Source organism: Saccopteryx bilineata, chromosome 9 (assembly GCF_036850765.1).
Source record: "Saccopteryx bilineata isolate mSacBil1 chromosome 9, mSacBil1_pri_phased_curated, whole genome shotgun sequence".
Classification (NCBI taxonomy): domain Eukaryota; kingdom Metazoa; phylum Chordata; class Mammalia; order Chiroptera; family Emballonuridae; genus Saccopteryx; species Saccopteryx bilineata.
Window position 1 is genome coordinate 53,944,038 of NC_089498.1, and position 288,358 is coordinate 54,232,395.

The window sequence follows — 288,358 nt, forward strand, 5'->3', positions numbered from 1 at the left end:
GACTTCTTACTGACTGTGAATTGTGAAAAATACATTTTATTCCTAAAGTTTGAATTCACATCTCACATTCACCTTAGTCAATAGGTGCTTCTATTACAGTAGACACTTCTCTTATTAATAAGATATCAGTAAAATTAATACTGTGGCACTTAAAATAAAAAAATATATATATTTTTTACATGGGAAGTTATTACAAAATTTAGGCATCTGAATTTTACCTAAAATAGAGAAAGGAAGATAATGACAAGATCCGATCCAGCTCACAGAAACTCCATTTCTGACCTTAGGATCACTAGGATGCCTAAATCATTTGTTTAATGTGTCAAAGTGTGTATTACAAATATCAAATTACTAAAATTTACAAATTACATATCTTTTTTTTTTTTTTACTTTATTTATTCATTTTTTTTTAGAGAGGAGTGAGAGACAGAGAGGGAGAGAGAGACAGAGAGAGAGAAGGGGGGAGGAGCTGGAAGCATCAACTCCCATATGTGCCTTGACCAGGCAAGCCCAGGGTTTCGAACCGGCGACCTCAGCATTTCCAGGTCGACGCTTTATCCACTGCGCCACCACAGGCCAGGCCAAATTACATATCTTTTAATAAACTCAACTTCATTACCAAAATAATTTGTTTTTAATTTTTTTTTTTTTTTTCTGAAGCTGGAAACGGGGAGAGACAGTCAGACAGACTCCTGCATGCGCCCGACCGGGATCCACCTGGCACGCCCACCAGGGGGCGATGCTCTGCCCACCAGGGGGCGATGCTCTGCCCCTCCAGGGCGTCGCTCTGTTGTGACCAGAGCCACTCTAGCGCCTGGGGCAGAGGCCAAGGAGCCATCCCCAGCGCCCGGGCTATCTTTGCTCCAATGGAGCCTCAGCTGCGGGAGGGGAAGAGAGAGACAGAGAGGAAGGAGAGGGGGAGGGGTGGAGAAGCAGATGGGCGCTTCTCCTGTGTGCCCTGGCCGGGAATCGAACCCGGGACTTCTGCACGCCAGGCCGATGCTCTACCACTAAGCAAACCAGCCAGGGCATTTGTTTTAAATTTTAAGGGGAAAAAGATTTGGTGTGTTTACACATAGAGGACTGCAAAAATTATTTACTTCAACACAAAATTATAGAGAAATAAAAAGTATTTAATTCTTTACAGCTGAATGTTATTTATGTACAATTAAGTTACCAGAAAATTACTGCAAATATACTTTGTAGAAAGAATATTTTCTCTTATGGAGAAATGAAAGAATTTAAAATATTTTCCTCTTTTAACATAGTTTATGTAGAGTTGGAAATATGGAAAATCATACATTATAAAATAACATATTATAAACAACACATTAAGAAAGATGTTATATTTACTATATATGACAATTATATGGTTACATTTATATATTTTTATGCAAAAATAAATAATGTAGTTTGAATCAAACTCATATTATACCTGAGATATCTGGGCCAACCTCAGTAGTAAATAAAAAACAACAATAAAACAGAAAATAAAGGAAGAGGGGAAAGAAATACATAGTGTTTATAACTCAATATGTTTTTTTCCAAATAAATCATGACTCTTTTTTTGAACATTTTTTGAAATCTCTTCTTCCAAAATGAGAGCTTTTTATTATGGCTGGGTAGATACTCTAATTTTCTTTTAAATGACTAAGACCAAATATGGTAGCGGATAATCAATAAACTATTGATGAACAAATGAATAAATAAATAATTATCCTTGCCTGCCTTCACCATGAATTTAAGTTCAATTGTTCCTCTTACTTTGATCACATTACATCTGGTCTGGTCAATACACAAATGTTGAGTTTAGATTCTGTTGTACATAATTTGCTTTTTAATTTCATGTAATAGATAGGATCAGAGAGCATGTGGAAGGTTTCTACTTTGATTGGATAGCAGATAGCTTTTTTATTACTTTCCTGTAACTAGTCCATCAACTTTTAAATGTGGTGAATGATTACATCAGCAATAGTTTTATTTTTTTTATTAGTTAGATACTTAGATTCTAGTTGAAACTAAAAATCTATATTTAGTCATCAGTTGCTGTGGATCCTGGGACATAAACAATCCCACTAGTGATTTATATTTTCTAACACTACTATAGCAGTTCTTGTATGATTGAATTAGGTGATTATTTACCAAAACTTACATGTAGCAAAAATAATCCAAACAACGTGTTGTAAAAGGTAGAAAAATAAGCATATAGTGCTTATTTCTATATAGTGCATTCAATATAATTTTTGTAGTATTTTAATATTTTTAAAAGTTTTTATTATTCTAAGCATTTCAAATTTAGGGTTCAAATTTATTTAGTGTCTTCCAGAAATAATTATTTAAAATAAAATATTGATTTGTCACTCATATTAATTTGCTCTAAGCAAGTAAGAAATGCTATAGGAGGCTAAGAAAAATATTAGAAAAACTTTACTTTCAAGAGTTTTAAAGAAAATCAAATATACAAGACTAGTTTAAGTGGCACAATTAACAATATAAAACAGACTATATTATATAATGATAAAAATTGTAATGTTTTTAAATGTGAGGAAGAGAAACAGATATTACTAATTTCTTAATTAAGCTGTTTTAAGCACATACTGTACATTAATTAATTAAACAAAAAGTTATTCATTTAAAAATGCTAAGTTTTGTTGATGAGCGCCATTCTGACTGGTGTGAGGTGATATCTCATTGTGGTTTTAATTTGCATTTCTCTAATGATTAGTGATGTTGAGCATTTTTTCATATGCCTATTGGCCATCTGTATGTCCTCTTTGGAGAAGTGTCTATTTATTTTTTACCCACTTTTTAATTGGATTGTTTGTCTTTCTGGTGTTGAGATTTAAAAGTTCTTCATAAATTTTGGTTATTAACCCCTTATCAGATGTATTGTCAAATACGTTCTCCCATTGTGTAGTTTGTCTTTTTATTCTGTTCTTATTGTCTTTAGCTATGCAGAAGCTTTTTAGTTTGATAAAGTCCCATTTGTTTATCCTGTCTTTTATTTCACTTGCCCGTGGAGATAAATCAGCAAACATATTGCTCCGAGAGATGTCAAAGAGCTTCCTGCCTATGTTTTCTTCTAAGATGCTTATGGTTTCACGACTTACATTTAAGTCTTTTATCCATTTTGAGTCAGAATGGCTCTCATCAACAAAACAACACAGAATAAGTGCTGGCGAGATGTAGAGAAAAGGGAACCCTCCTGCACTGCTGGTGGGAATGCAGACTGGTGCAGCCTCTGTGGAAAACAGTATGGAGATTCCTCAAAAAATTAAAAATCGAACTGCCTTTTGACCCAGCTATCCCACTTTTAGGAATATGCCCCAAGAACACCATAGAACTGCTCCAAAAGGAGAAATGCACCCCCATGTTTGTGGCAGCATTATTCACAATAGCGAAGATCTGGAAACAATCCAAGTGTCCATCAGAGGACAAGTGGATTAAAAAGCTTTGGCACATCTATACTATGGAATACTACTCAGCCATATGAAATGATGACATCAGATCATTTACAATAACATGGATGGACTTTGATAACATTATACAGAGTGAAATAAGTAAATCAGAAAAAACTAAGAACTATATGAATCCATACATAGATGGGACATAAAAATGAGACTCAGAGACATGGACAAGAATGTGATGGTAATGGGGAGGGGGAATGGGGTGAGGAAGGAGAGAGAGGGGGTGGGGGGAGGGGAGAAAAAACAAAGAAAAAAAGAAAGAAGAAAAATGTTAACTCTGATTAGGAGCTTTATACATGCTAACTCTTTTATAATCTTCAAAACAATTCAATAAAATAGATAATTAAAAAATGCTAAGTTTAAAAGAGGAAGAGAAAAAATTCCTTATTCTTGTTCTTCCTAGACTATAGTTTAATGGGGCACAGATATTATAAAACTAGCATGCAAAAATGTTACTTTACAGTTGTATCACATGCTATTAAGGGCAGTAACCTGCTGCTAAATCAGCATATCATACTTGTCAGACATAGTTAGAAATGTCAGGTAAGTTTCTACAAAAAATAAACTTTATCAGATACAACCAGCTGACTGACAACATTTCCCAACCTATTTGCCCCTTTCTTTACTTCTACTGTTAAAACTTCTGTTAGTTAAATTTTCTTGAAACTAGACTTGATTGTTGTTTAGCTGATAGTTCTAGTTAATGAACTGAAAAATGACAGAATTCTAGAATCTAGCAGAAGTTATACTGACATAATCCATTCCATTTGTAACCTGGAACACAAATGTGATTACTGGGGCTATAACAGCTAAGCTATCTTGTCTCCATGAGATAAGTGCACACGTGCAGGTGCAAACACACACACATACACACACACACGCACACACACACACCATATCAGGAACAGCAGAATGGAAAGATCCCAGACTTCAGAATTATTATCTCCTCTATTTGTTGCAGGCTGCCTACTTTTATATTTTTTGCTTGTGAAATTTTTTGATGTCTTATTGCACTATTTTTTTTTTATTTTTCCTTTTTTTTTTTTTTGTATTTTTCTGAAGCTGGAAACGGGGAGAGACAGTCAGACAGACTCCCGCATGCGCCCGAAGAGGATCCACCCGGCATGCCCACCAGGGGCGACGCTCTGCCCACCAGGGGGCGATGCTCTGCCCCTCAGGGGCGTTGCTCTGCCACGACCAGAGCCACTCTAGCGCCTGGGGCAGAGGCCAAGGAGCCATCCCCAGCGCCCGGGCCATCTTTGCTCCAATGGAGCCTTGGCTGTGGGAGGGGAAGAGAGAGACAGAGAGGAAGGAGGGGGGTGGGGGTGGAGAAGCAAATGGGCGCTTCTCCTATGTGCCCTGGCCGGGAATCGAACCCGGGTCCCCTGCACGCCAGGCCGACGCTCTACCACTGAGCCAACCAGCCAGGGCTCTTATTGCATTATTAATTGAATCACTATAATGTACAGTTACCAAGACAAAAAAAAATGCTAACGGGTAAAAAAGGGTCAAATATATAATAATAGAAGATTGAACTTTGAATGGTAATCACACAAGGAAATATATAGATGATATATCATAGAATTGTACACTTGAAAACTATATAATTTTATTAACCAATGTCAATGATAAATTTAATTTAAAAAACATTTATTCGAGTGACGTCACGGAAATGGCGCCGTGAGAAGCGCGTCCGACAGCTCTCCCGTAAATCACAACAAATTTATCAACTAGAAACAGAAAAATTTATCCTCGGAGCATTCCGGAGTTCCACACAAACTGAAAGCAAAAGGACTGTTATCACTTGAATCTGAGAGACGAGGGTGTGGACGAAGCTACCGCAGCAGCGACGCTCATTCAAGCCGCGAGGGAGTGCGCCTGCGTGCTATCAATAAGACCACCCTCAGATGCAAATAAGAAAGAGGAAATCGAATATTATGGATACAAAAAAAAGACAGGTAACACATAGATGTGGAAAAATCTATGGAGAAAAGACTTAACATATTGGAAGCCTTGGAGCTAAATGACAGAGAATTTAAAATAGAAATCTTAAAAATACTCAGAGATATACAAGAAAACACAGAAAGGCAATATAGGGAGATCAGAAAACAACTCAATGAACACAAAGAATATATTACCAAGGAAATTGAAACTATAAAAACAAATCAAACAGAAATGAAAAACTCAATTCACGAGCTGAAAAACGAGGTAACAAGCTTAGCTAACAGAACAGCCCAGATTGAAGATAGGCTTAGTGAAATAGAAGACAAACAACTTGAGGCACAACAGAGAGAAGAAGAAAGAGACTCAAAAATAATAAAAAATGAGAAAGCCCTACAGGAATTGTCTGACTCCATCAGAAAGAATAACATAAGAATAATAGGTATATCAGAGGGAGAAGAGAAAGAAAATGGAATGGAGAATATACTCAAACAAATAATAGACGAGAACTTCCCAAGCCTGTGGAAGGAACTAAAGCCTCAAATTCAAGAAGCAAACAGAACACCAAGTTTTCTTAACCCCAACAAACCCACTCCAAGGCACATCATAATAAAGATGACACAAACCAATGACAAAGAAAAAATTCTCAAGGCAGCCAGGGAAAAGAAGAGTACAACATATAAAGGAAGGCCTATTAGATTATCATCAGATTTCTCAGCAGAAACTCTACAAGCTAGAAGAGAGTGGACCCCAATATTTAAAGCCCTGAAAGAGAGGAACTTTCAGCCAAGAATACTATACCCATCAAAGCTATCCTTCAAGTATGAAGGAGATATAAAAACATTCACAAATACAGAAAAGATGAGAGAATTTATCAACAGAAAGCCCCCACTCCAGGAATTACTAAGGGGTGTTTTCCAACCAGATTCAAAGAACAAAAGAAAACAACACCACAAGTAACAGCTCCACCAAGAACACAATAAAACCAAACTTAAACTGTGACAACAAAGGAAAAAAAGGGGGGAGAGGATGGAGATTAACAGTAGCAAAGGATGATGAAGTGCAGAAATACTTATAAGATAGGGTACTACAATGAATATGGTAGGTACCCTTTTCATTACTTAATGGTAACCACCCTTAAAAAAACCACCACAAAAACACTTGACTTAAAAAAGGTAGCAACAGAGGAAAGAAGTATGGAACACAAACAAACAAAAACAAATGATAGAAAATCAAAAGAGAAGAATCAAACTAGATACAAAACTAACAGAAAGCAATTTATAAAATGGCAATAAGGAACCCACAAGTGTCAATAATTACACTAAATGTAAATGGATTAAACTTACCAATAAAAAGACACAGAGTAGCAGAATGGATTAAAAAAGAAAATCCAACTATATGCTGCCTACAAGAAACACATCTAAGCAACAAGGATAAAAACAAATTCAAAGTGAAAGGCTGGAAACAATACTCCAAGCAAACAACACCCAAAAAAAAGCAGGTGTAGCAATACTCATATCTAATAATGCTGACTACAAGACAGAAAAAGTACTCAGAGACAAAAATGGTCATTTCATAATGATTAAGGGGAAGTTGAATCAAGAAGACATAACAATCCTTAATATATATGCACCAAACCAAGGAGCACCAAAATATATAAGACAGCTACTTATTGACCTTAAAACAAAAACTGACAAAAATACAATCATACTTGGAGACCTCAATACACCGCTGACGGCTCTAGATCGGTCATCCAAACAGAGAATCAATAAAGATATAGTGGCCTTAAACGAAATACTAGAACACCTGGATATGATAGACATCTACAGGACACTTCATCCCAAAGCGACAGAGTATACATTTTTCTCTAGTGTACATGGAACATTCTCAAGAATTGACCATATGTTGGGCCACAAAGACAATATCAGCAAATTTAGAAAAATTGAAATTGTACCAAGCATATTTTCTGATCATAAAGCCTTGAAACTAGAATTCAACTGCAAAAAAGAGGGGGAAAAACCCACAAAAATGTGGAAACTAAACAACATACTTCTAAAAAATGAATGGGTCAAAGAAGAAATAAGCGCAGAATTCAAAAGATATATACAGACAAATGAAAATGAAAATACGACATATCAGAATCTCTGGGATGCAGCAAAAACAGTAATAAGAGGAAAGTTCATATCACTTCAGGCCTATATGAACAAACAAGAGAGAGCCGAAGTAAACCACTTAACTTCACACCTTAAGGAACTAGAAAAAGAAGAACAAAGACAACCCAAAACCAGCCGAAGAAAGGAGATAATAAAAATCAGAGCAGAAATAAATGAAATAGAGAACAGAAAAACTATAGAAAAAATCAATAAAACAAGGAGCTGGTTCTTTGAAAAGATCAACAAAATTGACAAACCCTTGGCAAGACTCACCAAGGAAAAAAGACACAGGACTCAAATAAATAAAATCCAAAATGAAAGAGGAGAGATCACCACAGACATCATAGAAATACAAAGAATTATTGTAGAATACTATGAAAAATTATATGCCACCAAATACAACAATCTAGAAGAAATGGATAAATTCCTAGAACAATACAACCTTCCTAGACTGAGTCATGAAGAAGCAGAAAGCCTAAACAGACCAATCAGTAGGGAGGAAATAGAAAAAACTATTAAAAATCTCCCCAAAAATAAAAGTCCAGGCCCAGACGGTTATACTAGTGAATTCTATCAAACACTCAAAGAAGACTTGGTTCCTATTCTACTCAAAGTCTTCCAAAAAATTGAAGAAGAAGCAATACTTCCAAACACATTTTATGAGGCCAACATAACCCTCATACCAAAACCTGGCAAGGATGGCACAAAGAAAGAAAACTACAGACCAATATCTCTAATGAATACAGATGCTAAAATACTAAACAAAATACTGGCAAACCGAATACAACAACATATTAAAAAAATAATACATCATGATCAAGTGGGATTCATCCCAGAATCTCAAGGATGGTTCAACATACGCAAAACGGTTAACGTAATACACCATATCAACAAAACAAAGAACAAAAACCACATGATCTTATCAATAGATGCAGAAAAGGCTTTTGATAAAATACAACACAATTTTATGTTTAAGACTCTCAACAAAATGGGTATAGAAGGAAAATATCTCAACATGATAAAGGCCATATATGATAAACCATCAGCCAACATCCTATTAAACGGCATAAAACTGAGGACTTTCTACCTTAAATCAGGAACAAGACAGGGTTGTCCACTCTCTCCACTCTTATCAACGTGGTGCTAGAAGTTCTGGCCAGAGCAATCAGACAAGACAAAGAAATAAAAGGCATCCATATCGGAAAAGAAGAAGTAAAGCTATCACTTTTTGCTGATGATATGATCCTATACATCGAAAACCCGAAGGACTCCACAAAAAGATTATTAGAAACAATAAACCAATACAGTAAGGTCGCAGGATACAAAATTAACATACAAAAGTCCATAGCCTTTCTATATGCCAACAATGAAATATTAGAAAACAAACTCAAAAAAATAATCCCCTTCACGATTGCAACGAAAAAAATAAAATACCTAGGAATAAACATAACAAAGAACGTAAAGGACCTATATAATGAAAATTACAAAGCATTGTTAAGGGAAATCGAAAAAGATACAATGAGATGGAAAAATATTCCTTGTTCTTGGATAGGAAGAATAAATATAATCAAAATGGCCATATTACCCAAAGCAATATACAAATTTAATGCAATTCCCATCAAAATCCCTATGAGATTTTTTAAAGAACTGGAACAAAAAATCATCAGATTTATATGGAACTATAAAAAACCCCGAATAGCCAAAACAATCCTAAGGAAAAAGAATGAAGCTGGGGGCATTACAATACCTGACTTTAAACTATATTATAGGGCCACGATAATCAAAACAGCATGGTATTGGCAACAAAATAGACACTCAGACCAATGGAACAGAATAGAAAGCCCAGAAATAAAACCACATATATATGGTCAAATAATCTTTGATAAAGGGGCCAACAACACACAATGGAGAAAAGAAAGCCTCTTCAACAAATGGTGTTGGGAAAACTGGAAAGCCACATGCAAAAGAATGAAACTCGACTACAGCCTGTCCCCGTGTACTAAAATTAATTCAAAATGGATCAAAGACCTAAATATAAGACCTGAAACAATAAAGTACATAGAAGAAGACATAGGTACTAAAATCATGGACCTGGGTTTTAAAGAACATTTTATGAACTTGACTCCAATGGCAAGAGAAGTGAAGGCAAAGATAAATGAATGGGACTACATCAGAATTAAAAGTTTTTGCTCAGCAAGAGAAACTGATATCAAAATAAACAGACAGCCAACTATATGGGAACTGCTATTTTCAAACGACAGCTCAGATAAGGGCCTAATATCCAAAATTTACAAAGAACTCATAAAACTCAACAACAAACAAAAAAACAATCCAATAAAAAAATGGGAAGAGGACATGAACAGACACTTCTCCCAGGAAGAGATACAAATGGCCAACAGATATATGAAAAGATGCTCAGCTTCATTAGTTATTAGAGAAATGCAAATCAAAACTACAATGAGATACCACCTCACTCCTGTTAGATTAGCTATTATCAACAAGACGGGTAATAGCAAATGTTGGAGAGGCTGTGGAGAAAAAGGAACCCTCATTCACTGTTGGTGGGACTGTAAAGTAGTACAACCATTATGGAGGAAAGTATGGTGCCTCCTCAAAAAACTGCAAATAGAACTACCTTATGACCCAGCAATCCCTCTACTGGGTATATACCCCAAAACCTCAGAAACATTGATACGTGAAGACACATGTAGCCCCATGTTCATTGCAGCACTGTTCACAGTGGCCAAGACATGGAAACAACCAAAAAGCCCTTCAATAGAAGACTGGATAAAGAAGATGTGGCACATATACACTATGGAATACTACTCAGCCATAAGAAATGATGACATCAGATCATTTACAGCAAAATGGTGGGATCTTGATAACATTATAAGGAGTGAAATAAGCAAATCAGAAAAAAACAAGAACTACATGATTCCATACATTGGTGGAACATAAAAATGAGACTAGGAGACATGGACAAGAGTGTGGTGTTTACCGGGGGTGGGGGGGGGACATGGGAGGGACGGAGGGAGAGAGTTAGGGGGAGGGGGAGGGGCACAGGGAACTAGATGGAGGGTGACGGAGGACAATCTGACTTTGGGCGAGGGGTTTGCAACATAATTTGATGACAAAATAACCTAGACATGTTTTCTTTGAATATATGTACCCTGATTTATTAATGTCATCCCATTACCATTAATAAAAATTTATTAAAAAAAAAACATTTATTCACTGATATGAAATAATTGAGCTGATAATTAAAGAGTGAATGAAGACATGGAATCTAATAAGGTAAGAGATAGTAATTTCAGGAGTGAATATTCCTGCTTAAGAGTATTTTGTTTTGGATGTTTTCCTGGGTTTTCTATAGTTCTTCCTATCTTGCTTATAGTACAGTAATTAGTAGAATTGAAAAATTAATATTTTATTGTTAATTGTGTCAATTTTATAAGCTATTAACAAATTTGACTCTTAAATTTAAAATATTGATAATAATGAAAATTCAAAAACACATTTAGACACTACTAGCTGAAGAAAATTATGATAAATGCACTATAAAAAATACATGCGTAGTTCTACTAGTCACACTATATTATTTACCCAACTAAGCAATATATTCTCAAGAACTGAGAAGGGAAAGGCCATGAAAAATTTAAGAAACTGATATTCATGAAAGAATTAAGAATAATATTGAAGGGCAATAATATGAATTTACAAGTGAAATAGGTAAGTCAAAAATAAGCAGTTTCTTGAATGTTACATAAAAATTAAATAAATTGCCCTGGCCGGTTGGCTCAGTGGTAGAGCGTTGGCCTGGCGTGCAGAAGTCCCGGGTTCGATTCCCGGCCAGGGTACACAGGAGAAGTGCCCATCTGCTTCTCCACCCCTCCCCCTCTCCTTCCTCTCTGTCTCTCTCTTTCCCTCCCGCAGCGAGGCTCCATTGGAGCAAAGATGGCCCGGGCACTGGGGATGGCTCCTTGGCCTCTGCCCCAGGCACTAGAGTGGCTCTGGTCGCGACAGAGTGATGCCCCGGAGGGGCAGAGCATTGCCCCCTGGTGGGCATGCCGGGTGGATCCCGGTTCGGGCGCATGCGGGAGTCTGTCTGACTGTCTATCCTTGTTTCCAGCTTCAGAAAAATACAAAAAAAAAAATTAATAAATTATCAATGTTTTTTTACCCAAGGAATGACACTGATAGATTTACAACTTAAAAATAATATTTGGGATTTTTATTTCCACATACAATATAAGAATTTTAGAAGTTGCTGCTCATTTCTAACAAGAAGTAAAAAGTAAACTCACTGAGACTCAAATATCAGCAACTCTTCTTGTAAAGACAAATTGTAAGATTCCATTTCTTCATGGCTGAGTATTATTCCATTGTCTATAGGAACCACATCTATTTTTCTCCAAACATCTACTAATAGATACTTAGGTTGCTTCCATATCTTGGCTATTATAAATAATGCCACAATAAATATACAATTTTTCAAATTACTGTTTTGCATTTTTTGGATAACTATCCAGGAATGGAGTGGGATTGCTGGTTTTTAAGGTAGAAAAAGACAGATGACTACAAGAAGTAACAGCTTACCTAAGCAGAGACTCAAAACTTAAATCCACTTCAGAAAAAAAAAACAAAAAAAAAACCTCAGATAGGAGAGCCTAAATGATAGTGATAAACAGAAGTTCAGTGTGAACAAATCTGAGTGTTAAAAGTTCCAGGGGAATTCAATCACGTAGGCCTCCAAAATATTGTGAGATGTACCTCCAGAAGCTTGACTCATTTCCCATAGTTCTTTACTAACACCAAACTTCCAAAAGAGCCTAGCTGGGTGGTTCAGTTGATTAGAGTGTCAGCCTGGTATGCTAAGGTTGTGGGTTTGATTCCTGGTCAGGGCACATACAAGAATAAAAAAAGAAGGCATAAATAAGTATAACAACAAAAATTGATGTTTCTCTCACACATTCTCTCTTTCCTCCTTCCTTCCATTTCTCTCTTTCCAAAATTAATAAATAAAACTTTTAAAAAATCTTTTTATGCTCTGACAGAAGATGGGAAAGGAACCATTTTGAAATATACCAGAGTGACATCAGAGAAATGGTGCCATGAGGAGGGCTTCTGATACCTCTCCCTAAAATTTCAACAAATTCAACAACTAGAGACAGAAAAAAAATCTCAGGAGCATCTGAAATACATATACATCAAACAAAGGTACAACTGGGTGAAAAGGTGGTTGAATATATAAACCACTCTGAAGAAAATAGGATGGAGAACGGAGTATTCTGCTTCCCTCACTGACCTGAGGAAACTTTTTTTCACTTGGAACTGAGAGGAAGGCAGGGCTAGGGCGGAAACATTCAAGCTGAGGAGAGAGTTTGACCATGGCTCAGCCCACATGGAGCTAACACCTGCAGCAAACCCCAGCAAAGGTTGCCTGCAGAGTGGGCCTTGTTTGCTCCTGGTCTCCAGATTGGTGAGCATGGGCAGTATATGAGTGGTTCCTCCTAGCGCCCCGGGTGTGGGCACCTGCATCCCAGACAGAGGGGCTGGGTCAGAGACTGTCAGCAATAGCCTTCTGCATGGGCTGTAGCCAGAGTCTCTGTATAATCTCTGCTCCCTGAACAACTGTGTGCAGAGAGTGTACAAAATCCGGCATCCCTATGCCTGAATCTTTCCAGGCAGGGCACCTCTGCCAACCATACAGGCTAACAAAGCACATTCCTGGGGAAGAATACTATGGAAGTGCTGGAGGGAAGGGTTCGCAGGCAGCTTGTAGACAGTCTGTGAAGAGCAGACCCGCAGATTGCTGAAAGGAGCCTAACCCGCAGTCTGCTCACTGCTCAGCTGGCTTACGCTGGCAGTGGATCTCACTAACAAGGTCTTCTTTCCCAGGTCTGTGATTTAAGAGAATCTGGAGGAGGGACTTGATAGTTCATAGGGCCTCTTGCTTTGCAGGTAGTGGCTGGGGCAACTTCTTGCCAGCCGATACAGGTTAAAAAACACATTCCTATGGAACAGACTTCAGAGAACACTGCAGAAGTTGGGTAGGCTGGGCTGTAGGCTTCCCAATAAGGGAGAAGCCTGTGGAGAGCAGACCTGTGGAGCACTAAGGCAAATTTAACTAGACATACCCAGGAACCTTAGAAAGGATCCTGACCAGAAGTCAGCTCACCCCCCTGCCTGCTTAAGCTGGTGGCTCTGGTAGGCAGAGCTTTCATACCCAGGGCTATGCTTTAAAAGGACCTGGAAGAGGGACTTGGCAGCTTTTAAGACCTCTTGTTCTGCAGGCAGTGACTGGAGCATCTTCCTGCCAGCTGATACAGGTTACAAAGTGCAAAAAGCCTGGGGAAAGTAGTCCCGCAAAGCACTGAAGCATATTAGACATACCTGAAGGCTCATAGAAAGACATCTGAGGAGCAATCAGCTCCCAGCCCTGCCTGATTATGCTGGTGGCTCGGGCTGGCAAAGCCGTACCCAGAACCCTGCGCTGAGTGGGGATAGATGGGGGATTTAGCATCTCTTACAGCCTCTTGCTCTTCAGGCAGTGGCAGTGGCAACTTTACAGCTGGGTCCCCAGGCTGCTTGTTCAGAAAGGAGAGACTTGGGGAGAGTCTCTGGGAAAACAGACTCTCCCATTGTTTAAGCTTGCAAATGCTAACAAGCCCCACCTACCAATGGGATTGAGGCCTAGTTTATATCATCGGTATAGCAAGACATCAACTCAAATCTGTACCTAAGAGTGCCACAGGGGCAGAACCTGGGGTACAGTGCCACCACCCAAAAAGAGAGAAAGAAGAAAAAGGAAGAAGATAACCTCTCAAAACCAGGAAAAATCCACAGTCTTTATAACTTTCTTCATTTTTTTTTCTTTCATTTCTGTATCTTTTTTTCTTCCACCTTGGTCCTTTTATCTTCTTTCCATTTTATTTTTTTCTTTTCATTTTAAAATTTATTACCCATAGGTGTTACATTTTCCATTTATTTTTTTTCCTCTATGAGGGTTACATTCCAAAAACCTTAACTCTCCCCTTTTTTTTCTTTTTATCTTTTCCCTTTTTATTCTCCCTCTCTTTTGGTTTCTTCTTTTCTCTTTTACTTTTCCTCTCATTCAATCCTTACTCACAAACAAATTATTGTATTTTGGATTTGATTTAAATTTTTGTGTGTGGCATTTTATGTGCTTTTTACTTCACTATTTTTTTTGTATTTTCCTGAAGCTGGAAATGGGGAGAGACAGTCAGACAGACTCCCGCATGCACCTGACCGGGATCCACCTGGCATGTCCACCAGGGGTGAAGCTCTGCCCACCAGGGGGTGATGCTCTGCCCCTCCGGGGCATTGCTCTGCTGAGACCAGAGCCACTCCAGCGCCTGGGGCAGAGGCCAAGGAGCCATCCCCAGTGCCCGGGCCATCTTTGCTCCAATGGAGCCTTGGCTGTGGGAGGGGAGAGAGAGACAGAGAGGAAGGAGGGGGGGTGGAGAAGCAAATGGGCGCTTCTCCTATGTGCCCTGGCCGGGAATCGAACCCAGGTCCCCCGCACGCCAGGCCGATGCTCTACCGCTGAGCCAACCGGCCAGGGCCTACTTCGCTTTTATTTTATTAACATTCCCTCCATCTCTGGCTCTACATTCTATGTAGTTTTTGTTCCACTTAATATAATAGAATTTGCACTTTTTCACTATATTTTTTCTTTTTCTGTTTTTCTTCTCTTCTCTTTCACTATATATCTCATTCAACTGTCCTTTACAAACAAATTATTTTATTCTTGATCCAAATATTTTTCTTGTAGCATTTTGTGGGCTTTTACCTCATCTTTTGCCTCATTGTCACTTCTCCCAAACTCAGGCCCTCTATTCTATGTAGTTTTTGTTCTATTTAGCACAACATCATTTTCAGTTTTTCACTATATTTTCTCAAAAAAATTTTATTTTTAATTTTTTTTACTTTTGTATTTTATATATATTTTAATTCTTTATCAACTCTTATTACTGTTATTAACAATACCACTCTCAAATGCCATTAAGGAAAAAGAAATCAAATATCATAGATACAAAAGATAGAGATGTAGCTCAGAAAGATGAAGAAAAATCTATAGAAAAACATTTCAATAGCTTGGAAACCTTGGAGTTAAATGACAGAGAATTTAAAATTGAAATTCTAAAAATACTCAGAAAGAATACATCACCAAGGATATTGAAACTATGAAAATGAATCAAACAAAGGTGAAAAACTCAATTCATGAACTGAAAAATGAGGTAACAAACTTAGCTCATAGAACAGGTAAGATAGAGGAGAGAATTGGTGACATAAAAGATAGGCAACTAGAGGCACTACAGAGAGAAGAGGAGAGAGACTCACAAAATAAAAATTATGAGATAGCCCTATAGGAATTGTCTGACTCCATCAAAAGGAGTAACATAAAAATAATGGGTATATCAGACAGAGGAGAGAAAATGGAATGGAGAACATATTCAAACAAATAATAAACAAAAACTTCCCAAGCCTGTGAAAAGAACTAAAGCCTAAATTTAAGAAGCAAACAGAACACCAAGTTATCTTAACCCTTACAAACCTACTCCAAGGCACATCATAATGAAATTGGCACAAACCAATAACAAAGAAAAAATTCTCAAGGCAGCCAGGGGAAAAAAGAATACAACATATAAAGGGAGACCCATTAGAAAATCATCAGATTTTTCAGCCAAAACTCTACAAGCTAGAAGAGAGAGGACCCCAATATTTAAAGTTCTGAAAGAGAGGAACTTCCACCCAAGAATATTATACCCATCAAAGCTATCCATCAAATATGAAGGAGAAATAAAAACATTCACAGAGACAGAAAAGATGAGGAAATTTATCACCAGAAAAATCCCTACTTCAGGAAATACTAAAGGGAGTTTTCTGACAAGATACAAAGAACAAAACAAAACAAAAAAAAAAAAACACAAGTAAAAGCTCCATCAAGAACACAATAAAATCAAATTTAAACTGTGACAACAGAAACAAAAAAGAGGAGAGGACAAAGGTTAACAGTAGCAAAGGAGGATGGAGTGCAGAAGCACTCCTGAGATAATGTACTACAATGAATATGATAGGTACCCTTTCTATTACTTAAAGGTAACCACCCCTGAAAAAACAACCACAGAAGCACATGGCTTAAAAAAAGAAGTAACAGAGGAAAGAAGTATGGACTACATCCAACCAAAACAAATACTAGAAAAACAAAAGAGAAGAATCAAACAAGATATGAATACAAAATAGCAATAGGAAACCTTCAAGTGTCAATTATTATACTAAATGTAAATGGATTGACCTCATCACTAAAAAGACACAGAGTAGCAGAATGGATTAAAAAAGAAAATCCAACTATATGCTGCTTACAAGTAACACATCTAAGCTACAAGGATAAAAACAAATTCAAAGTGAAAGGCTGGAAAACAATATTCTAAGCAAATAACACCCAAAAAAGTAGGTGTAGTAATACTCATATCTAACAATGCTGAATACAAGACAGCAAAGGTAGTTTCATAATGATAAAGGGGAAATTGAATCAAGAAGACATAACACTTCTTAATATATATGCACCAAACCAAAGAGCACCAAAATATGTAAGCTACTGTCTGATCTAAAAACAAAATCTAACAAAAATACAATCATACTTGAAGACCTCAATACACTGCTGATGGCTCTAGATTGTTCATCCAAACAGAAAATCAATAAAGAAATATTGGCCTTAAACGAAACACTAGAACAATTGGATATGATAGACATCTACAGAAAATTTTATCCCAAAGTGCCAGAGTATACATTTTTCTCTAGCATATATGGAACATTCTCAAGAACTGACCATATGTTGGGCCACAAAAATAACATCAACAAATTCAGAAAGATTGATATTATATCAAGTATATTCTCTGATCATAAAGCCTAGAAACTAGAATTCAACTGCAAAAAAGAGATAAATAAACCCATAAAAATGTGGAAACTAAACAACATACATTTAAAAATGAGTGGGTCAAAGAAGAAATAAAAGCAGAGATCAAAAGTTACATACAAATGAAAATAACAATATGACATATCAGAATCACTGCAATGCAGCAAAATCAATAATAAGAGAGAAGTTCATATCACTACAGTCCTATATAAATAAACAAGAGAGATTCCAAGTAAAGCACTTAACTTCACACTTTAAGGAACTAGATAAAGAAGAACAAAGGCATCCCAAAACCAGCACAAGAAAGGAAATAATAAAAATCAGAGCAGAAATAAATGAAATAGAAAACAGAAAAACTATAAAAAAGTTAATAAAACAAAGAGCTGGTTCTTTGAAAAGATCAACAAAATTGGAAACTCATGGCAAGACTCACTAAGGAAAAAAGAAAAAGGACTCAAATAAACAAAATTCAAAATGATAGAGGAGAAATTACCACAGATATCATGGATATACAAAGAATTATTGTAGAATATTATGAAAAACTGTATGCCACCAAATTTAACAATATAGAAGAAATGGATAAATTTGTAGAACAATACAATCTCCCTAGACTGAATCATGATGAAGCAGAAAGCCTAAACAGACCCATAAGCAGGAAGGAAATAAGAAACAATTATCAAAAACCTCCCCAAAAATAAAAGTCCAGGTTCAGACGGCTATACTAGTGAATTCTATCAAACATTCAAAGAAGACTTGGTTCTTATTCTACTCAAAATCTTCCAAAAAATTGAAGGAGAAGCAGTATTTCCAAGCACATTTTATGAGGCCAACAAAACCCTCATACTGAAACCTGGCAAGGACAACACAATAAAAGAAAATTACAAACCAATATCTCTAATGAATACAGATGCTGAAATACTAAACAAAATACTAGTAAATTGAATACAACAACACATAAAAATATAATACATTATGATCAAGTGGGATTCATCCCAAAATCACAAAGATGGCTCAACATACGTAAAACTGTTAACGTAATACACCATATCAACAAAACTAAGGACAAAAACCATATGATCCTATCAATAGATGCAGAAAAGGCATTCAATAAAATAAAACACAATTTTATGTTTAAAACACTCAACAAAATGGGTATAGAATAAAAATATATCAACATAATAAAGACCATTTATGATAAACTATCAGCTAACATCATATTAAACAACATAAAACGAAGGACTTTTCCTCTAAAATCAGGAACCTGACAGGGTTGTCTACTCTCTCCACTTTTATATAACGTAGTACTGGAAGTTCTAGCAAGAGCAATCAGACAAAAAAAAAAAAAAAAAAAGAAATAGAAGGCATTCATTTTGGAAAAGAAGAAGTAAAGGTTTCACTTTTTGCAGATGATATAATCCTACACATTAAAACACCCAAGGACTCCACAAAAAGACTACTAGAAACAATAAACCAATACAGTAAGGTTGCAGGATACAAAATTAATATACAAAAGTACATTGCCTTCCTGTATGCCAACAATAATACATCAGAAAACAAACTCAAAAAAATAATCCCCTTCATGGTTGCAACAAAAAATAAATAAAATATCTAGGAATAAACATAACAAAGAATGTAAAAGACCTATATAATGAAAACTACAAAGCACTGTTAAGGGAAATTTAAAAAGATACAATGAAATGGAAAAATATTCCTTGCTTCTAGATAGAAAGAATAAATATAGTCAAAATGACTAAATTAGCCAAAGCTATATACAAATTTTATGCAATTCCCATCAAAATTCCAATGTCATTTTTTTAAAGAAATTGAACAAAAAATCATCAGATTTATATGGAACTATAAAAAAACCCAAATAGCCAAAGCAATCCTAAAGAAAATGAACGAAGCTGGGGTAAGTACAATAGTTGACTTCAAATTATATTATAGAGCCACGACAATCAAAAGAGCATGGTATTGGCAGAAAAATAGACACTCAGACCAATGGAACAGAATAGAAAAAAAGCCTCGAAATAAAACAACATATATATGGTCAAATAATTTTCGATAAAGGGGCAAACAACACACAATGAAGAAAAGAAAGCCTCTTCAACAAATGGTGCTGGGAAAACTGGAAAGTCACAAGCAAAAGAATGAAACTTGACTACAGTTTGTCCCCTTGTACTAAAAGTAATTCAAAATGGATCAAAGACCTAAATATAAGATCTGAAACAATAAAGTACATAGAAGAAGACATAGGTACTAAACTCACGGACCTTGGCTATAAAAAGCACTTTATAAATTTGACTCCAAAGGCAAGGGAATTGAAGGCAAAGATAAATAAATTGGACCATATCAGACTAAAAAGTATTTGCACAGCAAGAGAAACTGACAACAAAACAAACAGATGGCCAACTAAATGGGAGATGATATTTTCAAACAACAGCTCAAATAAGGACCTAATACCCAAAATATACAAAGAACTCATAAAACTCAACAATAAACAAATAATCCAATCAAAAAATGGGAAGAGGACATGAACAGACACTTCTCCCAGGAAGAAATACAAATGGCCAACAGATATATGAAAAGATGCTCATCTTCATTAGTTATTAGAGAAATGAAAATCAAATGTACAATGAGATACCACCTCACATCTGTTAGATGAGCTATTATCAACAAGACAGGTAATAACAAATATTGGAGAGGCTGTGGAAAAAAAGGAACCCTCATACACTGTTGGTGGGTATGTAAAGTAGTGCAACCATTATGAAAGAAAGTATGGTGGTTCCTCAAAAAATTAAAAATTGAGCTGCCATATGACCCAGAAATCCCTCTACTGGGTATATACTCCCCAAACACAAAAACATTGATGCATAAAGACACATGCAGCACCATGTTCATTGCAGCGTTGTTCACAGTGGCCAAGACATGGAATCAACCAAAAAGCCCTTTAATAGATAACTGAATAAAAAAGATGTGGTACATATATATATACTATGGAATACTACTCATCCATAAGAAATGATGACATTGGATCATTTACAACAACATAGATGGACCTTGATAACACTGTACAGAGTGAAATAAGTAAATCAGAAAAGCTAAGAGCTATATAATTCCATACATAAGTGGGACATAAAAAAGAGACCCAGAGACATGGACAAGAGTGTGGTGGTTTCTGGGGGTAGGGGGAGAGGGGTAGGAAAAGGAGGAACTGGGGGGATGGGAAGGGCACAGAGAAAACCAGATTGAAGATGAAAAGAGACAATTTGACTTCGAGTGATGGGTATGCAACATAATCAAATGTTAAAATAACCTGGAGATGTTTTCTCTGAACATATGTACCCTGATTTATCAATGTCACCCCATTAAAATGAAAAAAAAAGAATAAAAAAAAAGAAATATACTGGTATCAGAGCACTTTGTTTCTATTAACATGGCTTGCTCTAGGGGGAACTTGTTCAGAGCCTAACTGACTTGGGGGAAGGCTAATACCCAACTCCAGCCCACTCTAGTCATCTTGTGCCAACAGAGAGGGGAGAAAAACTGATAAACACAAGTTCACAGTAAAGAGTATGGGTTTACTAAAATAATTAGAACTAATTATAGACTGTAGATCACTTTCCCTCCTCCCCCACCTGAGACCAAATTATAATAGTCCTATTTACAATAGTTTATTTTATGCAGTACATCATGTCCAGCTTTCAAGAAAAATAGTGCAAGTATGCCAAAATGCAAAAATAAAATCCCCATAATTTAAAGAGACAAAGCAAGAGTTAGAACCAGACATGGTACAGATGTTGAAATTATCAAGTTGGGATTTAATACTATGATTAATATGCTAAGGTGCTAATGGGTGAATAGTATACAAGAATAGATAGCCGGGAAAAACAGAGAGATAAACATGTTCAGAAAGAATCAAAAAGAAATACTAGGCCCTGACAGGTTGGCTCAGTGGTAGAGCATTGACCTGGCATGCAAAAGTCCTGGATTCGATTCCCAGCCATGGCACACAGGAGAAGCGCCCCCTCCCCCTCTCCTTCCTCTCTGTCTCTCTCTTCCCTTCCTGCAGCCAAGGTTCCATTGGAGCAAAGTTGACCCGGGCACTGAGGATGGCTCCTTGGCCTCTGCCTCAGGCACTAGAACAGCTCTGGTTGCAGCAGAGCAAAGCCCCAAATGGACAGAACATCGCCCTCTGGTGGGCATGCCGGTGGATCCTGGTTGGATGCATGCAGGAGTCTGTCTGACTGCCTCACCATTTCCAACTTCAGAAAAATACAAAAAAAAAAAGAAATACTAAAAATATAAAACACTGTAAAAGAAATAAAGAATGGTTCCCAGAGTGACATCAGAGAAGTGGTGGTATGAGAGGTTTACTTTGTTTCTCTCCTTGAAGTTACAACAATTTGAACAGCTATATCAATAAAGAAGACAATAGCTACTGTACAATTCAGAAATAAACTCACAGCATAAATGGGGATAATTTATGACATCAAAAACATAAAAGGGGAGTAGATAAAGGTCTAAATTTTCAAAGAGGTATGGAGATAAAATACATATGGAAATAAAGAATGCCTTGGAAAGCCTTATTAGTTGATTGGACAAAGTCAGAAAATAAAAAAGTTCTCTGACCTTGAAGATATATCAATAAAGTACTCAAAAACTACAAAGTAAAGAGAACAAAGACAGACAAAAACAATATAAAAAGACTTTGCAACAATTACAAAAAGTATAACAGTCACAAAAGGGAAATATTAGAAAAAGGAGAAAAAGTAAAAGAAAGAAAGAAACAAAAAAATCTAAAACAATAATGACTGAGAATTTTCCCGTTACTATCAGACATCATACCCAAGATATAGCAGCTCAGAGAACAATACCAAGCAAAATAAATGCAAAAACATTATCAAACCAACCAAACAATCCCCCCCCATTTTTAAGCTACAGAAAATCAAAGACAATGAAAAAATCTTGAAAGACATCACAAGAAAAATACATCTTACCCATAGAGAGGCAAAGGTAATATTACATTCAATTTCTCAGAAAGCATTTAATCAAGAAGAGAGTGGAGTGCAATTTTAAAGTGTTGAGCATAAAAGAACCAATCAACTCAAAATTCTGTACCCTGAAATATTATACTTCAAATGTGAAGAGTAAATAAACTTTCTTAGATAAACAAAAATGAAAGAATTTGTTGCCTCTTGACCTTCCATGCAAGTAATGTTAAATAAATGTTTCAGAGAGAAGAAAAATAATATAGTCAGAAACTTGGGAATATTCAATAAAAAGAAAGGTATTGTAAAAGAAACCATTATGGGAAGAAAAAGTTAAGATAAAATAAGCAATTTTATATAGTAGTAGTTCTTTTTCTTCTGGATGTATTTTATCTCCATACCTCTTTGAAAATTTAGACCTTTATCTACTCCCCTTTTATGTTTTTGATGTCATAAATTATCCCCATTTATGCTGTGAGTTTATTTCTGAATTGTACAGTAGCTATTGTCTTCTTTATTGATATAGCTGTTCAAATTGTTGTAACTTCAAGGAGAGAAACAAAGTAAACCTCTCATATCACCACTTCTCTGATGTCACTCTGGGAACCATTCTTCAAAGTAGATATTATTTTTCTTAATTTATGAAAGAAACTGGAAAACACCTGTACTTGTAATGCCCACAGGCTACTTAATTTTAGACCTGTGACTAGTCTCTAGGTATATCTGATTCAAAATCCACGTCTAGCCCTGGCCAGTTGGCTCAGCGGTAGAGCGTCGGCCTGGCGTGCGGGGGACCAGGGTTCGATTCCCAGCCAGGGCACATAGGAGAAGCGCCCATTTGCTTCACCCCCCCTCCTTCCTCTCTGTCTCTCTCTTCCCCTCCCGCAGCCAAGGCTCCATTGGAGCAAAGATGACCCGGGCGCTGGGGATGGTTCCTTGGCCTCTGCCCCAGGTGCTAGAGTGGCTCTGGTCTCGGCAGAGCGACGCCCTGGAGGGGCAGAGCATCGCCCCCTAGTGGGCAGAGCGTCACCCCTGGTGGGCGTGCCAGGTGGATCCCGGTCAGGCGCATGCGGGAGTCTGTCTCTACCCGTTTCCAGCTTCAGAAAAATACAAAAAAAAAAAAAAAAAAATCCACGTCTTACTATACCAGTCCTGCTTTCCAGGGGGCACAAGGAAACTTAATTTTTTTGTTATTTTTGTTGATTTAACAAAACTTTATGAATAATTTTTTGTGGATATCACTAAAATCATTCACATTAGTCATAACATATATTGAAGATGCTATAATTAATCAGTTCATTTGACTGCAATAATTACATATTGAATGTGAAAAGCATGTTGAGGAACCAATTTGATGTATACTTCTGTTTACAGACATATATCTGTGAAAATGTTTTAGTATTTTGTTCATCTAAATTTTACTCTACCAACACATTCAAGTGAAGAGTTTTGAATAGTGCTATTAAAATTCATCTTATGAGGTAGAAAATAAATATTATAGATATTTAATAAATGCCCCCTTAAATTAATCATTTGGTTGACACATTTCATTTTATTTTCATTTTTTATATTTTTATTGACTTTGTTGGGGTGACATTGGTTAATAAACTTATATAGGTTGCAGTTGTACAATTTTATAATACACCATCTTTATACTGTATCCTATGTTCTCCACCCCAAAGCAAGTCTCCTTTCTCAGCATTTATTACCCTTTTAACCTTTCTACCTTTCCCCACTCCATTTTATCTTTTGTAGTCCCATTACTTGACTGTGTCTATGAGTTTTTTTCCTTTGCTTGATCCTTTCAGCTTTTTCTTTCATCCTCCAATCCCCTTACCTTCTGTCAGTCTGTTCTCTGTATGTATGAGTCTGTTTCTATTTTGTTTGATGGTTTATTTTATTCATTAGATTCCACATATAAGTGAAATCATATGGTACTTATCTGATTGGCTTATTTCATATAACATAATACTCTCTAGGTTCAGCCACACTGTTATAAAGGGTAATATTTCCTTCTTTTTATAGCTGAATAGTATTCCATTGTGTAAACATACCATAGCATTTTTATCCACTCAACTGCTGATAGGGACTTGGGCTACTTCCAAATCTTGGCTATTATAAATATCACAGCAATGAACACAGAGGTGCATATAGTCTTTTGAATTAGTGTTTTGGGTGCTTTTGGATATCTTCCTGGAAGTAAACAAACAAAATAGAAAGTGTCCTCTCTCATAGTTTTATTTTTATTCACCCAACTAAAATAAAACAAAAACACTCAGTAGAAGATTACATTGAATTCTCTCATAGTTATGAAATTGTGACACATTTTTGTTTTTGGAGAATAAAAAAACAGTCTAGATTATTTTATAAGTGAAAATAAGTAACTTAGAGAATGCTTATTAATTATAGCTTTTATCACACTCAGTGGTTAGCAGCTTCCAGGTGTGTTGCAAATAATAGAAAAATTTATACACTGTTACAGCTTTTCTTATTATAGAAGCTTTCAAAAACACCCTCATATTCCAATAGTCTTTAATATTGTTTCTAAATATTTTACCAGTCTGAATTTTAAAATTATTTTGTGTATCTTTCTAGCACACATAGTAAGCAATAATATTTGTGATTTTTTAAAAATAAAGAATTGTTGGGCAGATAAAATATATTATGCTCACTTTGTTAAAGATGACGCTGCCCACGTGGAGGCTGTTCGTTGCCCAGATGATATTAATGTGCGTTGGGGGTGGGCTAAAGACAGGCAGAATCCTTGTAGCCTGGGGATTGGTTTTGGGATTAAGCCTTTCCCACCCTTTTTGATGTGGGGTGGTACAATCCCATCATGTCCCAGATAAGTGACTTTGTATTAGAGACTTCCCTATTTTGTATATTGTATTAAAGGTTTGGATTTCTACACTATAAAATAGGGGCAGAGCGGGAGCTTGCTCTCTTGGTTCCTGAGATTATCGTTAGAAGAGAGAGCAGAGCAGAGAGCAGAGAAAGGCCAGGAGAAGCAGCCAAGATGGCGGAGTGTTGAGTGAGAAGCCAGTTAGTGCAGAGTTTGTGCAGGGAGAAGGAAGGAGATGGGGAACAGAGGTGAATAAGTCTGGTGAGCTAGAAACCTTTGATTCTAGGAAACTCGGATAAGTCAGTAGCTTTGTGAGCACTGAATGTGACTGGGTTTTGGAGCCCAGTGTGTGTTTTTACTTGCCCGCCGGGTGCAAGCTAGGATTAAAGATGACGGCCCATCAGTTTTTGGCTCCGTTGTTTCTTTACCAACTGTCCAAATCCAATGCAAACCTGCATGGGCCAGGCGGCTGCTGTGATGGTGGCCGTGGCTACTGGCTTTACAGAATACAAGTAAAGAACACAATGTCTTATTATTTCATAGGCATAGATTATTAGAAGGGAAGAGTAAAGAACCAGAATCTGGTAGAGTATCCAGAATATCTTTGGCTTTAGGGAGATTGGGGAACATTCCATTTCTTCCACCTTTAGTGGTATGCTTCTGTGGAACCTGCAAAACCAGGGAAAAACCACAGTCTGTATCCTTTGAATACACAATATTTTAGTTAATATCTACAATGACTGTACAAAGTGGATATTTTGAAGAACACCTTCAGATAAGTAGAATCTTTATTATAGTGACCAGAACATAGTAGATTTAATAAAAATTACTTTACTAAACTCTTGAGACATTAGTACCTTTCTTTAGATGAAAACTAAAGCATAGAGAAATAAATTCAGCTAAAACCAAGCAAATATAGTTAATGCACAGATAGAGATCTAAGCATTAAAAATATTAATTAAAATTATTATATAAACTAGTAAATATTGACAAAAGAGAAGGAATTATTGCTTTTAAATTCTATGTTAGCTATATTACATGCCTTACTTTATGTTCTCTATCCCTTTAGCTTGCCTTGTTTCCTTCACAGAGAAATTATTATAAGATTTTATTATATAATTTATGCTTATTTATCATCTATTTACTAAATAGCATGTAGGATATGTGAGAGGTGAGGAGGTACCTAAAAATGTCCTTGACACATAGAAGTCACTTAATTTACATTTGTGAAATGGAGGAAACAAAAAAAAAAGGACATTTTTTACTACCTTTGAAAAAGATAAAATGAGGTTATGGGAAATTAGATAAAGTGACAGAGTTAAGATTTTGGGAAATCAAGATTTTAATACAAGTTAATTCAAAGAATGACACTTTCATTAATGTAAACACAAAGCAAAAACTTATAGTATATACAGAAGACTAAGAAAAAGGAATCAAAATATATAAATTCAACAAATCATAAGAAAGAGAACACCAGAGAAACGAACAAGAAAATGACAAAACAACTGAAAAACAATATGTAAAATGGCAATGGTGACGCCACATCCTATCAATAATTACTGTAAACATAAATGAATTAAACTCATATCAAAAAAGCATAGAGTGGCTAAATGGATAGAAAACTAAAGCCAATTATATGCTGCCTTGTAAGGTATCACTCATTTAACATTGAACCCTCTATGACTTGGATTGGGGAACTTTAGTTTAAAAGCCCTGAGAGAATGTCTCTTGGATAAAAACACCAAGAAACTGTGTGAGTGAGTGACCTTTGTGCAGACACAAAGGAATGCATGTGGACGGGCTTTAGAAAATTAGCCTAGAGGTTCTAGATTGCCCCTCCCTTTGTGCTTGTTTACTAGCAAAATAAAAAGAATGTACTGACCAAATTAGCCTTTACTCTATGTCAGTAAAACAGCCATTTATCATTTTTTCCCTTATTACCTGGTCTCCCTCCTTAATAATTCTGTTACCTCTGTTGTACTTCTGATCAGTGAATCTAAGGGAGAAGGAAATTCATGAGGTCTTTGCCTCCCTTGGCAGGTCTCCCCCTCTTTCTCTTTTTTTTTATTTTATTTTATTTATTCATTTTAGAGAGGAGACAGAGAGGGACAGAGAGAGACAAAGAGAGACAGAGACAGGAGGGAGGAGCTGGAAGCATCAACTCCCATATGTGCCTTGACCAGGCAAGCCCAGGGTTTCGAACCAGCGACCTCAGCATTTCCAGGTCGATGCTTTATCCACTGCGCTACCACAGGTCAGGCATCCCCCTCTTTCTCTTGACTTAAGTTTGTGTCTTGAGTAGGTTTTTTTCACGTGACACTGGTAGTTTTTAGCGGGCTGGAGTACTTACTAAATTGCCTACAAATGACTCACTTCAGGTTTAAATACATACATAAACTAAAATTGAAGAAATGGAAAAGATACTCCATGCAAGTGGATATGAAAAGAAAGCATAGGCATTAAGCCAAAGACTGTAACAAGTGACAAAGATCACTACAGTAGTCCCTTGCCATACTGCGGTTCACTTTTTGCGGTCTCACTGTATTGCAGATTTTAAAACTGTGTGTATGTAATTTAGTACCACGGAGTTTTCACTATATTGCAGGATTTGTGGTTGTGAAGCCAGTAGCCATGGCCACCATCACAGTCACCTGGCCCATGCAGGTTTGCATTGGATTCGGACAGATGGTAATAAAACAACAGATCCACGAACTGGTGGGCCATTATCTTTAATCATACTTGCACCTGGCGGCCAAGTAAAGACACACACTGGGCTCCAAAACTCACTCATTCAGTGCTCACAAAGCTACTGACTTATCCGAGTTTCCTAGAATCAAAGTCTCTACCTCACCAGCCTCATTCTACTTTGTTCCCCATCTCCGTCTCTGCACAAACTCTGCACTAACTGGCTTCTCTTTCAGCACTCCACCATCTTGGCTGCCTCTCCTCTCCTCCATGTAGCCTTTCTCTGCTCTCCTTTCTCTGCTCTCCTCTCTAATGCTAATCTCAGGAACCAAGAGAGCAAGCTGCTGGTCTGTCCCACTTTATAGTGTAGAAATCAAAACCTTTAATCCAATATACAAACAAGGAAGTCTCTGATACAAAGTCACCCATTTGAGGCATACTGGGATTCCTCATGAGAATATACCACTCTACATCATGCAGTCAGTCAAGGGGTAAGGAAAAGCTTAGTCTTAAAACTAAACCCTAGGCTATAACCATCCCACCTGCTTACAGCCTGTCCACCACACACAATGCAAAATACAAGCAAGCAAACATATATCATATTTAAAAACTTATTTGACCAACAGTGGTATGTAGGTATTTTTATATATTTATTATTTTAATTATTTTTGTGGTAAAATAAGCATTTTTAGCTTAAAAAAGTAAAAACAATAAAAAATATAAATTAAAACACATTAAAAGAATATTAAATTGAAATAAAGACTTAAAATATATATAGTTAATAAAATAAATATTAAGTCTTTACTTCATGGATTTTTGCCTATCATGGCAGGGGGTGTTCTGGAATATAACCCCTGTGACAGACGAGGGACCACTGTATGTAATGCAAAAGGAGTCAATTCATCAAGAGTTTCTAACATTAGTAAATATTTATGCACCCAATATAGGAGAACCTAAATATATAAAGCAAATATTAACAGACCTGAAGGAAAACTAGACAATAATACATATAGAAGGGGACTTTAGTACCTCACTTTCAACAGTGGATTAATTACCTGGACAGAAAATCAGTAAGGAAACATTAGACATATTAGATTGGTTGTATCTAAAAACAATTATAGAACATTTTACTCAAAAGACATCAGAAACCAAACATTTTCTTCTCAAGTTCACATGAAATATTATCCAGGATAGATTATATGTTAGGCCACAAAACATATCTTAATAAATTTAAGAATATTAAAATTAAATCAAACAACTTTTCCAACCACAGTTGTATGAAACTAGAATTGAATTACAAGAAGAACGGTGAAAAATTTAAATATGTGGAGATTCAACACCATGCTCCTGAACAACCAATGATCAAAGAAGAAATAATAAAACATTTCAAGACAAATGAAAATGGAAAAACAATATACTAAAATTTATGAAGTACAGAGAACTAAATTCTAAGAGACACATTTCTAGGTATAAACACCTACATTAGGAATCAAGAAAAATCTCAAATAATCTAACTTTATTCCTCAAGCAATTAGTAAACAAAGAACAAAATGAGTCCAGAGTTAGTAGAAGAAAATGACAAAGCTCATAGCAGAAATAAATGAAATAGAAGTGTATTCAAATAAATGCAGGAGACAGAAAGGATAAAAAAATGAATAAGTAGTGGTACATTAGAGTATGTTTGTTAAGAACATATGAACAATAATCTAATTCTGGGGCAGCCTCCTCATTTTGTACTCACTGCCTTATGCTGTGACTCAATCTATATTTCAGAGAGACCATAATTCAAAAATATGGAAAACTGCTTCTCCTAGGTAACATCAATGGTTGATTAAATTACTTCTGTGATTTCCATAGTACTCTGTGATTTTATATAAACAAACTTTGTATGACAGCAAATGAATCTTTTAAAATTTCTCCAGATGAGATTTGATAAGACTTGAATTACATATTTTTATTGATTGCTTTACTTTTTAGAAAGGTAGGAGAGTGCAATAAGTTTGTACGTTTAATTTTCAACTTCTTTGTTATTTTAAAAAATATTTTGTGAGTTTTTAAAAAGAAAACAACATTTAAAAATTTATTTGTAAGATGTGAGAGACACAAAGAAAATATTGATGGGAATATCAGATGAAGCTAGTATAAAATTTAGCCTTCAAGGCATGTGTCAGATCTACCGACACTTGTCAATGTTAGGTCAAAACTGGGCTTTCTATTTCCTTGCTTCCCTAGAAAAGAAAAAAAACCCCACAAATTGGTTTAGAAGATCCACAGTGTGAAAACAAAAACTAAAATAAATAGATAAAAATGAAACTTGTTCAGGAGAAGCAAAGCTTACTTTTATTAAAAACTAAAATGAGGCCCTGGCCGGTAGGCTCAGTGGTAGAGCGTCGGTCTGGCGTGCAGAGATCCCGGGTTCGATTCCTGGCCAGGGCACACAGGAGAAGCGCCCATCTGCTTCTCCACCCCTCCCCCTCTCCTTCCTCTCTGTCTCTCTCTTCCCCTCCCACAGCGAGGCTCCATTGGAGCAAAGATAGCCTGGGCACTGGGGATGGCTCCTTGGCCTCTGCCCCAGGCGCTAGCTGGAGTGGCTCTGGTCACAACAGAGCGATGCCCTGGAGGGGCAGAGCATCGCCCCCTGGTGGGCAAAGCGTCACCCCCTCGTAGGCGTGCCAGTGGATCTCAGTTGGGCGCATGCGGGAGACTGTCTGTCGCTCCCCGTTTCCACCTTCAGAAAAATACACACACACACACACACACACACACACACACAAAACTAAAATGAAATATTTATTTTTTGCAGAGGTGCTATGTGATTAGGAGAAATGATAATGACATTTTTTACCTTAAATATATAAACCCATGCCCTGGCTGGTTGGATAGAGCTTCAGCCTGGCATGCGGAAGTCCTGGGTTTGATTTCCAGTCAGGGCACACATGAAAAGTAACCATCTGCTTCTCTTCTCCTCCTTGCCTCCTATCCTCTCACTCTTACCCTCTCACAGCCAGCAGCTCAATTGGTTCAATGTTGGCCCAAGCATGGAGGATAGCTTGGTTGGTCTGAGGGTCAGCCCCCAGTGGGGGTTGACTGGTGGATCCTGGTTGGGGCACATGTGGGAGTCTGTCCCTCTATCTCTCCTTCTCTCACTTAAAAATAAATAAATACATAAATGCATAAATCAAAATGCTATCTGCCATTACACTCTTCAATGCATGTTTTTTATAGGACAGCAAAGCACAACTTTATAAATGCAGTGGAAAGAAAAGCTAAATAATTCTTTCTGAATATAGGCAGATAATGATCTGGCATAATACAAGAATTCAGAGCAAACTGCTTGCATGAAACAATGAATTTCAGATCACATGGTAATCCCAACATTTACCTGTGATCTAAGGTTTTGATGAGTATTAAGCAGCACAGAATTTATAGTTAAGAATTGGTAACAGAAATCCGAGAGTGACACCATTTCAGTTTGCCAATTTATTTAAGTGAAAATGGAATTAAACTCTCTAATTGTAAGTGGAGACATCTTCTGGAGTAATAGCTTATTCCACCACAACCAAAGAGAGAGAGATATGAAAGAATTGTGAATAATAATGTATATATTCCTTTGCAAAAGCATATTTATTTTTTATCAAATATTTTTTACCACTATATAGGAATTATCTTAATTAAAATACTATTGTTCAAAGTGAAAGGAAAATAGAATGCATACTGGAAATTTATTTTACTATTTTCCAGTGACACCTACATTTAATAATTGCCACACATAATTGAAAATTTGAAAATTTAAAAATTTGAAACACACAGTCTTTTTGTGAAGAATGTGTATTGGCTCGTGCTTACAATTTGAGAAGATGAACAGAAGTAATCAATTAAATTGAGAAGAAAAGAATGTTTTTAGGGCATTCTATCTAGTACCTCGTTATAGAATTTGGAAAATAATTTCAAAGTTTAAAGCACCAATATGAATTACAACTGAAGTTATTTCTAACACTTTGAATAAATAAAGCAAGATAGATTATTTGTTGCAGTTAAGTTTTGTTGTGTTTGTGTTAAAAAAAATTCGTATGTATGTTATAATAGATCTCTAACCTCAAGTTTAACACACAGCACTTGACTGTTTATACTTTTTAACATGTTTTGTTCTGATGGCTTGCTTTTGTGGAAATAAATCATCTAATGCAAAGGTATCAGTGTGGAAAAACACATTCTGAAATCCAGTTTATATTTTTAGCCAATCACTATACTCAGAGAGTATGAATTAATTGAATTATCAAAATATACTCATACAAACACATCATACCGCTTTTCTGCTTCTGGTAGACCATAACCAAACGATTCAGACTATGGACTGTAGTATTTACATGGTGCTTTTACATGTCTGCCTTGTCTTTGTGTAGGTCTGGACAGAGACCACAAACAGAGCTTCTCTCTATGCTCAAGGTCTATTGGAGTTTTCTGCCTCTTGCTATATATAGTTATTTGTTTGAGGTCTTTGCCCTGATACAAAAAGAAAAGAAAAGTATGCAAAAGATTAATTTTATAAAATCCAACACCCATTCATTATAAAAATTCTCAATAAACTATATTTATCATTGCAATTTGCTTTTTATTTATTTTTTCCTATGGATTCTTCTTTTTCTTTTTTAAAGACAATCTTAAAAACATCTGGGTACTATGGCAAGATTAATCACTTTTAATGACTCAGGTTTTCTGTGACTAACCTTGCTCTGATGTGTGACCAAAAAAAAAAAAAAAAAAAAAAAAAAAAAGAGAAACTTAAATTTATTTGTTGTTTAGATATATATTTCTTTTTACTCTGAATGCATTGTCTTTTTTCATATATAGCCTGTCTTTTGTGACAGAGACAGGTTGAAAGACATTAGTAATTAGTACTGGGACTTTTGAATCAATGGAAACTTATCTACCAGTTTAAGAAAAAAGTAGAAGAAAAGGAGGCGGCCTTCTCTCCTGCACAGAACATAATTCATTATCACAAGCCATCACAAGCAATTTGTTCATAGAAAATCAATGCAGTCTTCCAGCCAATACTTCCCTAACCTTATCTCTACTCTATTTCATCCAGGAAACAAATTATGTGGAACTATAGGAAACTGAAATGATGAAAATAAATGAAACTTCACATTGAAGAAGACACTAGTTCCTTTAACTCTGGATTCAGTTTGCATAATACTGTTAGGGACCAGGTTTGAGGAGTGTGTTATAATGTTTCTTTGATGTTTCTATTAAAATATTCTTATAATAATTAAATTGGTTTAAGTATTCTGCTTACAGCACAGGTTAGAATGTGTGGACTACTTATCCTTTTTTGTGTGTGACAGAGACAGAGAGAGAGAGGAACAGATAGAGACAGACAAGAAGGGAGAGATGAAAAGCATCAATTCATAGTTGTGGCACCTTAGTTGTACAATGATTGCTTTCTCATATGTGCCTTGGCAGGGAGGCTACAGCAGAGCTAGTAACCCCTTGCTCAAGCCAGCGACCTTAGGGTCATGTCTATGATTTCCATGCTCAAGCCAGTGACCCTGTGCTCAAGCTGGTGAGCCTGTGCTCAAGCCGGATGAGCTGGTACTCAAGCCGATGACCTTGGGTTTTCGAGCCTGGGTCCTCTGCATCCCTGTAGAATGCTCTATCCACTGTACCACCGCCTGGTCAGGCTGGACTACTTATCCTTGATCTGTCAAAAAATGCCTCATAAACTGTCACTCAAATATTTTTATAAATAACAACTGAAACTATAAATTAAATTTTTTATTCAACTTTAAGTATTTCCTCTTTTGGTAATATTGTTTCTAAAAAGCTCAGCTATAATTAAATTCATTCTGTGATTTGGAATTTTTAAAGAAAACATAAATTGAAAGTTTCATTCTACTCGGTTTTATGGAAGGAAAAGAGTAGACCATTATTATTACTTTAATAGTTCTTATATTTTAAGATACCAAATTAAATGTTACTTTAATTATGAATAGGTGTTATTCCATTCAATTCAAAAATACAAATACTCCACAGAAGAAAGTAGTAAAACACTTGAACAAATACTTTACAAAGACATCCAAATGGCTAGTAAACATAGAAAAAGGTGTCCAATTTTATTAAAATTTTTTAAAAAATGCCAATTATAACTATAATTTTTAATATTTTATTTAGAAAATTAACAGGGTAACATTGATCCATAAGAGTACATAGGTTTCAGAGAAACATTTCTATAGTGTTTAAATGGTTGATTCTGTTGTATACCCATCACCTAAAGTCAAATCATTTTCCATCACCTTATACAGTGTGTCTATAAAGTCATGGTGCATTTTGACCGGTCACAGTAAAGCAACAAAAGACGATAGAAATGTAAAATCTGCACCAAATAAAAGAAAAACTCTCCCAGTTTCATACCTATTCAGTGCAGTTCAATGTGGGCTCAGGCACAGATTTTTTTTTGGCTCCTCATGTAGCTATCCCATATAGCCTCTACAGACTCGTCACTGACTGATGGCCTACCAGAATGGGGTTTCTCCACCAAACTGCCAGTTTCCTTCAACTGCTTATCCCACCGAGTAATGTTATTCCTATGTGGTGGCACATCATTATAAACGCGCCGATATTCATGTTGCACTTTGGTTACGGATTCGAATTTAGCAAGCCACAGAACACACTGAACTTTCCTCTGTACCATCCACATCTCCACTGGCATGGCCGTGGGCTGCTCCACTGTATACATGGTGTTACATCATCATCTGCACATGCGCACATGCTGCCACATCATCCTATAGAAACTGGGAGGGTTTTCCTTTATTTGGTGCAGATTTCAAATTTCTATTGTCTTTTGTTGCTTTCCTGTGACTGGTCAAAAGTGCACCATGACTTTACGAACACACTGTATTTGTCCTTTTTTACATCCATCCCCCAACACCTCCCTCCTCTCCATTCACTCAAGTCTCCTTCCCTTTCCCTCATGTTTCCTTCCCCCTGGTAACCACTTAAGTTTTATCTATATACATAAGTTTTAGTTTTATATCAAACCTAGTTGTGAAATCATACAGTTCTCATCTTTCTCTGATTTACTTATTTCACTTAGTATAATGTTCTCAAGGTCCATCCATGTTGTTGTAAATGTCACTATGTCATCATTTCTTATGGCTGAATAGTATTCCAGTGTAAATATGTACCACATCTTCTTTATCCAATCCTCTATCGAGGGACACTTGGGTTATTTCCGTCTTGGCCACTGTAAATAATGCTGTGATAAACATGGGGGTGTGAGAGTGGTGATTTCCCAGCTCTTTGAGCCTCTTACTCCCCAGGCAGAGGCAGTGGAAGCCTCATAGCTGGATCACCAGGCTGCTAATTCAGGAAGGGGAGACTAGGAGAGAGGCTCCGGGAAAGCAAACTCTCTCATTGCTGGACCCTGCAAATGCTAACAAGCCTTGACTACCAACGAGACTGAAGTCAACTATATGACATTGCCGTAGAATCTCATCAACTGCAAATCCCTACCTAAGTGTGACACAGGGGCAGAGCCTGGGGTACAGAGTCACCGACCAGGAAGAGGGAGAGAAAAGAAAAAGGAAGAAGTTAACCTCCCAAAAAGAAAAATCCACAGACTTTATAACTTGTTGCACTATTTTTGTTTGTTTGTTTGTTTCTTTTATCTTCTTGCCTTTATTATTATTATTTCTATTTCCTCCACCTCGGTCCTTTAATTCTCTGCCCATCTTATTCTTCCCTTTTCTTGAACTACACTACCCATGAGTGTTACATTTTATTTCTTTTTTTTGTCCTTACTCTCCATTAGGGTTACACTCCAAAACCCTTAACTCTCACTCTCTCCCCTTTTGTTTTTTTCTTTTCCTATTTTTCTTCCTTCGTTTTTTCCTTTTTCTTATTTCTCCCTTTCTATTCGTTTCTTCTTTTCTCCTTTTACTTTTCCTCCCATTCAATCCTCAATCACGAACAAATTATTTAATTTGGGATTCAAGGCATTTTTTGTTTTTGTTTTTTGTTTTGTTTTTTTTGTTTGTTTGTTTTTGTAGCATTTTAGGTGCTTTTTACTTTGCTTTTTAACTCATTAGCATTTATCCCAACCCAGGGTCTCCATTGTATTTAGTCTTTGCTCCACTTAATACAACAGAATTTTTTTTTATTATTTTTTCTCCTTTTTTCTGTTTTCCTCTTATCCCTCTCATTATATCTCTTAGTTGACCATCACTTACAAGCAAATCATTTTATACTTGACAAAGATTTTCTCCTTTTTTTGCATTTTGTAGGTCCCTACTCCCTTTTTTGCCCCTTGAACATTTCACCTCAACTCAGGCCCTCCGTTATACGCAGTTTTTGTTCCACTTAGCATAATATAATTCACAGGTCATCTCGGTATTTCCCTAAGGAGGAGGGGAGAGGAGGGGAAGAGAAGAAAAAAAAAGGGGGAAATAATAAATTATTACTGTTTTTTTGTGTGTGTGTGGGGTGTTTTTCTTTTTCCTTTTTTTTTCTATTCCCAAAAAATTTTTTCCATTTTTTAAAATTTTTTCTTAATTTAATTTTTTTTTTTGTATTTTTCTGAAGCTGGAAATGGGGAGAGACAGTCAGACAGACTCCCGCATGCGCCCAACCAGGATCCACCCAGCAAGCCTAGCAGGAGCGATGCTCTGCCCACCAGGGGGCGATGCTCTGCCCCTCTGGGGTGTCACTCTGCCGCAACCAGAGCCACTCCAGTGCCTGGGGCAGAGGCCAAGGAGCCATCCCCAGTGCCCGGGCCATCTTTGTTCCAATGGAGCCTTGGCTGCGGGAGAAGAAGAGAGAGACAGAGAGGAAGGAGGGGGCGTGGAGGAGCAAATGGGCGCTTCTCCTATGTGCCCTGGCCGGGAATCGAACCCGGGTCCCCCGCACACCAGGCTGATGATCTACCGCTGAGCCAACCAGCCAGGACCTTTTTATTTTTCTGAGCTGGAAATGGGGAGAGACAGTCAGACAGACTCCCGCATGCGCCCGACCGGGATCCACCCAGCACGCCCACCAGGGGGCGACACTCTGCCCACCAGGGGGCGATGCTCTGCCCCTCCGGTGGTGTCACTCTGTTGTGACCAGAGCCACTCCAGTGCCTGGCGCAGAGGCCAAGTAGCCATCCCCAGTGCCCGGGCCATCTTTGCTACAATGCAGACTTGCTGTGGGAGGGGAAGAGAGAGACAGAAAGGAAGGACAGGGGGAGGGGTGGAGAAGCAGATGGGCGCTTTTCCTGTGTGCCCTGGCCAGGAATCGAACCCGGGACTTCTTTTTTTCCATTTTTTATACTCTCTTTACTTTTTCTTTTTACTTTTTATTCTTTATTAATTCTCATTAGTGCTATCAACAAGACCACCCTCAGATACCAATAAGAAAAAGGAAATCGAATATTATGGATACAAAAGATAGAGAGGTAACACAAATAGATGTGGAAAAATGTATAGAGAAAAAATTTAACATATTGGAAAACTTGGAGCTAAATGACAGTAAATTTAAAATAGAAATCCTAAAAATACTCAGAGATATACAAGAAAACACAGAAAGGCAAATTAGGGAGCTCAGAAAACAACTCAACGATCACAAAGACTATATTACCAAGGAAATTGAAACTATAAAAACAAATCAAACAGAAATGAAAAACTCAATTCACAAGCTGAAAAACGAGGTAACAAACTTAGCTAATAGAACAGCCCAGATAGAAGATAGGATTAGTGACATAGAAGACAAGCCACTTGAGGCACAACAGAGAGAAGAAGAAAGAGACTCAAAAATAATAAAAAACTAGAAAGCCCTACAGGAATTGTCTGACTCCATCAAAAAGAATAACATAAGAATAATAGGTATATCAGAGGGAGAAGAGAGAGAAGATGGAAGGGAGAATATACTCAAACAAATAATAGACGAGAACTTCCCAAGCCTGTGGGAAGAACTAAAGCCTCAAATTCAAGAAGCAAACAGAACACCAAGTTTTCTTGACCCCAACAAACCTACTCCAAGGCACATCATAATGAAGATGACACAAACCAATGACAAAGAAAAAATTCTCAAGGCAGCCAGGGAAAAGAAGAGTACAACATATAAAGGAAAGCCTATTAGATTATCATCAGATTTCTCAGCAGAAACTCTACAAGCTAGAAGAGAGTGGACCCCAATATTTAAAGCCCTGAAAGAGAGGAACTTTCAGCCAAGAATACTATACCAATCAAAGCTATCCTTCAAGTATGAAGGAGATATAAAAACATTCACAAATACAGAAAAGATGAGGGAATTTATCATCAGAAAGCCTCCACTCCAGGAAATACTAAAGGGGGTTTTCCAACCAGATTCAAAGAACAAAACAAAACAAAACCACAAGTAACAGCTCCACCAAGAACACAATAAAACCAAATTTATACAGTGACAACAAAAGAAAAAAAACGGGGGAGAGGATGGAGATTAACAGTAGCAAAGGACAATTAAGCGCAGAAACACTCATAAGATAGGGTACTACAATGAATATGGTAGGTACACTTTTCATAACTAAATGGTAACCACCCTTGAAAAAACCACCACAAAAACACATGACTTAAAAAAGGTAGCAACAGAGGAAAGATGTATGGAATACAAACAAACAGAAACAAATGATAGAAAAACAAAAGGGGAGAAACAAACAAGATACAAAACTAACAGAAAGCAATTTATAAAATGGCAATAAGGAACCAACAAGTGTCAATAATTACACTAAATGTAAATGGATTAAACTTACCAATAAAAAGACACAGAGTAGCAGAATGGATTAAAAAAGAAAATCCAACTGTATGCTGCCTACAAGAAACACATCTAAGCAACAAGTATAAAAACAAATTCAAAGTGAAAGGCTGGAAAACAATAATCCACGCAAATAACACCCAAAAAAAAGCAGGCGTAGCAATACTCATATCTAATAATGCTGACTACAAGACAGAAAATGTACTTAGAGACAAAAATGGTCATTTCATAATGATTAAGGGGACACTGAATCAAGAAGACATAACAATCCTTAATATATATGCACCAAACCAAGGAGCACCAAAATATATAAGACAGCTACTTATTGACCTAAAAACAAAAATGGACAAAAATACAATCATACTTGGAGATCTCAATACACCGCTGATGGCTCTAGATCGGTCATCCAAACAGAGAATCAATAAAGATATATTGGCCTTAAACGAAACACTAGAACACCTGGATATGATAGACATCTACAGGACACTTCATCCCAAAGCGACAGAGTATACATTTTTCTCTAGTGTACATGGAACATTCTCAAGAATTGACCATATGTTTGGCCATAAAAATAACATCAGCAAACTCAGAAAAATTGAAATTGTACCAAGCATATTTTCTGATCATAAAGCCTTGAAACTAGAATTCAACTGCAAAAAAGAGGGGAAAAAACCCACAAAAATGTGGAAACTAAACAACATACTTTTAAAAAATGAATGGGTCAAAGAAGAAATAAGCACAAAGATCAAAAGATATATACAGACAAATGAAAATGACAATACAACATAGCAGAAACTCTGTGATGCAGCAAAAGCAGTAATAAGAGGAAAGTTCATATCACTTCAGGCCTATATGAACAAACAAGAGAGAGCCCAAGTAAACCACTTAACTTCACACCTTAAGGAACTAGAAAAAGAAGAACAAAGACAACCCAAATCCAGTCGAATAAAAGAGATAATGAAAATCAGAGCAGAAATAAATGAAATAGAGAACAGAAAAACTATAGAAAAAATCAATAAAACAAGGAGCTGGTTCTTTGAAAAGATCAACAAAATTGACAAACCCTTGCCAAGACTCAGCAAGGAAAAAAGAGAAAGGACTCAAATAAATAAAATCCAAAATGAAAGAGGAGAAATCACCACAGACATCATAGATATACAAAGAATCATTGTAGAATACTATGAAAAACTATATGCCACCAAATTCAACAATCTAGAAGAAATGGATAAATTCCTAGAACAATACAACCTTCCTAGACTGAGTCAAGAAGAAGCAGAAAGCCTAAACAGACCTCTTAGCAGGGAGAAAATAGAAAAAAACTATTTAAAACATCCCCAAAAATAAAAGTCCAGGACCAGATGGTTATACTAGTGAATTCTATCAAATATTCAAAGAAGACTTGGTTCCTATTCTACTCAAAGTCTTCCAAAAAATTGAAGAAGAAGCAATACTTCCAAACACATTTTATGAGGCAAACATAATCCTCATACCAAAACCTGGCAAGGATGGCACAAAGATAGAAATCTACAGACCAATATCTCTAATGAATACAGGTGCTAAAATACTAAACAAAATACTGGCAAATCGAATACAACAACATATTAAAAAAATAATACATCATGATCAAGTGGGATTCATCCCAAAATCTCAAGTATGGTTCAACATATGTAAAACAGTTAACGTAATACACCATATCAACAAAATAAAGAACAAAAACCACATGATCTTATCAATAGACGCAGAAAAGGCTTTCGGTAAAATACAACACAATTTTATGTTTAAGACTCTCAACAAAATGGGTTTAGAAGAAAAATATCTCAACATGATAAAGGCCATATATGATAAACCATCAGCCAACATCATATTAAATGGCATAAAACTGAGGACTTCTCATCTTAAATCAGGAACAAGACAGGGTTGTCCACTCTCTCCACTCTTATTTAATGTGGTGCTAGAGGTTCTGGCCAGAGCAGACAAGACAAAGAAATAAAAGGCATCCATATCGGAAAAGAAGAAGTAAAGGTATCACTTTTTGCAGATGATATGATCCTATACATCGAAAACCCGAAGGACTCCACAAAAAGATTACTAGAAACAATAAACCAATACAGTAAGGTCACAGGATACAAAATTAACATACAAAAGTCCATAGCCTTTCTATATCCCAACAATGAAATATTAGAAAACGAACTCAAAAAAATAATCCCCTTCACAATTGAAACAAAAAAAATAAAATACCTAGGAATAAACATAACAAAGAATGTAAAGGACCTATATAACAAAAACTACAAAGCATTGTTAAGAGAAATAGAAAAAGACACAATGAGATGAAAAAATATTCCTTGTTCTTGGATAGGAAGAATAAATATAATTAAAATGGCCATATTACCTAAAGCAATTTATAAATTTAATGCAATTCCATCAAAATTCCTATGACATTTTTTAAAGAAATGGAACAAAAATCATCAGATTTATATGGAACTATAAAAAACCCTGAATAGCCAAAGCAATCCTAAAGAAAAAGAATGAAGCTGGGGGCATTACAATACCTGACTTCAAACTATATTATAGGGCCACGACAATTAAAACAGCATGGTATTGGCAGAAATATAGACACTCAGACCAATGGAACAGAATAGAAAGTCCAGAAATAAAACCACATACATATGGTCAAATAATTTTTGATAAAGGGGCCAACAACACACAATGGAGAAAAGAAAGCCTCTTCAACAAATGGTGTTGGAAAAACTGGAAAGCCACATTCAAAAGAATGAAGCTCGACTGCAGCTTGTCCCCGTGTACTAAAATTAATTCAAAATGGATCAAAGACCTAAATATAAGACCTGAAACAATAAAGTACATAGAAGAAGACATAGGTACTAAACTCATGGACCTGGGTTTTAAAGAACATTTTATGAACTTGACTCCAATGGCAAGAGAAGTGAAGGCAAAGATAAATGAATGGGACTACATCCGAATTAAAAGTTTTTGCTCAGCAAGAGAAACTGATATCAAAATAAACAGACAGCCAACTATATGGGAAATGTTATTTTCAAACAACAGCTCAGATAAGGGCCTAATATCCAAAATTTACAAAGAACTCATAAAACTTAACAACAAACAAACAAACAATCCAATAAAAAAATGGGAAGAGGACATGAACAGACACTTCTCCCAGGAAGAAATACAAATGGCCAACAGATATATGAAAAGATGCTCAGCTTCATTAGTTATTACAGAAATGCAAATCAAAACTACAATGAGATACCACCTCACCCCTGTTAGATTAGCTATTATCAATAGGACGGTTATAGCAAATGTTGAAGAGGCTGCGGAGAAAAGGGTACTCTCATCCACTGTTGGTGGGACTGTAAAGTAGTACAACCATTATGGAGGAAAGTATGGTGGATCCTCAAAAAACTGCAAATAGAACTACCTTATGACCCAGCAATCCCTCTACTGGGTATATACCCCCAAACCTCAGAAACATTGATACGTAAAGACACATGTAGCCCCATGTTCATTGCAGCACTGTTCACAGTGGCCAAGACATGGAAACAACCAAAAAGCCCTTCAATAGAAGACTGGATAAAGAAGATGTGGCACATATACACTATGGAATACTACTCGGCCATAAGAAATGATGACTTTGGATCATTTACAACAAAATGGTGGGATCTTGATAACATTATACCGAGTGAAATAAGTAAATCAGAAAAAACAAGAACTACATGATTCCATACTTTGGTGGAACATAAAAACGAGACTGAGAGACATGGATAAGAGTGTGGTGGTTACCAGGGATGGGGGGAGGGAGGACGCGGGAGGGAAAAGAGAGAGGGTTAGGGGGAGGGGGAGGGGCACAAAGAAAACTAGATAGAGGCTGATGGAGGACAATCTGACTCTGGGCGATGGGTATTCAACATAATTGAATGACAAGATAACCTAGACATGCTTTCTTTGAATATATGTACCCTGATTTATTAATGTCACCCCATTAACATTAATAAAAATGTATTTAAATTAAAAAAAATAAATTGGAGTTAAAGGGCAACGACTCTTAGATTGAAAATAACCACAAGGCAATTAATGTTTTACAAACATCACTTTTACATAATTGTAGTTGTTTTTATTTTTTTTATTTTTTTAAATTTATTTATTTATTCATTTTAGAGAGGAGAGGGGAGAGAGAGAGAGAAAGAGAGAAGGGGGAGGAGCAGGAAGCATCAACTGCCATATGTGCCTTGACCAGGCAAGCCAGGGTTTTGAACCAGCAACCTCAGTGTTTCCAGGTTGACGCTTTATCCACTGCGCCACCACAGTTCAGGCTGTAGTTGTTTTTAAATGTAAAAAATTATTATCTGATAAAAACACTCTTTTATTTTGTTTTAAGATTGAATCATGGTTTCTTCGAGTAGGTGTAAATGTAAGAATAGTCCTGACACCTTCTGTTATATATGTGGCTGTTACACACTTCAATGTCAAAGGTACAAAAAAAAAAAAAAAACCATGTACCAATATTTTTAGTTTTGGGGGGTAGATACCCAGTAGAGGGATTGCTGGGTCATATGGTAATTATATTTTTAATTTTTTGAGAGACCACTATACTTTCTTCCATAATGGTTGTAGTAATTTGCATTCCCACCAGCAGTGAATGAGGGTTCATTTTTCCCACAGCCTCTCCAAAACTTGTTATTATTTGTGTTGTTGATAATAGCCAATCTAACAGGTGTGAGGTGGTTTCTCATTGTAGTTTTGATTTGCATTTCTCAAATAGCTAGTGGTGATGATCATCTTTTCTTATGCCTATTGGCCATTTATATGTTCTCTTGGGAGAAATATCTGTCTGTTCAGGTTCTCTTTCCATTTTTTAAACGGATTGTTTGTTTGTTTCCTGCTGAGCTTTGTGTGTTCTTTATATATCCTGGATATTAACCCCTTATCAAAACTGTTGTTTGCAAATATCTCCCATTTAGTAGGATGCCTATTTGTTTTGTCAGTTTCTTTTGTTGTGAAGAAGTTGTTTTTTTTTTGTTTTTTGGGTTTTTTTGTATTTTTCTGAAGCTGGAAATGGGGAGAGACAGTCAGACAGACTCCCGCATGCACCCGACCGGGATCCACCTGGCACACCCACCAGGGGCAACGCTCTGCCCACCAGGGGGCGATGCTCTGCCCCTCCGGGGCGTCGCTCTGCTGCGACCAGAGCCACTCTAGCGCCTGGGGCAGAGGCCAAGGAGCCATCCCCAGCGCCCAGGCCATCTTTGCTCCAATGGAGCCTTGGCTGCGGAAGGGGAAGAGAGAGACAGAGAGGAAGGAGGGGGGGTGAAGAAGCAAATGGGCGCTTCTCCTATGTGCCCTGGCTGGGAATCAAACCCGGGTCCCCCGCATGCCAGGCCACGCTCTACCGCTGAGCCAACTGGCCAGGGCTTGTGAAGAAGTTTTTTTAGCTTTATATAGTTTGTTCATTTATTTTGGCCTTTACATAAATTGTTCTTTATGGCCAAGGTCCATGTATTTGGGTAAAAAAACAACAACAACCACATGTTATGTTTTCTTCTATGTAATTTATTTTTTCAGATCTTATGTTATGGTCTTTGACCCATTTTGAATTAAGTTTTTGCAGGGGACAAACTGTAGTCACATTTAATTCTTTTGCATGTGGCTTTCCAATTTTCCCTGCACCATTTATTGAAAAGACTTTTTTCTTCATTTTGTGTTTTTGACTCCTTTGTCAAAGATTATTTGTCAATGTATATATGGTTTTCTTTCCGGGCTCCTAATTCTCTTTCATTGATCTGTTTCTGCCAATACCATACTTTTTTGATTATTATGGCTCTGTAGTGTAATTTGAAGTCAGGTAGTATGATACTTCTGGCTTCATTCTTTTTATTCAGGATGGTTTGGGCTATTCAGGATTTTCTATGGTTCTGTACAAACCTGGTGATTTTTTATTCTATTACTATTTAAAAAATAACATGGAGATTTTGATGGAGATTGCATTAAATTTGTATATTGCTTTGGGTAATATGAACATTTTCACCATGTTGATTCTTCTAACCTAGTACATGGAATATTTTTTAATTTCATTGTGTCTTTTTCAATATCTTTCAATAATACTTTGTAGTTTTTAGTATATAGGTCCTTTGTATCCTCTTTAAAATTATTTTTAGCTATTTTATTTTATTTTTTTGTTGTTGCAGTTATTAAAGAAAATTTTCTGTTTTGTTTTGTTTTTGGTTCATTTTCTGAAGTTTCATCATTGGCATATAGGAAAGCAATAGACTTTTGTGTATGGATTCTGTATCCTGCAACTTTAGTATATTGGTTTATTATTTTTAATAGTTTTTTTTTGTGAAGTCTTTGGGGGTTTTCTATATATAAAATTATAACATCTCAAAAAGTGATAACTTTACTTCTTCTTTCCCAATATGTATGTCTTTTATTTCTTTCTCTTGCCTGATTGTTCTGGCTAAAAGTTTTAGAATTATGTTGAATAAGAGTGAAAAAGTGGGCAACTTTGTCTAATTCCTGACTTTAAAGAAAAATATTTTATTTTTTTACCTTTTAGTATGATATTTGTAATATATGGCCTTTATTATGTTGAGATACTTTCATTCTATTCCAATGTTATTGAGTGTTTTAAACATAAAGGGATGTTGTAGCTTATTGAATGCCTTTTCTGCATGTAATGATAGGATCATATGATTTTTTTCTTTGTTTTGTTGATGTGGTGAATTATGTTGATTGATTTACATATGTTGAACTATCCTGTGCTTCTGGAATAAATCCCACTTTGTCATGATGTATTATATTTTAATGTGTTGCTATTATTCAATTTGCTAGTATTTTGGTTAAGGTTTTTGAATCTGTATTTATTAAAGACATTGGTCTATAATTTTCTTTTTTTGTGTTGTCTTTGACAGGTTTTGTTATCAGGGTTATGTAGGCCTTATGAAATTTATTAGGGAGTAGTGCTTCTTCTATTTTTTGGAAGAGTTTGAAAAGGACAGGTACAAAATCATGTTTGAATGTTTGGTAGAATTCACTAGCATAGCCATCTGGTCCTGGACTTTTAGTTTTAGGGAGATTTTTGATAGTTGTTTCTATTTTCTCACTGCTTATAGGTCTATTTAGGTTTTCTACTTCTTGTTACTCAGTCTAGGAAGGTTGTATAATTCTAAAAATGTATTTCCTCTAGGTTGTTGAATTTGGTGACATATAATCTTTCATATTATTCTACTATGATCCTTTGTATATTTATGATGTCTGTAGTAATTTCTTCTCTTTCATTACAGGATTTTATTTATATGAACCTTTCTTCTTTTTTATTTATTGTGGCTAGCAAGTGGTTTGTTGATTTTGTATATCTTTTCAAAGAACTAGCTCTTTGTTTTATTATTATTTCTATAATATTTTTCTCTATTTTATTGAGTTCTGCTTTAATTTTTATTATTTTATTTCTTCTGCTGACTTTGAGCTACCTTTGTTCTTCTTTTTCTAGTTCTTTATGATGTGATATTTGGGTGTTTTTTGGCATCTCTCTTATTTCTTGATATAAGCCTATCATGATATAAACTTCCCTCTTACCTGTTATTACTGCATTCACTGCTTCCCAGAAATATGATATGTCTGTATATATGTTTTGATATCTACTTTTATTTCTTCTTTGACCCAGTCATTTTTTTAGAAGTATGTTGTTTAATTTCTACATTTTTGTGGGTTTCTTTACTTCATATTTGCGGTTGAATTCTATTCTAATTTCAAAGCTTTATGGTCAGAAAATATACTTGATATAATTTTAATCTTTTTGAATTTGTTGATGTTAATTTTGTGGCCCAACATATGATCTATCCTTGAGAATGTCCCATGCACATTGGAGAAAAAATGTATAATCTGATGTTTTGGGATGAAATGTTCTATAAATGTCTATTATGTCCATTGGGTCCAATGTGTCATTTAAGGTCAATAATTCTTTATTGAATTTCTGTTTGGATACTCTATCTAAAGCCATCAATGGTGTGTCAAGTTAACCAAGTTTGATTGCATTTTTGTCTGCTTCTATTTGTAGATCAGTTAATAGATGACTTATATACTTTTTTTTTGCTCCCTGAACAGGAGCATATAAATTAAGAAATGTTATGTCTTCTTGATACAATGTTTTCTTTATCATTATAAAATGTTCATCTCTCTCTGTTACCTTTGTTGTCTTGAAGTCAGTGTTGTCAGATATTGGTACGACTATACCTGTTTTACTTTGGGTATTATTTATGTGAAGAATCATTTTCCAACCTTTAACTTTGAGTCTACTTTTGTCCTTACAGCTGAGATGTGTCTCTTGAAGGCAGGATACAGTTGGATTTTTCTTTTTGATCCAATCTGCTACTCTGTGCCTCTTTATTGGTGAGTTCAGTCCAATGTGTTTTCTTTCATTTTCTTTATATTTTTGTTAGTTTTTTAAAAATTTATTTATTAAATTTAATGCAGTGACATTGATAAATCAGGGTACATATATTGAGAGAAAACATCTCTAGATTATTTTGACATTTGATTGTGCTGTATAACCCTCCCCCAAAGTTAAATTGTCTTCTGTCACCTTCTATCTGGTTTTCTTTGTGTCCCTCCCCTCCCCCAACCTTCCTTCTTCACCCCATCCACCCTCCCCCCACCCCTGTTGCCATCACATTCTTGTTCATGTCTCTGAGTCTCATTTTTATGTCCCTTCTATGTATGGATTCATATAGTTCTTAGTTTTTTTTCTGATTTACTTATTTCACTCCGTATAATGTTACCAAGGTCCATCCATGTTATTGTAAATGATCCGATGTCATCATTTCTTATGGCTGAGTAGTATTCCATAGTATATATGTACCAAAGCTTTTTAATCCACTCATCCTCTGACGGACACTTGGGCTGTTTCCAGATCTTCGCTATTGTGAACAATGCTGCCACAAACATGAGGGGTGCATTTCTCCTTTTGGAGCCTTTCTATGGTGTCCTTGGGGTATATTCCTAAAAGTGGGATAGCTGGGTCAAAAGGCAGTTCGATTTTCAGTTTTTTGAGGAATCTCCATACTGTTTTCCACCATGGCTGCACCAGTCTGCATTCCCACCAGCAGTGCAGGAGGGTTCCCTTTTCTCCACATCCTCACCAGCATTTATTCTGTGTTGTTTTGTTGATAAGCGCCATTCTGACTGGTGTGAGGTGATATCTCATTGTGATTTTAATTTGCATTTCTCTAATGATTAGTGATGTTGAACATTTTTTCATATGCCTATTGGCCATCTGTATGTCCTCTTTGGAGAAGTGTCTATTCATCTCTTTTGCCCATTTTTGGATTGGGTTGTTTGTCTTCCTGGTGTTGAGTTTTACAAGTTCTTTATAAATTTTGGTTATTAACCCCTTATCAGACGTATTGTCAAATATGTTCTCCCATTGTGTAGTTTGTCTTTTTATTCTGTTCTTGTTGTCTTTAGCTGTGCAAAAGCTTTTTAGTTTGATATAGTCCCATTTGTTTATCCTGTCTTTTATTTCACTTCCCAGTGGAGATAAATCAGCAAATATATTGCTCCGAGAGATGTCCGAGAGCTTACTGCCTATGTTTTCTTCTAAGATGCTTATGGTTTCACGGCCTACATTTAAGTCTTTTATCCATTTTGAGTTTATTTTTGTGAGTGATGTAAGCTGGTGATCTAGTATCATTTTTTTGCAGGTAGCTGTCCAATTTTCCCAACACCATTTGTTAAAGAGGCTGTCTTTACTCCATTGTATTTCCTTACCTCCTTTGTCAAATATCAGTTGTCCATAGAACTGTGGGTTTATTTCTGGGTTCTCTGTTCTGTTCCATTGATCTATATGCCTGTTCTTATGCCAGTACCAGGCTGTTTTGAGTACAAAGGCCTTGTAGTATAACTTAATATCAGGAAGTGTGATACCTCCCACTTTATTCTTCTTTTTTAAGATTGCTGAGGCTATTTGTGTTCTCTTTTGGTTCCATATAAATTTTTGAAATATGTGGTCTATATCTTTGAAGTATGTCATTGGTATTTTAATTGGTATTGCATTGAATTTATAGATTGCTTTGGGTAATATAGACATTTTAATGATGTTTATTCTTCCTAACCATGATCACGGTATATGCTTCCACTTGTTTGTATCTTCCTTGATTTCTTTTATCAATGCTTTGTAATTTTCCGAGTACAAGTCTTTAGTCTCCTTGGTTAAGTTTATACCTAGGTACTTTATTTTTTTGGTTGTAATTGTGAAGGGGATTGTTTCCTTAATTTCTATTTCTGACTGTTCCTTGTTGGCGTATATAAATGCTTCTGATTTCTGAGTATTGATTTTATATCCTGCCACTTTGCTGAATTCATTTATCAGGTCCAGTAGCTTTTTGACTGAGACTTTAGGGTTTTTTATATACAATATCATATCATCTGCAAATAATGATAGTTTTACTTCTTCTTTTCCAACTTGAATGCCTTTTATTTCTTCTTCTTGTCTGATTGCTGTAGCTAGGACTTCCAGGACCATGTTAGATAAGAGTGGTGAAAGGGGGCACCCCTGCCTTGTTCCTGATCTTAAGGGTATTGCTTTTAATTTTTGCCCATTGAGTATGATGTTGGCTGTGGGTTTCTTATAGATGGCTTTTATCATGTTGAGGTATGTTCCCTGTATTCCCACTTTGCTGAGAGTTTTGATCATGAATGGGTGCTGGATTTTATCAAATGCTTTTCTGCATCTATTGAAATTATCATATGGTTTTTCTCCTTTTTGTTTATGTGATGAATCACATTAATTGATTTATGAATATTATACCAGCCTTGCCTCCCCAGAATAAATCCCACTTGATCATGGTATATGATTTTTTCCATATATTGTTGGATCCGGTTTGCTAATATTTTGTTGAGGATTTTAGCATCTATATTCATCAGAGATATTGGCCTATAATTTTCTTTCTTTGTGTTGTCTTTGCCTGGTTTTGGAATCAGAATTATGCTCGTCTCATAAAAGGAGCTTGGAAGTCTTCCTTCCTCTTGAATTTTTTGGAATAGTTTGAGAAGGATAGGAGTTAGTTCTTCTTTGAATATTTGGTAGAATTCCGTTGTGAAGCCATTGGGCCCCGGACTTTTCTTTGTTGGGAGTTTTTTGATAACTGTTTCGATCTCATTTGTTGTAATCGGTCTGTTTAGGTTTTCTGATTCTTCCAGATTGATTTTTGAAAGATTGTATGTTTCAAGGAATTTGTCCATTTCATCTAGATTATCTAGTTTTTTGGCATACAGTTCTTCATAGTATTTTCTTACAATATTTTGTATTTCTGTTGTGTCAGTTGTTATTTCTCCTCTCTCATTTCTAATTTTATTTATTTGAGTCCTCTCTCTCTTTTTCTTGGTGAGTCTACTTAAAGGTTCATCAATCTTGTTTACCTTTTCAAAGAACCAGCTCCTAGTTTCATTGATCCTCTGTATTGTTTCTTTAGCCTCTATGTCATTTATTTCTGCTCTGATCTTTATTATTTCCTTTCTTCTACTACATTTGGGCTTTCCTTGCTGTTCTTTTTCTAATTCTCTTAGATGCAGGGTTAAGTTGTTTATTTGAGCTTTTTCTAGCTTCTGAAAGTGTGCCTGTAGTGCTTCCCTTTTAGCACTGCTTTCGCTGTGTCCCATAAATTTTGAGTTGTTGTATGCTCATTGTCATTCGTTTCTAGGCATTTTTAAATTTCTTCTTTGATCTCACTCTTAATCCATTCATTATTTAACACCCTGCTATTTAGCTTCCATGTGTTTGAGAATTTTTGAGCTTTTCTGTTGTGATTCATTTTTAGTTTTATGCCATTGTGATCGGAGAAAGTGCTTGATATGATTTCAGTCTTCTTAAATTTGTTGAGAGCACTTTTGTGCCCTAACATGTGGTCTATCCTAGAGAATGTACCATGAGCACTTGAAAAGAATGTATATTCTGCTGCTTTAGGGTGAAAGGTTCTGAAGATATCTATTAAATCGAGTTGATCTAGTGTTTCCAATAAGTCTGCTGTTTCTTTGTTAATTTTCTTTCTTGAGGATCAATCTAGTGATGTTAGTGGGGTATTGAAATCTCCTACTATTATAGTATTGCTGTTGATCTCGCCCTTTAAATCTAGCAAAGTCTGCTTTATATATTTAGGTGCTCCTATATTAGGTGCATAGATATTTATAATAGTTATATCTTCCTGTTGGATTACTCCCTTTATCATTATGTAGTGGCCTTCTTTATCTCTTACTATATCCTTTGTTTTAAGGTCCAATTTGTCTGATATAAGTATTCCTCCCCCAGCTTTTTTTTTATTTCCGTTTGCATGAAATGTTTTTTTCCATCCTTTTACCTTCAATCTGTGTGTGTCTTTTGTTCTAAGGTGTGTCTCTTGTAGACAACATATGTATGGGTCCTGTTTTCTTATCCATGCAGCTATCCTATGTCTTTTGATTGGATCATTTAATCCATTTACATTTAAGGTTATTATTGATATGTAGTTGTTTATTGCCATTTTCTTTTTTAAAGGTGTATTCTTTTTTTTGCTATATTCTTTTCCCTCTTTGATCTGTTTACAACAGGCCCCTTAACATTTCCTGCAGCATTGGTTTGGTTGTAATGAATTCCTTGTGTTGTTTTTTTTCTGGGAAGCTTTTCATTTCTCCTTCGATTTTAAATGATAGCCTTGCTGGATAAAGTAGTCTTGGTTGTAGGTTCTTGTTCTGCATTATTTTGAATATTTCTTGCCATTCTCTTCTGGCCTCAAGTGTTTCTGTTGAGAAGTCGGATGTCATCCTTATGGGAGCTCCTCTCCTTTGTAGGTGATAACTTTTTTTTTTTCTCTTGCAGCTTTTAATATTTTCTCTTTATTGCTTAGCTTTGGTATTTTAATTATGATGTGTCTTGGTGTAGGTTTCTTTGGTTTTTTTTTTAATGGAGTCCTCTGTGCTTCTTGGACTTGTGAGAGTTTCTCTTGCATTAATTTAGGGATGTTTTCAGCTATGATATGATTGAACAACATCTCTATTTCTTGTTCCTTTTCTTCTTCTTCAGGAACCCCTATGATGCAGATGTTATTTTTCTTCATGTTGTCACAGAGCTCTCTAAGAGTTTCCTCTGACTTTTTGAGTCTCTTTTCTCTTTTCTTCTCTGCTTTCATGCCTTCATTCCAGTTGTTCTCTAACTCGCTGATTTGATCCTCTGCTCTATCTATCCTGTTTTTAATTCCTTCCATTGTGGTCTTTATTTCTGATATTGTATTTGTCATCTCCGACTGATTCTTTTTTATACTTGCTATTTCTTTATTTAGGTGTTCATAGTGACCATCCATTGTTGTTCTATGATCCCTAAGCATCCTTACAATCATTATTTTGAACTCCTCATCTGGAAGTTTGATTATTTCCATATCACTCAGTTCATCTCCTGAAGGTGTCACTTGTGGTTTCATTTGGATTGCACTTCTTTGTCTTCCCATCATCTGTTTTGGGGTGTTTTATTTGTAGAGTTGGTTGAGTCTAGGCTTGGTTTTGTCTGCCTCCAGTTTTCAGTTGTGTTATTTCTAGGTCTTCTTGGGTTGGTATCAGCTGTTATCTGTAATCCACTTTAGGAGTTGGGCAGCTTTGAAGTCTTGATTTGTTTGTTTTCTTTACAGGTGATAGTTTTGTTTACTGATCTCAGCAGGGGGCTTCCTTGAAATTTTATCCCAGAATGCGAAGGGTGTAACCTGAGACTCTGAAGGCCTCTTTAGCCAGCTAATCTCACTGGGGGCAGGGTGTTTTCTCAGCTTCAGTTGGGGGAGGTGTATCTCAGGTCTCCATGGAGACCTGAGTTACTGCCCCTCCTCCCCACTTCTTGTTTTCAGCTGTGTCTTGTTGCACTGATTGGAGCTGGATAGATGTCCAGAGATCTCTGATCTGGAAGCACTTCAAGCTCTGTTTTGTGCAAGGTTCAGTCCCTCCCCCAGCTATGGCCTCCTCCAGCACGGATGAGTCAGCTTTTTTAGTTCTTTTCCTGCATTCCTTAGCCCCTCACAGTCTGTCCCTCTCCCTGTCCTTTCCACTTGGGAGATAAGCTGTTCTTTTCAACACACCTCGCTCCCTGGTCACCAGGTAAGTGGCTGTGAGCAGTAGTTTCTGTTCTTTTCCCTATGTGAGATCCCCTCTGGGCTCTCAGCCTCACCCCCCCCCCCCCGTTCTTGTAAGCAGAGGAGATTCAGGCGCTCCCTACCAGTATTATTGTGGCTTCTTCTTTGCTCCTTGGTTTTTGAGAGCTGTTCTTGCAGTTCAGAGTTGGTTTTTTATGCTGATTTTTCCTAAATTGATTTGTATTCCAGTTTGGTGGTGGCAGCTTGGCATCTGTGCATCCGCCTACTCCGCTGCCATCTTCTCTCCTAAAAAACTGTTAGTTTTTTGTTTGTTTGTTGGTATTCCATACTTCTTTCCACATTTTCTTCTTTTTTTAAGCTGTTTATTTCAGTAGTGGCTTTTTCGTGCATGGTTACTATTAGGTAATTTAGAGAAAAATGTTCATACATACGAGAGTCTTTTGTCTTATGCATGCTTCTGCACTCCATCTTATTTTAGTACTTCATATTTTATTCTCTCCCATTTTATGTTATTATTGCCAGAGATTATCCTTGTTTTTACTGCATTTTTTTTATTGAGTGAGAGGTGGGAGGCAGAGAGTCAGACTCCTGCATACACCTCAACTGGGATATAACTGGCAAGCTCCCTATGGGGTGATACTCTGCATCCTTGTTTTTATTGTGACCTTGTTGGAACTTCTACTTGTAGTTGTAATTTATATTGATTTTTTTTTGTGTCTGGTCAAATAAACTCCTTCCGTATTTCCTGCAATAGTTTTCTGGTGATAAATTCTTCTAGCTTCTGTATTTCTGCAAAAGTTTTCATTTCTCCTTATTTGAAAAATAAATTTGAAGTATATATTATTCTTGGTTTGTAATTTCTCTCTTTCATTACTTTGGGTGTTTGGGTCCACTCTTTTCTGGCTTGTAGAGTTTCTGCTGAAAAGTATGATAATACATAATGGGCTTTCCTTTATATATTATGTTCTTCTTTTCCCTAGTTGTTTTGAGGATTATTTCATTATCATTGATTTTTGACAATTTTATTATAGTGTGCCTTGGACAAGGGTTGTTTGTGTTGAGGTAACTCAGCATTCTGTTTGCTTCTCGAATTCAAGGCTCTAACTCTTTCCATAGGCTTGAGAAATTTTTTCAATTATTTGTTTAATAGGCTCTCCATTTCCTTCTCCCTCTCTAGTAGCCTGTGTTCAATATCACTTATTCTTTCCTCTATCTAGTTTGTTCTATTAGCTAAACTTGCTCACTCAGTTTTCAATTCATGTATTGAGTTCTTCATCTCTGTTTTTAAATTTTCAATCTACTTGGTGAGGTATTTGTTTTGTTCATTAATTTTTTAAGCTCATTAAGTTGCCTATTGGTGTTTTCTCACATCTTGTTGAGTATTTTCAGAACTTTCATTTTGAATGCTCTATCATTTAACTCTAAGGTGTCTATGAGATTAAGATTTTTTTTTTTTTGTATTTTTCCAAAGTGAAAAGTGGGAGGGAGGCAGACAGACAGACTCTCGCATATACCTGACCAGGATCCACACAGCATGCCAACCAAGGGGTGATGCTCAGCCCCTCTGGGTGTTGCTCCACTGCAATTGGTGCCATTCTACCACCTGAAGCAGAGGCCATGGAGCCATCCTCAGCACCTGGGCCAACTTAGCTCCAGTGGAGCCTTGGCTGCGGGAGGGGAAGAGAGAGATAGAAAGTAGAGGGAAAAGGGTGGAGAAGCAGATGGGAACTTCTTTTGTGTGCCTTGGCTGTAAATTGAATGAGGTACTTTTAACACTAGGATATTGCTCTACCACTGAGCCAACCGGCCAGGGCCATGATTGAGATTTTTTTCTGAAGATTTTCTGTTATTTTTTGAACTATATCTCTATCTTATGTAGCCATACTATTTAATTTTTTCTTCCTTGATGACATTTGAGAGTGGTATTGTTAAGAACCATAACAAAAAAGCAACTAAAAATTAAAATAAAAATACAATAAAAATTTAAAAGATTATGATAAGTCAAAAAGGAAAACCATAGAAAACAAAGATCAAAAACAAACAAAAAATAAAAAACAAAGCAACCAAAATAAAATAAAAATAAATAATAAAACAAAGAAAATAAAATTCAAAAAAATAGAATAAGAAAAACAAAAGAAAAGTTAAATATTAGTTTTGAGAGATTTCTTTCAGTAGGTGTCACTGTATTATGAATTTTATCTCTGTGAAATTTTTTGGCTGTCCTCCACTGAGATGTTGCTGTTGCAATGATGTAGGTGGGGCTGCAGTCAAGTTGGGTGGGGTGTGTTGTGATAGCTTTATGGCTTTAGCTTTCCCACTTTACAGCTCTATCAGTGGTGATCTTAAGCATCTAGGTGCTCATTCCCACATCTCAACAGACCAAGGAACCAGATATAGAACACCTCTGTTCTTTGGGGAGATAGGAGCTCTAAAGAGCTAGGTGTGGGGTTTGTTTCTGCCACTCCCCTAACATTAAATGAGGGAGATAGGATCTAGGAGGCTGGAAGTCCATGCTTTAGTTCTCTGTCTCTGCCATGTGTGTGCTATAGGCAGACCACAGGAACACTGGCAATGATCATTCACTCTGGCCTCTTTTATTTAGTTTCTTCCCCTTTGCACCTCTATTTCACTACTTCTCCTGGCAGGAGGAGACCCAGTCACTCTGGGTTTCCCTCCCTTTACCCCTCAGACAAAATCCAGACAGCCTGATCTTTTCTTTTTCCTATAGTTGGGTAGAGAAAAAAGAAGCCCAATCACTCTAGGTTTGTCTCTTCTCCAGAAGCCACTGTGAATGTATTTTATCTTCTGCCTCCCTTTTCAACCCATCTTACCTTTAGTCCAGTCAGTGTGTGAATCTTTTAGGTATGCCTGCAGACCTAGTTAGGAGTCCTTTGCTGTGTTATAGTTGTTCAATCTGTTGAAATTTCAAAGGGAGAGATCAGGAGTATCTCTCCTTCTGCCATTACTCTGACATCATCTACAACTATAATTTGACATGACTACAAACCCAGCCAAATAGTTCACATAAAAAAGTCAAAAAATGTCCCAGGTATTAATAGTATGTAGAGCAAATGGAATTCTCATAAAATTCTGGTGAGAAAGATAAATTTATAAAACCATAACTCAACACTGTATGGCAAATCTACTATAAGTGAACAGCCTAAACATTACCTCTGAATGTAGTTTTGTTTTTAAGTGTATATTCAAGACAAATGTGTGCTTATGTTCACCAAAAGACATAAAAATTATGTTCATGGTAATATCATTTGTAATTACATGAACCTATGAACATTAAAATAAAACAATAGTTTTATGTTTACATAATGGAATACTTTTAAAATAATAAGAATGATAAAATAACAACTATAACCAATGGTATGGATGAAACATACAAGCATAATATTGATTGAATAGAGTCATTCACAAATAAGTAATGTTTCTATTTATATCATTCAAATGATTCAAAATGATAATAGTATGATTTCATCTATATGGCTTTTAAGTGGTGATTCTTAGAGGAGGGAAAGTGACTGAAGCGTTTTGTGCTACTGGTAATCGGAATGCTGATTATAAAAATATGCAATCAAGATGTACAATAACATTTTTTTCTTATTTTGATATGTTAGAGGTCAATAATTTGTCTAAATTATGTAAGCATTTAAGCCAAAATAATCTAATTTACTTTTGTATGGAAATAATTGTGTTCTAAGTACAATAATTTTTGCACAAGAACTAGAAGCAACAAATCAATAATGTAGTCTTGTTACATTTACAAATTTCATATTAGAGTTTATCTCTAAACAAAATTGGAAACACTATTATTTTACACATTATCTTCTGTGTTCATATCAAACGAACACCCTGTGATATGGCAGTACAGATTAACCAGACATCACAATAAGTTATGCAGAACTCACTGTTTTTACTTATAACTAAACTGTGAGCAATAATCTCCCAATTAGCCAGTTCATATTATCTCAAGATAAAGTGTTGAGTACTGATACGTTGTAGTTGATGAATTGTGAAAATTGGTGAGTCATGGGCTCACGAACTGTACTCACATTATATTATGTGCTTTTTTGTTGAACACAGTTGAATTGCCTATGGTAAGTTATACTGTGATGATTTATTTGTTCCATATAATTTATTTTCAACACCAAAAGCTAAAACTTGTGGCACCAAAGGTTATATATTATACAAGTACATATTTTGTATGGTTTTTGAGGTGTTTTAAAATTAGAAGAGGAAAGATTTTAACATCAGGATTTTTCACATTTTTAAAAAAATTATATTTCTTACTTTCTTTGGAATAGCAAACAGTTTGGCACCAATGGATCTATACTTCAGAGAAGCAAAAAAAATGCTTAATATGATAAAGACTGCCCTCCTAAGAAAGTACAATATGCATTTCAGTTCTAAACCTTCTTTAACATTCCTTTTGAACTCCCTCATAATACTATCAAATCAGTTGTAATTTAGTATTTTTCTTGAACATCTATTTTTATAGTAGAAAATACAATAATTTCTCTGTAACAAAATCCTTATCATAAATAGAACAATAAAATTTTGACTTAGAGACTGTATATTTCAGGGAGGTTTGGAAAGCACAATATTTTTTATTAGCATTTCGATTGAAGATGTTTTAAATTTTAATATGCAAAAAATACGCCATGTATTTTAACCAAGACTGATTAAGTCGTTTGTAACCTACTTGGTCCTTAGAGAAAGCCATTATTAAATTTATTTTCTGTAATACAGAAAAATCTCATGTGCCTTGTCAAGAGTGCCCTTGTTTAGTTCAAATGAGTTTATAAAGAAAAGACATAAATAAAGGAGAGAACATGCCTGACCAGGCAGTGGCGCCGTGGATGGAGCATTGGACTGGGACTTGGAGGACCCAGATTCAAAACCCCGGGGTCACCAGCTTGAGCACGGGCTCATCTGGTTTAAGCAAGGCTCACCAGCTTGAGCCCAAGGTCACTGGCTTGAGCAAGAGGTCACTCAGTCTGCTGTAGCCCCCGTGTTAAGTCATATATGAGAAAGCAATCAATGAACAACTAAGGTGCCTCAATGAACAGTTGATGCTTCTCATCTCTCTCTCTTCCTGTCTTTATGTTCCTCTCTCTATCTCTGTCTCTGTCACATACAAAAAAGAAAGAACAATCACACAGAATGTGCATGCCCCCCTTCTAAAAAACGATACAAAACAAAATCTCTGGAGCAGCCAAAAGAGACTGAAGGAAAATAAAAGCATATCCACGAATGAGTGTAAAGAAACAGTTTCTACCTTAATAAAAAGTCAAATAAGAAAAAAACATGTACCAATAAATAACATAAAATGATATAATATCCTGAGGATATAGAAGAAAGAGGAGAGATGGATATAAAAGTTTCCAAGAGTTAGGCTTGGAAACAGAAGTTCAAGTCTTTTCTGTATGTAAGGTTGTGCAAACATATTTCCTCGAATATTTACTTTGACCTAGCATTCCTTCCCCAATACAACTGAGTGTGAAAATGGGTGTGTTGATCAGAAACCCCACAAGGTTCTATACCAAGCAGTTTTATATCTACCATAATTAAAAGCAGTATCAGACTTACCCTAAATGGGAAAGCTCTAGGGCCATGCTTACAAGCTTCCTCACTATGTTAGGAACCATTGTAAGGCCACTAAAAACAAAATGATCACTTTTGATATAATGACACCTTGAAGCCTAGTTGCAAACTGTTTTCCATTTGTGTTTAAATAGAAGTTTGAACTCAAAAGAAAAAGAATGTCTCCCATTCTCGCTAAAGAATAATTTGAGTAAAGTCAAAATAATATAAATATTTTATATCATAATTTTTGAGACAATTGATTAAGTCCTGTTTTGCATGCTTTGTGCTGGTAAAAAGTTAAACCTTTTCCAGGATTACTGAGCAGACACACTGGAAACACTCTCTGCTCTCATTTTGGATTTTATATCTATTTGTAATTACTTTATTGGTATATTTTTTGCATTACAAGGATAAAAAACGGTGTACACATTACAATGCAATAAAAAGAGGAGTTTTATGTTCTGGCCTCTCCTTTATTTAGATTCCAGTGGAGAAGAAAAACAATGTCTTCTTAATGAGGGTAAAGCAAAATGCTAAATTAAATTTCACTTGGGTAAAAACAAAGAAAAGGCACAATGATGGAAGAGACTAGGAAACAGTAACTTGTTTACTTTGATTAAAGTGTAAAAAAATTAATTATGAGACCAATGAAAGAAGTTAATTTAGATTTAAATTTGAACAAAACAAAGCAAAAGCAACATTCAAAGTTTATTCTAAGCTGATTAATATTGACAGAATCCTAAATTAGCACAAATCCCATTTGATTTTAAGAACTTGCTTAGGTTTACCTTCTACAGAATTTATTAATCTAGGGTTAGAATCTAAGATTTGAATTGTCAAAGTGAAAACTGGACTAAACAAACATAAACACTCAAGGAAGACTTTATTTAAGACTACGTATTGCAATAGGGTGAAAGGCCAGAACTGAGTGTGAATTCAACTAAACGGAGGCAAAAGGCATAGAGTTTTTAAAAGCTGTGGTGAAGGGAAGTTGTCTGCCTTCTGTTTATAATTTTGTTTATTCAAAGTAAAAGTAATCTTATTTTTCATGAAAGAAACCTGTAGAATTTAGGCTACTACCCTCTCACAAAAATGGAGATGGGGACTCTATCTTCCTTGATGACTACATTTCAAAAGGATAGTTATTAGGTCCTTGAGAAAGACAATACTGGGTTGTAACAGTGGCAAGAAAAAAGTCTTTCATAAAGGTTTATATCACAAAATGCAGAGAAAAAATTTACAATTACCAATGTTCTAAATCAAATGTCCTAAGAAAAAGGAGGTTAGAATCTTGATTCAGAAAAAAAAAAAAAAAAAGCCTGTCTAATGTTTAGTCAAGTTCAGGTGAATATTAAGGTTATCTTAATCAGACTCCAGAAGAACCCAGCTTCAGTGTTTATTATTCTGTGTACTTCATAGAGCCTTATTGCTGTATATTTCATTGTTTGAACATATCAAACATTATGTCATTTACTGCATATATTAAATACTCATAACAGTGTACAAGGAGCATATGCTGCAATTCATGTTCTAGCAAGATTTTTACAAAACTATTTGCAATTTGAGATATGGATTCAAGAAGTATTATTAGTCAAGTAGCTTTGGATCATCAAGTAAACCAGTGTAGTTTTGTCATCCACAAAAGAGAGTGTTGTAAAATTTTTGAAGTAAATTAAATAAAAAACAGACATTTTCCAGACCCAATCTATTGGGAACTTTGATGCAAAGATTCTATGGTACCATCCCTCCCTGCCATGATCCCCACCTCCTGGTGTTAATGATTTTGTGCAATCCCCTCCCACTGATGAAGTAAATGGTAGTATATCAAAGAACGTATGGCCTCTAGATATGGATGGCATCCTCCAGTGACAGAACCAGGTTTTTATATTGGGTGTATCTCTTAATTAGTTGTGAGATTGAAAGTCACAAGTTTACTGAATCTCAATTTGCACAGCTTAAAATAGTAGGAAATGATCCCTGACCTCTCATTTAGTTCACAAGAGCAAGGGCACTGTAAACATTTCAGAAGCCCATAGTTTCAAAAATTTAGAAGCACATATCTCTTTTCTATGGATAGTTTAGTTGATGAAAATGACTATACCCTGTTGATAATTCTCTATGTCACTAAAATTCTTATTCTTTCACTAGTGTTTCTATGTGACTTCTTTAATCAGATATTAATATTGCACTAGACTCAGAGAATAAATTATTGCTTAAGAACAAAAATGGCAGGTTGTAAATCACATCATTTGCTGCTGTGCAAATATGAAATGGGAGAGTATAATTAACTTGATTGAAGTTAACCATAGTTAGTGGGAAAGCACTAATGGAAAGTTTTGAGGAAAATGAGGCTTCTTTTGTCCCAAGAATAGACATTTACCTTCTTGAAAAGTGTCATCAGAATAGAAAACACTCTTCAAATCTTAGATAATTCTGCAATCAAGGAGTTCATTCAAAATATATTCACTCAAGAGACTCAAAATATATTTTGAAAAACAATGTATATTCTATCCTATGTTTAAATTGGCATCTAAAATTTATTATTAAAAGTTTAAGTAATTTCTAAGATTTTAATTATTAGTAATCAACATTTAAAGTAAAAACTTAAATTTTTTTAAATATATATAATAACATATAAATGGTTTGATACTTTCAATTAATTTAAAAATAAATGGATGAGATCTTTATTAGCAATTAGAAATATTATATTATTCTCTTAATTTTCTAGATTCACAATTCTATTTTATTTTCTAACAATGCTTTAATATACTTTATAATTTTAGAATAAAATTTTGTTTTAGATTTATAGATAAGTTGCAAAGATAGTACAGAGTCCCCATGTATCCCACACAGATTTTACCATAGTATTAATATCTAAAATTAGTAATATCTTACATGAGTACTACTTAATCAATACTAAATTCTGTACTTTATTAAGATTTCCTTACTTTTCAGTTAATGTCCTTTTCATATTCTAGTATTTCATCCAGAACTCTACATGATATTTACTTATGTTTCCTTACTCTTCTTTTTTTTTATTTTTTTTATTTTCTGAAGCTAGAAACAGGGAGAGACAGTCAGACAGACTCCCGCATGCGCCCGACCGGGATCCACCCGGCACGCCCACCAGGGGGCGATGCTCTGCCCACCAGGGGGCGATGCTCTGCCCATCCTGGGCGTCACCATGTTGCGACCAGAGCCACTCTAGCGCCTGAGGCAGAGGCCACAGAGCCATGCCCAGTGCCCGGGCCATCTTTGCTCCAATGGAGCCTTGGCTGCTGGAGGGGAAGGGAGAGACAGAGAGGAAAGCGCGGCGGAGGGGTGGAGAAGCAAATGAGCGCTTCTCCTGTGTGCCCTGGCCAGGAATCGAACCTGGGTCCTCCGCACGCTAGGCCGACGCTCTACCGCTGAGCCAACCGGCCAGGGCCCTTACTCTTCTTTTTACTGTAACAATTGCTAAGTCTCTTTGTTTTTGATGACCTTAAGAGTTTTGAAGAACACTGTTCAGATATTATGTACAATGCCCCTCAATTAGGCTTTATCAGGTATTTTCCTCATAATCAGATGGGGTCACTGGATTTTTGGGAGGACAACCATAGAAGTAAAGTAGGATTTTCATTCTATTTAGGATGCATAATAACAGCATGACATCACTTGATGTGACCTTTATTACACATTATTGTTTTGTCATATTTGGCCATTATAAAGTTATTCCCTTAACCACTCACCATGCTGTACTTTTCAGAAACCACACTTAAAACAGACCACACTTAAAGAGGGGGATGCTATTCTTCACTACCTTGAGTCATTTTTATACAAATTATTTAAGATTTTTCCACACAGGAGATTTGTCTCCTCTTTTTATATTTTAAACAAATTTATTCAATCATTTACTTATATCAGTGTAGACTCATGGCTGTTTATTTTATAGATTATAATCCAATACTATTTATTATTATTATTTGTTCAAATTGTTTAACTTTGGCCTTGGGGACTCTTTCAGACCAGTGCTATATGCTTTTTTCATATTCCTCATCATTCTATTTATTTTCCTCAGCAAATCCTTATTTTCATTTTCTGACACTACAAGATTCTTTTCAGCTGGCAGAGCAAGGACATATATGTGTATTTACTAGCTTGTTTTGCATACACACATATACATACATATATATATATTTCTATGTGAATTCATCTATATAAGGTAATATAAATTCATATGATGTCTTCAGCTCTAACCCCAAAGCACATGGGTCAGTCTAGCTTTCTCCTCTTGCTTGTTTGTATTTTGCCATTCCAACAGTGATAAACTTGGTTCCCATTATCCACCATCAATTTACATAGCTGTTCTATTTCAAGGTACATGTTGAGTGGTTTCAGAATTGTTCACCTGTGGCCTGTATTTCTTAGAATATGTTATTCTACTTTGACATTGCTAGCTGTACATAAGGCAAATTAATTCTTTTAAAATAATTCAAGTCTCTGTGGCAATTAGAGTTCTGATTCATGGTCTTTGTTGATTTCTATGGTAACCATAAATGTAATGCAACTAAACATGAAGTTGGTTAGAACCATTAATATTCAGCTCTCATAATCCACTACAGTCTGGCTCCAGCAGAAATTGTATTACAACAATTTGAAGACTACCAATGTAGACTATGCAGACCTTGTGCCACATATTTGAATTCTAGTACAAAGTGGAAATGATTCTTGTGTAACCTTAGTAAGTCTTTAGTAAAAATCAATCTCCCTTTTTATCATCTGTAAAATAAAGGGATAGAAGTACCTAATTTTTAAAGTCTCTCTAGCTTTGACAATAAGTTATTTACTTTTGAATCATTTGCCAACAGTCTAACATATAAAGAGGAGATGAAGTTAGAACTAATGAATAATGATTCTCCATATACCATATCATTAGTAAAGCAAATTTAGAGAAAGTACTTATAAATAGAAAATGCTATGGCTTTAAATTATTCTATTTGTTCTAGGATAATAAGAAAATCTGAATTCAATATGCTATAATGGAAATGGGCTATAATATACAATACAAAGAATCAGGTTAAAACAGAAATCTTTTTTTATATGATCAGTTTCCTGGGGAATATGATATAGCTACTGTTAAAGGTTGAATTGTTTCCCACAAATTTTCATGTTGCAGTCATACAAACCCTAGCACCTGTGAATGTGAACTTACTTGAAAATAGAATCACATCAGATATAATTAAGTTATAATAAGGTTTTTTAGACCCTTAATACAATATAAATAGATTCCTTAAAAATAGGAGACATATAGAGACCAACACACACAGTCATAGGTAGAACATTATGTAAAGATGAAGGCATTGATGAAATTATGCTTCTATAAGCCAGAAAATGCCAAAGGCTGCCAGCAAAGCTACTGCAGCTAGGAGAGATGCCTTCAGCAGGTAGTAACTCTGTCAAAAACTTGATTTCAAACTTCCAGCCTCTTCAACTCTGGTACAATAAATTTCCATGGTTTAAACCAGTAAATCTGTAGTATTTTGTTATGGCAGCCTTAGTAAACTGATAGAGATACCCAAATAAACAAATTGTATGTTTTTGTATTTTTAAGATATGTAATAACAGTGGTCAAGGCCAGGCAGGTTCACATTGGATTTGGGCAGAACATAGATGAATCATAGAGACGAAAGGTATTGGGCCATTCCCATCTATTGGATTAGCCAGTGGGAAAATCGCTTCCCAAGGTGGCAGGAGAGTGATCAGGAAAACTGTTCCTGAGGAAGAGTACCCGTAGCCTTACATAGGCTACACACACATGTGGCTTTTTGCCACATACTCATACACTAGTCATGCAAAGTGCTTGTAGCTGGAAAACAAGTAAACAAGTCTAATCAGATAACAGAGTAATCCACTACTTGCAGAGGGGATTGTGCCTGACCCTGAGGAACTTTCAGTTGCTGAGTTTTCACCTTCTAGGTCACCACTATCCAGGCACTGAGTCTGCCAAATACAGTTTCAGTCTTACCTCCTCCAGATACACCTACTACCCCAACCCAGAGCCAGATACACCTACTACCCAAACCCAGAGCCACTCCACTGGCACACATCAGCTTGTCCCCCAACAACTGTTCCATTGTCTGCCACTGTCAACCTCCAGTTTGCGCAGAAGCTCTTGGACTGGAGCAGCCTCTCTCTCCAGCTTGCTGACCTCCAGCACCTGTTGTTGTGGGTGCTTGGCCTCTAGCTCACATTGGGACTCTCAGACTCACAGCTCTTTCTCCAGCAACCATTCCAGCTCCTGCTCTTGCTGGCCCTCTGCCTCCGGCTAACAATGGAGCTCTTGAACTCAGGCAGCCATTCACAGAAAGCTTTTGGTTTCTATTTGCATAGCTGTAAAATACACATACGGATGCCACAGACAGGGCAGCCACAGGGAACCAAACCACATGCTCAGAAATGGCCACTCCTCTGCACTACTCTTTAAGGGTGCTGGTGGCTGCATACCAGTCTGAACCAAATCCTTCTCACAGCACCAGGTGTAATGACAGTATCATATCAGTCTGAACTGAATCCTGCCCCCTATGCTTGGTAGAATGTTGGTGGTCGAGGACAAGCAGGTCTACATTGAATTTTTTTTTTTTTCTGAAGCTGGAAACGGGGAGAGACAGTCAGACAGACTCCTGCATGCGCCCAACCGGGATCCACCCGGCACGCCCACCAGGGGGCGACGCTCTGCCCACCAGGGGCCAATGCTCTGCCCCTCCGGGGGGTCGCTCTGTTGCGACCAGAGCCACTCTAGAGCCTGGGGCAGAGGCCAAGGAGCCATCCCCAGTGCCCGGGCCATCTTTGCTCCAATGGAGCCTTGGCTGCGGGAGGGGAAGAGAGAAGCAGAGAGGCAGTATAGAGAGGGGGAGGGGTGGAGAAGCAGATGGGCGCTTCTCCTGTGTGCCCTGGCCGGGAATTGAACCCAGGACTTCTGCACACCAGACCGACGCTCTACCACTGAGCCAACCGGCCAGGGCTGAATTTGGATAGACCACTTAAGGTCCATGGAGCCAAAGAGTATTGATCTCTTACCATTCATTGGTTTAGGTAGGGGTAAACTGCTTCTGGTGTTGGCAGGCAAGCAATCAGGAAACCACACCCTCATAGCAGTGGGTCAGCAATCAGGAAAACTGCTCCTGTGGGAAAGGACCTGTAGCCCTATATAGGCTGCACAACATGTGGCTTTCTGCCATGTGCTCACATGCTAATCATGAAAAGTACTTGCATTCAGAAGACAAGCGAGGAAGCCTAACCACGGCTGTTTTCCAAACTACAAGGAATACACAAATATAGGAAAAGGATTTTAAAAAAATAATAATAAAATTCAGAAACAGTTATTTTTTTATGTTATCTCTAAAGGAAATGGTTCAAAACTTGAATTTTTTGCCTTATATACTCTAGATTACAGTACCTTTTTGCAGAACTAAGAATAGGACCATTTCATATTGTCAAGTTGTCAGTTTTCTGAGTTTGGTCTATAGATTCATTGAATTCAAATATGAATCCCATCAAGTTACTTTTCTTCATATCAATTATCGAGTTCAAAGGTTATATGGAGAGAGGGGAAAAAAACACAAAATAGCTAACTCAATATTGAAGGAGAACAGAGTCAAAGGCCTGACACTACTGACTTCAAGACATACTATACAGCTACAGTAAACAAGATAGTATAGTGCTGGCCCGAGAAGAGACTAACAGATCAATGCAACAGGATAAAGAGCTCATAAAGAGATCACACAAATATAATCAACTAATCTTTGACAAAGGAGCCAAGGCAATGCAATGCGGAAACAATTTTCAACAAATGATGCAAAAGATAATGAGTCTGCACACAAACCTACAGACATGATATCTTACACAAAATTATCTCAAACTGAATCATAGGCCTATATGTAAAATCTAAACCTATAAAACTCATAGAAGATAATATAAGACAATTCTAGGTAAGCTTATGTTTGGCAATGAACTTCTGCTTTTAGGAGCACAAGTCATGAAAAATAATAGAAAATTTGACTGAATTGAATGATTTTAAACCTTTGCAAAAGATGTCAAGAGAATAAGAAGACAAACCACAGACTGGGAGAGAATATTTGCAAATACATCTGATATAAAGGACTTTTATCCAAAATATCCAAATGTCTTAAAGATTTGCAATATGAAAGTGAACAATCTAATTTAAAAATAGGCAAAAAATCTGAATGGAGACCTCACCAAAAGATATACAAAAGGAAAATAAGCATATAAAAAAGTTATCAACATGATATGATAGTAAAGAATTGCAAATTAAAACAATGTTATACCACCTCTTGCCAAAATCTAAAATACTGACAATACCAAATGCTGATGAGGATGTGGAAAAACAGAAACACACATTCATTGCTGGTAGAAATGCAAGATGATACGATCTTTTTAGAAGACAGTTTGGAAGCTTCTTACAAAATTAGACATATTTTTAACAAACAATTCAGCAAATCACACTTTTTGGAATTTACCCGAAAGGGTTAACAGCTTACATTCGCACAAAAACCTGCACAGGAATGTTTATAGTAGCTTTCTTCATAATCGTCAAAACCTGTGAATAATCATGATGTCCTTCAGTAAGTGAATGGATAAATAAACTGGTGTATTCAGACAATGGAATATAAATCAATGCTAAAAACCAATGAGTGGTCAAACCTTGAAAAAACACATTACTTAAAAAGTGAATGAAGCCAATATGAAAAAGCTACATATTCTATGATTCAAAGTATATAACATTCTTGGAAAGAAAAAAATGATAGAAATAATAAAAAGATCAGAAGATGCTAGGGGTTAGTGGGAGGGACATTTGCAAAGGAGAGAAGTGATGATATTTAGAGCAGTAAATAATTATGTATGAAATTAAAATGTTGGACACTTGTCATTATACTTTGTCAAAACCCAAAAAGTATATGACACTTAGAGTAAACATTAATGTAAACTTTAAACTTTGGGTCAATATAGGTTCAAGTGAAACAAATATTCAACTCTAATAAGGTATGTTGATAGATATAGGATGGTTGTGCATGTGTAAGAGCAAGGGTTTTATGGGGACTTTCAACTTTCTACTCAATTTTGCTATCAAGAACTTCTCTAAAAAGTAGTCTATTTAAAAAATGAAGAGGACCTTGTTCTCCTTGCAGTAGTTTAAAACCTACCTAGAATGCATTTCCCCAAGTGAAACTTCTGCTTAGAGTTCTTTATTAAATTTCTCCAGAAGAAGATATTCAGGCATTGGTTAAACAAGGAATAACTTATCTTTGAGAAAAAAAAAAAGATCAATCAAGTAGACGTTGTAACTACAACTTAGAGGGAATACAAATTCAGAAGTTTGAGTTGTGTGAAGTACAGAGACAGGATTCACTAACTTGATCAATAAGATTTACCAAATATTCTTGAGACTCAAAATTGTCTTTATATTTTCAAAAGTAATCACAAATATTTATGAACTTTATATCTAATCTATCTCATATATTTTAATAATCATTCATTTGAACTGCTATTCAAATTTTAATTGATACTTTAAAAAGCCTATGAATCTCAAGTTTTATATGGGGTTTTGGAAATAAAATGATTGTAAGAAGACAAGCCTAATTCTTAAAAATTTAAACAAGTACTTTTTCCCCTTCATTCATAAATTATGCAGAAAAAGATATGAAGATATTCCACCTTTCCTCTTCTTTCATTTCCTATGACATCTTGGAAAGGAATATATTCATTCCACATTGATTCTCATAAAGCCTAACCCATAGTTTGGCTGCTTTTATACAGTTGTCCACAACAATCTCAAAAATATGTGCCCTCATCGCAGGCAGGGACAGTTCTCAATACCTGTCACTATGGGCCTGTTTTTCTTTCCCTTTAAACCACTTTATTGAAGATATAATTGACATACAAAAAGTTGCATATGTGTAATGTATATAATTTGACAAGTTTAAAGATAAGTACACATCCATAAAATCATGAGCACATCAAGGTCATAAACTTATCTATCACTGCAAATGTTTCCTCCCACCTCCCTTAATTTTTAAAAATTTTAAAAATTACTTTTTGTAGTAAGAGTACTGTGTTGCTAAGAGGGTGGATAATATATTAAGTGCCCTTACTATGAAATAAAAGAAAAAACATAGGACTCTCTTTTAATAAAAGGCTCTTTCAAGAGTTGTCAGCATAACATACACACAGCCTAGTCTAGATCCTATATATGTAATGTGTTTGTTAACTTTTCAAAGTAATTTCTCTCCTCTTATTTCATTGCCTTAATACAGTAATCCTGCCAATTTGCTAATACAGAAATTATTTCTACTTAAGAAGAATCTGAGGCAAAGAAATTAAAGGAATGGTTTGGTTTAAGGGTATTCTGTTTGATACTTATTCATTAAAGTCACCTCACCATTGCTGAGGTGTTGTTTCACTATTATTCTTGTCTCTCCATAAATAAGGTCATTTTGAAATAAAATTGAAATAAAATTCATGATATAATGATAATTATGGACTCTAACTGTTAAACAATTATTTTTAATCACCATCGATGTGCTGAAAATCAAGTGAAATATTTAATGAAGTTGAGGGACAATAGATGGGGTATGAGACTTATGCTTTTATAGTATTCTATTTTATGCCTTTCAATGTATTTTTATTTCTATTCTATTTTTTCAATGTAAAATTGAATATATTTCCACGTAAAGTTTGCTCTCCCTTATTTCCATAATATCCTCACATAAAATTTAGTTTGTATTTCCAACCACCAACTGTATGATATTGCTAAATGCACTTTACAGTGCTTCAAAATGAAATTTTTTCTAGATTAATGTTTCCACTGTTCTTATCAATAAAATTTATTTTATATTAGTCTCAGTTTTCATGAATAAAAAACACTCCTTTTTATATATCTAGAGTATCATCTTTCTTCTCAGTCTATATACTGTTTTTAAATTCTGTTTTCCACTTAAAATGATTCATATTTATTTATCATACAGAAACAGGAAACTAATGGTATATCTAAATGGCAGGGAAAGGAGAGCTGGAAGTATTTATACATTTGACATTTTATTCAAATCTCAATACCAAACAGACTTGTGATATTGTGTAATTTCCCTTTTAAAGGTTTAGGAAAAAGGGACTTCTGCTTGTAATAGCTCATAGAAATTCTTTTAGATTACTTTTCAGATCACTGCCTTGAGCACTCTGGTTCAAATCCCAACTTTATTATCTCAGTTCTGTGTGCATTTTGCAGTATAAAAGTCTCCACTAATAAACATGAGAATAAAATTTACATTAACCAGTAAGCTGTTACAATCACACTAAGCTGGATCATCCAGCACATTTATTTAATAATAAAGAGCCCATGCATATCCTTTCCTCTAGAGTTAAAAATTAAGCTTGAGCAATGATTTTTTGATACTCATAAAATTGCTTTAAACTGGGATTTACAAAATGTTTTACAAATACTAATCCTTGTAACACTTCAACAGATAAGGATTATGAATAGCACTTTCTGATGGGAACTAAGAGAGCTTCCATTGGTGCCCCAAATTACCAGAACTTGAAGCCAGAATAAAAAATAGGTTTTCTCTGCTTGTCACTCTCTAGTAGTCATTCTAATTCTAATGCAGTACTCTCAGTAAATGCCAGCCACCAGTCTGTGATTCAAATTCAAAAACAAATCTTGAGAAATCCAACGTTTTGCAGAAGAAAAGAGATAATATATAAGGAATAAAATATCTTCTCAAAGATACAATAGTGAAGTGTTGAGGATTAACTTGAGAAATGCTCTGTAGAATCTTTAACAAATCATTTGATAATAAAATATCTTCAGAAATCACAGTTGATGTTTACACTGATTTTTTATGGCATAATTACCATAAAAAGGCACTGACTTATTTCCGTTGCCATTTCAATAAAAGGAAGTCAAGATTCAAAGACATAAAATATCCTCAATATTTCAGAAAGTAGTGAATTTAAGATGCAAAGTCAGGTCTCATGACTCTAAGATTTGGGCTTTTTCACTCTTCCATTCTGCCTTTTTGTGGGAATATCAATCATTATTAATTTTTTAAAATTCCCAAGCATTCAGTATTTGTATGTTCTCTACATTCTTAAATCTAATAGCTTAAAGTGAATATGCAAAAAGAATCAGAACTCAAATTTCATTCTCAAAACCATTCCAGAATACACTTAAAGAATACAGTGTTAAGCCTAATCCGGAGGTACTCACAACATTGAAGACACGAACAAAACCCGTCGATTCCACACCAAAGCTTTATTGTCTAGCTTGGCCAAGTGGCAGCAACTCCAACAGAAACTGAGGGAGAGTGCGCCGGCCCTTTGTTCTACTTAGTTTTTATAGTTTTGCAAGCGGGAAATACAGAAGCAAAAATTGCAATTAGGTTCCCTTTACCACTATTGGTTATAGTCATATGCCCTTTAACATGATAGGACCATGTTCAATTTGCAAGCCATACATCATTTTGGAGAAAACAAAACTTACAAGTCAACACAATGATAGAAAGATGTCTCTTTACATATTAAAAGATATTACTATATTTTCCAATGTTTATTCACCATCTCTCTGTCCAGAGTCACACACATTAACTATATGCATTCATATGGGAGAAGTAGTTTCCGTGGGGACAAATGCCGCAAATGGCTCATCACTATAAGAAAAGGTTTATTTTGGCTTTTCTCTTCCTGCACCTGGCTAGCCATTCACCCCTTTCCCCACAGGTGTGGTGGAATGTCAGGGAATCCATGTTTTCCTTCCCTTTTCATTTATAATACAATGCCAAGGGCCATCCTGGTTTTATGCCAATCACACAGTATAGAGATTATTCACAAAATTTCTCTGCACATCTTACCCCAAATTAACAAAATGTTCTTTAAGCCTCTTAAAATATTAATATTGATTCTGTAGCTGTTGGTCTTTACAACACCTGCGGGTGAGGTGGCGCAGTGGCTCCTCAGGGCTCCTCACAGTAAATAGTAATATACCACATATCTAGAAATTCTTCTAAAATGTTGTATGATAAAGGCTTAACTGCTGACAACCAAAACATCTCCAAGTAAACAAAACTTGCATTATCAGGACATACTAAAAATTCATTAATTTTAAGTATTAAAGGAAACTCCAATAGAACAAAGATTCTTACATTTTTACTTAACACAGGATTTTATCCTTTTTCTTAAACTGATTTTCCCCATTTTAAGGCTAATTAGAATCAGAATTTTGAAAAAAGGCAACAAATTGTTAATCCAAATTCGGAGGGACCCAAAACATGAAAGACAGAAATAAGGTCCGTAGTTTACACACCAAAGCTTTATTGTTTAGCTTGGCCAAGCGGCGGCAGCTCTGACAGAAATCTGAGGGAGAGTGCGCCGGCCCTTTGTTCTACTTAGTTTTTATAGTTTTGTAAGTGGGAAGTACAGAAGCAAAAATTGCAATTAGGAGCCCCTTACCACTATTGGTTATAGTCATATATCCTTTAACATGATAGGACCACGTTTAATTTGCAAGCTATACATCATTTTGGGGAAAACAAAGTTTACAAGCCAACACAATGGTAGAAAGATGTCTCTTTACATATTAAAGGCATTCCTATATTATCTAGTGTTTATCTGCTATCTCTCTGTCCAGAGTCACACACACATTTACATAGGAGAGGTAGTTTCAGTGGGGACAAATGCCCGCAAATGACTCATTGCTATAAGAAAAGGTTTATTTTGGCTTTTCTCTTCCTGCACCTGGCTAGCCATTCACCCCTTTCCCCACAGGTGTGGTGGAATGTCTGGGAATCCATGTTTTCCTCCCCTTGCATTTTCAATACAATGCCAAGGGCCATCCTGGTTATGCCAATCACACAGTACAGAGACTATTCTCACAATTTCTCTGCACACCTTAATCCAAATTAATAAAATGTTCTCCAAGCCTCCTAAAATATTAATATTAATTCTGTAGCCTTTGGTACTTTACAACACCTGTGGGTGAAATGGCTCAGTGGCTCCTCAAAACATCCCCAGGTAGTGAAAGTGGTAAAAAGTGAGCTTATTGAAAAAATAGAAGAAAATAAATAAATTCATGTAGGAACACATATATTTATTTATGAGATAAGATTAATAAAATATACACATCACTATACAACAACATAATTTAACTGTGAATATTCCTGCAGCATGCAGAATTATCAATACTCTTAAGGTTTTCCTCTTCATGTGTACATGCCCTGGAAAGTGCTGGGGTCTGTAGAAATGATGGTTTTACTCCCATGATTAGGTTATATTTATGGTATAGTCAATCATAACATAAGGAGATGATCAAAGCATGCCCCAATCATATAAAAGAAAAAGTTTTCTCCAGGTAGCTGAAAAGTGAAAAGTCAGATTGACCTAGAAGAAAGGAAACATCTGTTTGTGAACTGGCTATGGGGTTATATATAAAAAAACAACAACCCTGAAAGTAGCATCTTGAAACCACTGGCAGAGAGTCACCAAGTAAGTGGGGACCTTGATCCTACAACTCAAGAAATGAGGTTATTTCAACAACAAATAACTTAGAAGTAGATTATCCCCTAAAGTCTCCAAATGAGAACTCAACCCAGCTGAGACTTGAATTTTAGCCTTGCCGTATCCTAAACAGAATATATAGCCATGCCTTAGGACACTGACATAGAGAACTGTGAGCTAAAAATTGTTGGCTTTTAAACCTTTAAGTTTGTGGTAATTTGTTGGATAGCAATAGAAAATAAAATTCCTAATAAATAAGCACATTAAATTATTTAGAAAAAGTATGTTGACATTCTTTACACACATTTGTCATCAGGAATGATTCATACCCTGGAGGGTATCAATTGCTAAGGAAATTGCATTAGAGTTTGGTCATGTATAAATGCTTATGATAAACACGTTCAAACTGACATCTTCATTGGTAAAGATGTATCTGAATATTACAGTTAAATTAAATACATTTTTTTCCTATTCTGATTAACAAATATTTGTATTGTATTTGATGATCAAATACAAAAAAATATTTTTATATATGAAACTTCATTACTTATTACAACAATGAGGATTTATAAAGCACAATTCATTGTTTTAAAACAAGCTTGATTTACTCTAATTTTGGTTGCAAAAAATGCACTAATTGAAATTTCTGAATATTGCTTAAGCAATATTTTCTACATTGTTATAAATCTAACTCTAAAGACATTAATCAACTGCATTTAAGATAATTTAGCATTTTTTAACTTGTGAAAGACTTTGCACATATTACAAGAGGTAGAAAAGAGAAAACTTAAGAGTTTGAAATTAATGTGCACAATTACAAGTACTGTTAGACTAGAGACTGCCAAGGATTTGAAAAGACATGTAACAATTATGTCTTGTCTCATCTTTTGATTTTTGCAACAGAGACCAGAAATATGTATCTTTGGGTAAAATTTTCTATTCTTTAAGTACTCTATAAGCTAAAACTATATGATAAAACAAAAAGTTAAGACAAATTGTCTCCAACTGGATATATTATAGCTTATGAGCTATAATAATGCCATCTCATTTTCTTTTTATTTTATTTTACTTTCTTAGGAATTTATTATGAAGCAGTGAAGATAATTGAGAATAATAAGTAATTTAGTATATTTAAGAAATAACTTCTGTACAAAAATAATAGTTTTGTTACTTGCATTTTCCATATAAATTGGATTTAGATGCATTTTTAGGGTCCTTTTGGAAAAAGCCACATTGAATCAAATTTGTATGTTTTTAGATGCCAAATGTAATGAACTGTTCTACTGTAATTTACCATTGTTGGTCAAATAAGTTTATAAATATGATATATATGATTGCTCACTTATACTTTGCATTGGATGTGGGGGACAGGCTGTAAGCAGGCAGGGTCCTTATACCCTAAGGCTTAGTTTTAAGACAAAGCTTTTCCCCACATCCTTGACTGTTGCATGATAGGGGGTGGTGCACTCTTATGAGAAATTGCATTCATGCCTCAGATAAGTGGCTTTGTATCAGAGACTTCTTTGTTTGTATATTGGATTAAACGTTTTTGATTTCTACACTATAAAATGAGGCAAGGAGCCCATGCTAGAGGAGATCAGAGAAAGGCCACATGGAGGAGAGGAGAAGCAGCCAAGATGGCAGAGTGCTGAAGAAGAAGCTAGTTTGTGCAGAGAGGAGATGGGGAACAGAGGTGAATAAGGCTGATGAGGTACAAACCTTTGATTCTAGGGAAACTCGGATAAGTCAGTGGCTTTGGAGGCCTGAATGGAAAGGGAAGTGTTTTCCCACTGTGTGTATTTCTTGCTCGCCAAGTGCAAGCTAGGATTAAAGTTAATGGCCCACCAGTTCTTGGCTCCATTGTTTCATTACCGTCTGTCCAAATCAAATGTGAACCTGTATGGGCGAGGTAGCTGTGATGGTGGCCATGGTTCAGTAGCTTTACAACCATATAGCTAAAATATATCTATTTTTTATAAACACATTATTTATGGTTTTATTTTACTAAATTAAAGAATTGAGTACAGATGTTGCTGGATTGATTTTCTGGTCAGGGCCTATATAGGCACAACTCAGTGTTCCTCTTTCTCTCTCTCTCTCTCCCTACCTCTCTCAAAATAAATAAGTAAATAAAATATTAAAAAATAAACTAAAGCATTTGCTGTATTTTGGAATATGAGCAAATATATATTTTTAAATATGATTTTTTTCTTCTTTCTGTCAAATTTGAAAAATTAGACAAGAGGTACTGAAAAAATCCCAAATATTTATATGACCAATATACATAATGATTCTGATAATTGATAAAATTATGATTAGCCAATGTCCATCAATTTGGAGAAATAAGTATTCATAGGACAAAGAACTTAGTCTAGATCAGTGTTTTTCAACTTTTGGTGTGATAAGGTGCCAAAGAATTGCAAAAATTAACATTAGTATTTTGGAAGGAAGAGTCAGGCCCTTTTACCCTTCCTTTATGAAAAGAAAAAAAGTTAGTAACTAATCATAGTTTAACTATAGTTCTCTGGAAGGACTGAGGCCACTACTTGCTAGACAACAAAGAACTTCCTCTTCCCCTTCAATAAGATCCTTTAGGAGACAATGTTTACATATTCTACACCAATTTTAACTCTTCCTCTCCTCCTGGAGTCCTGAGAGTGAAGCATACCTCGACAAAGGGATCACGAACCCACTCCCCCTTGCTTGTAAAACCTGCATTCTGTAACATTTTATATGCTTTCTAATAATCATCCCCCTTGAAATCTTTTATATGTATAAAAACTTGTAAACTAAACAAGCCGGGACTAGCTTGTTGGGTTTCCAAGAGTCTTTTCACTTTACCTCTCTCCTTATCCTAAGCTAACCATTTCGCTGTGGAGACAAGAATGGGGGTAGACACTAGAAGATTTGGGAATGTCTTTAATATGTAAAACGACATTTATTGCTATTGTATTGATATGTAAAATGACATTTATTGCTATTATATTACCTTGTAAGTTTTAACATGTAAGAACAGATTGTTTTTCCTTTTAATAGATCCTATAGACAAATGTTGTAAGCATGTTAATAATTGACTATTGTGTCATACTCCCCCTCCTTTTTCCCCTTACCTGTATGTGATCAAGTGTATATAACTAGCCTCAGAGCTATATTCTAGGCTGCACAATTTGGGTTAGCTATACCCCGTGTAAATCATATGTAGCCAACTTATTAATAAATCTCCTCCTAAAACTTTTGTATCCTGCCTTGGTGTCTCTACGTAACTCGCGGAATTAAGGTATGCTACTTTATAACATTGGTTCAGATGACACAATTTATTACTGATGTAAAGATTTTGCAGTTTCTATATATCATGTTGTCTTTTTTCTCCCTTTTATGATTGTTCTTTAACTTAATGTCCTCCATTATCTGATAGCAGGTCTAAACTTTACAGCAGTAATTTTCATCAATTTTACACGGGAACTGGTGAAAATGGAAGAATTATTTTGGGAACTGCTAAGGCAGAAATCACTCTGAGCATAAGCAAATTTGACTAAGATCATTGGGTCTATAATCTTTAAAAAACACTAGTCTAAGATATCAAAGATGAGATATGATAAAACAAAATATCACAGTTTTATTAGATCATATGCATTATGTTTTAATAAAATAATAGCATGCTGATATACTTACATAGCAATATAAGTAATATTAATATTGGTTAAAAAGTTAAAGACAGGAGGGAAATCTAGCACACAAAATAGTATGTAAATATTTAAAGGGCAAAGGTGAGTGACTCTGGTAAATGAGATAAAAAGGAAGCTAAAAGGAAAAATCTTCCATGTTTAAAGAAAATAAGTGGAGAAAGAAAACCACACATGTTGATGTCATTAAATTGCTAGAGTGAAATATGCCAGAAAGAACAAGTTGGAACATAGTTAACTAAATAATATATCTTGGTCATCATAATCCCATAAGAAATCTTGACCAATGTTAGACTTTTTAAGAGTCATTACAATACAACTTACAAATGTTAGTGTTAAAATCAGGAAAACTATATTCCAGTGATATCAAAGGTGGAGAAACAGACTAATTTAGTTTAACTTGGAAGAAAGGCTAAGTTGTCTGAAAAATATTTGACAATACATACACACACAAAAATAAGATTATGAATCAAGAGTTTATGTTGTTAATAAAAGAGAATGTTCAGCCTGACCAGTGGTGGTGCAGTGGATAAAGCGTTGACCTAGAATGCTGAGGTCGCTGGTTCAAAACCCTGGGATTACCTGGTCAAGGCACATATGGGAGTTGATGCTTCCTGCTCCTCCCCTCTTCTCTCTCTCTCTCTTTCTCTCCTCTTCTCTCCTCTCTAAAATAAATAAATAAAGTCTAAAAAAAAAGAAAAAAAAGAGAATGTTCAGAACTTGTGTGATGAAAACTTTGAGAAGTATAAATGTAGTGATTTCTCCCAGTAATAAGGTAGTGTAATTCAGTGTAAATAAAGTAAATGTTTCTTTCAATGGAGCCAACTTACTACATTTACACATACCTATCAAAAAGAATATAGAGAAAAACTGCAAAAATAGTAGTCAGGGGAGTTATATAAGTCCGTGAAGTGTTTTGGACATAGACTACTAAGTCACAAATCACATATTAGGCAATTAAATTCTTTAAATTTTGTATAAATTCTGCACTGTCATTGAAATTATGCAAATGAATAACCACATATAATAGCTAATTGATTATTAGTCTTAGAAAAGTAAAAAGTCATGTCATAATAGTTAATAGTCTCAGGTATTATATAATGGATGGGGGGAAGAGCATTGCTGATCTTAGTATTAACAATGAACAGACAAACAGAGTAAAAGAGATGCTTTCTATGAACATTTAACTCAGCATTATAAAATTTTACAGGTGAGATGGTTATTTAAACAGATTTTATTTGCAAATTAAAATTTTAAACAAACTCAAGAGATGATATCTATTGATAGTAGATTATTAGTTTTAAAAAATTGGCAAAATAACTATAAAACCTCCACCATGGAAGAGTTACATATCAAATTGAAGTATTAGGCATTTAGAGAGAGGAATTAAGACTTACATCTCAGTAAGTTTATTTAAATAATTAGCATCTCTTTGAAATAGAAATTGAAGTCTTTATTTTTTTTCACTGACAGACTCTAGGGGTTTTGTTTATATATTTTATTTTCCTATGTTTTGTTTAATGTTTTCCTTAGAATTCAGGTAAATGATAGATCATGGTGGAATGGTCTGTGACAAGCCAATATAAAGTTTTAGCCATAACTGCAGTCTTATCTTTCTCATAGAAGGCAGCTTGCATCTTCACAAATAAGCTCATTGAATATTAATAAAATATTCAACTCAAAGATTTGCTTTAGTTTTCTGTCAGAAAACAGCCAACTCTCAGTTATCATTAGGAAGCTACACTTCATTTTATGGGCAATGATGGCAACATTTTTATATAAACAGAAAATAAGTTGCCTAAGCAAAATATTTCTGTTTTAGGGAAAGTGGACACTACTATATACTCAATTGTTGAAAAACGCTTAACAAGTTGAGCAATATGATGAAAGTGAAAGTAAAAATGGGTTAATTGCTAAAGAATGCTAATATATACTGAGCATCATTTGTATTTTCTTATATATTTATTATTTAAATTTGAGACAGAAAAATATGAAGATTTCCAATTCTTTCCTAAATAGTATATCAAATTGTTTTAATTTTACAAAATAGTGGGTATAATTACTGAATGTATTGTTTTAATATTAAGCACATAAATGCATGTTAATATTTGATTATAATTAATATATATTTATAGCTTTCTAATTCATAGAAAAAGAAAAATATACAACTTTTTATCTAGAAAATTAAATCTAATGGGGTGACATTGATGAAGAAGAGCACATAGGTTTCAGGTAAACATCTCTGTAGCATTTCAAGTATTGATTGTGTTGTGTACCCATCATCCAAAGTCAAATTACTCTCTGTCATCACATACTTGTCCCTCTTTACAGCACTGCCACCCCACCCAGAAAATCTCTTCCCCGGTAACCATTTCACTTGTATCTATGCCCATGAGTCTCAGTTTTATATCCCCACTATGAATGAAATTATACAGGTCTTAGCTTTTTCTGATTAGAGAAATACCTATTTCTATGAGTATGCTACATCTGCTTTACTTTGGGTATTATTTGCTGGAGACTCATTTTCCAACCTTTCTCTTTGAGTCTACTTTTATCCTTGCAGCATAAATGTGTCTGTGGAAGGCAGAATACAGTTGAGTTTTACTTTTGATTCAATCTGGTACTCTGTACATCTTTATTGATGAGTTCATTCCATTTACATTTAGGGTAATTATTGCTTTTACTTCTCTTGCCTTTGAGGACAAATTCAAAAATTGTTCTATATGACCAAGGTCCATAAGTTTAGTACCTCTGTTTTCCTCCATGTAATTTATTGTTTTAGTTCTTATATTTAGGTCCTTGATTGATTTTGAATTAGTTTTTTTTGTGCAGGGGACCAAACTAGTAAAGTTTCATTCTTTTGTATGTAGCTTTCCAATTTTTCCAGCACCATTTATTGAAGAGGCTTTCTTTCTCCATTATGTACTTTTGCTCCTTTGTAGAAGATTATTTGTCTATGTGGTTTTATTTCTGGACTCTCAACTCTCTTTCATTGGCCTGTATGTCTGTTTTTCTGCCAATATCATGCTGTTTTGATTACTGTGGCTCTGCAGTATAATTTGAAGTCAGGTAATGTGATACCTCCAGTTTCATTCTTTTTTCCAAAATTGCTTTGACTACTAGGGGATTTTTATGACTCCATACAAAACCGATGATTTTGTGTCATTTCTTTTAAAAATGACATTGAGATTTTGATAAAAATAGCATTAAATTTATATATAGCTTTAGGTAATAGGGCTATTTTAACTATATTGATTCTTCCAACCCAGGAACATAAAACATTTTTTCCATTTTATTGTGTCTTTTTAAATTTTTTTCAATAATGCTTTGTAGTTTTTAGTATATAGGCCCTTTGCATCCTTTGTTAAAATTATTCTTAATTATTTTATTTTTTTATTGTTGCAGTTGTAAAAGGAATTTCTTTTTTTAGTTCATTTTCTGATGTTTCATCATTGGCATACAGAAATGCAATAGAATTTTGTATATTGATTTTGTATCCTGTAACTTTAGTGTATTAGTTTATTATTTTTAATAGTTTTTCAGTGGAGTCTTTGAGGTTTTCTATATACAGGTTAATGACATCTGCAAAAAGTGAGACTTTTACTTCTTCTTTCCCAATATGGATTCCTTTTATTTCACTCTCTTGCCTGATTATTCTGGCTAAAAGTTCCAGGACTTTGTTGAGTAAGAGTGGAGTGAGTGGGAAGCCTTGTATTGTTCCTGACTTTTAACCATTTATTATGGTATTAAGTGTTGGTTTGTCATATATGACCTGTTTTATGTTGAGGTACTTTCCCTCTATACTCATTTTATTGAGTGTTTTAAATATAAATGGACGTCATATCTTACCGAAAACCTTTTCTGCATGTAATGATAGGATCATACAATTTTTGTTCTTTGTATTGTTGATGTGGTGTATAACATCAAACCATCCTTGTGCTCCTGGAATGAATCCCACTTGATCATAATGTATTATTTATTAATGTATAATTTATTTGATTTGGTAGTATTTTGTTAGGATTTTTGCATATGTATTAGAGATATTGATGTGTAGTTTTCTTTTTTTGTGTTATCCTTGCCAGGTTTTGGTATCAGGGTTATGTTAGCCTCATAAAATGTGTTAGGGAGTTTTGCTTCTTCTATTTTTTGAAAGACTTTGAGAATAGGTACCAAATCTTCTTTGAATGTTTTGTGGAATTCACTAGTGTAGCCTTCTTGTCTTGGACTGTTATTTTAGAGCAGGTTTTTGAAAGTTGTTTCTATTTCCTCTCCGCTTCTAGGTCTATTAGGTTTTTTCAATTCTTCATGACTCAGTCTAAGAAGATAGTATAGTCCTAGGAATTTACCCATTTCTTCCATATCGTTAAATTTGGTGGCATATAATCTTTGATAGTATTCTAGTATGATTCTTTGTATATCTTTGAAGTCTGTGGTAATTTTTTTTTTTTAATTTCAGATTTTGTTTACGTGAGTCTTTTGTCTTTTTTTCTTAGTGTATCCAGCCAGGGGTTTGTCAATTTTATTGACCTTTTCAAAAAACCAACTCTTCATTGAATTAATTTTTTTTTGTTTTTTTGTTCTTTATATTATTTAGTTCTGCTCTAAATTTTACTATTTCTTTTCTTATGCTGACTTTGTATTGCCTTTGTTCTTCTTTTTCTAGTTCTTTAAGATGTAAAGGTAGGTTGTTTACTTGGGATCTTTCTTGTTTCTCTTTTTTTTTTGTATTTTTTTGAAGTGAGAAGCAGGGAGGCAGAGAGACAGACTGCTGCATGCATCCAACCGGGATCCACCCAGCATGTCCACTAGAGGGCAATGCTCTGCTCATCTGGGGCATTGCTCTGTTATAACTGGAGCCATTCTAGTGTCTGAGCTAGAGGCCATGGAATCATCTTCAGCGTCCAGGCCAATTCAGCTCCAATGGAGCCTTGGCTGCAGAAGGGAAAGAGAGATAGAGAGAAAGGAAAGAAAGAAGGGTGAAGAAGCAGATAGGCATTTCTTCTGTGTGCTCTGACAAGGAATCAATTTGGGGCTTTTAAAATCTAGGCCGACACTTTACTGCTGAGCTAACTGGCCAGAGATCTCTTGTTTCTTGATATAAGGCTGTAATAATATAAAATTCCCTCTTATTACTGCTTTTCTTACATCCCAGAAATTTTGATATGTCATGTTGTCATTTTTATTTGTCTGTGTGTGTGTATATATATACATATATATATATATATTTTTGTATTTTTCTGAAGTTGGAAATGGGGAGGCAGTCAGACAGACTCTTGCATGCGCCTGACTGGGACCCACCCGGCACGCCCACCAGGGGGCATCATTCTGTTGCAACCAGAGCCATTCTAGTGCCTGAGGCAGAGGCCACAGAGCCATCCTCAGCGCCCGGGCCAACTTGGCTGAGGGAGGAGAAGAGAGAGACAGAGAGGAAGGAGAGGGGGAGGGGTGGAGAAGCAGATGGGTGCTTCTCCTGTGTGCCCTGGCTAGGAATCGACCCCGGGACTCCCGCATGCCAGGCTGACACTCTACCACTGAGCCAACCAGCCAGGGCCTGTATATATGTTTTGACCTCTGCTTTTGCTTCTTCTTTGACTCATTTATTTTTTAGAAGTATGTTGTTTAATTTCCACATTTTTTGTGGTTTTCTTTATTTTTGCTGTTAAATTTTATTTTCAAAGTCTTATGATCAGAAAATATGCTTGGTATAATTTTAATCTTACTAAATATGTTGATGTTAGTTTTTTGTTGCCCAACCTATGGTCTATCCTTGATAATGTTCCATGCACGCTGGGCAAGAATGTATAATCTGACATTTTGGGGTTAAATGTCCTGTAAATATCTATTATGTCTACTAGGTCCAGTTTGCCATTTAAAGCTGATATTATTTTATTGATTTTCTGTTTGGCTGATCTATCTAAAGCTGTTAATAATATGTTGAGTCCTACAAGTATGAGTGTTTCTCTCTGCTTCTATTTTTAGATCATTTAATAGATGTCTTATATACTTTGGTGCTCCCTGATTTGGTGCATGAAATATGTCTTGTTGATACATTGTCCCCTTTTCATTATGAAATGTCTATCTTTATTTGGTTACCTTTGTTGCCTTGAAGTCAGTGTTGTCAGATATGAGTATGGTTACATCTACTTTACTTTGAGTATTATTTGCTTGCAAAATCATTATCCAACCTTTCTCATTGAGTCTACTTTTATCTTTGCAGCTTAGATGTGTCTCTTGAAGGCAGCATATGATTGGGTTTTGCTTTTTGATCCAATCTGCTATTCCATGCCTCTTTATTGATGAGTTTAGTCTATTTACATTTAAGATAATTATTGCCACTTGAGGATTTTTTTTTGACAGAGACAGAGAGAGAATCAAAAAGAGGGACAGATAGGGACAGCCAGACAGGAAAGGAGAGAGATGAGAAGCATCAATTCTTTATTGCAGCTTCTTAGTTGTTCAATGACTGCTTTCTCATATGTGCCTTGAATGGGGAGGGGGGAGATACAGCAGAACAAATAACCCCTTGTTCAAGCTAGCAACCTTGGGATCAAGCTAGGAACCATGGGATTATGTCTATGATCTCGTGCTCAAGCCAGTGACTGCTCACTCAAGCTGGTGAACCTTGCTCAAACCAGATGAGTCTGTGCTTAAACCTGCAACTTCAGGGTTTCAAATCTGGGTCCTCTGCATGTGAGTCCAGTGATCTCTCCACTGCACCACTACCTGGTCAGGCATCCCTTGAGGATTTCTTATAGCCAATTTATGTTTTGTTTTTTAGTAACTCTGTGTTTCCTTTGGTTCTTCTTTTTTGTTTTTCTGTCAATTGTTTTTGTTTGGTGGTATTCCATATTTCTTTTCCTTTTTCTTTCTTTATTTTTTTGTAAGCTATGTATTTCCATAGTGGCTTTTTCTTGAGTTGTTACCCACCATTAAGTTATTAAGAGAAATAATGTCATATGTATAAGAGTCCATTTTGTTATGAGGCCCTCTGAACTCTATCTTATTTTGCTACTGCAGATCATTTTCCTCTCTCCTTTTTATTATTGTTGTCACTGATTATCCTTGTTTTTATTGTTACCCTAGTGAAGCTTTTACTAGTAGTTTTAATTGTTTTGTTCTTTGTGTCTGGTCAAATAACCCCCTGGAATATTTTCTGCAGTGGGGTTTTTCTGGTGATAAATTCCCTCAGCTTCTGGAGGTCTGCAAAATTTTTATTTATCCTTCATATTTGAAAAATAACTGATGAATATAGTATTCTTGGCTGGTAATTCCTCTCTTTCAGTACTTTAAATGTTTGGGTCCACTCTCTTTAGGGTTGTAGAGTTTCTGCTGAAAAGTCTAATGGTGACCTAATGGGCCTTCCTCTATATGTTATGTTCTTCTTTTCCTTAGCTGTCTTGAAGATTCTTTCTTTGTCATTTATTTGTGATAATTTGTTATGATGTGCCTTGGAGAATATCTGCTTGAATTGAGGTAACTCAGTATTCTGTTTGCTTCTTGGGTTTAGGGACCTAACTTTTTCCATAAGTTTGAGAAGTTCTCATGAATTATTTGTTGGAATAGGCTTTCCATTCCCTTCTTCCTCTCTTCTTCTTCTGATATACCCATTATTTTCATATTGCTCTTTCTGATGAAGTCAGACATTTCTTGTAGAACTCTATCATTTTTTTTTTCAATTTGTGAGTCTCTCTCTTCTTCTCTTGTAGCATCTCTAGTTGCCTGTCTTTAATGTCATTGATTCTTTTCTCTAGCTAGCCTGCTCTATTAGCTAAACATGTTACCTCATTTTTCAATTCATGTATTGAGTTCTTTATCACTTTTTTATTTTTTAAGTTTCAATCTCCTTGATGAAGCAATGATTTTTTTTATTAATTTGTTATTTGAGCTTATTAAATTGACTATCAGTGTTTTCTGACATCTCTTTGAGTGTTTTCAGAACTTCAAATTGTAATTCTCTATCTTTTAAATTCAAGTTTCCATGTGATTTAAATTTTTTTCTGAAGATTTTTAATTTATTTTCTGAACTATGTCTCTGTCTTATGTATTGTTGGGCAGATAAAATGTATTATGCTCACTTTGCTAAAGGTGGTGCTGCCCACATGAGGCCGTTGCCCAGGTGATATTAATGTGTGTTGGGGATCCTTGTAGCTTGGGGCTTGGTTTTGGGATTAAGCCTTTCCCATCCTTTTTGATGTAGGGTGGTACAATCCAATCATGCCTCAGAGGTGACTTTGTGTTAGAGGCTTCCCTACTTTGTACATTGGACTAGAGGTTGTGAAGCTACAGTATAAAGTGGGGGCAAAACGGGAGTTTGTGCTCTTGGTTCCTGAGGTTAGCATGAGAGAGCGGAGAGAGTAGAGCCAGAAGCAGAAGGAGGCCACGTGGAGGGGGCCAGGAGAAGCAGCCAAGATGGCAGAGTGCTGAGTGAGATGCCAGTTTGTGTAGAGTTTGTATTTGGGATAAGGAAGGAGATGGGGAACAGAGGTGAATAAAACTGGTGAGCTAGAAACCTTTGATTCTAGGAAACTCGGATAAGTCAGTGGCTTTGTGAGCACTGAATGTGACTGGGTTTTGGAGCCCAGTGTGTATTTTTACTTGCCTGCCAGGTGCAAGCTAGAATTAAAGACTATGGCCCATCAGTTTTTGGCTCCGCTGTTTCTTTACCGACTGTCCGAATCCAATGCGAACCTGCATGGGCCAGGCTGCTGTGATAGTGGCCCTGGCCCTGGATACTGGCTTTACAGTAGCCATGGTATTTGATTTTTTTTCTTAATGGTATTTGAGAGTCATGTTGTTAATAACTGTAGCAAAAAAACAAGTAAAAGTAAAAAATAGAATATAAAATATAAAAAATAATGACAAGTAAAAATAAGAAAACTCCAAAAAAATAGCAAAAAAGAAAAATAAGCAAAAACCAACAAAGAAAACCCATAAAAATAAGAATAAAAATATAGAAATTAAAGAAAATAAAGTTCAAGAGAAAAAGTAAGAAAAAGAAAATATATTCAGTTTTGGGAGGTTGTTCCATTAAGGAAGAATCCAGTAAGTGACACTGTGTTACAAATTTTAGCTCTATTAAATTCCTGAGCTGACCTCTGAAATGTTGCTATCACAATGATTAAGGCAGAGCTGCAGTTGCATTGGTGGTTAGGGAGTGTTGTGAGGGCTTTATGTCTTTAGTAATAGTAATCTTAAGCCTCCAGGTGCTCTTCTTCATGTCCCAGCAGGCCAGAGGACCAGACACAAAACTCCTCTGTTCTTCAGGGGATAGAGTGGCTTTGGAGATTTAGCTATGGGGGAGTGAGATGGGATCTGGGAAGCAGATATGGTTGCACTTTGATTTTCTTTCTCTCTGCACTGAGTGCAGGCTGTGGGCAGACCACGGAAACACTGGCTGTGACCCCTTGTTCTGACACAGTTTTGGTTCAATATCTTCCCCCTCTACCACTCTGCTTCTTCCAAAAAAAGGAGACCCAGTCACTCAGGTCTTTATCCCTCTCCATAGCCCCAGCAGAGAAAATCCCAGTCACTCCAGGCTTCTTCTCTCTTTGGAGCTACTGTAGGCAAACTTGATCAGTTGGGGTCTCTCCTCTATCTAGAGCTGACTGCAAGTGTATTTTATTTTCCACCCCTTTTCTTAACTCTTCCCATCTTTAGTGCATTTGGTGCATGAATCTCTCAGGCAAGCCTGCAAGCCCAGTTTCAGTTCCTTTATTGTATTATAGTTGTTCAACTTGTTGCAATTTCAAAGGGAGAAATCAGGAGTATCTCTCATGCTGCCATTACTCTGACATCATCTCAAAATAGTTTTTAATATCACATTATATAAACAATAGAAAAAATATGTAGTTTTATTGCTGTGCTCTTGTTTAAGGCTAAAATAATATACTATATTATCTGAATTCTTGTGTTGCTACATATGTATTATATATTTTCATGAATATTTTTCAGAAAAAAATGTGTGCATAATCTCTAAAATTAGTAATATACAAAGGTTTCTATGTAATTATAGATTTACAATTTCAATAGCCTCACATTTTTCCATTTTAATAATATTATGAAAAACTTTACCCAAAATCATTATCTTTGGATACTGAGTTCCTTTTATCTTTATATAATTAATTTAAATAAACACATTTTATTTGAATAATTATGTTAGATCATAGCTAGTTTCCTTAGGATACTCAAAAGGAGAGTTAAATAAAAATCCCCATACATTGCTAATGTATCTTTTTTAAAAATGTATTTTGACTCTCTGTGAATTCCTCCCAGTTTGCTGTCCAACTGGAGTACATGATAGCACATTCATCTTTACTGTTTTTCTTTCACTGAAGGACCAGATAGTTATTTTAGTGGTAAGTAGAGATTAGAAATATACTACATCTGCTGATTTGATGGGAAAAAAATTGGTATTTTACCAATTTTGGGATATTTTAATTTTCACCATTTCTACTACACTTTGTATTTGGATTATAATATATTGTTTTGAAGCCAGGTGTTATTTTATGTTGTGCTTATTGCTGTATTTCAGACCCTTTAATGATACTTGGTATGTAGAAGGTAGTCTCTAAATTTTTGAATGAATAAGAAAGAGGTGTATGAGGCACAGTAAATTCAATCATCTCAAGGAAAGTGTCAGATAGAGTGGTTGAGATATGGAGAAGTATATTCTTTTTTCTTGTTTCACTAAAACAGCTAGCTATGAAAAGTTATGGTGATTGAATAAGATCTACTGAGCATGGAGCAGGCTGGAGGGCAGGAGCCCAGAATATGCTTCATGAGGACTGTCACATGAAAATGTGCCTTAGTCATGGTCAGTGGTCCTCTGCAGTGAATTGATGTTATACTTTGTGGCATTACCATGGAGGAATATAGAAATGTGTTATTTTAACAAGAGAACATTTGCATGGTTCAAAAGAAATAGGGAGGATACCTAAGATGGGCACAGTGATAAGATAGTAAATCAGGCTACAAAATATTGAGCACCCTGAGTAATGGGACATTTACAACAAAGATCTCTAGCTCACTAAGATTTTGAGAAAGTAATTTTATTGAATGCCTTTGACAATTATGGCTCTAGGAAAACAATGTATGATTTTTCTTTATTAACTTTGAAATAACACTATGCCATGTATTCAGGATCTTTAACTTCAACATTATGATGGTAAGCACTGTTGACCAAATTATTTTTGATTAGAAAGGAAAACAATATAAGAAAAAGATACAAAAACCAGGATGAATGGAAATATAATTCCTCCCAGTTTTATTTTTTGATTCCATGATATGTTTTACAGCTAGTATGACTCCATTAGTCCAAACATTTGTCATTTAACAAATTGAATTGGATGCTTTCTTAAAATCATTGGAGTTTATTTCTCTTGAATTCCCCTACTGAGTTATGACAAATAACTCAAAACACAGTGGCATTTCTTATATTTTTTCTTATACATCTGTCAGTCTGCTGGGGTAGCTTACCACAATGCATTTCTCATTCTTCTTGCAGCGACAGCCACACAGAAGATGTACTTTCATTACGATGCTGGAAGAGCAAGAAAACAAGTGTATTTCAAGTGAACAGGAAGAGTTTTCTACCCCCAAATATGCATCTTTGATATATTGATTATTTTGTGCTGGTATTTTCAAAAAACAAAAGACTCAGGAAGGACCTTTGACTTACCTTCAAAATGCCTGAAAGAATTTAGATGAAGAACCTGCTGAAGGAAAAAGGCTATCATCATGAATAACTGTAAATTAATATGAACTAGTGTGTGATAAACTGGGTGGAACCGAGCAAGGCCTATTTGATTAAAGTTCTCTTTGTGTCCCATTGTTAAAGATGACCCAGCAAAGATTTATGTACCAGACATTCACTTTTATATCTCCACGTGAATTCATTTTCTCTACTTTGAAGTCTCAAACTCCATCTTTTTAGCTCATACTGGCATAGAAGCCTCATCTGCCCAACTTGCCACTGGTTTCCATATTTTTACAGAACTCTCCTATATGTACATACATAATACATTTGGGTTTTTTTTTTCTGTTAATCTTTCCCATGTCAATTTAATTCTTAGGCCAGCCAGAACAACTAAGAAAGAGGAGACATTTACCCCTGAAATCATACCTGCTAAATTTCTACTGACCAAAATCAGTGAGGTATGAAAGCATTCTCTGCCCACAGCACAAGGGAGAGGTAAGAAAATGTTTACTAATAAATATTCAAACAATAATAGTTGCTAAACCAGTTATATCAAGTTATTTGAAATTACATACTTGAAGTGGGTGCAAACCAAGCACATATAATGCTGGAAAGGGAGTTGTGTTATGGAGATTTTATTCATTATTTTCAGCTGACTCAATGAAGAAAAATGGCAAAAAAAATCTGCTGAATTAGTGTGGATGACTTTGTTGTAAAATATTTGAGGATGAGGTCAAAAAGGAAAAAAAAAAGATTTACATTATTCAGTTCTCAGATTGCTTTTCAATAATCTTTCACTTTTCAGTTCACTTAAAAAATACACAAAAACTAATGTGTTGTACGGTGATTGCTAGGGGTGGTGAGGTTAGAGGTGGAGGAGGGTATAGGTATAACTGGTGATGGGCCAAGACTTGACTTAAAGTGTGGAACACACAGTGCAGAGTACAGAGATGTATTGCAGAATTGAGCATTTGAAACCTGTATAGTTATGTTAACCAGTGTTACCCCGAAAAATTTAATTAGTTTTAACTATAAAAATTTATTAAAAATCTCATTTATAAATGATAAGAGATTCTAGTGTATATATAAAGTCTTGTAGCACTCCAGTTGGGAACTTACAGGCCTCTGATAACCTTGTGTGTGCTGTTTATGTGACTATTAAAGAAGATATTTAAAGTAGTTATGCATTGAGAGTTGTACATTTTATAGATGAACTTACTTTTTAATTAACTAAAAAATTACTGGATTGCGTATATCAGAGATAAGGACCTCCTGGTATTAAAAGTAGGGATATAATTACTAAAAAGAAAAAAAAAAGATTTTAGCATAAGTTTACACCTTTAGCTAAGTACCAAATCTTCAAAAACCCACTTGACCCTTCTCCTCTTGAGTACAATGTGATTAAATTAAATAGCAGCTGTAAGTGAACAGAATTCTCAATGAGATTTGTAGCACTTTGATCTCTTTATTACTCTGGGAGCATTAGTAAAGCAGCCTTTTCTAAATGTCTTTCTTCATTAGATCACCTTCTAATCAGCAGGAAAAAAACAAAGGCACTTTTTAAAGAAATTAACCAAATCTTTCTGTATCAAAAGACCCTCATTTACATCTGAAACTTAAGACAATATGCTCAACTGCTTGAGTTTTTTTTACCTATAGGTCATAAATTCATGTATAAACTAGAGCATAGCACTGAAAAAGCCAACCAAGAGAAGTGTTCATACTTTGTGTTTCAAACTAAATTTAAGGTTTAAAAGTTGTTGTAGTATATGGACAGTAGCCATGGCCACCAGCATAGCCACCTGGCCGATGATGCAGGTTCGCATTGAATTTGGACAGATGATAATGAAACTATGGAGCCAAGAACTGGTGAGCTATTAGCTTTCATCCTAGCTTGCACCCGGCGGGCAAGTAAAAACACACACTGGGCTCCAAAACCCACTCATTCAGTGCTCTAAAGCTACTGACTTATCTGAGTTTCCTAGAATCAAAGGTCTCTAGCTCACCAGACTTTATCACCTCTGTTCTCCATCTCCTTCTCTCTGCACAAACTCTGCACAAACTGTCTTCTCCCTCAGCACTCCACCATCTTGGCTGCTTCTCCTGGCCTCCTCTACGTGGCCTTCTCTGCTCTCCTCTCTAATGCTAATCTCAGGAACCAAGAGAGTGCAAGCTCCCTGTCTGCCCCACTTTATAGTATAGAAATCAAAACCTTTAATCCAATATACAAACAAGAATGTCTCTGATACAAAGTCACTTATTTGAGGCATGATAGGATTGCACCACCTCACATCAAAAAGGGTGGGAAAGGCTTAGTCCCAAAACCAATCCCTCGGCTACAAGGATCCTCTCTGCCCACAGCCTGCCCCCAACACAGATTAATACAATCATGCCCATCACCTGGGCAATGGGCTTCCACATGGGCAGTGCCATCTTTAACAAAGTGAGCATAATATATTTTATCTGCCCAATATCCAGATATACTTTCTTGGCTTTATTTTAAATTATTTTCCCTAGAGAACATAACCTATAATGTTACTTCTCCTAGCATAAAATTAAATAAATAGTAACTCAATAGTTACCCGAGTCATTAAATTTAAACCAATGTAATGTATCATGAATTATAGAAATTTCCAGTAACCCTGTACTCAACCACTCACACACATTTTCCTAAATATTAATTCTTTATTATTTTGTCTCAAATTAAAATTAGAATCTGCTGTAAATCAGGATTAGCAGTAAAGGGTGGTTCCTCTTTTTTGTGTGTAGTTTAAATTCTGTCACCTCTGAGAAGAGCTTAACCGCTTAATGACTTTCTGTTTGTAATTTTCAGAATCCCCATGTTGAATTTAAACCTGCTTATTCTTGTTTTGGACCTAAGGGGAAGAGAGGACATCTGGCCAGCAATTTCCCCATAATTAGTCTTCATATCAGAAGATTAGAAGATGTGTCTTTGTTTTCTTCTTATGTTTAGCCATTAAAATCCAATTCTTATTGTAAGGTACCAAAAAGCTAAAAAATTCATATTGATATTCTGGGAGGAAAGGTCAGGCTTTTATGTCAGGTTTTCCTGTCCAGTCCTTCTTTTGAGGAGGGAGGGAGAAGAATGTGAAAGTTTCTGGCTTGCAAGAACAATGGGTCATTTAGTTTTAAATCTAAAATAAAGGTTAACTGAGAAACTTCTTCTCTTTCAATAGGAGACAGAATTTACATACCACCTTGCATTGACTGTAGTTCCTCCTCCTTTGTGGAATCCTGAAGTAACATTTCCCTGGGCTAGTGATGGAAGAGGACCCCTGAAAGATTTGTAAACATCTTTGATTGTGTTACTTTGAAAGTCTTAATGTTTCTGTATATTCCCTAAACAAATGTTGTCAGCTTGTGCCATATTGTCATGCTCTCCCCCACCCATGTGTTTGATCAAGGGTATATAAAAAGCCCCTGAAATATTTTGGGGGTTTGCACACAATTTGGGTCTGTGGCCCTGTGTCAGCCATATGTGGCCGGCATATTCAATAAATCTCCTCCTTTAATAAAACTCTTCAAAATTCATCTGGACTGGGTGTCTCTACTTGAACCTGTTGGAGTGAGGTACAGTGCCTTTCAGAATCTGGGGTACAGTACTTTATAACATTCTATATATTTTTTCTATGAAAGTTTAGAAGTAGATAACAAGTTCTTCTTCTATGTCAACTTGATATATGTAATAGTGGGAATAAAATATATCCATTTAGAAAAAATTTAGACCATAGAAATTTTTTATATGTAAACATATATTTAAAAGCAAGAAATAAATTTCCACCTCTGACAAAAGTTTTAGATTTATATATAATAAAATTTCAAATAAAAATAAATGTAAATTATATTGGATTTGTAGTATCTAAATATTTCTACAGGGAATATGAGATATTAATATTGTCATTTCCAATTCTCTCTACCATGCAACCACAAGAAAGTTTTATATAAAAACTTTCTTTTTTTATGGATGACTGAAAGTTAAAGTTAAAAATTATCAACAAAATAATTTATAATGAAAATAAGATTGTTGGGCAGATAAAATATATTATTCTCACTTTATTAAAGATGACAGCCCACCAGTTTTTGGCTCCGTTGTTTCTTTACCGACTGTCCCAATCCAGTGCGAACCTGCATGGGCCGGGCTGCTGTGATGGTGGCCCTGGCTACTGGCTTTACATTTGGCGTAGTCTGTGGCAGGATTCAGGGATCGGTATGGAGCTGCCACCTTTGATGTGCATAGTAGAGGACTGGCTGCTGTCATGGTTCCCCATGGCTGTCCTTTTGGGGACCGTAGGCTGGCGGACTTTTATAGCCATGCGTGAGGAAACTGAGAGCTCTGTGGAAGAGGCTGCCCGGGACCTGCAAACTGAGCAGTGGAAGGAGCTGGAGCAAACGCAGGAGAAACCGATGCTGACCCTGGAGCTGGAGGAAGAGTTGGAGGAGGAGGCTGACCAGGTTTGCGAGATTCGCCTGGAAATGGAGCAGCCAATGGAGGAGAAATCACAGGTTCATGAGTTGCAGCTTGCCCTGGACATTGTGGAGAGCCAGCAGCGGCAGGAGTCTGAGGCTGAGGCTAGGGCTGAGGCCAGGGCTGGAGCTGCAAGGTCTGCGGAGCAGAAGGTGACAGCGACCCAGGACTCGAGCCTGGCAGGGGGAGCTGGTGTTTTCAGTTCCTCTTTGGATGATAAGGACAATTGGGCTGGAGTTGCAATCCGCAGTCTCCAGAAGGTGAAAGCCCAGCTGGAAGCAGCACCTACTACGGCCCTGGTAGGTCTGCGATTTTGGGACAGAGGGCTGGTCATGTTCTCCGGAGCAGAGATGAAAATGCTGACTGCCATTTCCATGTGCTCCTTTTTGGGAGAGTGTAAGACCTGCCATGATGGCAGGGATGAGGAGGGTGGCTGAGGCCCCATGTGCGTGGACTGATTTCCTGAACTACGACCGGAGCGGGCACTGGCTCCTTTGTTGGATGGATTTATGGATTACGGATTTTGGATAATGTGAAATACCCTGATGGGGGTGGGGGGTGGCTTTGCTGGAAGCACTCCCCTGCCCCGGGAAGCTTTTCCCATGGCTAGGAAGAAGGCCAAGGACATTTTGCGCTTTGGGCTAAGTGCTCAGAGACTGGTGAAGTGTACCTTTGTGATTGTTGAAAATGTATGATTTGTGCTGTTGTAATTTGTGTAATGTGCCTAATTTCCTTGCATAGGGATGCCGGTGATGTAGATTGTGGGTAGTAAAGTGAACATAGGGGTGGATTGTTGGGCAGATAAAATATATTATGCTCACTTTGTTAAAGATAGCGCTGCCCACATGGAAGCTGTTGCCCAGGTGATATTAATGTGTGTTGGAGGCAGGCTGTGGGCAGGCAGAATCCTTGTGGCCTGGGGCTTGGTTTTGGGATTAAGCCTTTCCCACCTTCTTTGATATGGGGTGGTACAATCCCATTATGCCCCAGATAGGTGACTTTGTATTAGAGACTTCCCTACTTTGTATATTGGATTAAAGGTTTGGATTTCTATACTATAAAATAGGGGCAGAATAGGAGCTTGCGCTCTTGGTTCCTGGGATTAGCATTAGAGAGCAGAGCAAAGAGAGGCCACATGGAGGAGGCCAAGGGAAGCAGCCAAGATGGCGGAGTGTTGATTGAGAGGCCAGTTTGTGCAGTTTGATGCTGGAGAAGGAAGGAGATGGGGAACAGAGGTGAATAAATTCTGGTGAGCTAGAAACTTTGATTCTAGGAAACTCAGATAAGTCAGTAGCTTTGTGAGCACTGAATGTGAGTGGGTTTTGGAGCCCAGTGTGTGTTTTTTGCTTGCCTGCTGAGTGCAAGCTAGGATTAAAGATGACAGCCCACCAGTTTTTGGCTCCATTGTTTCTTTACCGACTGTCCGAATCCAGTGTGAACCTGCATGGGCCGGGTTGCTGTGATGGTGGCCCTGGCTACTGGCTTTACAAAGATCATCTGGCATTTGCAAATATTAGAAGCAAAAGCAATGTTCAATTAAAGGAGTATTAGGCAGCTTAATTAATCCATTTTGACATATTTTTGGAAAACACTGAAAAACAAAGTGGAACAAAAAATCTATTTCAATGAAGTCCTACTTCAAATCCACACTACTGCACTCCACTGGTGACCCCTAAAATTTCTTTATAAGACAACTTGCTTAGTAGAAGGATTGCTTAGAGAAGAATTATGATTGTAAAGCCAGTGGCCAGGGCCACCATCACAGTCGCCTGGCCCATGCAGGTTCTCATTAGATTCGGACAGACAGTAATGAAACAACAGAGCCACAAACTGGTGGGCCATCATCGTTAATCCTAGCTTGCACCCAGTGGGCAAGTAAAAACATACGCTGGGCTCCCAAACCCATTCATTGAGCACTCACAAAGCTACTGACTTATCCGAGTTTCGTAGAATCAAAAGTTTCTAACCTCATGTTGGGCAGATAAAATGTATTATGCTCACTTTGTTAAAAATGGCACTGCCCACGTGAGGCTGTTGCCCAGGTGATAGTAATGTGTGTCTCTGTGGGCAGGTAGAATCCTTGTAGCCTGGTGCTTGGTTTTGGGATTAAGCCTTCCCCACCCGTTTTGATGTGGGGCGGTACAATCCAATCATGTCTCAGAGAAATGTCTTTGTATTAGAGACTTCCCTATTTTGTATATTGGATTAAAGGTTTTGAATCTACACTATAAAATGGGGATGGAGCAGGAGCTTGCTCTCTTGGTTCCTGGGATGATTAGCATGAGAGAGCAGAGGGAGCAGAGCAGAGAGCAAAAAGAGGCCATGTGGCCAGGAGAAGCAGCCAAGATGGCGGAGTGTTGAGTGAGAGGCCAGTTTGTGCAGTTTATGCAGGGAGGAGGAAGGAGATGGGGAACAGAGGTGAATAAGAAACCTTTGATTCTGGTGAGCTAGAAACTTTGATTCTAGGAAACTCAGATAAGTCAGTAGCTTTGTGAGCACTGAATGTGAGTGGGTTTTGGAGCCCAGTGTGTATTTTTTACTTGCCCGCCAGGTGCAAACTAGAATTAAAGATGACAGCCCATCAGTTCTTGGCTCCGTTGTTTCTTTACCAACTGTCCGAATCCAATGTGAACCTGCATGGGCCAGGCTGCTTTGGTAGTGGTGGCCCTAGCCCTGGCCGCTGGCTTTACACCTCATCAGTCTCATTCACCTCTGTTCCCCATTTCCTGCCTTCTCCTTGCACAAGCTCTGCAAAAACTGGCTTCTCACTGAGCACTCCACCATCTTGGCTGCTTCTTCTGGCCTCCTCCATGTGGCCTTTCTCTGCTCTCCTCTCTAATGCTAATCTCAGGAACCAAGAGAGCAAGCTCTGTTCTGCTCCCATTTTATAGTGTAGAAATCAAAACCTTTAATCCAATATACAAACAAGGAAGTCTCTAATACAAAGTCACTTATCTGAGGCATAATGGGATTCCTTATGAGAGTGCACCACCCTACATCAAAAAGGGTGGGAAAGGCTTAGTCCTAAAACCAAGCCCCAGACTACAAAGATCTTGCCTGCCCACTGCCGGTCTCTAACACACATTAATATCACCTGGGTGATGAGCTTCCAAGTGGGCAGCGTCATCTTTAACAAAGTGAGCATAATATGTTTTATCTTCCCAACAATGATCTATTAAGTTTGTTCTAGTTTTGGGATTGCTGGGAAATGAACTCTGAGATGAAGATTGGCATGCACAAAATTTATTAGAAATGTTTTTAAGATAAACATCTGTGGAAAGAAAAGAAAGGATCAGGCAGAGGATGAAATAAAATACTGATAACACATCTGTGGAAGTCTCAGCCAGTCCTACAAAAAATTTCTCATTAAAATGGAATAACCCTTCAAAGTTGTCCCAGTCTGGGAAGAGAGTCAAGCATTTATATTCCCACATGGATTAGTTATTGAATGCAGGATGACACTTGAAGGGTGAATGACTTCAGGCAAATTCCAAAAGGGGATGACAGCCAAAGGCTCCATACTGTATATAAAAAGCAAGCAGTATGCTCTGGCAATAGTAACTACAGTAATTTATCTTTAGCACATAAAATCCAATAAAATTGTATTCTCAAATTTTATTTTTTTCTTTTCTTTTTAATTGAATTTATTGGGGTGATATTGGTTAATAAAGTTATATAGGTGTCAAGTGTTGAATTCTATAATACATCATTTATATATTGAATTATGTGCTCACTACCACATCAAGTCTCCTTCCATCTTTATTCACTTTACCTCCCTCATTTTCTTTTCCTCTTGTAATAACCATGCATTGTCGTGTCTGTGAACTTTTTTCTTTGCTTAATTCCTTCACCTTTTTCACCCAGCCCCCAATCGCCTTTTCCTTTGACAGCTGTCAGTCTGTTTTCTATTATATGTAGAATCTAATAAACAAAATAGAAACAGATTCAAAATGTTCCTTGATGTGTAAGTATGAACTGCATTTTCCTCAAAATTTCTTGTTTCTTTTCAAACTTATACTGCTTATTCATCCCAACATTTTGAAGAGATTATTGAAGATCAATAGAATAGAGATTGTTTTACCAGACTAGAATAAGAAATTTTTATAACCTGTAAAATAAATGAAGGTAGGAAGGGCTATAACATAGACTAAAACAGGCATTCTTTGGCTTTCCCATTATTCCTTGATAATTTTGTAGTAGCTCTTAAACTGAGGCTCAAATTATCAATACTAGATCTTCTGGCCAAATAAGACAATTTATCAGTTAGACTGAGCTTGACTAAACTGCTACTTACTTATTTGCTGTGTGTTTTTTCTAGATGTCTTCATTTATTAGAATTTCAGTATTCCTATCTGAAAAATGAGAATAATAGTCTTAAAAGATTAGTGAGTTATAAAGAAAGTTAGTTTTATAGAACATTTACCTAAATTTATACTCATTAATATAAACTAATAATTGCTAGCTATTCCTGTTAGGTGAGTTGAATAAAGAACGTGAGAGGTATGGATATTGATAGCTAGTATTTTTAAAGTCAAATATCAAATGTTAATTTTACAGAGTCTACATTTGATATTTCACTCTTTAGAGAAGCTTACATTCAGTTGGTGAAGAAATATTCTATAATCTGGTTTTTTTTTTACAGAGACAGAGAGAGAGTCAGAGAGAGGGACAGACAGACAGAAATGGAGAGAGATGAGAAGCATCAATCATCAGTTTTTCGTTGCGACACCTCAGTTGTTCATTGATTGCTCTTTCACATGTGCCCTGACCGCGGATCTTCAGCAGACTGAGTAACCCCTCACTCAAGCCAGCGACCTTGGGTCCAAGCTGGTGAGCTTTGCTCAAACCAGATGAGCCTGTGGTCAAACTGGCAACTTCGGGGTCCCGAACCTGGGTCCTTCGCATCCCAGTCCAACGCTCCATCTACTGCACCACCGCCCGGTCAGGCTATAATCTATTTTTAAAGTCAAAGATAATGCCAAACTACATTTTAAAGACAGGATAACATAATTAAGCTTCTTAATAACTCTGTGAGGCTTTTATTATCCCCATTGTTTAGATGGGAACATGAGACACATAGAGGTTAAGTAATTCTCCAACCTTTACACTATTTGTTAATGGGAGACAAGGGATTCAATCCCAGATATCTACCTCCAGGGTGTGTGTATAACCACTGTAGGATTTTGTCTCTCTAACAGTAAATTCTCCTCATTGTTAAAGAGCCGTGGTGGACACTATTAATTTACTTAACATAAAATTCTACCTGAAAAAATAGAGTTTTTAAGTGTGCAAAACAGATGGCAGGATTTGATAAATTTTAACATGTGAAAAAGTATGGTTATAACTATTAATTTGCCATAATTTAATATTAGCTAGCAGTTTAATCCACATTGTCAAAAGAAAAAATTACCTCAGAAAACAGTAATGTGGTTGAGGTCCATATCAAAATTATAATTATATCATACCTGACCTGCGCCAATCTTATGCCACCTAAGCTTCTGTATTTGTATGTATTGTAAGGAGAAAAACAAACACACAAACAAATAAACACAGCAGCAGCAACAGTTGCATTTCCAAAATAGGTGAACCAAGAAAAGGAGGGTTTCTGAGGGCATGATCTTTAAGGACATCTAAAGAAAAGCAGAGGCCTGATCTGTGGTGGTGCAGAGGATAAAGCATCGATCTAGAAAGCTGAGGTTGCTGATTTGAAGCTCCAGGGTTGCCTGGTCAAAGCATATATGAAAGTTGATGCTTTTTTATTCTTCCCGCTTCCTCTCTCTCTGGCCCCCTCTCTAAAATGAATAAATAAAATCTTTAAAGAAAGGCAGACGACTACTTAAACATGTAAATAATTGGCATGTAGAAAAATAACTAGATCTCCACTATGCCATGCTACCTAGCAGAATTGGGTCAATGGGTAAAATGATATAGAAGCTGATTTCAAACCAACATAAAAAATTTTTGTTTAAGTGAAATTCAACATGGTATCATGAAAGAAGTACCTTCATGTTCCTGGCATGTATAAGTAGAGAGAAGATTATTATCTTAATTAAGAAATACTATTCGCCTGACCAGGCGGTGGTGCAGCGGATAGAGCATCGGACTGGGATGCAGAAGACCCAGGTTCAAGACCCCGAGGTCACCAGCTTGAATGTGGGCTCATCTGGTTTGAGCAAAAGCTCACCAGCTTGGACCCAAGGTTGCTGACTCAAGCAAGGAGGTTACTCGGTCTGCTGAAGGCCGGCGGTCAAGGCACATATGAGAAAGCAATCAATGGACAACTAAGGTGTTGCAACGAAAAACTAATGATTGATGCCTCTCATCTCTCTGTTTCTGTCTGTCTATCCCTGTCTATTCCTCTCTCTAACTCTCTCTCTCTGTCTCTGTAAAGAAAAAAAAAAGAAATACTATTCAATGTAAAAAAATTAATTTCACAAAGGTCCCTAATTGAGGCTCAACTCATCAACATCTGATCTCTAATTAGACAACTTACGTGTAATTTCTTCTTAAATCTAAAATTAAGTAATACTGAGATTCTAAGAGAGCTGTAAGAGTAAAGAAATCTCTGTGTGTTTAGTGTGTGCATGGCCAAGAAATGTACTAATGAACATATATTTGCTTTGGTATTTATTAACAGTAATCTAGAATTAATAACTGCTCTAAACCATTGCTTCTTTATTGGTAATATAGGATTACTAACTAGTAATGCCTACAAATTTAGATTGGTGGTTAGTAAGAGTTTAATAAATATTATTTTCTTCTCATTTTCATAAGAATATAATTTTAATTCACAATATACATGTATTTTAAAGAAATATAATTTATTTTTTAATCATGCAATGTATCAGACACAATTTATATTTCTGCCAATGTCCATTCAGCTCCAGCCACATGAAAGACCCTCAGCCAACTGCAAATACAAATACCTCATTTCCCAACACTATCAATTTATTCTGTTTTCCAGAGTAGGTAGGGGCAGCATTCCTTGTAAAAGTCTCTTTTTCTCACAAGTCTTTAAATCTTTATCAGGAGCCTTTTCTCACCCACTCCAGCATTAGCTGGGGAGGCATGGTACAAGAATTTTTCTTCTGGTTCCATTAATCTCTTTATTTCTTCTTATCTATTCAATTCTGAGAAACTGTTTTGGTAGTCTTGGAGATGAATCATATTTACTTATAATTTCTCACAAAATTGTATTTACACAATGACTTTCTGTTTCCCAAGAACTGAAGCACTGGAGAAGCATACAGATGTTCTCTCTGTTCTTCCCAAAGTCTTCCCTGAGACAATGCCTGAATGCTGCAAAAGAAGAAGGTGGAAACACAGAAAGAAAGAATAAATTAAAAATATTTCAAAAAAACTGTACTGTAGTTAAGACCAACAACTATTTCTAATGGTTATCATTTCTAAAAACAATGGTTATCAGTTCTAAAACAATGTTAACATTTATTACAATAATTTATAGATAAGGAAACCAAGATTACTAATTCAAACCAGTATGCATATGGGACTGTATCACTCAATTTGCCTCTAATAAATTCTTTCCTCTATGTAGTATTTAATGATATAATTAGGAATTGTCAATATTACATGTTAGGCAGCAGTTTTGTTGTATTAAACCCTAGTTGCCTAAAAGATGTAAGGCTATTTTTAAAAGAATCATCAAATAAATTAATTCAAGGAGAGACACTTTCCATCACACAGAAAAGGAAATGTTTTCTCTTTCAGTTTCAGACTTTATTAGAAGCATCATTTTAAAAAAAAAGATTGTGGAAAACACATGATGGTTTTATTTTTTTGCAATGAGGATTCAATAAAAAAAAGAATATGTCTAATTTGAAATGTTAATGATGTGAAAACTAATGCTGTTTCTCAATCTTCATATTTCATTCATTTTCTTCTTGATTCAATTAGGTTTCTTATATTTTTGATATATCTGATTATATGTTCTGAATAAAAATGTGTTACTGAACTTGAACTTATATTTTACATGGGCTCTGATTAACATAGTAATATCCATAGATATAAGAGCTATTTACTTTTGTTCATACCATTGGTAAAATGGCATATTATTATATAAGCATTTAATTACTAAAATGTATTTACACCCATAACAAAAAGTAACATTAAAGTATAAATAGAGATAGAAATATAACTTAAAGAATTTACATTGTGTGAATAATTATGCCTGCTCATCCCATCAATGACCCTTCCCAGTTGGCATCTACTCTATTGTCTATAATATACTTAATATTTCAATATTACCAGAGTATATAAATTAACCTTAATATATCCCTAGGGAAAAATATTTAACATTTAGATAGTATTTGAAATCTCCTAGGAAGACAAACACACTAAAGAGATGACTACAACAAGGATCACAGGAGTCTTTATCAATAGAAGGAATGTCGAAATTTATTTTTCTTTAGTAAAATGAGTTATAGTCAAGAAAATGTGATTATTTCAAAAGAATTTATAATTCATAGGGCCTTTACATGGATTGTTGACTTTGGAATGTTCACTAATGTCCTCATTTCTTTCAAATATCTGTTTAAAGGCTATTTTCTTAATAAGATAAACTCTGATCACCCTATTTTAAATTCTACTACTACCAATTCTGCCCAGCAGTCTTGGTTCCCCTTACCCAGTTCTGTTTTATTCTCTTTTGTATGTTTATTGCCTTCTAAGATACTTCCTAGTTTACTATGTTTAATTGTCTGACTTTTTCCTGTAAGGAAAAAGGGCATATACTTATAATATAAAGGCATATATTTTTGCTTTAAAAAATGCTGAAACACCAGTTTTTAGAATGGTCATTGACACTCAATGGATGGTTAATATTTTGGGGGCAAATGAATTAAAAATATTACTTCTCTTTGTTGTTTTCCCTTTACTATTATATCCTTTCATGTTCAAAGTTATATATATATATATATTTGGTATTTATAATATGTGATTTTTTTCTTCTGTTTATCTTTTATTATCACTTTAATAATAAATTTCTCTGATTGTTAAAAATGCTTAAAATTTATAGTAAAAAGCCTGACTAGGCGGTGGATAGAGCATTGGATTGGGATGTGGAGGGTCCATGTTTGAGACCCCGAGGTCACCAGCTTGAGTGTGGGCTGATCTGGTTTGAGCAAAAGCTCACTAACTTGGACCCAAGGTCACTGGCTCAAGCAAGGGGTTACTCGGTCTGCTGTAGCCCCCACAGTCAAGGCACATATGAGAAAGCAATCAATGAACAACTAAGATGTCACAATGAAAAACTAATGATTGATGCTTCTCATCTCTCTCTGTTCCTGTCTGTCTGTCCCTATCTATCCCTCTCTGTGACTCTCTCTCTGTCTCAGAAAAAAATATTATAGAAAAAAAATTGAACATGCAATCTTCTACAAAACAAAATTCTCAAACCTCAGTGTCATGGAAAAAGCAGAAACATCAACTAAAATTGTAGAATTTTAGTTCAAGTCCCCCAAACTTTAGTTCAATAAGTCTAGAAAGGGGCACAGATATCAGATAATTTGGATACAGGTGGTCATATGATAACAGTTTGATAAATACTTTGGGCTGCCCACAAATTGAATATATTAAACTCTCTCTCTAAGTGATAATAAACATTTCTATTGATTTTTAACTAATAAAAATATAATATATTTACAGTTTGTTTTCCATGGGTAAATTGAAATAGTAAAGAACAAATTGTTTCTTTGTTTTCTGGTACATTTATTGATTCCCCATATTAATTTATGTTAAATGACAATATGACAATTTACAAAATAAATTTTCTTCAGCTAGATATTTTTCTGTCTTAGTTGATTTTCATTTATAAGTAAAATTTAAGTTCTAATTTTAGCAATAAACCTTGTAACTGCCCCCAAATTTTGTCATTTAGACAAGGTAATTAAAATGTAGTCATTTATTTTGCAGAGAAGTTCAACGATTAGTATAATCTAAACATATTTTTGTCAAGAGTGCTTTAGCTACATTACCAATTCAGACTCTCATCTCAATTTATGTTACTGTTTATGAAGTTAATATATTCTGTTTTCTTTCTTTTTTAAGGCAAATTTTATTTTATTTGCAGCAGTAATTACTCTAACAAATCTTGACAGCAAGATACAGATGAATCTCTCTGTTATAAAACACAATTTGTCATTCTTGGTATACACAAAATCCACATACTTGCCTAAAATTTATTCAACTGTAAAGAAAAAAATTGAACTAGCAGAAAAAGATACAATAAATAACAACATAATATAATGTAACAACATAACATAACATATATAACATAACATAACATACATAACATTATACAACAACATAACATAACAACAGTAAATTAGGGTAGTATAAATAAGGTATGGGTCAGACACTTTTTATTTTTGTATCAACCTTCTTATTATTAATTTCTTGATTATTTCCTTAATAAAGCTTCTTAAAAACACCAGCACTATTTGAATATCTGAAATGTAGAAGTATGAAGGAGCCTTGGCCAGATGGCTCTGTTGGAGCATCAACCTGATATGCAGAGGTTGCAGGTTCAGTCCCCAGTCAGAGAACATACAAAAACAGATTGATATTTTTATTTTCTTCCTCCTTTCTCTCTCTCTAAATATCAATAAAAATGTTTAAAAATAAAAAATAATGTCAGAAGCAACAATTTGTTTCTAAAAATTATATTAAAAGTAAGTATGTATTAATTTCCCTCTGGCTGTAGATATGAAGATATGTTTATAGAGGAAAAGGAATAACTGAACTAAATCCCTCTTAAACTTAAAAACAGAAAAGAGACATCTTCAACTGAGATATTACTGCAAATGTAATTGTTCACATTATCTTAGATATATCCCACTTACCCCTGTGTTTAGTCCTCATATAAGTCATTCTGAGGTTTCAGTGATTTTAGGTTGGGTTCCTCTATCCCATTGTCAAAGGGCTACCGAATTAGTTTGGAATATGGTCCTATAAGCATTTATTCAACATATACCATACAGTAAATATGTGCTTAATGTTGGCAAGGAGGAATGAGAGTGTAGATAAAAGAAAAGGCCCTGCAATAAAAATATTTATGAAACAAAGTGATAAAATTAAAATTTAAAAATAATTTTAGAGACTGGTATTGCCACACAGATAATTATAATTATATAAAGTTTTAAGTGAGAGAGAACCAAGATGGCAGTGGAGTAGGCAGATGCACAGACTCCCAGCTCACACCACCAAACTGGATTACAAATTAATTTAGGAACAAACAGCATGAAAAACTAACTTTGGATTAAAAAAACAGGTCTCAAAAACTATGGAACAAAGAAAAAGCCACACTGAGCCTGGTAGGGAGTGCTGAGGTGCAGTGGGTCTCCCCTGCTTCCAGGAACCAAGGTAGGTTGAGACCAAGAGCCCAGAAGGGCTCTTATTCCAAAAAGAAGAGCAGAAAATATTGCTCACAGCCACTTGCCTGGGGACCTGGGAATGAGGTGTGCTGAGAGGGTTGGCTTGTCTTCCAAAAGGAAAGTGAGGAGAGAGAAACAGATAATGATGGGAAGAGGAATTCATGGGATGACCTGAGAAGCTGACTTATCCAGTGTGGAGGTGACCATAGCTGGGGGAGGGGTTGAACCCTCAACAAAGCACAAGCCTAAAATGGTTTCGGGTGATCCACCTCCAGAAAGCTCTCCAGCTCCAATCAGAGCAAGAAGACACAGCTGAAAACAGAAAGTGGGGGGGGGAAGGGCAGTAACTCAGGTCTCTATGGAGACCTCCCTCTACACCTCCCTCTACTGAAATGGAGAAGGCACCCTGTCTCCGGAGAGAAGCTGGCAGATTGGGCCTTCAGAGTCCCAGGTTACTCCCACTGCATTCCTGGATACAGCTTCAAATAAGCTGCCTGCTGAGATCAGTAAACAAGACTATCACTGAGTTAAGAAAACTGAGAAGAAAACAAACAAATCAAGACTTCAAAGAGGCTCTACTAGGTAAGGAGGTCACAGCTGGAAAAAGCTTACAAGTCATAGAGAATAATGGGTGGTTAGAGAAGCATAAATCATATGCTTCAACAAGATAAATCCCCTGATAAAATCTTAGATGAATCAGAAGTAATCAAATTACCAGATGCAGAATATAAAATAATTTTTAATATGCTTAAAGATCTCAAAGCTACAATGGATGTACTTAATGAACACTTCAATAAGGAAATTGGAAGCATCAAAAAGGGCATGGAAATCATAAAGAAGAACCAGACAGAAATGACAAACACAATATCAGAAATGAAGACTACACTGTAAGAAATTAAAAGCAGGCTGGATGAAGCAGAGGAATCGAATCAGTGACTTAGAGGACAAAATAAGTGAAAGCATGGAAGTAGAGCAGCAAAAAGAAAAGAGACTAAAACAATCTCAGGAAAGCCTGACCTGTGGTGGTGCAGGGGATAAAGTGTCAACCTATAACACTGAGGTTGCTGGTTCAAAACCCAGCACTTCTCTGGTCAAGGCACATATGGGAAATGATGCTTCCTGCTCCTCTCCCCTTTCTCTCTCTCTCTCTCTTCTCTCTAAAGTGAATAAAAAAAATTTAAAAAATCTCAGGAAATTTAAGAGAGCTCTGTGACAACCTAAAGAGAAACAACATTCACATCATAGGGGTTCCTGAAGAAGAAGAGAAAGAACAAGGGTTTGTTAGGGACCTTGTTCAATGAAATCATAGCTGAAAACTTCCCTAAATTGATGCAGAAAAAAGTCACACAAGTTCAAGAAGCACAGAGAATTTCATTAAAGAGAAACCAAAAAAAATCTACACCAAGACATATCATAATTAAAATACCAAAGCTAAGAGATAAAGAGAAAATATTAAAAGCTGCTAGAGAGAAAAAAAAAAAAAGGCTATCCCCTACAAAGGAGCCCCCATAAGGATGACATCAGACTTCTCAACAGAAACACTTGAGGCCAGAAGAGAATGGAAAGACATATTCAAAGTAATGCAGAACAAGAGCCTACAACCAAGACTTCTTTATCCAGCAAGGCTATCATTTAAAATTAAAGGAGAAATAAAAAGCTTCCCAGACAAAAAAAAAACACAAAAACAAAACAAAAACAACAACAACAATGAATTCATTAAACCATACCAATGCTGCAAGAAATGTTAAGGGGCCTGTTGTAAACAGAACAAAGTGGGAAAAGAATATAGTAAAAGAGAAATATAACTTTAAAGAACAAAATGGCAATAAACAACTACATATCAATAATAACTTTAAATGTAATTGGATTAAATGCTTCAATCAAAAGACATAGGGTAGCTGAATGGATAAGAAAACAAGACCTGTACATATGCTGTCTACAGGAGACGCACTTCAAAGTTTTAAGTGAACAGAATTTCCATCCTTATAATGAGAATAAATGTGAAAGACCAAAAAGAGGTTTGTTTGTTTTTTTTAATTAACCCACCAGATCCCTGAGGACACAGAATTACCATTTTGTTATTTTCTATTTGTGAAGTTTGTGTTAAGAACTTGATACATGTTAACATCAGCATTTCTAATTATGTGATCATTGTTCTCTTTTAATATTTTCCCAGGTTTTTAAGGGGCTGACTGTCATGGAACCAAATTGCTCCAATTATAAAGTACTTAAGGAATCAGGAAAGTGAAAGAGAAATAGGAGCTATTCTATAAGCAAGGAATGTGAGAGAAAAATGGAGGAGGATCAGGAAACATCAACTCCCATATGTACCTTGACCAGATAAGCCTAGGGTTTCAAACCAGTGACCTCAGGGTTCAAGGTCAATGCTTTATCCACTGCACCACCACAAGTCAGGCAATTCTGGTGGACATTACTCCTTTTGGGACTGCAGGTACTTTTGACAATTGTTACTCTCTCATCTGGAAGGCCTAAGAGACAACTTGAGATGACTTATCCTGAATTTTGCTCCTCCATTACTTACAATGGTTTGTACACACTTAATTTTTTGCACCAAATTCCTTCCTCCTTGAATCCTGCAATGGTTTGTAAACACTTAATTTCTTGCACTAAATTTCTTCTTTCATGAAGCCTGAAAGATTTATGTTTTCCAGATCCTACCTGACACTGATCTTTATAAACAATGTTTTGTCCCTAGTGAGTTTAGGCATATTAAGGCCATGGTCAGATTTACTCAAATACATATTTATTCTTTTTTTCTAAAGAACACACAACACCATTATTTCTAGATCAAAGAAAATACAGAAACTATATACTTAAATTTTAGCAGATTAGTAAAAAATAATTGACATTAAGTGAAACTTTATGTAGATAAAGTTCCCTGAAAACTTCACTAAGTCAGATAATGAGTTGTATTCAATTTGTCACCTTAATATGTAAGTAGCAATATAGCCAGGTTTGCTTTTTTTGAACAGTTTACAGAAAACCTAGAAAGCTTGAAAGAAGATACTTTTAAAGATAATAAGGTAAATAGATTGCACATCTAAGTAAAATGAAAACAATTCTTCTCAATAGAAATGTGTAGAATTATTACTAGCTTTAAAATATTATGCCCATAGGTCCTTTGAAATGTTTTGCCAACAAAATGTTCTAATAATATTAGTGTAAATTACATCTGAGTAAATATGATAGAAGAGAATCATAAGGAGTAGCATATATATGTATACTAGAGCAGAATTTGGTTTAATATTTGATAGAGTTATAAGTTAAACTTTAATACCTATAATGTTCTTTGGATGGTCTTGTTTTTATTTATTCTAGCATGATTGTATAAACACACAATATTGTCTATACCCCTAAGAATTCAAAGATTATTTTTAAAGTTTCATTTTTTTATTTTTTGGACTGACTCAGAAAGGAAGCACATTTTTTTGGATGTTATAATAGTTGGGTTACAAATTATTTGACAGCTCTGTTATATAGCTGTATTTGCAGGGATAGGCTTTGTTACAGCACACATCCAGGAATGTATATAGCTCCATCAAACTAAGAAATGGCAGTAATATAAGAACATGTGTTGTAAATGGAGCAGTTTAGCAAAACATTTAACAATAATTTTGCTGGAGATTGCAGTTAAGGGAACAAAGAGTTCACATATTAGGCCTGCAATGTTTTTTCTCATATAGATTTACAAAGAGGTGATTAAACATCATTTTCTCTTTATATCTACCATTTCACCATTTGAGGCTTTGTGCACTAACTTTAAGCAGCAATGTAATTATGGTTTAGGAGGCAACTACTTTTTATTTATTGTAATGTATTTTTAAGCAGAGAGCAGAAAGTAATGTATCTATGGTAAATGCCATAGTTGAGATATTTTAATAACTAGAAAATTTGATTAAAGCCACTAATCTGAAGTATGCATAACAAATCAAAATCAACATCCTTAATGAAAAAGATCATATAAAAGATTTATTAGACATTATGTATGTAGCTTTATTTAATGTTTTTAAAAATAATTTCAAAAAAAATAATAATTTCAATTTCTGAGTTAAATAAATTATTTGCAATCATTTTTAAGACAATAGAAAGTTTAAATATATAACAAACCAATCATATATTTATGTGTATTATTGTAATTTCTAAATAATTCTCTATTAATATGATATACAAGATGTAAATTATAATAGGTAACTGAATACATAGGATTCTAAAATTTAAAGTTTTTTATTTATATAAACTATAAGATGCAAATTATAGTAAGCCCCTGAATATATAGGATTCCAAAACTGAAAGTGGATTTTATTTGTGATGGATGTATTCTTTTGTTTTCTGAAACAGCAACATTTAGAGTTATATTTCTAAGGTGTGTGCTTATTATGTATTGATACTCAAAGATTACAATGCAAGTTTCTTACTCAAGGAGAAAACCTAAATGAGGCATCTGAATGATAATGCCCAGTTGGAATCAGAGATGGAAGGGGTGGAGACTTACAAGATCTCCATAAGGAGGTAGTTCAAATTCTCCTATGGAAAGTTAATAATGAGAATGTGTGGCCAAGGTCTGATATTTAAGGCATGACTATAACATACACCACTCTTCAGAGTAAACGAGACGCTATGGCTGGCTATCCCTGGTTCCAAATCCAAGGTAGATCTTCTACTGGACCAGATGGAGGCTGTTTTTTAAAGCACAGATCCATGATTTTCATCAGGGAGAGAGTCCAAAAATTGCAAGGTGGATATCTTTGATGGTGTAGAAAGTGAAGACTCCTTAACTTAGAGCTCAGTTTTCTGAAAATGTTTGATAAACATATCTTCTGGAAGATTGCCTCTGAATATTTTGGTTTAATTGTCTTAATAAGTATCTGCTGGTTGGTAGCTGTTTCTCTCCAGAAAGAGTTCTCTCTGACACACAAGAAGTTATTAAGTAGCCTCGAAGGATCACTTTGAAATGCAAGAGTTTTTACAAGAGGATTTAACTGGTTTTTTTTGTAATTTTTTTCTCTAGTCTTGAATTCTGTTCTACTCTTTTAAGTTCTTCTGATATTTTCTGCTCTTTATATCCAAATATTTTTCTGGACTCTGTTTCTGTAGAAAAGATGTGGTTTTCTGAAGGCAGTAGAGGTAAAGCCTTCTACTTGGGCTGCCATGTTGACCAGATGACATATTTGAGCTTATCTATATTTTGGTTAGCGTTGTGTGGACTCTTTTCGGTCTGAAAGTTCAATTCTATCCTCCATAAAACTTGTAATATTTACATAAAATCCCACCTTTTAATTATGTTATATTTCTATTTGTTCTCAAATTGACTTGGAAATTTTCCATTATATTTTTCAAAGATCTTTACACCAAGATACTTCCTCAGAATAAATTTTTAAATTTTTACTTATTTATTTTTTTATTGAGGTAACATTAATTTACAACATTATATAAGTTTCAGATGAACAACAGTATAATTTGACACTTGTATATATTTCATCGTTCTCACTTCCAAAATTATAGTTTCTATCCATCACCGTACTATTGACTTTTTTTACCTGTTTCCTCTGGTAACTATTGTTGGCCTCTATGCATTTGTTTTGTTTGTGCATTTTTTAAATTCCATATATGAGTAATATACAATTGACTTATTTCATAAATCCCTCTAGGTCCATCCATATTGTCACAAATGGCAGGATTTCCCTTTTTTATGGCTCAGTAGCATGCAGTTGTTGTTTGCTTACCTTGATTATTATAAATGCTGCAATGAGCCTAATGGTGCATATATCTTTTTAAGTTAGTGTTTTCATATTCTTTAGATAATTACCAAGAAATGGAATAGCTGGACTTAATAGTAGTTTTATTCTGAATATTTTGAGGAATCACCATACTCTTTTCTGTGTGCCTGTACTAGTTTATATTGTTGCCAATAGTGTGACTATTTCCTTTTCTTCCAATCTTCTTCAACACTTGTTTCTTTTTTTAAAATCATAGACATTTTAACAGGTATGATGAAATGATATATCATTGTGGTTTTGATTTGTATTCCCTAATGAGATTGAACATCTTTTGTACATGTTGGCCATTTGTATGTCTTCTTTAGAAAAAAATATCTGATCAGATCCTCTGTTCATTTTTTTAAATTTGGTTGCTTATTTTTTTGTTGTTGAGGTATATGAATTTTTTGTTTGTTTGTTTTTGTACATGTTGGATATTAACACCTTATTGGTTTGCAAATATCTTTTCCTATTTGGTAAGTTGCTTTTTTATTTTGTTGATGGTTTCCTTTGCCTTACAAAGCTTTTTAGTTTAATATAGTCTTATTTGTTTATTTTTGCTCCTGTTTTTTTACCCTTGTTCACAAAACATTGTTAAGAAATTGTCAAGGAGCTTGAGTGTATTTTATGGTTTCCAGTCCTACATTCAAGTCTTTAATCCATTTAATTTCATTTTTGTGTATGGTATAATATAGTCGTTTTTCTACATGTAGCTATGCTGTTTTTCCAATACCATTTATTGAAAAGACTTTCCATTTTTATTGTAGGTTCTTAATTTCATTGTAGTAAGAGTTGTCTATATAGGTGTGAGCTTATGTCTGGGTTTTAAATACTGTTCCATTGATCTACATGTCTGTTTTTCTACCAGTATCATATTGTTTTGCTTACTGTGTTATAGTATAGTTGAAATCAGGAAGTGTGAGAACTCTGGCATTGCTCTTTTTTCTATAAATAACTTTAGCTATTGTTTTGGGGTCTTCATAGTTTCATAAAAATTTTAAGATTTATTTTTGTTTTGCTTCTGTGGAAAATGCCATTGGCATTGTGATAGAGTTTGCATTGATTGAATCTGTAGATTATTTTAGGTAATATGAATATTTTAACAATGTTAATTCTTTCAACCCAGGAGCACAGGATATCTTTCTATTAATTAGTGTTTTATTCAATTTCTTTCAATAATGTGTTATAGTTTTCCATGTACATGTCATTCACCTCCTTGATTAAATTTACTCCTATTTATTTATTTATTTATTTACTGTTGCTTTTGTAAATGGGTTTTTCCTTAATTTTTTTCTAATTTTTTGTGGTTAATACACAAAAATTCAAAAATTTTTGTAAATTGATTTTGTGCCCTGCAACTTTACTGTAATTGTTTACTAATTCTAACAGATTTGGGGTAGAGTCAAAGTAAATCTTTTCATTTGGTTTCTCCAGTGCCTGTCATCACTCTTTAATTATATACTCATAAGGTGACCAATCATCCTCCTTTAGGGAGGACAGTTATTCTTTTGTAAGTTCTGTCCTCCCTCAAATAGTGTCCTCCTACATGTCCTCCTTTTTGATATTGGAAGACTAATCTGTAAATGTCCATATTTAATTGATGCAGAGTTGATCCATTGTGTGTGATGTGATGTATTTGTACTTGACATGATGATTCGTCAAGAATCAGTACAGTGCAGCAAGATGCAATTATGAGATGCATGCGCTCCGTATGGGAGACCTTGAGAGAGCACGTGATATACCGAGCTCACAAATGGCTTTGTGTACTTCTTACTGAAACATGACATGGCACATATGACATTGTAGACCCACGATTATTTCTTTCTAGGTGAATATTCAATCATAGACAGGTAAGCACAATTCATGTTTTATTAATTCATTACCTATTTAATAATTTCCAAATAGGTATAATCTTATTTAAAAGTATTTTCCTGAAATTGGAGTTCTAAAGTAGAAATCTAACCTCAAACCATATTGATTAATAACACATTTTGATTAAATAGTTGCATAAAATAGATATTTTTTAATTAGAAAATAATACACCTGAATATCACTCCAAATTAGTGGTTTTGTTTGATATTTAGTTTTATTAAATGAGTACTTTTTTCTTACAATTATTATTAAAAATTAATAGGTATGTAAACATAATTACAATATAAAATATTATAAATGTTTCTATTATGCATTTATCATAGTGTAGTGTATTATTGTTACAATGAATAAAATGTTTCTTTTATTTATGATATTGTTCAATTTATTTTTGTCCTCCTTTTCATTGTAAAAAAGTTGGTCACCTTAATATTCATCATCTAAAATCACACAATGAAGTTTTTTACATTTTAAATATATTTTGAAACCCTTCCCAATTTAATGTTCATTCACATGAAGAATTCCATGTAATTCTGCAAAACAGAACAGCTAGTAATTTCAGGTTCTGGGGGAGAATGATGCAGAATGAAGAAATAAGATTAAAGAGAAAAAAGATGGGATCAGGAGGCCTCTGCCAGCTGATACCAAGCCAGAGTGAAAGAGCTCCTGGTCTGCTTTATTATATATTGTAGATAATTAAAGCCTTTAAGCCATATGCAAATAAGGAAGTCTCTGATACAAAGTCATTCATCTGAGGCATAAACAGGGAATCCTCATAAGAGTGCACCCCCTCTCCCCCATGCAACAGTCAAGGGTGTGGAGAAAATCTTAGTCTTAGTCTTAAAAAGGGTGTTGAGAAGATCTTAGTATTAGAAGGGTGTTGAGAAGATCTTAGTCTTAAAAGGGTAGGGAAGAGCTTAGTCTTAACCTAAACCCTAGGCTATAAGGACTTTGTCAGATTGCAGCCCGTCTCCCACAATGTATTATAAGGAGAGTTTACAATAATAAAATAGGAACAATGATAGACTCATCAAATTCTGGAAAACCAGGCCCAGCCTTTAGTGTTTGGAATAATATTTTATTCTTAATTCATAATTTTAATTTAAGATAATTATTATTTTTTTTAAATTATTGATTTTTTTTAGAGAGAGAGAAAAAGAAAAGGGAGAAGCAGGAAACATCAATGCATAGTAGTTGCTTCCTGTATGTGCCTTGACCAGGCAAGACCAAGGTTTCAACCAGTGACCTCAGTGTTCCAGGTTGACACTTTATCCACTGTGCTACCACAGGTCAGGCTAAAAAGAATTACTTTGCAACGTGTTTTAAAGCTTTGTTTTCTTGTGGTCAACATTATCTCCTGTGGTCAGATTGGTCTAACATGTCTAAGTCCTCTTTTGATATTTCCATTTCAAGATTATTACTCAATCCTCTGGTAGCCTTGTTTTTCTTGTGCTGAGTAGTGTTGCTAATTTCATTTAGACTGGCATTTAATAGTTGCTTTTGTGTTATTTCTTTCTGACCATTGCGAGCCACAGAGTAATGGTCAGAAAGACCATTACTTCATTATTGGAAACCACAGCTGCCCACTGGGACACATTATTCCAGATGGAGTCTGCTTCTAACTGAACTGTGAGCCTTACCTAAGTCACAATAGTAACGCATTACTTATTTCCATAGTAAATCCCAATTTTAGCTCAAATGGTACGGTTGCCCTGGTAACTCAAAGGAAAATCAGGTCAGGTAGTGAACAAGGGGTTAAATAACCAAGCTAAAAACTGGAACAAATAGATACCTGAAACATTAGAATTTCTAGGACAGGACCAGAGTAGCCTGTATGTTAAAGGCTGTTCCATAGTTTGAGACCACCTGATTTCTTTTCTGAAACTCAACTATGTACTACTCAAAGAGATCTAAACAAAACATAATATGTACATCAATATGGGATACTAAAATATGTTTTAATAAATTAGAAGGAATTAAAAGAGTTACTAATGGTGATGGAATAAGATGACTTGGGCCAGTAAAAACACAATACAATATACAGATTATATATTGTAGAATTGTATATCTGAAACTTACATAATTTTATTAACTGGTGTCAACCCAGTAAATTAAATAACAAAAAAGGCTAGAAAGACAAATCAGTTAATTAAAAAATAATAATAAAGCAAACAAAAATAAAAGAATGATATGATAGACCTAACACCAAACATATCAATAATCACTTTAAATACAAATTATCTATAAACACTAGTTAAAACACATTCTCGGACGTCATGGAAATGGCGCCGTGAGCAGCGCGTCCGACAGCTCTCCCCTAAATCACAACAAATTTATCAACTAGAAACAGAAAAATTTATCCTCAGAGCATTCCGGAGTTCCACACAAACTGATAGCGAAAGGACTGTTATCACTTGAATCTGAGAGACGAGGGTGTGGAGGAATCTACCACAGGGACGTTCTTTCAAACCGCAAGGAAGTGCGCTCTGTGGTGAGTCAGCCCATATACTTGGGAACCGCGAGCCGCCGCAAGCGGCCGACGCGAGCCGCCACCGCGAGCCGCCGCCACGAGCTGCCGCCGCGAGCCGCCGCGAGCAGCCGTGCACGCGCGCCCGGTCCGGTTGAGCACCGCTGACGTTCCCAGCGGCCTGCACACTGTGAGTGGGGGTCGCCAGCCACCGGTGCCCGGAGCGCCCCATTTGCACGCGTGCCTTGGGCATTCCACGCGCCCAGGGCGCCCTGCTGGCCCACACACCCAGGGGGCTCCATTATCCTGCGCCTGGTGTGGTCCAGCCGCCAGCGGCGGGGGCGAGCGGGAGAGGCTTAGGAGATTCTCTCTGTGGGCGGGGCACCTCACCCAGCCATTCAAGCTAACAATCAAGCGTTGGGGGAGGGGCGCGCGCAAGCAGCCTAAAATACCTTCGGAAGCACAGATGCGACCCAATCACTGAAATTAGCTTAACCCATAAAATCTGCGCACCCTCGGTTCTAATTGATAAGATCTCTCTCAGTTCAGCGATCCAAGACAAGAGGTGTGATATTTTTTAGTGCCTCTCGCTAAAGGGGCGGGGGCAACTTCTGATTGATAGAGCCTCCATATTCAGGGATAAACGCTAACAAGAAGGACTTGGCAGATAATAAGGTCTATACTACACTAGTCGTAAGCAGAGACTAGTGCCTCTTCTTCCCTGCAAAAACAGGCTACAAAGTGTGGAAAGCCTGGGTTGAGAGGTCCAACTAAATGATAGGCGCTGATCAGTCACCTTGACAACAATTGACTCCCACCCCCGCCTGATTACACTGGAGGCCCTGACTGTCAGAGCCTTTCCCAAAGCCTTGCACTGAGTGGGGATAGAGTAGGGATTTCCCAGCTCTTTGAGCCTCTTACTCCCCAGGCAGAAGCAGTTGCAGCCTTATAGCTGGATCACCAGGCTGCTAATTCAGAAAGGGGGGACTAGGAGAGAGAATCCAGGAAAGCAAACTCTCTCATCGTTGGACCCTGCAAACACCAACAAGCCTTTACTTCCAGCAAGACTAAAGCCAATTATATGACATTGCCATAGAATCCCATCAACTGCAAATCCCTACCTAAGAGTGACACAGGGGCAGAGCCTGGGGTACAGAGTCACCGACCAGGAAGAGGGAGAGAAAAGAAAAAGGAAGAAGTTAACCTCTCAAAATCAAGAAAAACCCACAGACTTTACAACTTGATCCACTAATTTTTTGTTGTTGTTGTTGTTGTTTGTTTCTTCTATCTTTTTGCCTTTATTTCCTCCACCTCGGTCCTTCTATTCTCTACCCATCTTATGCTTCCCCTTTCTTGAACTACACTACCCATGAGTGTTGCATTTTATTTTTCTTCTTTATCCTCACCCTCCTTTAAGGTTATACTCCAAAACACTTAACTCTCACTCTCTCCTCTTTTGTTTTTTTTTTTTTTTGTCTTGCTTTATTTTGTTTTTTTCTCTTCCTATTTTATTTCTTCCTTCGTTTTTCTCTTTTTCTTATTTTTTCCTTTCTATTCATTTTTTCTTTTCTCATTTTACTTTCCTCCCATATAATCTTCAATCACGAACAAATTAGTTAATTTGGGACTCAAGGCTTTTTTTTGGCTTTATTTCTCTTTTTTGCTTTTGTTTTTTTTTTTTTTCTTGTTTGTTTATTTTGTGGCATTTTGGGTCCTCCCAACCCAAGGTCTCCATTGTATTTAGTCTTCGCTCCACTAAATACAACAGATTTTTACTTATTATTTTTATTTTTTCTTCTTTATTATTCTTTTTGGTCCTTTTTTCTGGTTCCCTCTTATCCCTCTCATTATATCTTAGTTGACCATCACTTAGAAGCAAATCATCTTATGCTTGTCTAAGATTTTCTTCCTTTTTTTTTTTTTGCATTTAGTAGGTCCCTATTCCCTTTTTTTTGCCCCTTGAACTCTTCACCCCAAATCAGGCCCTCCATTATAGGCACGATATTTCCCTGAGGAGGGGAGAGGAGGGAAAGAGAAGAAAGAAAAAAAGGAGGAAATAATAAATTATTACTGTTTTTTTTTGTGGGGTGTTTTACCTTTTTTTTTTTTTTTTTTTTTTTTTACTTTTTACTCTTTATTAATTCTAATTAGTGCTATCAATAAGACCACCCTCAGATGCCAATAAGAAAGAGGAAATCGAATATTATGGATACAAAAGAAAGAGAGGTAACACAAATAGATGTGGAAAAATCTATGGAGAAAAGACAACATATTGGAAGCCTTGGAGCTAAATGACAGAGAATTTAAACTAGAAATCTTAAAAATACTCAAAGATATACAAGAAAACACAGAAAGGCAATATAGGGAGATCAGAAAACAACTCAATGAACACAAAGAATATATTACCAAGGAAATTGAAACTATAAAAACAAATCAAACAGAAATGAAAAACTCAATTCACGAGCTGAAAAACGAGGTAACAAGCTTAGCTAACAGAACAGCCCAGATTGAAGATAGGATTAGTGAAATAGAAGACAAACAACTTGAGGCACAACAGAGAGAAGAAGAAAGAGACTCAAAAATAATAAAAAACGAGAAAGCCCTACAGGAATTGTCTGACTCCATCAGAAAGAATAACATAAGAATAATAGGTATATCAGAGGGAGAAGAGAAAGAAAATGGAATGGAGAATATACTCAAACAAATAATAGACGAGAACTTCCCAAGCCTGTGGAAGGAACTAAAGCCTCAAATTCAAGAAGCAAACAGAACACCAAGTTTTCTTAACCCCAACAAACCCACTCCAAGGCACATCATAATAAAGATGGCACAAACCAATGACAAAGAAAAAATTCTCAAGGCAGCCAGGGAAAAGAAGAGTACAACATATAAAGGAAGGCCTATTAGATTATCATCAGATTTCTCAGCAGAAACTCTACAAGCTAGAAGAGAGTGGACCCCAATATTTAAAGCCCTGAAAGAGAGGAACTTTCAGCCAAGAATACTATACCCATCAAAGCTATCCTTCAAGTATGAAGGAGATATAAAAACATTCACAAATACAGAAAAGATGAGAGAATTTATCAACAGAAAGCCCCCACTCCAGGAAATACTAAAGGGGGTTTTCCAACCAGATTCAAAGAACAAAAGAAAACAACACCACAAGTAACAGCTCCACCAAGAACACAATAAAACCAAACTTAAACTGTGACAACAAAGGAAAAAAAGGGGGGAGAGGATGGAGATTAACAGTAGCAAAGGATGATGAAGTGCAGAAATACTTATAAGATAGGGTACTACAATGAATATGGTAGGTACCCTTTTCATTACTTAATGGTAACCACCCTTAAAAAAACCACCACAAAAACACTTGACTTAAAAAAGGTAGCAACAGAGGAAAGAAGTATGGAACACAAACAAAAACAAATGATAGAAAAACAAAAGAGAAGAATCAAACTAGATACCAAACTAACAGAAAGCAATTTATAAAATGGCAGTAGGGAACCCACAAGTGTCAATAATTACACTAAATGTAAATGGATTAAACTTACCAATAAAAAGACACAGAGTAGCAGAATGGATTAAAAAAGAAAATCCAACTATATGCTGCCTACAAGAAACACATCTAAGCAACAAGGATAAAAACAAATTCAAAGTGAAAGGCTGGAAACAATACTCCAAGCAAACAACACCCAAAAAAAAGCAGACGTAGCAATACTCATATCTAATAATGCTGACTACAAGACAGAAAAAGTACTCAGAGACAAAAATGGTCCTTTCATAATGATTAAGGGGAAGTTGAATCAAGAAGACATAACAATCCTTAATATATATGCACCAAACCAAGGAGCACCAAAATATATAAGACAGCTACTTATTGACCTTAAAACAAAAACTGACAAAAATACAATCATACTTGGAGACCTCAATACACCGCTGACGGCTCTAGATCGGTCATCCAAACAGAGAATCAATAAAGATATAGTGGCCTTAAACGAAATACTACAACACCTGGATATGATAGACATCTACAGGACACTTCATCTCAAAGCGACAGAGTATACATTTTTCTCTAGTGTACATGGAATATTCTCAAGAATTGACCATATGTTGGGCCACAAAGACAATATCAGCAAATTTAGAAAAATTGAAATTGTACCAAGCATATTTTCTGATCAAAAAGCCTTGAAACTAGAATTCAACTGCAAAAAAGAGGGGGAAAAACCCACAAAAATGTGGAAACTAAACAACATACTTCTAAAAAATGAATGGGTCAAAGAAGAAATAAGCACAGAAATCAAAAGATATATACAGACAAATGAAAATGAAAATACGACATATCAGAATCTCTGGGATGCAGCAAAAGCAGTAATAAGAGGAAAGTTCATATCACTTCAGGCCTATATGAACAAACAAGAGAGAGCCGAAGTAAACCACTTAACTTCACACCTTAAGGAACTAGAAAAAGAAGAAGAAAGACAACCCAAAACCAGCCGAAGAAAGGAGATAATAAAAATCAGAGCAGAAATAAATGAAATAGAGAACAGAAAAACTATAGAAAAAATCAATAAAACAAGGAGCTGGTTCTTTGAAAAGATCAACAAAATTGACAAACCCTTGGCAAGACTCACCAAGGAAAAAAGACACAGGACTCAAATAAATAAAATCCAAAATGAAAGAGGAGAGATCACCACAGACATCATAGATATACAAAGAATTATTGTAGAATACTATGAAAAATTATATGCCACCAAATACAACAATCTAGAAGAAATGGATAAATTCCTAGAACAATACAACCTTCCTAGACTGAGTCATGAAGAAGCAGAAAGCCTAAACAGACCAATCAGCAGGGAGGAAATAGAAAAAACTATTAAAAATCTCCCCAAAAATAAAAGTCCAGGCCCAGACGGTTATACTAGTGAATTCTATCAAACATTCAAATAAGACTTGGTTCCTATTCTACTCAAAGTCTTCCAAAAAATTGAAGAAGAAGCAATACTTCCAAACACATTTTATGAGGCCAACATAACCCTCATACCAAAACCTGGCAAGGATGGCACAAAGAAAGAAAACTACAGACCAATATCTCTAATGAATACAGATGCCAAAATACTAAACAAAATACTGGCAAACCGAATACAACAACATATTAAAAAAATAATACATCATGATCAAGTGGGATTCATCCCAGAATCTCAAGGATGGTTCAACATACGCAAAACGGTTAACGTAATACACCATATCAACAAAACAAAGAACAAAAACCACATGATCTTATCAATAGATGCAGAAAAGGCTTTTGATAAAATACAACACAATTTTATGTTTAAGACTCTCAACAAAATGGGTATAGAAGGAAAATATCTCAACATGATAAAGGCCATATATGATAAACCATCAGCCAACATCCTATTAAACGGCATAAAACTGAGGACTTTCTACCTTAAATCAGGAACAAGACAGGGTTGTCCACTCTCTCCACTCTTATTCAACGTGGTGCTAGAAGTTCTGGCCAGAGCAATCAGACAAGACAAAGAAATAAAAGGCATCCATATCGCAAAAGAAGAAGTAAAGCTATCACTTTTTGCTGATGATATGATCCTATACATCGAAAACTCGAAGGACTCCACAAAAAGATTATTAGAAACAATAAACCAATACAGTAAGGTCGCAGGATAGAAAATTAACATACAAAAGTCCATAGCCTTTCTATATGCCAACAATGAAATATTAGAAAACAAACTCAAAAAAATAATCCCCTTCACGATTGCAACAAAAAAAATAAAATACCTAGGAATAAACATAACAAAGAACGTAAAGGACCTATATAATGAAAATTACAAAGCATTGTTAAGGGAAATTGAAAAAGATACAATGAGATGGAAAAATATTCCTTGTTCTTGGATAGGAAGAATAAATATAATCAAAATGGCCATATTACCCAAAGCAATATACAAATTTAATGCAATTCCCATCAAAATCCCTATGAGATTTTTTAAAGAAATGGGACAAAAAATCATCAGATTTATATGGAACTATAAAAAACCCCGAATAGCCAAAACAATCCTAAGGAAAAAGAATGAAGCTGGGGGCATTACAATACCTGACTTTAAACTATATTATAGGGCCACAATAATCAAAACAGCATGGTATTGGCAAAAAAATAGACACTCAGACCAATGGAACAGAATAGAAAGCCCAGAAATAAAACCACATATATATGGTCAAATAATCTTTGATAAAGGGGCCAACAACACACAATGGAGAAAAGAAAGCCTCTTCAACAAATGGTGTTGGGAAAACTGGAAAGCCACATGCAAAAGAATGAAACTCGACTACAGCCTGTCCCCGTGTACTAAAATTAATTCAAAATGGATCAAAGACCTAAATATAAGACCTGAAACAATAAAGTACATAGAAGAAGACATAGGTACTAAAATCATGGATCTGGGTTTTAAAGAACATTTTATGAACTTGACTCCAATGGCAAGAGAAGTGAAGGCAAAGATAAATGAATGGGACTACATCAGAATTAAAAGTTTTTGCTCAGCAAGAGAAACTGATATCAAAATAAACAGACAGCCAACTATATGGGAAATGATATTTTCAAACAACAGCTCAGATAAGGGCCTAATATCCAAAATTTACAAAGAACTCATAAAACTTAACAACAAACAAACAAACAATCCAATGAAAAAATGGGAAGAGGACATGAACAGACACTTCTCCCAGGAAGAGATACAAATGGCCAACAGATATATGAAAAGATGCTCAGCTTCATTAGTTATTAGAGAAATGCAAATCAAAACTACAATGAGATACCACCTCACTCCTGTTAGATTAGCTATTATCAACAAGATGGGTAATAGCAAATGTTGGAGAGGCTGTGGAGAAAAAGGAACCCTCATTCACTGTTGGTGGGACTGTAAAGTAGTACAACCATTATGGAGGAAAGTATGGTGGTTCCTCAAAAAACTGCAAATAGAACTACCTTATGACCCAGCAATCCCTCTATTGGGTATATACCCCAAAACCTCAGAAACATTGATACGTGAAGACACATGTAGCCCCATGTTCATTGCAGCACTGTTCACAGTGGCCAAGACATGGAAACAACCAAAAAGCCCTTCAATAGAAGACTGGATAAAGAAGATGTGGCACATATACACTATGGAATACTACTCAGCCATAAGAAATGATGACATCAGATCATTTACAGCAAAATGGTGGGATCTTGATAACATTATAAGGAGTGAAATAAGTAAATCAGAAAAAAACAAGAACTACATGATTCCATACATTGGTGGAACATAAAAATGAGACAAAGAGACATGGACAAGAGTGTGGTGGTTACCAAGGGTGGGGGGGGGAGGGAGGACATGGGAGGGAGGGAGGGAGAGAGTTAGGGGGAGGGGGAGGGGCACAGAGAACTAGATGGAGGGTGACGGAGGACAATCTGACTTTGGGCGAGGGGTTTGCAACATAATTTGATGACAAAATAACCTAGACATGTTTTCTTTGAATATATGTACCCTGATTTATTAATGTCATCCCATTACCATTAATAAAAATTTATTAAAAAAAAAAAAAAAAAGAAAAGATAAAAAAAAAAACACAATCTCAGGTTGGATAACAATGTAATACCAAATTTTATGTAGTATACAAAAAACTCATTTTGTATCTAATGTAATAAGTAGGTTACAAGAATAAAAATGGAGAAAAATATAACAATCAACTCTAATAAAAATGATTAAGTGGTTCCATTAATATCAGAGTATACAAAAGAACAAAGAATAATTTCGGGTATAAAAAAAGCGTAATTTATAGTTACAAAAAGTCAGTTTGCTAGGAAGATTTAACAGTCCTAAGTAAGCATGAACATCTAAACAGTGCTTCAAAATGTATTAAAAAGCTGACAGAAATTAAAGTAAAAATAGATGAATCCGCTATTTTAGTTGAAGACTTCAACAGTTTTCTGTCAGTATTAAAATTAATTTTCAGACAACCAGAGAAGATAAAAAAAACTAAAAACATTACCACCAAATGGATCTAACTGACATTTACAGAACACACCACACAGCAACAACAGAGTATGATCTTCAACTGTGCCTGAAATATTCACCACAACAGATCATATCTTATACACAAAACAAATCTTGAAAGCTGTAAAAGAATTGAAATCATACAAACTATGTTCTCTTGCCATAATGGAAATAAACTAGCAAGAAATAATAGAAGGTATCTAAATATTTAAAAATCAACCCACACTATTCCATACAATACATTGCCTGAAGATAAAGTCTCAAGAAAGTATTTTGAATTGCATAAATAAAAAATATAGCCTAATAGATTTTGTGGGATACAGCTAAAATACAGAACGAATAAGGAACAGTCAGTTGCACAAGTCCTTAGTATGCTGATTTATAAGGATGTTGAATTATTACAGGAAATATAATATGTCATTTGGGTCCTGTTCTTCACACGGGGGCTCCACTTGTGGAGACAGTAACTACTTGGAGACCATATGGAGTACACCAAGGAACCGAGGAACACTGCCTCACAATCCCCTATACTGGTTTCAGGAGACAGCCGTAACCCCAGTTCTTATGGGTATTTATTGATACAGACAAACAGAAGCAAGGACAAGAATGAGGGTGTCAGGAAGCAGAAAGGAGAATGGGGAATTTTATTTAGAGCAGATAAAAGGGCAATGGAGCTCAAATGTCACCACCTATTGATTAATCAGAATTGCTAATTATATCTCTATTGTGTTGCTTTCAGAATAGTACTACTGTTCAATACTTTGGTCAGTAAAACCACTGTGGCTTTTGCCTCAGGGCACTGAACTCTGTCCTTGCTCTATGTTCGTATTTAGAGCCTCTATAATAATAAAATGAAATAAAATTTTTCAGGAAGAACTTATTTAAGTATTAAATAAATACCAAAGTACTTGGATGTATAAAAAGAGATAGTAGCTAAATTGACTCCTAACATTATGAGTCTCCATTTGTTTACCATATACAGTTTGTGTTCCGCCTTTTGGGAAAGCGTAAGTTTGGATTTAGAGTTAAATGCTCTGGATACAGGAAAGTAACCTTCACTTTGAGTGCTATGAGTACAAGAGTACCTCCTGTCTACTTTTGCCCCCAAACAGAGCTCAACTTCTCTCCTAAATATATGTTGAATGTGATATTATTTTGGTTTTTAAATAACGTACAACTCATGTGATCAATGTAACGAAGTCTTAGTTGACTAGATTTTTCATCTGTCTTGATCAATCTAAAGGTTCAATAGATTTATACAAAAAAATGCAAAATAAGGGTCTTGAAAAGATGAAAGTAGGGATATTCACAGATTTTTCTCTGCCTAGTCTGTCTTCAGGGACTCAGGATACTAATTTATTCTCCTTTGTCCTTAGAGATCTCTTAATTCTCTGACATTGTAAGAAAAATGCTATGTGAACACTCTTTTTTTTTATAAAAAAAAGAGAAATTAAATCTCAAAGGTGATTGAAAATTTTTTGTTAAATGTTAAAGTTTTTAAGAAACTTTTTTTTAAAAAGAAGCAATTACTTCAAGAGTCAGTTCTTCTTATTTGAAGAAGACCTGAGAGTAACTGAAAGCTTAGAAATAGAAATCAAATTACTTGAGAGTGTCTCTAAACCAGCAAGAATTTGTCACAATGATCAAACATTTCAGTTACAGCCTATCCTGTTAAAGTCATATACACAAATGCTAAAAACCTAGTGGTTTCCAGTTGATATCTTTTAATTATTTGTTAAATGTGTCACTTTGTTAAATAACTAGAAATTGTTTTTCTAGTGTAATAGAGGTTCTGCATGTTTTATCAGATAGTAGTCTTCATGTTTATTCATTTGCTCATTTATTTTTTTTTAAATTATTGAACAAGGCACGATGCTGGGTCCTAAGAATACATAGATCAGACTCCCTTACCTTGTTCAGCCTAATGCTATATAAATGGTGATTCAACAAGCAAATACTCTCAGGTATAATAAATTCCATAGGGGAAATATTACCTTATCAGATATATTACTTGGATTAGCTAACTGATATCTGTAAGGTATTTTTCCCCACCGAGAAGGAAGGAAGGGGCTGGAGCCATGAAGTGTGGAAAAACAAAAGGCTTTATGTAGTACAGCACATCCCTCCCGCCCGGCAAGGTTCCCTGGCCCCAACAAAGATGGAGGCCAGGGAAGTCGCAAGGAGTGACCCCTGTGAGGGATATTTAAAGGGTTCCTAGGATGGTCAAACTAATATGATGTGGTGAAATCTCACTGGCTGGCAGACGGTTGCTGTTTTCCAAAGGGTTCCTGGGAAGTTTCCCTTTTTTTCTTTTTTCTTCTTTTTTTTTTTTTTTTGTATTTTTCTGAAGCTGAAAACGGGGAGAGACAGTCAGACAGACTCCCGCATGCGCCCGACCGATAGGGATCCACCAGGCACGCCCACCATGGGGCGATGCTTTGCCCCTCTGGGGCGTCGCTCTGCTGTGACCAGAGCCACTCTAGCGCCTGGGGCAGAGGCCAAGGAGCCATCCCCAGCGCCCGAGCCATCTTTGCTCCAATGGAGCCTTGGCTACGGGAGGGGAAGAGAGAGACAGAAAGGAAGGAGGGGGGGTGGAGAAGCAAATGGGCGCTTCTTTTATTTGCCCTGGCCGGGAATCGAACCCGGGTCCCCTGCACGCCAGGCCGACGCTCTACCTCTGAGCCAACCGGCCAGGGCCTCCTGGGAAGTTTCCTTTGGCACACTTGGTTGTGTGCGGTACTAGCCAAAGTTCATGGGTCTGACCTTTCCCATTATCCACCGACCTTACAATATCTAGGAGTAAGAAATACCACACAAGAAAAATAATATTTTTCTTGATACCTGAAGGGTGTTGGATCAAGGGGCAGGACAAAACAAAGAAAAGAGTACTCCAGTGGGAGGGAACAGAAATAAGTTTGCACATCTATTATTTAACAAATCTATATTTATACTCAGTAAAATAGAAGAAGTTTAATTATTTTTCTATAAGTATTAAGAGAAAAATATAATGCTTGGGTAATGATTTTAAACAAGTCTAGGCAGAATCTAAGAGTATGAAATTTAAAGAGAAAGTACTTAATAACTAGAATAAAAACAATACTAGTCTATGACTATTTATCTTTATATCTATGCCTGTTTATCTGTCTATCTACTCTACCTAGCTATTGAGAGAAAGGGACAGAGAGGAAAAAGAGAGAGAGATGAGCTTTAAATTATTTACGAACTTATAGACCTATAAACATGATTCTAATTTAAGTGGAAACATAAGGACGGTAAATATCAATTATAAACGATAAAATAGAAAACAACAAAATACACAAAATAAATCTTTTGCCTGACCAAGTGGTGGTGCAGTGCATAGCACATAGAAATGGGATGCAGAGGACCCAGGTTTGAAACCCTGAGGTCGACAGCTTAAGTGCAGGCTCAACTGGCTTGAGCTCGAGTTTACCAGTTTAAACATGGGCTCACTGGCTTGAACATGGAATCATAGACATGACCTCATGGGCTCTGGTTTGAGCCCATAGGTCACTGGCTTGAGCAGCTACCCCCCCCCCACCCCCATCAAGGCACATATGAGAAAACAATCAATGAACAACTAAGGAGCCACAACAAAGAATTGATGCTTCTCATCTCTCTTCCTTCCTGTCTGTCTGTCCTTATTTGTCCCTCTCTCTGTCTCTCTCACACACACACAAAAAAATAGATCTCATACATATTGGAGTGAAACATGAGGTTCTCTTTCCTAAATAAAATTTGATCTAGGAACTTTGAAAAAAATGATGAGGCTGGAGAGAAAAGAGGAAGACTGCTTTTCAAAAGACTGTTCAAGTGATTTTGTGTAGTTTTTCTGAGTTAAAGTTTTCTTGTTTTCTGTGCATATTAACTTTAAAGACCTAGTTAGAATTTATTAAGAGACATACCAAAGAAACACCTTAAATGTGAAGATTCTATGAATTTAGTTCATAAGATAACGTAACTCAAGGAGCATTGAGATAAATTTTGCATTTTGATATAAGATGAAGGAGAAAGGGATATGAAATATTATTTAAAGTCTTCACATATTTTATTCATGTGGTTTCTATGATTCTTTTTCTTCTTTTAGATTAGGGATAACAAAGTCTAAATACTGAAGATTTCTGCTCATCTTTGAAACTTTTAAACTAGATGTGTTGTTCTGATTTATTTTATCTATGCAGTTTAAGCTAAAGAAAACCAAGAATGACTTTTCACTTATTGTTTTATTTGAAGAAATCAATAAAATTAAAAAAAAAAAAACTTGACTAATCCTTTTGCTATAGGGAACAGTACCACTTCAAACTTTCTAAGATTCCTAATGCCATTATTTATTTGTTTGTTTGTTTATTTATTTATTTACTTATTTATTACAGGGACAGAGAGAGAGTCAGAGAGAAGGATAGAGACAGACAGACAGGAATGGAGAGAGTTGAGAAGCATCAATCATCAGTTTTTTGTTGTGACATCTTAGTTGTTCATTGATTGCTTTCTCATATGTGCCTTGACCATGGGCCTTCAGCAGACCCGGTAACCCCCTGCTTGAGCTAGTGACCTTGGGTCCAAGCTGGTGAGCTTTGCTCAAACCAGATGAGCCCGCGCTAGAGCTAGCGACCTTATGGTCTCAAGCCTGTGTCCTCCGGATCCCAGTCTGACGCTCTATCCACTGCGCCACTGCCTGGTCAAACCCTAATGCCATTTTAACTGCAACTCGAGCCAATTTTCAAAGCAGAAGGATGAAAAGGTAATTAATTCCCTTTCAAATCATTTTCTTTCAATTGTTTAATAATCGTTATTCTCAGTGTCAAATAGCTGTATTGTTAGTGTTTTCTTTAACAATTTAAAGAGTACAATTTTATATATATTGGCTTTCCCCCCATATATTTACCTGGAATGCAAATGTCCAATATGAATAATTTTTATTCTAGAACAATAAAGCATGGATAAACAAGAAATAGTTTTTAAGGCAGTGGAGCACCTTGACAGCAATGAACCTCATGTGGGCCAGTTAGTTAACAATCAACAGTTGAATGCTTCAAACAACTAGAACAGATGGTTGTCTATTGCACATATGATGTGGAGCCATCAGACAAAGTGCTTCTTCCCACGACTCTTGAGAATCTGTAATTTTACATCTTCAGCAGGAATCTTGTCACCAAAGAGAGCAATTTTGTTTGTACTCTAATCTTCAAACAGCATCTCTGCATAATATCAGATATAGTGGGGCAGCAGAATTTTTCATATCCTTAGTGTCTGGTATGTAATAAGAACACAATTTTTTTTTTTTTTATTAAGTGAGAGTCAGGGAAGCAGTGACAGACTCTGCATGCACTCCAACAAGGATCCACCCAGCAGGCCCCTAAGAGCGATGCTCTGCCATCTGGAACCGCTTCTATGTTGCTCCAAAACTGAATTATGTTAACACATGAGGCAAGGCCATGGTGCCATCCTCAGTGCCTGGGGCCAACTTACTCAAACCATTTGAGCCACAGCTGGAGATGAAGAGAGAGAGAGAGAGAGACAGAGAGAAAGAAGGGTGAGGGGAGGGGTGGAGAAGCAGGTGGTCACTTCTTCTGTGTGCCCTGATCAGAAATTGAACAAGGACTTACACACGCTGGGCATGCTCTCTACAGCTGAGCCAACTGGCCAGGGCTCACAAGTTTTTGAATGATGATAAAATATATCTATTTAATTAGATAATAACTGGTGATGCCACATATGTATGGAAACTGGGAGGGCATTATTTCTGCTACTTTATGTCACTTATATGGTAAATTAAATAATCATCCAGCTGATAAATTCTGTGAATCAAAATAAATAACCATACCTCCTCAAAACATTAACTTCTTCATGAATTAGAGTTTTTGTTGCTGTTGTTGGTTTCATTTTAATGACTGCTTAAAGGGTGAGAAACTAACCTGATAAAACCAAGATTACTGAGAAATAGGGGCCTGGACTGCCTGCCTTCAGACACTTAAGCATTACAAATGGCATTTTTGTGCTTTTTTTCTCTCTTTTTATTGGCTTCTACCATATCCTTGTAAAGGGAAGAATCAAAATGACGATTTAATGAAAACATAGAACATGAAATAAGATCAAAGTTGCACAGTTTCATGTAAACTTTCAAGGGACATATGAGTACATGAAATTCTAAGGTCTAATTCCTGTGACAGAACCTGTAAAAAGAAGAGAAACTGCCTGACCTGTGGTGGTGCAGTGGATAAAGTGTCGACCTGGAAATGCTGAGGTCGCCAGTTTGAAACCCTGGGCTTGCCTGGTCAAGGCACATATAGGAGTTGATGCTTCCAGCTCCTCCCCTCCTTCTCTCCCTCTGTCTCTCCTCTCTAAAAAAAATGAATAAATAAAATTAAAAAAAAAAAAAAAAGAAGAGAAACTACTGGAAACTACTGCATCATAATCCAGTTTCTGCCACTGACTTGGGCAGGAGAGAACCTGGTACGATTAAAATGTTTTAATTACAAAGTTAAGAATGTGATCTGGTGACAAACAGTTCTAAATCAGGATTATGCTTCAGTGTCTTTTTGATAAAGAACTTTGTAATAGAAAACTATAGATGGGTTTTCTCATGCAAACGTTATTTCACCCTGCTTATTTCTTTTAAGGATTTGGGAGGGGAGTGGAAAGAATCATATATAAGACATTTAAATTTAGATAATTTAAAATTTCTAATTACATGAGAGGGTATTACTTCTATAATAACTGCCCATTTTTATATAAAATCCAATTTATGATATAACTACTAATTAAAAATTTTTTTTTGCCTAATCAGGGTTGATTTTTAGGTCTTTGTAATTACAAATGATTTGAGAAAGGATGTATCAACTTATGCTGGCATAGTTATCTTTATGGTTAAGTCTGGAATACCTGAAGCATTTTGCTCTTTAGATTTGTCTGTTTTAAATGTTTGCTTCCTGCGTGATTGAGTTTCCAGGCAAAATTTCAGAGAAGTCATTTTTATTTCAGAATTGTGAAATCTCTTGATGTTCTTTCCTTTCAATTTTTAAGCTACTTTGTCTCTAAAGAGAATCTCATAATTTTTATCAATTTCTATGACTTCACTTGCTATTTAATTCTCCCAAATCTATATATTAAACTCATATTTATTTATGCCCCCCCCAAATAATAAATTAAAACAAATTCTGAGAGACTGATCTCATTACATCCTACCCACATGAGTCAAGCCTGATGCATTCTACATCAGTGAAGGACCCTGACCCACCACTCAGTTGTACCAGAAGGAAAACCTGGGGCCATTTTGATACATTCCTCTTTCTAACTGCTCAAATTCAATTGTTTACTGAGTTCTGTAACATTTACTGACTAAATATTTGTTAATTACTATACTAGTTTCCATCACCATCACCTGTACTGTACTTTAGACTGCTATTATCTCCTGCAGAATTTATTGTAACTGCCTCTTAATTGATCTTCCCTTATACAATCCTGTTTCTTTCCATGCTTAATTAAGGGTTGTTTATGTAAATCTCAACCTGCTCAACTAATCAACATTTGCCATCTCTCTCTCTCACTTTCTCTTTCTCTCACTGCCAAATCTACTTTTCAACTCACACTATTTATTTTTTAATTTCCTGAAATAAGCCTCTCTCTTCCTTCTGTGAATAGCTGATCATAAAGCTGTTCCTTATGCTTTGAGATTTTCCTCCTTGCTCCTATCTCCTTTTTCCTAATTCCACTTACTATTTTATATCTCATATCTTTTCTCCGTATCCCAATTATGGATGAGTACCCCTCCATTACTGATCTCCTAGCACTTTCACTTCAGAACTCAGTACCTATTATTTCTCTTTTAATTTAAGAACAAAAACAGACCAAAAAATAAATAAAAACCAAAACAAAACAAAACAAAGGGCTAAGAAAGTGAATATTTAGTAAAGTCTATTGGAATTGTTTAATAGCTTGTCTGAGTTCTGTAGTATATCCCTGTTGAAGACAGAGATTATATCCTGTGGCCAACACAGTGTATTAATACATTCTTTAGCACATAGTGGGTACTCAGTAAATACCAATTAAATAAATAAATTAGTGAATGAATAAAAAATAATTATATCTAATACCAATTAAATAAATTAATTGTTAGATGAATGAAAAATAATTACATTCAACATTACATTTGATTTTACTACAGGATAAAATTATTATGTCTTCATTTTTTAGACATGGAGTCTCTTTTAACTAAATTACTAAGAATGAGTCATTTAGCCTGACCAGGTGGTGGCACAGTGAATAGAGCGTCGGACTGGGATATGGAGGACCCAGGTTCGAGACTCCAAGGTCACCAGCTTGAGCGTGGGCTCATCTGGTTTGACCAAAAGCTCACCAGCTTGGACCCAAGGTCACTGGCTTGAGCAAGGGGTTACTCAGTCTGCTGAAGGCCCGCAGTCAAGGCACATATGAGAAAGCAATCAATGAACAACTTAGGTGTTACAACAAAAAACTGATGATTGATGCTTCTCATCTCTCTCTGTTCCTGCCTGTCTTTCCCTCTCTCTCTGATTCTCTCTCTGTTTCTGAAAAAAAAAAAAAAGGAATTATTCAGTTTCTTAGCCCTTTGTTTTGTTTTTTATTTATTTTTGGTCTGTTTTTGTTCTTAAATTAAAAGAATGTGTTTATTTCTCTTGTTTAGCTGTTGTCAAATACTTCTCCACTAAAAATCAACTCCAACTTATTATTTTAACTTTATTGAGTTTATTGGGGTAACATTGGTTAATAAAATTATATAGATTTCAGGTGTACAATTCTGAATATTGTGCTGTTTGTTCATCTACCCAAGTTAAGTTTTCTTTCATCATCATTTATCCCCCCTTTACCCTCATCGACATCCTCTACCTCCTTTTCCCTCATGTAATCCTCATACTGTTCTGTGCTTGTGAACTTTTTTCTTTGCTTAACCCCTTTGTCTTTTCACCCGTTCCCTCAACTTTTATCCAGTCTGACAGCTGTCAGACTGTTTTCCATTTCAATGAGTCTCTTTCTATTTTGTCTGTTAGTCTATTTTTGATTTTTCATTAAATTCCACATATGAGTAAAATCATATGGTACTTGTCTTTCCCGGTGATTTAGTTCATTTAGCATAATGCTCTCCAGGTCTGTCACAAAAATAATATTTCCTTCTTTTTCAAGGCTGAGCTGAATGCTTCCACTGTGTAAATGTACTACAGCATTTTTAACCAATCACCTACTGTTGGGTACTTTGACTGCTTCCAAAGTTTGGCTATTTTAAATAATGCTGCAGTGAATGTAGGGATACATTTTTTTTTCCTCAAATTAGTGTTTCAGGATTACTTGGATATATTCCCAGAAGTGGAATTGCTGGGTCATATGGCAGTTCCATTTTTAATGTTTTGAGGTAACTCTATACTGCTTTCTACAATGGGTATACTGGTCTGCATTCCCATCAATAGTGCATGAGTTTCTTTTTTGTTCACATCCTCACCAACATTTGTTATTTGTTGATTTATTGATGAAGACCAGATTTATATCAAGGTGCATCCAGACTGCTTTCTTAGCCTAGTAACTGTGTACAAGCTTATATACTTTGGTAAATCAGTAGACTTATTTCTAGAGCAGTATTAAGTTTATAGAAAAATTGTCCAGAAAGTTGACACAGTTCCCTTATACTTCCTCTGCCTTCTCACACAGTTTTCCCTGTTATTCACATATGCATTGGTGTGGTAAATTTGTTATAATTGGTAAACAAATATTGATAAATTATTATTAACTAAGTCAATAATTTACATTAGGGTTTATTATTTGTGCTTATAGTTATATCTACCATTATGTCACCATAAAAAACAGTTTTACTGCCCTGAAAATTCCCTGTGCTTCATTTTTTTTTTAATTTATTCATTTTAGAGAGGAGAGAGAGAGAGAGAGAGGGGAGACAGAGAGAGAGAAGGGGGAGGAGCTGGAAGCATCAACTCCCATATGTGCCTTGACCAGGCAAGCCCAGGGTTTCGAACCGGCGACCTCAGCATTTCCAGGTCGATGCTTTATCCACTGCGCCACCACAGGTCAGGCCCCTGTGCTTCATTTATTCATTCCTCCCTTTTCCTCCCTGAGCCCCTGGCAAACACTGACCTTTACTATTTTCATAATTTTGCTTTTTACTAGATTTTCAGATCCTACTGTTTTCCATCAAATTAATATTCATCTTCTGAAGGATTGCTGAGCATGTTGCTATGTTTCTTCAAACTTATATTGCTTGCTGCTGTTTGAAGATAAGTATATAACATTTTGCTATAAATTGTTGTCAATTATAATTGATGGGCAATTTCCAAATTTAGGCACTGAGGTAAAATAGTATAGTATTTTATTTTCTCTTTGATGGATGGTTTCCTTCCTATAGTGAACAAATTTATATGTAACATTTTGCATACTTAAGTTTACGGGGATTCTTTGCTAGTTTTATATTTTTTTATTGTAAAAAGATTGTTAATATACTAGGTTTCATAATTCATCTAAAATTATACTAAATCTCTTAATTATTTAATAAGTCTATTACATGATAAGCTGATCTTTGACAGAGAAAAATCTGAAGGGCAGCTAATATTAACACTGGAAGGTAATATCATCATGCTAAATATGAGAAGTGCCTCTGTATGCATATTATTATAGTTGATTAAGAAATTAAAGTAATTTAAGAAGAAAATTATACACATATAATGTAGGCTTCTGTTCAATACAAAAAAAACCCTGAATTTGTTGAATCTCTGATGCTGCATCAAATGACTTAGACATGTGCACGGCATAGGGTAAAAATGAAGTAATGTCCATTATTTCATCGAACTTTGGAAATAAGGAACATAAAATTGAATCAAATTACCTCCTACTGGGGAGAAGAGAAACAAAAGCAATGCTATCATTCTTTATGTTTGAGGTTAATGAGGCCTAAAGAGTTGTGTTGAACTATGCAATATTATACAGCATGCTGCAGGCTCTAAAATTGTTTTTGACTCTTGTGACTCTTGGTTCACTGAACTTTTTACATACCATTGTGAAAACTGTGTTAATAATGCTGACCACTTGAATGAGCATTAAAATACAAGACAATCAAAAGCTCAAACTTTACTATATATATTTTAACTGCTTCTTAATAAATTATACAAAGAATAAAACACTAATTAAACTTAGAATCACACTGCTATTTGGCCACTACTGTTTGCAATAAAATTAAAGGAAGGAGAAAAAAGTAGATTTCTCTTTCTTTCTCTTTCTTTCTTTCTTTCTTTCTTTCTCTCTCTCTCTCTTTCTCTCTTTCTCTCTCTCTTTCTTTCTTTCTTTCTTTTTTTTTTTTTAAGTGAGAGGAGGAGAGATAGTGAAGCAGATTCCCACATGTGCCCCAACCTGGATCTACCTGGTAACCCTATCTGTGGCCAATGCTTGAGTACCAAGATGTTTCTAGTGATTAAGGCCAATGCTCAGACCAAACAAGCCATCCTCAGTGCCCAGGACCATGATCAAAACCAATTGAGCCATTGGCTGCAGGGGGGGGGGGGGAGAAAAATAAAGGGGGAGAGGAATAGGGAGAAGAAGATGGTCACTTCTCCTGTGTGCTTTGACTGGGAATTAAACCTGGGACATCCATACACCAGGATGACACTCTCTCCACTGAGCACCAGCCAGGCTACTCATGTTCTGATTGAAGAGGAAATTATCTTCCTATATTCACTTATATGTTCAATTAGAATTTTTTTTTAGTATAATATATACTTATATTATGCTTGTTACCATTACCTGTCCTGAAAGACTGTATGTTTATTTCTGCAAATCATTCTGGCCATGATAACAATGTAGTGTAGTGTGTTAAATATAGACACTGGAGTCTGGGTATAATCGTGGTACCACTTCTACTTAATGTTATGTTTTGTTAATCTTTCTCAGTTTTAGTTTTTCACATCACTAAACTGGGGATTATTAACTCTATATCCTGACATCCTGGATCTGGTTTGATATAAGAATCAAATGAGATGATATAAATCTTTTAGAACACAATCGCAGTAATGTTCATGATTATTACTATATAATATTGCTGCTATTGTTATTACTATAATTATTATACATTTTGTAGGATATTATATTTAAACCACAAGATAGAGCAAAATAATCTCTTTTTTGTGTGTCAGAGACAGAAAGAAAGACAAAGAAAGGGACAGATAAGGATAGACAGACAGGAAGGGAAAGATATGAGAATCATCAATTATTCATTGTGGCACCTTAGTTGTTCATTGATTGTTTTCTCACATGTGCCTTTACAGGGGGTCTACAGCAGACTGAGTGTCCCCTTGCTCAATTCAGCAACCTTGGACTCAAGCTAGTGAGCCTTGCTCAGACCAGACGAGACCACACTCAAGCTGGTGACCTCAGGATTTTGAAACTGGATTCTCTGCTCTCCAGTTCCCAGTTTGATGCCGTATCCACTGCACCATCACCTGGTCAGGCAACATAATCTCATTTAAAATTTAATAGAACCTTTTGTTTCTAGTTCTCTTTCCTCCAAATTAAAACCAAGATATGCCAAATTTTACAAAATTTTAGACTATACTTAGATACCTGGAATCCTGTTTGGTATTTACAGTCAGGTCCATGGATATTATTAGACTAAGAGCTCCTATCCAAGAACAAGTTTGACTAGGAGAAAGTTGTGGAGAACATGAAAACTTGCTATGAAATATCATGAGAAGATAAAGAAGAGGTTGAATGCTTCCCATAATTCTGAAGATAAAGAATATAATGTAAAAATGAATAAACATAGATTTAGAATCATATAGATATGAACTATAATGTTGATGATAAAATAAGATGCTAGTATAAACATACATTAGATAAAATTTGGTAATGGTTTTCTGGCCCATCAACCCCAGAAAACCAAATTTGGTCCATAACTAATCATTGCTTCCCACAGAGTTTCTGAGGAGAATATGAGTACAGAACCATGACAAGGAAAACAAAGCACCCTTTTATTATTATTCAGTACTTTGGACTTAAGAACCAGTAGTGCAGTCTAGTGGGTTAGGCTGAATTGAATCCTTTTATGCCCACTTAGGTAGGCCCATGAAGCTTAATGCTGCTACATCTCCAAACATGGAAGGAAGAGGAAAGAGAGAGGGAGAATTCTAAGGCATCTAGTACAAGTCTTACACATAAGTACTCAGTAATGATATTTTCTTTTAGTTTATATTTTACCTTTGTGAGGATTTTTTCTACATATTTTAAATATGAGAAACAGTTGAACAACGATGATTGATGCACAATTTGATCCTTCTCAACCATTGTATAAACGTCCAAAACAAAGATAAAACTCATGGTACAAGTTTATATTAATAATATCTTACTTGACTATTGTCTAAAATTATTGGCTAGAGATTTCACGGACAATCCTTTAGCAACATCATTCATCTATTTTTTCATGACATAAGGACTGAATATTTGTTAGAACAGAATTAACTGGATAATAATAATTGCAAAATTTATTAGTGTTATCATGATGCAAAGATTGAGATAACATCAGATCTTTTGAAAAAAATTTCTCTATTAATTTATATGATATATGACACTTATTTTTAGAAATATATTATAAAAATCAACCTATGAAATTCTGATTAAAATGCTGTGGGTGAGAAAATAATTTTCATACTTCTGGTTGGTCTAATAAATATACATGAGACAGATTAGCAACAAAAAAGAACAATTTTTAAAATAAATTTTAGTGGGAAGAGGGAAGGCAATGAGACAGACTCCTGAATGCGGCCTGATCGGGATCCACCTGGAAAGCCCACTGAGGGGTGATGCTCTGCCCATCTGAGGCCATTCCTCTATTACTCAGCAACAGAGCCATTTCTTTTAGCACCTGAGGCAGAGAGGCCACAGAGCCATTCTCAGCACCCAAGGCCAACTCTCATGAACAAATTGAGCCACGGCTGTGGGAGGGGAGAGAGAAAGAGAGAGTGAGAGAGAGAGAACAAGAGATAAGCTGGAAGGGGAGAAGTGGAGAAGTAGATGGTCACTTCTCCTGTGTGCCCTTACCATGAATGGATCTTGGAACATACACATGCCAGGATGATGTTCTATGACTGAGCCAACCAACCAAGGCAAAAAAAGACAAAATTTAATTACATACATATGTTTGGGAACCCAAGTTACATTAAAGGTTCAGAGACAGAGGCCCTGGCCAGTTGGCTCAGTGGTAGAGCATCGGCCTGACATGCAGGAGTCCCAGGTTCGATTCCCGGCCAGGGCACACAGGAGAAGCGCCCATCTGCTTCTCCACCCCAACACCTATCCTTCCTCTCTGTCTTTCTCTTCCCCTCCTGTAGCCAAGGCTCCATTGGAGCAAAGATGGCCTGGGCGCTGGAGATGACTATGTGGTCTCTGCCTTAGGCTCTAGAGTGGCTCTGGTCACAACAGAGCGATGCCCTGGATGGGCAAAGCATCACTCCCTGGTGGGCATGCCAGGTGGATCCCGGTCAGGAGCAAACGGAAGTCTGTCTGACTGTCTCCCCGTTTCCAGCTTCAGAAAAAGACAAAATAAATAAATAAATAAATAAATAAATAAATAAATAAATATTCAGAGACAGAAAGGGAAACTGAATTATAATGACATTTGAGCTAGCAATGAGGTAAGGCACTTTGGGAGTTCCACAGAGGTAATCATAAGAAGATAATTCCAAAGGTAAATTCAGTAGTTATTAGTAGCCTTGACTTATAGATAATAAAAGTCATTTCTGGTGATAACTTTTATCATGAAACAGACCTTTAACTTTAATTTTTTTATATATAATTAAGAAAGGACAGAAGTTTCTCTTGTGTCTCAGATGCATTTAGTTCAAAATAATCTGCTGCCACTGAGGCACAATCTTGGGATGGTTTATTCTGAACCCCTACAATAAATAGATATATAGTATGTGAAAATTCTTAAAGATCAAAGGATGTTAAGCACTTCTTAGTTTCTACTACTTGTCTTCATATTAATGTCATCTCATATTTTGAAAAGCAACTGACCACTTCTTATGAAATTTCTACGAACTTGGGTGCCCTCGTCCTTAAATTCTTCATAGTAAAAAGAATTTATTTCAACTCATCTAATAAAAAACTCAAATAATAATGGCCTAAGTATATATTTTATTCATATAAAAAAATCCATGAGCTAACCAAAAAAAGGAATATTGGCTTTACATTGTCACAAAGGATCCTACTTATATCTTGCTACCCTTTTCTTTTTAGAATTGCTGCCAGAAATTCATTTATCACATCCACAATTCCTAGGGAAAAGGAGTAAGGGAAATACAAAAGGAGTCATACCAGTGTAGTATGGTACTAACTAGCTGTCATTGTGGTCCTTTCCAAAAATTTGACTGAAAATACATTGTCTATAATTGTGTTACAAAATTACACCAAATACCAGGTAATCTAAGAACTATAGTATCATAACTAAATACTAAAATATCTATATGAAAACTGAAGTTCTTTAATGCAGGCCACACCACCATAATTACATATTTTTGTTTCTTTTCATCTTTTTTTTTAAATCACTACTGTAATACATACTTTTATGGGTTAAATTGTATCACCCCAAAATTATATGTTGAAGTCTTAACCCTTAGCCCCTTGGAGATGAACTGTATTTTGAAGAAATAATGAAGTTAAGTGAAGTAATCTATTCCAATATGACTGGTTATCTCATAAGAAGAGGAGATTAGGATATAGACACTCGCAGAAGAAAAATCATGTCAGAACAAATGAAGAAGACAGACATCTATAAGCCAAGAAAAGAGGCTTAAGAAGAAATTGACTCTGCTGACATCTTGATCTCTGACTTCCAGCCTTTATAATTGTAAGAAAATATGATACATTTCTATTGTTTACATGCCTGCGGTACCTTATTGTGGCAGCCCTAGCAAACTAATACAGCTGCTAAAACAAAATCTATATGGAAGAACTGTGTAACTTCAAAAATGACAATATCCTATAGTCTCAACTCCAAAAAAAATCAATAAGAAATGTTATATATGTAAATCATATCACCTGTTTTTCTAATAAGCACATTGTAACTTTTAAAATAGAAATGGTATCAAACCATGCATATTTCAACTGCTTACCTGTAATTTTATTATTTATGTTTAAACCTTAGGTATTTATCTAAACCCCTATTCTCATGCATATTTTCTTCTATCAATTGCAGCATTTTGTATTTTTTTTTAAATTCTGTTTTGTTTTACTATTACAAAGAATCTGTAAGCAAAAGCTTTTAAAGCTCTTTTTGAGATTCAGTAGTATTCAGAATAAATTTTTAGAAGTGTTATTATTAGGTCAAGTGGTTGGGTCCCAACGTCTTCAAGAGTTATTAACTTATTTAATCATTGAGATTCAGGTAGGGATGGAAAAAATGACATTTAATCATTGCTGTACTCTGAAGTAATAAATTATCAGTTTTATGGGAGGACTACTTTAATTTAGGAGATTGTGTATAAGGATTTAGTATAAGCTACAACTTATAACTTACCACCTTATTATTATGAGAGAATTTCATATTCATTCTGCTTTAAATATCATTAATATTATATTTTTCAATTCAAAAAATGTCAAAATAGGTTTGAATTACCCATTCATACACAATATTTGAGATATTGGTGAATTTATGAGTCTATAATAAAGAAATATGCCAACAAATATTTATGGAAATTATTAAAATCATCATATTGCTGCCCTAAGAATTTAAAATATAAGTAAAAATAAATCATTTCTCTCTTAAAAAAAAAAGCAAATAATACTACTCAAGAAATTGGGAATAAATGCAATCAACATGAGAGCTACAGATATACTAAAAGCAGAGAGCTTCTAGGGTGATCAAAAACAACATACTAGTACTTGGAGAATAATCCTTAACATTTTCTCAGGTTTTCTTCTCTGCTTCCAGGACTCTTTAGCTACTCCGGGATTATGAAAATTGTGAGAAAATCACTCACATTTTCTTCTGTAAATCAATACCTTTTTAAATTGTGGATGGTAATTTCTGCCTTGAGTCTTTTATTGGTTTGTTTATAATGAATACAAATGTCTTTAATAGTACTATGTAAATGATAAAATGATGTTCAAAATCTAGATATTGTTACAGTTTAAATGAAAGAACATTATTGGACAGCTCTGTACCAAGCTCAGTGGCTTTATTAAAATGTTCATAACATGTTATATCTGATCTGCTTTTATTTTCAATATCCAAAACTGGGATTCTGTTCGAGTAAACTTAACGTAAAAAATACCAAACACAGAAAGTGACAAGATACACACATACACAGAAAAGATTTTCACTTAAGTCTTTTTATGTTAACAGAAATTTTTTTTATAAATAAATTTTTATTTTAATGGGGTGACATCAATCAGGGTACATGCATTCAAAGAAAACATTTCCAAGTTATTCTGTCATTTAGTTCTGTTGCATACCCATCACCCGAAGAGAGATCGTCCTCTGCCACCCTCTATCCAGTTCTCTCTGGGCCCTCCCCCTCCCCCTCTCCCTCCTTCCCTCCCCCCACCCCCCATAACCACCACACTCCTGTCCATGCCTCTTAGTCTCGCTCTTATGTCCCACCAATATATGGAATCCTGCAGTTCCTGTTTTTTTCTGATTTGCTTATTTCACCCCACACAATGCTACCAAGACTCCACCATTCCGCTGTAAGTGATCCGATGTCATCATTTCTCCTAGCTGAATAGTATACCATGGTGTATATGTGCCCCATCTTCTTCATCCAGTCCTCTATTTTTTTTTTTACAGTGATTAAAAGCCTTTAAGCAAACTCTTGGCCAATACAGCAAGAATCCATAAAAGAATAGTGTCCTTAACATGTTCATCAAGTCCAAGTTGGCCCCATCACCATGCCAAATCCCTGAAAAATGCAACTCAACCCCAGTTCAGTCTGTTAGGAGCTGTCACAGGGAGCAGGAGTCCAAAAAAGTTCCCCACAGGGAAAGTCCGCATGGCACTGGATTCTTGTCACCATTCTATACTTTGCAGCTCATGTCCAAGTCCCAATGACCACTGCTTCTAGCTGGTAATGATTCAGGTAGACTGGAAAAAGCCATTTGCAGCATGCGTGGATATGGAGCTTCTGTTCTCCTCTGCCTGGACAGTTGAGACCAGGTTGCTTTTCCCTGGAGCTCTGTGACTGTGACATGGTAAAGAGAACCTTGGGATACACTCAGCTGGGTGGCAAAGGTAAATTCATAATACAAGTTGGCAAAAGGAGGAAAGAGAGCTCTAAATTAGGAGTAGGTCCCAGCCTGAAATATGAGTGGGGCATTGAGGTAGGAGGGATAAAGGAAACACTATATATTAAGCAAAGCAGCGGAAAATAGGACTATCAATACCCACAACAGAGATCTTTGAGGGAAGAATAAAAAACCTGACTATTCAGGCAAAACATAGTTAAGTGGCCCTTGTGCAAATGAGATCAGTTTACCTGCTTCTTGGAAGAAATACCCTAGGCTCGTCCACAGTGTTGTAGATGGGGCCGATGGCCCTGGGCACCTTCAGCCTTCAGTGGCAAACCCCAGCTTTCTGGGCAAGGTTAGGTCATAGGTGGTTGGAGCAGGGCTGGAAGAGACTGAACCCTCCCTTAGAGGAGTGAGGGGGAAGCCCACCTTCCAGTGTCCCTGTTTTCTCACAGCAGAGGCGTGTAAGCCTGGCAGGCTTTAGCTCAATGACCTTCCTTTCCACTATTGAAACAGGTCCCAGATGGCATCCTATGAGACCCCTTTGGGGTGTTGGAGCCTTTAAGGGTGTATCCTAAAAGCTGGCAGTTCCCCTGATCTCTATTGGGCTTTTTCTGCCTCTAGGTATCTTAAAAGCCATTCTCAGAAGATCTCGCTGAGGGGTTTGAGGATCCCCATCCGCCTATATAAATCTTTTCCATATATCTGGATCTATTTGGAAAAAGACAAAACAGTGTTATTAGCTAGATCTAATAAAGAAGGTAGTAGTTTACAGGCGAAAAAGATTTGGTGTCTCCTATTCATCAGCATTCAAAAAAATGTAAATTTTTTTTTTTTAAGTAAAAAGCATGATATGGTAGACCCGTCGGAGTCATTGGCCTGGTGTGCAGGATTTCCGGGTTCGATTCCTGGCCAGAGCATACAGGAGAAGCGCCCATCTACCTCTTCACCCCTCCCCTTCTTCTTCCTCTTCGTCTCTCTCTTCCTGCCCACAGCCAAGGCTCCACCGGAGCAAAGCCACCCCGGGCACTAAGGATGGCCCCATGGCCTCCGCCCCAGTCACTAGAATGGCTCCAGTTGTAACAGAGCAACACCCCAGATGGAAAGAGCATTCCCCCCTGGTAGGCATGCCAGAAATTTTAAAAGAATGTGCATGCGGACATGTGACATGGACTTTCAATAATGCAACAAAAATTTCAAGTAATATTATTAGAAACATTTCATGCCTTTTGCATTTATTATAGTATTATTAATAGAAAAATACTATGCAATTAATAAAGCTTCTCTAAGCTTTACAAAGATAAATATTTCTTATAATCATCATTAAAACATTAACCAAAAAATGGTTTTCAAATTTACTTTAAAAAGCTTATTTTATTTGAAGACCATAAACATTTCTATATTTTTTTTATATTAGGCAAAGCATATTATGCTCTTGCAGAAAGTTTTGGTTAATAATTTCTAAGCATAAAATGTTTGACAAACATGTTAAATGCATAATAGTTTCCCCAAGAAAACAGCATTGATTATGAAAACAAAGGCAGCAGTTTCTTTGATAAAATTATCACTTTGAAGTAATAAAAAATAATTCAAGACATCCAGCAGTGATTGTTAATATAATAAAGTTTAAATACTGTGTGATGTCCTTTTAGGAAGAAATGTAGAAAAAATAAATCAGATACACCCATGCTGACTCAATGTGCTGATAGTATCAATTTCCATCCAGTAGAATTATAAAGGAGCCCAAGAATCAGGCAGAGTGAACTAATAAAAGTAAGGAGTATTACTCTCAGAAGTGAGACAGCTCAGTCTACCATTAGCACTGACAGTGACATCTTTCCTGGTAATAGCAGAAGAGATCAAGAGTAGTCAGGTTCCTTGATTACAGTTTAGATAAAATGGTGTCAGTTTACTTTTCAATATTAATATTGAAAAATAACAAAGTTTTATCTTAAAGACAGAAAAATGGGACTAAATCACAATGCACAATAATTATATTTTATTGGAAGTCAGTCTTATCAATTTAAGGATGACACATTTGAAGTTTATGCATATAAGATAATTTTTGAAAACATCACCACTATATTTTGCCCCTACCCACTCATTCATCTTTCTTATGAGCCATGTATTTTAAAGTGTGTTTGTGAATGTTATATATGATATGTGTGTTACATTGTAGAAGTTCCCAATTACTAGATATCATCTTTTGTTAGTGTCTTACTCTCACATGCCACACTGTCTGAAAGATATGCAAGATATGAACTTTTAAAAGATAAACTGAGGCACATTAAACACATCAAAAGTTTGGCCCTGGCTGGTTGGCTCAGTTGTAGAGCGTTGGCCTGGCGTGCAGGAGTCCCGGGTTCAATTCCCAGCCAGGGCACACAGGAGAAGAGCCCATCTGCTTCTCCACCCCTCCTCCTCTCCTTCCTCTCTGTCTCTCTCTTTCCCTCCTGCAGCCGAGGCTCCATTGGAGCAAAGATGGCTCAGGCGCTGAGGATGGCTCTGTGGCCTCTGCCTCAGGTGCTAGAATGGCTCTGGTTGCAACAGAGTGACACCCCAGATGGGCAGAGCATCACCCCCTGGTGGGCGTGCCGGGTGGATCTTGGTTGGGCACATGTGGGAGTCTGTCTGACTGCTTCCCCATTTCCAGCTTCAGAAAAATACAAAAAAAATTTTTAAAAAAAAATAAACACATCAAAAGTTTGTGTAAAACTTGATTATAATTGGGCAATATTAAACTGGAAGTGGTTAGGGATGCTCCATGAGAAAGAGCATAGAGAGAAACTTTTATAAATAAAAGGCAGAAACAAAGTAAAGAGGTAAATTTTTTTGTGACAGAGACAGAAAGAGGGACAGAGATGAGAATCATCAATTATTCATTGCAGCACTTTAGTTGTTCATTGATTGCTTTCTCATATGTGCCTTTACAGGAGGCTACAGCAGAATGAGTTTTCCCTTGCTCAAACCAGCGACCTTGGACTCAAGCTGGTGAGCCTTGCACAAACCAGATGAGCCCATGCTCAAGGTGGTGACCTCGGGGTTTTGAACCTGGGTCCTCTGCATTCCAGTCTGATGTTCTATCCACTGCACCACCACCTGGTCAGGCCTAGAAAAAGGTAATTGATTGGCTATAGCTTAAAGCCAAATTGGTTGTTTCTCTTTTCTTTTTTCTTCTCTGCTTTCATGCCTTCATTCCAGTTGTCCTCCAACTTGCTGATTTGATCCTTAGCTCTATTCATCCTGTTTTTAATTCCTTCCATTGTGATCTTCATTTCTGGTATTGTATTTGTCATCTCCAACTGATTCTTTTTTAATATTTCAATATCCTTTTTTATACTTGCTATTTCTTTATTTAGGTGTTTGTAATGACCAACCATTGTTGTTCTAAGATCCCTAAGCATCCTTACAATCATTATTTTGAACTTTGCATTTGGAAGTTTGGTTATTTCCATATCATTCAGTTCATTTCCTGGATGTTTCTCTTGTGGTTTCATTTGGATTGCACTTCTCTGTCTTCTCATTATATCTCTGTGTTTGGGTGTTTTATTTGTAGAGCTGGTTAAGTCTAGGCTTGGTGTTGTCTGCCTCCAGTTTTCAATTGTGTTATTTCTAGGTCTTCTTGGGTTGACATCAGCTATTATTTGTAATCCACTTTTGGATTTGGGCAGCTTTGAAATCTTGATTTGTTTGTTTTCTTAACAGGTGATTGTCTTATTTGCTGATCTCAGCAGGGGGCTTATTTGAAACTGTATCCAGGAATGCCATGGGTATAATCTGAGACTCTGAAGTACTCTTCTGCCTGTTAATCTCTCTGGGAGTGGGTTGCTTTCTCAGCTTCAGTAGGGGGAGGTGTATCTCAGATCTCCATGAAGACCTGAGTTCCTGCCTCTCCTCCCCACTTCTTGTTTTCAGCTGTGTCTTGTTGCTCTGATTGGAGCTGGAAAGATGTCTGGAGATCTGTGATCTGGAAGCACTTTGACTTTTGTTTCGTGGAAGTATCAACCCCTTCCCCAGCTATGGCCTCCTCCAGCACTGGATGAGTCAGCTTTTGAGGTCATCCACTGCATTCCTCTGCCCCTCACCGGTTGTTCCTCTCTATCCCCTTTCCTCTTGGAAGACAAGCTGGCCCTTTCAACATACCTCATTCCCTGGTCAACAGGCAAGTGGTTATGAGCAGTATTTACTGCTCTTTTTCTTGGAGTGAGATCTCTTCTGGGCTGTCAGCCTCACCCCCGCTCTGTTCCTGTAAGCAGCTGCTCCCTACAACGTTTGTTGTGGCTTCTTCCTTGCTCCTTAGTTTTTGAGAGCTGTTCTTGTAGTCCAGATTTGATTTTTCATGCTGATTGTTCATAAATTAGTTTTTAATCCAGTTCAGTGATGTGAGCTGGGAGTATGTGCGTCTGCCTGCTCCGCTGCCATTTTCAGGTCTCTCCCAAATTGGTTGTGATTGATTGTTTTTTAGGTTTCAATTTCATAACCTTGAATCCTTTATAGGCTAAAATTTTGGTTTGCTTATGTAGACTACATTGGCATTAAGCTACCTCAAATAGTTTCCTTGTTTAATTAATTTACCACTACTCTTATCCCCTATTTAACAAGAATAGGAAGATGTTGACATTCAGAGACGTTTAATACTTCTAAGGTATATGACTAATAAGTGACAATCATTATTTGTCAGACATAGAATTTATATTTTTTATGTAATATGAAGTCATTCAATGACTTTTCCAAGTCACTGAACAAGTGGTTGACAGGCAAGATTAGAATTATAGGTTTTGGCTGTGGATTGAATATACAGAACGGAGAATCAGTGATTTAGAACAGTTTGCATAGTGATAAACCAATTTCCATAGTGGGAAAGAATAATTAAATAGATGGGTATATCTATTCAAAAGTGACTTTACATATAACTTGAAATGTTATATCAAAATAAAAGTTTTAAATGTGTGTGAATGTATATATATGCATTGTTGTAACAGGAATACATATTTTTATTTGAAATTCAGTTTTCCAAACTGAAGAGAATAGGAAAATATCCCTGAAGAGAATAAATTTCAATGCTGTGCATGAAAAAGTTCACAAGATTGGGAAAAGCAGAACAAAACAAAACAAAAAATTAAAACAGCACCTTCTATCTCTAAGAACTGTCATTATTTCATCTACCACTTATTGGGGGTAATAAAGGATACCGTTAAACTTCACCATCCATCCATTCATCACTACCTATAGAATGTACTGAATAGTTTCAGCAGTGTGAAATTGCTACAGATCCATCTGTCTATGAATTGTTGTTTGAAAATTTGAAAAAGTAAGAAATCTAATTATAGAATTAAAACTGATTGATATGATTTCTATGCCTGAAGACAATTATAGCCATAAATTTAATTAGAAAAACATTAGCTGTCTCTTGTGCAGTTTTGGAAGTATCAGAAAAAACACTAAAAAAATTCACCAAAGATGTTGATAAATGTACAAACTACTTATATAAAACAAAATGAGGTAAAATGTGAATCTGAAAATTGGCCTCTGGCACAAACAAATGAAAAAAACATAAACTAAGATTATAATTCCTTATAAGATAGTTCATAAAGTTAGTTATAATATGAAATTTTGAAAACATTAAATTTTCATAAAGCTATTACCTGAATGTCGGGCAATGCCTTTAAAGTGCACTTAGTTTATATTTTCTTCACACTTGGGGTGAAAGTTATCACAAGGCATCCGGCAATTGGTATTAAGTTGTTCAAGTAAGAATTGATGTGCTGCTGCTAAATATATAAAATTGACATAGACAGTGACAAAAGCAAAGAAACCTGCAAACTACATTTTTTTTTCTTTTCCAAATGAGAAGAGTGAAGAAAGAGAGGCAGACTCTTGCTTGCACCCTGGATCCACCCAACAACCTCTGTCTGGGCTGATATTCTGCCCATCTGGGGCCATGCTCACAACCAAGCTATTTCTAGTACCTGGAGAAGAGGCTCCAGGCAACCATCCTCAGCCACCATGCTGATGCACTCAAACCAGTTGAGAAGTGGGAGAAGACAGAGAGAGAAAGAAGAGGAAGAAGATAGTCACTTTGCCTGTGTGCCCTGACTGGGAATTGAACTTAGGATATCCACACACCAGCTGGATGCTCTATCATTAGCCACCTGACCAGGGCTACAAAAAAATACATTCTTAATACAAATACATAGTTTGCAGATTCTAAACCCAGTACTTGGTATGAATAATCTTGGAATTTCCTCTTAGAAGGAGGCGTAAGACTCCATTCAAACCTCTCATGTGACTGTGAAAGAAATACAAATTAAGGGTACAATCCACTCACACACATTTAGTCATTCTGGAAAAACTGATGTGATTTAAAAAATACAAACAAAAGGACTCTAGATACACTTTGAAATCACTTGTCCTCATTTTCCCATTTCACTTTTTAAAAAGCTATAATTCCCCTTTCTCATACATTTTTTAATATACACAATAAATTTTCAACCATAGTTTCATTTCTTTCTTTTCTTCTAGGTAGGCAAGCTATTCGAGCAGAGAAAAGCCTGAGCTGTTATTGGGTATGGTTTTCCCCAAAATACAGAACACAAGAAGAGAAACACCAAAATATATTTAACAACCAGATTTTCAATTAGGAAAACATAAGGTTAAAAGAAAAAGAAAAAGTCCATTAAACAATTAAAAATGTAAAATAATAACAATACCAACAACTTACTAGATTATACTGAAATTCATATTTTTATATATAAGTATTGGCATTGTAAATAGTGTTTATTCCTTTGGGGAGTATTTTGGAAATATGTGATAAGAATTGGGAAAAGTATTACTTTCTTAACTATCTGGTTATACATGTAAACACTTATCCTAAGGGGAAAATCCTAAATAAGAGAAAAACTATTCATAAAAATGTTTATTTACCTAATATTTATAAGGAGAAAAGAAATGAATGTCTAATGATAAAAGAATAATATGTTAACATGATGAATTTTTATGCAACATTTCAACTACTAAATTTGTAGGCTTTATAACAATGCAGCTTTCTCAATTATCTCCTCAGTCAGAACCATGTCAGCTACTTCCTCCCCTGCCTATTAAATTTTTGAAGAGTCTGCAAGGCATGAATAGTAACAAACAACACAGCAGTTTTTTTTTTCAAAATATTTTGCTATTACATTAACTCTTCTGCTCCTTAAGTTTTCTGAGATGCAAAAGTTCTGCCCTACCTCACTATGATCTCTGCAACCCCAATTCATCAATGATTTTTTCTTCTGCTTTTCGCCTTGACACACCTTTTGTAAATCTAGTAACTTCTAAATTATCACACTCATCAGCACAGAAGCCTATCTATGCAGACACAAAAAGGAGTTCTCAGATTTTAATCTTTTAATATTTTTATTTCTATCACACAGTTGTAAATAATCTAGATCTAAATGTCATATTAACAAATTAAAAGTATGCTATGATCTTATTTTAGATAGAAATATGTTATAAGCACTATTTCAGTTTTAATATTAAAATGAAAGCAGTAATACATAAGGGAAGTGGAGATTGAAAAACATGAGTAATAATAAATTGAATACATAATTTTTTTCATTAAAATACAAAACTTCAAAGTCTAAGGTTATATATCTATATATATAAAATTTATATATATATAAAAGTTAACATATCTATAAATGATCTCAGAAAAATTAGCAGTATGTATAAAAATATAAATTTTACTGCTATCTAATAATAGATAACAATAAATGTAAAATAATATATAAAAACAATGTAAGTACTTTAAAAAATGGAAGAATAAAGGAAGAATGACTATTTTAGGCTGAAAAAACCTTCTTAAACATGCAAACCAATATTACTAATGATGGATATTTTAGACCAGTAAGATAACAAATATAATTATTTTTTATAAATAAATTTTTATTAATTTTAATGGGGTGATATCAATAAATCAGGGTAAATATATTCAAAGAAAACATGTCCAGGTTATCTTGTCATTCAATTATGTTTCATACTCATCACCCAAAGTCAGAATGTCCTCTGTCACCTTCTATCTAGTTTTCTTTGTGCTTTTCCCCCTCCCTTTCCCCTCTCCCTCCTTCCCTCCCCCACCCATAACCACTACACTCTTGTCCATGTCTCTTAGTCTTGTTTTTATGTCCCACCAATGTATGGAATCATGCAGTTCTTGTTTTTTTCTGATTTACTTATTTCACTCCATATAATGCTATTAAAATCCCACCATTTTGTTGTAAATGATCTGATGTCATCATTTCTTATGGCTGAGTAGTATTATACCATAATGTATATGTGCCACATCTTCTTTATCGAGTCTTCTATTTTTTTTACAGTGATTAAAGCCTTTAAGCAAACTCTTGGCCAATACAGCAAGAATCCATAAAAGAGTAGAGTCCTTAACATGTTCACCAAGTCCAAGTTGGCACTAACACCATTCCAAATCCCTGCAAATGCAACCCAACCCCAGTTCAGTCCATTAAGAGTTGTCACAATGAGCAGGAGTCCAGGAAAAGTCCACATCCAGGAAAAGTCTGCATGGCACTGGAATTATTGTCACCATTCTATACTTTGCAGCTCATGTCCAAGTCCCAATGACTGCTGCTTCTAGCTGGTAATGATTCAGGTAGACTGGAAAAGCCATCTGCAGCATGTCTGGAGATGGAGCTTCTGTTCTCCTCTGCCTGGAGAGATGAGACCAGGTTGCTTTTCCCTGGAGCTTTGCAACTGTGGCGTGGTAAACAGAACCTTCGGATACACTAAGCTGAATGGCAAAGGTAAATTCATAATAGAAGTTGGCAAAAGTAGGAAAGAGAGCTCTAAATTAGTAGTAGGTTCCAGCCTGAAATATGAGTGAGGCATTGAGGTAGGAGGAATAAAAGAAACACTGTATATTAAACAAAGCAGCAGAAAATAGGACTATCAACACCCACAACAGAGATCTTCGAGGGAAGAATAAAAAACCTGACTATTCAGGCAAGACATAGTTAAGTAGCCCTTGTGCAATTGAGATCAGTTTACCTGCTTCTTGGAAGAAACACCCTAGGCTCATCCACAGTGTCGTAGATGGGGTCAATGGCCCTGGGCACTTTCAGCCTTCAGTCCCAAACCCCAGCATTCTGGGCAAAGTTAGGTCATAAGTGGCTGGAACAGGGCTGAAAGAGACTGAACCCTCCCTTAGAGGAGTGAGGGGGAAGCCTACCTTCCAGTGTCCCTTTTTCCTCACAGCAAAGGCATGTAAGCCTGGCAGGCTTTAGCTCAATGACCTTCCTTTTCACTATTGAAGCAGGACCCAGATGGAATCCTATGAGACCCCTTTGGGGCATTGGAGCCTTTAAGGGTTTATCCTAAAAGCTGGTAGTTCACCTGATCTCTATTGGGCTTTTTCTGCCTCTTGGTACCTTAAAAGCCATGCTCAGAAGATCTCGCTGAGGGGTTTGAGGATCCCCATCTGCCTATATAAACCTTTTCTATATATCTGGAACTATTTGGAAAAAGACAAAACAGTGTTATTAGCTGGATCAAATAAAAGAAGATAGAAGTTTGTAGGCGAAAAAGATTTGGTGTCTCCTATTCATCAGCATTCAAAAGAAATTTAAAAAATTTTAAGTAAAAAACATGATATGGTAGACCCATAGGAGTTTCAGGATATGACTCCCCCCTTAAAATTTTTTTTAATTGACCTTAAAATATTTGCTGGGTATGCTTTAATAATACCTTGACTTTAAAGATTGTAAGAAATACCCATAATTCGAAAGGTTTGACAAAAATACAGTAAATGCTTTTGCTACATATGCAGGAGCATTGTCAATTTTAACCAGTTTAGGAAATCCAATAATAGAAAAATGCATACAGACAATGAGCTATATCATGCTTAGTAGCCTCTCCTGTTCTGGCAGAGGTTACTATAAATCCAGAATAAGTATCCACTGTAACATGGACATAAGACTGTTGGCCAAATAAAGGTGTATGAGTAACATCCATTTGCCAAAGTTGTCCTGGTAGGAGTCCTTGAGGGTTAACTCCAAATGAAGGGACAGATTATAGTATAGGACCCCTTGGACAGGATTTCCCAATCTGCTGTGCTGCTTCGCGAGAAAGTTGAAACTGTTTACACAGGGCTGCAGCGTTCTGGTGATGAACAGTATGAGACTGAATTGCTCGATCTGTCATGGTTGCTCCAAATAATTTTCTTTTGGGTAGCTTGATCAACAAGGGCATTCCCTTGTTCTAAAGCTACAGGGAGCATGGAGTGAGCTCAAGTATGTGCTATAAAACATGGAGTTCTATGTTGACATACAAGTCTTTGAAGAAGGAGAAACTGCTGAAATAGTTCATCAGTAGTTGTCCCTAAGACAGCAGTCTTTATAGTGGAAACAACCATAAGTAAATATTTGCTGTCTGTATATAGTTTAAAGGAGGAATATGGCAAATGCTTAAAAGCCATGACAATGGCATATAATTCTAGTCTTTTAGCTGATTTTAAGTTGACTGTTTCAGTATAAAGTTGTTCATTGATTTGCAAAAGCAATTTACCATTTAGTGGAAGTTTCCCAGAGCCATTGTTGTTGATCCTTTGAAAAAAGGAACAACAATAATTTTGAGGCTCAAAACCTATAAGCTGTAAATGTCACCTATGCCCCTTGATAATCCAGAAGGTGACAAGATCAAAATATGGAAGTGTATTCCATGGGCTATTAGATGGTTCAATGTGCCCAAGCTGTAGCTGCTCTTGTACCAATTGAGCAGCTGCCCTAAGTTTCTCCTGAGGAAGGGGCCATTGGTCTACTCATACAGGATTATCTGATTTCCAAGTAATTGGGTCTTCACAATGCATTATTGGTGTAGCAGGAGCTACCAAGGCCCCTATGCTAAATTTTGATATCCTAACCCACACCTTCTAGTATTGGGTGCCACTTCTATGGGGGTGAGCATTCCTTGCTGTTTTTTCCCTAGTCTCTTAGTGGGCAAAAATCCCCAATCAAGCATCTGAGTACTGACTAAACCATTAGGACTGACAAGCAATGCTCCCGTATTTTTCAAAACATCTCTACCTCACAAATTAACTGGCCATCCAGAGAGCATGTAAGGCTTAAAAAATCCAGAATGACCTTAATCTTCCCAATGTAAAAAACTAGAACTTTGTTGAGGGGATTTACTCTGCCCTATACCTTGTAATTCTGTGGCTGCTACATGAGTGGGCCAGGAAGGAGGCCAATGTAGCTTAGCAATAACAGATACATCAGCTCCAGTATCTAAAAGTCTTTTAAATTTATGCCCATGTATTGTTGGTTCCATTTCAGGGCATTACTGACCTATCTTTTTAAAATCCAATTGGCAAAATGAAAGGAGCCAAATCACCAATTTTCTTGGGGCCCCTTTTGCAGGATATGGCCTGAGAAGCAGAATTAGCATCCTTATACTATCATTCTAACTGCCTGAATTAGCCGTGAGACAAACTCTTTCTTTTTTTTTATTATTAATTTTGATGGGGTGACTGATAAATCAGGGTACATATGTTCAGAGAAAATATCTCTAGGTTATTTTGACATTTGATTATGCTGCATTCTCTTTACCTACATATATAATTCTTAAAGCAAATATCACACTGAAAGTTTCTTTGGACCAATATTACAAATAATGGTTTAATATGCCACAAATGTAAAAAAAATTATAGATTTATTTGAAACATCCTAACATTCCATGAAGAGAAACAGACAATTTCCTAGAAAAAACAAATCACTTAAACACATAAAAAAATTTTATCATGAATTTAAAAAAGTCAATTCTCTAGTATAGTTTATGAATATAATGAATAAATAAATAAATTTTAATAATGAATAATGAATAAATAATGGATATTTTATATCTTCTTGAGACATTAAAATAGAGGTATCATGTAGTCAATTTTAATGACCTGCAGTTTAAATGCTACTCAGAGAAATTCACCTGAAGGTGGTATTTGTATCTAATATGTTGAGTGAAGAGAGAAATATTGATCAAGAACAAGAATATCCTCAAATTTCTCTAGTAACTTTTTAACTTTTTTTAAATGAAACTAGACCACCTTTCTTTCTCTTTTTCTAAAATTGATTTTACAGAGAGAGAGAAAGGGAGAGAGAGAGAAAGAGACAGAGAAAAACACATCGATCTCTTCTTATGTGTGCCCTAACCAGGGATTGAACTGACAACCTTTGAGTTTCAGGACAAAGCTCTAACCAACTGATCCATCTGTCCAGGTCTCTAGTGATTTTTTTGTAAAACCAGTTTCTCAGAACCTCACTTCTAGCTTACATTTTAAGGTTTGACTCTTTTCTTCTCATAAATAAAATGCATTCTATTTTATGTCAAGTGTGTCTGATATGAGCCACCAATGATCTGATATATAATAATCTTTTACCATCTTTATAACACCCCTCTACCTGTTGTATGTATAGTTTTAGATGTATTAGGTTATTAAAATGATCTCTTAGTTAATTTATCTCTTTTTCACATCATTCTATTTTAATTAAATACACCATTTGTTCGTATGCATACCCATCCTCTAAGCTGCTCTCTTTCTGCTGTTCCATCACATGTCCACACCTAATGCCTACACAAAGTACTTATGTGAAAAATATGCACGTTGAAAATTGTTCTCAGCCTGTCCAAAAAAAGTAAGTGAGAAATTTATGGAAAATGACCTAACCCTGGAAAGAGTCAAGGACCAAATAACCTACACAGTAATGCTTATTTATCTCTGCCTTGATCTGTTCATCCTGCTCTGTATATACAGGGATAATCTCATGTCATTGAAACTCCTAAATGGTCTAACCACTGTCCCATGCAACATCAATTACTGAATCATGAGAGTCTAAGTAATATCATAACTAGAAGACAGTGTAGAATTGAGGCCATGCTCAGGTGACTTAGATACAACTGAGGAAGGAAATGGGAATTACATTAAGTTTAATAATGGCTGATACAATAAAAGCATATTACTAGAAAATGTGAATATCAATGTTTTTTTTACCACACAGGAGAGAGGTAGGTGGGGTCAATTCTGAAGACCAGCAAGTCAAGTCAGTTTTTAAAATATTTTCTCCAGGGGTTATAATTGTATTCATATAAGTACTAAAGAAAGATGAGATGCTTTCTCTCTAAAGAGCAAGTTGCCTCTTCAGTCCTTTTGCTTAAATTGTGAAATCATTCCCTAAGCTATCCAGGGTAATTGTCCATTTAATGTGGCATTTTCTGGAACATTGATTTTAAAGCTAAGCCTTTTCCAATTAAATTCAGTGATATTTATGTCCAAAAAAAAATTTACTAGGGGATTTTTTTTCTGTCATGGATCTCTTGAAAAATATTATAGATCAGGCCGACATTCTACTCTGCACACATGCACTCTTCTCAGCTACTCTCCCCACCCAGTGCTGTGATTCTTGGTACAGTTGACTAATTCACATCATGCTTGCTAATACAGAAAATGGCAGTCTGAAAAAAATCTCAAAATACAATGAAGCAGAATGCAGGTACATGCCCGTATCCATGTACACACATGCGCGCGTGCGCGCGCACACACACACACACACACACACACACACATACAAATACATATAAATACCAAACAAAATAGTGAATATCTTAAGTAAAGGTCTTCTTTGGACATTAGTGATAAACAACTATAAAACTTTTTAAAAGATTTTATTTATTGATTTTAGAGAGAAGAGAGAGAAAAGTGGCAAGGGATGGGCTTGGGGAGGTGAGGAGCAGAAAGCATCAACTCTTTGCTTCTAAAATGTGCCTTGGTCTGGCAAGCCAGGGGTTTATTTAAATGTGCGTTGACCCTGCAAGCCAGGGGTTTTTAACTGGTGAACTCAGCATTCCGGGTCAATGTTTTATCCACTGTGCGACCACAGGTCAGGCTGTAAAACGGTTTTTTATTGTATTATTGAGTGAACATAACTTGCTTGATGAATAAGTTAAAAGCCTAAGTTCTATTTTGTTAGGGGTTAATTATTTTAGCATTCATTTTAATTACATCATAATAAAGCTTAAATATGAGCTTGCATTACTCTGAGTATGACAAAAACAATTATGTTATTCACAAAAGAGATCAAGATGTTTTTACTAAAATTATTTAACTTGGTTACACTATAAAATATGTATGTTAATGTACAATTTCTTTTTAGTTGCAAAGGAAAAAGCTTTTTCTAATGCCCTTTTATGAATTTATTATCCACTTTATTCTCACCCCTTCTACAAATATACAAACCTCATGATGCCTCAACGTTTTGCAAAGATGAAAACATTTTTATTTTTCTATGGAAAAGATAAATAAGAACTCTAAAATGTAAACTGTAAAACATAAATCATATATGCAAATTGTGAAGCAGAAATCATACTTCTTGATATAGTACTAGGACAAACATTACATCATTTTTGTCAATAAGGAAGATAGTTCATGCTGAATGGTGGTGGCACAATGGAGAGAGAGTCAATCCAGAGAGCCAAGATTACTGGTTTAAGACCCAGGGTTGCCAGCTAGATCCTGAAGTCCAGGACTTGACCTGGAAGTCACTGTTTCAATTTCCAGCATGTAAAAGAAGCAATCAATGGATGCACTACTACATGGAAAACAAGCTGATGCTCCCATCCCCTACTTTCTTTCTCTCCTTTCTTCTATATAAATAAAAAAGAAAGTTCATAGAATGGTCTATCCTACTCTAAATTCTTCTACTTATAATTTCTTTATACTTCTGTGATTAAAGTAGACAATGAATTATGAATAAAGAATATGGTATTGTATTCTGATGCCCTTCCTCTTTTTACATAATACTGTTTGAAATATACTTTCCAAATACCTTTATGTACTCTGATTTGTTCTTTCTGTGTGTTTACCACAATACTGGTTGTATCAGGCAGAGGAATAATATCTTAAAGAAACTGTGAGTGGCCTAACTAGGTGGTGGCACAGTGGATAGAGCATCGGACTGGGATGCGGAAGGACCCAGGTTTGAAACCCCGGGGTTGCCAGCTTGAGCACGGGCTCACCTGGCTTGAGCAAAAAGCTCACTAGCATGGACCCAGGGTCACTGGCTTGAGCGGGGGGTTACTCAGTCTGCTGAAGGCCCGCGGTCATGGCACATATGAGAAAGCAATCAATAAACAACTATGGTGTTGCAACGAAAAACTGATGATTGATGCTTCTCATCTCTCTCCGTTCCTCTCTGTCTGTCCCTATCTATCCCTCTATCTGACTCTCTCTCTGTGTCCCTGTAAAAAATAAAAATAAAAAAAAATAAAAAATAAAAACAATTAAAAATTTTAAAAAAAGAGATGGGCACAGGAGAAGTGCCCATCTGCTTCTCTGCCCCTCCCCCTCTCCTTCCTCTCTGTCTCTCTCTTCCCCTCCCGCAGCTGAGGCTCCATTGGAGCAAAGTTGACCTGGGCACTGAGGATGGTTCCATGGCCTCTGCCTCAGGTGCTAGAATGGTTCTGGTTGCAACAGAGCGACACCCCAGATGGGCTGAGCATTGCCCCGTGGTGGGTATGCCGGGTGGATCCCGGTTGGGCGCATGCGGGATTCTGTCTGACTGCCTCCCCATTTCCAGCTTCGGGGAAAAAATAAAACTTACAAAAATATAGGAGCCTTGTTCCCTATTAACGTCCAGTGTGTATTTCAGCAAGCCTCACAAGCACTCTGATTTCATTAGTTAGATTAAATCAGTACTATCTGACCCAATCCCAACTCAATATACTTTGTGAATTTCATGAAATACTGGATATGAAGATAATTAAATATACAAACAGAAACACAACTTATTATTTATATTATTTACCTTCTTATTATACATCTTTATTATTCACTTCATTCCTTCCTTTATTGTGCTAAAGTGATGCCAAAAAAGGATAAATAAAATAAACCATTATGGAAACAACCAAAAAGCCCTTCAATAGAAGATTGGATAAAGAAGATGTGGCACATATACACTATGGAATACTACTCAGCCATAAGAAATGATGACATTAGATCATTTATAGCAAAATGGTGGGATCTTGATAACATTATATGGAGTGAAATAAGTAAATCAGAAAAAAACAAGAACTACATGATTCCATACATTGGTGGAACATAAAAACGAGACTAAGAGACATGGACAAGAGTGTGGTGGTTACCAGGGGTGGGGGGAGGGAGGACGCAGGAGGGAGGGAGGGAGAGATTTAGGGGGAGGGGGAGGGGCACAGAGAAAACCAGATAGAGGGTGACAGAGGACAATCTGACTCTGGGCGAGGGGTATGCAACATAATTTAATGAGAAGATAACCTAGACATGTTTTCTTTGAATATATGTACCCTGAATTATTAATGTCATCCCATTAACATTAATAAAAATTTATTTAAAAAATAAATAAATAAACCATTACTTATATTCCTTCTCTTCGGGTAAAATGAGAAAAACAAATTTTTCAGAACATTTAATTTTCTACTGGATAAAAAACAAAAACTTTCTCCTCTTCTATATTCTTATTTAAACCCCAGTATAAAAAGAGTAGACTGGAAGATTAGTTATTTAATATTTGATAACTATCAGGTACCTCAAGTGCAAAAGAAGGTATATAAACACTTGCATATTGGTGGGCATTTCTAGCTTTGAAGAAGTTTATCACATGTGTCAAAACTTGTTCAATCAAATAACTACTTGTGTCATAGATGTAATATAAACAGCACATAGGACTTTTTGGTAGATTTGGGCTTTAGAGTACTCTTTTATTTTGATTTTTCTAATAAATATATTAGCTTGTGTTTCCCTAAAACTAAATTTTCTGTGTATCTTCTGAGACATATTTTACATGTTTCATAGACCCAAAATTTATTAAACAATTTTAATTAAGCTTGCCTGTCTGTTTTTATTATCTAAAAAGTAGATAAGTGTTTGATTTTGTTACTGTCGAAATAGTGATAAAACATATAGAGACAAAAAAATTAATTATTCCACAGATTTTGCCTTTTTAAAAAGAATTTTTAGAAATTTCTAGAGATTCTTATATAAGAAAACTATTTTTCAACAAAAACCAGATCAATTGTACTTGGTTGTGAAATTGATGTTTAATTTATATTTCTCTTATCTCCCTTGCCTGGTTATCCGTTATAATTATAGCTTCACTCAAAAGTCTTATTTTCTTTTTTCTCTTTTTCTTCTAAACGAACTGTTTGCAGTGATAATAAATATACTGACCAGGGAGCCTCAAACCAATTAACTGTCCTACTTAAGAAAATCCAGCTTAGTTTTTGCAGCTGAAACAATAATAATAGAAATGATGTTATGATAAAATAAAATATAAATGTACAGATTAAATGACCAAATATAGCTATATTAATTCTTTTTATGTTTTCTTGTGAGAATAGAGCCCAGTAAGACTACATTTAATTAGACTAAAATCTAGTAATACCCAGTGGGTGATAAATGCAATAACTGAATCAAATATTTTTCTAAATATTATCTAAATGTTAAGATGTTGGTAATGAACCATAATGCATTCTGTATCTATTATGTATCATATTAGCAAACACTGCAGTCTTGACACCTTATTTTTGCCAAGATGAAGCATAGTTTCTGGATATGTTGTAGCATGTCTAAAGAAAAGGCACATATTAAGCTTAAATTTCAGCTTTAATTATCAAGGTTGGCTACCTACAGTCTGAATTCACTAAGTAATTATCACATTCTCAATTCATTATTCTTATGAGAACTCAATTCAATGTTATTTTTTCTTTTTTAGAATTCTAATGAAACACAATGCATATTTATACAATCACCTATATTTTACCTATTATAGTAAAATATAAAAGGAAATTTCTCTCAATATTTAAATATGTATGATAGATTCAGCTGAGGTTTTCATATAAATTACATGAAACTTTTTGACTACCCACTATGTCAGATACAAAGAAGCAAAGTGATGAATTCATGATCCACACTTTCCATATAATAAATTATTGAAGACACAAGCAAAGCTGGGTCCTCTAGTTAAATGGTGGTTTAATTCTATCCTTACTCTTTTTGGGCAAAGGCTTCATATCAAATGAGGTAGCAAACCTTGGATAATCTAATCTTTGCACACAGTCACAAATATTAACAACCATAATTACAAGAAAATACTCTCTTCATTTTCTTTAAATTTTTTCCTTCTTTTTCTTTCTTATTGATTTAAGCCATTAAACTGAGATCCATATATTTTATCAAGATTATACTAAAACTAGAGTTGAAATATCTTAATCTTCTTTGATCGGTATGTTCACAAGACAGTACAGTCTTTTAATCAAATTGCTTCTATTTTCAATTTTTTTCCAATAAATTGAATCTAGAATATTTCACTTTGGTATTCATTCCATTTATTGTTTTCATTAAAAAAGTAGGCCCTGGTCGGTTGGCTCAGTGGTAGAGCATCGGCCTGGCGTGCAGGAGTCCCTGGTTCAATTCCCAGCCAGGGCACATAGGAGAAGCACCCATCTGCTTCTCCACCCCTCCCCCTCTCCTTCCTCTCTGTCTCTCTCTTCCCCTCCCGCAGCCGAGGCTCCATTGGAGCAAAAGATGGCCTGGGCGCTGGGGATGGCTCCTTGTCCTCTGCCCCAGGCGCTAGAGTGGCTCTGGTCGTGACAGAGCGATGCACCGGATGGGCAGAGCATCGCCCCCTGGTGGGCGTGCCGGGTGTATCCCGGTGGGGCGCATGCGGAAGTCTGTCTACCTCCCCGTTTCCAGCTTCAGAAAAAAAAAAAAAAAGTATGCCACTTAAAAAACTGAGAGGATTGTTAGAAGTGAGAAGCTATACCAGTAATTTCTTGCGTACATTAAAGACCTGTTTACATAGATTTAAAATCTAGCTTTAATTCTGCACATATTTTAGAGTTTCACATATTAAATATGTTAAAAACATTTAATCAACAACTTTGTATCAGTGGCAGAATAAAAGTCTCCTTTACTCAATGAAAATGAAAAGGAATCTATATAATGGAAAACATAATATTTCAGTCTAGTTTAGTAGCAGTAATTATAGTAGTGGTTTTATAAAAATCTAATGAGTATATAATCTCTTTCGTACAAAGATAAGGACCCTTACAAATGTTTATCTTATTCTTTTGCTTTAATAATAATTGATTCTAAACTGTAAAAATTTATGCTTGATCATAAAGAAAATGTGTGAAGGCAATACAGGTAAGTCAACTGAGGAAAACACTCAATCACACTTGTTGTTGTAAAATCTATTGTTATGGCTCTCCATGCAGGATAATAATACTCTTAAAGTATGCTTTTAATTGGCCCTGTCTGGTTAAGACCTTCATCCTGAAATGACAAGGTTGCAGGTTTAATCTGGGATCAGAGCACACATGAGAAACAACCAGGAAATGAATGAATGAGTGGAACAACAAATGAATGCTCCTCCTTCCCCTCTCTCTCCCTTCCTCTCTTCTACTAAAATTTTCAGTAAAAATTAAGTCCTGGCAGAATAGCTCAGTTGAAGTGTCGTCCTCGAGCCCAGAAGTTGCTGATTCCATTCTCAGTCAGGGCACAAACAGGAGCAACTTGATGTTCCTGTATCTCTCTGTCCTTGCCTTTCTCAAAATCAATAAATAAAAATAAAATATGTTTTTAATTCATCTCTTCAGAAGGCAAGAGTAGCTTCTTCCTTAGAATGTAGTCAGTTTATGAAGTGTAGACACTACTGATTGCTGTAGTTAGCACAGATATTTATTTATTTATTTATTTATTTATTTATTTATTTATTTTAAGACTTTATTCATTTTAGAGAGAAGGCAGGGGAAAGAAGTAAGCATCAATTTCCATATGTGCCTTGACCACAATGTTTTGAACCGGTGACCTCAGCGTTCATAAAGTGTTGGTCAATACTTTATCCACTATGCCACCACAGGTCAGACAGCATAGATATTTAAACTGCTTTTGCAATCAATATTTACTTGATGATTATGAGGTTATGGCCTTTGAATATCTGATTTTGACAGATCAAGAACATTTTTTTTTAAGGAAAGGCACTGTGATCTAGCCAACTATGACACCTCCTCTCAATAGTCAGTCACAATTTGTGCAGTCTCACGGAGTCTGGCAAGGTTTCCCCAGAGTTATTTCTATCAAAATAATAATCAATTGTATACTGTTACCAAACTTTTCTCTAGTCCTGAACAGCTACATATTTCCAATAATATGTCATGTAATTAATAAATAGAAACATACAATGTAGAACCTCTCTTTGTTCAATCTTGTAATTAAATCTAATTAAGCATTTTTTTTTCTTTCATGACAACTGCTGTGTTAGTATATTAAGGCTGTTTCTGTGATTTCACTGTTCCTTCACAGAAGATACATATCAGAAGCCATAAAATACAGAATCCCAAGTTAAGCCGATCATGTTAAAGTAGGATACCATATAGGTCTGTTATTCATAGACTTTTTTTTAGACTGTGTTTAGAAGAATTCAGTTGATTTTCTGACATGCAACTTCACTGGGAAACAAAACCCCCATTGCACCTTTTTCCAAACTTCCATGAATTGCTGACAGAGTTCAAACAAGGAAATCAAGTTGATTCCGCCTTGTAGCAGAAGTCTCTGAGAACTTGACAAACACATAGAAGATTGTGAGTTCAAAGGATAACCCTATAGTAAATTCTCAAGAATTTTTTCCAAAAGTATTTCCATTCTGAATGTTACCATGTGAGAAGTCTAAATTCAATTAACTACATATTACTGACTTCAAAAAGAAACTACCTCTTCCAGGTTTTAGCTGTATCAGCCAGTTCCACACTTTCCCACACTCTGCATACAGGCCTATTATTAGAGCTAATGGGAGCTGTAGAAGTTTACTTTAGGAAATACTTTGTTTACAGATATCTCAAACACATTTTTTCTTCTGCTGTAGACTTTAAACCTCCATAATTTATAATTAAAAGATTTAAAAAACTCTGTAAACTTTAAGTGAATTCTGTATGTAAATCTGTGAGTGTATGTATTTGAATCTCTGATTGGGATATTTTGCAGAAAATAAATATACCATAAGAACAATACTTATTTTGTATTCCCTTCATAATAAAAACAAACGTTTTAAAAATCTTCACATGTAGTCTGAGAACAAAGGAGATTATAAAAATGTTAATGTCTCTTTAAAAATGTTGAGTAAACAACATACATAATTACTTTGCAGTAAAATTCTGTTAATTAAAACCAAAATAATTCTATTAGCATATACACCTGCTACTGCACAAACATTCTGTTTCTTAGTGAAGAAATTAATTTTGAAACAGAGCTGAATTCCCCATTCATCTCCTGAAGAAATGTTTACTTTACAATTCTACCTTAGTGTTGCCTATGTTGATCACTGTTTTCTCTCATAGTAATCATGACAGGGTACAAAAGGGAAAGCATAGTTTTATTAAGGTAGTTGTCTCTGCAGACTTTTTATCCTCGGTGGAATAGAAATAAAACTCAGTCTCTTCTCAAAGTTTTCAAACTCAGTTATCTCTGTTCTCAGGTCACAGAATTTTCTTCACATAGAAAGAAAAAAAATCAAACATGTCTTTTCTTTCATCTTGAGCTTCTAGCTGTGTCTTTTGGCATTTTATTTAAAAACATTGATTTTAAAACATTTTAAAGATTACTTCTTGAAATCATTACCATGTTAAATGAGGTTATTTTCCCACAATTTTCAAATATTTTGCCTCACCTACCATTTTCAGAAATTTGATATATGCAGTAGTTTAATATCAACAACAGCAGTAATAACAACAAAAATAGAAAAACAGTTAAAACATATACTTTTATTATATACCAAAAACTAAATAAAATAATTTGTTGTTCACATGTCTTTGTGTTTTTTAATTTGTATTCGTTTTTGCCAATATAATCATATTTATTTTTATTAATATAAAAGTAAAAAAACACAAGAACATTTTTTACTTTGTAGCCAATCCCTAGTGTCAATGCTATTAATAATATATTCCCTTTCATAATATATAACTAGAATATATATTAGATTTTTAAATATATAGTAAACTACAAAGAAAGTAAACATTACCCACAATTTATTTCCTTTATAACCCTTAATCACTTAACCATAATACCATATAATGTGGTTATAAAACTCAAACAGTATATAAAAGTACAAAATGAAAAGGAAATTTTTCTCTCAGTCTAAATGTTTGGTAATCAAATTCTTCCTATATTAAATATATACAGGGTGGAGCAAAAGTAGATTTACAGTTTTTTTGTATGGAAAATAATACAATAGATAATTAATAAATACAAGAATAAACTCTGTGTTTTGTACACTCACAACTATAAACTTACTTTTGCTCCACTCTATATATGCACATGTTAAATAAATATATATATTCACATTTTTGTAGTATGTGTATATATATATGTATATACTTATCTCTTTTTAAATCAGCAAATAAATAATTTATATCATTTATATAATAACTGCATAATATTATATAATTTTCATGGTGTATTATTTAGTTAAATAGTTACTTATTGATGGGCACTTTGTCTCCAGGTTTTATCATAAAACTACTGTAATGGTCACATACGTGAATGTCTGTGCAGAAAGTACTATTGCAATTCTCACTGAACAGAGGAGGAAATTAAGGGACAAAACATTCAAATAGCTTGCCAGGATCACTCACTTGTCTAGTGGATTGAAAATGCAAACTTGGCGGTCTTACTGTGGATCCACTACTGTATATGTTTCTAGTAGGCAAAAATAGCTCTACTGGTAGTTTTATTGTCCAGTATTTCAAGATGTGTAATAAACATTTGTTTACAACTTAATAAATAACATATATTTCTTCTTCACTAAGAAAAAAAATGTATTTCTATAATTTTCTGCTGAAAGGTGTAACTTCATAATCAAGATTTTTTTTTTTTTTTTTGTATTTTTCCGAAGCTGGAAACGGGGAGGCAGTCAGACAGACTCCCACATGTGCCTGACTGGGAGCCACTGGGCACACCCACCAGGGGGCGATGATCTGCCCATCCGGGGCGTCGCTCTGTCGCGACCAGAGCCACTCTAGCGCCTGGGGCAGAGGCCAAGAAGCCATCCGCAGCGCCCGGGCCATCTTTTGCTCCAATAGAGCCTCGGCTGCGGAAGGGGAAGTGAAAGACAGAGAGGAAGGAGAGGGGGAGGGGTGGAGAAGCAGATGGGCGCCTCTCCTATGTGCCTTGGCCGGGAATCGAACCCAGGACTTCCGCACACCAGGCCGACGCTCTACCACTGAGCCAACCGGCCAGGGCCAAGATACTTTTAGTAGCAATGCCATTAATGCATTTTAGCAAATCTAAATGTGAGGCTAGACCTGAGAATCCAGAGTTTAATGCTTTTTAAAAATAAGATAAGAGGAATTGCTCTTGAGGGAGGAGAAACCCAAGGGGAGAGGGGCCGGCAATATGAAGAAACATAAGCAGGGAGCGAGTCCTAATACTTCATTATGTGATAGCAAGAGAATGTTGTGATGAGGTGTTTCATTTCATTTGACATTTTCTCATGTGGTACTGTATGTGTGTGTGCATGTGTGTGTGTGCTTTAATAGATCCTGGAAAAGAGGTCAAATTCCATATGTGGGATGGCAAAGAGTAGAAGAATTAACACAGTTCCAGGGAAAGTAAATGATAATGTGAAATGACATGTCAGCCGCACGGGTAACTTGGTGGTAGAAAGAATAATAAAAGTAAACCCCCTCTCTAACTACATGTTAGAACTTAAAGAAATCTTATGGACAACGTTAGAGTTCCTTCAGAACCCGAGAAAGAAGAACTCTTTCAACTTTATTTAATTGCCTGCAGCAAGTTGGCCTCTCCTAATATCAGATTTACAAAGTAATGTAAGGAGCTGTCTAAGAAAAAGAAAATGAGATAGAAATACAGCCAAGTAGGAGAAGTTTTGATGCATATAGAACAGAACAAGAAGTCACCTAAGTGCTTCCCACTTTACATTCCTTTATATATATAATATATAATAGTTTTAGAACTGTAAAAATCTACTAAAATAATAAAAATATCCCCAGATACCCCTGATCGAGATTCACCAACTGTTAACATTTAATTACAGTTTTTACTACAGATGCTTACTCACCCCCCCTTTCTCTATCACTCTCAGATATCTAGGTATCATCTATGTATTTATCTACCCATCCTTCTACTTATTTATATGTATTTATTTCTATATTTTTATACAGTAATATACTTTTTCCTGAACTATTAGAGTAATTTGCAGATGGGACACTCTTTTACAAAAGCTCTTCAAAACTTTAATGTATATTTCATTAAAAAATATTAAAAATATTTGATGTAATCACAGCTCAATGACAAAATCAGGAATTTAACATAGCATCAATATCATTATCTAATCCTGGGGATATCAAACATGAAAGTAGGCATTGCCATTGCTGCCGGGTTTCATTGCTTCTAGTTTCTTTTAGTGGGCAAAGCCGGGAAATATAACACATACATGCATATGCATACACACACATATACAGATACCTATCTTCACACATCTGTATTTGTGTATATATGCAAATATAGATATATATATATATATTCCCATGAGTTTACACTGATACCTTTAATTATAGTCCAACAGGTCTTTCCTTTCTCCCTACCCTCCTTTCTTCCTTCCTTCTTCCTTACTTCCTTCCCTCTTTTCCTCCATATCTATAACTCTCTGATAGAAGAAACCTAATATATTGACGTATTTAATCAATCCTGGAACATACAAAAGTAGTTTGGAGATTTCTTTGCCTAAAATCTGGAAAGAAGAATTGGTATGTGAGACCAGCTCTGAAAGAAATAGGGTATGGGCATCATAGAAACAGACCAAAGTTCTTGTAGTGACTAGGCTCAGTTGCCAATTGCAATAGAGGCTTTAAACAACCTCTGTGCAGAAAAAAAAAAAAAAAAAAGAAGATAGAGAAATTATCATCTTTGGTCATACTCGCTCTCATAGTAGCAACATCAGCAACAGAGATTTATAGCTACAAATACCGTAGACAAAATACTGAACTTAAATCCTTTGCAAAAATTGAATCCTGGGCTTTAGAGAACAATAGCAGCTTATGTAAATTTCCACCAATTAAATTGGCAAAAATATAAAAGTTGTTGCGTTCATTTGAGTGAATTTTTATGCCTTTTCTCCCTAAAGAATATGATTAAAGTAGTATGAAAAGTAGACTTTAAAGTGGGGAAATCTGTTACCTCTTCATCAAGAGAAATGAACAGAATTATAATGTTTGTATGGGCTCCCATTTAACAGTGTTGCATTAATTTAATACAAACCAGCACCCAGCTTTAAGAAATCTATTGCATAATTCCCTCTTTCACCAATTTTCATTACTTAATTCAGATTCAGAAAAATATGAATGACAGATAAACTCAAATGCTCTCTCCATAATGGTAACATCAAAGTGAAATTGCTGCTTATTTTGGCAACTACAGAGTGCTACAAAGTATTTCTTAGTCCTTGCATCATTTCTTTTTTTTAGGGTGGAAACAGAGACAGAGAGTGAGACAGAGAGAGGGACAGATAGGGACAGACAGACAGGAAGGGAGAGAGATGAGAAGAATCAATTTTTTGTTGCGGCACCTTAGTTGTTCATTGATTGCTTTCTCATGTGTGCCTTGACCAGGAGGCTATAGCAGAGTGAGTGAAGCTTTGCTTAAACCAGTGTCCTTGGGCTTCAAGCCAGGGACCTTTGGGCTCAAGCCAGCAACCATGGGGTCATGTCTATGATCCCATGCTCAAGCCAGCGACTCCACACTCAAGCTGGTTAGCTCCTGCTCAAGCCAGTGACCTCCGCGTTTTGAACAGGGGTCCTCTGCATCCCATTCCGATGCTCTATCCACTGAGCCACCACCCGATCAGGCCTTGCACCACTTCTTAATATGATGTTTGCTCTTTTTTAATGCCAAAGTGTGTGTTGTGAAACCATAAGTATTTATTTTCAAACACTTAAATTTCTTAAAATACTCTTCTGTAATTTTCTTGGCAGTCATTCTCATAGTAACATCATAAGCACTATTGTTTGCCCCATACTTTTACTCTTGTAAACATTTATTAAGTACTCAGCAGGTACTGACTGGTTTTTATTTAATTAATCCTCTTAAAATCTCAAACATAGTTATTACTATTATCTGCATTTTGCAGATGTAGAAATTGAGACTCAGAGATACTCAGTAGCAACCTCATGACAGAGCTCAAAGGTGTTAGAACTACAGTTTCAGTGTGACAATACTGCCCACCTTTTATATCTGTATGGATTCATCATGCACCATCCTTTTAATAATGATGTTGAACTTGCAATGATTTTTTATTAAGCCAAATTATTGGGTTAAACAAACAAAAAAACCTTAAGCATCATTCTAATTTTTGCCCTTACAGAATTTAATAACATTGAAGGTAAGAGATAGAAATGCCATTCTCTGCGTGATGTTTATTATTTTAAGGCCAGCTATAAAAAATTACCACATGTAAATTTTTCTGTACATTTTACTTTCAATATATTACCCATTTTATAAAAGCTTATATAGTGAATAAGTTCACAGTATGCTGAACACTGAGCTGTGCATTTAAATGAATGTGTGCCATTAAGCCCTGATCATACTTAAAACCCCAGGTATATACATTTAGCTGTATACTTAATAATAACACTTCTAACTGCATAGCCAATTTCTTTTACAAGCTGCTTTTCTACTGTTCTCCGTCTCAGAATGGGGTACCAATATTGCTTAGTTACTCAGGCCAATAACCTAAAAGGCCAATTTACATTATTTTCCCTGTCTTCTGCATCTAGTTCACTTCAAGATAGCATGAATGAATGAATGAATAAAGTTTTACAAACATGCAGCATATCATATTTATTTCTTGCTCAAAAGTCTTCTTATTTTTTTTAAATTGAATCTCACAGCCTGCACCAAAATCCCTGACTAATACTTCAATCTTGTTTTCCATAACTTGTTACCATTGTTCATGTTCCTCCACCCATGATATTCATCTTTCAGTTTTTTTAATATTCTGAGATTTTTCTTAGTGCAGGAAATTTTTATTTATTTATTTATTTATTTTTTCTTTCTTTACAGGGACAGGGAGAGAGAGTCAGAGAGAGGGATAGATAGGGATGGACAGACAGAAATGGAGAGAGATGAGAAGCATCAATTATCAGTTTTTCGTTGTGACACCTTAGTTGTTCATTGATTGCTTTCTCATATGTGCCTTCACTGCAGGCTGAGTAACCCCTTTCTTGAGCCAGCGACCTTGGGTCTAAGCTGGTGAGCATTTTTTTATTTTGCTCAAACCAGATGAGCCTGCACTCAAGCTGGCGACCTCAAGGTCTCAAACCTGGGTCTTCGGCATCCCAGTCCAACGCTTTATCCACTGCGCCACCGCCTGGTCAGGCGTCAGCACAGGAAATTTTTATTTGCTGTTCTTTTTTGGTTTGGAAGACTTTTCTCATAAGCTCTTTGTGTGTGTGTGTGTGTGTGTGTGTGTGTGTCAGAGACACAGAGGAACAGAGAGGAACAGATAGGGACAGATAGACAAGAAGGGAGAAATGAGAAGCATCAATTCTTCATTGCAGCTCTTTGTTGCAGCTCCTTAGTTGTTCATTGATGGTTTTCTTACATGTGCCTTGACCAGGGGTGGGGGGTACTATAGCAGAGCAAATGACCCTTGCTCAAGTCATTGACCTTGGGCTCATGCCATCAACCTATGAGCTTTAAGCCAGCGACCTCTGGGGTGAAGCCAGGGACCATAGGGTCATGTCCATGATTCCACGCTCAAGTCAGATAAGCCTGCACTCAAGCCGGCGACCTTGGAGCTTTGAACCTGGGTCCTCTGAGTCCCAGTCTGATGATCTATCCACTGTGCCACTGCATGGTCAGGCTCACAAGCTCTTTAGAGAGAAGACATTTTCAATCCTTAGAAGGCTTCTCATAGTGATTTTATTTAAAATGATCTACCTCATTTTGACTCTGTAAAAACAGTACTTACAATACATATAGTACATACCTAAACCTAGGCACATGTATTGTTTATTAATTTGTTTATTGGTTATCAACATAAAATGAAAGGCATAATATTAGAGGGAAAAGTCATTGACAATAAGCATGTATAACATAGATTAGGTTTTAATAAATTAGCTGTTCAATAAATGAGTAAATGGAAAGTCACAACTATTCTGTGAGATGTAAGTTATTACAACCTCATTCTGAGGCTAAGAAAATCAAAACTTAGAATATTATAGACTATTTCTTAGGGTTATAAATCTAGTGAATGACAGTGCTATGATTCACAGTGCTATGATTCTGGCATACTCTAGAGTCCAGTTTCTAAACATTGTAATTGTGTCCTGCCAAGAAATGAATTGTCTCTTAAAAAAAGAACATTGAGCTGATCATTTTCAGACACCTTTAACTGGACTTGTACTTGACCTGTAAATCAGTTTGGGAAGTGAGGACATCACGCCATCATGGCTCCATAAGCCCTTAGAATTTGAGCTTGTTACATCGAGCATCAGTTAGAATCTAGAGTGAGCCTGTGATGTCACTGTCTCTCTTCCAGCTGAGTAGAGAGTTCTGGAATTGCCAATTTATTTCTCAGGTCATTACTAATCTGGGCAGCCTAGGCTTGCAGGTAGCTATGATAGATCTACTTGTCAAAATAATGAGTCACTTTCTTATGGTAGCGCAGATTAGGGACAAAGTGTTTTTCCACTAAATCTCTAGGGAACCAATTTTTAGAAGATATACAATATATCATTTCAGGTTATAATAAATCTTATAAAGTCATAAAATACTGTAGTACTTACCTTGCTATGGAACTACATTTCTCCCTACTCTTACCAAAGATAGAGTGATTTGTCAACAAAGTCTACACATAGAGCTTCTATGAAAATGACTAAAACTTCCAGGACATCAAAACACTTTTTAGTGACTTGAGGAAAATACTTTTTCTATTACAAGATTCATTTTCCCATATCTAGCTTTAAATTTATTAGTTTTTCTAACAATTTTGAGAAATTTTTATATATCTGTAGGTAAATATATAAAATAAAATGACTAAGAAATTTTATTAATTTTTTTCACTTCCTCTAATTTTCACTTGTTCAAAAAGGAGGTCTTTTCAGAGGTAGCTCAGGAGTGTTAGATTTATTCTCTGCTCTGCTTGCACATCGTTTTCATATCCTGGATATGCAATGACTAAAGAAGGAATAAAGTGGTGCATTTTATTTTATTTTTTCCAGTTCTGGTACTGCCTTTCCTGAATTGCTAAACATTCCTGAATGCTGTAGCTTCTTTTATATACATACTGTACCTAAACTTATAGTAAGACATGCTACACTGGATTATAATGGCCCATTCATTTGTTACCTATTAGATGCTTAGTTCTTTAAGGTAGAGATGTATTTTAGACACAAATTAATTTAATTGACTTCAAGTTTAATATCTGGCACCAGCTGTGCAATCATCTCTTAATGAAAGAATGAACACTTTCTCCCCTCTTCCAATTCTGATAAATATACATTTGGCAAACAGCACCTGTTAATAGATTCAAGTTTGTTTGCTTGTTGTTGTTTTTTTCTTTCTTGATTTTAGAGAAAGAAAAAGGAAGGGAGAGACATTTAGAGTGAGAGAAAAGAAGAGAGAGAGAGAAACATCAATGTGTTCTTCTACTTATATATGCATTCTTTGGTTGATTCTTGTATGTGCCCTGACCAGGTATCTAACCCACACCTTGGGGTATCGGACCAAACCTATAACAAGCTGAGCTACCTGCCCAGGACTGGATTCATTTAAGTTTTTTTTTTTTTTTTTTTTGTATTTTTCTGAAGCTGGAAACGGGGTGAGACAGTCAGACAGACTCCCGCATGCGCCCGACCAGGATCCACCCGGCACGCCCACCAGGGGCGACGCTCTGTCCACCAGGGGGTGATGCTCTGCCATGACCAGAGCCACTCTAGCGCCTGGGGCAGAGGCCAAGGAGCCATCCCAAGCACCCGGGCCATCTTTGCTCCAATGGAGCCTTGGCTGCGGGAGGGGAAGAGAGAGACAGAGAGGAGGGGGGGGTGGAGAAGCAAATAGACGCTTCTCCTATGTGCCCTGGCTGGGAATCGAACCCGGGTCCCCCGCATGCCAGGCCGATGCTCTACCGTTGAGCCAACTGGCCAGGACCTCATTGAAGTTTTAAGTAATCAAGTAAAAAGGATTGTTGTTTAAAATGAACTGAGCAGATATGATCTCACTGATACTTGAGTATAAAATACAGGGATCATTTTACTAAACATTTGCAAGCTGATATTTCATGATTGCCCCTCATTGCCCATCGTCAGAACAACTAGAACAGCTTTATATTCCATAACTTATGTTAAAAACAAAATAGAATCAAAGGGAGCCAATAAAGCAAGGATATTTAGGTTTTTAAATATAGTTATAATCCTATTTTATTTAATAAAAGAAAGTAACAGATAAAATTTTAGTAGAGCATGATATTTTCTTACCATTTAAAAGTAATGCTCTGTGGGAGGGGAGGCAAGATGGCGATGGAGTAGGCGGACGTACCAACTCCCACCTCCCAGAACCAGAGTGGATTATAACTTAATTTTAAAAACAATCATCTTGAAAAACCAACTTTGGACAAAACTAAGAGGATCGTATAACCAAGGACCACCAAAGAAACCACACTAAGACTGGTACAAAAGGCAGAGAAGTGAAAAGGGTTGCCCCACTCCGAGGAGCGAGTGGTGGCCCAGAGGGACTTTTGCGGCGGGGTGGGTTGCCTGGAGAGGTGTGGGTCCTCAGCCCCAGGAACAAAGCCCCAGCCTAGAGCCCTGGAGCATAGAAGAGGCATACAGACAATATTCAGCTGAGAAAAGAGCCAGGATACTGTTTGCAAGGAAGAGACAGAACTCTAAGATCCAGGCTTCATCTTAAAGGGACGGCACAGAAAACCTCATTCACAGCCACTTTGCCTGGGGCACCGGGAGAGGGGAGTGCTGAGAGGACTGGAGTTGCCAGAGGAGAGTGTAATCTCAGAAGCACAGGGAGAGACATTTTGAGGGACAGCCACCCTAACCCCCGTGGCTGAGTCACTCCCCAAATCTAAAGTGACCATTTTTCCTGGAAGCAGCAACATCAGCAAAGGGAAGAAATTACCCTGCCCACCAGAGACTCTCCTTCAATCAGAGCAAGGAGGTGCTTAGAAGCAGGAAGCATGTCTGGGACAGGGGTAGTGAGTAATGAGGTTTGAGCCACACCACCCACCCACGGGGCTGAGTACTTGCATACTTCAAAGATATAGGACAAATATTCTAAAAATTTATATGGAATCAAAAAAGAATATGAATAGCCTCAGCAATCTTAAAAAAAGAAGAATAAAGTGGGTGGTATCGCACTTACTGATAACCATTTATACTAAAAGACCATTGTACTCAAAACAGCTTAGTACTGGCATAAGAATAGGCATACAGATCAATGGAACAGAACAGAGAACCCAGAAATAAACCCACACCTATATGGACAATTGATATTTGACAAAGGAAGTAAAAGCATACAATGGAATAAAGACAGTTTCTTTAACAAATGGTGTTGAGAAAATTGAACAGGTAATTGCAAGAAAATGAAACTAGACTTCCAACTTATACCATTCACAAAAATAAACTCAAAATGGATAAAATATTTAAATGTAAGTCATGAAGCCATAACCATCTTGGAAGAAAACATAGGTAGTAAGCTCTCTGACATCTCTTGCAGCAATATATTTGCTGATTTATCTCCACGGGCAAGTGAAATAAAGGTCAGGATGAACAAAGGGACTGTATCAAGCTAAAAAGCTTTTGCACAGCTGAATACAATATGAACAAAATAAAAAGACAAACCACACAATTGGAGAACATATTCGACAATAAGTCTGATAAAGGGTTAAAAACCAAAATTTATAAAGAACTTCTAAAACTCAACACTGGAAAGATAACAACCCAATCAAACAATGGGCAAAACAACTGAAAAGACACTTCTCCAAAAAGGACATACAGATGGCCAATAGGCAGATGAAAAAATGTTCAATATCACTAGTCATTAGAGAAATGCAAATTAAAACCACAATGAGATATCACCTCACACCAGTCAGAATGGTGTTCATAAACAAAACAACATACAATATGTGCTGGCGAGGATGTGGAGAAAAGAGAACCCTTCTACACTGCTGGTGGGAATACAGACTGGTGCAGCCACTGTGGAAAACAGTATGGAGATTCCTCAAAATATCAAAAATGGCAATGCCTTTTTACACAACTATCCCACTTTTAGGAATATATCCTATGAATACCAAATCACTGATATAAAAGAAGAAATGCACCCCGATGTTTTTTTTTTTTTTTAATAAATTTTTATTAATTGTAATGGGATGACATTAATAAATCAGGGTACATATATTCAAAGAAAACATGTCTAGGTTATTTTGTCATCAAATTATGTTGCAAACCCCTCGCCCAAAGTCAGATTGTCCTCCGTCACCCTCTATCTAGTTCTCTGTGCCCCTCCCCCTCCCCCTAACTCTCTCCCTCCCTCCCTCCCATGTCTTCCCTCCCCCCCCCACCCTTGGTAACCACCACACTCTTGTCCATGTCTCTTAGTCTCATTTTTATGTTCCACCAATGTATGGAATCATGTAGTTCTTGTTTTTTTCTGATTTGCTTATTTCACTCCTTATAATGTTATCAAGATCCCACCATTTTGCTGTAAATGATCTGATGTCATCATTTCTTATGGCTGAGTAGTATTCCATAGTGTATATGTGCCACATCTTCTTTATCCAGTCTTCTATTGAAGGGCTTTTTGGTTGTTTCCATGTCTTGGCCACTGTGAACAGCGCTGCAATGAATATGGGGCTACATGTGTCTACGTATCAATGTTTCTGAGGTTTTGGGGTATATACCCAGTAGAGGGATTGCTGGGTCATAAGGTAGTTCTATTTTCAGATTTTTGAGGAACCACCATACTTTCTTCCATAATGGTTGTACTACTTTACAGTCCCACCAACAGTGAATGAGGGTTCCTTTTTCTCCACAGCCTCTCCAACATTTGCTATTACCCGTCTTGTTGATAATAGCTAATCTAACAGGAGTGAGGTGGTATCTCATTGTAGTTTTGATTTGCATTTCTCTAATAACTAATGAAGCTGAGCATCTTTTCATATATCTCTTGGCCATTTGTATCTCTTCCTGGGAGAAGTGTCTGTTCATGTCCTCTTCCCATTTTTTTATTGGTTTGCTTGTTTGTTTGTTGTTGAGTTTTATGAGTTCTTTGTAAATTTTGGATATTAGGCCCTTATCTGAGCTGTCGTTTGAAAATATCAGTTCCCATATAGTTGGCTGTCTGTTTATTTTGATATCAGTTTCTCTTGCTGAGCAAAACCTTTTAATTCTGATGTAGTCCCATTCATTTATCTTTGCCTTCACTTCTCTTGCCATTGGAGTCAAGTTCATAAAATGTTCTTTAAAACCCAGGTCCATGATTTTAGTACCTATGTCTTCTTCTATGTACTTTATTGTTTCAGGTCTTATATTTAGGTCTTTGATCCATTTTGAATTAATTTTAGTACACGGGGACAGGCTGTAGTCGAGTTTCATTCTTTTGCATGTGGCTTTCCAGTTTTCCCAACACCATTTGTTGAAGAGGCTTTCTTTTCTCCATTGTGTGTTGTTGGCCCCTTTATCAAAGATTATTTGACCATATATATGTGGTTTTATTTCTGGGCTTTCTATTCTGTTCCATTGGTCTGAGTGTCTATTTTTTTGCCAATACCATGCTGTTTTGATTATCGTGGCCCTATAATATAGTTTAAAGTCAGGTATTGTAATGCCCCCAGCTTCATTCTTTTTCCTTAGGATTGTTTTGGCTATTCGGGGTTTTTTATAGTTCCATATAAATCTTATGATTTTTTGTTCCATTTCTTTAAAAAATCTCATAGGGATTTTGATGGGAATTGCATTAAATTTGTATATTGCTTTGGGTAATATGGCCATTTTGATTATATTTATTCTTCCTATCCAAGAACAAGGAATATTTTTCCATCTCATTGTATCTTTTTCGATTTCCCTTAACAATGCTTTGTAATTTTCATTATATAGGTCCTTTACGTTCTTTGTTATGTTTATTCCTAGGTATTTTATTTTTTTTGTTGCAATCGTGAAGGGGATTATTTTTTTGAGTTCGTTTTCTAATATTTCATTGTTGGCATATAGAAAGGCTATGGACTTTTGTATGTTAATTTTGTATCCTGCGACCTTACTGTATTGGTTTATTGTTTCTAATAATCTTTTTGTGGAGTCCTTCGGGTTTTCGATGTATAGGATCATATCATCAGCAAAAAGTGATAGCTTTACTTCTTCTTTTGCGATATGGATGCCTTTTATTTCTTTGTCTGGTCTGATTGCTCTGGCCAGAACTTCTAGCACCACGTTGAATAAGAGTGGAGAGAGTGGACAACCCTGTCTTGTTCCTGATTTAAGGTAGAAAGTCCTCAGTTTTATGCCGTTTAATAGGATGTTGGCTGATGGTTTATCATATATGGCCTTTATCATGTTGAGATATTTTCCTTCTATACCCATTTTGTTGAGAGTCTTAAACATAAAATTGTGTTGTATTTTATCAAAAGCCTTTTCTGCATCTATTGATAAGATCATGTGGTTTTTGTTCTTTGTTTTGTTGATATGGTGTATTACGTTAACCGTTTTGCGTATGTTGAACCATCCTTGAGATTCTGGGATGAATCCCACTTGATCATGATGTATTATTTTTTTAATATGTTGTTGTATTCGGTTTGCCAGTATTTTGTTTAGTATTTTAGCATCTGTATTCATTAGAGATATTGGTCTATAGTTTTCTTTCTTTGTGCCATCCTTGCCAGGTTTTGCTATGAGGGTTATGTTGGCCTCATAAAATGTGTTTGGAAGTATTGCTTCTTCTTCAATTTTTTGGAAGACTTTGAGTAGAATAGGAACCAAGTCTTCTTTGAATGTTTGATAGAATTCACTAGTATAACCGTCTGGGCCTGGACTTTTATTTTTGGGGAGATTTTTAATAGTTTTTTCTATTTCCTCCCTGCTGATTGGTCTGTTTAGGCTTTCTGCTTCTTCATGACTCAGTCTAGGAAGGTTGTATTGTTCTAGGAATTTATCCATTTCTTCTAGATTGTTGTATTTGGTGGCATATAATTTTTCATAGTATTCTACAATAATTCTTTGTATTTCCATGATGTCTGTGGTGATCTCTCCTCTTTCATTTTGGATTTTATTTATTTGAGTCCTGTGTCTTTTTTCCTTGGTGAGTCTTGCCAAGGGTTTGTCGATTTTGTTGATCTTTTCAAAGAACCAGCTCCTTGTTTTATTGATTTTTTCTATAGTTTTTCTGTTCTCTATTTCATTTATTTCTGCTCTGATTTTTATTATCTCCTTTCTTCGGCTGGTTTTGGGTTGTCTTTCTTCTTCTTTTTCTAGTTCCTTAAGGTGTGAAGTTAAGTGGTTTACTTCGGCTCTCTCTTGTTTGTTCATATAGGCCTGAAGTGATATGAACTTTCCTCTTATTACTGCTTTTGCAGCATCCCAGAGATTCTGATATGTCGTATTTTCATTTTCATTTGTCTGTATATATCTTTTGATTTCTGTGCTTATTTCTTCTTTGACCCATTCATTTTTTAGAAGTATGTTGTTTAGTTTCCACATTTTTGTGGGTTTTTCCCCCTCTTTTTTGCAGTTGAATTCTAGTTTCAAGGCTTTATGATCAGAAAATATGCTTGGTACAATTTCAATTTTTCTAAATTTGCTGATATTGTCTTTGTGGCCCAACATATGGTCAATTCTTGAGAATGTTCCATGTACACTAGAGAAAAATGTATACTCTGTCGCTTTGGGATGAAGTGTCCTGTAGATGTCTATCATATCCAGGTGTTCTAGTATTTCGTTTAAGGCCACTATATCTTTATTGATTCTCTGTTTGGATGACTGATCTAGAGCCGTCAGCGGTGTATTGAGGTCTCCAAGTATGATTGTATTTTTGTTAGTTTTTGTTTTAAGGTCAATAAGTAGCTCTTATATATTTTGGTGCTCCTTGGTTTGGTGCATATATATTAAGGATTGTTATGTCTTCTTGATTCAACTTCCCCTTAATCATTATGAAATGACCATTTTTGTCTCTGAGTACTTTTTCTGTCTTATAGTCAGCATTATTAGATATGAGTATTGCTACGCCTGCTTTTTTTTGGGTGTTGTTTGCTTGGAGTATTGTTTTCCAGCCTTTCACTTTGAATTTGTTTTTATCCTTGTTGCTTAGATGTGTTTCTTGTAGGCAGCATATAGTTGGATTTTCTTTTTTAATCCATTCTGCTACTCTGTGTCTTTTTATTGGTAAGTTTAATCCATTTACATTTAGTGTAATTATTGACACTTGTGGGTTCCCTACCGCCATTTTATAAATTGCTTTCTGTTAGTTTTGTATCTAGTTTGATTCTTCTCTTTTGTTTTTCTATCATTTGTTTTTGTTTGTTTGTGTTCCATACTTCTTTCCTCTGTTGCTACCTTTTTTAAGTCAAGTGTTTTTGTGGTGGTTTTTTAAAGGGTGGTTACCATTAAGTAATTAAAAGGGTACCTACCATATTCATTGTAGTACCCTATCTTATAAGTATTTCTGCACTTCATCATCCTTTGCTACTGTTAATCTCCATCCTCTCCCCCCTTTTTTTCCTTTGTTGTCACAGTTTAAGTTTGGTTTTATTGTGTTCTTGGTGGAGCTGTTACTTGTGGTGTTGTTTTCTTTTGTTCTTTGAATCTGGTTGGAAAACCCCCTTTAGTATTTCCTGGAGTGGGGGCTTTCTGTTGATAAATTCTCTCATCTTTTCTGTATTTGTGAATGTTTTTATATCTCCTTCATACTTGAAGGATAGCTTTGATGGGTATAGTATTCTTGGCTGAAAGTTCCTCTCTTTCAGGGCTTTAAATATTGGGGTCCACTCTCTCCTACCTTGTAGAGTTTCTGCTGAGAAATCTGATGATAATCTAATAGGCCTTCCTTTATATGTTGTATTCTTCTTTTCCCTGGCTGCCTTGAGAATTTTTTCTTTGTCATTGGTTTATGCCATCTTTATTATGATGTGCCTTGGAGTGGGTTTGTTGGGGTTAAGAAAACTTGGTGTTCTGTTTGCTTCTTGAATTTGAGGCTTTAGTTCCTTCCACAGGCTTGGGAAGTTCTCGTCTATTATTTGTTTGAGTATATTCTCCATTCCATTTTCTTTCTCTTCTCCCTCTGATATACCTATTATTCTTATGTTATTCTTTCTGATGGAGTCAGAGAATTCCTGTAGGGCTTTCTCGTTTTTTATTATTTTTGAGTCTCTTTCTTCTTCTCTCTGTTGTGCCTCAAGTTGTTTGTCTTCTATTTCACTAATCCTATCTTCAATCTGGGCTGTTCTGTTAGCTAAGCTTGTTACCTCGTTTTTCAGCTCGTGAATTGAGTTTTTCATTTCTGTTTGATTTGTTTTTATAGTTTCAATTTCCTTGGTAATGTATTCTTTGTGTTCATTGAGTTGTTTTCTGATCTCCCTATATTGCCTTTCTGTGTTTTCTTGTATATCTCTGAGTATTTTTAAGATTTCTATTTTAAATTCTCTGTCATTTAGCTCCAAGGCTTCCAATATGTTAAGTCTTTTCTCCATAGATTTTTCCACATCTATTTGTGTTACCTCTCTTTCTTTTGTATCCATAATATTCGATTTCCTCTTTTTTATTGGCATCTGAGGGTGGTCTTATTGATAGCACTAATTAGAATTAATAAAGAGTAAAAAGTAAAAAAAAAAAAAAATGGTATAACACCCCACAAAAAAAAAACAGTAATAATTATTATTTCCCCCTTTTTTTCTCTCTTCTCTTTCCCTCCTCTCCCCTCCTCAGGGAAATATTATGCCTATAATGGAGGGCCTGATTTGGGGTGAAGAGTTCAAGGGGCAAAAAAAAGGGAGTAGGGACCTACTAAATGCAAAAAAAAAAAAAGGAAGAAAATCTTAGACAAGCATAAGATGATTTGCTTGTAAGTGATGGTCAACTAAGAGATATAATGAGAGGGATAAGAGGGAACCAGAAAAAAGGACCAAAAAAGAATAATAAAGAAGAAAAAATAAAAATAATAAGTAAAAATCTGTTGTATTAAGTGGAGCGAAGACTAAATACAATGGAGACCTTGGGTTGGGATGACCCAAAATGCCACAAAAATAAACAAACAAGAAAAAAAAATAAAAACAAAAGCAAAAAAGAGAAATAAAGCCAAAAAAAAGCCTTGAGTCCCAAATTAACTAATTTGTTCGTGATTGAGGATTATATGGGAGGAAAGTAAAATGAGAAAAGAAAAAACAAATAGAAAGGAAAAAATAAGAAAAAGAGAAAAACAAAAGAAGAAATAAAATAGGAAGAGAAAAAAACAAAATAAAGCAAGACAAAAAAAAAAAAAAACAGAAGAGGAGAGAGTGAGAGTTAAGTGTTTTGGAGTATAACCTTAAAGGAGGGTGAGGATAAAGAAGAAAAATAAAATGCAACACTCATGGGTAGTGTAGTTTAAGAAAGGGGAAGCATAAGATGGGCAGAGAATAGAAGGACCGAGGTGGAGAAATAAAGGCAAAACGATAGAAGAAACAAACAACAACAACAACAAAAAAAAATTAGTGGATCAAGTTGTAAAGTCTGTGGGTTTTTCTTGATTTTGAGAGGTTAACTTCTTCCTTTTTCTTTTCTCTCCCTCTTCCTGGTCGGTGACTCTGTACCCCAGGCTCTGCCCCTGTCTCACTCTTAGGTAGGGATTTGCAGTTGATGGGATTCTATGGCAATGTCATATAATTGGCTTTAGTCTTGCTGGAAGTAAAGGCTTGTTGGCGTTTGTAGGGTCCAACGATGAGAGAGTTTGCTTTCCTGGATTCTCTGTCCTAGTCCTCCCTTTCTGAATTAGCAGCCTGGTGATCCAGCTATAAGGCTGCAACTGCTTCTACCTGGGGAGTAAGAGGCTCAAAGAGCTGGGAAATCCCCACTCTATCCCCACTCAGTGCAAGGCTTTGGGAAAGGCTCTGAGAGTCAGGGCCTCCAGTGTAATCAGGCGGGGGTGGGAGTCAATTGTTGTCAAGGTGACTGTTCAGCACCTATCATTTAGTTGGACCTCTCAACCCAGGCTTTCCACACTTTGTAGCCTGTTTTTGCAGGGAAGAGGAGGCACTAGTCTCTGCTTACGACTAGTGTAGTATAGACCTTATTATCTGCCAAGTCCTTCTTGTTAGCGTTTATCCCTGAATATGGAGGCTCTATCAATCAGAAGTTGCCCCCGCCCCTTTAGCGAGAGGCACTAAAAAATATCACGCCTCTTGTTTTGGATCGCTGAACTGAGAGAGATCTTATCAATTAGAACCGAGGGTGCGCAGATTTTATGGGTTAAGCTAATTTCAGTGATTGGGTTGCAGCTGTGCTTCCGAAGGTATTTTAGGTTGCCTGCGCGCGCCCCTCCCCCAACGCTTGATTGTTAGCTTGAATGGCTGGGTGAGGTGCCCCGCCCACGGAGAGAATCTCCCAAGCCTCTCCCGCTCGCCCCGCCGCTGGCGGCTGGACCGCACCAGGTGCAGGATAATGGAGCCCCCTGGGTGTGCGGGCCAGCAGGGCGCCCTGGGCACGTGGAATGCCCAAGGCACGCGTGCGAATGGGGCGCTCCGGGCACCGGTGGCCTGCGACCCCCACTCGCAGTGTGCGGGCCGCTGGGAACGTCAGCGGTGCTCAACCGGACCAGGCGCGCGCGCGCGGCTGCTCGCGGGGGCTCGCAGCGGCTTGCGGTGGCGGCTCGCGTCGGCCACTCGTGGCGGCTCGCGGTTCCCAAGTATATGGGCTGACTCACCACAGGCGCACTTCCTTGCAGTTTGAAAGAACGTCCCTGTGGTAGATTCCTCCACACCCTCGTCTCTCAGATTCAAGTGATGACAGTCCTTTCGCTATCAGTTTGTGTGGAACTCTGGAATGCTCCGAGGATAAATTTTTCTGTTTCTAGTTGATAAATTTGTTGTGATTTAGGGGAGAGCTGTCGGACGCGCTGCTCACGGCACCATTTCCGTCGCACCCCGATGTTTATTGTAACATTGTATACAATTGCCAAGATCTGGAAACTGCCCAAGTGTCCGTCAGTGGATGAGTGGATTAAAAAGCAGTGGTACATATATACACAGTGGAATACTACACGGCCATAAAAAAGAAGGAAATCTTACCTTTTGAGACAACATGGATGGACCTGGAGACTATTATGCTAAGTGAAATAAGCCAGGCAGAGAAAGAAAAATATCATATGACCTCACTCATATGAGAAATTTAATGAACAGTGTGAACTTAGGAACGGAATAGAGGTAGAGGCGGGATCAAAGGACAAGAGGAAAAGTGGTCAGAGGGAAAGGGGAGGAGAGAATAGGATCAGAGAAGGGAAAGAGATTAATGAAGTTATATATACAGAACACAGCGTTATAGAGAAGAGGATAGCAAATCCTGAAGGGAAAGGGGGAGGGTATTGGAGGAAGGGGTCAAAGTGGGTATCAAGGGGAACATGAGGAGAGTGGGAGGGAGACATTTCAGTGGGACACTTGAATCTATGTAAGCACAATAAATTAAAATCAATAATATAAATAAATAAATAAATAAATAAATAAATAAATAAATAAATGTAATGCTCTGTGGAATACAACTTTTTTAAATGAGTAAAGTTGATCACTTCATTAAACCAGCCAGATTTAGAAGAGGGGAATATCAAAATAATCATAGTATTTTACTTTTTCAGGTCTGTTCCCTGAAAACCAAATTCAGAAGGACTGGATATTCTGAATGAAATTGAGCATGAAACAAGTGTTCTGTCCACTTAGAAAGACAGCTAATTTATAGAAAATAAAAAGGTGAAATTTTGTAACTCAAAAGTGTTTCATAATCACATTTTTAACAGAAAGAGCTTCTTATTTATTTAGAAAATAAAGGTCACAGCATGGAAATGACTGAATTAAATTATTCACTGGCATAAAGGCATTGACAGATTCTTTTCTTTTTGCACATCTAAGAAAGAAAATCGCAAAATATGTTTGATATTGCTTTACCAATAAAAGATACAGTTTTGAGATGTGTATGTAAAAGGATGACGGTGGATATTGAAACATGTTTTTATGATAGAGAATAAAAATTAAGCCATAGATGATGAGAAGTTATTAATTATAATTGAAAAATGTGAGTGGTTTCAGCTCAGGCATCCTATTTTTTATAGACAAGTGGAATAAATATAAATAAAAATTAAAACAAATAAATATACTTGACATCTCTTTGTTGAAAGTACCATCTATAATTAATGGAGATAATAAGCTGATTGGCATTTTGCCCGCTGCTGACCTGATTTCTTGGGATGATATCAGAAAATTATCTGCATTAACTGCCAACTAGCTACCTTGTCCAACAGTTAAGCTGATGCTGCTGAGTATTTTACTATGACGCACTTTTCTTTTTGGTCTCCTTGGTTAAGACTTTATATATATATTAACTTATATAAAAGATAGTCTCATTTTTTACCATATTTAGATGAGAAAACTACAGTATTGAATGGTAAAGTATCCAAAAGCTAAACTACTGGCAGAGCCATAATTCAAACTCTGGCCCCAAAGTCTTTGTATAAAGCAGTGGTCCCCAACCTTTTTTGGGCCACAGACTGGTTTAATGTCAGAAAATATTTTCATGGACCAGCCTTTAGGGTGGGACGGATAAATGCACAAATAAAATTATGTGACCAGCATAAAAACTGTGGTATTTTAAAATATAATTGTCAAACTTACGAGACAAGCGTCAAGAGTGAGTCTTAGACAGATGTAACAGAGGGAATCTGGTCATTTTTTAAAAATAAAACATCGTTCAGACTTAAATATAAATAAAATGGAAATAATGTAAGTTATTTATTCTTTCTCTGCGGACAGGTTCCAAATGGCCCACAGACTGGTACCGGTCCGCGGCCCAGGGGTTGGGGACCACTGGTATAAAACACCATTCTCTGCCAGCAACATTTTTATATAGTCATAGATCTCAGTGGAGAAAGCCCATGTTGGATCCATAATTGACTTCAAGAGGTTTTATGCTAACAAAACTGTATAAGGCCATGTGACAAAAAAAAACCCAGGTCTTCCTTTTATTCTGTGTTTATTCAAATCAAAATAAGAAAAGAAACACATAAAATAACTTAAAATCATCAGACGAATAAACCTAAAATAGAATAAACTCTTTATACTTTTAATTCCCCTTCCTTTCTTCCTATTTTCCTCCCTTCCATCCTTTCTTCTGTCCTTTTCTTTTTCTCTTTTTTTATTTTTATTCCTTTCCTTTCTTGTTTTTTTGTTTCTTTTTGTTCTTTAAACCAGGTTCTGGCATGTAACTAGAATCATCTATATAAGGATTATTTTTCCAGAGTGTGGTTTTCTAATTTGGGCAGAGTAGAACTGTGAATTGAATTGATTTCCAGAAGAATTTTGGAAATGATATTAACGGAGAAAGTGTTAATGTACAAAATGGAAGCAGTGTTCATGGATGGCTTGAACAAAGTGTAACTAAGCCTCAAATCCCTTCTAGCTCTAAAAATAATTTCCCTTTAATTACTTTTCCATACATAAAGGCACAAAGATATAGACACTTTAAACACAATTAAATAAACTTAGTTTCAGCATTTCTGTCAAGGCTTATTTAAATGCCATTTTCTTTTCTTTATTAAATGCTTTTGCTTCTTGGTGGCAGCATAATTGTGTGGTTTACTTGAATATATTTTCTTTCACGTGTTTAATACTCCCAATGTATCCCACTACACATACACACAGGTTTTTCTTCTTTAAACCTTTAACGTTTTGCCTAAGCTTATTCTAGAACTTTAATATGTGTTGAAATTCATGGCTTTTGAAAACACCCATTTTGGATATTGTCCTTTCTGTAATTAGTTTTCCTTTTTCTTATTGCTTTAGGTCATCTACTCATAACTCATTTATTTTAATGCAGATAAACCAGAAAATTAGGTCCAGAACTAGGTGGTTCACATGACTGTAAATGTTTTTATTTTTGGAATTTTCCCTGTTTCATTTCTTAGTTTTATTATTATAAGATAGGTTTCTCTCACTACTCTATAAGTCACTAAGGCAAAGATAGAACCATGTCTTTCTGCATACTCCATCATAGCTAGAAGCAAGAGTTTCCAAATTTTGTCTGCACTTATGCACTTATACCAGGCGATGGAAAAATGTTTCTGACAGTTTTTTTATGAGTTTCAAATAACCATACCAGGTCAGTTCTAACTTTAGAATATCACAAGTTCATATAATGTTCAGATAATTTTGGAATGCCACCATGGGATGGGGTCAGTGTGTAACTGGTCCTAACTTGCTATTATCAATATATCAATGGTCAATGTTATGATTTCCCAGGCTCTGAATTCACCAACCAACCATTTCCCTACTCTCATTCACATGCATGCATGATTCTATAGGCATACCAACACTTCTACTCAAAACATCTTATTTAGGTAAGTGAGTGAGAAGAGCAGTTTCCAAGTAATAATATAGGGGTCCTCAGGTTATGACACAGTTCTTTTCCTATGACAATGACATTACCCAAATTTTGGTGTAAGTCAAAACACATCCTAGCCTAACACAAACAGAACACTTACACTTTTAACAGTCCAAAATGGCGTAGGTAAGTGTACTGGGGTACGCCAACTCCCTCACTCATATGGCACGTTACTGTGTATTCTGCTGCGTGCAACCAAATTAGTTTGCCAGTGTAGTCCGTAAGTATGACAGTAATGGCATAAGGCAAAACACGTCTTAACTTCTTTAAGTTTTTATAAGATTGATTGTTGTAAACTCGAAAGTCTGTATGTCAAGATTGTCATAACTTGAGGGCTTAGCCAATAGACTTTGAAACTAAAATTTCAGCCTCTGTCTAATTTATGACCTTAATCTTTCTAAGATTATTTTTCCTAATTTGAAAAATAGGGATAATATAGTTTTGTTCTAATATGGTTTTGATTTTCTAGTACTTTTTAAATATATTTTATTAATAACTCATTATTGAAATGACACACAATCACAAGTGGCATTGAAAAATCTCTGGTTTTGATAGTCATGCCATTCAAAGATCTTACTTATGTAATAGAAGGGCATTTTATTAATTAAAAATATATATGTTGGGCACTAGTTGGTTGGCTCAGTGGTAGAGCATCAGCCTAGCATGTGGATGTCCTGGGTTCAATTTGTGATCAGGGCATACAGGAGAAGCAACCATCTGCTTCTTCACTCCTCTCCTCTTTTCTCTCTCTCTCTTTTTCTCTTCTTCTCCTGCTGCCGTAGCTCGATTAGTTCAAACCCATTGGCCCCAGGAGCTGAAGGTGGCTCCATGGAGCCTCCACTTCATGCTCTAAAAAAATAGCTTGGTTGCAAGGATGGTCCCAGATGGGCAGAGCATCAGCCCCAGACAGGGGTTGCTACTTGGATCCAGGACTGGGGGCATGGGGGGTCTGACTCTATCTCCCTTGGAAAAAAATAAAAAATATATTACATCTATCTATATCTATCGATATCTATCTATCTATCTATCTATCTATCATCTATCATCTATCTATCTATCTATCTCCTGAATTATTAAAATGTAGCTAGGCTATTTGTAACAATTGCAGTAAAATTTGATTCATCAATTTTTTTTCAGGTTTTTAGGTGTCTTATAATATGACTGTTTTGGTATTTACAAGTGTTAAAAAGATTGAATTGATAATTTACAATTCTTAGTAGACCATGTGTTAAGAATAAAAGGTTTTTGATCTGTCATTTAGTTCTGTGATCTTGGGTAAACTTTTTAAATTAATTTTTTATTAGCAGTATTAGATCATTTTGCCAGATGTGCACTAGTTTAAATAAATTGAGATGGACCTTACAGGTTCTTCTATTAGTTAGAATATAGAATTTTGAAAATTCCAAGTCAGAAAGGATCTTAGTTTATATAGACAAAAGATAGAAAATTAGAATGCCTGTACTTCATGTACATAATTAAGATGAAGAAATTATAATAATAGCTCAAGCAAGATGATAAATTGCAATTAAAAGACAATGTTAGAAATGTAGGGTTGTATGCTTTTATTAGTGGTTAAACAGAGTCAAGAAGATCTGTCTAAAGTGGCCAGTAACTCTTTGCTTCTTATTTATTAATGCTATAATTAATATAGTCCTATTTTGCCAGATTTACTGATGTTCAAATGCCAGGAGATAGTTCAAGTTTTCAAAAAACTAAGATTTTCATGTAAAATATTCTGAATTTTATATGTTGGCAAAAATTTATTATTATTTTTTTTAAAGTGAAAGGGGAGAAAGCCCTGGCTGGTTGGCTCAGCGGTAGAGCATCGGCCCAGCATGTGGAATTCCTGGATTTGATTGCCAGTCAGGGCACACAGGAAAAGTGCCCATCTGCTTCTCCACCCTTCCCCTTCTCCTTTCTCTATTTTCCCTCCCTGACCCAAGGCTCCATTGGAGCAAAGTTGGCCTGGGCATTGAGGATGGCTCCATGGCCTCCTCCACCTCAGGCACTGGAACAGATCTGGTTGCAATGGAGCAATGCCCCAGATGGGCAGATCATGGCCCCTACTGGGCATGCCAGGTGAATCCTGATCTGTCTCTCTGTCTCCCCGCTTCTCACTTCAGAAAAATACAAAAATAAACAAATAAATAAAAATAAAAAAAGGAGAGGAGATAGTGAGGCAGATTCCCATATGCACCTCAACAACATCCATCTGTCAACTTATCTCTGGGGTCAAAGCTCCAATGAGTCAAGCTATTTTTAGCACCTGAGGCTGATGCTATACAAAGAAACTATTCTCAGCTCCTGGCTGTCAGCTTGAACCAATTAAGCCACTGGCTGTGGGTGAGGAAGTGGGAGAGAAGAAGGTGCAGGATGGGGAGAGAAGCAAGGGGTTGCTTCTCTTGTGTGCCCTGACTGGAAATTGAACCTAGGTTATCCATACACTAGGCCAGTGCTCTATCCACTGAGCCAACCGGCCACAGCCAAATTTATTACTTTTTTTAAAATTTATTTATTTATTTATTTATTTATTTATATTTTTCTGAAGCTGGAAACGGGGAGAGACAGTCAGACAGATTCCCGCATGCACCCCACTGGGATCCACCCGGAACGCCCACCAGGGGCAAGGCTCTGCCCACCAGGGGGCGATGCTCTGCCCCTCCAGGGCATCGCTCTGCTGTGACCAGAGCCACTCTAGCACCTGGGGCAGAGGCCAAGGAGCCATCCCCAGCGCCTGGACCATCTTTGCTCCAATGGAGCCTTGGCTGCGAGAGGGGAAGAGAGAGACAGAAAGGAAGGTGGGGGGGTGGAGAAGCAAATGGGCGCTTCTCCTGTGTGCCCTGGCCGGGAATCGAACCCGGGTCCCCCGCACGCCAGGCCGACGCTCTACCACTGAGCCAACCGGCCAGGGCCAAATTTATTACTTTTTAAATAATATTTTATAGCCAAAGAAACAAAGCTTTTGTCTGTATTTAGCCCAAGAACCACCAAATTGCCAACTGCTCAAATATAATATTCCATCTGATGCTTGAATTCTTTCATAACTTCCCTAAGTAGTGATCATTAATTTTATGTCTATATCATCAACTTGGTATCTTTGTCAACTGTTTCAATATTTAAGAAGTTTAAATAGAAAGTTGTTTTAGATTAAGAAAATAGTCTCAGTTTTATATATATTATATTATACATCATATTTATATATATAATATACTGCTTGTCTTAAAACCATGATAGAATCTAATATGCAAAATATTTCATCTATTGAATAAAATTCTCATTCCTGCTCACACAATAATGCCAAAGGTTTTTATTTCAATTATTTAACCTAAAATTGGAGTTTCTGCACTTTCTGTGTGAAAGTACTAAATTCATAGACTCTTTTAGAAGTGTTCCAAACACAAGAGTGTGGTGGTTACCAGGGGTGGGGGGAGGGAGGACATGGGAGGGAGGGAGGGAGAGAGTTAGGGGGAGGGGGAGGGGCACAGAGAACTAGATAGAGGGTGGCGGAGGACAATCTGACTTTGGGCGAGGGGTACGCAACATAATTTAATGACAAAATAACCTAGACATGTTTTCTTTGAATATATGTACCCTGATTTATTAATGTCATCCCATTACCATTAATAAAAATTTATTAAAAAAAAAAAAAAAGAAGTGTTCCAAACAGAGCTATCATGGTCTAGCAATAATCAACCCATTGGCACAGTGTTGTAGGGCTTTTTGCTACACCATTGTAAGACAAAAATCTCTTACTTCTGGAATCACTTTACTATTTAAATTAATTATTTTAACTATCAAATTAACATTACTGTCTTTTTTCTTCCCAGAATTTTCTTTATTATTTATGCCACTTGTCCCAATGAGACAAGTGACATCCTTAGATCCCTTTTCCAAAAAAATTTGTCAAGACTTAGGCTCAAATAATACCTTCATTGTTTGCACTTTTATGCATTTAATTCGTGTTTTGGGTCATAGATTTGGACAATAATCAACAAGATTCTTTTTTTTTTTTGTATTTTTCTGACGTGAGAAGCAGGGAGGCAGAGAGACACCCACATGTGCCCTTCCAGGATCACCTGGCATGCCCATCTGGGGCATTGCTCCATTATAACCAGAACCATTCTAGCCCCTGAGGCAAGGCCATGGTGCCATCCTCAGCACCCGGGCCAACTTTGCTCCAATGGAGCCTTGGCTGCAGGAGGGAAAGAGAGAGATAGAGAGAAAGAAAAAAGGGAAGGGTGGAAAAGTAGATGGGCACTTCTCTTGTGTGCCCTGGCCGGGAATCAAACCCGGGATTTTACAGTCAGGCCGATGCTCTACCACTGAGCCAACCAGCCAGGGCCTCAACAAGATTTTTTTTTTAAATCAAAAATATTTATCACAAGATTATTTTGTAATATAGTTTTTAAAATAAAAATAATTTATTATAAAATAAGGTCTACACTGACAAATCATTTTTTTTTTAGCTCATTAGGAGTTCAGTACAGCCTACATATATCATAAGACGCAACATAGAGTTTGTATGATTCCAAGTATGGAATTTGGGGTAATATTGAATGGCATGTTAAAGTCAAGTTCTCTTCCCTGTAAATTTATACCAGAATATGTTTAAGAAAAGGGCTTGGTATTCAACCTGACAATAGTCAATTACATCATTGTCTAGGCTCAACACCAGATTCTTCCTATTGGATTTTTATTTTATTCTATTTTTTTTCCTTCTTTTACTCTGTATATTCTTCCTTTGAGAAGAACAGCCTATATGTTTCTAAGAACAGTTATAGGTTTGATTTTCTTATTTACTGATAAGTCATTGTGTGTGGAGCCAGTATAGCACATGACCCTTCCCTCTCCCAAGATGGTAGATAGCAGTCTGGCTAGCAGCCATAAGAAGAGAGGTACACAGCTTGCTCCCACATGTGTGTTGAGGGAAAGGTCAGACTTTTCCTACACAGGCAACATTATTTTCTGCTGTTCTTAGTATCACTTTCTCTTCTCTTCTCTGGTATGTAAGGAGGGAGGAAATTGTGTAGGCACAATTCTTGCTAGCCCAACCGCTGCCATCAGGCTTTCCTTATAAAATGAGTAATAGATGACTATGTGTTCTGCATCTAGCCCTCATGGTGGGCTTTTTGGAATATTCAGGTACCAGGTTAACATCCCTGGCTTGGAACTTCTGTGCTGCATTGTATAAGAGGCTATTGCCCTGACAAGGACATAAAGGTCCTTATTGATCGTAAGGCAGTGAGGCAATGTTACCCCGAGTGAGTCATATAAAGTGGCATGTTCAGCCCTTAATAATGCGTCATCCACATTTTCCCTACATCTCTGTTTTAAGGGCCTAATGAGGTCATTCTGGGGCATGCAGTTTTAGCCATAACTTTGAGGGCGATTTATCACTAACTCCACATAGAAGAGTTTTGCCTTGTAAGTTTCTGGGGGCAAAAAAAAAAAAAAAAAAGATATATACTGAATATATATATATATATATGCTCAATATTTATGTATTTTTAGTTGATTTAGATAAATCCTATTATGGTGGAGGGACAATGAGAGACATGATTTTTAGGCCCCTTTCCCAGTTTCCTAGGTACCTAAATCTGTAAAAAGATAAGGAGTGATAAAATTTCCCCTGCAATACTCAAGAACATATTTGTGGGGAGAGTGTTCTTTTTTAGCCAAAAGAACCTAAAAGTCCAGTAGATCAGAATCTCAACTCCAGCTGTTTACTTCTTTGTTACTAATTTCTATTTAAACTGGTTTTGAAATCTAGATCATCAGGATCTCCATATTTTTTGAACCACTTAGTATCCAAATATCTCATCTCATTTTTTTAAAAAAAATATATTTTTAAAGATTTTACTTATTGATTTTAGAGAGAGAAATGAGAGTAAGGGGAGGAGTGGAAAGCATCAATTCATAGTAGTAGTTGCTTCTCGTAGGTGCATTGACTGGCCTAGGGTTTCAAACTGGCAGCCTCAGCATTTCAGGTCAATATGCTATCCACTGCACCACCAGAGGTCAGGTTCATCTTATTTTCTTTATACCACATCTTTTCTGCCAACTCAAAGCTCTGAATGAGCATTTTTATTTCTTTCCCTGCTCTTGCTTCGATCTTCCCAAATATTTCAAAAGAAAGTTGCATGTTTTTGCTGACTGGTTTTATTCTAATACATGAGGGAAAGAAGGAAATGCTGATCAAATGGTGTGAGATTTCAGTTATAAGTTGAATAAGTTATGAGGATCTAATGTACAGCATGGTTGTTGGAAAAATAGCTGTGTTAGGCTCGCTCTCTTTTACTCTGCCTGATTAGTGTGTGAGCATGTGGCAGCGCCATGTGTGTATAGTCTATGTAAGGCTGTGGGTGCTTGCCCTCAGGGTGGTGGATGGTGCATTGCGATTGCCTGCCCGCCACTGTGAGGGTTTGTTTTTGGTGTTTGTTTGCCTGCTGCCCTGAGAAGAGATTTTCTCCTGCTGGTTTTCTCATCCTCCCTTGCAAGACTCTATTAAATAAAAATGGCCCAATGCTTTTTGGCTCTGCAGCTCTACTATCTGCCCAAATCCAATGTAAAGCTGCCTGGCTTCGGCCACTGGCATTTCAATGGTGACTATAGCTAAGCACACTGTATTGAATACTTCAAATTTGCTAAGAGGGTAGAGCTTTAAGCATTCTCACCACACACAAACAAACATGATTTTTAATCCTTATCTATGTAAGGTATTTTTGTTTACCCAGATTTTCTGGCTCCAGTGTTTGCCATTGTCAAACCATTAGCTCTATTTCTAAAGCTTGCCCCATTTCCCTTTTATTGTTTTAAAGTTCATTTAGATCTGTAACTTCTCTCTTTTCACTTGAATGAAATGAAACATGCTTTTATAAGAAGAAAAACATCTGTGGAAAGCCTTTCTTTTGTCTACAGCTTTAGGTATTACAATGAAGAGTTAACAATATACTGAACCAGCTGAATGAGGTTTACAGTTTCTTTGTATACTTAGTCCTTTCCTGAGGCTTCAGTCTATAGTTACCCCCTCTCTTTCTATTTTGAATGCTGAGTTCTAGGACCTTTGCTTCTGTCTTTATGCCAATTATTAGTAACTATCTTCCAGCCCCTAAGATATATGCTTCCCACTGGACTAGTGTCTTTTATAAACATTGCTTTTCAATAACTTGGAGTGCAAACAATACGAGTTCTAGGGGCAAAGACCCTTAGACTCATGGATTTGAACAAGTTATTTCATATCCCTATATCTTAGTTTTCTTATTTGAAACAGTAAGAAAAAATAACCCAAACATTTAATATTCAAAGGACTTTCATTAGTTTTCTATTGCTATGTAGCAAATTCCAATTCCAGGTGGTGCCATGGGTGTTCAGCCTGCATTTCACAGCAGAGCTCTTGAAAGTAGCTGACCTTCTTCTTTAGCTCTTGTTCCAGTTCAAGACTTCGTTGTTTCTCAGCCTGTGGCCTGAAGTTGCAGTTCATAAATCTGCAACTTTTTTCTCCAGTGACCGTTCCAGCTCATACCATTGTTGGAGCTCAGACTGCAGCTCATTTTGGAGCTTTTGAGCTCTCACAGCCTCTCACATAGAGCTTTTGGTTTCTTCTCTCAGGGCTATAAAAAACACCCAGCTCACAGCCCCCAACAAGATAGCTGTAGAGAACCATATGCTGGAGAACAATGGCCACTCCTCTACCCCACCCTTTAAGAGTGTTGGCAGCTCCATACCAGTCTGATCCAAATCCTGCCCACTACGCCAGATGTAATAATACTGATGGCCAAGGCCAGGCAGGTTCGCATTGAATTCAGGCAGACAGTAGAGGAACTGCAGAGCCAGAAAGAGTCAGGCCATTACTTATTTACTGGAGGCTCTCAGAGACAGGTGAGTGAATAAACAAAGGAAAACTGCTTTTTGCAGTGGAGGTCAAGGAATCAAGAAAACTGCTCATGGTGGCAACTGAGGGAATCAGGGAACTGCCCCATGCAGTGGGGGGAGAGCAGTCTGGGAGAATTACAAAGGGAAAGCACCCATAGCTTTTCATAGAGACACACACATGGCTCTCTGCCATGTGCTCACATACTAATTGTGCAAAGTGCTTGCAGCTGGAAACCTGTGAGCAAGTCTAACACGACCGTTTTCCCCACAAACTGATTTGCTAGTGATTGTTATGAGTGCTTGTTTTGTTTATTTGTAGCTATTGATTCTCTTGAATCAATGTTGCTCAAATATTAAAGTGAATCCAAGTGATTTGTATTCCTCACTTCTACGTGTAAAAAAAAAAGTAAAAAGTTTCTAGGTTTTGAGTAAAAAAAAAACCCATCTTTTCTCTCATTTACCTCAGGACACCTGTGGGTCACAACTGAATGCTTGGCAGGTCATTTTTTGTACCTTCCGATTTATTTTATTGATAATTTCTTACTTCAAAAACAACTACTGTTATTTTCATGCTCCAGAGAGAAAGTGGCGTGATCTGGAGAAAGGCCTGCAGTAGCCTCATCAGTCACACTCTGTCCTTGACAGTCTTCAGAGCAAAATTCCCAAAGAGAAATAAGGTATCTGTCACACGATATCTCATCCCATGTACTCAGTATTTTATGGTTTTCATGGTTAGTAATGGAAGTGACATGCTGAGCTTAAGCTAATTAATTTCAATTTCAAACAGCACAGCCACATTTTCTCCCTTTGTATAAAGCTCTGAGCAGGTGGTATTTTTCAAATCATCTACAATCAGTTCATCGGCTGTCATGAGCAAGACGGATCAGAGGTATGAGCTGTAGCTTGTGTGGTAAAATGAGGTTGAATAGAATGGGGATATATATGTTTTGATCAAGGAAATACTTAATTTGGACTCCATGGCAACAGAAGTGTATGAGGTGGGACTGGGCCCAGTCCTCTGTCACAAAGGAGTAATTCAACATCAAGTAGCAAACCTTCAATGAGGTTCCTTTCACAGTAGAAAAATGATAAATTTGAGCACTAAATTGGCAATAGAAGTGGCAAGTCATGGTTTCTGGTTAATGGAATAAAGTTTTTCTGCAGCTATTCAAAAAAGATTTCAAAACTGAACTAAAAGTTTCATGTTTTAGCCATTATTATAACCTCTATTTTCTCAACATTAATTGTCTCTTTAACTCTTGAAGGCCATATGTAATGCTGGTCCCTTACCGGTCTACACTGAATCCTGCCCACTCTGCCAGGTGTAATGCTGGTGGTCAAGGCTAGGCAGGTTCACAATGGATTTGGGTAGACCTCAGAAGAACCATGGAGCCAAAAGGCATTGGGCTGTTCCTGTTTATTGGAATCTCACGGGAGGGGGCGGAGAGGTAAAGGGGGGTGGGGAACAGCTTCTCGTGACAGCAAACAGTCAAACAGGAAAACCACCTCTCCTGGTGGCAGGCAAGTGATCCGCACTGAGCAAAAGTACCCATAGCCTTATGTAGGCTATACATACACACATGTAGCTTTCTGCCACGTGCTCATGCACTAATTATGCAAAGTGCTTATGGCTGGAAAACATTCTAGCCACCGCTGTTTTCGCTACACCATATAAGTTCCACTTGTTTCTCAATGACTTTATTCAATTCTTGAGAACTGGTTAATAGTCAACAAATATGTGTTTTTGTATAGAATATAATCAAACACAAATACAAACACTGCCTTTCACATTTTACTGGGGGATTTTAAGCTAATAAAATCCTTAGATGATATTATGCTCAATCAGAGCAGTAATTTTTAATGTCAGACATTATGCTCTGCAGGTCAGTATACTGTAAGATGCTCTATTACAGCTCTGATTTTAAATTAATAAGATTGAGTTGATGATCTTTTGTTAGAACAGCTTTTATGAGAAACAATTTTGTTATTCTCTAAGGTTAATCATTTTACAATGTATAGGAACATGGAATCATTATGTTGCACACATGAAACTAATGTAATTTTATATGTCAATTATACTTCAATTAAAAATGAGCTGATATGTAAATAAAAATAATGTTCCTTTTGAAGTATAGCCACTTTACCCTCCAATGCTTTCATAAATTATTTTGGAAAAGTAGTCACAATTTCTGGGCTAAATTTGAGAAAAAGTACGCAACTGTGTTAACCAATAGAATGAGGCATTAGGAGAATTAAGTTTCAACTGAAAAATCATTTAGAATGCACCAAGCGGGTAATTTCTATAACAGCAGTTTCCTATAATAAAAATAATATTTACCAGTAACCTGAGGGATGTATTAGTCTCAACAAGGACAGTTAATCGAGACCATGTTTTATCCATGATAATTTATGACTTATTCATGTTCATTTACTTGTAGAGTATGAATGAATGGATAAGAGAGAAAGGTAGACCAGGTAAGGGGGAAAACACAGTCTTTCTTACAGCTTTGTGAGAAGTCTCCAGAGTATAAACAACCATATGGGTAAGGCAGAATGTATTCTCTGTAACTTTTTACCTTACTTGCAAAATCAAACTTGTAATAATCTTGCATACTTCTTAAAGTTAAATGATTTGTTTGCACAATTACTATAAGAAAATTTTAGGACTCGGTCAACAAACTCAGCAACCTCAATGTCACCTAGAAGTGGTTCTAACTTGGGGCTGCTACTTCCTCCTCATGGGAACTAGAATGGCTAGAAAATCTGTGACCTTTGGACCTGAGACATGAACAGAGCCCTCTGTGTGTATTACATTCGGGCTCCAAGCTCCAGCCTTCTCTCTGTTCTGTCATGTTTTCATTTTTTTTACCTGGTTCACAGTGATGTAAGATGTATCGTAGGTGAACACTGAAATAAAGCTACAAACTATGATTTGAGGTCTGTAGGAAAAACGGGTGTGGTTAAGCTTGCTCACTTGTTTGCCTGCAAGCACTTTTATGAGCACGTGGCAGAAAGCCACGTATGAGTATACTTTATAAAAGCTATGGGTGAGGCCCTGGCCGGTTGGCTCAGTGGTAGGGCGTCGGCCTGGCATGCAGGGGTCCCAGGTTCGATTTCCGGCCAGGGCACACAGTAGAAGCACCCATCTGCTTCTCCACCCCTCCCCCTCTCCTTCCTCTCTGTCTCTCTCTTCCCCTCCCGCAGCCGAGGCTCCATTGGAGCAAAGATGGCCCGGGTGCTGGGGATGGCTCCTTGGCCTCTGCCCCAGGCTCTAGAGTGGCTCTGGTCGCAGCAGAGCGAGGCCCCGGAGGGGCAGAGCATCGCCCCCTGGTGGGCATGCCGGGTGGATCCCGGTCGGGCGCATGCGGGAGTCTGTCTGACTGTCTCTCCCCGTTTCCAGCTTCAGAAAAATACCAAAAAAAAAAAAAAAAAAATCTATGGGTGATTTTCCCAGATCACTCTCCCAGCACCACAAAGCACAGTTCCCTGATTCCCTCAGCCACCACCACCGTGAGGGGCAAAGTTCCTGATCCCTTGCCCTCCGTTGCAAAGAAAAAGGGTTTTCCTTTGTGTATTCACTCACCTCTCTCTGCAAGCCTTCAATAAATGGGAATGGCCCAATGCTTTCTGACTCCGCAGTTCCTCTACCATCTGCCCAAATTCAATGTGAGCCTGCCTGGCCTCGACCACCAGCATTACAAGGTCTGTGTATGAGACTTCAGATAGAGGTTAGTTTGCTTACCTTCTCTCAAGAATAGTTGTGCAAATGTTAATGAAAACGTAAATTTTGTCAGTCAACCATATTTCTATAAACAGTATTTTCTTCTGGGATTTGCTACTAAACTATACACATTTAAATGAAGTAAAATGTATTTATCAGAACCTCTATAGCAAGGTGTATTTTAAAATACTTCATTGGAATAAAATCAGCATACTACACAATTCATCAGTTGTAGATATTTGCTTTCAATAAACTTTTTCTGAATAAAAATAGTCAGGCACTTTACACATGTCACCAGATACAGTAATCCTATTGAAGCAGGTTAGTAAGAAACTAGGGAAATTCCCTGGTAAGTGGGAAACTGAAACAAATGGTTAAACAAATGGCTGGAACTGCTGAGCACTTAACAGCCAGAAGATAAATCTCAATATACTATCTTCCCTAAGCAAAAATACCTGAGTATGTGGTATAAATGTATTCTAACAGATGGTAGCTAAGAGCAGGTGGTTTAAATCACCTTAGGGAGATAAATAACAACAACAAAAACAATTAGAGCCAGACTAATTCAAGACAGAGGTAAAATTAACCACAAAATGACCCCAAACTCTATTATACTCCCATTTTAATTCATCAGCACACTAAATAACATACCCAGAAGTATAATAAAGTGGTGTTGAGATCCTCCCTTGGGACCTCCCGAAAATTCCCATTTATAAAAAATAGATAAAACTTTCAGGACAAAAATCACCAGTGTATGCTCTTCTTTGAACATGTCCTCACCAACTTCTTCTTCAGGGTTGTCCTTTGCTTCTTCTGTGCTGAGCTCTAAGTGTCTGGAGGAGACCTGCATCCAGGAGAGCAATGGGCAGTACCAACTCAACCCCGGCAACCCCCCACCCCACCCCCGATCATGTCTCCAGGGAATGTAATGCTGGTAGCAGAGACCAGACAGGTTCACATTGGATTTGGGCAGATGGTAGAACTATGAAGCCAGAAAGGGTAGGGCCATTCCCATTTTTTAGAGTCTCACAGTAGCAGACAAACAAACAACCAGGGGAAAACCACTTCTCATGGTAGCAGGCAAAGGAACGGCATAATTGCTCCTTACATTGGTAGGGAAGCAATCTACCCTTAGGGAAAGCACCATAGCCTTACATAAGCTATACACACATGGTTCTGCCATGTACTCATGCAGCAGTCACGCAACATGCAAGGGAGCAAACCTAACAGTGCTGTTTTCCCTACAGGCTCCCTTCCTTTGCCTCATTGTCCCAAACTTTAATAAACTTAATCTCACTTAAAAAAGAAGAAGATGGAGGAGGAGGAGGAGGAGGAGGAGGAGGAGGAGGAGGAGGAGGAGGAGGAGAAAGAAACTGTTAAAGATATTAATGGAAATCAATTTGTTTTCTAAAAGTAATTGTAATGTATAAAAAGAAAACAAAAACTGTAGATATAATTTTGTATATAAAATGCTGTTTTACAAGAGTGATCAGCCACTTGTAGATTGAGCATCCTTTTTCTTTTAACATCTGGAAAAGACTCCTCAGTGGATAGAAGATTACAAAAGAAAGAAATTATTTCTCTCAATGACATGAAAATTTATTATGAGAATATTAACAGATGAGAAAATAGTATATGTATACTATTCAGTGTATACATATACTGAATAAGTGTGTGTAAGTAACCACAGTGCAAAGGTTGAGAGGGCCTAAAGTTAAAGAATCTCTAACTTAATGAAATCAGGAAAGGCTTTCTTGAGAACCATTATTTCTTGAGAAACATGGTGAAACCGTATGTTTTATAATGGCTGAAACATGCACTGGAGGAAGGGGAAAGGCATTTTAGAAGGTGTGGATAGCATAATAAACAGAGGTCAGTGAGAGATGGGCTGGCAGGAGCCCAGTGAATGGTACCTGTGAAGCAGGCTTTTCTGGAGCCACGTGCTGCCCACAGGAATGGGCTTCATGTCCTTGCAAAGGTGAGAGAATTACAAAAGAACTTTTTGTCAATATGAAAACAATAACAGTTAACATCTATTGAATGCTTACTTATAAAAAAAAATATGTCTTAATGTACTTCTCACAGCAAAGTTATGATGCAGGTGCTATTGTTAATTCCACTTTATAGAAGAAAAATATCAAAACAGGGCAATTTCATAACTTCTGCAAAGACAGGAATAATAAATAATACAGTGGAAATTCAAATCTAAACAGCCTGACTCAATGCCCCATAACATTCACCATGCCATAATGCTATTCAAAATATTATAGTTATGATAGAACTTGGCATAACATTGAGAGGAATGGATCAAATCTCATTAAAATGCGATCTATTTAAATCTAAAGGCAATCCACTCCACATTCCCTTTTCAGAAGGAAACAGAATTTGGGGGAAAGAGAAAAAATTATTCTTTACTCTGAATGTACCACTATCTCCTTCATTAAACTGCTGCTGCTTTTTGTCATGGTGGAGAAATATTCATTCATACTTAAGAACTGTTAAATTGAAAATAAAATATAATTCAAGTCAATACAAGAAAAAAAAACACTGGGTGCAAGTAACAGCTATAAATTTTTCTTAATATAATAGCATTGATTCTTTTTCTAGACACAGACATGTGTAACCAGAAACTAGAAGGCTATGAAATATTGTCGAGAATGAGTAATCTCTAGGAGAAAATCTGGACACAGGCACAAAGGTAGAACAAAAAGTTAAAAGGAGAAATGTTTCTAAAAGAGAGGCCCTAAAATGGGAACTAAATAATAGTTAGGGCTCTGCTAGTTATCTCCATTTATAGGGCGAAAATTAGATTATATAATTCCTTTCTCTGACATCCACACATTTTATTTCAAAAGGATAAGCATATTATCAATACTTGTCTGGTATATTCAGTCATAAATTTCTATCTTTGAATACCAATAGCAATAAAACTTTAAAATGGCATGTTCTTATTTTTGCTTGGAATTTTGCTTTTTACTTTGATTTTAATGACTTTTAAAATAATCTACAACACTTTCTCTTGGTCCTTTTTTATGGTGTAGTTCTTTGATAAAGGTTTTATCCTCCTATTCTCCCCTTACTTTAATTCAATTTTTTCAATTTCACCTTTACTCAGAATTTCCACTATCCAACAAAGGAAGAACACCTTGATATCTTTTAGGTCAAGGGAAAAGCTGATCCTAAATTACCGTTACAGTATATTTCCTTGGCCCCTTCTTCCACCAAGAATAATGTCTGTCTAGAGAAAAAGCCCCAGCAATAAGGAGTACACAGCTGGTGCACAAATGAATGCTAAAAGAGATGGTGATCAGCCAGACCTGGTCACAAATAGAGACGGATTGTAGTGATAGTATATTGTCCGATCTGAATATACCAAAGAATTTACACAAGGGCCCCATTAAATGTCCAGTATTCAAATTTCTGTCACTTAAATAGTTATTTAAAAAATCAGTGGCAATAGATAAAAAAGCTAAAGCAACAGGAAGTTAAATGAAGAAACGTTTCTTCCAATTTCTCTCCAATATATCAGAAAATTGGGATGAAGAGATACTTCAGAGCTAGGCCACCTTTCTGACACATTTGTAAGCAGGGTATATAAATCCACTGAACACTTGGCCATTCAAAATAATTCACATTCTTGCTTAAATCTGCTCTGGGTTGATAGGGGAAAGCAAATAAGAAAAGTAAAATCTAGTTCATATACAATATCTTACATTAAACTAAAGTGATCTGATATTTTGTTAATTTTCCCAAGAAATATTTACAAATAGAAAAGGATATTCACAAAAGCATGGCTGAAAAAATATTTTTTTTCTTTGACAATGGGAAGATTTTTCAACAATAGACACAAAAAGAAAAAACTGGGTTACATTTATTTTAAAGTTTAAAGCTATTATGTTGAAAACTGCTTGTATTCTAAAACAGTAAGAGGAATAAATTAGCTATGAGTCATACAATATAATGCTATGCAACAATGAGACTCAAGGTATTACAACCACACTCAAGAATATGATTAAATCTCAGAAGCAGAATGTTTCACAAATAAGACTATTTTACTAAACTGACTTTTTTAAAACTTAAAATAGAAAAAAACAATTTAAATGTTTAATCAAAGAGTAAATTAAGCTTTATCCATAAAGTCAATGGAATATACACCATTACAATGATAGCATAGAGCAGGGGTAAGCATACAAATCAAATCCAGTCTGCTGCCAGTTTATGTGATCAAATTTTATTGGAATTCAATCATGCTGAACTGGTTGCCGAGTCTCTATGACTGCTTGCATTTTACAATGGCAGAGTTTAACAACAGAAACCACAAAGCCAAAAATAATTGATATTTAACCTTTAAAGAGAAAGTTAGCCCACCTTAGCATAGAAGAACAATTAATATTATAAAAAATTTTAATTATCAATTGGATACAGTTACAAAAATACATACAAAGTATTTCTTGGTTTTTATAAATAAATTCCAAAAGTTGACAATGCTGGTGAGGAGGCAGAACAACCAGAACTCTCATTCTTTGGTAATGGGGATGCAGAAGTGCATAGCCAGTCTAAAAGACGATTTGGGGATGTCTTACAAAACTAAACATACTATTCTTACTACAATTTAGCAATCACACTTCTTGGTATTTACACAAGAGAGTTAAAACCTTATGTCCACACAAAAAACTGTGCACAAATGTCTATGGCAATTTTATTCATAATTGTCCAAAATGGGAAACAACCAGGATACTCTTCAATAGGTGAATAGATAAATTGTATTACTTATAGACAATGAATTACTCTTCTATCCTAATAAGATGTAAACTATCAACCCATAAAAAGAGATGAGAAAAACTTAAATGCCTATTTCTAAGTGAAAGAAGCCAATTTGAAAAGACTATATACTATATGATTTAAAGTATATGACATTCTGGAAAAGACAAAACTATGGTTACAGTAAGAAGATCTGTGATTGTCAAGGGTTGGAGCAGATGAATAGGCAAAACACAGAGGGTTTTTTGAGCAGTGAAAGTACTTTATATGGTACCATAATGATGGATATATGTCATTACAAATTATAATGTATAGTGTTTATATGTCCAAATAAATGTACAACACAAGAAATGAACCATGATGTAAACTCTGGCTTTTGAGTGATTATGATATGTAAATGAAGTTTATCAATTGTAACAGATATACTGCTCAAATTAGGAAAGTTGACAATGTAGAAGGCTATGTGTAGGAGCAGAGCATATATGAAATATCTCTGTACTTTCCCTTAAATTTTGCAGTGAACCTTAAACTACTCTAAAAATGTAAAGTCTTAATTTTAAAAAAATTCCCAAGTTTCTAGGTTTTGTTAAGAATAGAAACCAAAAGAGAATGTTTGGCAATGTGTGAACTATTTCTATGGAGATAAACTCTAAATTTTAAGATGCTACTTTTAAAATATTAAACAATAGTCCCAGAATATACTAATTTTATAAATAGCAAACACAAAAGTTGAAATCAATCCCTAATAGAATTAAGTGATCATATAGGTAGAAAACTTGACATTAAGAAAATGTTCAAGTGTTAAAAATATGTCATAATTTGTTATTTGTTCAAGGTGTAAACCAAGTTTACATTCCTAGTCTCCCAGCCTCGTAAATAAATTTAAATTTATCTCAGTCAAGTACCCATGCTATGCTTTTATGTGTACCATTATAACTGTAGAAGATAGCTATTGAATCTGGCTTAAATGCTTCAGAAATCTGGAAATTGATTCCTCATAAGGAAAATCTATGTTTGGACAGCTTTAATTTCTGGGGAGTTTTTACTATTGTTGAGAAGAAATAATATGTCTTGGTTCTTCTCTTTAGTAATAGCAAATTGCTTCAAAATAGTTATTTCTATAATGAATAATTTGTATGCTATCCAGAAGAGTTCTTTGACCATGAGCTCACTTTCACAAGTAATCTTAAATTTTAAGTGTTGACATTATTTCTAAATTTGGAAATAAGCACATGAATTTGGTCATAAGCATACGAATGACCATTCCTTGAAGAATGTGATAAATCTGCGTTTTACATAGATATAACTTAGAGACTTAGAAAAATATATTTCTTTTATATTTTATACTTAAAGATAACATTCACTTAATCACTGAACACACTTTTATATCCTACTATATTTTTAGAAGATAAGAACAAAGCTGTGAACAAGACAGACAAATTGTGTCGTTTCAGAACTTTTAGTTTTAGTTCTGAAACTTTAGGCTGGGAGACTAGGAATCTAAACTTGGTTTACACCTTGAACAAATAACAAATTATGACATATTTTTAACACTTGAACATTTTCTTATTGTCAAGTTTTCTACCATATGATCACTTAATTCTATTAGGAATTGATTTCAACTTTTGTATTTGCTATTTATAAAATTAGTATATTCTGGGACTATTGTTTAATATTTTAAAAGTAGCATCTTAATTTTAGTTTCAGAACATTTTAGTGCTCAGATAAATGATATAAATACATAAAAATGAGTAAAATCAGTAAATAGTAGAATTTCACATATTGTTAAATATATAAAAATAAACATGTACATTGAATAAAGATTTATGAGATTTGGCTTTCAAAGAAGATCTTTTTTGAAAAGAGACTTTTTAAAGTAATCTAAAAAAAGAGAAAGCATCAACTTTGCAGTGCCTCAAATTAGAGATCTTCCCATGAAACATATCAGCAAAGGCAAAGATCCTGAAGCAAGAACCAGTTTAGACTGTTCGAGGGAGAACCAGAAAGAAAATATTATGATATTAATAAAGGAAGAAAATACTATTATATTAAATCATAAAGGAAATTGTTTTCATTAAATTTCACATATGATACTTGCCTTTCTCTGACTGGCTTGGCATAATACTCTACAGGTCCATCCAGGCTGTTGCAAAAGTTAAGATTTCCTTCTTTATTTAAGGCTGAGTAGTATCCCATTGTGTAGACATATCACAGCTTTCTTATCCATTCATTCACTGATGGGCACATGGGCTATTTCCAAATTTTTGCTATCGTAAATAATACTGCAATGGAAATGGGGATGCATATGTTATTGAATTAGTGTTTAGGGTTTCTTTGGATCTATTTCCAAAAGCAAAATTGCTAGGTCATAAGGCCGTTTTAGATTAATTTTTTTGAGGTGACTCCATACTGTTTTCCATAATGGCTACAACGATCTGCATTCCCACCAACAGTACTTGAGAATTCTCTTTACTCCACACCCTCACCAACATTTGTTGTTTGTTGATTTATTGATAATAGCCATTCTGACAGGTGCGAGATGATAACTCATTGTGGTGTTTTTGTTTGTTTAGTTTTTGAGAGAAAGAGACAGACAGGGAGAGAGATGAGAAGCATCAACTCATAGGTGCTGCACCTTAGTTCTCATGTGTGCCCTTACTGGTGGGCTCCAGCTGAGCCAGTGACCCCTTGCTCAAGCCAGCAACCTTGGGCTCAAGACAGTGATCCTGGGCTTCAAGTCAATAATCTTCAGGCTCAAGCCAGCAACCATGCAGTCATGTCTATGATCCTGCACTCAAGCTGGTAGGCCTTCTCTGAAGTTGAATAAGCCCGTACTCAAGCCCACAATCATTAGGTTTTGAACCTGAGTCCTCAGTGTCCCAAGCTAATAATGATCTATCTACTGTGCCACTGCTGCCTGGTCAGGCTCATTGTGGTTTTAATTTGAATTTCTTTGATGATTAGTGATGTTGAGCAGTTTTACATATGTCTATTGGCCATCTGTATGTCTTCTTTCATGAAGTCTATTCAGGGCCTTGGCTCATTTCTTAAGTGAATTACTTGTTTGTTTGGTGTTAAGTTTTATAAGTTCTTTATAAGTTTTGGATATCAAGCTCTTAGCAGATGTAGCTGCAAATATGTTTTTCCATTAAAGGAGTAGCTGTTGGGAGACTAGGTAAAAAAGGTGAAGGGATTGAGCAAAAGAAAAAAGAAAGAACCCTCATAGACACAGGGGACAGTATGTGCATTAAAAGAGAAAAATGAGGGTGGGAGGAGGTAGATCAAGGGAAAGGGGAGATAAATGGTGACGGAGATTTAACTGGAGCGGAGAACCCACAATACAACACACCGGTGATGTATTATAAAATTATACACCTAAAACCTATATAATTTTAGTAACCAATGTCATCCTCAATACATTTAATAACATTTTTAAAAGAAAAAAAGGTAAGTAGATTCTATTCTAAATGCAATGAAATGACAATGGGAAAGGGGAGAAAGGTATGATTCAGTTGACTTTTGGATACCATCACAAATCCCCAGTGTATTTTTGCTCTGTCATAGTAAATTATTTCCACTAGGGACAAAATAAACACCATGTCCCCTTAACATAAATATTTTTGTTAATGTTTATTTTATTGATTTTAGAGAGAGAGGTAGGGAGAGAGAGAGAAAGGAAAAATTAATCTGTTTCTGTATGTGTCCTGACCAGAGATTGAACTGGCAACCTCTAAACTACCAGATAATGCTAACCAACCAAGCTATCCTGCCCAGGCAACATAAATAGTTTTCTGTAAAAGAGAATATATAGACTATAAGGAGCCTATAAATAAAAGCAGAAAGGCTTTAGGTAGTTATGATAGACATTAAACCCAACGTATTTGACTTGGAATAGGATAGAGACCAAAAAGTGTGCCAATTGAGAATATATTTTAGAATCAATGTAGGGAATCACCCATCTAATCTTGGACCCTCTATAACTTGTATTAAAGAACTTTAGTTAAAAAGCCCTGAGTGTGAATAGTTGTGGGTGAAGCACAGAGCACATTCCTAGCAGCTACAGCTGATGCAATGCTGTGAGAATACTTCAGCTCCCAGAAGCCTCCTGGGCATACCCAGGAAGGAAGCTCGCCTGCTATAAGGAAGTGACTTAGTGCCAACCACGTAGCCCCCTGATTTTTTCAGCCATTGGTTATGAAGGATATGCTGTAACATCCTATTGGCTGAACCCATCTATATAAGCTAGCTTACTTCCTGAATAAAGTGGATCTGTGTCACTAAACCTGGTCCTCGGAGTCGAGTTTTTGCGTCTCCATCATCCTCACCCCTGGCAGGACTTGCACAACTGGCACCCAACGTGGGGCAGGGACCTAACTGGCATCCAAGGGATGGGTGAGTGACCCTCTGCAATGGGAAACCTTCTCCCCCACTCTTGAGCCCCACAGACTCGAGCCCTGCACACCCTATTGCAGAATAGGCGAGTTAAAGTTAGTGAAAAGGATCTTTGTACTTACTGGGAGATTCTTTCTGGTTTCAATCCTTGGCTCCGGGATGCACCTCTCTGGGACACGAATACTTGGGCCTGAGCTTTCTGGCACGTCTATTCAGCCAAAGTACATGGGGGACAAACCTTCTCTCTCGGCCTCATTCCTGCCCTGCTAGCGATACATGCCTGCCTGACCAGTGCTTCTGCTGGGGACCCTCCATCAGTGCAAAAGATATTGCAGGCTGCCTCTCCTCTGGGGAGCCCCTACGTCCCTATTCACTCCTCTCCACTGAGAAGGAAAGTAGTTTAGCCTCTGAGTTTGCAGCTGAGCGTGCAGAAACAAAACCAACCAAATTGCTAACTGTGCCATCAGCTCTGCCTCTGGAAAAAGCAGAAGTTGCTATTTCGTCATTCCCTGCCAGGGCTCAATGCCCCACCCCAGTCTCTCAGACGCCACTTTCTCCAACACATGTTCCTGCTGCAGACCCATGGGCCATCCTATACGTCCCCATGTGTCTTTTTTCTTTCTTTCTGTCTGTCTTGTCTATTTTTCTGTATCTTTTGCTCTGTCTCTCCCCCACCCCTCTCTCTGAAAAGATGCTGGAAGGACCCAGCCACAGCACAGTGGCGGGGATCACACCCTCTTCTAATGCAAGGGAGAGGTTATGCTTGTGTTTTTCAGCCAATTTGGATCCCAGGAACCCTCCAACCTGCTTGACAGGGTTTCTTGGGCACCTACTAAGTGGTTCAGTCTTCACCCATCCAAAGCCACAGCCCTGGTCTTCTCCACACCAACTATGCCTGCGGGGAAGTGGTCCTCAGTGCTCCAGAAGAAGACCTCGTGGCGGTGTGCATGCCCCATCACCTGGGGGGATGTGGAGGCTTTGGCGGGGCAGGCCCAGAGAATTGCCCTTGATGGGCCCCCAGACCCTGTTGCTCTGTTCTTGCTTATGTGTGCTATATAGTAACCACTGACTCCCAGACGCAGGTGGCAGCAGCCTGGGGCTTGAGCCTGGAAGCGTGAGCTGGTGTTTTCAGTTCATCTTTGGAGGATGAGGAGAATTGGGCCAGAGTTGTGATTCACAGACTCCAGAAGGTAAACAGTGGTAGCTGCAGCAGGAGGATGAATGGAAGCCAGGCTTGCATCCCCAAGTGGCCACTGGAATGGCAGGGAGTGCCTGCTAAGCCGCTGGTGGGTTTGCTGACATTTTGGGACATAAGGGTGATTGCCATCATGCTCTCCAGAGCAGAGATGGAAACGCTGACTGCCATTGCCATGTGCTCCTCTTTGGGACAGTGTAAGACCTGCCAGGATGGCATGGATGAGGGGGGTGGCTGAGGTCCCATGTGCATGGACTGATTCCTAGACTATGACTGAGTGAGCACTGGCTCCTTTGTTAGATGGACTTATGGATTTTGGACAATGTGAAATACCCTGATGGGGGTGGGGGTGGCTTTGCTGGAGGCCTTTTCCCTGCCCCAGGAAGCTTTTCCCATGGCTAGAAAGAAGGCCGAGGACATTTTGTTCTTTTGGCAAAGTGCTCAGAGACTGGTGAAATGTACCTTTGTAATTGTTGAAATTGTATGATTTGTCATGTTGTTGTAATCTGTGTATTGTGCCTTGCAACCATATGCAGTATGCCGCCCAATGCAAACCATCCATTCTGTGTTTGGGTGCTGAGACCTTTGTGGGAAGGGGGCGTGCATGGACTTACGTCCATTTTTTACATTCAAAATGGAACTGTTTAACAGCACCTAGACAGTCTCTGTAACACAATGGGAGGGAAATGACATCCCAACCTCTAGGAGGAATCCCCTGTTTAAGACCCCCATTCTATTTCCTAACTAGTCAAACATTAAAGAAGTTTGCCTCATTGTTTAATCCAGCTAATCTATTAGCATAATAGGTATTATAGTTGTTTTAATTCTACTAGGGTTCTATTGCATAATGCGTAGCATTCAGAAGCTACAACAGCAAGCTGTCATTCATCAAGTCCAATAGGCCTTAATTAAAAGAGAAGGGGGAGTTGTGGGTAGAGCGCAGAGCACATTCCTAGCAGCTATGGCTGATGCAATACTGAGAGAATACTCCAGCTCCCAGAAGCCTCCTTCTTCAGGAAGGAAGCTCGCCTGCTATAAGGAAGTGACTTAGCGCCAACCACACAGCTCCCTGATCTTTTCAGCCATTGGTTATGAAGGCCACACTGTAACACCCTATAGGCTGAACCTATGTACATAAGCTAGCTTACTTCCTGAATAAAGTGGATCTGCATCACTGAACCTGGTCTCCATAGTCAGGTCTTTGCATCTCCATCATCCTCACCCCGGCAGGACTTGTCCATAAATGGTGATGTGAATGTAATCCCCTGCTGCAAACACACAGAAAATAAGTTTCTTGGATGCCAACACCAAGAAACTGTGTGAGTGACCTTTGTGCAAACACAAAGGAACCTATGTGGACAGGCTTTAGGAAAATAGCTTAGAGGTTTTATAGATTGTCCCTCCCTTTGTGCTGGTAATTAGCAAAAGAAAAGAATGTACTGACCAAAACTAACCCTTTTTCTATATCAACAAGAAATACATTAGTCATCCTTTCCTCTATCACCTGACCTCCTTCCCCTGCAACCCTGTTACCTTTGTTCTGCTTCTGATCAATAGAAGCTCTGGGAGAAAGAGACTTGGGAGGTTAGTTTCTCTTGACAACAGTTTGTGTCCTGAGCAGTTTTTCCACATGAAACTGGTAGTTTCCAGTGGGCTAGACGGCTACAAACCAATAAACTTAATGTGGGATAAAGAAGGCTGAATGAAAGTGGAGAATCAAGAATGATACTTCATTTTGGGAATCAAACTTTCTGGGGGAATAATGATCTTATTTACTAGATTGGTAAAGTTTAGTATGGAAGATAAACATGAGGCAGAATATGGTGGACAGGTATTATCAGCTTGGTTTGCTGTGTGTTACATGTCAGATAAATATAATTCATTTAAGTGGAGGTATACTAATGTGTATTAAAGATAATTAATTTATGTGAGGTAAATTTAATGGGATATAACTCAGGTTTTTAAAGTTAATTATAATAAAATAAAAACTAAGATTTTATCACATGAAATAAAGAGTAATTTTTATTTGTAATTTTTTTGTTTTACTTATGAATTTATAGATGCATGTGCAATAGATCATAATAAAGTATGTTTCTTATTCTGAGTTATAGTCAGAGAAGTACAAAAACCACTGACTACATAGAATTTAAAACAGGGAGCTTGACACTGAAAGAAAAGCACTTTTCAAGTGATGTCAAATTTGTTTTAGAAATATTTTTAAAATATATATATTATTTTTACAGAGACACACACAGAGAGAGAGGGATAGACAGAGACAGACAGACAGGAACAGAAAGAGATGAGGAGCATCAATCATCAGTTTTTTGTTGTGACACCTTAGTTGTTCATTGATTGCTTTCTCATATGTGCCTTGACCATGGGGCTACAGCTGACGGAGTAACCCCTTGCTTGATCCAGTGACCTTGGGCTCAAGCTGGTGAGCTTTTTTGCTCAAACCAGATGAGCCCACGCTCAAGCTGGCAACCTCGGGATCTCGAACCTGGGTCCTCTGCATCCCAGCAGGACACTCTATCCACTGCACCACCACCTGGTCAGGCTCAAAAAATATTTCTGTTATATTCTTTTATGTTATATTGTTTTGGATATATATGTCTTTAAATCATCTGGTATAATTTAACTATGCAAAAGCACATTCAAGAGGTTTTTAATCAACCAGAATTTTTTTTTCAGAAAGTAGAAGTATGAACAGGAAATAACAAGATTGCCATAGTCATGATGACAATAAAACAAAACATTAAAAATTACAAAGAAGCAAGATAGAAAAGATAATTTGGTATGAGAGGCAAGCAACAAATAAAAAAAAAACACAAATAATGGTTTCCAGTAATGAAAAATAAAAACAACTTTCTATTAGAAGCTACTTCCATTAGTTATTGCTGTTGTTTCACTTTAAATCAGTGGTTCTCAAAGTGTATACCAGGGTGCACTGGTGCACCTTAGAAGATTTCCAGGTGAGTCCTATGGTATTCCATAGAAATATGTGCCTGTTGGGGACCAAAAAATCAACAGGGATTTTGGAGTTTAGATTTTTGGGGGACAGAGGTGTGGGGAATTGGCTGTAAGCTGACAGTCTGCCCAAACCCCCACCTCACTTGCCTGATTAGGTTGCAAAAGGCTGTTAAGCTGTGGTGCTGGATTGTTTATACCATCCCCCATGTTCCCTGGAAAGACTAGAAGCAAGTTTCTTCTATCCTTTGTTTGGTGTAAAATTAAGATGATATGTAGGGTGGGGGTTTTCTGCACTTAATAAAATTCTTGGGTTGCCTTGGAAAAGTGATCAGAGGCCATTGATTTGCTAATGACCTCACTTTGCCCTATAAGTAAAGCAAGATGCAGGTTTTGGGCTAGCTTTGTTTTTGTCAGTAGCAATTACAGGGCCTTCCTGACCCATATTTTCTTAATTTTGCATATTTTCTTAATTCCGCACCATTCCCACTCAGAACTTGGAATTACTAGCTGCACTGGTTTGCAGCATGTGCCCAGATATAAAAATAAATGTGGTTACCTTATTATACCATTTCTTTATGATAATACCACTCTTTTTGTTAACACATCATTATTATATTTATTATTAACACATCATTATGTTATTTTTAGATAAATACACCCAAATAAAATGGATAGATTTCTCAAAAAGAAGCATGATATTGAAGAATCTGATTCTGGAAGTGAGCAAAAGTTAAGTGTAAATAAAATAGAACTTAAAGGCTGATGGGTAGAATTTAATTTATAGCATTTCCCACCACTTAACACTGAACAATACAATTGGATTAGAAACTCATTCATGGAAGCTTCGAGTGATTTTGGTTTAACATTAACAGAGGAAGAACTGGCAGCTATATCCACTGATCATGGATTGATGATGAAACATAAGGAATTGTCTCTTGAAGCCTTTTAGATTTCTATAAAAGAAGAATATGCGGCAATATCTAAAAAAAGCTTTGAACATTTTACTACAATTTTCAATATCCTATTTATGTGAATTAGGATTTTCTACCTTCAACATAATTAAGAGTAAAAAGAGAGGAATACTTCAATGTATCGACGAGAAAATGAGAATTTGCCTTTCAAATATATGCCCAAACATTGAAGAAATCACTAGGATATGTCAGGCTCATGTTTCTCACAAACACAAGAATGAAAAAGATTAACACAGTCGCACTAGGACCTACAGAATTTACTAAATCTTACTAAGAATGTATCTATATATATAAAAAGATAACTTTTTTGTCATTTTTAAATTTTTAACCCGTCTTTTTTTATGAATTCTAAAAAGCATAATTCAAAAAATGTAATATAAAAATGTTTTTAATGTCAGAATAAATTTAATTTTGTTGTATTTATTTCATTTAATTACCATAAAAGCACACTTGGACTTTATATATAGTTTTTAATATTTGACTTAATTATTATAACATATTTCTCAGAAATCTGTATATAGTGCACCTACAATTATTGGTAAGATTTTAAATGCACCCTGACTTCAAAAAGTTTGAGAATCACTGCTTTAAATTCTCACAGCCTTCCTTATGCCACCCAATGTCTGGCAACTATCTCACACATAGGCTTAGACCAGTTTGCAACAGGTATAAGCTGCTTCCTGCCCTCAGGCTTCTTTGATGTTCCTGCTGGTGTGTTCCTCTGAGAATGCACTCAGCAGTCACTCATATGAAGTTGGAATTGGAAGATTGTAATTCCCTCTGGGACAATGTTTGTCCAATGGAGACCCATAATCAATGGATAAAACTATGTCTTTTTCTTTCTTGAGCAAATATTTCTGATATACTTTTTATAAGTTATTTAGAAAGGTCCTTTGAGATCAAGCAGAGATCATTTGTAGCTGTGGCCAACTCAAAAAATCATTCTTGTGTTGGCTATTTCACTGTCCTGGTCTCACTCTTACATCTTGGCATCAAATTGCACATTAACTTTTCAAGAATAAAGTTTTGTCTCAGGTTTTGCCTTCAGGAAAATCAAGATCTAGAGATTATCTTTATATCTAGTTTATGCATAAAACTGCCATTATTTTAATATCATCTGGTCATATACTAACATAAAGCTCAAATTAAAAAATATTTTGTTCAGAAATTCAAGGAGGCAGACTTAAATAAAATTTTATGCTAGCTTAATTTTTGTCCTGAGTATATACTCCCTTCTTTCCTTATTCTCTCCCAACTTCTTTGTCTAAAAACAAGAAACTGAAGCAACCTTTGCAGCAAGTTGTTCTCCTGTTAAAGTTAGAAGTAAAAATTCCAAGTTTGGCCTTGGGCATAAGACATGTTCTACTAGGCTATTTTCTTTTTTTTTCCCCAGATCAAATCGCCATGGAGATATATTGAGTAGCTTTGTTTTGAATATATACTTTGATGGAGCTCTTGGAGGGGAAGATTGGTGAGGCTTACTTAGTTCTCTAATATCTAATGCAGTATGATCAAAGAAGTAGATTCATTTATTTAGAAAATGAGACCAACACAATAAAAATTTGTTTTTATGTTCCCTTTGTGCCTACCCCTATGCTATACACAGTGGATTAATAAAACTGTCAAAATGTAATCGGGAAGCTGAGGTTTATAACCTCATTTAAAAAGGTAAGGCATACCCCATGGGACGACTAAAGCACGTTTAAGTTAATGCTGAGATGCCGTTAAGGGAGTTTCCCATCAAAGTAAGATTTTTGCTGGGCTTGAAAAAAAATGTACTGAAAAAGTAAATGCATAATCAGGTTAAGGAAAGTGGCTTGACTTTCATTTAAAATTCAATGCTTCCTTCAAAAGAAGTTTGATTGATTTTGAAATAATAAGTATATAAAATGTGATCACAAGAAGTACGTAAGACACCATTAATTTTTTCTATTGTCTGATATTTGACCCCTTGCAGAAAATGCCTTAGGTTAATATTTATAAAATCTACTCCTCTATACTTGCATGTCTCAGAAGTCTTCAATTAAATGTCACTAATCAATCATTAAGTAGTTAAAAATTAGTTTCTCCTGGAAATGTAATACAGTGCAGAGTGGTCTTTGAGAACATTCACCTACTATATTATTTCTAAGAAATTTAAGGTGGAGAAATCACATAATCTCTTTTCTTTTGTGAAAAGCAGATACAAAATTACAATTTAATTTTCTAAATTATTACATGATATTATATGTCTGTATCTAACAGATCAGTTATTTGTATTGAGAAAAAATATTTCCTTTATTTCATAAATAATAAACATTGTGGATCAAATGGCAGAAAATAGCTTTACCACGCCTGAGTTAGAAGAAAGTATATAATAACTAAAATTAGGTTGTATGAGCCTCACTTGAATTAATGCAAGATTGGCCAAACATATTACTTGCTGGTTGGTCAAATTTTCTCAGAAGAGTGCTTGGGGGGACACAGAACTAGAAAAAAAGAGTAAAAGTAACTATATTTTCAGGAATAAATTGGCTTTGCCAAATGTTTTCATGCAAGAGCAAATGTTTCTAATTGTTTCTCTTTCTTAGTACACTTTTTCAGGATTCTGAAGGTTATCCCTCTCAGGCAATGGTTCTCACTTTGGCTGCATATTGGAATCACATGGAGAGATTATAAATTGAATATTCACAATATACCCTACCTAGACCAATAAAGTCATCATATCTGCATATGGAACCAAAGCACCAGTACTTTTTAAAGCTCCCTGATGAGTCCAGTGTGCCTTCAAATTTGAAAACTAGTCCTTTGTGAGTATAAGAGTTTCTTTAACAGTTATTTAGTACTAAAGTTCTCAACACTTCAACGGTCATGCCAGCTAAGTATTTTGAGGCTCTCTAAGGAAAGGACAGTTCTCCTTGTACTCAGAAGTTGTGGTGAACTGAAGTACTGATGAAAGACAGATTGAAAGACAGATATCTCACTCTGTCTGCTGTACTCCCCCCCCCCCATCAAGGCACATATGAGAAAGTAATCAATGAAAGACAGATATGTCTACCAAAATGATTAATTTGTTGATAAATTTATTTTATGTCTCTACCCTTACATTTTCACTGTTCACTCTTAGATGTAATTCAAACCAAAGTACATTGTACTTCTTAAATCCATTGAAAATAAAATGGGTAAAATGACTTTATGCTGCTCCTAGCATCCACAGTACCTGCAATAGTGCCTGGCAATGGTAGCTATGTATTAATATTCTTATATTAATCGCTAAAAACATTATCAAACAGCATATTTTAAAATATAAATAACTCCTAAAATATACTTTAAATGCTTTGTGCTGTTCTTTGTGTCCCCATGGACAGGCAAAAATAACTAACAGACCTGGGATCATATGGTCAAGTAATTGCCTGTGCAGGTACATTTCAGCTAGTGTGATTTTAAGCTACAAATTGAATGAGCAAAATTGGGAAAGGAGACAAAATAAAAGAAGCAGAAGTAAAGCTACCACAAAACAGTCTCATTTGTAGGTAAATGGCAAGAAGTAGTTCAGGTTAATTTTTCTATTTGATAAACAAGGACCTCCTCCGGGCTTCATGTCATAAGGAAAGATGAAGGGGCTTCCATTTCAATAATAACATATGTAAAACAAATATAAACTGTTTTTTTTACACTAAAATAGATCACTTAAGTATAAAGTTATTTATATCCAAGTCTGTGGCTCTTGAACTTGAAGAATGATCTATATGTGTTGAATTACCATTAAACAGTAACTCTGAGCATTTAAGAAAATACAAAACTAATTCTAAAAATTATCATAAAAAGTGCCCATATTTGCAGAAGTACCGTATTTCCCCATGTTTAAGATGCACCCTTTTCTGAAAAATGTGGAGTCTAAAAACTGGGCGCATCTTACACAGTGGCTGTGGCATTTCAAATGTCATAGATGGAACTCAGGATGAGGCAATATATGAAGACAGTGATTTGTCAACAGACACAGATGAGGACAAGCTAATGGATGGGAGTTATGATAGTGATGAGGAGTTGTATAAATTTTATGATGAAAAAAACTTGAGTTCAGTAACCTTATATAATATGCTTTTCTTTCAAATTTTAGGCCCCAAAATTAAGGTGTGCCTTATACATGAGAATGTCTTATACATGGGGAAATATGGTAAATTTTAAACTTACCTAACAATGAAACTTGCCCCTGCTATGGAAAACACGGTTAAGTATTCTCATTCACTGCTGTAATGATTCAAATGTATAATATTCTATTTAATTTGGCTGACTTTTAAAGTTACAACCTTCTAGTAAAACAGATGATTCTTCAGGAAATGCATGAAACCACTTATTAAAGTTTTTTAGGTCTATGAAATACATCCACCAGTCACTAGAAACAGAATTAGAATTTTTAAATTTTATTTACTATACTAATATTACATATTTTAATATTATAGAACATTGAATTTAATGATATTCTACCCTCCTCCCACCATGCTCTCAGAGAAAAGTCTGTTTACACTGAGTAAGGACTGAATTAATTCAAATATGACAAGCCGTATGGAGAGTAATTTGAGGGAACTACCAGGTTAGTCAAATAAGGACAATTCTCTGAAAATGATGCTTTCAGAGAACTTCCAACTTATTCTCCCACCTCCAGTGTTTTCTAGGCTATTTTTTGCCCTGATTGAGGAGCCGTTGGTCTTTAACTTACTTCAGAGATAATATAGAGGCTATAAATAGACAAGTTATGGTGTTGCTACCAAGATTCAATGGTCTTCTAAATCAAGCATTTCTCTGATTGTTAAGTTGATTATTTCTAGAGTTCAGAAGAGGTTGATGTTGACTTTTTTTAACCAACCTTTTTTTTCAACCAATGTTATTGTTTTTATGGAGAAGCAATATTTTCGAAGTACTTACTCTAACACTCCTGCTGATGTCTTACATATAACTTCTTGTTTCAAGAGTCTGAAAGATACTTTGTGTTTTAGTTTTTTCTAACTTTATAGACATGAAGTCAGTCCCAGAACCAATATCCAGACCACATCTCTTGACCTTAATATAAAGTTATACAATGCTTGTAACAAAGTTAGGGATCATAGAGTACCATATGGTTTAGGTCTGAAGATCCCCAAAGGTTTTGTGTTATTACTTTATCTTTCCCCAAATATTATTTCTCAATAATCAATTTTTTGGCATGCCTCTCTTTGATAAAAATAATAAAGAATAATCTTTCAACACAACTTAGTGACTATGTACAATATAGTTATGACTTCATTTTGTACAACCTTGTTATCTGTAAAGTAACACAATGTTTTGGTTTTTCATTTTATTTATTTATTTTTAGGAATCACTGGTTGAATTTATATCAAGTTAAGTACCAAAAAACACTTTAGAGAAATTTTTTTTTGTTTTAATTCTGTTAGTTTCTTCAGAATTAATCAATGTCTGGGGTCCTCTGGGTGATCTGAAGTCATGTAATCTACAGCTTTAACAGCTTTACCCCAGCAACTGGCAAAGGGCCTGGTTTGGAGCAGGCTTCTTGGTGCTCTCTGCCCACCAGTCCACTTGCATTCTCACTTCAGTAAACTTCCAATAACAAGTCCAGTGGGGACAATCTAGGTGACCCTTGTGACAGTGGTGTCCTCACAGGCAGACTGAGCAATTTTCTGGCCACCATTGACACAGAATATCCACCACTGACACACGCCTTGGTGAGGGTGATGCCTTTTCCTCAAAGTTAATGTGATCCTTGCACATTCTGCTTTGACACAGATGTACACAGTATAGATGCTAGGTTCCATGAGGGTATAGAAAAATCATTTATGACAACGTGTGTTTTAAGTTTTGAAATTCTTACATTTTAGGGATATTTTCTTAAGGCAGGGTTTCACAAGTACAAGGAAGTATTTACCTCAAAGGGGCCTCTATTATTTTTAATGCTTTCTCTTCTAACAGCCTTAGTCAGAAAAATAATAAAGAGATTATATTGTAATTGCCTGCCAACAGATGGTCATTAGTGCCAATTCTACACCAACAGGAATCCTCAATTTGAGGTGCAGTGATGAAGAAAACCTTATTCAGTACAAAACAGCTCAATTGTGATACAGCGCAGCTGCAGAACCGCTTAGGGGCCAGGTTCCTCTGCAGCGAGACAGCTCTGCCCTACTCTCTGCCTGTATGCTTTGCACTGAGCTGGACTGCTCTGTTCCATGACGGTCTGCTTCACTCTGCTCTAGTGAGATACCTTCATTGTTTCAGCTCAGGGAGGGAGAGGCAGTCTTCAGTGAAAAGGGAAAGGTGCACAGGAGAAGTGTTCACCCAGCCAGAGGGGAGCTGGTTTATATAGACAGCAGTCCCTGCTCCTGGTTTCTGCTTGATCCCTTCTCATGCAGATGAGAACTCCAAATCCTGGCAGTTCAGTTGGCCCAGATTGGTCAGAATAGAGCCGCTCTGATTGTTCAGAACTCCATACCTCTCTTTGGATGGGAAAAGCCTCAATCTTACCGGTTGAAATAAGATTTCAGGAAAACTTTGGGCTGGCTCAGCTGGCAGAAACACAGTGCAGGCAGGCAGTCCATTGTAGAGGCAGGCAATTTAGGCAGGCTTCTCTGTGGAGTACAGTTTGGGTGCATAAATAGCTGCTAGGCTTTGTATTTTTAAAGTTTAGGCCCAGTTACTCAGCAGGAGCCCTTCTTAGTAGGTATCTCCCCTTCCTCAGGGTTAACATACCTCATTTAAAGTATTTTACTATCTTGATTTTTCTACCCATCATTCTATATAAGCAATATGAATTCCAGTCTTAAATGATTTTTTAAGTTATACAGTAAAATGGTTTTTCTGATTTGCAATCAGAATCAACCTAGTTAAAATGAAAATCTTAAAACCTAACTATGACTAGGCCCTGGCCGGTTGGCTCAGCGGTAGAGCGTCGGCCTGGCGTGCCGGGGACCTGGGTTCGATTCCCGGCCAGGGCATATAGGAGAAGCGCTCATTTGCTTCCCCCCTCCTTCCTCTCTGTCTCTCTCTTCCCCTCCTGCAGCCAAGGCTCCATTGGAGCAAAGATGGCCCGGGCGCTGGGAATGGCTCCTTGGCCTCTGCCCCAGGCGCTAGAGTGGCTCTGATCGCGGCAGAGCGACGTCCCGGAGGGGCAGAGCATCGCCCCTAGGTGGGTAGAGCGTCGCCCCTGGTGGGCGTGCCCGGTGGATCCTGGTCGGGCGCATGCGGGAGTCTGTCTGACTGCCCCCCCCCCTTTCCAGCTTCAGAAAAAATACAAAAAAAACAAACAAAAAAAAAAACACCTAACTATGACTAGCAAAGTCTTCTTTCTACATTAAATATAACTGTTAGTACTTTTTTACAGATTGTAAGACCACAAATGTAATCATAATTTTTTAACAAATATCGATAATAATTTTTAAATCAACTTTGAGCACTTATGGTATGCCAACTATCATGCAATACTAAATCACATGTAATTTTATATACTTCATACAATCACCCATTACCTATAGGCATTTAAATAAGTTAAAGAAGAAGAAGAGGCAGTCAGTTCTAAAAATTACTGTGACTTGCCAAACCATATAGATGGAAAATGGCATATCACCAACAGAAGCTAAGGTTTGTATTCTATTCCTAAATCTTTCAGTCGTTCCAAAATAGATGAATGTCTCTGTTAGCATATATTATTCATTAGACACCAGACATTGCAAATATTCCAGAAAACAACATTGCATATTATTTCATTTCACATTCAGTTCATTTGAGTGACTTCCCTTCTTGAACTGAATAAAGATGTCCCAGATGCAAAAATGGTAACTGAGTTATTTCTGCAAGTCATGAGAAAGTGACTTATTTTAATAGTCAGGATAGTACAGTTAACAATCTTTTTGAGACCCCCCCCCTGTTATAAAGGCTAGAATCAGTTGGGAGACATTTTTAAATAAATATAAACTAAAAGGCAAAGATAATATTTCATTTAGTTACAAGACTATTTTATATAATTATATTTATATATAAAAACAAAAACTTCTTACACTATAAAAATGTCTGAAAATTATGCTTTAAAAACAAAGTTTTATAAAATATGATCATAATTCATATATAATTTACAATGTGTATGGTTCAAGGTACATTACTGACATTTACTAAAACAACATATAAGCAAGGGGCTAGCTGAAAGCACAGGCCTCCTTGAGTACCTGTATTGGTAGTGCTGGCCATGTCACTAAGAGTATTCTAGCAGAAGGAACCTCACCCTGATACTGCTTTTACACTCAGGGGTGGGCAAACGTGGGTTTACAGTTATGAGTACATGAAACACAGAGTGTATTCTTGTATTATTATCATCATCATAACCTGCATGTCTTTTTCCATGTGAACAACTCTAAACCTGCTTTGCTCCCCCCCTGTATTTATTGTCTGAATGCAGGCACAGCAGGTGCACTCATGGGGACAAGCAAGGGGCTTGAATGCCAAGAGAATGGGAGAATTACAGCAATGTCAGTGCAGAACAGACGGAGGGCCATCATTGTCCCAAAATTTCACTTGATAATTGCCAAAACAATCTCTTAGAGATCTCAATTCAACTATAAGTATTTAACTGTAACACAAAGCTCCTTAGAGATTTAGCGATCTTTTTGAACAAATAAAGTGAAAAATAAGTTAAGACGATTCAAAACAACAAATCTCATACAAGTTCATAAATATGTCTTTGATTAAAGCAATTTTCTTGCTGCCTTTGCTTTCCTTCCTCCTCTCTGACTGTTTAAATAATATCAGTCAGGGAATAAAGGTTTGCAAAGAAAGGTGGCCAGGTCAAAAAAAAAGGGAAGAGGTAAGATATCTGATGAGGTAGGATTTTTAAACAATGGTTCCTTGAGTATTTGTCCCATTGCAACAATTTTGTGAATTTAAAATCAATTTGTGTTCACATATAAGCATTACACTAAGCTATCTGCATGTTACTTAATTTGTCAAAAATACAAATATTTTCAGAAAAGATATGTCCTAAGAAAGCAAACACTTGTTATAACTTTCCTAGAATGCCAGAAATATACAGGGAATCACATCTGCTGCTGTCATTGTCACAGCCAAGGAGCCTCTCACTAGCCCTCTCAATAGCTCTTGCTTTCTCACTACTTTTCTTATTCAAAGTTTTCATTGTCATTCAGGAAGATCTTATACAAACAACAGTGTTCTTTCATTTAATGCAATGAGTTACACATAGCAACATCTGATTTTTGAATATCAGGCTCAGTATCAGAAAAGTCAGACTTATCTAAAAGAAAGGAAGAACCTGTGGTGAGGTGAACTTGAACAATATTTTTGTCTCCAGTTTTATGAAAGGACACTGTAGTCGACCTCTCAACTTTAATTTACACTGCTTTACCAGTATAGTCCTGACACTGAGTTGGTTTCCAATGCCATGATCACAGCTCCATTTCCTCTTCCAGTGCCTTTTATAGATCTTAAGATCACCCAGAGAATAAATAATAACACTTTTATCAGTCCAATCTTTGCAGTTCTCCTGGACAACATATTATGGCCTTCCTCAACAGCACATTTTTTATTGTTTTTGTTCTAGCGAAGCCTTTGGTTGAGGTAGAAATCTATACAAATGATGTAAAGGGTGAGTTTGTTGTTTGGATGGATGAAAAGGACAATCAACAAAACTGATCCTAAAAGCTAGGAAGCTATTGCGATCCAAGACAACATCAAATGCTTATGTAGGTTTTACAAATTCTGCAAAAGTTATTCCTATAAGACTTTAATAAAGGTAAAGAATATGGTAAAGCAGGACAAAGAAAGAACAGGCAGGAGAAGAGGCTGAGGGCCTTCTCAGAGACTTCCCAGGGTTTCAGTCACAAAAGATGCATTTGTTTCTGGATTATGAAACAGTATGTTATGTGCAAGTAACCTTGCTGCCAGGAGACATCAGTCAGACACCCGTTTTCCAGCAGGACTTACTATACCTCGCTGCTCACATATCCAAATTAGGTTTTGTAACCACTAAAATGATATGTAGGCCATCAATCTATTTATGGCAAATTAATGTAGACAGGTAGTTCTGAGGATCTCTAGGAGATTTTTAAACTTTAAATAGTACCATAAAAATCACTACTTATCCCTTCTTGCTTTTGTTTTGGCCACAGCTAAATGTCACTTTTTCAATCATAGCCAGAGACAGATATAGAGCTATTACTGTCTAATCAAAAAAAAATTATCTTACACATTTACTTTTTTTGGTCTCATTCTAGAGGAGTATGATCTTTTCCATCTTTTCTTTAAATCTCTGTTTTAACACTATCTGCTTGGACACGGTCCAATAATGTTTGTTACCAGCACTAACATTAAATGACTTTACTGGTCTAGAGCCCATTATCAGTGTAAACTTTATCTTAGAATTTCTGTATGAGAGGATTTCATGGCTTGCTGACCAGCAAATGGGTAGTTTCCAGTTGAGGTAGATATCACTTGAAAGTATTCAGCTGTTGCTTAATGTGTCTGGATCACACAATGCAAACATATTTCAGAGTAATTTATGAAAATGTGCAGTATTCTTTCCAAACAGCCACCACTATCTTAGTTATTTTTTTTATTAGAGAGAGAGAGAGAGAGAGAGAGAGAACAGGGGGAGGAGCTGGAAGCTTCAACTCCCATATGTGCCTTGACCAGGCAAGCCCAGGGTTTTGAACTGGCGACCTCAACATTCCAGGTCAACGCCCTATCCACTGCGCCACCACAGGTCAGGCTATCTTAGTTATTTAATAGAGTTATTTACAAATTGTTGGGGCATGGATAGAAGTCAATGGTTAGAATAAAATGATGTTATATAAACCAGCTGAGCTCTGGGATACTCAACTCCTAACTTTAGTCAGAGCACTGCTCTACTTTTATCTATTTTAATTAATTAATTAAAAAAGACTCTTTGGGGGAAAAAAACTTTGAATTTTACAGCTTAAAGTAAAAGTATAACCAGTCCTCCTGGGCAATGTATAAATCTTTTTGATAGAGTAAAGCAGATATCAAAAATTATATACCCTCTTAATTAGAAATCTCTAATTTTGAGGTTATAAATTGTAAAGCTAGTAGCCATGGCCACCATCACAGCCACCTGGCCAGTGCAGATTCACATTAGATTCAGAGAGACGGTAATGAAACAATGGAGCCAAGAACTGGTGGGCCATTAGCTTTAATCCTAGCTTGCACCCGGTGGGCAAGAAATACACACAGTGGGAAAACACTTCCCTTTCCATTCTGGACTCCCAAAGCCACTGTCTTATCCGAGTTTCTTAGAATTAAAGGTTTCTAACCTCACCAGTCTTATTCACCTCTCTTCCCCATCTCCTTCTCTCTACACAAACTCTGCCCAAACTGGCTTCTTCAGCATTCCTCCATCTTGGCTGCCTCTCCTCTCCTCCACGTAGCCTTACTCTGCTCTCCTACAGCCTGGGCTCCTCCTAGAATATAATCCCTCTTCTCCCAGAACAGCGTGATCTCTCTTCCTTTTAAAACCTTTTGGCGTGAAAGTCCCCAACAATACACATTAATACAATCATGCCCATCCCAAGCAATCACCTCGCCGACGGGCTTCCATGTGGGAAGCGCCATCTTTAACAAAGTGAGCATAATATAATTTATCTGCCCAACATAAATCAAGTTCTATATTACTCAAGAATACAAAAGTCAGTATACTTATCTCTGAAGTTTATATTAATAGACATATATATTATTCATTATAGGTTGTCAATAAAATATATGTGCATTTCTTTTTAAAATGCACATATTTAGGTTTATTTAACTGAGATTAAAATAAGAAAAGTAAGAAAAAATGGTTATTTGTTGGGACCAATTCTCTCCTTTAAAAAAAAAAACAAAAACAAAATTAAACCCATCTTTTTAAATTATTTCTCCTTAGAAAAGGAAAAAAAAATGTTATTTTATGATTTTATTCCTCTTTTGCATAACTAAAAAGAAAACATTACATATGAAAGGTCAAATAAAATTAAACAACAAAGTCCCCATGGAATTCCTATAAAAGATAATCTGATTATCTAATACAGCTAACTCATAATAGGGAGGGACACTTGATGCAAGAAGATAAAAAAAATGATAAAAATATTGTCTCAGGTAATTGAGAAAACATTTATATTACTCTTCTTTCCCCTTTGCCTATAGATATAAGAGATTAAATACTCTATGGTCCCATTGATATAAACTTAAAAGAGGCAAAATTAGGCCCTGGCCGGTTGGCTCAGTGGTAGAGCGTCAGCCTGGCGTGCAGAAGTCCAGGGTTCGATTCCCGGCCAGGGCACACAGGAGAAGCACCCATTTGCTTCTCCACCCCTTCCCCTCTCCTTCCTCTCTGTCTCTCTCTTCCTCTCCTGCAGCGAGGCTCCATTGGAGCAAAGATGGCCCGGGAGCTGGTGATGGCTCCTTGGCCTCTGCCCCAGGCGCTCGAGTGGCTCTGGTCGCAACAGAGCGACGCCCTGGAGGGGCAGAGCATCGTCCCCTGGTGGGCATGCAGGGTGGATCCCGGTCAGGCGCATGCGGGAGTCTGTCTGACTGTCTCTCCCCGTTTCCAGCTTCAGAAAAAAAAAAAAAAAAAAGAGGCAAATTAATACATTGTGTTAGTGGTCATAGTAGTGGTTACCTTTGGGAGAGTAGGAGTAACAATGGGAAGCTGAATAAGAATGAGTTGTAAGAGAATTGTAATACTGTTTTTTTTCTGAGTGTGGTTACCTTAATGCATTCACTTTGAAACTTCATCTATCTATATTCTAATGAGTTTTCTAATTTCTTTGAGTGTACTTTTTAAAGTTTTTTTTTTTTTTTAAACCAAGGAGTAAAAGTTGAATCCAGAGAAAGGAGAAGTTTTCCCAAGGTCCAAGGAAAGAAGAGTTTTAGGAAGCAGGCAGTGATGTGTAGCTCCAACTCAAGTCTATGCACTGCAGTGCAGCATCCAAAGTAATCACCGTAGTAGTTCTAGAATGTGGCTTGATAATGACAATAAACATATATTAAGTAAACATTTTTTAAGGACTGAGTGAGTATGTGACCTGGAAACAAAGTCGGATTTGGGGTTACCCACCACCCTTAGTGCTAATAAAGAGAGATAAGGACTGAGTAGGTAGAAGGTGTGTCATCAAATTGCAGCAACTTAAGAAAGCAGGTGACTCCTGTCTAAAAGAACTACCTTAACCCTCTCCTGGTGATGGTGGTTTATGTAGGGTTTAGGAGCAAAAGGAAAAAAGGGGTGGGGGAAAGTCTGTGTAATTAGTTACATAACAATATGCAAGAGGTGGGAGTTCAGCTGCAGGAACATCTCCCCTTCAAGTTCTTTTGATGTCACACAGGCCCAATCAGCATGGTCCTTTCTGGTGTCTTTGGTAAATCTTCAAGACAATCGGGGTCAGATGTCTCCCAGGAACAGCCAGGATCTGGCTCTTCTGGGACCATTTGCCTCTGAGAATTATCTGTGAATCCTCCCTACTTTCTTAGGATACAAAGTAAGGATTAAAGATAGGTGAACTAAGTTTTTAATTAATTTATAAGCCTTAACTTTTCACAGTAAATCTTGTGGCTAGGCTTTTATAACAACTATTGTGATTTAAACTCCCCTAATTATCAGGTGCTTCTCCAATGTAAGCCTTTCCTAACATTCCTACAAAGGTAAACTTTTCACTACATTTCAAAGTAAAGGCCAGGGAGCCATTAAGAGAGAATAACAAACAGGTGAAATATTTCTTAACCCTTACATATTTCCTATTCATTACAATTAAAATTTACTATTACTGAAGCCAAGTTTTTAACTCTTGGGTTTCCTTATCAAATAGATGGATGTCAATTAGTACAGAGAGCTATTATGACTAGAAAGCAATAACTAGATTTTAGGCCCTGGCCGGTTGGCTCAGTGGTAGAGCATCGGCCTGGCGTGCAGAAGTCCCGGGTTTGATTCCCAGCCAGGGCACACAGGAGAAGTGCCCATTTGCTTCTCCACCCCTCCCCCTCTCCTTCCTCTCTGTCTCTCTCTTCCCCTCCCGCAGCCAAGGCTCCATTGGAGCAAGGATGGCCTGGGCGCTGGGGATGGCTCCTTGGCCTCTGCCCCAGGCAACAGAGCATGGCCCCTGGTGGGTGTGCCGGGTGGATCCCGGTCAGGCGCATGCGGGAGTCTAACTGTCTCTCCCCGTTTCCAGTTTCAGAAAAATACCCAAAAAAAAAAAACCCCAAAAACTAGATTTTACACAAAGGGTATTGCAACAACAACAAAAAGAAATTTTTTAGTAAAATGAAACACTGTGGTTTAGAAAGTGAGTAGCAAGTGAACAATTAGATACGGGAGCCACATCTACCTTCAAGATACTTGCTTATGAAGACCGGAAAAAATTAGTAAAGTTACTTTGGAGGTGATATGATGGAATGCTTTAAAGTTAAAATTGTTAAGGGAAGACCTGGTAACTTAGTTGATTAGAGCATTACCCCAACGTGCCAAGGTTGGAGGTTTGATCCCCAGTCAGGGCACATAGGAAACTCAACAAACAAATATATAAATGAGTGGAGAAATAGGTCAATATTTCTCTCTTTATCTTCTTTCTAAAAATTAATCAAAAAATTAAAAAAGAAATTTTAAACAGAATAGCTACTAATTATTCAGTGTTTACCATTCTCTTCTTTGCCAAATAGGTTGAAGCTGATGATATTATTCACTGTGGACTGAATGTTTCTGTTTCCAAAATTTTTATATTGAAATCTTAATACCCAGTGGGATGGTATTTAGAGGTTGGGACCTTTGGAGGATGTTTTGGTCATGACAGTGTATTCCTCATAAGTGGGTAAAATCTCATCCTTTCTGCTGTGTAACAACAGAAGACAGCAGTATATAAATCAGGAAACAAATATGTTGGTACCTCTATCTTGAACTTTCCAGTCTCAAAGCAGTGAAGAATAAATTCCTGTTGTTTATAAGCCACCCAGAATTGGGTTAAGACATTATCACAACAGGTTTTTTTGGTACTTTTCTGAAATGAGAAGCGGGGGAGGCAGACAGACAGATTCCCACATGCACCTGACTGGGATCCACCCAGCACGCCCACCAGGGGACGATGTTCTGCCCACCTAGGGCATTGCTCCATTTCAACCACAGCCACTCTATCACTTGAGGCAGAGGCCATGGAGCCATCCTCAGTGTTTGGAGCAGCTTTGCTCCAATGGAGCCTTGGTTGCAGGAGAGGAAGAGAGATAGAGAGAAAGGACAGGGGAAAGAGTGGAGAAGCAGATGGGCACTCCTGTGCAACCTGGCCAGGAATTGAACCCTGGATTTCCACATGATAAGCCGACACTCTGCCGCTGAGCCAACAGGCCAGGGCCCACAAAATTTTTTTTTTTTTACAGATACAGAGAGAGGGATAGATAGGGACAGACAGACAGGAACAGAGAGAGATGAGAAGCATCAATCATTAGTTTTTCATTGCAACACCTTAGTTGTTCAATTGATTGCTTTCTCATATGTGTCTTGACCGTGGGGCTACAGAAGACTGAATAACCCCTTGCTCAAACCAGCAACCTTGGGTCCAAGCTGGTGAGATTTGCTCAAACTAGATGAGCCCACGGTCAAGCTGGCAACATCGGAGTCTCAAACCTGGGTCCTTCGCATCCCAGTTCAATGCTCTATCCACTGCACCACCACCTGGTCAGGCAATTTTTTTTTTTTTTAAAGAAAGGAAGAGACTGAAGCTCAGTGCAGTTATGTAGACTCTTCACAGGTAATCAGCTGCTGTGTGGGAGGACAAGTGCCTCATGTAGAACCTGGTGCACAGGGCATGCCCAACAAATATTTGTTAAATTTTAGGTAAAATAATGAATACAGAAGAGAGAAATGAAAAAAGAAAACCAGGTGTCTCTGAATATAAAGTCCATAATCTTTCTCCTATGGCATGCTTATGGTTATTTAGATTCCATGAAAGAACAAATAAATCCTCTAATCTTTAATTACATATGTTAATATATAAAAAAACTTTAAAAACTAAAACATCATTGCTGCTAAAACATATTAATATCCAAGATGTGCTGATGTATGTTGTAAAAGTAACAATCTGTTTTCCGTATAGATATTTTCATTGCAACATCACTTACTAGACAGGCTAAAACTCTCACTATAAGCTTCAATTAATACACACAAGACTGATTCCCTCACCCTAAGTCCCTCAGTAGAACTGGAGTTTAGATATATAATGAGATAAATAGCATTCTGAAAAGACAGAAGCTGGGATCATGACAGCTCAGCATTAATCATTAAATATTACAATGGGCATATGCTGTCTGTTTCTAACAAATAGAGTAAGATAAGAAATAATCAATTTCAGCTCCTATGTAGTATTTTATCCTCTTTCATCTTCTATAATTCCTAAAGCTACTTGATAACATTCTTGAGCTCATAGTCTTAAAATTATAACTGTTGTATAGTTTAATTGCAAATAACTGGGCCATCTCATTTAAATTCTCATTACTTTGACATTTTCTAAACCCATGAAGTCCTGTGAGATTATTTTAGAATGCCAGAAAATTATCAGATATACTTTGGATCTATTATAAAAGTTTGAGAATCATTACCTTTGAGATTCTCTTTTTTGTTCAGTAAAATCACTCATACTATAAACCTCCATCTGTCCATTTTTTATCTATTTCTTTAACTTTTTCTAACATTGATCTCACACAATAACCTGAACCCAAAAACTCTTTGAATATTAGATTAAGGACTTTTCTTGGGGCAAAGGGTACCTATTGTACTCAAATGGTTACAAGCCTGTTTAAACTGAGGCTTGTTGGATACCTTTGCATTTCCAGGCCCTAGCAGTACACATGCTTCCACTATTATCTTCATCTTCCTTTGTTATTAATGAAGAAGTAATTAAAACAAAATGGTTCTAAGATGTCAATATGGAAAAAAGGAGAATTGCTATAATTAGAATCAAGAACACTATATTTTTAGCTTTCATTCCTTGATGTGCAGCCTCAAATGCTACTTTTTAGTGACCTAATTGTTTTGTTATCAGCAATCAATCCAGGTCTTCACTTACCTGATGTTCAGTGATTAAATTGTGAGTTCATTCTTTTGACTTCCATCTTTCTCTCATGGCAATTGGCTAATAATAAGACTGTATTACAGAAACTTTTGTTTATACTTACATTTGCTCATATATGACACTGTGGTAGATAAAACTTTGAAAGATGATGATGAAATAAAACTTTTGCCTAGAATGGAACAGACACTGCTATACACCATGAAATACTTTGAAAAATTCTTTTTACTGAAAGGAATTTGTTTTAATTAATATGGTTTGAACATTTCAAATATATAACAATGGAACAAGTAACCTAAAATTTCTAACAAGTAACCTAACATTTTGGATGACAAGTGCTTCTTTTTGCTACAACCTATGTTGCATTTACTGAAGACATTCTTATTTCTTAAGTTATAATTGCATGTTATCTATTAAATGAAGAATCGAACTTTCCTATTGAGTTTAACATTCTTGGCCTAACTTGCAAAGCATGCAGACACATATAAATACATAATTTTAAAATCATGGAGAAGAAAAATTCTGCAAGAATCTGAGAATATTGAAATTGCAAATTTTTCTTGAGGTTAGTATACTTTGACAACAAATTAGATAAAGACAGAAAGATCAACACATTTGCAGGTTATAAATATAGAAACAAAACTTCTAATAAAACTATCATTAACCAACTGCAAATGTGTATTTTAAATGTGTGTGTGTGTATATATATATATATATATTACATATATATATATATATGTAATGACCAAGTGGTGTTTATCTGAAAAATGTAAAAATTATTCAACATGAAAATATTTATTAGTACAATAGTACCTTGACACACAAGCAATTTGAGAGATGAGCAGTAACTCATGGGACTTTTTGCTTTAAGTCATGAGTGGATATTTGAATCACGAGCTTCTGCCACCCTTCACTAGACAGCCTGCCGAATATTCTGAAAAGGAGAAAGAAACAAACTTCCATGGAAAGGTTTTTGTTGGCTCAGTGGTAGAGTGTCGGCCTGGCGTGCAGGAGTCCTGGGTTCAATTCCTGGCCAGGGCACACAGGAGAAGTAACCATCTGCTTCTCCACTCTTCCCCCTCTCCTTTCTCTCTATCTCTCTTTTCTGCTCCCACAGCCAAGGCTCCATTAGAGCCAAGTTGGCCTGGGTGCTGAGGATGGTTCCATGGCCTCCACCTCAGGTGCTAGACTGGCTTCAGTTGCAATGGAGCAACACCCCAGAGAGACAGAGCATTGCCCCCTAGTGGGTTTGCCTGGTGGATCCCGGTCCGGTGCATGCAGGAATCTGTCTCTCTGCTTCTTAGCTTCTCACTTTACAAAAATACAAAAAAAAAAAAAAAAGGGAAAAAGAAAGAAATGAAAATGGCACTGGGCAGCTGTCTGAAATTGCTAATTACCTTCCTATTTGGGAAGGGTCATTGTTATGCTAATGTTTCTGGAGGAGGGATTTTCACACCAAAAAGTTTGGAAAAGAACAGAGGAGAAGGAGAAAGAAGTCATACAATGATGATTAAGCAAAGTAAAAATATAGAAATTAAGTTTAGTGATAAAGTTACATATCATACATAGTGTATAAGTAAAATTTTGCAAGTAAGTTATGCCAAGCGATAGCAAACAAAACAAAAATCTCCTCCGCCAGTCTCCTCCCCCTCCTTCAGCATGTGCACCTGATCTAGAAGGTAAATACACTTAATAAATCAGTTTATTTCTTTACTTTTTCTCTTATTATGTGTGTGTGTATATACATGTGTGTGTGTATATATATGTAATTTGTTATTTATAAACTACATTTTCTTATTTAGAAGCATATAAAACAAAAAACCCATGTGGTTTTTGGGGGCCGGAATGGATTAATTGCATTCCCATTAATTTAAATGGGAAAATTCAATCTGACACACAAACAATTTGAGTCACGAGCTTGGCCATGAAACAAATTAAACTTATGTTTCAAAGTACCACTGTATAATGTACTCATTTATTTGACTAAAGAAGTAAAACAATATACATGAATTAAATTAAGAAAAACACTGAGTATATTTTCATACTTATTTTGGAGTCATGTAATAAGTTAAGAAAGATATTATTTAAGGTTTTATATTTTCTTTGTATAAAACTCTTAGAAAAATAAAAATTTAAGAGAATTTCCATGATATTGAAATATTAATAAGAAAACTATAGCAAGAATCCTTTTCAGTGGAAAGTGTATTTAGAAACATTTTATGAGGGAAAAAAAAAAAACAATGTAGGAAATCACCTATTTGATCTGAGGACCTCTATAACTTGGATTAAGGAACTTTAGTTTAAAAGTTCTATGTGTGAATGATGATATGAATGTGATCCCCTGCTACAAACACAGGGAAGCAGTTTTCTTGGATGGGAACACGCAAACACCAAGAAAGTGTGTGACCTTTTTGCAAATACAAAGGAATGCATATGAATGAGATGTAGAAAATTAGCCTAGAGAAGTACAGATTGTTCTTCTGTACAATCTGAAACTAGTACTGACTGAAACTAGTCATGTTCACATGTCAGCAAAAAAGTACATTAGTTACTCTTATCACTTGTCACTTCATCTCCCTCCCCTGTATTCCTGCAGCCTCTGTCCCTTGTAAAATTTCCTGCTTCAGATCAATAAAAGTTCTGTGAGAAGGGGACTCAGGAGGTTAGCCAAGCTTGACGGCCTCTCCCTCTCCCTCTTGACAATAGTTTGTGTCTTGAACAGTTCTTCCTCATGATTCAACTAGTTCCTAGCAAGCTGGATAACTACAAACAAGACAAGGACTCCCATTACCTACGTTATTGCTTAATATATTACAAAATAAATGGTCAAAACAGTAAAAAAGGTTTACCATTTGTAAAGAAGGATATAATGATATAGTTATTTTAAGATGATATTACAATGTATATAGAATATCCTGGCATGACCAAGCGATGGCGCAGTGGAGAGAGCATCGGACTGGGATGCGGAGAATCCAGGTTCGAGACTGCAAAGGCGCCAGCTTGAGTGTGGGCTCATCTGGTTTGAGCAAAGCTCACCAGCTTGAACCCACTGGCTTGATCAAGGGATTACTCTGTCTGCTGAAGGCCTACGGTCAAGGCACATATGAAAAAGCAATCAATGAACGACTGAAGTGTCGCAACGAAAAACTGATAATTGATGCTTCTCATCTCTCTCCGTTCCTGTCTGTCTGTCCCTATCTATTCTTCTCTCTGACTCTCTCTTCTGTCTCTGTAAAAAAAAAAAAAAAAAAAAAAAAAAGAATAGCCTAAAAATACAAAAATCTCTTACAAATATTAAGAAATATCAACATTGCAAAATAAGCAATCAGTAACTCAGGGAAATCTTTTACACAGCATCAAAACTTATTCAGAAAATTTAATGAAAGAGATTTACAAATCAAAACAGCAACAAAACTTTAAAATACCAAGGAATCTTTAATTATTTATTTATTTTTATTGATTTTAATTTATTGTGTTTACATAGATTCTAGTGTCCCCCCGAATGCATCCCCCCTCCCCTGTATTCCCCTCAACATCCCCCTTGCTCCCTTCCCCCAACGCCCTCTCCTCCTTCCTCCAGGATTTGCTTTTCTGCTCTCTATAACGCTGTGTTATGTGTATATAATTTCACTAATCTCTTTCCCTTCTCTGATCCCATCTGCTCATCCCCTTTTCCTCTGTTCGCTTTCCCTCTGGTCCCTTTGATCCCACCTCTGTCTCTACTCTGTTCCGCAATTCACATTGTTCATTGGATTCCTCAAATGAGTGATGTCATGTGGTATTTTTCTTTCTCTGCCTGGCTTATTTAACTTAACATAATAGTTTCCAGGTTGTCACAAAAGGTAAGATTTCTTTCTTTTTCATGGCCCCATAGTATTCCATTGTGTATATGTACCATGGCTTTTTAATTTACTCGTCCACTGACGGACACTTGGGCTGTTTCCAGATCTTGGCTATTGTAAACAATGCTGCAATAAACATGGAGGTTAATTTCTTCTTTTGAATCATTGATGTGGTGTTCTTGGGATATATTCCTGAGAGTGGGATGGCTGGGTCAAAAGGCAGTTTTATGTTTAATTTTTTGAGGAATCTCCATACTGTTTTCCACAGTGGCTGCACCAGTCTGCATTCCCACCAGCAGTGCAAGAGGGCTCCCTTTTCTTCACATCCTCGCCAGCACTTACTCTGTGTTGTTTTGTTGATGAGCGCCATTCTGACTGGTGTGAGGTGGTATCTCATTGTGGTTTTAATTTGCATTTCTCTAATGATTAGTGATGTTGAGCATTTTTTCATCTGCCTATTGGCCATCTGTATGTCCTGTTTGAAGAAGTGTCTATTCATTTCTTTTGCCCATTTTTTGATTGGAGTGTTTATCTTCCTGGTGTTGAGTTTTACAAGTTCTTTATAAATTTTGGTTATTAACCCCTTATCAGACATATTGTCGAATATGTTCTCCCATTATGTAGTTTATCTTTTTATTCTGTTCATTTTGTCTTTAGCTGTGCAAAAGCTTTTTAGTTTGATATAGTCCCATTTGTTCATCCTGTCCTTTATTTCCCTTTCCCATGGAGATAAATCAGGAAATATATTGCTGAAAAGATGTCGGAGAGCTTACTGCCTGTTTTCTTCTAAGGTGTTTCTGGTTTTCCAACTTACATTTGAGTCTTTTATTCATTTTGAGTTTATTTTTGTGAATGAAATCAACCAAAAAGCAAGTATAATTATGGAGTAGATTTTGAAATGCTGTAATTATGTAAAAAATAATCTCAATAAATGGAGAGATATATAAAATTAATAAAGTGAAGAACTTAAGAATATAAAGATATTAATTATCCACAATGGAATGTCAATTAAATTTCAGCCAAAGTAGGGGAATGAGATTTAAAGTTTTATTTAAACAATACATTTTGATAGAGAGCAAGTACATTGTGAAGAGGAAGAACAAAATTGGATCCAAGCAGTATCTATTAAAAGGTCTCAGAAATTAAAATTTGTGACAAAACACTTGGATAATAAATAGAACAGCTGGCTTTCTTAGTCTCTGGAGCTAAACTTCACATACATGTAGCAGTTTCACATCATCACGTGTAGAAATATTCCTTTTTAAAATGTGTCGTCAGCTCTCTTAATAACCCAGTGAACTGTCTCATATTTTAATAAACTCCTTTTTTACTTAATTTATTGCTAAAATTAAGAATTCTTTTTGACAAAATACTCATAATTAGCAATAAATCTTACTATTTGGCAAAAAAGCACATTCATTAAGAAAATAATTTAGAAATAGCAATTCCATTTCTTCCTGTCTTTTCCCAATATAACCAATGTTAGCCTGAACTATGTATTCAAAATCTTTGTTCAAGCTTTAAATACATACATAGAAAACATTCTTTTTCTTTCTTATTCATAAAAGAGTATTATATTAGTATTATATTTCTGTTATTTTTATTGAATAGATTGAAATTACAGACATCCTCATATTTAATAGTTAAATATTTAACATCTTTTTGGCCAGCTCTGTAGTAATTCATAAACAGTCATATCAAGAACTCAATTTTTCTTTCCTCACTTGTGAATATTAAAGCAATATATTTTCTTTCATTTTTTCCTATTTTTCTTCTCTATTTTCTTCCATTTTCCTTTCTTTCTTTTTCTTCCTCTTTCTTTCTTTCTTTCTTTCTTTCTTTCTCTTTCTCTTTGTTTCTCTTTCTTTTTTATTTATTTCTTTATCCTTCTTTCCTTCTTTCCTTCTTTCTTTCTTTCCTTCTTTCTTTCTTTCTTTCCTTTTAGAAGAAACAGTAAAATTAGTGCTGTAATTAACATCCTGGTACAAACACTGGAAGATTTTCTAGATCATAGGTTTTCAGAAACGGACTTACTATATTATACTAATTAGAGAAACAAAATAAAATATTTAAAGAGAAATTTGTGGTTTTCTTTCACCCTTTTACTAATTGGTATTGTTGTAATAAACATAAAACAAAATTATTATAAAATGTATAAAGGAAACAAAGAGTGACTTAGTTGTAACCAGTTTATGTCCTTTTCTGATAACTCCACATGTTTGAAATGTGCCAAGACTTAGAATGTCAAAATTGATGAGTGTATTAATGCAATTAGCTATACCCATGTGTGACTTCTCAAGGAACTATGTGTGCAAGACTGTAGTTAAGACTGAAATTCCTTCAAGCATGTAATCCCACGATAACGTATGATACATTTTGAACTGTGATGGAATTTCACCAGATGTGTTACCCAATGTTAAGACGAGTGGCCAAACCATATATAAGTAGCTGGGGCAAAGATCAAGTCAATTTCCTGAATCTCCAATGCAGACTCTTTGTTGCCCATCACCATCATTTGGCAACTGCTACGAAGCACTCTGCCTCTCCAAGCAAGATCATTTGGGGCCCCCACTGAACTGCTGACCAAGACTTAGGTCACTCATTTAACTGTAAATGAAGTAAAGTCTATTTTATTTAGTTTGCTATGAGTCTTTGCCTATTTAATTGACTCCTTATTACTTTCATTTTACATCATGAATTACCTATCAAATCCAGCTATAACTTAATTATAACCAATGAAATAGTTTATCATGACAGGTATGACTACATTTTTTTTAACTTGGGAATATAGATATATTTTTATAAAATCTATTTCAACTTCTATTTAACATGCAAGAAGATGTATGTTAGAAGTAGTAATTATTATTGTACAATGTTGGATTTTTCCATCAGGATTCTTTAATTTACAATTTGCAGCCATTATGTAATAAAGATAACAATGCTTCATTACTGAAATCTCACTACTAAGCAAATTGGGCTTTATAACTCCAACATCTGCAAGGGATTTACTCTGTCTTTGCTAAATATCCTTATAGCTTTGACTTTCACATTTAAAATCACTTTTGTGCCATAAATAGCTATCAAGCAAAACTTTTATTTTCAGAATATATTCAGCCTCATAGGCCTGTACAATCAAATGAGGTTCTAGGAACTTGTATCCTTCAGTTTGAAGCTCTCCCTCTGAAGGCTCCAATTATTGAGAGCAGTTCCCCAGGCACATTTCTTATAAACTGTTTTTTATTATCATACAATGTTTTCATTGTTTCTGGAGTTTCTATTCTGGGTTCACCTTTCTCTTGTAAAATCCCTTGACGCTGCACTGCTAAAGACTGTATCACTATAACCAAAGTAGTTATTGAACTTTCAGGCTTGAACAACAATGTTCAGACCAGTGCTATTGCTTCCTGATATTCTCAGTGACCTCTGTGCACCTTGAAAAAGATGGCTGTTTCTAAGTTTGTGTCTGGCTTTGTTCTCCTATCTTTAAATTACTCCTTCTTGTTCTCTAATTTTATGAAATATTTCAAAAAATCAGCTCTATCAATTTCTGTCCTAACCTCTTCCTCTGGGGTCAACACCAATTCAAGGAGCCTAGTGAAGGGAACTTAGGCTGACCCATAGCAACTGCTTTTCAGTTGCATGTGGAAACAATACAAATCTCCCCCTTTTTTCAGTTTCAATTATAAATGCATTTAGATGTGTTCATTTGGGCTCCCCCTAAACTCTCTTTTACATTTACTAAAGTTATATATTGGAACGATAATTTTATTTTTTGTTTGGTTGATTGGGTGGTTGGTTATGGTATGTATGATATTTTTAAAATATCTCTAAACTATTTGGAAATGGAGATGTAAACAATGAGGTCTTGATGGTTATAATTTTCTAACTGTACATAACTGTTAGGATTGGGTTCAGGGCTCCTTTAAACTCAAGGCCCCTTTAAACTAAAATTGCCCTCACCCAATCTCCTGCTGGGCAACTTCTTCATTAAGCATCTCCCTCACCAAACCTCCACCTACCCTTAAGCAACTCCCCCTACCCCAGGAAGATCTGGGTAGTGGTTTTGGGAAAAGGCCTTCAGGAAGGACTCGAGAGTTGAGAAAAGGGAGACCATCTATGACCAAGACCGCAAAGCAGGCTATGCTAATCTGAGCATGTCCAGTTGCACCAGCCCTCACATCCCCAGATGCCTTCAGTAGTACCTATATCAGGCATCTGTGTCCTTCTTGTGTCTCTTACCTGATGCTGCTATGGTCTCAGCCTATGTGTTTTGCACGTGCATAAATAAACTTCTTATAAAATTTATTAGGCCTTTTTTGGCCGAGCCAAACAATAACCACCTATATCTTTATGATAACTATACCACTAAATCAGGTTGATATAAACCTTTATTGGTTGTAATCTTAAGAAATGCTGTCTTAATTTCATGAGATTATCAGTGAAAGTAGTATTTCCCATGTAAAAAGGATCAGAGATATAGTGTTCAGTTATATACCAGCTTTAAGTTTCATAAACAATTTCATTTTGAGAACATAAATGCAGTAAGCAAAAAATAGTTACCATAAAGAAAAGTAAAAGTGTGTCACTTGACAAATAAAACATAAATAATTTATCTACCCACCTGAGTTACTAACTACAGGCTTGAATAATTTTAAGAAAATATTCAGACTGACATGGAATTTTCACCAAGTCTCTTTTACAAGATTGTCATTGGCAAAGAGAAAGGTAAGAATGATAAGATAGGAACAAAGAGAGAGACAGAGAGAAACAGAGAGAGAGAGAGGTAGTAGAAAGAGGTTGCTAAAAGGAAGAAAAAAAATACCAATATCATGATGTCTTCTAGTTCTTTTTTTTCATTATTGTTCATTCATGGTTCAGATATTTCCTTCCTGATTTTAACTTTGATTTATCATAATAATTTCAAAGTAATTTTTTCTTTTGTACCTGACTGAACTATAAAATCTATTCTCATGTCTATATAAGCAAATACATAAAAAGTTTAATTTTTTTCTTTTTTTTTTTTTTTTTTTTGCATTTTTCTGAAGCTGGAAACAAGGAGAGACAGTCAGACAAACTCCCGCATGCGCCCGACCGGGATCCACCCGGCACGCCCACCAGGGGCGACGCTCTGCCCACCAGGGGGCGATGCTCTGCCCATCCTGGGGGTCTCCATGTTGCGACCAGAGCCACTCTAGCGCCTGAGGCAGAGGCCACAGAGCCATCCCCAGCGCCCCGGCCATCTTTGCTCCAATGGAGCCTTGGCTGCGGGAGGGGAAGAGAGAGACAGAGAGGAAGGTGCGGAGGAGGGTTGTAGAAGCAAATGGGCGCTTCTCCTGTGTGCCCTGGCCGGGAATCGAACCCGGGTCCTCCGCACGCTAGGCGGACACTCTACCGCTGAGCCAACCGGCCAGGGCTTGAGCCAACCGGCCAGGGCAATTTTTTTCAATATGTGGTTGTATGTGGCTTATTTCTTCAGGGTCTAAAATATCCCTTCAATGTTATATTTCCTTGCTTTAATACTTTGAATAATAATTTTAATTATTTATTTTATATATTCTATCTCTAGTAATTGTCTTCATTATTTCTGCTCAGAATAAATAAATGTCAATTATGTAATGTCTATGATCATTGTTCATTTTAACCAACTCAAGATGATGTTAACAAATGATATTTCTTGATATTTAATTGTTTGTCAAAATGGACTTTATTGTTTATTTTTTCTTTTGTGATTATGAGACTATATATTTTCTATGTAATTCACCTATTATATAATATGTATGTATCATATAAATATAATAAATTATTTTTATATATTGTCTATAAACAGAAAATAAATGTTCCTAACTTTCACAAAGATAAGCTCAGCTTAAAATCATTATTAAAGTCAAGTTAAATGTCACTGTTCCCTCAGTCTTCTCCTCCTCCCTGTAATTTCTTTAAGTTAAAATACTCTAATAAAATCTGTACTTTTCTTTATAGCATTTGTTGTCAAACCCCATTATTTGAGTCCATCCATCTGTACACACTAGCAGAAATAAATGCATAAGCAGCAGTTTGCAGTGCAGAAAAGAAGTAGTTTATTATAGAATTGGCTAATCTGGAGTACTCTAAAGCTTATACCCTGAAAGATCCAACTCCCCAAGACATGTAGATAATAGACCACATAAAGCAGAATCATAAAGTATCATTGCTTAGTGGTCGGGGGTCATTTTAGGAGCTGATTGGATAAAAGAGGTGAGGTAATGGTAATTAGATAACTTTTTTATTTCTGGAGGAAAGCTCTAGGCATTCCTTCATCTGGTTTCAAAGAAAAGTAAGTATCCAGAGGATTGTTTTACCTTAGGGCTCAGGAGCTGAAACATAACCTTTGTCAATATATTTTGTTTAGCCTGCAGAGGTCCGGATCTTGTGATCATTAGTCAGATTTAGTTTATCGTCTTCTGCTGCATCAGTAGTTTATGGTTATCAGAAGAGAAGGCTAAGTCTATGTGGTATGTAGAAGAAAAAACATGGTTTCTGATGCTGTAGTCACAAATCAAATCAAATCATGGTTTCATATTTATCCTAATAATATAATTGTATGTACTATATTGACTGTGGCTTTTAGTTATTAGGAGATGAAAACACAACTCGAATATTTTAAGAACAAAAGAATTTCACTGACACATGTAACTGGGAAGTCCAAAGTGGCACTATTTCAGTGTTAGATTCATGAGCATCAATATTCTCTCTTTTACAAAAGCATAAAATTAATTCTTCATCTCTGCCCTCTACTTTCCTATATTCATTCTTTCCCACTGAAGACACACTGTCTACACAAAATAAGGAGAATTTACACTCCGTCAAAAAATCTTAACTGATGTTCATGAACATCAACTTGATGCTCAAGCAACTGCAATGCAATAATTAAACTCCAAGTGTCTTTGATGGTATGATTCGAGATTCAAATTCCCCTGTGAAATGATCCAAACTTGAGCCAACAACCATACTGACCACTTGAATATGAAATAACTGGTTTTCAAAAGAAAAAGTAAAAATAAAAAGATGTGCTGTTAAAAAATATGACAAAAAAAAGCAGAATTTAAACTCATTCATTGTAATGGGTTTAAATTTTGCCCATGGAGGTAGAGGGTTTTTTTGTTTGTTTATTTTGCTTTGCTTATAACATTTTTGTAGTAATCTTTATTCATAGGCAAATACACATACACACACACACATATTAGTGAGAGAGAGAAAAACAGACAGGGACAGACAGACAGAAAGGGAGAGAAATAAGAAGCATCGATTCTTTGTTGAGGCACCTTAGTTATTCATTGATTGCTTTTTCATATGTGCTTTCACGGGGTGGGGGGGCCTCCAGCAGAGTAAATGACTCCTTGCTCATGCCAGTGACCTTGGACTCAAACCAGTGACCTTGGGCTTTAAACTGGCGACCTTTAGGCTTAAGCCAGAGATCATGGGGTCAGGTATACAATCCCACGTTCAAACCAGTGATCTCACACTCAAGCTGGTGAGCCTGTGCTCAAGCCAAATGAGCCTACACTCAAACTGGTGACCTTGGAGTTTCAAACCTGGGTCCTCAACACCCCAGGCCAATGCTCTATCCATTGAGACACTGCTTGGTCAGGCCATTTTTAAATACTTAATTCTTAGCATGGTGATTGACATGCAATAAATACTCAATAAATAGTTGTTGAATAATAAATAATAAGTTGAATATTGAGGCACATTATCTATATCTTACTAATGTTAAAATACTTAAAAAAAAAATTTAAATGTTTATTTTATTGACCCCAGAGAGCAAGAAAGGAAGAAGAAGAGAGACAAGAACAGCAATTTATTTCTGTATGTGCCCTAACTGGGGATCAAACTGACAACCTCTGCACTTCAGAATGATGCTCTAACCAATTCAGCTATCTGCCTAGGGCAAAAATGCTTTTCTTATTTTCTTTCATTATTGCAATAATTTAGACTTTAGTAACAATTTCCCTTTTGTGTCTCACTATCAGAAATACATATCAGATTTTATGCAATTATTATGAAACATCAAATCAAGATACATTTTAATTTTCCATTACTATGCCAAATTATTAATTAGTATTACATTTAATTTATGTAATTAATTTATTTTTATTAAGTAAGAGGAGGGGAGGCAGAGAGACAGATTCCTGCATGTGCCCCAACTGGGATCCACCTGGTAAACCCTGAACCAGTGATTCTCTGCCCTTTTGGGGCTGCTGCTCTGTTGCTCAACAACCAAGCTATTTTAGTGCCTGAGATGAGGCCATGGAACTATCTTCGGCGCCTGGGGACAACTTTGCTTGTACCATTTCAGCCATGGCTGCAGGAGAGGAAGAGAGAGAAAGAGAGAAGGAAGGAAAAGGGTGAAGCAGATGGTTATTTCTCCTGTGTGCCCTTACCGGGAATCAAACCCAGAACTTCCACAGGCTGGTCTGATGCTCTACCATTGAGCCAAATGGCCAGGGCCTTAATTTATTTTTAAATGTAATATTTATTTTTGTCCTATGCACATTAATAGATTATATCAATAAAGCCTAACTTCTTTATAACCTAACCTTAAGATATTATTCTCACACACTCTCCATTTTCTTTTTCCTTGTTTTTTAAGTGAGAGGAGGAAAGATAGTGAGACAGACTCTCACATGCACCCTGACCAGAATCCACTTGTCAACCACTGTCTGATGTTTCTCGCATCAACCAAGTTGTTTTTTACATGTGAGGCTGATGTGCTGGGACCAATCAAGCTGTCCTCAGTATCCAGAGCTGTTGCTCAAACCAATCAAACCACTGGCTGTGGGAAGAGAAGAGGGAGAGAAGGAGGAGAAGGAAGGATAAAGAAGCAGATGGTCGCTTTCTTTGTGTGCCCTCACTAGGAATTAAATCTGGGACATCCATACACTGGGCTGATCTCTATCCACTAAGCAAACTAGCCAGGGCCATTTTCTACCTTATTATTATCGTAATTATTATTTCGGATGCAGATGAAAATCTATGTCTTTCATGAGACTTCTGAAAACCCTCTCCCAATTATTTACTCATTTCATCAACACTTCTGCTCATATTTATACATGCTGTGGTACATAGCTATGTCTACTTCCCCACCAGAAGATACTATTGTTTGGGTAACACTCTGTGTTGATTCCATTCAACAACCGTAAACTTTTTAGCCTCTACTCATATGCCTGGCTTAAGCTATGTGAATATGAAGGTGTAAAATCTATCACCAGGACAAGGTCACAGGTTAAAAGTGAAGTGGTAATTGTTCACATGAACTATGTCTTGTTGGTTGTTTGATGACATTTCAGAGAAGTATTAAAAATATTTCCATGTGACCCAGCAATCCCTCTACTAGGTACCAACCTAAAACACTTAAAAGACTGGTATGCAAAGAAACAAGCACCTCCATGTTAAATGTAGCATTTTTCACCGTGGCCAAGACATGGAAACAACCAAAGCATCCTTCAGTAGAGGACTGGATAAAAAAGAAGCGGTACATATATACAATGGAATAGTACTTAGCCATAAGAAATGATGACATATTGTCATTCATAGCAACATGGATGGACCTTGAAAACATTACAGTAAGTGAAATAAGTAAATCAGAAAAAGCTAAGAACTATATGATTTCACACACAGATGGGATATAAAAATCATGGATATAGATAAAAGTGAAGTGGTTCCCAGGGGAAGAGGGGTGTGTGAAGGAGGAAATGCAGAAGGGGTGGGGGAAGGGTGTAAAGAGGGATGAATATAAGGTGACAGAAAATGATTTGACTTTGGGTGATGGGTATACAACCTAATCAACCTAATCAAGTTCAAATGCTGTAGAAATGTTTACCTGAAACCTGTGTATTCTTATTGATCAATGTCACCCCATTAAATGTAATTTTCTAAATAAAATTATAAAAATTAAAAAAGAATTTTTAGGTTTCTATACTATAGTCTGTTTCTCTTATATTTTACTAATTAACTATATTCTTCTTTGTCATTACATGCCAGAAAATAATTGGATTTCCGAACCCAATTCCTATCATTTGTTTTATTGCCATATTCTCAACAAGAGGTAAGCTTTGTTAGAAAAGAAATACTGTCTTACCCATTGCTATATACCCACTGCTCAGTGCCTAGCGCATATATAGTAGTTGATAATATGTTTGAAAATGGCTGAATTAGTGAATAATATTAAGAAAAAGTACTATGAATGTAAATAGGTAGAAATATTTCTGATAAACAGTGTAAAATTTCTGACAGCAAAAATAATATTTATGCTACAACTAAGAACAGCATCAAAAAATAGCAGGTAGTGAAAATAAGAAAGGGCAAAAAAGCTGCTTAAAGTCTGCAAGAACAGGGAAACAGGAAAAGAAAGAGTAAGGTATATTATATATTGTGTGCAGATAAACATATATATGATATGCATGTATGTTAACAGAATCATTTATGTAAAATAAAATTATGCTTTTAAAGCATAATTTAATTTAGAATTGTTCATTCTAGATTTTGTTTTCAGCTTTCCCATGCCAGTAGGTTTAAAAGTTTTCTAAAGTGATGAATGTGTATCCATATATAATAAGTTGCCAGCTTGTTTTATCAACAAAAATCTGGCACTTTGTACTTTCTGACTACAATGGCTGGTGTATTTTAGCCATAACTGTGATACTTTTCCTTGTACACTTCAAATGTGAGCTATTATCTCATCATTTTCTTATTTTAACTGTTAGGCATCATAACAAATTGATGATAATGATTCACCAGCATGAAGCTTATTTACCACTTGTGAAAGGGATTTGTCTCTTGAATACATATTATTATTTTTTTTTTCTTAGATGCAAATTTGAAGATCTTTCTTTTCTAGAATGGAATTTCAACTAATGAAGTTGGCAATGGAAATCAAAACTATTAAATATTTAATTTTTTTGTAAAAGTTTAAATTAAATTACATTAGTGATGCTAATGTGATTTAACCATATTTATTCTCCACATAATTTAAATCTCTGCATGATTACTCTATTTAATCAACATAATTTGTGGTTTTGTTAGAATGTGTTTAATCATTTTTGTGATTATTAGAATTTAGTACAAATGTAATAAGAGAAAGAAAAACAGTCATAGTTCAAAATCCAAACTACATCAATGTATCTTCTCAGCTTCTAGAGAGCCCTCCTCCTATTTCCATAAAAAGACATTAATATATTATTGTAAATGTTGGGTTGGCTCTTTCATTTCAGGATAAATTCTTTATCTTATTTGTTTTAGTAAAACTAAGATTTCTCACAGATTTTGAAGTTATGTAGGAAGAATAAATGAAAAAAGTAATACTGTATAGTATAAATATTAATGACTCCTCTCATTCTTACCCCTTTTTCTCTTTTATGGAACATCATTAAAGAATGGCTAATGTAGAAATCAGAGGGTGATGGGCCAAATTGCAAAATAATTCAGTGGATTTCCTGAGTATGTTATTTCAATCTTGGTAGATCAGAGAAAATGATAGAAAGGGTTAAATAAGTAAATTATCAGGCTAAACTAAAAAGTAATTAATTAATTTAGTTTAAAATCTTTTAGCCTGACCTGTGGTGGCGCAGTGGATAAAGCGTCGACCTGGAAATGCTGAAGTTGCCAGTTTGAAACCCTGGGCTTGCCTGGTCAAGGCACATATGGGAGTTGATGCTTCCAGCTCCTCCCCCCTTCTCTCTCTCTGTCTCTCCCTCTCCTGTCTAAAATGAATAAATAAAAAATAAAGAAAAAAAATTTGGTAGATCTATATTTAAAAAAAATCTTTTAAATATTATAGAATAAGTGATGCTCAGAATTACTTTATTCTCTTTATGGTAAAAATTAACAGCATTTTTCATAGAGTAAAAATTGCAATTCAATTGTTATATTTAAATCATATTTTGGCAAATAAACAAACAAAAAGAACATATAAACTAAATATCCATATTTGAAGAGCAGGACTATGGTTAAAATATTCAGAGTATTTTAATAAGCTTGAGCCATAGTTGCAAGATATAAGAACAAAGAGGTTTTTTTTTTTTCTTTTTAGGGAGAGAAAGAGATAAGGAAATTGATCTGTTCCTGTATGTGCACTGACTGGGGATTAAATCGGCAACCTCTGTGCTTCCAGACAGTGCTCCAACCAATCAAGCTATCTGGCCAGGGATTTTTATTTATTGATTGATTTTTTTTTCTTTTTTTAGAGAGACAGAGAGATTAAGGGAGAAAGAAGGGAGGGGTAAGAGAAGCATTTATTTGTTGTTCCACGTGCTTCCCATGTGTACCCTGACCCGAGATTGAACCCTCAACCTTGTCATTTGAGACTGTGCTCTAACTGACTGATCTAATAGGCCAGGTCCAAGATTTTACTCTTAATATGAAAACAGAGGCAGGATTATTTCAGGGAAATAATAGAAACATAGTCTAACCTTGTGATTATATGTATAAGAAGTCTGGACTTTAGCATAAAACCAATGTGAACTGTCAAAAGATTTTAAACAAAGAACTAATAAAATCAGCTGTGCATGGATTATCAAATCTTAAGTAATTTGTGACACTGCTTAACATTAAATGGACAAATTTTCTGAATAAATAGTGTCTCTTTTATTTAAGGTATAGATTATACCTCAGGAAGAGATGAGTATAAAAGTAAATTGGCAGGATATGAGAAGAGAGATTGAACCCCTTTTTCCCCATCTAAAAACAAGGATGAATATATTATTTTTTGTTATTATTTTTATTTTTCATCATATAACATATATAACACAGCATATCCATATATAGCATTATAATTAGATATTATCTTTATTGTTAATGTCACAATTTTGATATATTGATTTAAATATAAAGAAAATTAACATTAGTCATTGTAATATGAGTATAGAACTTTAAAAAGATGACTTAAAAATGTTATTGAAGTAAACCAGTGTATAAGCTGGAGAGTGCTTACCTTTGAGAGAATGGTAATGGTGTTTCTCTATCTTGGTACTTGTTACCACATATGAAATATGAATAAATATTAACTGAAATCTCAAAGGTAAAAAAGAAAAATTAAAGAAGGCAAATATTTATGAAAAGACTAGTATACCCATCCATGCGTTGCTGTGGCTCAGTCTGGTTAAATAGAAAAGAAAGAAAAGAGAAAGCACACATTTCTAATATGTTTAATTTCACAATTCTTGTGGGTATATAATATTTTTTATTGTTTCATTGTCTGTGCAGATATAGAGATTGTCCAGTTTGCCAAGTTTAGAACATGCAACATATAATTGTCCATGTGAGAAGCAATCTGTGTCTAGATCTATAGCACACAATTCTAAAGATTGACCCTGAGCTTTGTTGATGGTGATTGCAAATGCCAATCAAATTGGGAATTGCAATCTCTTAAATTAAAATGGCATATCCGTTGAATCATAGGAATGCGAGGAATGAGGACATCTTCACCTTTGAAAGGTCCTGTCAAGATTGTTGCTTCGACGACATTGCTCATTAATTTTTTACAGCGCACAGACCCAAACACTTCATGTTTTACCATGAAATCCATCAGTGATTTCAGCTTCTGTCTGAAAACACATGCTGTGATGTCATGACTGTCCACTGGCAATTGGTCAGGAAGTAAGAGCTGTTGTATATCGTCCCAAACTGGATTGCATGTGAATGTAATGAATAGGTTTGGACGCCCATAGTGACAAACATATGCAATTGCATCTTGAGCATACTCATGCATATGACGTGAACTGCCTGTATATGAAGATGGCAGAATCCTTAGTCTTCCAACATTAGTTGTATTACTGTCATTTAAAACTGCATCTCTCTAATGAATGTATTCTTCAGAGTGAAGCTTGGTCTGATTCAAACAGATGAATACCAAACATTCTGTTTCGATTTTTGCATACATATCTACAATGTATTGGTGAAATAATTGATGGCATTACAAAATGTGATTGTGTTCATTCTCTTGAATCATTAATCAGTATGAATAATAGTTCATTGCACTGCATTTCATATTTGTTTCTTTGCCACTGACTGGATTTATTATCTTAACGTTGAAGTGATATCCATTGGCACCATCCCAATGGATTGGATATTGCAGGGCATCATAACATCAATGAGTTTCTGCAAGTTTTGTCAATTGACTTTTTTTCTCCGATGAAGAACAATATCTTTAGGTTGGAATTGATCTCTGACTATAACAATTGCCACTTCGTCTATAGTTGGAGCATTGAACCTTTGCACATGTTCTCCAGCAGCCATATTGTCAGCATGGATCACAATCTTGTCTGTATCAGATGGCATCATGTCAATTGCTATTTTAAACAAACGCACTAAATTGTTTTTTTCATGAAGAAGCTCTTACAGTTGGGAAATGATAGACCTTTTTATGCTGGTAGAAATTCCTCAGTGTGCATTCAATTCATCATTGCCATCACCGATTGTAAAGCCAGTAGCCAGGGCTACCATCACAGCCACCTGGCCCATGCAAGTTCCCATTGGATTCAGACAGACGGTAAAGAAACAACAGAGCCAAAAACTGGTGGGACATCATCTTTAATCCAAGCTTGCACCCGGTGGGCAAGTAAAAACACACACTGGGCTCCAAAACCCACTCACATTCAGTGCTCACAAAGCTACTGACTTATCTGAGTTTCCTAGAATCAAAGGTTTCTAGCTCACCAGATTTATTCACCTCTGTTCCCCATCTCCTTCCTTCTCCCTGCACAAACTCTGCACACACTGGCTTCTCACTCAACACTCTGCCACCTTGGCTGCTTCTCCTGGCCTCCTCCACATGGCCTCTCTCTGTTCTCTCCTCTAATGTTAATCTCAGGAACCCAGAGAGCAAGTTCCCATTCTGCACCCATTTTATAGAGTAGAAATCAAAACCTTTAATCCAATATACAAAATAGGGAAGTCTCTAATACAAAGGCATTTATCTTATCTGAGGCATGATGGGATTGTACCACCACACATCAAAAAGGGTGGGAAAGGCTTAGTCCTAAAACCAAGCCCCAGGCTACAAGGATCCTGCCTGCCCTCAGCCCGCCTCCAACACACATTAATATCACCTGGGCAACAGGTTTCCATGTGAGCAGCACCATCTTTAACAAAGTGAGCATAATATATTTTGTCTGCCCAACACTGATGAAATACATTTGTAGGAATTTATGTTGACCATCTGGGAATGGAAGCAGGAAGGTGGCTTTATGATAAATTTGCCTTTTCACTTTGAAAGTTGGCATGAATTGAGCTGTTACAATTTCTGCGCTGAACAACGTCATTTGGAAGCATGAGTTCTATTTCCTGATGTTAGATAGGAAATGCTTTGATTTGGCAGTATATCTGGCAAGAAAAGTTTTTAATGGCTCTGGCGGTTCTCCAAGTAGAGGCAGTTTATTTTTTCTGGTGGCGCAATACATTTCTTTTGTTTCTCCATTAAATTTCAGGGCCTCTCAATAAGGACACACTTCAGTCATAGTGCTGATGAGAACATGCTGGCTCAAACTATAATCATCAGCTAGGTTGTACCGGAATGCAAGACGATTGTACTTGCGTGATTGCTGAGCACGGAGTCGTGTTTGACACCAATCTGCTATTTCTTGTTGATGTCTTTTAGCCACTCTCAGCCTGTCATGTTCATTCTGTTGAAAACGAAGCAAATCTGAAGCTGCAGAACATGATCACCATGCTCACAACTGTGCATCCTCAAGTCTGGCTGCATGTAAATGGATCATAAATTGAAAACATTAAAATGGAATTGTAAAATATTTAGTATAGCGTGTATTGCTTTTATATCCAACAGATGGCACTGTTTTCTAAAAAAAAAAGCATGTTTTTACCTGTCCTAGGTGTGATATCTATTTTCTATATAATAGTAGGTATACAAAAGAGTCCATATTTAATTGCAACATTGTGTCAAAATTTCAAAGCAATCGGTGAAGAACTTTCAGAGATTTAAGATTTTGAACAAAGAAATATTTACATTTTTATTTATATAGATGTGCCAAAATTTTTTCCAAAACTGGTGAATTGTATCCAGCAACACATTTAAAACACTGCATTAAAAAAATACAAAGTTACAAAAATAGTAGAGGAAACAAAATCTAGGCATATTGTGATTAATATTAGAGACAAATTGTAAAGAAGTATATTATTTTCAAAGAAACACTGATGACAAAAAGAGCTGACATACAGTAACAATAGAAGGCAAAAGAGATGGAATTATATATTCAAATTATTAAAAAATAATTGAGAACTTTGCAGAAAAAAAATCAACATCTCAGTCTAAGGAAGTTCTCCTTCTAATGTTTGCCCTTAGGTAGTATCTTGCAATTTGACTTTTAGTTGTTGCTAGTAAATAGTTAACTAAAAAGAATGGTTTACTGTGTCTAAAATTTTATGAAAACAATATGGTTCATGTTGAACACCTGCTTTCTTTCTGAGAGTTTAAATTTTTTTTTTTTCTTAATTTCCAAGTGAGAGGAGGACTCCTGCACATACCCCAACCAGGATCCACCTGGTAACCCCATTCTGGGATTGGTGCTCTACCTATCTGGGGTCATGCTTGCAACTGAGCTATTTTAGCAACTGAGAGGAGGCTCCACAGAGCCATCCTCAGTGCCCAAGATTGATGAGCTTGTACCAATCTGAGCCATTGTTCTGGGAGGGGAAGATACAGAGAGAATGAGGAGCGGTACAGGTGGAGGAGCAGATGGTTACTTCACCTTTGTGCCCTGACCAGGAATCAAACCCAGGACATTCACACAGCAGGGCAATGCTCTACCACTAAACCAACTAGCAGTATTGGGAGTCTAAAATTTTTGTATATTCCACGTGACAGGTGTCAATGTAACCAGCCCTTATAAAAGCCTTATGTGTTGAGTTTCTTACAGGCTTCCCTAGGCAAAAATATTATCCATTTTGATGATTTTTTTTTTGACAGGGGAAGAGTAGGCTGTTTGTGATCCCTCAGGATGAAAAGAGTATAAGAAAACTCGCACATGGGATCCTACTAATTTATCTATATCTTTCTTCTTCTAGGTACGTATCCATACTAGGTAGGTGTCTGTGATAAATTTCAGCCAAAAGCACACAACATACTGAGTTTAAAGACTCTTTCTAGTGCATTTATAAATTTAAGTTTGGTCTTGGGGGACACAGTAATGAAGAATTCTACATTGCTGATATTCCTTATCAAGACTCAGGCCAAATAGGAAAGCTTAAAGACAAACAAAAACTCAAATCACTAAGAGAACAATATTGAGAATACTGAAGAATTTTTTTAGCAGAAATAAAATGTACTCATATAACTGCTACTGTAGAAAAGAATAAATATTAATTGAAAAGTTGAATATGTCAATGGATTTAAAAACTCACTCTATAAAATAATTATATTGGGTATATACACATTGTACACAACAATGAGTGAAATATGTACTTACAGACATAAATATATTTAGCATGATGTTATATAAATATAGGCCCTGGCCGGTTGGCTCAGCGGTAGAGCGTCGGCCTGGCGTGCGGGGGACCCGGGTTCGATTCCCGGCCAGGGCACATAGGAGAAGCGCCCATTTGCTTCTCCACCCCCAACCCCTCCTGCCTCTCTGTCTCTCTCTTCCCCTCCTGCAGCCAAGGCTCCACTGGAGCAAAGATGGCCCGGGCGCTGGGGATGGCTCCTTGGCCTCTGCCCCAGGTGCTACAGTGGCTCTGGTCACAGCATAGCGACCCCCCAGAGGGGCAGAGCATTGCCCCCTGGTGGTCAGAGCTTCGCCCCTGGTGGGCGTGCCGGGTGGATCCCGGTCGGGCGCATGCGGGAGTCTGTCTGACTGTCTCTCCCCGTTTCCAGCTTCAGAAAAATACAAAAAAAAAAAAAAAAAGAAAAAAATAAATATACACATAATATCTGTAATATATAACTTAAAAATATTAATATAAAAATATATAACTTAAAAATAGAAAAGGAGTTATGATATTCTATAATTATTGAATTTTCTGGAAAATTGTAAAGGTATTAAGGAAATACATTGAATAAAATAACAGCAGTGAGATTCATTAGCCAATAGAAAGAGAAAATAAAATCATAAAAAAAATAATTAGTTTTCAAGAAAGAAGGAAAAAAGCATCTGGCAGAAAAAAAAAACAATTAAGAAGTGTCATGGTGACAATGAATTACTCAGAGACCAGATGAAATGCTCTGAGAGGACAAGGGGAGGCAACAATCCTGGTCAGCAGAACAAAGGACCGAAGCCCCATCCCCAGCCTTACTCAGATATTTATTAGATAATACAAATAACTCAAGGAAGCAGACAGCAGAAGTTTTCAAGGGATGAAGTAAAGGACAAGGAACACGCTGATTTCTAATCTCTGTTCTGAGAGCCTAAACATTTTTTGTTACTGAATCTTATGCTGCTGTTTGGCTGTTTCTAGTATGCACCGTTTCCAGTATGGGTCAGAGAGGCCCCTGGATGCTTGTCTGCTCATGGTGTTCACCTTAAGGAGGTGCCTCTCTGTCTCTAATTGTTTTCCTAGCTCTGCATGTCTTTATAACATATTCCTACAAAGAAGTAAATAGTAAAAAGAAATATTTAGATATAAATTATCAATAATTATATTAAATCTAAATAAACTGATATCTTTAATTAAAAGACACATTATTAGACTAGATTTTAAAGTGTATCAGTTATATTTTAGTTACAAGGAAAAGAGCCAAATTATAATGGTATATAGAAGTTGATGCAAAAATTATGAAGTCCTGATACATAAAGTGAAAAAAAGGGTTTGAAGAGATTTTTTTTAAAAGTCGTAATGGAAAATAATGTATTTCTCTTGGTGACATATACAACAAGCAGCAAAACAAGCATCAAGTTTTAAATCGAAAGTTGATAAAATTTTCTCTGATTGACATATGTATATAACACCTCACCCAAGAACTTCAAAGATTATGTTTTTGTTTTTTATTTTTAGAGTAACACAATATATTTTAAAAACTGACTAGTGTACTGTATGTCTCATTGAATGGGCCGTAGAGAATGTCTATACTAATGTTAAGTGATGGAAATAAAACTGAGCAGGTTCTCTGACTAAAACAGAATTAAGGAAAAAATCAACAACATCAATAATATTTAAAAATTTTATTATGTTTTTGATAAGTACATCCACTCTAACCTTGGGATTAAAAAACCTAAATAACAATTGAATTATATTTTAAACTTAATAATAATTAAAACAGTGACTGAACTATGAACTTATTATAACCTGTCCTTTGAGGAAAATTTATAGTTTAAATGTACATATTTTAAAAAGTATGAAAATCTATGTAAACATATAAAACCTGGTTTTATTCAGTTATGTATTCTCAGAACCTCACTGTGTGGCATGTGGTTTATTGATTAGTACTAAAGAATGAGTGAGTGAATGAATGAACAAAATGACTTTGGGTCAGAAGCATTTCTTTATATTTGAAGAACCTATAATGAATCCTAAAAAATTATTTTCAATAATTTTTACATAAATAACATCTACAAATTACTTTAATGCTTCTGTGTTGTTTCATTATTTGTAATGTAAAAAGGTAGTTTTAAGCATGTTTCCTTCTAATTTTCAATTTCAATGACTATTTTCTTTAATTAGATCTTGATATAAGCTATTTCTGTGTATAATCTGTAAAATAAAAATGTATTATTTATATGTATATTACATTTAACTCTGAGAAATAGTAAGGACCCAGAAATATATATTTTTAACAGGAATCAAAATTTCAGATATAGTTCTATAACCATTATTTGAGAAACTTCAAATGTTACTATTAATGTTCAGATTATTTACCATCATATCTAGGTCCTATAACCAGATTAATCAAAATTGATTTTTTGGCATTCCACTAACTCCTTTCTCTGTTATCTCTTCCATTTGGAGGTGTATTTTCTCTCTCACTACCTAAGTAAACCTCACGTATGTGCCCAAGATGGCATGTTTTCACACTTAGTACTTCATGTTCTATTACCTTTATTTAAATTCCTAACATACTATTAGGCATGAGAAAGAAGTTAATTGGATTATAATATGAGTACTTACTTATTGGATGCTCTGCCTTATTTTACCAATGTGTGAATCTAACATGAATAACAACTCAAATGGGGTTTGAAATTATCTAGCCATAGATATAAAGAGCTTGAGGCATAGAAAATGTTTTGAAAAATATAAGAACACATCTTCCCTTAGATCTTTTAAATTGGCTTGATCTTTATTGAGTTTTGCTGCCTATTTGGTTCAGGCAATTTTTTTTTCTTCAAGAGGGAAAGAAAAGTCTCTGGCTCTTCTTCCTACACTAAACCCTCTCTGATCCTTCTAGATAGATTGTGAGAGGAAACACAAATATCTGAGAAGTGGGCCACAAGGAAAGCACACAAAAAAGTCTGGTTTCATCTCTCCTCTTCACATCATTTGTTGAGTGTTTAGTACTTTATCTTGAAACTTTGACTGGCATTTAATATTGAAGAAGGGCAGACTTGACTTTCACTTCCATTGTGCATTTAATAACTCTGCTTACACAGAATTTTTCATTTAAAGTATAAAATGTGTAGTAGTGAGGGTGTGTTTCTTGTCCAGGTGTTATAGAAACATGGTCTCTTCTAAATGAAATATATCTTTAAATAAACAGATGAAATAATAACCCCTAAATCACATTTTTATAAAGTAGTTTGTATTATTTTATGTCATCCACCAAATTTTAGAGCTGATTATAAACACTGTTTGCAAGTGACTGGAAATGTTATATGAAGAATACAAAAGTCTGTCAAAATCCTCTCCTAAATTTGCAATAAATTTCTCATTAGGTCATTTATTCCACAAGATATTTTCATATCTCATGCAATGTGAATGTGCCATAATTCATCCTCTGAAGTAACTCTCAGTTTGGTGGCAGAATGCAATATACAAATAAATAATTATAAAATAAGATATATAGTCTGACTGATACATAAAGGAGTATAAGTCTCTATCTCTCTGAGTCAAAGAAATCTTCCCAGCAAATGTGGCACTTTAAAGAACTGTAGGAGGGAGAGGAGGACACTCTCCTATAAGACAGAAATATAGGCAAGGACACTCATCAAATCTTCCACACATTTTCATAACCTTGTGAAGTAATGACAATATAAAAATGCAGATAAGGAGAGAATGGGAGAAACGAGAATTGCTTAACACTGGGAAATAGGGAAAATAGCAATCTCCTAGAAAGATTGTCCCACTTTTCCATGACACAGAGTAGGAAAAATGTCTCAGGGTGGCTTACAGGGAAGTGAGAAGCATCTACCTCTAGAGAATTATGAATGGAAAAAAAATACTCAACTTAGATGCCCCAGATGCAGAGATGATATGGTTGTTAGCTACCCTCTTCTCTCTACCAGTGGATAGCTACAGACACTCCTGAAGAACAGAAAAAGTGGGAACTTATAATGACTGTATTCTCTTTAAAATTCTTATTGCTAATAAAAAGCTGGCCAATAAATATTTATTTTGAGTCTTTGAATTGGCTTATGACTGTCCAGCTTGAAACCAAAAAGATAGAGTTTTGCTTCCATTTAGTTTACAATAGATACATAAACTCTAAGCTTGTCAGAGGCTCTTAATAGTGATCATTTTTTCTTCCCTGGGTTTATTCCAGCCAGTTTATTTGCAGATGCAAAATCCAACACTGTGAATCCCAGTTGTCACTAAACAACTTGCAAAACTGCTTCATTGAAGCTTTGTATGTCAGTTGCCATATTCTTGTCTGACAGTATGGGAAAAAGATATGCCTAAAAAGTGTCCTAATAGTATTCAAGTGTACTAGTGAAAAAAGGACAGAAGACAAAAGCACACAATTACTTTGTTAACATTTCAAAAGGTCATTTGTAAATAACTGGCCTCTTTAAAGTAGGCTATCCTTTTCTCAGCCAACCTAAGTGAAATTAAACAGCAAAATCACTGGACCAAGATGTCCATTAGTGAGCTAGAAGTATGCACGCTGTTTTCTGTATTAGAAAGGGATTCAATTCAGATTCTGAAATCTGTCTACCTGCTTCCAAATCTTTGCTTCACTAAGTAGTCTATATGCAATATTGAGTAAAAAATGTGACCTCTGTGTACACCCTTTAACTCATATTTGTAAAATAGTGTGAGGATCCTAATAGTGAAAGCTAGTGAACTCTAGTTCTCATGAGAGACTGCAAGCAGCACAACTCCCCTGATTTTCTGGGCTGTGCACCCTAATACCAGCTCCCATACATATTTGGGCTAGCAGACTTAGCCCTGGTTCTCAGGCATTTCTAGTAAGGAGCCCGGAAGACTACCTTTTGGGGTATACGTTAGCTGGCTCAGCAAGTTGACATCATCACACTGATAAAATGTTTAGTGTTATATTGGTGCCATGCCGCTATTATCCCTAAGCCCTATATCTACCTGCGCCAGCACGGCTAGGAAGGAAACATCAGAATTTAGAAGACTGAAGAGACTTCAGGACTGAGGAGCATTGGGAGAAGGGGTATCAGAAGCAGAAGCAGCATCAGCGATGAAGCAAGAATCAAGTACTGAAGCATGCACCACCTTTCTCCCGCTCCTTGTGCTTTTTTTTTCACCTTGGGGATCTCACCGCCTAAATCATCCCTTATGAAGAAGGTAAGCTCCGCCAAACAGACATAATAAACTTAGCATTTTCTTTGTGTGCGACAGAGACAGAGAGAGAGACACAGAGAGACAGATAGGGACAGACAGACAGGAAGGGAGATGAGAAACATCAATTTTTCGTTGTAGCATCTTAGTTGTTCATTGATCGCTTTCTCATGTGCCTGGACCAGGGGGCTAAAACAGAATGAGTGACCCCTTGCTCAAGCCAGCAACCTTGGGCTCAAGCTAGTGACCTTGGGCTTTAAGTCAGCGACTTTTGGCTCAAGCCAGTGAACTTGGGGTCATGTTTATGATCCCACGCTAAAGCCAGTGACCCTGTGCTCATGATGATGAGCCTGCCCTCAAGCTGAATGAGCCCATGCTCAAGATGGCAACCTTGGGGTTTCGAACCTGGGTCCTCTGAGTTCCATTATGACACTCTATCCTCCACCTGGTCAGGCCAAAGATAGCATTTTTGTAAATTTATTGTAAAGATTGTGTAATTTAATGCAGAGTAACTGGCAGTTCATTACCTGGTTAATAAATGATGGCTATTGTTATTATTGGTGACTTTGCTTAGAGAACATTCACAACCCCAATTAACTTTGAAGCAGTAGAAACTGGGGACTATAAAGGAAGAGAAAGGCAGGGACCAGGAAGACTCTCTGAAAAAGTAACAAAATAGATCAATAAAGGGACCAATTCTTGCATGACACCAAATCTTGGACATACTTATAATTATGAGAGTGAGTACCCTTGAGTGGAGATAGAATAAATGGGAAGAGTTATCAGAAGAGGAGAATGAATCATGGAACAAAGGAATATAATAAGTATTGGTAGGTAAATAATTTTTTAAATTTATAATTATAGTTCACATTAAATAGTATATTAGTTTCCGGTGTACAGCATGGTGGTTAGACATTTATATCTTATGAATTGATCTTCCAGAAAAGTCTGGTACTTACCTGGCATCATACATAGTTTTTGTAGTATTGTTGTCTATATTTCCTATACAATAATTTACCTCCCCAGGAATCTTTTTAACTAATAATATGTACTTTTTAATCCCTTTACAAATTGTTGAAAAGAATGAAACTACTATACTTCAAGAATTTTCTGGAATGTTTATCCTTGTATTCTATTTAAGACTGTATCCAGGAAAACACCTGAATAGCCATCCTGACACCATAAGTGAGGCAATTATATTAATCCCTTTCAGAGGCCCACCTTTAGTCCGCCAAATAATTCAGTGAATATTTCAAAGGAAATCTGAAGATTTTAAAGCTATCATAGTTCTCATTACAAGAGAGTTCATCATCAACTATGAATCTGTTCCTGCCATGACAATAAAGCATATATCTCTGAGGTTAGTGTAATTCTCTGTGTGAGAGATGAATCATTCAAAAGTCAGTTGTTTATTTTTAATAAAATATATGCTTAATAAAATTGTTCTCAGCCAAGATAGTCTGGCATAACATTAAGCACCCAGCATATTTTTTAATACTTTACCTATAAATTTATTCCATTTGCACCACCTAAGTGATGGCTCTCAACTGATCAATAAGCATGTTATTCAAGTTGACTGTATTTTGAAATGTGATTGGTGATGGTGAATAGTACTCTCATTAAATATATATATATATATATATATGGACATAAACATAATTTCAGTTTCTGAAACTGAAACAATAGGTGGATAAAAACTAAACAAAACTCAGACTCTTTTTCTGAAGTTTTTACAGAAAAGACTCTTAGTCACACTAGATCAATATTTAAAATGTTATATTTTTGAATTATGAATTATACAGATAATTTTTAGGGGGAAACAATTACTGTAGTTATAAGAAACATTTACATAAGAATTTTGATTAGGGAAAGTGAGTCCAAGAGGATGGCTAACTATGTGAGATCTAATTATTTATCTGGAAACAGATAGAATGCAAAAACAAATGGAAAAAAAAAACATAGCATACCTCAGACAGATGATCATACTGAGAGGTACCTCAAAGAAGCCTCTGTTTGAAAATCAAAGTCAAGTTAGAAAAGCCTTTTAACTTCATCTTTCCCTTCACCTCACTTCAGTGATTAGTTTTCAGAAACCCTCCAAGGTGCATAAAACAGATTTATTCATGAAATCATAAGCACGACCAATATTTTCTAGTGCAGATTCCTTACTTGGTGTTCTGTAATTTTATTCTGAGTCCCTATCACTCAGTCACATATGCCTGATTGCTTTATAACTGCAGCTTCCCCACATTGACCATCCCTCTAGCTATTCTGTAGCCCAAAGCCACCAAACCCACAGAAGTAATCTTTCTTCTAAAGAGCAAAATTGGTTTTTCCTTCCACCTACACCAGAAATGACACTCTGAGTTCTAACTATGTGCATAATGCTTTGTTTTCAAAACTTTGTGTAGCCACTGATTCTCAGTTCTTTGTACAGAATTTATTCTCCATCTTTTGAGGTTACATGAAAAATGTGATTCTTCTGTGCTAAGCACTGTACTTAGTTTTTAATGTAGTGCCACATTTATTACTCACAATGCATAGAGATTATTATTTCCATTTCATGGTGCAGGTAATTTGACCATAGGTACCTGGTTAGTAATGAGAAACTCTTGAATCAGAAGTATGTAACAAAAGTCATATTATTTTAAGTAATTTATGTGGTTAATTATTGCATGTAAGGAACTGAGACAGTGCCTGAAACACATTAAGAAATCATATATATCTGCTTGATCAGACAGTGGCGCAGTAATAGAGGGTTGGACTGGGATGTAGAGGACCGAGGTTCGAAACCTCAAGGTCTCTGCCTTGAGCGCGGGCTCATCGGCTTGAGCGTAGGATCGCTAGCTTGAATATGGGATCATAGACATGACTCCATAGGGGCTGGCTCTAGCCCAAAGGTCGCTGGCTTGAAGCCTAAGGTCACTGGCTTGATCCCAAGGTAACTAGCTTGATCAAAGTGTCACTCACTTTGCTATAGCCCCCTGGTCAAGTCACATATGTGAAAGCAATCAATGAACAACTAAAGTGGCACAACTAAGAATTGATGCTTCTCATCTCTCTCTCTTCCTGTCTGGCCCATTCTCTGACTCTGTCTCTGTCAAAAAAAAAAAAAATCCTACACAGTGGTACCTTGAGATACGAATTTAATTCGTTCTGTAACCAAGCTCGTAAGTCAGTCAACTTGTATATCAAACTGCTGATACTGGACCCGTGCACCAATGCGCCAACTAGTGGCAGCTTCCCAAATCAGGACTCGTATCTTGGAATTTCACTTGGATCTCGAACAAAAATACGGACCGAGTTATAGCTCATATTTTAAAATTTTTTTTTTTTTTCTGAAGCTGGAAACGGGGAGAGACAGTCAGACAAACTCCCGCATGCACCCGACCGGGATCCACCCGGCACGCCCACCAGGAGCCATGCTCTGCCCACCAGGGGGCGATGCTCTGCCCCTCTGGGGGGTCGCTCTGCCGCAACCAGAGCCACTCTAGCAACTGGGGCAGAGGCCAAGGAGCCATCCCCAGCGCCCGGGCCATCCTTGCTCCAATGGAGCCTCGGCTGTGGGAGGGGAAGAGAGAGATAGAGAGGAAGGAGGGGGTGCGGGTGGAGAAGCAAATGGGCGCTTCTCCCATGTGCCCTGGCCGGGAATCGAACCCGGGTCCCCCGCACGCCAGGCCGACGCTCTACCGCTGAGCCAACCGGCCAGGGCCATATTTTAAAAATTTGTATGTTGGTCTGTTTGTATCTGAAGGTACCACTGTATATCTTACATAGGTGGTATATAAAACCGAGACTCATGGACATAAAGATAAAAGTGAAATGGTTACCTGGAGGAGGGCTTGGAAGGAGGGAGTAGGAGGGACAAATATAAAGTGAGTGGAAAATGATTTAACTTTGGGTGATGAGCACACAATGCAGTGAAGATTTCAAATGGTATAGAGATGTTTATCCAAAACCTATGAACCCTTATTGTTCAATGTCACCCCATTTAATTTAATTTAATTTCAAAATAAAAAAAAATAAAAAATAAATCAATTAATGGCAGTTGCTATTATTCTTTTTAAAAGAACATTGATCCATGGCTGGTTGGCTCAGAAGTAGAGTGTTGGCTTGGTGTGTTGATGTCCTGGGTTCGATTCCTGGTCAGGGTACACAGATGAAGCACCCATCTGCTTCTCCACCCTTCTCCCTCTCCTTTCTCTCTATCTCTTTGTTCCCTTCCTGCAGCCAGGGCTCCACAGGAGCAAAGTTGGCCCAGGCACTGAGTATGGCTTCATAACCTCCACATCAAGCACTAGAATGGCTCCTGTTGCAAAGGAGCAACAGCCCAGATGGGCAGAGCATCACCCCCTAGTGGGCATGCTGAATGGATCCAGGTTGGGCACGTGCAGGAGTCTCTCTCTCTGCCTCCCTGCTTCTTACTTCAGAAAAATACAAAAAAAAAGAACAACAACAAAAAAGAACATTAAAGTACAACTTACTCTGTGTTATACCCTGTAGGACAATGGTAAAATGATAAAGTATCACAGTGCTAATTAATTTGTTATGTGGAAGATAATTATTTCAAATTTTCAATGCAATATGTTTTGAATATCACTAACCAGAGCACTTTTAAAGCAAAGAGTCCTTCTATTTTTATCAATAAAACCTAGTAGCCATACTAGTTAAGAGGAATTAGAAATTCTGTAATGAATTTGTTAAGCTAAATAAATATTCAGTGAAGTTAGACCTTGCTTTAAAGGAATAACTACTGTCCTTTCATTAATTAAATAAGACAACAGTAAAAATATTTATATTCTTTGGGTTCTATGAAATAGCTTCTCTGCTGATCCCCATCAACAGGAGATAGCCTGGCTCATTAAAGACAAAAATCTTATGGAGTTTTTGAAGATTTCCCCTAAAAAAAATTTTGTTCTTGTGTGTGTGCTTGCTCAAGCATTTGAATCAAAAAGAGGCTTTTAAATGAAGTAATATGATCATGTGCATTGTTCCCTAGTTTGAACCCTGGGATTGCAGGGTTAAAAATTTTGTGATCAGGAATACCCTTAGAAAAATTTGTGGTACTTTTAATTTTTAAGATTAAAATTATATTTAGGACAATATTTGTTTAATTTAAGAATAAGAAAAAATTTTGCAGAAAAGATAAAAATTTACATAAGGGGAAATAAATATATTTAATAATTATATCTTTAAAATTTCATGACAAGAGACCATTAGCAAAATCAAAATGTATACTATCACTGTAATAAGTATTTACAGTATACATGACAAAGATTTAACATACTCAACATTTATTTACAAAATACAAGAAAAAACCTAACATGAAAATGCTCAAAGTATATAAGCAAAAAAAGTCATACATGAGATGATGCAAATTGCCAATAAGGACAAAAAAAAATGGTCACTATCATTAATATACAGGGAAGTGTAATATAAAGTCATGAGATACTGTTTCCTGACAGGCCGGCAAAACTTTAAAGATTTGATAACATCAAATTTTGGAGTATATAGAGAATGTGAATACGTAGACAATGTTGATGGCAAAAAGGGTGATTGACTTACCAAATAATAAATTTATACTCAATACAAAAATATATATATATATATAATTATTTTATTTAGTTATAGAAAAAATACAAGACTTCAACTAAAAAAAAAATCAAAATATAACACAAATAACAGCACATAACAACCTGACCAGGCAGTGGGCAGTGGATAGAGCGTAGGATTGGGACGTGAAGGACCCAGGTCTGAAACCCCAGGGTCACCAGTTGAACATGGGCTCATTCGATTTGAGCAAGGCTCACCAGCTTGAGCTCAATGTCATTGGCTTGAGCAAGGAGTCACTTGCTCTGCTGTAGCCCGCAGTCAAGGAACATATGAGAAAACAATCAATGAACAACTAAAGTACTGCAACAAAGAATTGATGCTTCTCATCTCTCTCTCTTCTTGTCTGTCTTCTGTCCCTCTCTTTGTCTCTCTGTCTCTGTCACACACACACACACAAATATATATGTGTGTACATATCTATAATGCACATAACTCAAAAACAGCAAAATATTAGTATTGAAGTATAACACCTCCAATTATGCATAATGATTTTCTTCCTTATCTTATTGTTCCTTTTGTTAATATGAGAACATTATTTTTATTTTATTTATAAAACCTTGAATTTTTGTGCAAAATATTAATTTATTCTAATTATTTATGCTTTTTTCCTGTTACTTTTTATGATTTATCATTCCTGATGGTGTGTTTAGCACCTTCCAAATTAGTCATGCTGGATATTTTATTAGAGAACAGATTTTTCTCTCTTCAGATCATTAGTAAGTTCATTTCCAAAACAGTGCTCCCTGGGATATCCATTAGCACCTTTACTCTATGAAAGTTAAATTATAATGAATAAAATTCTAAACAAAAACCTTCTTATATTTTTACTCAGACCAATAATGAAAAAAAAAAAAGCCTGGAGGATTCTATCTGTTCATCTCATTTAACATAAATGAATGCAAAGATAATATATATATATATATATATCTCAACACTTTTATATATGTATATATTGATATATACATATATTAACAATTTTAAAAGAGGAAAAGTCAGATAGGTATACTGAAGTTATATAAAGTAGTCCCTAAACACTTAAACCTTATTTGTTAAACTAATCTAGAATTTATTCTGTTAGGTCAATTTCTTTATAATGGAATATTTAATATTTATGCTTCTTTTTTGATAATCAAGAACAACACTACTATTTAAGAAAAAAAATATTTAAAAATTTAATATTATGGTTGACAATATTATATTAGTTTCAAAATGTATAGCATAGAAGTTAAAGATACAGAGAGGTTAAAAATACAGGATACAATACATCTTGTAACCATCTGACTATGTTCCCTAAGCTGAACTTTACATCTTCATGACTGTTTTGATGTTCTGTGATCCATACTTGCTTACAGAGAAACATATAACCCCAAGTATAAGTAACTTTGGAATTTTTTTGTAAAACTTAATTTCAACCACAATCACACTGGTTTAGTAAAGAGACATGGATACATGCATTCTTCTGTTTTTTTTGACACCTGGGAAGAGTTAATAAATCCAGGAACAACAGCATCTGCTCCAGGCCCCTCAAATTAAATTCTTGAGGTCTAATTCCAGTGACCAGGATGCTGCTCTCCTTCCAACACCACAAAATATGTGTGGGCCATTCTAATACATATATTGTCACTTTTTTTTAAACCATCCTTTATTTGTACCTAGACCATTCAACTGTAAGCATAAAGTGCAAGAGGAACAAGGACATTTTTAATTCAGAGGACTGAATCAGAATTAAAATTAAATTCTTCTGGCTCCGTTTTTATGCTGCCAACCAGAAGGTGTAAAGTCAGGCTAATCTGGAGTTGCTTTTAGGAAAAAAAAATCAATTCTAAAAGTTGTTAAGGTAAAATCTCAGAATTTGAAATAAATTGACTTACCCCCTCACTTTATTGGCTCTGCTCAATGAAGGAAAAGTCCTACTCAGAAAGGAACCAAGATGAGAACATTTTAAGGAAGATAGTTTCATTTAGTGACCAAACTGTCATAAAGTTATGTGGACTGGAAAGGGAGACAGAATTAAAAATGTTTTTGAGTTGAGTTTTGAGTAAGCCATCCCAATACGCTCTACAGTTCCACTTGTGTGAGGGTGGTAGGGAGCACAGAATGTCCACTAACTACAGTACTTACTGGGCCTAGAATTTTAGATAACCTTTGTGAGAAAAAAATACACAAAAATGCATAATGTGAATGGTCCAGAAACCCAGAAACATGACATAGATAATATTCAAGGACCATGAGGTTTTGTCTAGAATTATCAAGCTGGAACAAGAGCACTATGACCTGAAAAAATGTCAATTATGAAGAGATATCATCAATGGCTCTAAGAGAGGGTGAAAAATCTGATATAATCAGCCAGAAATGGGAAATGTAATCCCCAGACACTGACGTCCCTTATGGTTAGATAAATGGAGCAAGCTTTGGCAGCAGTCATATTTGACATGCAGCGATGGCTTTTACATCAGGATTATATCTCATCAGAAAATGAAGCTCTACTATGGGTATTCATATGAATGAGCCAAACAATCTGATTAACAGGTATGATTTGCTTCCACAATTTTTGGTTCAAGAGCCTATAAAAACATAACAAAGCTTGTTCAGGGAAGTGTTGGCCAGAGCTCTGAGCAGGACCTTAAGTCCGGCTTGCTGAACTGAGTGAGCATGTTCATTTTTAGTTCTGCATCGCTGATACTGAGTTTGAACAACTGCAGGGGTTGAGGGGACACTACTGGGTTTCTGTTTAGCTGAACTTCCGTGAACCACACCCACAAGTTTAGGGGAATCTCTGTGTGCTGAGGGCCTCATTGACCTTTGTTTCAGGTGGTGGAGGTTGGGGATCAAGTTTTCCTTAAAGAAGCAGTTGCTGTCACTGTGTAAGATGGTGTGTGGCCACATCAATAAAATATTATACTTTTATCTGACTATCAAGGACTATTGGACTCTATCTTTGCTAGTTATTAATTCCGAGTGAAGACATCAGGCCATAAAGTCACAGGATATTCATGTATCAGTTATTTGCTGCCCACCCCCACCCTAACCCCTCTTCCTCACTCCTCATCTCCCACTAAGGGAAAGAGAGAGAGAGAGAGAGAGAGAGAGAGAGAGAGAGAGAGAGAGATTGAGAGAGACCTGCATTAAGCAGGTGGCACTGCTGTACTAGGAAATACCTCTGAGTATTCAGGCAGCCACCAATTCTTCTATTATGTTGTTATTTTCTTTTCTCCTCTGAGGTTCTCTATAGTTATTACTAGACCACATGACAGAGGACAGGGATCACCTTTCTATATACAGCAGTCCCTAAACAGAATAATTTCCTCTTTTTATGAATATTTAAAATGTAAGACACATTAATACCAGTTATACATTCCTACACAAAATATGCTGAATTGACCTGGAGGCTCCCATCCACCCATCAGTTGGATGCAGGTGCTACTTCTCTTTTCAAATGAGGCATACACCTCACTTGTGTCAGGGGGCTAAACAGCTGCCAAGATATTGTACGATCTCCTAGCTTCCTTAGGATAAAGTGGGCAGGGGTGAAAGCATGATGGGGTTGTGAGGGTAAAGTTGGAGGAATGAAATTAGAGGCAGGGGCTTGGTGACCTGAGGAAGATGGCTAGGATCTAAGAGGGCTTTCTCTTTCTTTTGGCCTTCAGGGTGGGTACCACTTCATCTTCTCTGTACCATCCAGCTCCATCAAAAGCCTTGGCTCTGAGGTGTCTTTTTTAACCTTCTCTGCTCTCATATACAACATCTCCCCAGCAGTCCGAAAGTGTATTTGGTACTGTCTATTTACATAGATAGACTGTCTAAATTTATAGATTTTGCCAAATGCTAACATGAAAGTAGGTAGGTTTTATTCCCTGTATTATTATTTTGATACCTCTGAAATACTCATAATCTTCACTTACAGGGATCTACAGCTGAGGTGAAATTTTATTTCTTATATGCAGCACCCTACACATGAGAAACTTCAATTTGTCACGAGGCAATAATTTAAAAAATCCAAATATTTCTCAGTACCTAACTATGTCATGAGCTATGCTTGCTTTTAAGAACTAAAAAGTAGCCTGACCAGGTGGTGGCACAGTGGATAGAGTGTCAGACTGGGATGTGGAAGACCCAGGCTCGAGACCCAGAGGTCGCCACCTTGAGCGTGGGCTTATCTGGTTTGAGCAAAAGCTCACCAGCTTGGACCCAAGGTCGCTGGCTCGAGCAAGGCCTTAATCGGTCTGCTGAAGACCCGCAGTCAAGGCACATATGAGAAAGCAATCAATGAACAACTAAGGTGTCACAACGAAAAACTGATGATTGATGCTTCTCATCTCTCTTTGTTCCTGTCTGTCCCTATCTATCCCTTTCTCTGACTCTCTCTGTCTCTGAAAAATAAAAGAACATACATTTGCAAAAAAATAAATAAATAAAGTTACTAAAAAGTATTCCCTACCATAAAGATCAAGGTGCCAAATGCAAAGACCAACATGGAGGTGGAGCATCCTGTACAAAAAGGACCATGCACAAAAGGGCTGAATAAATCAGAATAACTAAGCAAGCCTAAAAGAATGTAATTACTCCATGAAACAGTCTATACATAGAAATTTCCAGTTGGGAGGAAGATGATTTTAAAGCATAAGCTTACCCTTCTACATTCCTTAAATAATAAAGTTTCTACTCAGCTTTACTGACCTCAGTCTCATTCTGTTGATGTGAGTAGCACTGGGCAGAAGGACCTTGATTTGGGTCCCTGACCCAGGATTGTCTGTAACAAATTCTCAATGAAAATTGAGATTGGCAGTTTAAAGCCATTTCTTATCTTTGGTCTAGTGGCTCCATTAAAGACTCTGCCAAAACCTTTTGAATGTTCTTATCTCTTATGAGAATTTTGGGATGTTAGTTTCTAGTCTGTTGGAGGAATCCTCCTTAGAATCTAAGAAGAAAGATATGTCTAGAAACATAAATTCAGTTATAGTCTAGAACTTTTTAAATGTTATATTATATTTTATTATATTCTTTAAGCAGTGGGAAGACATAGAAAGACTAACAGTGATGTTAGATGATGAATTTATATTCCATTGAGTTTCTTGTGAGCGTTAGAGTTGAAAGCATTTGGAATAGTCATGGTCAGACATGTTGAAGGGTGAGCCCTGGGACCCAGCTATGGAAATGTAGACAGGTTTCTCTGTTAACGAGTAAATTTGAAGAAAAATCAGCAGGTTATGGTACCTCTTATTGTCATGAGAATGAATTAAAGTAGAAAAAGCAGTAAGACCAAAGTGTGGGTGCCTTATAGGAGGGTAGGGCCATTAAATGTAATAGTATACACATGAGAAGCAATATTTAAGAGAATATGCCAATTGATAGTGTGGCTACATAATTTATCACCCAAATGGGAATATTTTACAGTGGAATTATGCATACTTATTAATAGAAATTAACATAAGCTTGGACTATACCTGGCCAATCATATATATCGGCATCTTATTGAGGACTCTATCACTGTTGATATCAGGAGAGATTAGAGTTAACATTTTCAATTATAGAATCAATGTTAACAATACCCAAAGAAAACGAATAAAGATGCATTTCTGTTATATTTTGTAAAATATTTTAATTATTAATTTTTTAGAGGGTTGGAGAGAGGAAGAGAGAGAGGGAGAGAGAAGATGTGGAGGAGCAGGAAGCATCAACTCCCATATGTGCCATTACCAAGCAAGTCAGGGTTTTGACTGGCAACCTCAGCGTTCCAAGGTCAACACTTTATCCACTGCACCACCACAAATCATTCTATGTTTTTCTTTGTCTACTGAAATTGATATACTCCTTTACTTTTTGTAAGTGCCTTCTTGTATAACACCTGCTTTGGTTATTAAACTTATTAAGCTACCCAGGGGGAGGTCCAATTCTGAACTGGTAATATATATTTGATTGGCTTTTTTTCCTGCAAAATATTAATATTGTTTGTATAATGGAGTTGATTATAATCACTATGAAGGGTTTTCTTGTTCTATTTATATCTATATCCCAAACTATAAATGTAGTGTCTGCCTCCTAGAATCCATCAATAAGTTTGAATGAATAAATATAGGATATATTTACTGTAAAAAAAAATCTATTCTTTTGGAGGCTCCAGTTACACAAATTATCAAGGTGAGTCTCAGGGTAGTTTTTTGATCTATGTTGATTATACCTTCAAGTCTACTTTCATATATATACATATATATATATATATATATATATATTATATATACATACGCCTTCAAAGGAAGAAAACCAGAGGTTTTGTAAATAAAAGCAGGATGAAATTCAATATTAGAGTGTGGCATGGTATCAAACAGAATCAAAAACTTTATTTTATTTTACTTTTTTTTATAGACCAAAATAGAAAATTTTATTTCCAAACATTAAGCAGGTACGTTTTTAAAAACATAAAGCAATAACAGAAACATCCATCTAACTTTGAGAACTCTACTACACCCAATCTGAACAACAGAGAGAGTATGACAACTTTAATGTGATTTTAAAATCTAACACTGAGTGGAAACTAGAAGTTTCCCACACCCCATCCTTCTCCTGAGCAAGAAAGGCAGGGGTGGCCCTTCGTGTGTTGTGGACTTGATATGAGCTGATACAACACACACATGTCCCAGGACAGCCCTTTGGCTCTGACACTGCTTGCCTTCCCAGAAAACTTAATTTATTACAAATTCATGTTTTACAACCACAAATAACATGACGGGTATGATCCCTGTGTATACTGTTTCCATACTCAAATATTCTAAACAATAAAATTAGTTTTCTTGTGACACCAAAACCCATTTACCAAGCATCTGCACACACATGCATACACACACACTCCACCACGTCATTGCTTGGCTCATTAACCAGACCAGTCGGGCCACAAAAACAGCTGGTCTTTGGGATTTGAAATGGAGGGGAAAGTACTAATTTCTAAAAGCTGGTGCTGGAAACTTGCTATTTATTTATTATTATTATTATTTTGCTTCTAGCACATTAGGTGCTCAAGAAAGTTTATTAACACAACTGGCCTCTAAAATAGAAAGACATGAAGATAGACATGGAGCAAGAGAGACATGGTCAAGTTAAGGATCCATCAAGGTGTCCTTATTCACAGCAGGAAATTTACAATATGAATAAAATGAGGGCATCATTTCCAAATAAGCCCAAGGGAGTTTTCAGAGAACAGAGATCTCAGGGATCAATGGAACTTCTCTTTGGGTGGAGATCAGCAGGACGGGCAACCCATTAATCCCTCAAAAGGCATAAAATGCTGGAATCTGGAGAAATGCGCTGGGTCCAGCATAGCCCTCTGAGGTTGAAAGAGACCATGATCTGTTGTATCAGTTGTCTAGAAGCCCAGGGTTCCCATCTGTGTTTCAGGATGAAGATATGCATAGAGTACACACACACACACACACAAATTCAGACATATCACATTCACACACGTTACTTCCTCTGTCCACATCTTCCTTGCCAATAAATCTTTTAGAACATATAGAGCCAGTACCTCTGGAGAGAAAATGCCTCTTTGTTTTTCCACCAGAAGGAATCAGAATTGCTCTATAAGCAGCGATGTCACAAAACTAATACTGTCCTCCACCTGCCCTGCAAGATGTGGACTGTCTCTTTTTCTAGGGGAAGGTAAGTACCAGGATCCATCCCCCAGCCCTTTACCCTGCCTGGTATTGCCAGCTGTTGATGCTGTGGGAGTTCAAAAGCTCCTGGGCAGGAGTGGACACTGGACGAAAGCTCTGCAGGCCCTGTTCCAGGTCATTCCCCTCAACTAGTTAACCAGACACCAAAGCACCAGCTGCCCATGGCTCTAAAAGGAAAGAGAACAAACTGAGGCTACAGCTTCATGGAGAGATCAGAATCCCATCATTTTTCTTTTTTTTTCCTTAATTTTTCTCAAAGGAAAGAAAACAAGTTGAGGCTAAAGCTTCAGGGAGAGGTCAGAATCCCATCATCGTTGTTGTTATTTTTTTTCTTAATTTCTTTTTTAAAACAAATTGCCCCTTCTTTTTAAATTGACAGAATGCAATTTTCTTGTGATTGGACCTGAGGAAGAAATGCTGGCTGGTTAAGTCCTTGTATGTATCGGGCCCTCTGCTGAAGACGCTGCGGGCTCTGCTAGCCAGATGATGGAATCCACCTGTGGATGTATCCTCTAAATTTTTCTTTAAAAATCTCAATGGTTTTCTAGAAAAATGGGGACCAGCCTGGAACAGCTCAGAGAGCCTTTTTTCCAGAATTTGCACCTGGGAGTTTTTCATGTGTCAGAAGAAATTGAAGCAAAGATGAAGTTTCTGGGCTGAATCTCAACACAAAGAAGGTGGGGTTAGAAGTGTCCCAAACATGGAAGGAACATTGGCAATGCTTTGAAGAGGGGGACAGACTCTCAGGACTCGGGGATCCATATATACTGGTGACACAGCTGGTGGGCAGTGGTAAAGTTATTACCACGCTTCAATGCTGACCACCTTTAAGTTCTATTGACAGAGCAAGACACCATGACCTGGAGGGGCAGAATGACTGAGACAAAGACATCCAAGGGTTGCCCCAATCCACTCTACACTTCTTTCTCACTAAGAGAACCTTATTTTGATTGGAGCATGTTCCTAGACTCCTTGCCGATGTGGGGCACTCTTTTTTTTTTTTTTTTTTTTTTTCATTTTTCTGAAGCTGGAAACAGGGAGAGACAGTCAGACAGACTCCCGCATGCACCCGACCGGGATCCACCTGGCACGCCCACCAGGGGCGACGCTATGCCCACCAGGGGGCGATGCTCTGCCCATCCTGGGCATCGCCATGTTGCGACCAGAGCCACTCTAGCGCCTGGGGCAGAGGCCACAGAGCCATGCCCAGCGCCCGGGCCATCTTTGCTCCAATGGAGCCTTGGCTGCGGGAGGGGAAGAGAGAGACAGAGAGGAAAGCATGGCGGAGGGGTGGAGAAGCAAATGGGCACTTCTCCTGTGTGCCCTGGCTGGGAATCGAACCTGGGTCCTCCGCACGCTAGGCCGACACTCTACCGCTGAGCCAACTGGCCAGGGCTGTGGGGCACTCTTGAGACAGGGTTTTGGCCGATGAGATGACAATAGAAGTCTGGGTGGAAATTCTGGGAAAGCTCCTGCAGAGGAGGACAGGCTCCGCCAGCTCATTCCCTTCTTCCTTGCTGAAACCCAGGTGAAAAATCAGAGAGAGAGCAAGCATCTTGGGCCATGAGGTGACTACAAGGAAAAGGAGAGAGAGATAGAGAAACCTGGACACTGACTTCCTTGAGCAGAGGAAAGAATGTCAACAATTGTTTGCTTTAGACTTCCCAGGATGAGGGAAAACAAATCCCTCATTTGTTTAAGTCAATGTTGGTGGGAGGGGGGACTCTGATACCTGTGGCTGAATTTAGGGATTTTCCCTCCAGATAGGAGCTCATCATCATCTTCCTAGAATATTTAACATTTCAAGTAGTACAGGAAGTTACAAGGCTAATTTACCCTTTCACCAATCACTTTGGGGAGGGTGGCAGGGAACTGACCCAAGCTATTAACAGCAGAGCTCCATATTCACCTTGCCTAGCACTGAGCAATGTTACTCTGTCGCCTGGTGTGTCCAGAGATCTACCCCAACTTCTGAAACTAACCTGAACTCACTGGATGAACAGAAGCTGTTGGGACCACAATTTTCTCATTTGTAAATGGTTATAAGTTGAAATAAGACAGTCAAAAAAGCCCCCTCAACTTTGTCAGCCTAAAAACCTAGCAAGTTAGCATTTCCTACTCCATTTTGTGTCCCCTAAAAGTCCTAGCTGGTCATTTATCTCAATGCCAGCTTCTGGGGTTAGCTTGTCTTACTCAGGTGCTAGACTAAGGAAGGTGATTTTTGATTAATAATATGCTAATTTTAAAAAAATTAAAGGAGTAGGTGAAAATTGAGTTTTCTGTGGGAGCTGTTATCAGGTAAAGAATGTCAAACAGGTTTTTCTCATATGACAAATGTGATTAATTGATAGTAACAGCTTGTAAGGTGGGTGTATGTTCACATATTTACTGCTGGGCCTGTGCTCATATTTCACAGCCTTACCATCTCTCCTTTGTGGCTGTCACCAAAATGATGGCAATCAGATTGGGGTGAGGGGATCAGCTGAATTCCCATAAGAGAGGGAATTAAGACATGATTCCAACTAGGCCAGAGATGCAAGAGGCTGGCTTAAGGTCAGTATATTGCCACCAGTGAGACACTCCAATAACAAACTTCAAAGGAATTGACTGCTCAATGTGTATATGTCTGTGTCCAAATTTCTCCTTTATCACATCGTTTATATTGAATCAAATTTCAAGCAATCATATTCTAACTTCAGTACCTGTATAAAGTTTCTATTTCCAAATAGGACTTACATATATCTTGAAATATTATAATTGCCACAATATGTTTAGTTAACATCTATCATCTATCATCTCTCATATAGTTACAAAAAGAAAAAAAGATAACTCTCAGAATTTACTGTCATAACTTCCATATATACCACAAGGCAGTGTTGACTATAGTCATGTTGTACATTACATCCCTAGTACTAATTAGAAGTTAGCGCATTTTGATAAGATAATAATTTTTATTATTAGCCTTGTAACTTCCTGTACTACTTGAAACGTTAAATATTCTAGGAAGATGATGATGAGCTCCTATCTGGAGGGAAAATCTAAATTCAGCCACATGTATCAGAGTCCCCCCTCCCACCAACATTGACTTAAACAAATGAGGGATTTGTTTTCCTTCATCCTGGGAAGTCTAAAGCAAACAATTGTTGACATTCTTTTCTCTGCTCAAGGAAATCAGTGTCCAGATTTCTGTATCTCTCCCTCCTTTTTTTCAGTAATTGCTTTATCCAATTACTTCTCAATCTTCCCTCCACTTTGGTTTTTAATTTAACTTTATATGTTTAGTACATTCCCAGTCTACTACCACCTGGCACATTCATTTGTATCCATACATTCTATTCTTTGTGATACTCTGTCTCCGTACCATTCAGCCTTGGAAGCAAGCCTCATTTACTTGCAGGAAGATTCTGAAAATGGCCATCTATAAGCCAAGGAAAAAGATTTGGAACAGATTCTTTCCTCACAGCCTTCTAAAGAAATCAATGCTGCCAATATTTTAATTTCCAACTTCTAGCCTCTAAACTGAAACAGATATTTGTTGTTTAAGCCACACAGTTTGCGGGATTGTTATGGTAGTTCTAGTCTAGCACATGAGTCTTTATTTGAACAAGTGAGTGATGTACATATTAAGAAGACATAAATGCTTAAATACTGTCTAAAAATAGTAATGTGTTTTTTATTATATTTTATATATATATATGAAACTATTTATGTAAAAAATGTCCACATAAGTTCCCCTTTTGTATAGAGGAGCTCACTTACACCAATAACACTGAGGAACAACATTTTTTCATTTTCTGTTGCATGAGGTTTTACAACTGTTTGTATATCTTTCTGCATCGCTTATTCCAAATCTGAAATTTGTTTTTTTGGTGCATGCTCTAGTTTTTATGTAATTTTAATTTCTTTTTGTTACAGTTAATGGCATGCATTGGTTTTTAAATTGGAGTTAAAGGGCAATGACTCTTGGATTGAACATAATCACAAGGCAATTAATGTTTTACAAACATCACTTTTACATAATTGTAGTTGTTTTTAAATGTAAAAAATTATTATCTGATAAAAACACCCTCTTATTTTGTTTTAAGATTGAATCATGGCTTCTTCGAGTAGGCATAAATGTAAGAATAGTCTTGACACCTTCTGTTATATATGTGACTGTGACACACTTCAACATCAAAGGCACAATATTTCATCATTTGTGACACGTGCATATATTGCCTATTTTCAAGTTCCCCCTGGCGATCAACACAACAATTGGGCTCCTCATATTGTGTGGAAATGCTTCGTGCCTGGACAAAAGGAAAATGCAAAGGAATGCCTTTTGGTATTCCCATGGTTTGGGAATATTATTTCTAGAACCATAAATTATTCTCTTTCTCTATGCTGTCCATTGTCCGAGGAAATCTGACTTTAAAGTCCAGCTTAATTTCATTTGACTGCATTGAGGCCTCCACGGCCAAGGCTGAATCCAAGCATTCCCCCCCCAAAAAAAACCTACCCCAGGCATGACAGTGCAAGGTATGCCGGGATCACGGACTTAATAGCGACTAATCCATCGAGATGTCTTATTTAAGAGCATATTGTGGGCGATTTTACGTTCCAATGGCCCTGAGGTAAGAACCAAATGCCATTTATGACCCAGTTTAGAAACCCCCATGATTAATGGGCCCGGAGCAAGAAGAGTGCTACCATGTGGTGTCCGTCGGGTTGTTGGTTTCACGGAGGTTGGTAGATCAAGGGATTCCCATTGGATGGGGATAGTCCTATTGACAAGGATTTATTGGACTGAATGGTCTATGTACGATGACCAATTAATATGTCCTGTACCATTTAATTAATATGTACTTGCTTAATATTCATGGGGAATATAATTTAATGCACGATATACATAGGAGTGGGGTTATAAGAGGTGCAGGAGGGGTACTTTGGGAATTTCTATCTCCTTATATAAAGTCAAGGGGTAGTTTAATTAGAATATCAGCTTTGGGTGTTGTCGGTGGGACTTGCGCTCTCTCCTTGAGGTCTTTGGGGGAGGTTGAGTCCCCTTTTCTGGTTTACAAGACCAGAGTAATAAGTATACTACAAAGACTCTTCATTTTAAGAATCTGTTTCCTATGATGCTGGCAAGGGGTATGAGAATTAGAATGATTGAAAAATATAGAATTGACGCTAGTTGGCCAATGATAACATAGGGGTGCTCTACGGATTGGCCTCCGATTCATGTGAGTGGGATGAGATCCGCAACTAGGAATCAGAATATGCATTGGCTGAGGGGATGGAATGTCATGCTTCGTTGTTTTGAGGTATGGAGTATAGGGACTAGAGCTAGGACTAGAATGGATAAGACTAGTGCTAAGACGCCCCCTAGTTTATTGGGAATGGATCGTAGGATAGCGTAGGTGAATAAAAAATGTCACTCTGGTTTAATATGAGGGGGTGTGTTCAGTGGGTTGGCTGGGGTATAATTGTCCGGGTCTCCTAATATGTCTAGGGCAAATAGTACGAGTGCCAGTAGGGCTGTCAGTATTAACAGGAATCCTAAGGTATCCTTAGTTGTATAGTACGGGTGAAAGGGGATTATATCTGCGTTTGATGGGATACCTGTTGGGTTATTCGACCCTGTTTCATGGAGGAACAGTAGGTGTAATATAACTAGGGCTGCGATAATAAATGGCAGGAGGAAGTGGAAAGCGAAGAATCGGGTCAGAGTGGCCTTATCTACAGAGAAGCCCCCTCAGATTCATTCAACTAGGTTTGTTCCGATGTAGGGAATAGCAGAGAGGAGATTTGTGATAACTGTAGCCCCTCAGAAAGATATTTGGCCCCATGATAAAACATATCCTATGAAAGCGGTTGCCATAAGTGCGAATAGTCGGAGAATCCCTACATTTCAAGTTTCTGTAAAGGTGTAAGATCCGTAGTAGAGACCTCGCCCTTTGTGGAGGTATAGGCAGATAAAGAATATAGAGGCGCCACTGGCATGGAGGTAGCTGAGTCAGCCGTAATTTACATCTCGGCAGATGTGTATTACAGAATTGAATGCTGTGGCGGTATCAGAGGTATAGTGCATGGCAAGGAATAGGCCTGTTAGGATTTGCACTGCAAGACAAATCCCTAAAATGAAGCCAAAATTTCATCAGGAGGAGATACTTGAGGGTGCGGGGAGGTCAATGAATGAGTCGTTGATGATTTTAAATAGTGGGTGGGATTTACGGATATTGTTCATTATTCTTATAGTTGAAATACAACGGTGATTTTTCATGTCATAGGTCATGGATAGAGGCCATGTAGGAATTATGATGACATATAGTGCGTTTATCTTAAGTATCATTTTTGTAGTTGGGTTCGTGGGGTTTTCTTCTAAACCTTCACCAATTTACGGAGGATTGGGGTTGATTGTGAGTGGAGAGGTGGGTTGTGGTATTGTGATTAGTTTCGATGGGCCATTTTTAGGTCTCATGGTGTTTTTGATTTATTTAGGGGGGATGTTGGTGGTTTTTGGTTATACTACGGCTATAGCAACTGAGCAGTATCTGGAAGTATGGGTGTCTAATAAAATGGTCTTAGGTTCTCTTGTTGCAGGTTTACTTATAGAGGTGGGGCTAGTTGTTAGTGTAATTGAGAATGAGGGTGTTGAGTTGGAGGTAATTTTAAAGTTTAATGACATAGGGGATTGGGTGATTTATGATACGGGCAACGCTGGGTTTTTTAGTAAAGAGATCATAGGCATTGCGGGGTTGTATAGTTATGGGACTTGGTTAGTAGTAGTTACAGGGTGATCCTTACTTATTGGGGTTGTAGTAATTATGAGATTACTTGTGGAAAGGGTTAGGGTGATGTGGAAAGAAAGGAAGTATAGTTTGACCAGGCCTTTTTGATTAGATACCGTAGTAGAAGATTTTATATGTACATTTGAGATTGATTTTGGTAGAAGTATTTCTAGTCAGATTTGGTCTAATAGAAGGGAGGTGGATTTCTGGCTTGTTGTAAGGCTTATTAGTGGTTGGAGACGGTGTATGATGGTGGGAAAGTAACCTAAGAGGTTGGAGAATTTAAACATGTTTGAGGGCTTGTTGAATTTTAGGTTGTAGGTGATTTGGTTTAGTTCTAGGGCTATTATAAATCCTGTTAAAGTTACTCCTAGGGCTGTAAGTTTTAGGTAGAGAGGTATTGTTATTTGTGGGGTAGTGGTTGGGGGGATGCTGTTCGATAGCAGGAATCCTGCGAAAATGCTTCCAATTAACAGGTGTTTGATAGAATTAACTAGGAGTGGGTTGTTCTCGTTAATTAGGATAAGGGTGGGAAATCGTGATTGTCCTAGAAGTGCAAAGAAAATAATTCGTGTGCTGTAAACAGCTGTGAGGGAAGTGGCTGGGAGGGTTAGTAGTAGGGCTCAGGTGTTGGTATATGAGATATTGGCTGCTTCAATAATAAGGTCTTTAGAATAAAAGCCCGTTAGGAAGGGGATGCCTGCTAGGGCAAGGCTTCTGATGATTAAGGCGGTAGTGGTGAAGGGTAGGGTCTTGAATAGGCCCCCCATTTTTCGGATGTCTTGTTCGTCGCCTAAGCTATGGATGATTGATCCGGAGCATATAAATAGTATGGCTTTGAAAAATGCGTGGGTGCAGATTTGGAGGAATACTAAGTGGGGCTGATTAATTCCAATAGTTACTATTATTAAGCCTAGTTGACTAGAGGTGGAAAGGCAACGATTTTTTTAATGTCATTTTGGGTAAGGGCACAGATTGCTGTAAATACGGTTGTAATAGCTCCTAGGCATAGGACTATAGTTTGTACTAGTTTGTTGTTTTCTATTAGGGGGTAAAATCGAATTAATAGGAATACTCCTGCAACAACTATAGTACTTGAGTGCAGTAGGGCAGAGACAGGTGTGGGGCCTTCCATGGCAGAGGGGAGTCATGGGTGGAGTCCAAATTGGGCGGATTTTCCAGTGGCAGCTAGAAGTAGAGCTATTAGTGGGAAGTTTGTATTTTCTAGGTTTAGTGCAAAAATCTGTTGAAGTTCTCATGTATTGGAGTTGATTATAAATCATGCTATAGAGGCGATAAAGCCAATGTCTCCAATTCGGTTATACAGGATTGCTTGCAGAGCAGCGGTGTTGGCATCTGCGTGGCCATATCATCATCCGATGAGTAAAAAAGATATAATTCCTACCCCCTCCCAGCCGATGAAAAGTTGAAACAGGTTGTTGGCTGTTACTAGAATTATTATTGTAATTAGAAATATTAGTAGATACTTAAAGAAGCGGTTGATATTTGGGTCTGAGTGTATATATCATATTGAGAATTCTATAATATACCAGGTGACGAATAGTCCTACTGGTATAAATAATATTGAGAAGTAGTCGAATTTGAAGCTGAGGGTTAGTTTGATTGTTTGGATTGTGATTCAGTGTCAGTTCGAGATTACTATTTCTTGGTGGGAGCTAATAGATAATAGGGTAGGGATTAGGCTAGCTGCGAAGGAATATGAGACTATAGTCTTGATGTAGTTTGGGTAATTTGGCTTTTTATCCAGGTTGAGGGCTGTTGCTATGATTGGTATAGTTAGTAGAAGTAGTACTAGTACAATAGATATATTAAATAGGTTTATTACTTTTATTTGGAGTTGCACCAATTTTTTGGCTCCTAAGACCAACAGATAACTACTATCCTTTAAAAGTTTGAAAAAGCCGCGTTTTTAGGCACTGTGGCATGAGTTAGCAGTTCTTGCATACTTCTTCGGTAAATAAGGGGGTTTAGACCCTATTACTAGATTCACAATCTAGGGTTTTTATTAAACTATATTTACAGTATAATGTACCCAGAATGATTTTTGGATTAATTGATAAGAGTAGGGGTACTAGGTGTATTGCTATTAGTGTATTTTCTCGTGTGTAATTGGGCTTGATATTATTATTATTATTTTTTTTTTTTTTTCATTTTTCTGAAGCTGGAAACAGGGAGAGACAGTCAGACAGACTCCCGCATGCGCCCGACCGGGATCCACCCGGCACGCCCACCAGGGGCGGTGCTCTGCCCCCCAGGGGGGCGATGCTCTGCCCATCCTGGGCGTCGCCATATTGCGACCAGAGCCACTCTAGCGCCTGAGGCAGAGGCCACAGAGCCATGCCCAGCGCCCGGGCCATCTCTGCTCCAATGGAGCCTTGGCTGCGGGAGGGGAAGAGAGAGACAGAGAGGAAAGCGCGGCGGAGGGGTGGAGAAGCAAATGGGCGCTTCTCCTGTGTGCCCTGGCCGGGAATCGAACCCGGGTCCTCCGCACGCTAGGCCGACGCTCTACCGCTGAGCCAACCGGCCAGGGCCTGGGCTTGATATTATTAATGTGGTGAGTATGTTTACCTCGTTGAGTTATGATTAGTATATACAAGGAGTAAAGAGCGGTGATAATAATGTTTAGTCCTATAAGGATAATAGACATATTTGATCAGGAGAATGTTGCTATGACTACAAATAGTTCTCCAATTAAATTAATGGTAGGGGGAGGGCTAGGTTGGTGAGGCTTGCTAAAAGTCATCAGGAGGCTATAACGGGTAAAATAGTCTGTAGGCCGCGTGCTAGGATTATAGTTCGACTATGGATTCGCTCGTAATTGGAATTGGCCAGGCAGAATAGTATAGAGGAGGTTAATCCGTGGGCAATTATTAAAGCAGTGGCTCCTATATAGCTTCATGGGGACTGGATGAGAATGGCTACGATCACCAGGGCTATATGACTTACTGATGAGTAGGCAATTAGTGATTTTAGGTCTGTTTGACGTAAGCAAATTGAACTTGTTATGATTTCATTATGCCCCATAATGAAAGCATTATAAATGGGTATGCCATACTGCTTGTGAGTGGGTTGAGAAGGGTTGTAATACATAGCATTCCGTAGCCCCCTAGTTTTAATAGTACTGCGGCAAGAACTATAGATCCTGCAATAGGGGCCTCTACGTGTGCTTTGGGGAGTCAGAGGTGAAGTCCGTAGAGGGGTATTTTTACTTTAAATGCTAGCATGCAGGCCAGTCATAAAAAGGAGTTACCTCAGGAGTTTTGTAGGGAGTTGGCCCAATACTGTAGTAAAAAGAAATTTAATGATCCTATGGTGTTTTGGATATATGTGAGTGCTACTAACAAGGGGAGAGAGCCTAAAACAGGAAATAGAGTCCAGCATTGAGACGCTCTGCCTGCCCGCCTCAGCAGGTGATAATGATGAGGGTTGGTACTAGGGTAGCCTCAAATAGAATATAAAATAGAATTAGTTCTCTAGCAGTGAAAGTTATAATTAAGAATGTTTGTAATAGGATGAGTATCGTAATATATAATTTTTTCCGTGTTGTAGACTCTTTTGTCAAGTGGAACTGGCTGGCAATAATTATTAGGGGTAGAAGTCATGTTGTTAGGAGGAGGAGGGGTATTGACAGGGAGTCAGGGAAGAATATTAGGGATAAGTTTAGGGTATTGTTGCTGAATTGATTAATCAGAGGCAGGCACAATAGGCTAATTAACAGGCTGTGTATTGTTGTATTAATTCATATATTAGTTTTGGACAACCATGTGAGGAGGATAAGTATAACTGTTGGTATAATAATTTTTAGCATTGTAGTAAGTTTAGGTTCTATACATGATCAACACCGTAGGTGTTGGATACTATAACTAGTAGAGACAGCCCCAGGGCTACCTCGCAGGCAGCAAATACTAGAAGAAGAATAGGTAGTATGCTGGCGAGGGTTAGGTGGGAGTTTAGAATTGTTATAGTGATTATTACAAATAGTGATAATATCATACCTTCTAGACATAACAGTGAGGATATTATGTGGGAGCGGTATATTAACAGGCCAACTAGGGAAATTGTAAAGGCTAGTATTGTGTTCACATAGGTCAAGGACATTTAATAGTTATGGGTAAGACCATAGTTTAGTGAGTCGAAATCACTTGTTTTGCTTTAAACTAACTATCATTATTCGGCTCATTCTAAGCCTTCTTGTGATCATTCATAGGCTAGGCTAATGGCCAAGAGGGAAATGAGAAATAGAGACATATTGAGTATGGTGGGGAGATTGTTGGTTTGAGTGGCTCAGGGGAGGGGTAAGAGAAGGGCAATTTCTAGGTCAAATAGTAAGAAGGTGATGGCCACGAGGAAAAATTTTATAGAGAAAGGAAGCCGTGTGGACCCCATGGGGTCAAACCCACATTCATAGGGGCTAGATTTTCCTGCATATGTATTAGTCTGGGGGAGTCAGAATGCAATAACTACTAGGAGGGTTGCTAGCAGGGTGTTAATGGAGATAGAAATTATTACGTTTATTACTCTTTTTCGGACTTATTACCGAATCTAACTGATTGGAAGTCAGTTGTACTAATTAATACTAAAAGAGTATGAACCTCATCAGTAGATAGAGACGTACAGGAATAGTCAAACTACGTCAACAAAATGTCAATATCAAGCTGCGGCTTCGAATCCAAAATTGTGAGTTGATGTAAAGTGGAATTTTAATTGTCGTAGTAAGCACGATTAGGAATGTGGAGCCAATAATTACATGCAGTCCGTGGAATCCGGTGACCATGAAGAATGTAGAACCATAAACACCGTTGGAAATGGTAAAAGAAGTTTCGTAATATTCGGAGGCTTGTAATAATGTAAAGTACAGGCCTAGGCAGGTTGTGATAAATAGGCTTTGGATTATATGTTTGCGATTACCTTCCATTAAGCTATGATGGGCTCAGGTGATTGACACACCAGAGGCTAGTAGGACAGATGTATTTAGTAGAGGGACATCTAAGGGGTTTAGGGGGGTGATGCCTGTGGGAGGTCAGTACCCGCCTAGCTCTGGAGTAGGGGCTAGGCTTGAGTGGTAGAAGGCTCAAAAGAAACCCACGAAGAAAAATACTTCTGAGATGATGAAGAGGATTATTCCATAGCGAAGTCCTTTTTGAATTACAGGTGTATGGTGACCTTGAAAAGTACCTTCTCGGACAACGTCGCGTCATCATTGGTATATTGTTAGGAGATTAGTTGTTACACCCAATAATAGAAGGGATATCGAGTTAAAATGGAATCATATAATTAGTCCTGAGGTTAGTAGTAATGCAGAGAGGGCTCCTGTAAGAGGTCAGGGGCTGGGGTTTACTATGTGATATGCATGGGTTTGGTGGGTCATTAGGCATTATCGTGTAAGTACAGGCTAACTAGGAGTGTGAAGACGTAGGCCTGGATGAGGGCTACAGTGAACTCCAGGATAGTTAATAAAATAAGAATAATGAATGCGATTAATGCAGTTGCAGTGCTAATGCTTATGAGTGCTAGAGTTGCACCTCCAATGAGGTGAATTAAAAGGTGCCCTGCGGTAGTATTTGCTGTTAGCAGAACGGCTAAGGCTATGGGTTGGATAAATAGGCTGATTGTTTCGATGATAACTAGTATGGGGATAAGGGGGGATGGGGGTACCCTGTGGGAAGAAGTGCGCAAGGGAGGCTTTAGTTTTGTGCCAGAAACCAAGAATTACTGTACCTGCTCATAATGGGATAGCCATTCTGAGGTTTATTGATAATTGGGTAGTGGGTGTGAAAGAATGGGGTAGAAGGCTGAGGAGGTTTGTGGACCCGATGAATAGAATTAGTGACATTAGCAGGCATCCCCAAACTATGGCCTGCAGGCCGCATGCAGTCCCCTAAGGCCATTTATCCGGGCCCCTGCTGCACTTCTGGAAGGGGGACCTCTTTCATTGGTGGTCAGTAAGAGGAGCACTGTATGTGGTGGCCCTTCAGCGGTCTGAGGGACAGTGAACTGGCCCCCTGTGTAAAAAGTTTGGGGACCCATGGAGGGTTCAGGTTTGTCCTTTTTGACTGTGGATTATTATCATTTGTTTTGATGTTAAGTGAAGGAGTCATCGGATGTGGGGATTGTATAGGAGTCAAAGCTCAAATCTTCATAATCTGTATATTCATAACTTCAGTACCATTGATGGCCCATAGTTTTAACGGTAATAGAGGGGTTGTTAATTTCGTCTATTATGTAAAGAATTCGGAGGGATGGGAGTGCGATTATAATGAGGATAATAGCTGGTAGAATCGTTCAAATGGTTTCCACCTCTTGGGCATCTATAGTGCTCGTGTGGGTTAATTTAGTGGTTAACATAATTGAGATGATATAGAGGACTAGGGAGCTAATAAGGAACACGATCATTAAAGTGTGGTCATGAAAGTGTAGCAGCTCTTCTATAATAGAAGTTGCGTCTTGGAAGCCTGTTTGGAATGGGTATGCCATAATATAACATGGAATGGGGTTTCACCTATAATTTAACCCTGACAAAGTTACGTAAATTTTACTAATACCTCTACCATGGAGAAAGACATAGTGGTTATGGTGTTGGCTTGAAACCAATTTAAGGGGGTTCGAATCCTTCCTTTCTTATTTATTTAATATTAATATAAGTAGGCTCTTCGAATGTGTGATAAGGGGGAGGGCAGCCGTGGAGTCACTCAAGGTTTGTGGTTGTTAGTTCTACTAGTGAGACTTCTCGTTTGGAGGCGAATGCTTCCCATACGATGAAAACCATTAGCATTACAGCTGTTAATGAGATGAAGGAGCCTATAGATGACACAGTGTTTCAGGTAGTATATGCATCAGGGTAATCAGAGTATCGTCGTGACATTCCGGACAAGCCTAAGAAGTGCTGAGGGAAGAAGGTTATATTAACACCTACAAATATTACTAAAAAGTGAGCTTTAGTTCAGGCAGGGTGTAGGGTATAGCCGGAGAAAAGGGGGAATCAGTGGACAAATCCACCCATAATGGCAAATACTGCTCCTATGGATAGAACGTAGTGGAAATGGGCAACTACATAATAAGTGTCATGAAGTACAATGTCTAGGGATGAGTTAGCTAGTACAATGCCGGTTAAACCCCCTACAGTAAAAAGGAAAATAAACCCAAGGGCCCATAATATGGCTGGGGATCATTTGATATTACCTCCATGAAGAGTTGCTAATCAGCTAAATACTTTAACACCAGTAGGAATAGCAATAAAATAGTAGCAGATGTGAAGTAGGCACATGTATCGACGTCTGTTCCAACAGTAAATATATGATGGGCTCATACAATAAACCCTAGGAACCCAATAGATATTATGGCTCAGACTATTCCCATATAACCAAATGGTTCTTTTTTCCTGAGTAGTATGTAACAATATGGGAAATAATTCCGAATCAGGGTAGAATGAGAATGTATGCTTCGGGGTGGCCAAAGAATCAAAATAAGTGTTGATATAGAATGGGATCGCCCCCTCCAGCCAGATCGAAAAAGGTTGTGTTTAAGTTTCGGTCCGTTAGAAGTATAGTGATTCCAGCAGCTAGTACAGGGAGTGATAGGAGTAAGACCGCGGTAATCAGGACTGATCAGACAAAGAGAGGTGTTTGGTATTGGGATAGGGCAGGGGGTTTCATATTAGTAATGGTGGTAATAAAGTTAATTGCTCCAAGAATAGAGGAGACACCTGCTAATTGCAATGAGAAGATGGCTAGGTCGACTGAGGCGCCGGCGTGGGCCAGATTACCTGCTAGTGGAGGATAGACTGTTCACCGGTTCCGCACCAGCTTCAACTATGGAGATCGATGCTAATAGGAGTAGAAAAGAGGGGGGTAATAGAAGCTTATATTATTCATACGAGGGAAGGCCATATCTGGGGCGCCAATTATCAGGGGCACGAGTCAGTTTCCGAAGCCGCCAATTATAATAGGTATTACTATAAAGAAAATTATTACAAATGCATGAGCAGTGACTACTACGTTGTAGATTTGGTCATCGCCTAATAAGGCTCCTGGTTGGCCGAGTTCTGCGCGGATTAAAAGGCTCAGGGCTGTGCCTACTATTCCGGCTCAAGCACCGAATAGAAGATAGAGTGTACCAATATCTTTGTGGTTTGTTGAGTAAAGTCAACGAGTTACGAACATAGGTAAAATGACTGAGTAAGCATTAGACTGTAAATCTAAAGACAGAGGCGCGAGTCCTCTTTTTACCAAGCCCTGTGGTGTATTACACATTGAATTGCAAATTCAAAGACGCAGCTTCAATCCTGCCCGGGCTTCTCCCGCCTTTTCTCCCCTACGCGGCAGGAGAAGTAGATTGAAGCCAGTTGCTTAGGGTGTTTAGCTGTTAACTAAAGTTTCGTGGGTTGGAAGCCCATCAATCTAGTAAGGGCTTAGCTTAATTAAAGTAGTTGATTTGCATTCAGCTGATGTAAGATAGAGTCTTGCAGTCCTTAGGGGGAGTACAGAAGTTAAATATATGTTCTATTTACTTAGAGCTTTGAAGGCTCTTGGTCTAGTTAACCTAAACTTCTAGTTGAGCAGGGTTATTGCTGGGGCTAGCGGGAGGGTAATTGTTGATAAAATAATAAGTACTGGAAGGCATTTTATTTGTTTTTATTATTAAATTGTCATTTGATTTTATGTTATTTGTGGTAGGGAATATAGTTAGGAAGGTGGAATATGTTAGTGGTATGTAAAAGAAAAAGTTGAGCAGTGCAGTGACGGCTATTAACGTAGCTAGAGTGATGTTGCTGTTTTTAGTTAGTTCTTGGATGATTATTCATTTAGGTAGGAAGCCAGCTAAGGGAGGGAGGCCTCCTAGTGAGAGTATAATGGTCAGGGTGCTAGTAGTGATTAGGGGTATTTTATTTCACATGTGAGAGAGGGATAGGCTTGTTGTTGTTGAAGTTTTTATAAAGAGTATAAATGTTGTGGTTGTTATTAGGATATATAGGAGGAGGTTTAGTAGCGTTATAGTTGGGTTAAATGTTAGAATAGAGGTTATTCATCCCATGTGGGCAATTGAAGAGTATGCTAGAATTTTATGAAGTTGGGTTTGGTTTAATCCTCCCCAAACTCCAATTGCAATAGATAGTATGGATATAAGCAGGATTAGGTCTAAATTAATAACAGGACTAATTATGTAGAGGACTGACAGTGGGGCTAATTTTTGCCATGTTAGTAAAATTAGGCCAAATGAGAGGAGATGCCTTGTGTAACCTCTGGAACTCAGAAGTGGAGGGGGGCGAGACATATATATATATATATATATTTTGTATTTTTCTGAAGCTGGAAACGGCGAGAGACAGTCAGACAGACTCCCGCATGCGCCCCACAGGGATCCACCCGGCATGCCCACCAGGGGCTACACTCTGCCCACCAGGGGGCGATGCTCTGCCCCTCCGGGGCATCACTCTGCCGTGACCAGAGCCACTCTAGCACCTGGGCAGAGGCCAAGGAGCCATCCCCAGCGCCCGGGCCATCTTTGCTCCAATGGAGCCTTGGCTGCGGGAGGGGAAGAGAGAGACAGAGAGGAAGGAGGGGGAGGGGTGGAGAAGCAAATGGGCGCTTCTCCTATGTGCCCTGGCTGGGAATCGAACCCGGGTCCCCCGCACGCCAGGCCGACACTCTACCGCTGAGCCAACCGGCCAGGGCCAAGACCTATTTTTATGGCTAGGGCCAGGGTTATAATAACTGATGCTGTTGGGTTTATAAGTTTTGTGAATGTTCATTGGCCTGAGTATAGCAGGTTAATAATGACAGCTAGTATAAGGAGTATGGAAGCGGTGGCTTGTGTTAGAAAATATTTAGTGGCAGCTTCTATCGATCGGGGGTTATATTGTTTTATTAGCAGGGGGATAATGGCTAATATATTTATTTCAAATCCTATTCAGATTATTAATCAGTGGGAGCTTATTATTACCATTGTTGTGCCCAAGATAACTGTTAGTATAATTATAGTGAGGATGAGGGGATTTATTAGTATGGGAAGGATATAAACCAACATTTTTGGGGTATGGGCCCGATAGCTTATTTAGCTGACCTTACTTAGAATTTGGTGTAGTGTGGTAGCACGGAGATTTTTGAAATCTTAGGGGTAGGTTCAAGTCCTATAATTCTAGAAATAAATTATTCTAGACTAATTACCTATGAACCACAGCACTGACTGTTATTTCTGAATGATCTATACAAAGGGCATTGGCAAGAAAAAACTGCATATAATCACATATCCTAATATTCCTTCAGCAATATAACCTATCCCACACTCTGAGACACTCCCAGTTCCAGTTTTCAATAGTTTTATTTCTTCTAAGGACGAAGAAAGTGAATATGGTGATCAAGTGTATTTTGATAAGATGCATGAGGAAATAGTTGTAGAATCTGAAGGGTCTTCTTCTGATGCCAAGCAGTCATTAACCCCTCAGCAGTTTAGCCAACCCGAATTGAATGATTTAATAAGAATGACATAAAAATTGTCCTCAACTTTTTGAAGTATGAGGAGCATAACTGGATCATTTATGTGAATCTTAAAATGATAAATTTCCTGCTAGGACAACAGAGAGGTTTTATGAAGTATCTTTGCTTTCTGTGTTTGTGGGACAGCCTAGCTTGGGAAAAACACCAGACACAGAAGGAGTGGCCAAAAGTGAAGCTCTGGAAGTAGGGATGCAAACTATTGTGAATGAACCTGTAATTAATTGAGACAGGATCATTTTTCCCCCACTTCACATCAAACTTGGCTTAATGAAGAAGTTTGTTCAGGCTCTGAATAGAGAAAGTGAATGCTTTCAAAATATTATTTCTGCTTTCCTGCCTTGTTTTTCGAGAAGATAAAAGCAGATATATTCGATGAACCTCAAATTCAAACCCCATTACATAACAAAGAATTTGCCAAGAAGATGAATAAGGAGGAGAAAGCAGCATGACAGTCTTTTGTGGCAGTTACAAAGAACCTCCTTGGCAACAAAAAAGCAGAAAACTATGGTCCAAAGATGCTATTGGCTTTCAGCGACATTGGATGTAACATGAGTGTTAAGATCACTTCCTGAACAGTCACCTTGAAAAGTTTCCCGAAAATCTTGGAGCTGTTAGTGATGAGCAGACTACTGCTAAAGCCTTAAATGAGATTGTCTTCACAAGTATACAAGCGCAAGAGCTACAAATGCAAATTTTTGCCTGAATATAATTTAAATAAGTTTTGTGCAAATTTTATGATTAAAATAAGTGTTTTAATATGTTCTATTTGGAAATTGTAGACAAATTCTGATGCAATCATATCTTTTAGTGTATTAGTGTATTTACTGCATTATATAAATTATTATATTTTCACGAAGATGATGCCCAAGAAGACATTCTACTTCATTATGTTAAATTAAATGTTGAAAATTTTACAATAAGATGAAAACCTAAAATCTTGAATTGCAAAAAAACTGTAGCTTACAGAGAAACACTATTGTCAGATTTGAGATCAGCACACTTGAATTAGGTAAGAACAAGTGTTTTTGTGGATGCAACAAAAATTTTGTTCCCCGATATAATGTAAACATTAACCAAAACCAAAAATATATAGAAAGCAGCTGGTATCTCATCAAACAGATGGGGTGTTCTGGCACAAGCTCCCATGAGGATCTCTCAACTTCCTAGCTCTTGGTAGTAACAGTAATTAGAAAAGGTGTGGAGGGGCAAGAGCTTATGCTAATTTATGGCCAAACTGATCCCTGGGAATGACACTATCAACCTAGAAATTCTCCAATGGTGAAGGTGGGTTCTCAGTTTATTTCCAACCATATTCTTTTTTTTTTTACCATGAACCATGATTGTCGAGTACTAATTGTGCTAGTAATAGAAATAATAATACACTTGCAGTGTTTGAGTGCTTGTGGGTAGCAGTATAGCGTGGGGCCCTCAGTTGGCACATAGTGCCCTTGTTTAGGCCTTTCTCTGCTGCCTGCCTGTCATTCCCCTTGGCCGTTGGCCTGCTAAGTGTCCCTAGCTACCATCTGCTGAAGCTGCCCAGGGACAAGCATCCTGATCCACTGCTCCCTGCTGGGAACTCCAGCCAGCTGCCTGGTGAGGATGTCCTGAAAGATAGAATTGGGTTCTATCACTCAGGATCCATTTCCTCTGTATCCAGGAGCAGTACTGGGTGTCAGGAAACATGCTTGTTCTTGAGGTTTTTCGTGCAATTCAACAAACCACAGCTGAAATTTCTTCCCTATACTGGGCAGTGGGGTTACAGTTAAAACAGCCATGCCCTAGGCCTTTACAGGGGGACAGAGGGTGTTGAACTTGAACTCCCAGCTGAACAACTGAAGTGACTGGTGGAAAGATGGTCACAGAAGATACTTGTGACTGTATTGGTGGCAACTCTTCCGAGAGCCTGAGGCCATCCCAGTAGGGAAGCTGACATGGAAGCCTTAACCGCTCCGTTTCCACTGAGCAGAAGGGCAGAGATGCTTGCTCATGAAACCTATCTCCAGGGCCTGCAGAGGCTGTGCCTTAGGAGAATCCAGTGGAACCTGCCTCCCAGTATGGGCTTTGGGTTCAACAAACCTGAGTTCAAATCCCACTTCTACAGGGGCAAGGGTCTTCAGTTCTTTATGCCTCAGCTTCCTTATTTCAAAAATGGAGGCAAAGTAATACCAACCCCTGAGAGTTGTTGTGGGGATTAAGTCAAATATGGCTTGTGAAGTGTGTTCAAAGGGGGCACCTACAGCACCAGATGGAACACAGTCTTTGTTCGTCATGCCTTTGCCCCCTTTCTGCCTGTAGGTGAGCACCCCAGAGTCTCCTGGCCTCACTGCTGCCCTCGACTGCCCATCCTGCCACTCCTGTCTTTTCTTTACAAACACTCTCTAGATGCCACATGGGGTTTTTCTTACTTTCTTTTTATAGTTTTTATTTTTAACTTATTGTGTTGACGTGGTTTAAAGTGTTCTTTCTACTCAGCATAAAACCTTCTACCTCCTGTAACGTGCCTCCCGTGTCCCATGAGAACTCTCCTTTCATTCCCATTTCACCCCAATTGCCTCTTAACCCAACCCCCCTTTCCACCTGGGAATTGCCACTCTGTTGTCTGTAGCCCCCATATAGGTTTTCCTGCATTTAGAGATCAGACTAAGAAAAAAGGACAGGAGTGGGAGACAACTTCGCAGGTTAACCAGCAGCTTCAAACACAGTCATTGGGTTTTTCTCTCCATTCCTGTTTTTCCTCCTCCACTCCTCTGCCTACGTTTTATTTTTCTTTCTCTCAGTATCTCAGACTCTCTTTCTCCCTTCCTCCCACTCTTTGTCCCTCCCTCCTTCCCTTCCTCTCTCTCTCTCTCTCTCTCTCTCTCTCTCTCTCTCTCACACACACACACACACACACACACACACACACACACACACACAATGATATTCACATTTAACAAATACAGGTAAGTCCCACCATGGCACCTCTCTCAAATAGCAATTTGAGGCTCTTTACAACTCTTGTTCAGGAAGCTAGAAATGGAATTAGAAACTTCAAACATCTATAAGATCATAAAATTTTAACACTGTTATCTAATCTTTGCAAAGTTAAGTCTACTTCTCAGAAACAAAGTGTTTTAGATCGTTTAGAGCATGAATTTTTATAGCACAATTCTTATAGCACAAATGTGGAAAGTATCAATTTTTCTATAGCCATTATTTTTTCAAAATCCACTACACAGATGCTCAAAAGATGGATTAAAGTTTCCAATTAATGTCTCAATATTTTTTGGTTTAGTCTGCTTTTCAGTGAATGCTCAGGTGTTCAGGAACCCCCTCTTCTCTTCTGGTCCAAGGTGGAACCTTGATAAACTGTAAATCTGCTCACTTTTCAAAAAATGATTTATTTACTTTTAATTTAGAAATTAAATTTAATGAGGTGACATTGGTCCATAGACACACATAGGTTTCAACATTGTATTGTGTGCCCATCACCCAAAGTCAAACACTTTCCCCTCATTTTTCTTCATGACAGTGTAGAAGTAATCTTAGATGCAAGTGTAGATATTGCTGCTCTATAGTCCTTGTTGGCTCCTGGTGATATCTCTGTCCTCTGAGCACTGTTCTGCTTGCTTACATCTGCTTTGCAACTCTCCAGATAATAAGCTTACGACCTCCTTGCTCTTTGGTGTTGTGGGTGTTCTCATTGACTTCGGTTCATCGCAGAACCTGTTGGTACTATGTATCTCTGGAAGTCTCTGCAACATCTGTTTTCTCCACATTCCTCCTTGTAACACTGGAGTCCTGCCTACTGGCCTCCATCAAGGCCCACTGAGGTAACACCTTGCACCTTCGCATCCCTTCTACATCCTTGCACAGAACTTGTGGGGACAGCTGCACATATTGCATATATGTGGACTCCTAAGCGCTAAGCTCGGGACTGTGTGCCACCACACCTACTGACTACT